This window comes from Hypanus sabinus, chromosome 2 (genome assembly GCF_030144855.1).
Source record: "Hypanus sabinus isolate sHypSab1 chromosome 2, sHypSab1.hap1, whole genome shotgun sequence".
NCBI lineage: Eukaryota > Metazoa > Chordata > Chondrichthyes > Myliobatiformes > Dasyatidae > Hypanus > Hypanus sabinus.
Window position 1 is genome coordinate 9,523,219 of NC_082707.1, and position 288,358 is coordinate 9,811,576.

The 288,358-nt window shown below is 44.5% G+C and overlaps 3 protein-coding genes and 1 long non-coding RNA gene across 4 annotated transcripts; all 4 read left to right on the forward strand.

Annotated features, from left to right (window-relative positions):
• Window positions 1-18,101: 18,101 nt before the first annotated feature.
• On the forward strand, window positions 18,102-93,748 carry LOC132402895 (uncharacterized). Its single transcript, XM_059985968.1, has 95 exons — window positions 18,102-18,206; window positions 18,335-18,933; window positions 19,288-19,849; window positions 21,003-21,202; window positions 21,312-21,692; window positions 21,806-22,092; window positions 22,498-22,778; window positions 24,252-24,389; window positions 24,467-24,723; window positions 26,024-26,108; window positions 26,311-26,379; window positions 27,384-27,628; window positions 27,718-28,001; window positions 28,147-28,424; window positions 28,553-29,151; window positions 29,506-30,067; window positions 31,219-31,418; window positions 31,528-31,908; window positions 32,022-32,308; window positions 32,714-32,994; window positions 34,468-34,605; window positions 34,683-34,939; window positions 36,253-36,337; window positions 36,540-36,608; window positions 37,622-37,866; window positions 37,956-38,239; window positions 38,385-38,662; window positions 38,791-39,389; window positions 39,744-40,305; window positions 41,459-41,658; window positions 41,768-42,148; window positions 42,262-42,548; window positions 42,954-43,234; window positions 44,708-44,845; window positions 44,923-45,179; window positions 46,493-46,577; window positions 46,780-46,848; window positions 47,862-48,106; window positions 48,196-48,479; window positions 48,625-48,902; window positions 49,031-49,629; window positions 49,984-50,545; window positions 51,699-51,898; window positions 52,008-52,388; window positions 52,502-52,788; window positions 53,194-53,474; window positions 54,948-55,085; window positions 55,163-55,419; window positions 56,733-56,817; window positions 57,020-57,088; window positions 58,102-58,346; window positions 58,436-58,719; window positions 58,865-59,142; window positions 59,271-59,869; window positions 60,224-60,785; window positions 61,939-62,138; window positions 62,248-62,628; window positions 62,742-63,028; window positions 63,434-63,714; window positions 65,188-65,325; window positions 65,403-65,659; window positions 66,973-67,057; window positions 67,260-67,328; window positions 68,342-68,586; window positions 68,676-68,959; window positions 69,105-69,382; window positions 69,511-70,109; window positions 70,464-71,025; window positions 72,177-72,376; window positions 72,486-72,866; window positions 72,980-73,266; window positions 73,672-73,952; window positions 75,426-75,563; window positions 75,641-75,897; window positions 77,211-77,295; window positions 77,498-77,566; window positions 78,580-78,824; window positions 78,914-79,197; window positions 79,343-79,620; window positions 79,749-80,347; window positions 80,702-81,263; window positions 82,417-82,616; window positions 82,726-83,106; window positions 83,220-83,506; window positions 83,912-84,192; window positions 85,881-86,137; window positions 87,451-87,535; window positions 88,820-89,064; window positions 89,154-89,437; window positions 89,583-89,860; window positions 89,989-90,587; window positions 90,942-91,503; window positions 92,655-92,854; window positions 92,964-93,344; window positions 93,458-93,748. The coding sequence occupies exons 1-95, from the start codon at window positions 18,107-18,109 to the stop codon at window positions 93,746-93,748; spliced, it is 27,588 nt and encodes a 9,195-aa protein (XP_059841951.1). The 5' UTR covers window positions 18,102-18,106.
• Window positions 93,749-94,345: 597 nt separating this feature from the next.
• LOC132402900 (zonadhesin-like) lies at window positions 94,346-164,310 on the forward strand. The gene is made up of 26 exons (XM_059985981.1): window positions 94,346-94,430; window positions 96,055-96,192; window positions 96,270-96,526; window positions 97,836-97,920; window positions 98,123-98,191; window positions 101,472-101,719; window positions 103,469-103,646; window positions 107,771-107,879; window positions 108,958-109,052; window positions 110,770-110,946; window positions 112,072-112,271; window positions 113,756-113,900; window positions 117,849-118,090; window positions 120,484-120,648; window positions 123,746-123,873; window positions 125,881-126,149; window positions 128,280-128,488; window positions 131,809-131,953; window positions 132,784-133,031; window positions 136,296-136,425; window positions 140,367-140,556; window positions 142,145-142,303; window positions 144,337-144,467; window positions 150,727-150,926; window positions 153,919-154,088; window positions 164,119-164,310. The coding sequence occupies exons 1-25, from the start codon at window positions 94,346-94,348 to the stop codon at window positions 154,054-154,056; spliced, it is 4,140 nt and encodes a 1,379-aa protein (XP_059841964.1). The 3' UTR covers window positions 154,057-154,088; window positions 164,119-164,310.
• Window positions 164,311-183,342: 19,032 nt separating this feature from the next.
• LOC132404183 (uncharacterized) lies at window positions 183,343-210,425 on the forward strand. The gene is made up of 3 exons (XR_009515443.1): window positions 183,343-183,453; window positions 196,759-196,813; window positions 209,965-210,425. It is a non-coding gene; the product is annotated as an uncharacterized LOC132404183 (long non-coding RNA).
• Window positions 210,426-218,104: 7,679 nt separating this feature from the next.
• LOC132404190 (nucleotidyltransferase MB21D2-like) lies at window positions 218,105-269,989 on the forward strand. Its single transcript, XM_059988271.1, has 2 exons — window positions 218,105-218,331; window positions 267,763-269,989. The coding sequence occupies exons 1-2, from the start codon at window positions 218,130-218,132 to the stop codon at window positions 269,037-269,039; spliced, it is 1,479 nt and encodes a 492-aa protein (XP_059844254.1). The 5' UTR covers window positions 218,105-218,129; the 3' UTR covers window positions 269,040-269,989.
• The last annotated feature ends 18,369 nt before the right edge of the window (window positions 269,990-288,358 follow it).

Sequence of the window (288,358 nt, forward strand, 5' to 3'; positions counted from 1 at the left end):
CCCATTTCCCCAATCCCCCACACCCCTCCTTCCCCTTTCCCCAATCCCCCTACTGTCCCAACTTCATGTTTCCCCAATCCCCCTACTCCCCAACTACCCATGTCCCCAATCCCCCTACACCCCAACTTCCCATTTCCCCAATCCCCCTACACCCCACCTACCCATTTCCCCAATCCCCCACACCCCATCTTCCCATTTCCCCAATCCCCCTACACCCCAACTTCACGTTTCCCCAATCCCCCTACTCCCCAACTACCCATGTCCCCAATCCCCCTACACCCCAACTTCCCATTTCCCCAATCCCCCTACACCCCACCTACCCATTTCCCCAATCCCCCACACCCCATCTTCCCATTTCCCCAATCCCCCTACACCCCAACTTCCCTTTTCCCCAATCCCCCTACTCCAACTACCCACATCCCCAATCCCCCTACTCCCCAACTACCCATTTCCCCAATCCCCTACATCCCCATCTACCCATTTCCTCAAACCCCCTACACCCCAACTACCCATGTCCCCAATCCCCCTACACCCCCAACTTCCCTTTTCCCCAATCCCCCTACTCCAACTACCCACTTCCCCAATCCCCCTACTGTCCCAACTTCCTGTTTCCCCAATCCCCCTACTCCCCAACTACCCATGTCCCCAATCCCCCTGCACCCCAACTACCCATTTCCCCAATCCCCCTACACCCCAACTACCATTTCTCCAATCCCCCACACTCCACCCCATTTCCCCAATCCCCCTACACCACCAACTTCCCTTTTCCCCAATCCCCCTACTCCCCAACTACCCATTTCCCCAATCCCCTACATCCCCCACCTACCCATTTCCTAAATCCCCCTACACCCACACCCATCCACTACCCCAATCCCCCTACACCCGATCAACCCACATCCTGAATCTCCCTACACCTTCGCTCATATGTTACCCCAATCTCCCTACACCCCCAAAGGCCCACATCCCCAAACCTCCTACACCCCCACCTTCTTACTCCCCCCTACACCCCACCCAATCCCTTACAACTCCACCTACCCACTTCGCCACAGCCCCACCTACCCAATCCCCTGAACTCCAACCTATTCCTTTCCCCAATCAGCAATACTCCTACACTCACACCTACCACTTCCCGTATCCAAGACATGTACCCCCTTCCTCAATCCCCCACATCCCCACCTACCCACTTTCCCAATCTCTGTACACTCCACATACCAACTTCCCCATATTTCCTCCTATCACTCCCATACCCTTACCCCTCCTATATTCCCTACTCCCGCATCCCACCTTCCCCCTCCTCACCCTCCCTCCCTCTACTCCCATATCCCAAACACCCACTCCTTCCTCCCACATCACCTCCCCATCCCCCTCCCTTATTCATCCATCCCATCTTACATACACTCCTTCCTTTCCCATATCCTATCCCCTCCCTCCTTTTCATAGGCCCCTTACCACATCCCCACCTCCCCCTCCCACGCCCCCTCCTCTCCCCACAACCCATCCCACGTCTCATCCTTGCCTTGCACATTGCCTTGCTTCCAAATCTGTCATCCCCTCCTCCCTCTCCCATAACCCATCCCCTTTCTAAATCCCCTCATCCTCCCACATCCCCTCCCCACCCTCCCTCCCACTCCCACAACCCAAACACCCCCAATCCCCTTGTCCCTCCCACTTCTCCTGTTACCCCTCTGACATCCCTTCCTTCACCTCCCCATCTCCTCCTCCTTCCACCCCCTCCTTCATTACCCCCTCCCCTCCCACATCTCATCCACCCTTCACATATTGCCTTGCCTTCCAAGTCCCAATCCTCTTCTCTCCCTCCTCTACAACCCAACCCAACCCCTCTGGCTCCCACATCCCCTCTTCCCACAGCTCCACCCCTCACACACCCACCCTTCCCCCTCCAACATCTCCTCCCCCTCCCACTTTCACATCCCAAAATCCCATTCCGACATCCCCTCCTTCCTCTCACATCACCTCCTCATACTTCTCCCTCCTACATTCACCCTATCCCATGTCCCTTTCTCCCCACCTCTTCCCACATCCACTCCTCCTCTCTCCCTCCCACAGAAGACCAGGCATAGGAGCAGAATTCAGCCATTTGGCTTATGGAGTCTAATTCTTTCTCCACTCCCTGGCTTTCTCCCCATAACCTTAATGTTGTGACTAATTAAGAATCTATTAAACTCTGCCGCAAATATAACCAATGACCTGGCTTCCACAGCCACCTGTGGTATCTTTGATTCCCGGTTCACTGGTGGGAAGCCAGTCTTACACGCAGGTCTTAGACGACGGCAAGCGGGAGAGTCTGGAGCAGCCACTGACCCTGGACGAGCTGACCAGCTCCATCCCTTCCTTTGTCCGGTAATACTCCCGGAATTGACGGCTTACCGGTAGACTTGTATTCGGCTCTGTGGAACCGGATGGGCCCCGACCTGCTGGAAGTGTACAACGCTATGCTCCTGGCGGGCAGCATATCCAAATCCATGCTTAAGGGCATCATCACCCTCATCTACAAGCAGAAGGGGGAGAGGGAGGACATTAGAAATTGGAGGCCCCTCTCACTCCTGAATGTGGACTACAAGATCCTGTCCAAGGCTATCGCCAACAGGGTCAAGTCTGCACTGGAGCTGGTGATCCACCCGGACCAAACCTGTGCTGTACCGGGCAGGAAGATCTCAGACAGCCTCGCGCTGCTGAGGGACACCATCGCCTACATGCAGGACAGGGGGGTGGACACCTGCCTGGTCAGCTTGAACCAGGAGAAAACCTTCGACAGGATATCGCACACGTACATGGTGGATGTACTCTCCAAAATGGGATTTGGGGAGGGAATCTGGAATTGGATCGAACTGCTCTACACAGACATCTGTAGTGCAGTCCAGGTCAACGGGTGGGAAACAGACAGCTTCCCCATCAGGTCTGGAGTCAGGCAGGGCTGCCCTCTCTCCCCTGTCTTGTTCATGTGCTGCACAGAACCCCTTGCTGAAGCCATCAGGAGGGATGAGGGCATAAGAGGGGTGACGCTGCCAGGCAGTGGAGGGACCCAAGTCAAAACCTCCCTATACATGGACAACATCACCGTCTTCTGCTCTGATCCAAGGTCAGTTTGCAGGCTGATCAGCATCTGCGAACAGTTCGAGCAGGCGTCAGGGGCCAGGGTCAACTGCACGAAGGGTGAAGCCTTGCTCTTCGTCAACTGGCCCGACCGATCCAGCGTCCCCTTCACCATCGGGTCTGATCACCTGAAGGTGTTGGGGATCTGGTTCGGAAGAGCCAAGGTGTGCAACAAGAACTGGCAGGAGCAGGCTGCCAAGGTCAAACAGAAACTGGGACTGTGGGGAGGGCGCTCCCTATCGATAGCGGCAAGAACTTGGTCATCAGGTGTGAGGTGCTCTCAGGGCTGCTGTACTTGGCGCAGGTGTGGCCAGTCCCCTGCTCCTTCAGCTCGGAAATCACCCAAGCCGTCTTCAGATTTGTCTGGGGATCCAAGATGGAGCCGGTCAGACGGACCACCATGCACAGGTCCCTGGACAACAGAGGCAAAAACGTCCCTAATGTCGCCCTCACCCTGATGGCCAGCTTCATGTGTGGCTGCATCAGGTTGTGTGTGGATCCCAGGTACATGGGCACCAAGTACCACTACGTGCCCAGGTTCTACCTGTCATCCTGGCTATGAAGGATGGGTCTGGACCCTTCCCCGTGCAACACCCCTGTCAGCTGGTCATTGCCACCATACCTGTCCTTCGTAGAGAAGTTCTTTCAGGTCAATGCCTTTGACCACAGGGCCATCAGGCAGTGGTCAGCACATAAGGTCCTGCAGGCACTGCAGGAGAAGGATGTGATGGACACAGTGGGCTGGTTCCCTGAGCAGACCGTCCAATTCATCTGACAAAATGCCTCATCGCCAGACCTCACCAACAGGCACCAAGACCTCGCCTGGCTGGTGGTGAGAGGGGACCTCCCAGTCCGATCCCTCCTGTACACCCAGAACGTCGTCTCCACACCCCTCTGCCCACGGGAGGACTGCAGTGAGGAGGAGTTGGTAAACCTCCTCTTTGCACACTGTGGGTTCGCAGAGAAGGTGTGGAGGAGGATGGAAGGGACTGTGTCGAGGTTCATTCCCAGCAGCTGCGTAACAGAGGACTCTCTGATCTACGGGCTGTTCCCGGGGATGCACACCGAGACCAACATCCGATGCTGCTGGCAGATCATCAACTTGGTGAAAGACGCTCTTTGGTCAGTCCGAAACTTGATGGTCTACCAGCACATGGAGATGTCCTTGTGGGAATGCTGCCGACTGGCATATTCTCGGCTGCAGGAGTACATGCTGAGGGACGCACTCAAACTTGGTGCAGCCACTGCAAGGGACCGGTGGGGAAGGACTACAGTCTCGGGTTCTTCTCCTGTGGGAGTTGAGGGGTAGTGGGGTGGGGTGTATACCCCTCAACAAGGGAATGTAAATGTGGAATAATAGAGTGCCAGGTGGGTGGCGAGAAGTGTGAAAATGTAAAGACCGTAATGGAAACAAGTAAAGGATTGAGAGTCATTGAATGGTTTATTGTATATAATTTTATTTTTGAATAAAGTATATTTTGTTTTAAAAAAAGTTCCACAAATTCACCACCCTCTTGCTAAAGAAATTTCTCCACTTCTCTGTTTTAAATGGATGCCCCTCTATCCTAAGTCTGTGCCCTCTTGTCCTCGGCTCAACCATGGGAAACATACTTTCCACATCTACTCTGTCTAGACCTTTCAACATTCATAAAGTTTCAATAAGATCCCCCCCATCCTTCTAAATTCCAGCAAGTACAGACCCAAAGCCATCAAATGTTCCTCATATGGCAACCCTTTCAATCCCAGAATCATCCTTGTGAACTTCCGCTGAATGATCTCCAATGCCAGCGCATCTTTTCTTAAATGAGGAGCCCAAAACTTCAAAGTGAAGCTTCATCAGTGCTCAACAAAGCCTCGGCATCACATCCCTGCTCTTATATTCTAGACCTCTTGAAATGAACGCTAACATTGCATTTGGCTTCCTCACCATCGACTCTACCTGCAAGTTAACCTTCAGGGTGTTCTGCAGGGACTCCCATCCCACTGCAGCTGAGATTTCTGGATTTTTTTCCCCGTTAAGAAAATTTACTTCTAATACCAAAGTGCATGCCTATGAATTTTCAACATTGCATTTAATTTGCCATGCTCTTGCTCTCTTCTGCAGTCCACCTATTTCTTCAACACTAATTTTCGTATCGTCGGCAAACTTGACAACAAAGGCAAGTTAATTGATACACAGCATAAAGAGAGGCAGTCCCAACACTGACCCCTGCAGAACACAGCTGGTCACTGGCAGCCAGCTAAAAAAAAGGATCCTTTTATTCCACTCACAGCCTCCTACCAATCAGCCAATGCTTTAACCATCCCAGTAATTTTCCTGTAATACCATGGGCTGTAAACTTGGTAACCAGCCTCATGTGTGGCACCTTGTCAAAGGCCTTCTGAAAGCCCAAATATACATCATCCACTGCATCTCTTTTATCTATCCTATTCATAATCTCCTCAAAGAATTCCAACAGGTTCATCAGGCAAGATTTTCCCTTGCTGACTTTTCCCTATCTTGTCCTCTGTCACTAAGCACTCCTTAACCTCATCCTGAGCATCTTCCCAACCACTGAGGTCAGCCTAACTTGTGTATTGTTTCCTTTCTGCTGCCTTCCTCCTTTCTTAAAGAGTGGAGTGACATTTTCAATGTTCCAGTCTTCTGACATTATGCCAGACACCAATGATTGTTGAAAGATCATTACTAATGTCTCCACAATTTCTACCACCTCTTTCAGAACCCTAGGGTGATGGTCATCTGGTCCGGTGACTTAATGCACCTTTGTCTTTCAGCTTTTTGAGCACCTTCTTCCTTGTAAGCGTAACTGGACTCACTTCTCTTTCCTCACACCCTTCAACATCTGGCACACTGCACATTTCTTCCACAGTGAAGACTGATGCAAAATACTCATTCAGTTCACCTTGGCACCCATTATTATTTCTCTGGCCTAATTTTCTAGTGGTCCTTTATCAACACTCATTTCTCTTTTATTTTTCTTACGTAGTTGAATATGTTTTTACTATCCATTTTGATATTATTTGCTAGCTTGTTTTCATATTTCATCTTTTCCCTCCTCATGATTCTTTTAGCTGTTCTCTAAATCTTAAAAAGCTTCCCAAACCTCTACATTCCCGCTAATTTTTGCTTTGTTATATGCCCTCTCCTTTGCTTTTACATTGGCTTTGACCCCCTTGTCAGCCACAATTGTACTATTTTGCCATTTCAGTATTTCTTCATTCTTGGAATACATCTATCCTGCACCCGTATTTTTCCCAGAAATTTACACCATTGCTGCTCTGCTGACATCCCTGCCAGCAGCTCCTTCCAATTTACTTTGATCAACTCCTTTCTCATACCACTACAATTTCCTTTATTCCACTGAAATACTGCTACATCAGACTTTACTTTCTCCTTATCAAATTTCAAGTTGAACACAATCATATTGTGATCACTGGCTCCTCAGGGTTCTTTTACTTTAAGGTCCTTAATCACCCCTGGTTCATGGAGAAGGAAGTTGGAGGATTAGAACGGGACAGCAGCGGGAGCCATTTTGATTTTTTCTTCTCCTCATTGGAGTTAAGAGAGGCGGGACTGCACAGGCGTGTGATGTTGGGCAGTGAAGTGGGAAAGATTTCAAAAGGACACAGCCTTATATAGCGGGCAGCGAAGTGAGCCGGGAACAATGACGGCTTAAGGGCTTGGGGTCAATGGGCTTAGGCGGAAACAGGTAGGTTTAGGTTTCAGTTTTTCCTGTTATTTGAGGAAAATGGGAAGTATGAGTGTGTGGGCAGCTTGTTGTTCTCAGTGTCGGATGTGGGAGGTCCTGGAGTCTCCTAGCCTCCCAGATGTCCACATCTGCACCAGGTGCACTGAGCTGCAACTCCTAAGGGACTGTGTTAGGGAACTGGAGCTACAGTTCGATGACCTTCGTCTGGTCAGGGAGAGTGAGGAGTAGATAGAGAGGAGTTACAGGCTGGTGGTCACACCGGGGCCATGGGAGACAGACAGGTGGCACACTTAGGAGGGGGAAGGGTAAGAGTCAGGTACTAGAGGGTACCCCAGTGGCTGTACCCCTTGACAATAAGTACTCCTGTTTGAGTACTGTTGGGGAAACAGCCTACCTGGGGGAAGAAACAGTGGCCGTGCCTCCGGCACAGAGTCCGGCCCTGTGGCTCAGAAGGGTAGGAAAAGGAAGAGGAAGGCAGTAGTAATAGGGGACTCGATAGTTAGGGGGTCAGATAGGCGATTCTGTGGACGCAATCAGGAGACCCAGATGGTAGTTTGCCTCCCTGGTGCCAGGGTCCAGGATGTTTCTGATCGCATCCAACATATCCTGAAGTGGGAGGGTGAGGAGCCAGAGGTCGTGGTACATATAGGTACCAATGACATACATAGGAAAAGGGAAGAGGTCCTGAAAGGAGAATATAGGGAGTTAGGAAGGCAGTTGAGAAGATGGACCGCAAAGGTAGTAATCTCGGGTTACTGCCTGGGCCACGCGACAATGAGAGTAGGAATGGAATAAGGTGGAGGATAAATGCATGGCTGAAGGATTGGAGCAGGGGACAGGGATTCGAGTTTCTGGATCTTTGGGGCCTCTTTTGGGGCAGGTGTGACCTGTACACAAAGGACGGGTTACACTTGAATCCTATGATGTTGTAGCTATTAGTGAAACATGGTTGTAGGAGGGGTGTGATTGGCAACTTAATATTCCTGAACTTCGTTGCTTCAGGTGTGATAGAATCAGAGGGGCAAGAGAGGGAGGTGTTGCATTGCTTGTCCGAGAAAATATAGCAGTGCTTTGGCAGGATAGATTGGAGGGCTTGTCAAGGGAGACTATTTGGGTGGAATTGAGGAATGAGAAAGGTGTAGTAACACTTCTCGGGGTGTATTATAGACCACCTAATGGGGAGTGAGAATTGGAGGAGCCAATTTATAAGGAGATAGCGGATATTTGTAGTAAGCACAAGGTTGTGATTGTGGGAGATTTTAATTTTCCACACATAGACTGGGAAGCCCATTCTGTAAAAGGACTGGATGGTTTGGAGTTTGTAAAATGTGTGCAGGATAGTTTTTTGCAGCAATACATAGAGGTACCAACTGGAGAAGGGGCAGTGTTGGATCTCCTGTTGGGGAATGAGATAGGTCAGGTGATGGAGGGATGTGTTGGGGAGCACTTTGGGTCCAGTGATCACAATACCATTAGTTTCAATATAATTATGGAGAAGGATAGGACTGGACCCAGGGTTGAGATTTTTTGATTGGAGAAGGGCTAACTTTGAGGAGATGTGAAAGGATTTAGAAGAAGTGGATTGTGACAATTTGTTTTATGGGAAGGATGTAATAGAGAAATGAAGGTCATTTAAAGGTGAAATTTTGAGGGTACAGAATCTTTATGTTCCTGTTAGGTTGAAAGGAAAGGATAAAAGGTTGAGAGAGCCATGGTTTTCAAGGGATATGGAAACTTGGTTTGGAAAAAGAGAGAGCTCTACAATAAATATAGGCAGCATGGAGTAAATGAGGTGCTCGAGGAATATAAAGAATGTAAAAATAATCTTAGGAAAGAAATTAGAAAAGCTAATAGAAGATATGAGGTTGCTTTGGCAAGTAAGGTGAAAATAAATTCAAAGGGTTTCTACAGTTATATTAATAGCAAAAGGATAGTGAGGGATAAAATTGGTCCCTTAGAGAATCAGAGTGGACAGCTATGTGTGGAGCCAAAATTGATGGGGGAGATTTTGAACAATTTCTTTTCATCAGTATTCACTAAGGAGAAGGATATTGAATTGTGTAAGGTAAGGGAAACAAGTAGGGTAGTTATGAAAACTATGATGATGAAAGAAGAGGAAGTACTAGAGCTTTTAAAGAATATAAAACTGGATAAATCTCCAGGTCCTGACAGGATATTCCCTAGGACCTTGAGGGAAGTTGGTGTAGAAATAGTAGGGGCTCTGACAGAAATATTTCAACGTTCCAACGTGCCGGAGGATTGGCGTATTGCTCATATGGTTCCATTGATCTAAGAGTAAACCTAGCAATTATTGGCCTGTAAGTTTGACGTCAGTGGTGGTTAAATTAATGGAAAGTATTCTTAGAAATGGTATATATAATTATCTGGATAGACAGGGTCTGATTAGGAGCAGTCAACGTGGATTTGTGATTGGAATGTCATGTTTGACAAATCTTATTGAATTTTTTGAAGAGGTTACTAGGAAAGTTGACGAGGGTAAAGCAGTGGATATTGCCTATATGGACTTCAGTAAGACCTTTGACAAGGTTCCACATGGAAGGTTAGTTAGGAAGGTTCAATCGTTAGGTATTAATATTGAAATAGTAAAATAGATTCAACAGTGGCTGGATGGGAGATGCCAGAGAGTAGTGGTGGATAACTGTTTGTCAGGTTGGAGGTCAGTGACTAGTGGTCTGCCTCAGGGATCTATACTGGGTCCAATGTTGTTTGTCATATACATTAATGATCTGGATGATGGGGATTAGTGAATTGGATTAGTAAGTATGCAGGTGATACTAAGATAGGTGGCGTTATGGATAATGAAGTAGGTTTTCAAAGCTTGCAGAGAGATTAAGGCCAGTTAGAAGAGTGGGCTGAACGATGGCAGATGGAGTTTAATGCTGATAAGTGTGAGGTGCTACGTTTTGGTAGGAATCCAAATAAGACTTACATGGTAAATGGTAGGGCATTGAAGAATGCAGTAGAACAGAGTGATCTAGGAATAATGGTGCATAGTTCCCTGAAGGTGGAATCTCATGTGGATAGGGTGGTAAAGAAAGCTTTTGGTATACTGGCCTTTATAAATCAGGGCATTGAGTATAGAAAACTCAAAGTACACTGCAGATGCTGTGGTCAAATCGAGACGTACAAAAAAGCTGGATGAACTCAGCAGGTCGGGCAGCATCTGTTAAAAGGAGCAGTCAACGTTTCGGGTCGAGACCTTTAACTGAGTTCATTGAGTATAGGAGTTAGGATGTAATGTTAAAATTGTACAAGGCATTGGTGAGGCCAAATTTGAAGTATTGTGTACAGTACTGGTCACCGAATTATAGGAAAGATGTCAACAAATTAGAGAGTACAGAGGAGATTTACTAGAATGTTACCTGGGTTTCAGCACCTAAGTTACAGAGAAAGGTTGAACAAGTTAGGTCTTTATTCTTTGAGGGGGAATTTGACAGAGGTATTTAAAATTATGAGGGGGATAGATAGAGCTGACATGGATAGGCTTTTTCCATTGAGAGTAGCGGTGGTTCAAAGATGAGGGCATGAGTTGAGAGTTAAGGGCCAAAAGTTTAGGGGTAACACGAGGGGGAACTTCTTTACTCAGAGAGTGGTAGCTGTGTGGAATGAGCTTCCAGTAGAAGTGGTAGACGCAGGTTCGATTTTGTCATTAAAAAAAAATTATAGGTATATGGACAGGAAAGGAATGGAGGGTTATGGGCAAGAGTAAGCGTTTGGCACGGACAAGAAGGGCCGAGATGGCCTGTCTCCATGCTGTAATTGTTATATGGTTATATTACATAACACCCAAACCAGTATAGCTGATCCCCTAGTAGGCTCATTGACAAACTGCTCTAAAAAGCCATCTCGTAGACATTCAACAAACTCACTCTCTTGAGATCCATTACCAACCTGATTTTCCCCAATCTATCTGCATGTTAAAATCTCCCATGGCTATCATAACATTGCCCTTTGGACACGCCTTTTCTATTTCGTATTGTAGTCTGTGGTTCACGTCCCAGCTACTATTAAGAGGCCTGTATATAACTGCCATCAGGGCCCTTTTACCTTTGCAGTTTTTTAACATCATACATCACAAGAGTGCTGTATTTGCTACCCTTTCTGATTTTGCACCTCTAATACTAACCGCAATTTTGTCCCATCATCTGCCTGCCATTCCTGACAGCATGCTATCTTTGCTTTTTTTACCATCCCTTTTTTTTTAACCTATCTTGAGCTCCTTCACTCCAGTTTCCACCCCCCTGACTAATTAGATTAAACCCTCTAACAAATCTGCCTGCATGAATATTGATTCTTCTCCACTCCATCCCCCTTCCCTTCCCATTCCAACCCCCCTCCCTTCCCTCTCTCCATCCCTCAAACCCTCTCTCCCCTTCCCCGTCATTCCCCCATCTCGTTCACTCTCCCCCTCCCCTTTCTTCGCTCTCCTTCTCCCTTTCCACCCCACATTCCATCTCTCCCCCAATTCCCTCTCCCCGCTATCACCAACCTCCCTCCCTTTCACCTTCCTCCTCACTCCCCTCCCCCTCTCAACCCTCCTTCCCTCTCAGCCCCTCCCCGTCTCAACCCTTTCCTTCTCCCCCCTCTCGACCATCCTTCCTCCTCCCCTCTTACTCCATCCCCTTCCCACACCATTCCCCTTATTCCCTCCCTCCCTCCTCTCCCCTTCCCTCGCTCCCTTCCTTCCCCACTCTCACCCCTCCTCAATCTGTCACCCCCTTCCTTCCCTCCTCTCACCCTTCCTCCTCCATCTCACCCCCTCTCTCCCACTCTCACCCCTTCCTTCTCCCCCCTTCCCTAACCAAACCTCCATCCCTCTCAATCCCATTCCCTCACCCTTCTTTCCCTCCTTCCCCCCTCCCCAATCACGTGCCTCTCGGCCCCGCCCCCTCACGGATCATCGGCTCGCGGACCCCTCACTTATTGCTCCCGCCAATGCATTGGTTTCGCCCAATCACAAACAAGAGGAAATCTGTTGACGCTGGAAGTCCAAGCAACACACAATTGGCCCTTCCCTGTCGACCTGCCCTTCCCTCCTATTGGTTCCCGCACACCCACGGACTTGTCCAATCGCACTCCGCGCCGGTGCGCTGCCCGACGCACACGCGGCGCTGCCGCTTTTTCTCAGGGGCGGGTTCGGTTCCTCTCAGACCAGATCCTTCTTCTTCCAGCAAGCACTCCCTTTGCTGCTGCCTCCCAGGACACGTTCCACTCATCCCAACTCTCTCGCCTCACTGAAGAAGTTTAAATTTAAGCGACGAGAGTTTATTGAGATCGTCTTTCACTGTTCCTTGTATGTGATCCTTGCTGTTCTTGGACGATGTGCTCAACCAGTCTCGCTACCACAGCCATATCTTTTTTTTTGCTGAGTTCTTCCAGCACTTTTTGTATGTTGATGACCCAGCATCTGCAGAATCTCTTGTGTCCTTGAACCCTTTAATGATCTTTCTTAATGTGCTTTGCCTCCTTTTGTATCTAGAAGTTTCTCCATAGGCCACCTCACCCTCGCACCCTATTTGTTCTCATGTGACTTCTTCCTTACTGTTACCCCATCCCATTGGCCTTTCCTCCAAAACATGGGGTTTCAACATCTTTACATGGTGGCTTCTTCCCTGTACAGTCCAACTTCTTATCTGCCCTTCCTGTGACCCCACTGCCTTTCCTCCAGAGCATGGCACTCAACATATTCCCCAGGTGACTTCAACCCTGGTCAGTGCCCCTTCTCATTCTTGCCTGACCAACTGCCTTTCCTCCAATGCTGGAGGAACTCAGAAAAATGAGATGCAGTGCAGAACAGGCCCTTCAAGCCACACTGCCCAGCAACTTACCTGTTTAACCCTAGCCTAATCAAAGGACAATTTATTATGACCAAATAACCTACTAATGTCTTTGGATTCTGGGGAGAAAATGGAGCACATGGGGAAAATCCTATGTATTCAGATGACATCGGAACTGAATTCCAAGCTCAACGAGCTGTAATAGTGTCCAACTACCCTCTATGCTACCATGACACTCAAAATATTCCTGGGGTGACTTCTGCCCAGGTCCAGTGCCCCTTCCCATCCCTTGCCTGATCTGCCTCTTGTGTGGCCCACAGTTTGTATGCCAGAGCTTTTCTGCATCTGGCTGCAGCATGTGTGCTCCTCCTTTCCCTGCCATCTGCATGTTGCCAGTCTGTTTTAGACCCACTCTCCCACCAGTGACCTATCTCAGATGTCCTGAAGAGATAAGTTTGCAGAGATCAACTCAGAGCCCATGGACCATTTCCACTTCAATCCCCCAATAAACCTGAGAAGACATTTAAATGATGTGTTCCTCAACAAGCTTTGGAAAATTAGCTTCTGACTTCCCTCTGTCATTGCGTCTCCCAGCTGGCAGGTTGCCACCCAAGTGTTAGGGTCAGGGACATCTTCGATTGGATCCACAGCATTCTTAAGGGGGAGAGTGAGCTGCCAGAAGTCGTACATGTTCGTACCAATGACGAGGTCCTAAAGAGAGAATGTTGGGATTGAGGAAAACTGAAAAACAGGAATGGAAGGGTTGTAATCTCTGGATTGTTGCCTGTGCCATGCACCACTGAGGGTAAGAATAAAATGGCTTGTCAGATGACAGGAATTAGTGTCGTGGGCAGGGTTTCTGATTTGTGGATCATTGGGATCTCCTCAGGGAAGGTCTGACCTGTACTAGAAGGGTGGGTTACACCTCAACTTGAAGGTAGGCAGATTTACTGGATCTGATGAGGAAGGTTTAAACTTTCCCGGGGGCTGGGAACCAGAGTGATAGGGCAGAGAATGGAGCCGTTGCTATACAGGTAGATGCAGTGTGTAGAGAGACTGTGAGGAAGAGTAGACAGATGATTGGGCAAAATTGCAGTCAGTGGGATGAATTGAAATGTGTCTATTTTAATGCAGAAAGTATCAGGAACAAGAGTGATAAACTTAGAGCACATGTCAGTATATGGAACTATGATGTTGTGGCCATTACAGATACTTGGTTATCACTAGGTCCAGAATGGCTGTTGGATATTCTCGGGGTTAGATGTTTCAAAAGGGACAGAGAGGGATTAAAAAGAGATGGGGGTTTTGCATTGCTAATCAAGGTTAGATTAAACTGCAGAAATGGAGCACTTCATGGAGGAGGTAGGTTTGAGATATTGTAAGCAGTCGCTTGTTTGGAGCTGAGTGAGCATTAGATTTGAAATGCGATCAGGGTGATTTGGAACTTTTTAATGGGCTGGAGGTATCACAGTTAATTAGGCACTTAGCAAAGGCGTATAAAAAGAAGTGAGGTTTAGGTGGCCAGCCCTTGTTGGTGTAGAGCAGAGCTACTGGAGACCCTGAGGCTTTAGTGAGAAGAGGTGAAGGTTCAGGTAAGCTCCTGGTATGTTTCTTTGTCAGGCTGAGCTAGAGAATGGATTTAAGGTCAGTGGTATGGTTCTTCATGTTAGATGTTGTAGTTCTGAGAGACCTCAAGTCTCCCTGATTACTACATCTGCACAAAATGCATTGAGCTATAGCTCCTCACAGATTGTGCTTAGTGAAATGTAGCTGCACCTTGACAACCTTTGACTCATACAGGAAAATGAAGAGGTGATAGATGAAAGAAACAGGGAGGCAGTCACCCCTAAGTTGCAAGAGGCAGGTAGCTGGTTGACTGTCAGGAGAGGGAAAGGAGATAGGCAGACAATGTTGCTTACCGCTATCCTATCCCCTCAAAAACAGTTATGCGATCTAGAGGACAGTTTGGAAGGTGTGGGGAGTGTTGGGGAAATGACCTACCCAGAAAAAGCTGCTGTGATCAAGTGAATGGCACTGAGTCAGAAGGGAAGGGGAGAAGAGGAGTATACTGGTGACAGTGGATTCTTTAGTTAGGGGAGTAGATAGGAGATTCTGTGGATGTGAAAGAGACTCTTGGATGGTATATTACCCCCCAGGTACCAGACTCAGCAACAGCTCAGATCGGGGCCACAGCATACGAAAGGGCAGGCTGAGCAGCCAGAAATCTGATACATATTGGTAATGACAAAATAGGTAGGAAAAGGGATGTGGTTCTGAGGAGAGGACATAGAGAGCAAGGTAGGACATTGAAAAGTAGGACTTCAAGGGTGAGAATCTCTGGATTGCTGCCTGTGCCATGTACCTGTGAGGGTAGGACTAGCATGATTTGGCAGATGAATGTGTGGCTGAAGAATTGATGCAGGGGACAGGGTTTCAGATTTGAGGATCATTAGGATCTCTTCTGAAGAAGGTATGACTTGTGCAAAAAGGACATGTTACACCTGAATTCAATGGAAACCAATATCCTTGCAGATAGCTTTGGGGAGGCTTTAAACTAGTTTGGCAGAGGGATGGGGCAGTTCATTCGTCTATTAGACATAGGAGCAGAAATAGACCATTTGGCACAGTGAGGCTGCTCCTCCATTCAATCAAGGCTGATCCTGTTTTTCTCCTCCTCAACCCAATTTTCTGGACTTATCCACGTAATCTTTGATGCCATGTCCAATCAAGAACCTATTAATCTCTGCCTTAAATACTTACAATGACCTGGCCTCCACAGCTGCAAGAGGCAACAAATTCCACAAATTCATCACCCACTGGCTAAAGAAATTTCTCTGTTTTGAATGGACACCTCTCTATCCTGAGGCTGTGCCCTCTTGTCCTAGACTCTCCCACCATGGGAAACATCCTTTCCACATCTACTCTGTCTAGTCCTTTCAACATTCAAAGGGTTTCAATAAGATCCCCCTCTCATCCTAAATTTCAGTGAGTACAGACCCAGAGCCATCAAACATTCCTCATACGATGACCCTTTCATTCCTGGAATCATTCTTGTGAATCTCATCAGACCCTCTTCAATGCCAGCACATCTTTTCTAAGATGAGGAGCCCAAAACTGTTCACAATACAAGGTAAGGCCTCACCAGTGCCTTATAAAGCCTCAGCATCACAACACTGCTCTTGTATTCTAGACATCTTGAATGCTAATATTGCATTTGCCTTCCTCACTACCAACTCAATCTGCAAGTTAACCTTCAGGGTGTTCTGCACAAGGACTCCCAAGTCCCTTTGCATCTCCAATTCCTGGATTTCCTCCCTGTTTAGAAAACAGTCTGCACATTTACTTCTACTACCAAAGTGCATGACCATGCATTTTCCCACAGTAAATTTCATTTGCCACTTTCTTGCCTATTCTCCCATCTTAGGTCCTTCTGCATCCCACCTGCTTCGTCAAAACTACCTGCCCCTCCACCAATCTTCGTATCATCTGCAAACTTGGCAACATCTATTTCATCATGTAATTCATTTATGTAAAGCATAAAAAGAACTGGTCCCAACACAGACCCCTGTAGAACATCACGAGTCACTAGCAACCAACCAGACAAGGATCCTTTTATTCCCACTCACTGCCTCTTTCCAATCAGACAATGCTCTAATCATCTGAGTAACTTTCCTGTAATAGCAAGGGCTCTTAACTTGGTAAGCAGCCTCATGTGTGGCACCTTCTCAAAATCCTTCTGAGAGTCCAAATATATAACATCCATTACATCCTCTTTATCGATCCTATTTGTAGTCTCCTCAAGGTATTCCAATAGGTTTGTCAGGCAGGATTTTCCCTGAAGGAAACAATTCTGACTTAATCCTGTATAGGTAAATGCAGCATGTAGAGAATGATAGGCAGTTGCTAGGGCAAAATTGTAGTCAGTGGGATGGGCTGATATATGTCTACTTTAATGAAAGGAGTATCAGGAACAAGGGTGATGAACTGAGAATATGGGTCAGTATGTAAAACCACGATGAAGATTGGTGGAGGGGAAGGTAATGTTGAGAAACAGGTAGGCTACAAAAAACTAAAATTAGAGAATGGGCAAGAAAGTGGCAACTGAAATACAATGTTCAAAATGCTTTCTCATGCACTTTACTAGTAGAAATAAATGAGTGGACTATTTTGTTAAAGAGGAGAAAATTCAGAAATTTCAGCTTCAAAGGGAAAGAGTCCTTGTGCCAATCACACTAAATGTAAACTTGCAGGTTGAAGTGATGGTGTGGAAGGCACATACAAGGTTAACAAGAGTTCCAGAATATGAGACCAGGGATTTGATGCTGAAGTTTTATTCAGCACTGGTGAGACGTCATTACAAGTTTTAGTCCTCTACCGAAAAGATTTGGAATATTGTCAATTGACTACCATAAAGTGCAGTACCGACCAACGCCATTCAGTGCCTTAATTCAACAGTATGGTATTAAAGACACAGAAAAAACATATATCTCTTGAATTATGTCAGTAATAACAAGAGTAATTCTGATTGTTTTGCTGTTTTCAGAGTCTTCCTGCATAGTACAAGGAGATCCTCACTATATGACCTTTGATGACCAAGCTCACGACTTTATGGGAACGTGCACGTACACCTTATCAAAACTGTGCAGTACCAACAGCAGTCTGCCCTATTTCAAAGTTGAAGCTGCAAATGAGCACAGAGGCGGAAACCCGTACGTGTCTTACGTGAGACAAGTCAACGTTGAGGTTTCCAATCACAGAATCACGCTCGGGAAGGGGCGTGTGGTAAAGGTAAGGGCTGGATGTGCTAAGTGTCTTTTGTCAGGTGCATTGCAAGGTCTGCAGAAGAATCAATTGATGAATGATTTGGATGCTTGCAGGTTGATGGGGAGGAGGCAGTGCTACCTGTTGCAGTCAGCCTGGGTGTTGTTGTCACTCTGTCTGGGCAGTACGTCGTCATTGCCACTAGTTTTGGATTGCGAGTGAAGTTTAATGGCAGGCATCGAGCTGAGGTGACTCTCCCGAGTCTCTTCAAAGGCAAGGTGTGTGGAATGTGTGGGAACTATAATGAAGACAGAAGGGATGATTTTCTGAATCCAGATGGAATAATGGAACCTGATTCAGTCAGCTTGGGCAACAGCTGGCAGTCTGGAAATGACACAAGGTACAGTGTGACTGGCAGCAAGCTGCTGGCAACTTTTCCATTCGGTTGGAAACTAACTGTCCAGTTTCCAATCTCCATCTTTATGCTCTTTGAGTTTTGATTCAGCTGGAAGTAATTGTGATTTGGGATGCTGCTGTTTCCCCAGGTGTACTCCTGATGTTGGCATCAGACCAAATTGCAGTAAGGATGAAAAGCGTATCATCGAAAGTGAATATTACTGTGGGATAATCAAGGATGCAGACGGTCCTTTCAAAGGGTGCCATTCGAGAGTCGACCCAGAAGCTTATTTTGCTGACTGTGTGTACGACCTTTGTGCGTTAGGCATGGAGCAGGAGGCTCTGTGCAGCAGTTTGGAGTCGTACGGAGATGCATGCCAGTCAGAGGGAGCGAGTGTGGATCCCTGGAGGAATGAGAGCTTCTGCCGTAAGTGCTTGAGAGTATAGTGCCAGACCTTTCAGTGAGACTCAGTGGAGATAGAGAGCAGTGAGAAGTGTTTGATGGAAGGAATGTCAGATGAAAGTAACGTGTAACCTTATGGATTCCGTTCACAGCTGTAAAGTGTGGAGCGAATAGCCATTATGAGCAGTGCGGCTCAGCTTGCCCAGCCACCTGTGTGAGTCCGAGTGCTCCATCGCGCTGCTTGCAACCTTGCGTGGAAGGCTGTGTGTGTGACAGTGGTTACCTTCTCTACAATGACCGATGTGTGCCAGAGGATAAGTGTGGTTGCTGGTATGAAGGAAAGCACTACCCAGTGGGCTCTGAACTCTGGACAGATGATACCTGCTCAAGAAAATGTAGATGTCCTTCTGCAGGCAGTAATATGGTGTGCAGGGATTCAACGTGTTCTACAGGTTCATACTGTGGAGTTGTAAACGGCGTCCCCGGTTGCTACCCATACACGTACGGTATCTGCAGAGTGCATAATGATCCGCATTACAACACCTTTGACAAAGCCACCCTCCACTTTATGGGCAGCTGTACGTACACAATCGCCAAGTCGTGTGGAAATTCCTCCTCCCTTCCGTACTTCAACATTGAAACAAAGAATGAAAATCGTGGCAACGCAAGAGTATCTTACGTTCAGAAAGTTCATGTAACTGTTCACGGCCACAGTGTTTGGATTGTGAAGCGGGAACGTCGGCGGGTGTTGGTAAGTCTCTTACTGTAAGTCTAAATCTGCTAAAGTACAGCTCTCTCCACGAAAAATCATTTGACATGGAAACACTTGATCGGTAAAGCACTTTGCTTGTAACTGGAGATGCGAGTAAGTGAGAAGGGATGCGCAGTGCGACGGAAATGAGTCTAATTAAAGCGGCATTGAGAGCTTTTTATCCTCAGCTGAAGTGGGGCTCTGAACGCAGGTGAGTGTGTACGGATGTGATGGCTAAGATCATTAGACATGCCTGAAGGGCTTGAGAGGAGTACGGTGCAAATGGTTGTTTTGTTTCTCCAGGGCTGCGGCCCCATACAGTCTGTATGATGCAGTATTTCGTCTTGTGCACAGGTTGATGACGTGTGGGAGACCTTACCTGTTGGGCGTGGCGAAGGTGGCCTGAGTGTGAGAAGGAGCGGAAGATACGTGGTGCTGACAACTGATTTCGGCCTGTACGTTTCTTACGACACTGATCATTCCGTGGAAGTGAAGGTGCCCAGTACGTACTTTAATCGGGTTTGTGGTATGTGCGGTAACTACAATGGAATACGGCAGGATGACTACATGAAAGCTGATGGAACGCAAGCTAAGGATGACAACGAACTGGGAAATAGCTGGAAGGTGCCACCTGACGAGCCAGGTTGCGACCCCGTCGAGCCAGAAGAGTGTAAGCCCGCAGATGAGGAGCGCTATCGAGGTGATGATTTCTGTGGTCTGATCACCAGTCAACAGGGGCCATTTGTAAACTGCCACTCTGTGATCAACACCAATGGTTTCTTTGAAAGTTGTGTTGTTGAACTGTGCTTGACCGGAGGAGACGAAGGAGCTCTGTGTAATGCCCTGCAGATCTACTCAGATGCCTGCCAGAGAGCAGGAGTGACCATTGTGCCATGGAGGAACTCGACTTTCTGTGGTACGTATGAGTTGTCTCCTGCAAATGCTGTTGGAGTAATACACTGGATTCCGCTTCATTGAGACACCCGGGACCAGTGCATTTTGGCTTAATTAAGTGAATGCCCCCAATCAGCCAAAGGGTCATGGAAATAATTAAAAGTTATTAAAAAAAAAAGACAAACTGCTGTTTAACCGATCAACAAATTATCTACATCCATGATGAAGATGGCAGAATTTGTCATCAAATCACCATCAGTTAAAATCGATACTTGTTACCGGATGGAAGTCCGAGAAGAGTTTATTCAGCAAATTATGTATTTAAAAGAAATACAGAGCAAATTGGAAACCATCCAGTACTACTACAGTACACTAAATCAATGTATTAGTTCCCAATAGTTATCGATAGAGGAATCACTCAGTAGACGCTGCCATTTAATGAAGGAGATCAGTGCAGACACCGGTTGTTGATTGTACTGCCTTCATACAGTGCTTTAGCCAATTGCATGCCTCAAAACTTCACTTTTATTGTAACGTTTAAGGCGTTTGCTGAGACACTCAAGTTGTTTGTAGTTCTTAATTTGTTGAAGTAGTGAGATCATTTCCTTTTCAATCCCAGCCTTTTCTGGCATCTCCAAGCCTGACTGCCTGAAACCGCAGTGAGCAAGAGAGTTCTGAATTGTCTTGCTGCTTATTTCTCACCAATTATCAGTGACAAAGATCAGAAGCACATTCAACTGACACTATTTGAAAACTCTTCGCTGTAAGCACAGTGTAGTGTCCAACGGCCACACGTGTCCACCCGGCTGACACAAGTTCATGGGTTCCCAACCTTCTTTATGTCGTGGTCCCTTACCATTTTCCAAGCAGACCGCGTACCACAGGTTGTGACCCCCCGCGCAAGTTATACATTATTTGTCAGAAGTCTACTGGCCCGACGAGGCGATACGGTGTCCCAAACAAACGAAAGGAATGAGGGCTATTTTCTGGATTAGATTTTGTTGCTTAAGAGTTGTTCCAAATAAGCAGCTGCCCTGATTAACTGATGGTCCAATTAACCGGAATCCGATGTACTTAGCAGTGTTCGGAGCTGTATGACATCGTGTCAGAGAATTGCCATTTGTGAAGCTTGAGTTGAAGTGTAAACAGTTTTGTTGCTTCTCTGCTGCTTTCAGGTATGGTGTGTGAAGCCAACAGCCATTATAACGCATGCGCTAGCGCTTGTCCAGCCACTTGCACTGACCGCTTTGCTTCGGGGAACTGCAGTGAGCCTTGTGTGGAGGACTGTGAGTGTAACCATGGCTTTGTCCTGAGTGGAAGCTCGTGCGTGTCTGTGGAGAACTGTGGTTGCACGCACAAGAACAAATACTACGAGGTAAGTTGGAAGTGTTTGTGGTACACTTTGGTTTCTATGGAAAGAAGGTTCTGTTTCCCATCAGAGCACATAGCACTTTTGGAAATAAACCTTGCCGTTTGTGTGCCAGAAAGGTGCAATGTTCTGGGAAGACGGATGTCGAGAAAGGTGCCGCTGCACTGGCAATGACCGAATCGTGTGCGAGCCAGCAACTTGTGGACCGGGAGAAATCTGCAAAGTGCAGGGTGGCAATTTGGGATGTTACGGCGCTGACACTGCCATTTGCCACATCTATGGCGACCCGCACTACACAACATTTGATGGGAAGCTGTACCATTTCCAGGGTGCCTGCAATTACACGGTGACTGAGACTTGTGGAAATACATCTGTCCAATTTTCTGTGACGAGTAGGAATGAGCACCGAGGTAGTCCGAGCTGGACTGCCATTAACTCGGTGAGCGTGCGCCTGCACAACCTCCACATTGCATTGCGGAAAAATAGGGACGTTTATGTGAGTATTATATACTGGAAAGAGTATAATTTTCAGCATTGACATGACGTTGTCAAGCAACAGTTGGGTTGTTTGTGATTTTCTGGAAGCTAACTCTGTAATGCTTTGTTTAGGTGGATGGAGTGAGGGTGTATCTCCCTGTGACACCCATTGCTTCGGTAAGACTGTCGCTGCTAGGGTCATATGTTGTGCTCCAGACCGACTTTGGTCTTCAGGTGAAGTTTGACGGAGATCATCAACTGGTGGTAGTTGTGGACGAGAGATACAAAGGACAGCTGTGTGGCTTGTGTGGAACCTACACCAATGACCAACTGGATGACTTCCTGAAACCTGATGGAATACTAGCCTTGGATTCAAACCAATTTGGGAACAGTTGGACAGTTACTGACGATGACTGGCCGTGAGTATTGCTGTGTGTGATTTACGTGAAGAAAAACTAGCAAAATGTCTCCTCAAGTCCTGAAAATTGTTGCAGCAAGTGGCAATGTTGCTTGAATCTAAACAATGTTGGGGCAAGGAAGCGATATCAAGGAGATAATTCGAATCAGCACGAGTGTATTGTTCTTTTGAATGACAAGGGCACACAGGGGAGAAATGTAAAGATATTTCCAGTGTTGATTTCAGGATGTCTTTCAGTCTTTTCAGTTGTGTAACGGAGTCATGTTGTTCCTTGTATATTCTGATGGCATGGTGTATTTTTCTCTCAAGCCCTGCCTGTAGCCTTCCAAGCTTCTTTCTGTTTTGGAGAGGACTGAATGGGATAAATTAAATTTGAGAAGAGTGAGAGGTTGTTTCTGTTGCACAGGTGTAACCAAACAGCTCCACTTCCACCTCCATGCGAGCCAGCAGCAAGCGAAGAGGCAGTGAGATACTGTAAAATAGTCTTGGCTAACCCTGGTCCATTTGAAGAGTGCCACTGGCATATCCCACCTCAACTCTACTTTGAGAGCTGCGTCTACGATCATTGTGTGACTGGCGGAGACTCTGTTCAGATGTGCAACATGCTGGAGTCTTATGCTTCAGCTTGTGAAGCAGCTGGTGTTGCGCTGGGAGACTGGAGGCAGCAGAGTGGCTGTCCTGAGAAATGTAAGTCCAAACTCTGAATCTATTCCTCTGTTTTACTTCTGCATGTGGTGAATGGAGAAACCCAGTTAAGAGACAAAAGTCATTTTCCATCGGAAACCCAAGCTTTTTGCTGCCCAATCAGCTCCATGCAAGTTGCTTTGCAGAGAGTTGGGCAAAGGGATTCTAGTAGTTTACATGTTGTCCCCCACTGATGAATGAAGGATTGTTTTTGAGAAAGGTATTCAAGAGTTAATACTCTTAATGTTTGAAGTTCCTGATGCAAGCTGAGGCTTTTGCCATCAGTGACGTTTCTGGGACTGCATCATGCCACGATGTAATAGACCGGTAAAAGTTGCGCAATATCTCCTGAAGGAGCCTTCCGGCTCAGTGTACAGAAACCCGAGTACTTTGCAGCAAGTAGCAAGTCCTTCAAGCTGACAATGGCATCTGAATAAACATCTCTGCTGACTGGCACTGAAGTCTGATTAACAGGGAACGTAATTTGTTCTTCCTTTCCCTCTAGATTTTGAGTGATAGCCTGTCCTCATTAATTGTCTTTTCTTTTTGAATCTTTTTATTATTGTTATATTATTCAAAAATAACACAAATACATCAAAGTAACAATACTTACAATGCCTGAAAGAAAAAAAAAGAAATTATCTTAAAGATCGAAAATTTTGTGAATATAAAATAGCTCTACTAAGAGAAAAGTGTGGGGAAAACCATTAGGAGTGCAACCCCGGAGCCATGCGTCATGCAAAAAGCTTCTAAAAATAAACATCAAACCGCCAGCAAGAAAGAAAAATATATCAAAAAAACTTACAATTAGATGATGGAGAAGATCTATCAATGAGCTCAAATGATACTAGCGAGCAAATGAGACCCATCATTTCTCAAAATCAAATAAAGTTTCAAAGGTTCCACTTCTAATTTTCTCCAAACTAAGACATAGCATCACTTGAGAAGCAGCATTGTGACAAAGTAGGAGCTGATATATCCTTCCACTTCAACAAAATGGCCCTCCTTGCTATCAATGTAACAAATGCAATAACATGTTGGTTAGACACAGAAATACCATGGATATTTTGAGGAATTATTCCAAAAAGCACAGTCAAGTTATTAGGTTGCAGGTTAACTCCGAGTGTTTTAGAAATTGTCGAGAAGATGACTTCCAGAACTGTTCCAGTATAGACCATGACCAGAACACATGTGTCAATGTAGCTATCTCAGTTTTACATCAATAACTATCAACATTGGGAAATATTTCAGAGAGTCTCTCCTTGGTCAAATGGTAATGATGTTCAATCTTAAATAAAGGACTCTTATCCCATTGTAATAATAAATGATAAATTAAAAGTCTTAATCCTCTGGTGCCTCCCGTAAAGTACGGTACTGAGCGACTGTACAGTGTCTTGATTCAATAGTAAGGTGTTGAATATTTTCAACAGTTGTTGAGAGTATTCCGATGAATGTCTGTCTTTCTGAACTCGGCAGGTTGTCCACTGGATTGTAACTTTGACAAAGACCTGTGCCATTGGGCCCAATCCAAGAGCGATACGTTGGACTGGACACGCAACAGAGGGCCGACACCATCATATAACACAGGACCAAGTTTTGACCACACCACAGCAGGTAGGTGATGTGAGATTGCTGCTCAGCCACTGTGCACCTGATTTCTATTGGAAGAATAAACCTTCTTGTGTTTGCAGGTGGTTACTACATCTACATTGAAGGCAACGATGGCCAACCAGGAGACCGAGCCCATCTGGTCAGTGTTCCATGTGCGGAGAGAGGAGCTCACTGCATGCGATTCTGGTACCACATGTATGGAGTAGGTCAGCGCATGGCTTTGAATGTTTACCAGATTGAAAGCGGAACAGCAGTGCTGAAGTGGTCTGATTCAGGAAATAAGGGAAACCGATGGATTGAAGGACAGGTTGACCTTGACCTGTCTGGAGGTTCTCAGGTAGGCTGCGTGGATAATATTCAAGAAGTCACTGAAATGATTTTTTAATTCATACAAGTCCAGGTAAATAAACCATAATGGAGACACCATGTACCCAATGGTGTTTGCATTGGGTGAAAATGATTGCAAAATTTTAGTGCATTTCCCACACTGTCCAAAGTTGATGAGTTTGCAGATATTCTTAATGCTGCACGCCACTGTTCTCTTTCCTCTCCCCTTGCAATCAACGAGTTTTAGTCCATCAAAATTTGTAGACCTATCAACCAGTGATCCACTTTAGGGAATTCCCGACACAGCTCTTAATTAATTGAAACCTTGCACTTTATTGTCTATACACAAATATGAATGCATCTTTTTACCCAACCCAAAGATTTCTGCAGAAACACAGAAAACCTACAGCACAATACAACCCCTCGACCCACAATGCTGTGCCGAACATGTACTTATTTTCGAAATTACCTCCGGTGACCTATCTATTTCTCAACTCCATTTACGTATCAGGAGTCTCTAAAAGACCCTATTGTATCCAGCTCCACCACCATTGCCGGCTGCCCATTCCACGCACACACCACTCTATATGTTAAAAACTTACCCCTAACGTCTCCTCTGTACCCACTTCCAGGCACCTAAAAACTGTGCCTTATCGTGTTAGCCATTTCAGTCCTGGGAAAAATCCTCTGCCTATCTACATGATCAATACTTCTCATCGTCTTATACACCTCTATCAGGTCACCTCTCGTCCACCGTCGCTCCAAGGAGAAAAGGCCCTGTTCACTCAACTTGTTCTTATAATGCGTGCTCCCCAATCCAGGCAACATCCTTGTAAATCTCCTCTGCACCCTTTCTATAGTTTCCACAAGTTAAATCCTAAATTTTATTGTTCTCTCTGTAACAGTACTCATTCAGAACACTTACTCAAATTTTAACACTGAAATTGGGATCTCCTGTTGTCCAAATGATTGATCTTTCTTCTCCCAGCCCCTGGCATTTCAGTCTTGCGATAGACTGAAATGTCAATGGAATTATTTTGGACGTATAGAAGTGCTGTTGGTGAAATTGAATTTCCTGTCCTTTGCCTGATATGACCCGCTTATTGCACTCTTTCTGTGCTTTACAATTTTGAAGAGCCGGCAGTTATTTTTCAAATAATTTTTGGATATATTCTCTCTTGAATGATTTCATCACAGTCTCAGAACTGTTGTGCACCCATGATTTACTGAAGTGAAATGCAAGTTTGGGGCTTCCGTCGTGCTGCTTGACTGGCTGTTTCCTGCTGAAGTTCTGCTGCTTTCTCTGACAGATCCTCCTGGAGGCGGTCCGTGGCCAAGACTACCGGAGCGATGTTGCTGTGGATGACATTTCCTTTCACGTAGGATGCTGTGGAGGTGGGTCTGTTGTACTCGGCGCTTGCTTTCACTGTAACAATACTAATAGCGGCACTTATTTAATTCAACAAAATTGCATTGCTCCTGTCATGCTGTGGTTGTCTTTTGGTTTTCCATGCTTTAGTCAACTAGAAATGTGAGATGATGTGATTCTGTTATAAAGGTTAATCTGTTCTGCGTCTGTACTATTTTATTCCTGCAGAGGGTTGTGGAACGACAACAACTACGAGCACCTCAACTACAGCCAGTACCACAACGCCCGCCCTTACAGGTATGGGAATGCAATGTGTATGTGATGTGGAATCTTTGTGGTGCGGTTTATATTGGAGGTTTCCAGAATGGTAGAAATTCCTGGGAGAGAAGGAGGCCTCTCAGCCCATCGCAGGCATGCCATGCTAAAGTAGTACCTTGTAGTCTTTTGCTTCTTGTAGTTTTCCATCTTAATAATTCTGGTTAAACAAGTTCATCTGCATACTTGGTGAGTTGTCAACATTTGGAGGGAATTGTGACTGCATGGACCGCTGTTCTGAGGTCTTCATTTTCTGAGCACTAATGTTCACGTTTTGGGTGAAAAGAAAATTCCTTGTCTCCTCTCACTCTACCCTCAATTTCCTCAACTCTCCCTCTCCAGAGATGACTATGCCATCTGTTAATTGAGTTGTAAATCTAAACATTATCATCTGCATTGAGTTATCAGTCCCATGAATCTCTTTGGTAAAGAATGCAAATGGTCATAGTCTGATCCCGAGAAGATCCATGCAAATCGCCAGTACATTCAGAAACATAGAAACATAGAAAATAGGTGCAGGAGTAGGCTGTTCAGCCCTTCGAGCCTGCACCGCCATTCAGTATGATCATGGCTGATCATCCAACTCAGAACCCTGTACCTGCTTTCTCTCCATACCCCCTGATCCCTTTAGCCACAAGGGCTGACTAACCCTCCACATCATCAAGGATACCTTCAAAAGTCTGTACCTGAAAGAGTTGGCATCTATTGATAAGCCATCAGGGCATGCCTCCCCATTACTGCCATTGGGAAAGAGATGGAAGATCCACACTCGGATTTGAGGAACAGCTTCTATCGTTCTGCCGTAATATTTCCGAACAGTCCGTGTATGCTACCTCACATTTCCCCTTCTGTTTATTTATTTATTTTCTGCTTCTAACTTGCAGTAATTTGGAATGTGTTGTGCTGTATTCCTTACAGTAAACAACAAACTTCACGAAGTATGTCAGTAATAACAAGAGTAATTCTGACTGTTTTGCTGTTTTCAGAGTCTTCCTGCATAGTACAAGGAGATCCTCACTATATGACCTTTGATGGCCAAGCTCACGACTTTATGGGAACGTGCACGTACACCTTATCAAAACTGTGCAGTACCAACAGCAGTCTGCCCTATTTCAAAGTTGAAGCTGCAAATGAGCACAGAGGCGGAAACCCGTACGTGTCTTACGTGAGACAAGTCAACGTTGAGGTTTCCAATCACAGAATCACGCTCGGGAAGGGGCGTGTGGTAAAGGTAAGGGCTGGATGTGCTAAGTGTCTTTTGTCAGGTGCATTGCAAGGTCTGCAGAAGAATCAATTGATGAATGATTTGGATGCTTGCAGGTTGATGGGGAGGAGGCAGTGCTACCTGTTGCAGTCAGCCCGGGTGTTGTTGTCACTCTGTCTGGGCAGTACGTCGTCATTGCCACTAGTTTTGGATTGCGAGTGAAGTTTAATGGCAGGCATCGAGCTGAGGTGACTCTCCCGAGTCTCTTCAAAGGCAAGGTGTGTGGAATGTGTGGGAACTATAATGAAGACAGAAGGGATGATTTTCTGAATCCAGATGGAATAATGGAACCTGATTCAGTCAGCTTGGGCAACAGCTGGCAGTCTGGAAATGACACAAGGTACAGTGTGACTGGCAGCAAGCTGCTGGCAACTTTTCCATTCGGTTGGAAACTAACTGTCCAGTTTCCAATCGCCATCGTTATGCTCTTTGAGTTTTGATTTAGCTGGAAGTAATTGTGATTTGGGATGCTGCTGTTTCCCCAGGTGTACTCCTGATGTTGGCATCAGACCAAATTGCAGTAAGGATGAAAAGCGTATCATCGAAAGTGCATATTACTGTGGGATAATCAAGGATGCAGACGGTCCTTTCAAAGGGTGCCATTCGAGAGTCGACCCGGAAGCTTATTTTGCTGACTGTGTGTACGACCTTTGTGCGTTAGGCATGGAGCAGGAGGCTCTGTGCAGCAGTTTGGAGTCGTACGGAGATGCATGCCAGTCAGAGGGAGCGAGTGTGGATCCCTGGAGGAATGAGAGCTTCTGCCGTAAGTGCTTGAGAGTATAGTGCCAGACCTTTCAGTGAGACTCAGTGGAGATAGAGAGCAGTGAGAAGTGTTTGATGGAAGGAATGTCAGATGAAAGTAACGTGTAACCTTATGGATTCCGTTCACAGCTGTAAAGTGTGGAGCGAATAGCCATTATGAGCAGTGCGGCTCAGCTTGCCCAGCCACCTGTGTGAGTCCGAGTGCTCCATCGCGCTGCTTGCAACCTTGCGTGGAAGGCTGTGTGTGTGACAGTGGTTACCTTCTCTACAATGACCGATGTGTGCCAGAGGATAAGTGTGGTTGCTGGTATGAAGGAAAGCACTACCCAGTGGGCTCTGAACTCTGGACAGATGATACCTGCTCAAGAAAATGTAGATGTCCTTCTGCAGGCAGTAATATGGTGTGCAGGGATTCAACGTGTTCTACAGGTTCATACTGTGGAGTTGTAAACGGCGTCCCCGGTTGCTACCCATACACGTACGGTATCTGCAGAGTGCATAATGATCCGCATTACAACACCTTTGACAAAGCCACCCTCCACTTTATGGGCAGCTGTACGTACACAATCGCCAAGTCGTGTGGAAATTCCTCCTCCCTTCCGTACTTCAACATTGAAACAAAGAATGAAAATCGTGGCAACGCAAGAGTATCTTACGTTCAGAAAGTTCATGTAACTGTTCACGGCCACAGTGTTTGGATTGTGAAGCGGGAACGTCGGCGGGTGTTGGTAAGTCTCTTACTGTAAGTCTAAATCTGCTAAAGTACAGCTCTCTCCACGAAAAATCATTTGACATGGAAACACTTGATCGGTAAAGCACTTTGCTTGTAACTGGAGATGCGAGTAAGTGAGAAGGGATGCGCAGTGCGACGGAAATGAGTCTAATTAAAGCGGCATTGAGAGCTTTTTATCCTCAGCTGAAGTGGGGCTCTGAACGCAGGTGAGTGTGTACGGATGTGATGGCTAAGATCATTAGACATGCCTGAAGGGCTTGAGAGGAGTACGGTGCAAATGGTTGTTTTGTTTCTCCAGGGCTGCGGCCCCATACAGTCTGTATGATGCAGTATTTCGTCTTGTGCACAGGTTGATGACGTGTGGGAGACCTTACCTGTTGGGCGTGGCGAAGGTGGCCTGAGTGTGAGAAGGAGCGGAAGATACGTGGTGCTGACAACTGATTTCGGCCTGTACGTTTCTTACGACACTGATCATTCCGTGGAAGTGAAGGTGCCCAGTACGTACTTTAATCGGGTTTGTGGTATGTGCGGTAACTACAATGGAATACGGCAGGATGACTACATGAAAGCTGATGGAACGCAAGCTAAGGATGACAACGAACTGGGAAATAGCTGGAAGGTGCCACCTGACGAGCCAGGTTGCGACCCCGTCGAGCCAGAAGAGTGTAAGCCCGCAGATGAGGAGCGCTATCGAGGTGATGATTTCTGTGGTCTGATCACCAGTCAACAGGGGCCATTTGTAAACTGCCACTCTGTGATCAACACCAATGGTTTCTTTGAAAGTTGTGTTGTTGAACTGTGCTTGACCGGAGGAGACGAAGGAGCTCTGTGTAATGCCCTGCAGATCTACTCAGATGCCTGCCAGAGAGCAGGAGTGACCATTGTGCCATGGAGGAACTCGACTTTCTGTGGTACGTATGAGTTGTCTCCTGCAAATGCTGTTGGAGTAATACACTGGATTCCGGTTCATTGAGACACCCGGGACCAGTGCATTGTGGCTTAATTAAGTGAATGCCCCCAATCAGCCAAAGGGTCATGGAAATAATTAAAAGTTATTAAAAAAAAGACAAACTGCTGTTTAACCGATCAACAAATTATCTACATCCATGATGAAGATGGCAGAATTTGTCATCAAATCACCATCAGTTAAAATCGATACTTGTTACCGGATGGAAGTCCGAGAAGAGTTTATTCAGCAAATTATGTATTTAAAAGAAATACAGAGCAAATTGGAAACCATCCAGTACTACTACAGTAGACTAAATCAATGTATTAGTTCCCAATAGTTATCGATAGAGTAATCACTCAGTAGACGCTGCCATTTAATGAAGGAGATCAGTGCAGACACCGGTTGTTGATTGTACTGCCTTCATACAGTGCTTTAGCCAATTGCATGCCTCAAAACTTCACTTTTATTGTAACGTTTAAGGCGTTTGCTGAGACACTCAAGTTGTTTGTAGTTCTTAATTTGTTGAAGTACTGAGATCATTTCCTTTTCAATCCCAGCCTTTTCTGGCATCTCCAAGCCTGACTGCCTGAAACCGCCGTGAGCAAGAGAGTTCTGAATTGTCTTGCTGCTTATTTCTCAGAATTTATCAGTGACAAAGATCAGAAGCACATTCAACTGACACTATTTGAAAACTCTTCGCTGTAAGCACAGTGTAGTGTCCAACGGCCACACGTGTCCACGCGGCTGACACAAGTTCATGGGCTCCCAACCTTCTTTATGTCGTGGTCCCTTACCATTTTCCAAGCAGACCGCGTACCACAGGTTGTGACCCCCCGCGCAAGTTATACATTATTTGTCAGAAGTCTACTGGCCCGACGAGGCGATACGGTGTCCCAAACAAACGAAAGGAATGAGGGCTATTTTCTGGATTAGATTTTGTTGCTTAAGAGTTGTTCCAAATAAGCAGCTGCCCTGATTAACTGATGGTCCAATTAACCGGAATCCGATGTACTTAGCAGTGTTCGGAGCTGTATGACATCGTGTCAGAGAATTGCCATTTGTGAAGCTTGAGTTGAAGTGTAAATAGTTTTGTTGCTTCTCTGCTGCTTTCAGGTATGGTGTGTGAAGCCAACAGCCATTATAACGCATGCGCTAGCGCTTGTCCAGCCACTTGCACTGACCGCTTTGCTTCGGGGAACTGCAGTGAGCCTTGTGTGGAGGACTGTGAGTGTAACCATGGCTTTGTCCTGAGTGGAAGCTCGTGCGTGTCTGTGGAGAACTGTGGTTGCACGCACAAGAACAAATACTACGAGGTAAGTTGGAAGTGTTTGTGGTACACTTTGGTTTCTATGGAAAGAAGGTTCTGTTTCCCATCAGAGCACATAGCACTTTTGGAAATAAACCTTGCCGTTTGTGTGCCAGAAAGGTGCAATGTTCTGGGAAGACGGATGTCGAGAAAGGTGCCGCTGCACTGGCAATGACCGAATCGTGTGCGAGCCAGCAACTTGTGGACCGGGAGAAATCTGCAAAGTGCAGGGTGGCAATTTGGGATGTTACGGCGCTGACACTGCCATTTGCCACATCTATGGCGACCCGCACTACACAACATTTGATGGGAAGCTGTACCATTTCCAGGGTGCCTGCAATTACACGGTGACCGAGACTTGTGGAAATACATCTGTCCAATTTTCTGTGACGAGTAGGAATGAGCACCGAGGTAGTCCGAGCTGGACTGCCATTAACTCGGTGAGCGTGCGCCTGCACAACCTCCACATTGCATTGCGGAAAAATAGGGACGTTTATGTGAGTATTATATACTGGAAAGAGTATAATTTTCAGCATTGACATGACGTTGTCAAGCAACAGTTGGGTTGTTTGTGATTTTCTGGAAGCTAACTCTGTAATGCTTTGTTTAGGTGGATGGAGTGAGGGTGTATCTCCCTGTGACACCCATTGCTTCGGTAAGACTGTCGCTGCTAGGGTCATATGTTGTGCTCCAGACCGACTTTGGTCTTCAGGTGAAGTTTGACGGAGATCATCAACTGGTGGTAGTTGTGGACGAGAGATACAAAGGACAGCTGTGTGGCTTGTGTGGAACCTACACCAATGACCAACTGGATGACTTCCTGAAACCTGATGGAATACTAGCCTTGGATTCAAACCAATTTGGGAACAGTTGGACAGTTACTGACGATGACTGGCCGTGAGTATTGCTGTGTGTGATTTACGTGAAGAAAAACTAGCAAAATGTCTCCACAAGTCCTGAAAAGTGTTGCAGCAAGTGGCAATGTTGCGTGAATCTAAGCAATGTTGGGGCAAGGAAGCAATATCAGGGAGATAATTCGAATCAGCACGAGTGTATTATTCTTTTGAACGACAAGGGCACACAGGGGAGAAATGTAAAGATATTTCCAGTGTTGATTTCAGGATGTCTTTCAGTCTTTTCAGTTGTGTAACGGAGTCATGTTGTTTCTTGTGTATTCTGATGGCATGGTGTATTTTTCTCTCAAGCCCTGCCCGTAGCCTTCCAAGCTTCTTTCTGTTTTGGAGAGGACTGAATGGGATAAATTAAATTTGAGAAGAGTGAGAGGTTGTTTCTGTTGCACAGGTGTAACCAAACAGCTCCACTTCCACCTCCATGCGAGCCAGCAGCAAGCGAAGAGGCAGAGAGATACTGTAAAATAGTCTTGGCTAACCCTGGTCCATTTGAAGAGTGCCACTGGCATATCCCACCTCAACTCTACTTTGAGAGCTGCGTCTACGATCATTGTGTGACTGGCGGAGACTCTGTTCAGATGTGCAACATGCTGGAGTCTTATGCTTCAGCTTGTGAAGCAGCTGGTGTTGCGCTGGGAGACTGGAGGCAGCAGAGTGGCTGTCCTCAGAAAAGTAAGTCCAAACTCTGAATCTATTCCTCTGTTATACTTCTGCATGTGGTGAATGGAGAAACCCAGTTAAGAGACAAAAGTCATTTTCCATCGGAAACCCAAGCTTTTTGCTGCCCAATCAGCTCCATGCAAGTTGCTTTGCAGAGAGTTGGGCAAAGGGATTCTAGTAGTTTACATGTTGTCCCCCACTGATGAATGAAGGATTGTTTTTGAGAAAGGTATTCAAGAGTTAATACTCTTAATGTTTGAAGTTCCTGATGCAAGCTGAGGCTTTTGCCATCAGTGACGTTTCTGGGACTGCATCATGCCACGATGTAATAGACCGGTAAAAGTTGCGCAATATCTCCTGAAGGAGCCTTCCGGCTCAGTGTACAGAAACCCGAGTACTTTGCAGCAAGTAGCAAGTCCTTCAAGCTGACAATGGCATCTGAATAAACATCTCTGCTGACTGGCACTGAAGTCTGATTAACAGGGAACGTAATTTGTTCTTCCTTTCCCTCTAGATTTTGAGTGATAGCCTGTCCTCATTAATTGTCTTTTCTTTTTGAATCTTTTTATTATTGTTATATTATTCAAAAATAACACAAATACATCAAAGTAACAATACTTACAATGCCTGAAAGAAAAAAAAAGAAATTATCTTAAAGATCGAAAATTTTGTGAATATAAAATAGCTCTACTAAGAGAAAAGTGTGGGGAAAACCATTAGGAGTGCAACCCCGGAGCCATGCGTCATGCAAAAAGCTTCTAAAAATAAACATCAAACCGCCAGCAAGAAAGAAAAATATATCAAAAAAACTTACAATTAGATGATGGAGAAGATCTATCAATGAGCTCAAATGATACTAGCGAGCAAATGAGACCCATCATTTCTCAAAATCAAATAAAGTTTCAAAGGTTCCACTTCTAATTTTCTCCAAACTAAGACATAGCATCACTTGAGAAGCAGCATTGTGACAAAGTAGGAGCTGATATATCCTTCCACTTCAACAAAATGGCCCTCCTTGCTATCAATGTAACAAATGCAATAACATGTTGGTTAGACACAGAAATACCATGGATATTTTGAGGAATTATTCCAAAAAGCACAGTCAAGTTATTAGGTTGCAGGTTAACTCCGAGTGTTTTAGAAATTGTCGAGAAGATGACTTCCAGAACTGTTCCAGTATAGACCATGACCAGAACACATGTGTCAATGTAGCTATCTCAGTTTTACATCAATAACTATCAACATTGGGAAATATTTCAGAGAGTCTCTCCTTGGTCAAATGGTAATGATGTTCAATCTTAAATAAAGGACTCTTATCCCATTGTAATAATAAATGATAAATTAAAAGTCTTAATCCTCTGGTGCCTCCCGTAAAGTACGGTACTGAGCGACTGTACAGTGTCTTGATTCAATAGTAAGGTGTTGAATATTTTCAATAGTTGTTGAGAGTATTCCGATGAATGTCTGTCTTTCTGAACTCGGCAGGTTGTCCACTGGATTGTAACTTTGACAAAGACCTGTGCCATTGGGCCCAATCCAAGAGCGATACGTTGGACTGGACACGCAACAGAGGGCCGACACCATCATATAACACAGGACCAAGTTTTGACCACACCACAGCAGGTAGGTGATGTGAGATTGCTGCTCAGCCACTGTGCACCTGATTTCTATTGGAAGAATAAACCTTCTTGTGTTTGCAGGTGGTTACTACATCTACATTGAAGGCAACGATGGCCAACCAGGAGACCGAGCCCATCTGGTCAGTGTTCCATGTGCGGAGAGAGGAGCTCACTGCATGCGATTCTGGTACCACATGTATGGAGTAGGTCAGCGCATGGCTTTGAATGTTTACCAGATTGAAAGCGGAACAGCAGTGCTGAAGTGGTCTGATTCAGGAAATAAGGGAAACCGATGGATTGAAGGACAGGTTGACCTTGACCTGTCTGGAGGTTCTCAGGTAGGCTGCGTGGATAATATTCAAGAAGTCACTGAAATGATTTTTTAATTCATACAAGTCCAGGTAAATAAACCATAATGGAGACACCATGTACCCAATGGTGTTTGCATTGGGTGAAAATGATTGCAAAATTTTAGTGCATTTCCCACACTGTCCAAAGTTGATGAGTTTGCAGATATTCTTAATGCTGCACGCCACTGTTCTCTTTCCTCTCCCCTTGCAATCAACGAGTTTTAGTCCATCAAAATTTGTAGACCTATCAACCAGTGATCCACTTTAGGGAATTCCCGACACAGCTCTTAATTAATTGAAACCTTGCACTTTATTGTCTATACGCAAATATGAATGCATCTTTTTACTGCAGAAACACAGAAAACCTACAGATTTCTGCAGAAACACAGAAAACCTACAGCACAATACAGCCCCTCGACCCACAATGCTGTGCCGAACATGTACTTATTTTCGAAATTACCTCCGGTGACCTATCTATTTCTCAACTCCATTTACGTATCAGGAGTCTCTAAAAGACCCTATTGTATCCAGCTCCACCACCATCGCCGGCTGCCCATTCCACGCACACACCACTCTATATGTTAAAAGCTTACCCCTAACGTCTCCTCTGTACCCACTTCCAGGCACCTAAAAACTGTGCCTTATCGTGTTAGCCATTTCAGTCCTGGGAAAAATCCTCTGCCTATCTACATGATCAATACTTCTCATCGTCTTATACACCTCTATCAGGTCACCTCTCGTCCACCGTCGCTCCAAGGAGAAAAGGCCCAGTTCACTCAACTTCTTCTTATAATGCGTGCTCCCCAATCCAGGCAACATCCTTGTAAATCTCCTCTGCACCCTTTCTATAGTTTCCACAAGTTAAATCCTAAATTTTATTGTTCTCTCTGTAACAGTACTCATTCAGAACACTTACTCAAATTTTAACACTGAAATTGGGATCTCCTGTTGTCCAAATGATTGATCTTTCTTCTCCCAGCCCCTGGCATTTCAGTCTTGCGATAGACTGAAATGTCAATGGAATTATTTTGGACGTATAGAAGTGCTGTTGGTGAAATTGAATTTCCTGTCCTTTGCCTGATATGACCCGCTTATTGCACTTTTTCTGTGCTTTACAATTTTGAAGAGCCGGCAGTTATTTTTCAAATAATTTTTGGATATATTCTCTCTTGAATGATTTCATCACAGTCTCAGAACTGTTGTGCACCCATGATTTACTGAAGTGAAATGCAAGTTTGGGGCTTCCGTCGTGCTGCTTGACTGGCTGTTTCCTGCTGAAGTTTTGCTGCTTTCTCTGACAGATCCTCCTGGAGGCGGTCCGTGGCCAAGACTACCGGAGCGATGTTGCTGTGGATGACATTTCCTTTCACGTAGGATGCTGTGGAGGTGGGTCTGTTGTACTCGGCGCTTGCTTTCACTGTAACAATACTAATAGCGGCACTTATTTAATTCAACAAAATTGCATTGCTCCTGTCATGCTGTGGTTGTCTTTTGGTTTTCCATGCTTTAGTCAACTAGAAATGTGAGATGATGTGATTCTGTTATAAAGGTTAATCTGTTCTGCGTCTGTACTATTTTATTCCTGCAGAGGGTTGTGGAACGACAACAACTACGAGCACCTCAACTACAGCCAGTACCACAACGCCCGCCCTTACAGGTATGGGAATGCAATGTGTATGTGATGTGGAATCTTTGTGGTGCGGTTTATATTGGAGGTTTCCAGAATGGTAGAAATTCCTGGGAGAGAAGGAGGCCTCTCAGCCCATCGCAGGCATGCCATGCTAAAGTAGTACCTTGTAGTCTTTTGCTTCTTGTAGTTTTCCATCTTAATAATTCTGCTTAAACAAGTTCATCTGCATACTTGGTGAGTTGTCAACATTTGGAGGGAATTGTGTCTGCATGGACCGCTGTTCTGAGGTCTTCATTTTCTGAGCACTAATGTTCACGTTTTGGGTGAAAAGAAAATTCCTTGTCTCCTCTCACTCTACCCTCAATTTCCTCAACTCTCCCTCTCCAGAGATGATTATGCCATCTGTTAATTGAGTTGTTAATCTAAACATTATCATCTGCATTGAGTTATCAGTCCCATGAATCTCTTTGGTAAAGAATGCAAATGGTCATAGTCTGATCCTGAGAAGATCCATGCAAATCGCCAGTACATTCAGAAACATAGAAACATAGAAAATAGGTGCAGGAGTAGGCTGTTCAGCCCTTCGAGCCTGCACCGCCATTCAGTATGATCATGGCTGATCATCCAACTCAGAACCCTGTACCTGCTTTCTCTCCATACCCCCTGATCCCTTTAGCCACAAGGGCTGACTAACCCTCCACATCGTCAAGGATACCTTCAAAAGTCTGTACCTGAAAGAGTTGGCATCTATTGATAAGCCATCAGGGCATGCCTCCCCATTACTGCCATTGGGAAAGAGATAGAAGAGATGGAAGATCCACACTCGGATTTGAGGAACAGCTTCTATCGTTCTGCCGTAATATTTCCGAACAGTCCGTGTATGCTACCTCACATTTCCCCTTCTGTTTATTTATTTATTTTCTGCTTCTAACTTGCAGTAATTTGGAATGTGTTGTGCTCTATTCCTTACAGTAAACAACAAACTTCACGAAGTATGTCAGTAATAACAAGAGTAATTCTGACTATTTTGATGTTTTCAGAGTCTTCCTGCATAGTACAAGGAGATCCTCACTATATGACCTTTGATGGCCAAGCTCACGACTTTATGGGAACGTGCACGTACACCTTATCAAAACTGTGCAGTACCAACAGCAGTCTGCCCTATTTCAAAGTTGAAGCTGCAAATGAGCACAGAGGCGGTAACCCGTACGTGTCTTACGTGAGACAAGTCAACGTTGAGGTTTCCAATCACAGAATCACGCTCGGGAAGGGGCGTGTGGTAAAGGTAAGGGCTGGATGTGCTAAGTGTCTTTTGTCAGGTGCATTGCAAGGTCTGCAGAAGAATCAATTGATGAATGATTTGGATGCTTGCAGGTTGATGGGGAAGAGGCAGTGCTACCTGTTGCAGTCAGCCCGGGTGTTGTTGTCACTCTGTCTGGGCAGTACGTCGTCATTGCCACTAGTTTTGGATTGCGAGTGAAGTTTAATGGCAGGCATCGAGCTGAGGTGACTCTCCCGAGTCTCTTCAAAGGCAAGGTGTGTGGAATGTGTGGAAACTATAATGAAGACAGAAGGGATGATTTTCTGAATCCAGATGGAATAATGGAACCTGATTCAGTCAGCTTGGGCAACAGCTGGCAGTCTGGAAATGACACAAGGTACAGTGTGACTGGCAGCAAGCTGCTGGCAACTTTTCCATTCGGTTGGAAACTAACTGTCCAGTTTCCAATCTCCATCGTTATGCTCTTTGAGTTTTGATTTAGCTGGAAGTAATTGTGATTTGGGATGCTGCTGTTTCCCCAGGTGTACTCCTGATGTTGGCATCAGACCAAATTGCAGTAAGGATGAAAAGCGTATCATCGAAAGTGAATATTACTGTGGGATAATCAAGGATGCAGACGGTCCTTTCAAAGGGTGCCATTCGAGAGTCGACCCGGAAGCTTATTTTGCTGACTGTGTGTACGACCTTTGTGCGTTAGGCATGGAGCAGGAGGCTCTGTGCAGCAGTTTGGAGTCGTACGGAGATGCATGCCAGTCAGAGGGAGCGAGTGTGGATCCCTGGAGGAATGAGAGCTTCTGCCGTAAGTGCTTGAGAGTATAGTGCCAGACCTTTCAGTGAGACTCAGTGGAGATAGAGAGCAGTGAGAAGTGTTTGATGGAAGGAATGTCAGATGAAAGTAACGTGTAACCGTATGGATTCCGTTCACAGCTGTAAAGTGTGGAGCGAATAGCCATCATGAGCAGTGCGGCTCAGCTTGCCCAGCCACCTGTGTGAGTCCGAGTGCTCCATCGCGCTGCTTGCAACCTTGCGTGGAAGGCTGTGTGTGTGACAGTGGTTACCTTCTCTACAATGACCGATGTGTGCCAGAGGATAAGTGTGGTTGCTGGTATGAAGGAAAGCACTACCCAGTGGGCTCTGAACTCTGGACAGATGATACCTGCTCAAGAAAATGTAGATGTCCTTCTGCAGGCAGTAATATGGTGTGCAGGGATTCAACGTGTTCTACAGGTTCATACTGTGGAGTTGTAAACGGCGTCCCCGGTTGCTACCCATACACGTACGGTATCTGCAGAGTGCATAATGATCCGCATTACAACACCTTTGACAAAGCCACCCTCCACTTTATGGGCAGCTGTACGTACACAATCGCCAAGTCGTGTGGAAATTCCTCCTCCCTTCCGTACTTCAACATTGAAACAAAGAATGAAAATCGTGGCAACGCAAGAGTATCTTACGTTCAGAAAGTTCATGTAACTGTTCACGGCCACAGTGTTTGGATTGTGAAGCGGGAACGTCGGCGGGTGTTGGTAAGTCTCTTACTGTAAGTCTAAATCTGCTAAAGTACAGCTCTCTCCACGAAAAATCATTTGACATGGAAACACTTGATCGGTAAAGCACTTTGCTTGTAACTGGAGATGCGAGTAAGTGAGAAGGGATGCGCAGTGCGACGGAAATGAGTCTAATTAAAGCGGCTTTGAGAGCTTTTTATCCTCAGCTGAAGTGGGGCTCTGAACGCAGGTGAGTGTGTACGGATGTGATGGCTAAGATCATTAGACATGCCTGAAGGGCTTGAGAGGAGTACGGTGCAAATGGTTGTTTTGTTTCTCCAGGGCTGCGGCCCCATACAGTCTGTATGATGCAGTATTTCGTCTTGTGCACAGGTTGATGACGTGTGGGAGACCTTACCTGTTGGGCGTGGCGAAGGTGGCCTGAGTGTGAGAAGGAGCGGAAGATACGTGGTGCTGACAACTGATTTCGGCCTGTACGTTTCTTACGACACTGATCATTCCGTGGAAGTGAAGGTGCCCAGTACGTACTTTAATCGGGTTTGTGGTATGTGCGGTAACTACAATGGAATACGGCAGGATGACTACATGAAAGCTGATGGAACGCAAGCTAAGGATGACAACGAACTGGGAAATAGCTGGAAGGTGCCACCTGACGAGCCAGGTTGCGACCCCGTCGAGCCAGAAGAGTGTAAGCCCGCAGATGAGGAGCGCTATCGAGGTGATGATTTCTGTGGTCTGATCACCAGTCAACAGGGGCCATTTGTAAACTGCCACTCTGTGATCAACACCAATGGTTTCTTTGAAAGTTGTGTTGTTGAACTGTGCTTGACCGGAGGAGACGAAGGAGCTCTGTGTAATGCCCTGCAGATCTACTCAGATGCCTGCCAGAGAGCAGGAGTGACCATTGTGCCATGGAGGAACTCGACTTTCTGTGGTACGTATGAGTTGTCTCCTGCAAATGCTGTTGGAGTAATACACTGGATTCCGGTTCATTGAGACACCCGGGACCAGTGCATTTTGGCTTAATTAAGTGAATGCCCCCAATCAGCCAAAGGGTCATGGAAATAATTAAAAGTTATTAAAAAAAAAAGACAAACTGCTGTTTAACCGATCAACAAATTATCTACATCCATGATGAAGATGGCAGAATTTGTCATCAAATCACCATCAGTTAAAATCGATACTTGTTACCGGATGGAAGTCCGAGAAGAGTTTATTCAGCAAATTATGTATTTAAAAGAAATACAGAGCAAATTGGAAACCATCCAGTACTACTACAGTACACTAAATCAATGTATTAGTTCCCAATAGTTATCGATAGAGGAATCACTCAGTAGACGCTGCCATTTAATGAAGGAGATCAGTGCAGACACCGGTTGTTGATTGTACTGCCTTCATACAGTGCTTTAGCCAATTGCATGCCTCAAAACTCCACTTTTATTGTAACGTTTAAGGCGTTTGCTGAGACACTCAAGTTGTTTGTAGTTCTTAATTTGTTGAAGTAGTGAGATCATTTCCTTTTCAATCCCAGCCTTTTCTGGCATCTCCAAGCCTGACTGCCTGAAACCGCAGTGAGCAAGAGAGTTCTGAGTTGTCTTGCTGCTTATTTCTCACCAATTATCAGTGACAAAGATCAGAAGCACATTCAACTGACACTATTTGAAAACTCTTCGCTGTAAGCACAGTGTAGTGTCCAACGGCCACACGTGTCCACCCGGCTGACACAAGTTCATGGGTTCCCAACATTCTTTATGTCGTGGTCCCTTACCATTTTCCAAGCAGACCGCGTACCACAGGTTGTGACCCCCCGCGCAAGTTATACATTATTTGTCAGAAGTCTACTGGCCCGACGAGGCGATACGGTGTCCCAAACAAACGAAAGGAATGAGGGCTATTTTATGGATTAGATTTTGTTGCTTAAGAGTTGTTCCAAATAAGCAGCTGCCCTGATTAACTGATGGTCCAATTAACCGGAATCCGATGTACTTAGCAGTGTTCGGAGCTGTACGACATCGTGTCAGAGAATTGCCATTTGTGAAGCTTGAGTTGAAGTGTAAACAGTTTTGTTGCTTCTCTGCTGCTTTCAGGTATGGTGTGTGAAGCCAACAGCCATTATAACGCATGCGCTAGCGCTTGTCCAGCCACTTGCACTGACCGCTTTGCTTCGGGGAACTGCAGTGAGCCTTGTGTGGAGGACTGTGAGTGTAACCATGGCTTTGTCCTGAGTGGAAGCTCGTGCGTGTCTGTGGAGAACTGTGGTTGCACGCACAAGAACAAATACTACGAGGTAAGTTGGAAGTGTTTGTGGTACACTTTGGTTTCTATGGAAAGAAGGTTCTGTTTCCCATCAGAGCACATAGCACTTTTGGAAATAAACCTTGCCGTTTGTGTGCCAGAAAGGTGCAATGTTCTGGGAAGACGGATGTCGAGAAAGGTGCCGCTGCACTGGCAATGACCGAATCGTGTGCGAGCCAGCAACTTGTGGACCGGGAGAAATCTGCAAAGTGCAGGGTGGCAATTTGGGATGTTACGGCGCTGACACTGCCATTTGCCACATCTATGGCGACCCGCACTACACAACATTTGATGGGAAGCTGTACCATTTCCAGGGTGCCTGCAATTACACGGTGACCGAGACTTGTGGAAATACATCTGTCCAATTTTCTGTGACGAGTAGGAATGAGCACCGAGGTAGTCCGAGCTGGACTGCCATTAACTCGGTGAGCGTGCGCCTGCACAACCTCCACATTGCATTGCGGAAAAATAGGGACGTTTATGTGAGTATTATATACTGGAAAGAGTATAATTTTCAGCATTGACATGACGTTGTCAAGCAACAGTTGGGTTGTTTGTGATTTTCTGGAAGCTAACTCTGTAATGCTTTGTTTAGGTGGATGGAGTGAGGGTGTATCTCCCTGTGACACCCATTGCTTCGGTAAGACTGTCGCTGGTAGGGTCATATGTTGTGCTCCAGACCGACTTTGGTCTTCAGGTGAAGTTTGACGGAGATCATCAACTGGTGGTAGTTGTGGACGAGAGATACAAAGGACAGCTGTGTGGCTTGTGTGGAACCTACACCAATGACCAACTGGATGACTTCCTGAAACCTGATGGAATACTAGCCTTGGATTCAAACCAATTTGGGAACAGTTGGACAGTTACTGACGATGACTGGCCGTGAGTATTGCTGTGTGTGATTTACGTGAAGAAAAACTAGCAAAATGTCTCCACAAGTCCTGAAAAGTGTTGCAGCAAGTGGCAATGTTGCGTGAATCTAAGCAATGTTGGGGCAAGGAAGCAATATCAAGGAGATAATTCGAATCAGCACGAGTGTATTATTCTTTTGAACGACAAGGGCACACAGGGGAGAAATGTAAAGATATTTCCAGTGTTGATTTCAGGATGTCTTTCAGTCTTTTCAGTTGTGTAACGGAGTCATGTTGTTTCTTGTGTATTCTGATGGCATGGTGTATTTTTCTCTCAAGCCCTGCCCGTAGCCTTCCAAGCTTCTTTCTGTTTTGGAGAGGACTGAATGGGATAAATTAAATTTGAGAAGAGTGAGAGGTTGTTTCTGTTGCACAGGTGTAACCAAACAGCTCCACTTCCACCTCCATGCGAGCCAGCAGCAAGCGAAGAGGCAGAGAGATACTGTAAAATAGTCTTGGCTAACCCTGGTCCATTTGAAGAGTGCCACTGGCATATCCCACCTCAACTCTACTTTGAGAGCTGCGTCTACGATCATTGTGTGACTGGCGGAGACTCTGTTCAGATGTGCAACATGCTGGAGTCTTATGCTTCAGCTTGTGAAGCAGCTGGTGTTGCGCTGGGAGACTGGAGGCAGCAGAGTGGCTGTCCTCAGAAAAGTAAGTCCAAACTCTGAATCTATTCCTCTGTTTTACTTCTGCATGTGGTGAATGGAGAAACCCAGTTAAGAGACAAAAGTCATTTTCCATCGGAAACCCAAGCTTTTTGCTGCCCAATCAGCTCCATGCAAGTTGCTTTGCAGAGAGTTGGGCAAAGGGATTCTAGTAGTTTACATGTTGTCCCCCACTGATGAATGAAGGATTGTTTTTGAGAAAGGTATTCAAGAGTTAATACTCTTAATGTTTGAAGTTCCTGATGCAAGCTGAGGCTTTTGCCATCAGTGACGTTTCTGGGACTGCATCATGCCACGATGTAATAGACCGGTAAAAGTTGCGCAATATCTCCTGAAGGAGCCTTCCGGCTCAGTGTACAGAAACCCGAGTACTTTGCAGCAAGTAGCAAGTCCTTCAAGCTGACAATGGCATCTGAATAAACATCTCTGCTGACTGGCACTGAAGTCTGATTAACAGGGAACGTAATTTGTTCTTCCTTTCCCTCTAGATTTTGAGTGATAGCCTGTCCTCATTAATTGTCTTTTCTTTTTGAATCTTTTTATTATTGTTATATTATTCAAAAATAACACAAATACATCAAAGTAACAATACTTACAATGCCTGAAAGAAAAAAAAAGAAATTATCTTAAAGATCGAAAATTTTGTGAATATAAAATAGCTCTACTAAGAGAAAAGTGTGGGGAAAACCATTAGGAGTGCAACCCCGGAGCCATGCGTCATGCAAAAAGCTTCTAAAAATAAACATCAAACCGCCAGCAAGAAAGAAAAATATATCAAAAAAACTTACAATTAGATGATGGAGAAGATCTATCAATGAGCTCAAATGATACTAGCGAGCAAATGAGACCCATCATTTCTCAAAATCAAATAAAGTTTCAAAGGTTCCACTTCTAATTTTCTCCAAACTAAGACATAGCATCACTTGAGAAGCAGCATTGTGACAAAGTAGGAGCTGATATATCCTTCCACTTCAACAAAATGGCCCTCCTTGCTATCAATGTAACAAATGCAATAACATGTTGGTTAGACACAGAAATACCATGGATATTTTGAGGAATTATTCCAAAAAGCACAGTCAAGTTATTAGGTTGCAGGTTAACTCCGAGTGTTTTAGAAATTGTCGAGAAGATGACTTCCAGAACTGTTCCAGTATAGACCATGACCAGAACACATGTGTCAATGTAGCTATCTCAGTTTTACATCAATAACTATCAACATTGGGAAATATTTCAGAGAGTCTCTCCTTGGTCAAATGGTAATGATGTTCAATCTTAAATAAAGGACTCTTATCCCATTGTAATAATAAATGATAAATTAAAAGTCTTAATCCTCTGGTGCCTCCCGTAAAGTACGGTACTGAGCGACTGTACAGTGTCTTGATTCAATAGTAAGGTGTTGAATATTTTCAATAGTTGTTGAGAGTATTCCGATGAATGTCTGTCTTTCTGAACTCAGCAGGTTGTCCACTGGATTGTAACTTTGACAAAGACCTGTGCCATTGGGCCCAATCCAAGAGCGATACGTTGGACTGGACACGCAACAGAGGGCCGACACCATCATATAACACAGGACCAAGTTTTGACCACACCACAGCAGGTAGGTGATGTGAGATTGCTGCTCAGCCACTGTGCACCTGATTTCTATTGGAAGAATAAACCTTCTTGTGTTTGCAGGTGGTTACTACATCTACATTGAAGGCAACGATGGCCAACCAGGAGACCGAGCCCATCTGGTCAGTGTTCCATGTGCGGAGAGAGGAGCTCACTGCATGCGATTCTGGTACCACATGTATGGAGTAGGTCAGCGCATGGCTTTGAATGTTTACCAGATTGAAAGCGGAACAGCAGTGCTGAAGTGGTCTGATTCAGGAAATAAGGGAAACCGATGGATTGAAGGACAGGTTGACCTTGACCTGTCTGGAGGTTCTCAGGTAGGCTGCGTGGATAATATTCAAGAAGTCACTGAAATGATTTTTTAATTCATACAAGTCCAGGTAAATAAACCATAATGGAGACACCATGTACCCAATGGTGTTTGCATTGGGTGAAAATGATTGCAAAATTTTAGTGCATTTCCCACACTGTCCAAAGTTGATGAGTTTGCAGATATTCTTAATGCTGCACGCCACTGTTCTCTTTCCTCTCCCCTTGCAATCAACGAGTTTTAGTCCATCAAAATTTGTAGACCTATCAACCAGTGATCCACTTTAGGGAATTCCCGACACAGCTCTTAATTAATTGAAACCTTGCACTTTATTGTCTATACGCAAATATGAATGCATCTTTTTACTGCAGAAACACAGAAAACCTACAGATTTCTGCAGAAACACAGAAAACCTACAGCACAATACAGCCCCTCGACCCACAATGCTGTGCCGAACATGTACTTATTTTCGAAATTACCTCCGGTGACCTATCTATTTCTCAACTCCATTTACGTATCAGGAGTCTCTAAAAGACCCTATTGTATCCAGCTCCACCACCATCGCCGGCTGCCCATTCCACGCACACACCACTCTATATGTTAAAAGCTTACCCCTAACGTCTCCTCTGTACCCACTTCCAGGCACCTAAAAACTGTGCCTTATCGTGTTAGCCATTTCAGTCCTGGGAAAAATCCTCTGCCTATCTACATGATCAATACTTCTCATCGTCTTATACACCTCTATCAGGTCACCTCTCGTCCACCGTCGCTCCAAGGAGAAAAGGCCCAGTTCACTCAACTTCTTCTTATAATGCGTGCTCCCCAATCCAGGCAACATCCTTGTAAATCTCCTCTGCACCCTTTCTATAGTTTCCACAAGTTAAATCCTAAATTTTATTGTTCTCTCTGTAACAGTACTCATTCAGAACACTTACTCAAATTTTAACACTGAAATTGGGATCTCCTGTTGTCCAAATGATTGATCTTTCTTCTCCCAGCCCCTGGCATTTCAGTCTTGCGATAGACTGAAATGTCAATGGAATTATTTTGGACGTATAGAAGTGCTGTTGGTGAAATTGAATTTCCTGTCCTTTGCCTGATATGACCCGCTTATTGCACTTTTTCTGTGCTTTACAATTTTGAAGAGCCGGCAGTTATTTTTCAAATAATTTTTGGATATATTCTCTCTTGAATGATTTCATCACAGTCTCAGAACTGTTGTGCACCCATGATTTACTGAAGTGAAATGCAAGTTTGGGGCTTCCGTCGTGCTGCTTGACTGGCTGTTTCCTGCTGAAGTTTTGCTGCTTTCTCTGACAGATCCTCCTGGAGGCGGTCCGTGGCCAAGACTACCGGAGCGATGTTGCTGTGGATGACATTTCCTTTCACGTAGGATGCTGTGGAGGTGGGTCTGTTGTACTCGGCGCTTGCTTTCACTGTAACAATACTAATAGCGGCACTTATTTAATTCAACAAAATTGCATTGCTCCTGTCATGCTGTGGTTGTCTTTTGGTTTTCCATGCTTTAGTCAACTAGAAATGTGAGATGATGTGATTCTGTTATGAAGGTTAATCTGTTCTGCGTCTGTACTATTTTATTCCTGCAGAGGGTTGTGGAACGACAACAACTACGAGCACCTCAACTACAGCCAGTACCACAACGCCCGCCCTTACAGGTATGGGAATGCAATGTGTATGTGATGTGGAATCTTTGTGGTGCGGTTTATATTGGAGGTTTCCAGAATGGTAGAAATTCCTGGGAGAGAAGGAGGCCTCTCAGCCCATCGCAGGCATGCCATGCTAAAGTAGTACCTTGTAGTCTTTTGCTTCTTGTAGTTTTCCATCTTAATAATTCTGGTTAAACAAGTTCATCTGCATACTTGGTGAGTTGTCAACATTTGGAGGGAATTGTGTCTGCATGGACCGCTGTTCTGAGGTCTTCATTTTCTGAGCACTAATGTTCACGTTTTGGGTGAAAAGAAAATTCCTTGTCTCCTCTCACTCTACCCTCAATTTCCTCAACTCTCCCTCTCCAGAGATGATTATGCCATCTGTTAATTGAGTTGTTAATCTAAACATTATCATCTACATTGAGTTATCAGTCCCATGAATCTCTTTGGTAAAGAATGCAAATGGTCATAGTCTGATCCTGAGAAGATCCATGCAAATCGCCAGTACATTCAGAAACATAGAAACATAGAAAATAGGTGCAGGAGTAGGCTGTTCAGCCCTTCGAGCCTGCACCGCCATTCAGTATGATCATGGCTGATCATCCAACTCAGAACCCTGTACCTGCTTTCTCTCCATACCCCCTGATCCCTTTAGCCACAAGGGCTGACTAACCCTCCACATCGTCAAGGATACCTTCAAAAGTCTGTACCTGAAAGAGTTGGCATCTATTGATAAGCCATCAGGGCATGCCTCCCCATTACTGCCATTGGGAAAGAGATAGAAGAGATGGAAGATCCACACTCGGATTTGAGGAACAGCTTCTATCGTTCTGCCGTAATATTTCCGAACAGTCCGTGTATGCTACCTCACATTTCCCCTTCTGTTTATTTATTTATTTTCTGCTTCTAACTTGCAGTAATTTGGAATGTGTTGTGCTCTATTCCTTACAGTAAACAACAAACTTCACGAAGTATGTCAGTAATAACAAGAGTAATTCTGACTATTTTGATGTTTTCAGAGTCTTCCTGCATAGTACAAGGAGATCCTCACTATATGACCTTTGATGGCCAAGCTCACGACTTTATGGGAACGTGCACGTACACCTTATCAAAACTGTGCAGTACCAACAGCAGTCTGCCCTATTTCAAAGTTGAAGCTGCAAATGAGCACAGAGGCGGTAACCCGTACGTGTCTTACGTGAGACAAGTCAACGTTGAGGTTTCCAATCACAGAATCACGCTCGGGAAGGGGCGTGTGGTAAAGGTAAGGGCTGGATGTGCTAAGTGTCTTTTGTCAGGTGCATTGCAAGGTCTGCAGAAGAATCAATTGATGAATGATTTGGATGCTTGCAGGTTGATGGGGAAGAGGCAGTGCTACCTGTTGCAGTCAGCCCGGGTGTTGTTGTCACTCTGTCTGGGCAGTACGTCGTCATTGCCACTAGTTTTGGATTGCGAGTGAAGTTTAATGGCAGGCATCGAGCTGAGGTGACTCTCCCGAGTCTCTTCAAAGGCAAGGTGTGTGGAATGTGTGGAAACTATAATGAAGACAGAAGGGATGATTTTCTGAATCCAGATGGAATAATGGAACCTGATTCAGTCAGCTTGGGCAACAGCTGGCAGTCTGGAAATGACACAAGGTACAGTGTGACTGGCAGCAAGCTGCTGGCAACTTTTCCATTCGGTTGGAAACTAACTGTCCAGTTTCCAATCCCCATCGTTATGCTCTTTGAGTTTTGATTTAGCTGGAAGTAATTGTGATTTGGGATGCTGCTGTTTCCCCAGGTGTACTCCTGATGTTGGCATCAGACCAAATTGCAGTAAGGATGAAAAGCGTATCATCGAAAGTGAATATTACTGTGGGATAATCAAGGATGCAGACGGTCCTTTCAAAGGGTGCCATTCGAGAGTCGACCCGGAAGCTTATTTTGCTGACTGTGTGTACGACCTTTGTGCGTTAGGCATGGAGCAGGAGGCTCTGTGCAGCAGTTTGGAGTCGTACGGAGATGCATGCCAGTCAGAGGGAGCGAGTGTGGATCCCTGGAGGAATGAGAGCTTCTGCCGTAAGTGCTTGAGAGTATAGTGCCAGACCTTTCAGTGAGACTCAGTGGAGATAGAGAGCAGTGAGAAGTGTTTGATGGAAGGAATGTCAGATGAAAGTAACGTGTAACCGTATGGATTCCGTTCACAGCTGTAAAGTGTGGAGCGAATAGCCATCATGAGCAGTGCGGCTCAGCTTGCCCAGCCACCTGTGTGAGTCCGAGTGCTCCATCGCGCTGCTTGCAACCTTGCGTGGAAGGCTGTGTGTGTGACAGTGGTTACCTTCTCTACAATGACCGATGTGTGCCAGAGGATAAGTGTGGTTGCTGGTATGAAGGAAAGCACTACCCAGTGGGCTCTGAACTCTGGACAGATGATACCTGCTCAAGAAAATGTAGATGTCCTTCTGCAGGCAGTAATATGGTGTGCAGGGATTCAACGTGTTCTACAGGTTCATACTGTGGAGTTGTAAACGGCGTCCCCGGTTGCTACCCATACACGTACGGTATCTGCAGAGTGCATAATGATCCGCATTACAACACCTTTGACAAAGCCACCCTCCACTTTATGGGCAGCTGTACGTACACAATCGCCAAGTCGTGTGGAAATTCCTCCTCCCTTCCGTACTTCAACATTGAAACAAAGAATGAAAATCGTGGCAACGCAAGAGTATCTTACGTTCAGAAAGTTCATGTAACTGTTCACGGCCACAGTGTTTGGATTGTGAAGCGGGAACGTCGGCGGGTGTTGGTAAGTCTCTTACTGTAAGTCTAAATCTGCTAAAGTACAGCTCTCTCCACGAAAAATCATTTGACATGGAAACACTTGATCGGTAAAGCACTTTGCTTGTAACTGGAGATGCGAGTAAGTGAGAAGGGATGCGCAGTGCGACGGAAATGAGTCTAATTAAAGCGGCATTGAGAGCTTTTTATCCTCAGCTGAAGTGGGGCTCTGAACGCAGGTGAGTGTGTACGGATGTGATGGCTAAGATCATTAGACATGCCTGAAGGGCTTGAGAGGAGTACGGTGCAAATGGTTGTTTTGTTTCTCCAGGGCTGCGGCCCCATACAGTCTGTATGATGCAGTATTTCGTCTTGTGCACAGGTTGATGACGTGTGGGAGACCTTACCTGTTGGGCGTGGCGAAGGTGGCCTGAGTGTGAGAAGGAGCGGAAGATACGTGGTGCTGACAACTGATTTCGGCCTGTACGTTTCTTACGACACTGATCATTCCGTGGAAGTGAAGGTGCCCAGTACGTACTTTAATCGGGTTTGTGGTATGTGCGGTAACTACAATGGAATACGGCAGGATGACTACATGAAAGCTGATGGAACGCAAGCTAAGGATGACAACGAACTGGGAAATAGCTGGAAGGTGCCACCTGACGAGCCAGGTTGCGACCCCGTCGAGCCAGAAGAGTGTAAGCCCGCAGATGAGGAGCGCTATCGAGGTGATGATTTCTGTGGTCTGATCACCAGTCAACAGGGGCCATTTGTAAACTGCCACTCTGTGATCAACACCAATGGTTTCTTTGAAAGTTGTGTTGTTGAACTGTGCTTGACCGGAGGAGACGAAGGAGCTCTGTGTAATGCCCTGCAGATCTACTCAGATGCCTGCCAGAGAGCAGGAGTGACCATTGTGCCATGGAGGAACTCGACTTTCTGTGGTACGTATGAGTTGTCTCCTGCAAATGCTGTTGGAGTAATACACTGGATTCCGGTTCATTGAGACACCCGGGACCAGTGCATTTTGGCTTAATTAAGTGAATGCCCCCAATCAGCCAAAGGGTCATGGAAATAATTAAAAGTTATTAAAAAAAAAAGACAAACTGCTGTTTAACCGATCAACAAATTATCTACATCCATGATGAAGATGGCAGAATTTGTCATCAAATCACCATCAGTTAAAATCGATACTTGTTACCGGATGGAAGTCCGAGAAGAGTTTATTCAGCAAATTATGTATTTAAAAGAAATACAGAGCAAATTGGAAACCATCCAGTACTACTACAGTACACTAAATCAATGTATTAGTTCCCAATAGTTATCGATAGAGGAATCACTCAGTAGACGCTGCCATTTAATGAAGGAGATCAGTGCAGACACCGGTTGTTGATTGTACTGCCTTCATACAGTGCTTTAGCCAATTGCATGCCTCAAAACTCCACTTTTATTGTAACGTTTAAGGCGTTTGCTGAGACACTCAAGTTGTTTGTAGTTCTTAATTTGTTGAAGTAGTGAGATCATTTCCTTTTCAATCCCAGCCTTTTCTGGCATCTCCAAGCCTGACTGCCTGAAACCGCAGTGAGCAAGAGAGTTCTGAGTTGTCTTGCTGCTTATTTCTCACCAATTATCAGTGACAAAGATCAGAAGCACATTCAACTGACACTATTTGAAAACTCTTCGCTGTAAGCACAGTGTAGTGTCCAACGGCCACACGTGTCCACCCGGCTGACACAAGTTCATGGGTTCCCAACATTCTTTATGTCGTGGTCCCTTACCATTTTCCAAGCAGACCGCGTACCACAGGTTGTGACCCCCCGCGCAAGTTATACATTATTTGTCAGAAGTCTACTGGCCCGACGAGGCGATACGGTGTCCCAAACAAACGAAAGGAATGAGGGCTATTTTATGGATTAGATTTTGTTGCTTAAGAGTTGTTCCAAATAAGCAGCTGCCCTGATTAACTGATGGTCCAATTAACCGGAATCCGATGTACTTAGCAGTGTTCGGAGCTGTACGACATCGTGTCAGAGAATTGCCATTTGTGAAGCTTGAGTTGAAGTGTAAACAGTTTTGTTGCTTCTCTGCTGCTTTCAGGTATGGTGTGTGAAGCCAACAGCCATTATAACGCATGCGCTAGCGCTTGTCCAGCCACTTGCACTGACCGCTTTGCTTCGGGGAACTGCAGTGAGCCTTGTGTGGAGGACTGTGAGTGTAACCATGGCTTTGTCCTGAGTGGAAGCTCGTGCGTGTCTGTGGAGAACTGTGGTTGCACGCACAAGAACAAATACTACGAGGTAAGTTGGAAGTGTTTGTGGTACACTTTGGTTTCTATGGAAAGAAGGTTCTGTTTCCCATCAGAGCACATAGCACTTTTGGAAATAAACCTTGCCGTTTGTGTGCCAGAAAGGTGCAATGTTCTGGGAAGACGGATGTCGAGAAAGGTGCCGCTGCACTGGCAATGACCGAATCGTGTGCGAGCCAGCAACTTGTGGACCGGGAGAAATCTGCAAAGTGCAGGGTGGCAATTTGGGATGTTACGGCGCTGACACTGCCATTTGCCACATCTATGGCGACCCGCACTACACAACATTTGATGGGAAGCTGTACCATTTCCAGGGTGCCTGCAATTACACGGTGACCGAGACTTGTGGAAATACATCTGTCCAATTTTCTGTGACGAGTAGGAATGAGCACCGAGGTAGTCCGAGCTGGACTGCCATTAACTCGGTGAGCGTGCGCCTGCACAACCTCCACATTGCATTGCGGAAAAATAGGGACGTTTATGTGAGTATTATATACTGGAAAGAGTATAATTTTCAGCATTGACATGACGTTGTCAAGCAACAGTTGGGTTGTTTGTGATTTTCTGGAAGCTAACTCTGTAATGCTTTGTTTAGGTGGATGGAGTGAGGGTGTATCTCCCTGTGACACCCATTGCTTCGGTAAGACTGTCGCTGCTAGGGTCATATGTTGTGCTCCAGACCGACTTTGGTCTTCAGGTGAAGTTTGACGGAGATCATCAACTGGTGGTAGTTGTGGACGAGAGATACAAAGGACAGCTGTGTGGCTTGTGTGGAACCTACACCAATGACCAACTGGATGACTTCCTGAAACCTGATGGAATACTAGCCTTGGATTCAAACCAATTTGGGAACAGTTGGACAGTTACTGACGATGACTGGCCGTGAGTATTGCTGTGTGTGATTTACGTGAAGAAAAACTAGCAAAATGTCTCCACAAGTCCTGAAAAGTGTTGCAGCAAGTGGCAATGTTGCGTGAATCTAAGCAATGTTGGGGCAAGGAAGCAATATCAAGGAGATAATTCGAATCAGCACGAGTGTATTATTCTTTTGAACGACAAGGGCACACAGGGGAGAAATGTAAAGATATTTCCAGTGTTGATTTCAGGATGTCTTTCAGTCTTTTCAGTTGTGTAACGGAGTCATGTTGTTTCTTGTGTATTCTGATGGCATGGTGTATTTTTCTCTCAAGCCCTGCCCGTAGCCTTCCAAGCTTCTTTCTGTTTTGGAGAGGACTGAATGGGATAAATTAAATTTGAGAAGAGTGAGAGGTTGTTTCTGTTGCACAGGTGTAACCAAACAGCTCCACTTCCACCTCCATGCGAGCCAGCAGCAAGCGAAGAGGCAGAGAGATACTGTAAAATAGTCTTGGCTAACCCTGGTCCATTTGAAGAGTGCCACTGGCATATCCCACCTCAACTCTACTTTGAGAGCTGCGTCTACGATCATTGTGTGACTGGCGGAGACTCTGTTCAGATGTGCAACATGCTGGAGTCTTATGCTTCAGCTTGTGAAGCAGCTGGTGTTGCGCTGGGAGACTGGAGGCAGCAGAGTGGCTGTCCTCAGAAAAGTAAGTCCAAACTCTGAATCTATTCCTCTGTTTTACTTCTGCATGTGGTGAATGGAGAAACCCAGTTAAGAGACAAAAGTCATTTTCCATCGGAAACCCAAGCTTTTTGCTGCCCAATCAGCTCCATGCAAGTTGCTTTGCAGAGAGTTGGGCAAAGGGATTCTAGTAGTTTACATGTTGTCCCCCACTGATGAATGAAGGATTGTTTTTGAGAAAGGTATTCAAGAGTTAATACTCTTAATGTTTGAAGTTCCTGATGCAAGCTGAGGCTTTTGCCATCAGTGACGTTTCTGGGACTGCATCATGCCACGATGTAATAGACCGGTAAAAGTTGCGCAATATCTCCTGAAGGAGCCTTCCGGCTCAGTGTACAGAAACCCGAGTACTTTGCAGCAAGTAGCAAGTCCTTCAAGCTGACAATGGCATCTGAATAAACATCTCTGCTGACTGGCACTGAAGTCTGATTAACAGGGAACGTAATTTGTTCTTCCTTTCCCTCTAGATTTTGAGTGATAGCCTGTCCTCATTAATTGTCTTTTCTTTTTGAATCTTTTTATTATTGTTATATTATTCAAAAATAACACAAATACATCAAAGTAACAATACTTACAATGCCTGAAAGAAAAAAAAAGAAATTATCTTAAAGATCGAAAATTTTGTGAATATAAAATAGCTCTACTAAGAGAAAAGTGTGGGGAAAACCATTAGGAGTGCAACCCCGGAGCCATGCGTCATGCAAAAAGCTTCTAAAAATAAACATCAAACCGCCAGCAAGAAAGAAAAATATATCAAAAAAACTTACAATTAGATGATGGAGAAGATCTATCAATGAGCTCAAATGATACTAGCGAGCAAATGAGACCCATCATTTCTCAAAATCAAATAAAGTTTCAAAGGTTCCACTTCTAATTTTCTCCAAACTAAGACATAGCATCACTTGAGAAGCAGCATTGTGACAAAGTAGGAGCTGATATATCCTTCCACTTCAACAAAATGGCCCTCCTTGCTATCAATGTAACAAATGCAATAACATGTTGGTTAGACACAGAAATACCATGGATATTTTGAGGAATTATTCCAAAAAGCACAGTCAAGTTATTAGGTTGCAGGTTAACTCCGAGTGTTTTAGAAATTGTCGAGAAGATGACTTCCAGAACTGTTCCAGTATAGACCATGACCAGAACACATGTGTCAATGTAGCTATCTCAGTTTTACATCAATAACTATCAACATTGGGAAATATTTCAGAGAGTCTCTCCTTGGTCAAATGGTAATGATGTTCAATCTTAAATAAAGGACTCTTATCCCATTGTAATAATAAATGATAAATTAAAAGTCTTAATCCTCTGGTGCCTCCCGTAAAGTACGGTACTGAGCGACTGTACAGTGTCTTGATTCAATAGTAAGGTGTTGAATATTTTCAATAGTTGTTGAGAGTATTCCGATGAATGTCTGTCTTTCTGAACTCGGCAGGTTGTCCACTGGATTGTAACTTTGACAAAGACCTGTGCCATTGGGCCCAATCCAAGAGCGATACGTTGGACTGGACACGCAACAGAGGGCCGACACCATCATATAACACAGGACCAAGTTTTGACCACACCACAGCAGGTAGGTGATGTGAGATTGCTGCTCAGCCACTGTGCACCTGATTTCTATTGGAAGAATAAACCTTCTTGTGTTTGCAGGTGGTTACTACATCTACATTGAAGGCAACGATGGCCAACCAGGAGACCGAGCCCATCTGGTCAGTGTTCCATGTGCGGAGAGAGGAGCTCACTGCATGCGATTCTGGTACCACATGTATGGAGTAGGTCAGCGCATGGCTTTGAATGTTTACCAGATTGAAAGCGGAACAGCAGTGCTGAAGTGGTCTGATTCAGGAAATAAGGGAAACCGATGGATTGAAGGACAGGTTGACCTTGACCTGTCTGGAGGTTCTCAGGTAGGCTGCGTGGATAATATTCAAGAAGTCACTGAAATGATTTTTTAATTCATACAAGTCCAGGTAAATAAACCATAATGGAGACACCATGTACCCAATGGTGTTTGCATTGGGTGAAAATGATTGCAAAATTTTAGTGCATTTCCCACACTGTCCAAAGTTGATGAGTTTGCAGATATTCTTAATGCTGCACGCCACTGTTCTCTTTCCTCTCCCCTTGCAATCAACGAGTTTTAGTCCATCAAAATTTGTAGACCTATCAACCAGTGATCCACTTTAGGGAATTCCCGACACAGCTCTTAATTAATTGAAACCTTGCACTTTATTGTCTATACGCAAATATGAATGCATCTTTTTACTGCAGAAACACAGAAAACCTACAGATTTCTGCAGAAACACAGAAAACCTACAGCACAATACAGCCCCTCGACCCACAATGCTGTGCCGAACATGTACTTATTTTCGAAATTACCTCCGGTGACCTATCTATTTCTCAACTCCATTTACGTATCAGGAGTCTCTAAAAGACCCTATTGTATCCAGCTCCACCACCATCGCCGGCTGCCCATCCCACGCACACACCACTCTATATGTTAAAAGCTTACCCCTAACGTCTCCTCTGTACCCACTTCCAGGCACCTAAAAACTGTGCCTTATCGTGTTAACCATTTCAGTCCTGGGAAAAATCCTCTGCCTATCTACATGATCAATACTTCTCATCGTCTTATACACCTCTATCAGGTCACCTCTCGTCCACCGTCGCTCCAAGGAGAAAAGGCCCAGTTCACTCAACTTCTTCTTATAATGCGTGCTCCCCAATCCAGGCAACATCCTTGTAAATCTCCTCTGCACCCTTTCTATAGTTTCCACAAGTTAAATCCTAAATTTTATTGTTCTCTCTGTAACAGTACTCATTCAGAACACTTACTCAAATTTTAACACTGAAATTGGGATCTCCTGTTGTCCAAATGATTGATCTTTCTTCTCCCAGCCCCTGGCATTTCAGTCTTGCGATAGACTGAAATGTCAATGGAATTATTTTGGACGTATAGAAGTGCTGTTGGTGAAATTGAATTTCCTGTCCTTTGCCTGATATGACCCGCTTATTGCACTTTTTCTGTGCTTTACAATTTTGAAGAGCCGGCAGTTATTTTTCAAATAATTTTTGGATATATTCTCTCTTGAATGATTTCATCACAGTCTCAGAACTGTTGTGCACCCATGATTTACTGAAGTGAAATGCAAGTTTGGGGCTTCCGTCGTGCTGCTTGACTGGCTGTTTCCTGCTGAAGTTTTGCTGCTTTCTCTGACAGATCCTCCTGGAGGCGGTCCGTGGCCAAGACTACCGGAGCGATGTTGCTGTGGATGACATTTCCTTTCACGTAGGATGCTGTGGAGGTGGGTCTGTTGTACTCGGCGCTTGCTTTCACTGTAACAATACTAATAGCGGCACTTATTTAATTCAACAAAATTGCATTGCTCCTGTCATGCTGTGGTTGTCTTTTGGTTTTCCATGCTTTAGTCAACTAGAAATGTGAGATGATGTGATTCTGTTATAAAGGTTAATCTGTTCTGCGTCTGTACTATTTTATTCCTGCAGAGGGTTGTGGAACGACAACAACTACGAGCACCTCAACTACAGCCAGTACCACAACGCCCGCCCTTACAGGTATGGGAATGCAATGTGTATGTGATGTGGAATCTTTGTGGTGCGGTTTATATTGGAGGTTTCCAGAATGGTAGAAATTCCTGGGAGAGAAGGAGGCCTCTCAGCCCATCGCAGGCATGCCATGCTAAAGTAGTACCTTGTAGTCTTTTGCTTCTTGTAGTTTTCCATCTTAATAATTCTGCTTAAACAAGTTCATCTGCATACTTGGTGAGTTGTCAACATTTGGAGGGAATTGTGTCTGCATGGACCGCTGTTCTGAGGTCTTCATTTTCTGAGCACTAATGTTCACGTTTTGGGTGAAAAGAAAATTCCTTGTCTCCTCTCACTCTACCCTCAATTTCCTCAACTCTCCCTCTCCAGAGATGATTATGCCATCTGTTAATTGAGTTGTTAATCTAAACATTATCATCTGCATTGAGTTATCAGTCCCATGAATCTCTTTGGTAAAGAATGCAAATGGTCATAGTCTGATCCTGAGAAGATCCATGCAAATCGCCAGTACATTCAGAAACATAGAAACATAGAAAATAGGTGCAGGAGTAGGCTGTTCAGCCCTTCGAGCCTGCACCGCCATTCAGTATGATCATGGCTGATCATCCAACTCAGAACCCTGTACCTGCTTTCTCTCCATACCCCCTGATCCCTTTAGCCACAAGGGCTGACTAACCCTCCACATCGTCAAGGATACCTTCAAAAGTCTGTACCTGAAAGAGTTGGCATCTATTGATAAGCCATCAGGGCATGCCTCCCCATTACTGCCATTGGGAAAGAGATAGAAGAGATGGAAGATCCACACTCGGATTTGAGGAACAGCTTCTATCGTTCTGCCGTAATATTTCCGAACAGTCCGTGTATGCTACCTCACATTTCCCCTTCTGTTTATTTATTTATTTTCTGCTTCTAACTTGCAGTAATTTGGAATGTGTTGTGCTCTATTCCTTACAGTAAACAACAAACTTCACGAAGTATGTCAGTAATAACAAGAGTAATTCTGACTATTTTGATGTTTTCAGAGTCTTCCTGCATAGTACAAGGAGATCCTCACTATATGACCTTTGATGGCCAAGCTCACGACTTTATGGGAACGTGCACGTACACCTTATCAAAACTGTGCAGTACCAACAGCAGTCTGCCCTATTTCAAAGTTGAAGCTGCAAATGAGCACAGAGGCGGTAACCCGTACGTGTCTTACGTGAGACAAGTCAACGTTGAGGTTTCCAATCACAGAATCACGCTCGGGAAGGGGCGTGTGGTAAAGGTAAGGGCTGGATGTGCTAAGTGTCTTTTGTCAGGTGCATTGCAAGGTCTGCAGAAGAATCAATTGATGAATGATTTGGATGCTTGCAGGTTGATGGGGAGGAGGCAGTGCTACCTGTTGCAGTCAGCCCGGGTGTTGTTGTCACTCTGTCTGGGCAGTACGTCGTCATTGCCACTAGTTTTGGATTGCGAGTGAAGTTTAATGGCAGGCATCGAGCTGAGGTGACTCTCCCGAGTCTCTTCAAAGGCAAGGTGTGTGGAATGTGTGGAAACTATAATGAAGACAGAAGGGATGATTTTCTGAATCCAGATGGAATAATGGAACCTGATTCAGTCAGCTTGGGCAACAGCTGGCAGTCTGGAAATGACACAAGGTACAGTGTGACTGGCAGCAAGCTGCTGGCAACTTTTCCATTCGGTTGGAAACTAACTGTCCAGTTTCCAATCTCCATCGTTATGCTCTTTGAGTTTTGATTTAGCTGGAAGTAATTGTGATTTGGGATGCTGCTGTTTCCCCAGGTGTACTCCTGATGTTGGCATCAGACCAAATTGCAGTAAGGATGAAAAGCGTATCATCGAAAGTGAATATTACTGTGGGATAATCAAGGATGCAGACGGTCCTTTCAAAGGGTGCCATTCGAGAGTCGACCCGGAAGCTTATTTTGCTGACTGTGTGTACGACCTTTGTGCGTTAGGCATGGAGCAGGAGGCTCTGTGCAGCAGTTTGGAGTCGTACGGAGATGCATGCCAGTCAGAGGGAGCGAGTGTGGATCCCTGGAGGAATGAGAGCTTCTGCCGTAAGTGCTTGAGAGTATAGTGCCAGACCTTTCAGTGAGACTCAGTGGAGATAGAGAGCAGTGAGAAGTGTTTGATGGAAGGAATGTCAGATGAAAGTAACGTGTAACCTTATGGATTCCGTTCACAGCTGTAAAGTGTGGAGCGAATAGCCATTATGAGCAGTGCGGCTCAGCTTGCCCAGCCACCTGTGTGAGTCCGAGTGCTCCATCGCGCTGCTTGCAACCTTGCGTGGAAGGCTGTGTGTGTGACAGTGGTTACCTTCTCTACAATGACCGATGTGTGCCAGAGGATAAGTGTGGTTGCTGGTATGAAGGAAAGCACTACCCAGTGGGCTCTGAACTCTGGACAGATGATACCTGCTCAAGAAAATGTAGATGTCCTTCTGCAGGCAGTAATATGGTGTGCAGGGATTCAACGTGTTCTACAGGTTCATACTGTGGAGTTGTAAACGGCGTCCCCGGTTGCTACCCATACACGTACGGTATCTGCAGAGTGCATAATGATCCGCATTACAACACCTTTGACAAAGCCACCCTCCACTTTATGGGCAGCTGTACGTACACAATCGCCAAGTCGTGTGGAAATTCCTCCTCCCTTCCGTACTTCAACATTGAAACAAAGAATGAAAATCGTGGCAACGCAAGAGTATCTTACGTTCAGAAAGTTCATGTAACTGTTCACGGCCACAGTGTTTGGATTGTGAAGCGGGAACGTCGGCGGGTGTTGGTAAGTCTCTTACTGTAAGTCTAAATCTGCTAAAGTACAGCTCTCTCCACGAAAAATCATTTGACATGGAAACACTTGATCGGTAAAGCACTTTGCTTGTAACTGGAGATGCGAGTAAGTGAGAAGGGATGCGCAGTGCGACGGAAATGAGTCTAATTAAAGCGGCATTGAGAGCTTTTTATCCTCAGCTGAAGTGGGGCTCTGAACGCAGGTGAGTGTGTACGGATGTGATGGCTAAGATCATTAGACATGCCTGAAGGGCTTGAGAGGAGTACGGTGCAAATGGTTGTTTTGTTTCTCCAGGGCTGCGGCCCCATACAGTCTGTATGATGCAGTATTTCGTCTTGTGCACAGGTTGATGACGTGTGGGAGACCTTACCTGTTGGGCGTGGCGAAGGTGGCCTGAGTGTGAGAAGGAGCGGAAGATACGTGGTGCTGACAACTGATTTCGGCCTGTACGTTTCTTACGACACTGATCATTCCGTGGAAGTGAAGGTGCCCAGTACGTACTTTAATCGGGTTTGTGGTATGTGCGGTAACTACAATGGAATACGGCAGGATGACTACATGAAAGCTGATGGAACGCAAGCTAAGGATGACAACGAACTGGGAAATAGCTGGAAGGTGCCACCTGACGAGCCAGGTTGCGACCCCGTCGAGCCAGAAGAGTGTAAGCCCGCAGATGAGGAGCGCTATCGAGGTGATGATTTCTGTGGTCTGATCACCAGTCAACAGGGGCCATTTGTAAACTGCCACTCTGTGATCAACACCAATGGTTTCTTTGAAAGTTGTGTTGTTGAACTGTGCTTGACCGGAGGAGACGAAGGAGCTCTGTGTAATGCCCTGCAGATCTACTCAGATGCCTGCCAGAGAGCAGGAGTGACCATTGTGCCATGGAGGAACTCGACTTTCTGTGGTACGTATGAGTTGTCTCCTGCAAATGCTGTTGGAGTAATACACTGGATTCCGGTTCATTGAGACACCCGGGACCAGTGCATTTTGGCTTAATTAAGTGAATGCCCCCAATCAGCCAAAGGGTCATGGAAATAATTAAAAGTTATTAAAAAAAAAAGACAAACTGCTGTTTAACCGATCAACAAATTATCTACATCCATGATGAAGATGGCAGAATTTGTCATCAAATCACCATCAGTTAAAATCGATACTTGTTACCGGATGGAAGTCCGAGAAGAGTTTATTCAGCAAATTATGTATTTAAAAGAAATACAGAGCAAATTGGAAACCATCCAGTACTACTACAGTACACTAAATCAATGTATTAGTTCCCAATAGTTATCGATAGAGGAATCACTCAGTAGACGCTGCCATTTAATGAAGGAGATCAGTGCAGACACCGGTTGTTGATTGTACTGCCTTCATACAGTGCTTTAGCCAATTGCATGCCTCAAAACTCCACTTTTATTGTAACGTTTAAGGCGTTTGCTGAGACACTCAAGTTGTTTGTAGTTCTTAATTTGTTGAAGTAGTGAGATCATTTCCTTTTCAATCCCAGCCTTTTCTGGCATCTCCAAGCCTGACTGCCTGAAACCGCAGTGAGCAAGAGAGTTCTGAGTTGTCTTGCTGCTTATTTCTCACCAATTATCAGTGACAAAGATCAGAAGCACATTCAACTGACACTATTTGAAAACTCTTCGCTGTAAGCACAGTGTAGTGTCCAACGGCCACACGTGTCCACCCGGCTGACACAAGTTCATGGGTTCCCAACATTCTTTATGTCGTGGTCCCTTACCATTTTCCAAGCAGACCGCGTACCACAGGTTGTGACCCCCCGCGCAAGTTATACATTATTTGTCAGAAGTCTACTGGCCCGACGAGGCGATACGGTGTCCCAAACAAACGAAAGGAATGAGGGCTATTTTATGGATTAGATTTTGTTGCTTAAGAGTTGTTCCAAATAAGCAGCTGCCCTGATTAACTGATGGTCCAATTAACCGGAATCCGATGTACTTAGCAGTGTTCGGAGCTGTACGACATCGTGTCAGAGAATTGCCATTTGTGAAGCTTGAGTTGAAGTGTAAACAGTTTTGTTGCTTCTCTGCTGCTTTCAGGTATGGTGTGTGAAGCCAACAGCCATTATAACGCATGCGCTAGCGCTTGTCCAGCCACTTGCACTGACCGCTTTGCTTCGGGGAACTGCAGTGAGCCTTGTGTGGAGGACTGTGAGTGTAACCATGGCTTTGTCCTGAGTGGAAGCTCGTGCGTGTCTGTGGAGAACTGTGGTTGCACGCACAAGAACAAATACTACGAGGTAAGTTGGAAGTGTTTGTGGTACACTTTGGTTTCTATGGAAAGAAGGTTCTGTTTCCCATCAGAGCACATAGCACTTTTGGAAATAAACCTTGCCGTTTGTGTGCCAGAAAGGTGCAATGTTCTGGGAAGACGGATGTCGAGAAAGGTGCCGCTGCACTGGCAATGACCGAATCGTGTGCGAGCCAGCAACTTGTGGACCGGGAGAAATCTGCAAAGTGCAGGGTGGCAATTTGGGATGTTACGGCGCTGACACTGCCATTTGCCACATCTATGGCGACCCGCACTACACAACATTTGATGGGAAGCTGTACCATTTCCAGGGTGCCTGCAATTACACGGTGACCGAGACTTGTGGAAATACATCTGTCCAATTTTCTGTGACGAGTAGGAATGAGCACCGAGGTAGTCCGAGCTGGACTGCCATTAACTCGGTGAGCGTGCGCCTGCACAACCTCCACATTGCATTGCGGAAAAATAGGGACGTTTATGTGAGTATTATATACTGGAAAGAGTATAATTTTCAGCATTGACATGACGTTGTCAAGCAACAGTTGGGTTGTTTGTGATTTTCTGGAAGCTAACTCTGTAATGCTTTGTTTAGGTGGATGGAGTGAGGGTGTATCTCCCTGTGACACCCATTGCTTCGGTAAGACTGTCGCTGGTAGGGTCATATGTTGTGCTCCAGACCGACTTTGGTCTTCAGGTGAAGTTTGACGGAGATCATCAACTGGTGGTAGTTGTGGACGAGAGATACAAAGGACAGCTGTGTGGCTTGTGTGGAACCTACACCAATGACCAACTGGATGACTTCCTGAAACCTGATGGAATACTAGCCTTGGATTCAAACCAATTTGGGAACAGTTGGACAGTTACTGACGATGACTGGCCGTGAGTATTGCTGTGTGTGATTTACGTGAAGAAAAACTAGCAAAATGTCTCCACAAGTCCTGAAAAGTGTTGCAGCAAGTGGCAATGTTGCGTGAATCTAAGCAATGTTGGGGCAAGGAAGCAATATCAAGGAGATAATTCGAATCAGCACGAGTGTATTATTCTTTTGAACGACAAGGGCACACAGGGGAGAAATGTAAAGATATTTCCAGTGTTGATTTCAGGATGTCTTTCAGTCTTTTCAGTTGTGTAACGGAGTCATGTTGTTTCTTGTGTATTCTGATGGCATGGTGTATTTTTCTCTCAAGCCCTGCCCGTAGCCTTCCAAGCTTCTTTCTGTTTTGGAGAGGACTGAATGGGATAAATTAAATTTGAGAAGAGTGAGAGGTTGTTTCTGTTGCACAGGTGTAACCAAACAGCTCCACTTCCACCTCCATGCGAGCCAGCAGCAAGCGAAGAGGCAGAGAGATACTGTAAAATAGTCTTGGCTAACCCTGGTCCATTTGAAGAGTGCCACTGGCATATCCCACCTCAACTCTACTTTGAGAGCTGCGTCTACGATCATTGTGTGACTGGCGGAGACTCTGTTCAGATGTGCAACATGCTGGAGTCTTATGCTTCAGCTTGTGAAGCAGCTGGTGTTGCGCTGGGAGACTGGAGGCAGCAGAGTGGCTGTCCTCAGAAAAGTAAGTCCAAACTCTGAATCTATTCCTCTGTTTTACTTCTGCATGTGGTGAATGGAGAAACCCAGTTAAGAGACAAAAGTCATTTTCCATCGGAAACCCAAGCTTTTTGCTGCCCAATCAGCTCCATGCAAGTTGCTTTGCAGCGAGTTGGGCAAAGGGATTCTAGTAGTTTACATGTTGTCCCCCACTGATGAATGAAGGATTGTTTTTGAGAAAGGTATTCAAGAGTTAATACTCTTAATGTTTGAAGTTCCTGATGCAAGCTGAGGCTTTTGCCATCAGTGACGTTTCTGGGACTGCATCATGCCACGATGTAATAGACCGGTAAAAGTTGCGCAATATCTCCTGAAGGAGCCTTCCGGCTCAGTGTACAGAAACCCGAGTACTTTGCAGCAAGTAGCAAGTCCTTCAAGCTGACAATGGCATCTGAATAAACATCTCTGCTGACTGGCACTGAAGTCTGATTAACAGGGAACGTAATTTGTTCTTCCTTTCCCTCTAGATTTTGAGTGATAGCCTGTCCTCATTAATTGTCTTTTCTTTTTGAATCTTTTTATTATTGTTATATTATTCAAAAATAACACAAATACATCAAAGTAACAATACTTACAATGCCTGAAAGAAAAAAAAAGAAATTATCTTAAAGATCGAAAATTTTGTGAATATAAAATAGCTCTACTTATTTGGAAATGACCTCCAGTCCAGCAGATTACCTGAAGAGTCTTTGTGCCTTCTTTAAAACACTAATCAAGTCCAGCATGTCAAGCTCACAAAATGGAGAATTGAGTATCTTCACAAAATGGCAGCCTCCGTCCCCCAAGTACATGGCAAGAACAAAGACTGCTTCCACTGTCCTTGATTCATTTGAATTCACTGATTTGAAGATTGTCATTAAGGTTCCACTTCTAATTTTCTCCAAACTAAGACATAGCATCACTTGAGAAGCAGCATTGTGACAAAGTAGGAGCTGATATATCCTTCCACTTCAACAAAATGGCCCTCCTTGCTATCAATGTAACAAATGCAATAACATGTTGGTTAGACACAGAAATACCATGGATATTTTGAGGAATTATTCCAAAAAGCACAGTCAAGTTATTAGGTTGCAGGTTAACTCCGAGTGTTTTAGAAATTGTCGAGAAGATGACTTCCAGAACTGTTCCAGTATAGACCATGACCAGAACACATGTGTCAATGTAGCTATCTCAGTTTTACATCAATAACTATCAACATTGGGAAATATTTCAGAGAGTCTCTCCTTGGTCAAATGGTAATGATGTTCAATCTTAAATAAAGGACTCTTATCCCATTGTAATAATAAATGATAAATTAAAAGTCTTAATCCTCTGGTGCCTCCCGTAAAGTACGGTACTGAGCGACTGTACAGTGTCTTGATTCAATAGTAAGGTGTTGAATATTTTCAATAGTTGTTGAGAGTATTCCGATGAATGTCTGTCTTTCTGAACTCGGCAGGTTGTCCACTGGATTGTAACTTTGACAAAGACCTGTGCCATTGGGCCCAATCCAAGAGCGATACGTTGGACTGGACACGCAACAGAGGGCCGACACCATCATATAACACAGGACCAAGTTTTGACCACACCACAGCAGGTAGGTGATGTGAGATTGCTGCTCAGCCACTGTGCACCTGATTTCTATTGGAAGAATAAACCTTCTTGTGTTTGCAGGTGGTTACTACATCTACATTGAAGGCAACGATGGCCAACCAGGAGACCGAGCCCATCTGGTCAGTGTTCCATGTGCGGAGAGAGGAGCTCACTGCATGCGATTCTGGTACCACATGTATGGAGTAGGTCAGCGCATGGCTTTGAATGTTTACCAGATTGAAAGCGGAACAGCAGTGCTGAAGTGGTCTGATTCAGGAAATAAGGGAAACCGATGGATTGAAGGACAGGTTGACCTTGACCTGTCTGGAGGTTCTCAGGTAGGCTGCGTGGATAATATTCAAGAAGTCACTGAAATGATTTTTTAATTCATACAAGTCCAGGTAAATAAACCATAATGGAGACACCATGTACCCAATGGTGTTTGCATTGGGTGAAAATGATTGCAAAATTTTAGTGCATTTCCCACACTGTCCAAAGTTGATGAGTTTGCAGATATTCTTAATGCTGCACGCCACTGTTCTCTTTCCTCTCCCCTTGCAATCAACGAGTTTTAGTCCATCAAAATTTGTAGACCTATCAACCAGTGATCCACTTTAGGGAATTCCCGACACAGCTCTTAATTAATTGAAACCTTGCACTTTATTGTCTATACGCAAATATGAATGCATCTTTTTACTGCAGAAACACAGAAAACCTACAGATTTCTGCAGAAACACAGAAAACCTACAGCACAATACAGCCCCTCGACCCACAATGCTGTGCCGAACATGTACTTATTTTCGAAATTACCTCCGGTGACCTATCTATTTCTCAACTCCATTTACGTATCAGGAGTCTCTAAAAGACCCTATTGTATCCAGCTCCACCACCATCGCCGGCTGCCCATTCCACGCACACACCACTCTATATGTTAAAAGCTTACCCCTAACGTCTCCTCTGTACCCACTTCCAGGCACCTAAAAACTGTGCCTTATCGTGTTAGCCATTTCAGTCCTGGGAAAAATCCTCTGCCTATCTACATGATCAATACTTCTCATCGTCTTATACACCTCTATCAGGTCACCTCTCGTCCACCGTCGCTCCAAGGAGAAAAGGCCCAGTTCACTCAACTTCTTCTTATAATGCGTGCTCCCCAATCCAGGCAACATCCTTGTAAATCTCCTCTGCACCCTTTCTATAGTTTCCACAAGTTAAATCCTAAATTTTATTGTTCTCTCTGTAACAGTACTCATTCAGAACACTTACTCAAATTTTAACACTGAAATTGGGATCTCCTGTTGTCCAAATGATTGATCTTTCTTCTCCCAGCCCCTGGCATTTCAGTCTTGCGATAGACTGAAATGTCAATGGAATTATTTTGGACGTATAGAAGTGCTGTTGGTGAAATTGAATTTCCTGTCCTTTGCCTGATATGACCCGCTTATTGCACTTTTTCTGTGCTTTACAATTTTGAAGAGCCGGCAGTTATTTTTCAAATAATTTTTGGATATATTCTCTCTTGAATGATTTCATCACAGTCTCAGAACTGTTGTGCACCCATGATTTACTGAAGTGAAATGCAAGTTTGGGGCTTCCGTCGTGCTGCTTGACTGGCTGTTTCCTGCTGAAGTTTTGCTGCTTTCTCTGACAGATCCTCCTGGAGGCGGTCCGTGGCCAAGACTACCGGAGCGATGTTGCTGTGGATGACATTTCCTTTCACGTAGGATGCTGTGGAGGTGGGTCTGTTGTACTCGGCGCTTGCTTTCACTGTAACAATACTAATAGCGGCACTTATTTAATTCAACAAAATTGCATTGCTCCTGTCATGCTGTGGTTGTCTTTTGGTTTTCCATGCTTTAGTCAACTAGAAATGTGAGATGATGTGATTCTGTTATAAAGGTTAATCTGTTCTGCGTCTGTACTATTTTATTCCTGCAGAGGGTTGTGGAACGACAACAACTACGAGCACCTCAACTACAGCCAGTACCACAACGCCCGCCCTTACAGGTATGGGAATGCAATGTGTATGTGATGTGGAATCTTTGTGGTGCGGTTTATATTGGAGGTTTCCAGAATGGTAGAAATTCCTGGGAGAGAAGGAGGCCTCTCAGCCCATCGCAGGCATGCCATGCTAAAGTAGTACCTTGTAGTCTTTTGCTTCTTGTAGTTTTCCATCTTAATAATTCTGCTTAAACAAGTTCATCTGCATACTTGGTGAGTTGTCAACATTTGGAGGGAATTGTGTCTGCATGGACCGCTGTTCTGAGGTCTTCATTTTCTGAGCACTAATGTTCACGTTTTGGGTGAAAAGAAAATTCCTTGTCTCCTCTCACTCTACCCTCAATTTCCTCAACTCTCCCTCTCCAGAGATGATTATGCCATCTGTTAATTGAGTTGTTAATCTAAACATTATCATCTGCATTGAGTTATCAGTCCCATGAATCTCTTTGGTAAAGAATGCAAATGGTCATAGTCTGATCCTGAGAAGATCCATGCAAATCGCCAGTACATTCAGAAACATAGAAACATAGAAAATAGGTGCAGGAGTAGGCTGTTCAGCCCTTCGAGCCTGCACCGCCATTCAGTATGATCATGGCTGATCATCCAACTCAGAACCCTGTACCTGCTTTCTCTCCATACCCCCTGATCCCTTTAGCCACAAGGGCTGACTAACCCTCCACATCGTCAAGGATACCTTCAAAAGTCTGTACCTGAAAGAGTTGGCATCTATTGATAAGCCATCAGGGCATGCCTCCCCATTACTGCCATTGGGAAAGAGATAGAAGAGATGGAAGATCCACACTCGGATTTGAGGAACAGCTTCTATCGTTCTGCCGTAATATTTCCGAACAGTCCGTGTATGCTACCTCACATTTCCCCTTCTGTTTATTTATTTATTTTCTGCTTCTAACTTGCAGTAATTTGGAATGTGTTGTGCTCTATTCCTTACAGTAAACAACAAACTTCACGAAGTATGTCAGTAATAACAAGAGTAATTCTGACTATTTTGATGTTTTCAGAGTCTTCCTGCATAGTACAAGGAGATCCTCACTATATGACCTTTGATGGCCAAGCTCACGACTTTATGGGAACGTGCACGTACACCTTATCAAAACTGTGCAGTACCAACAGCAGTCTGCCCTATTTCAAAGTTGAAGCTGCAAATGAGCACAGAGGCGGTAACCCGTACGTGTCTTACGTGAGACAAGTCAACGTTGAGGTTTCCAATCACAGAATCACGCTCGGGAAGGGGCGTGTGGTAAAGGTAAGGGCTGGATGTGCTAAGTGTCTTTTGTCAGGTGCATTGCAAGGTCTGCAGAAGAATCAATTGATGAATGATTTGGATGCTTGCAGGTTGATGGGGAAGAGGCAGTGCTACCTGTTGCAGTCAGCCCGGGTGTTGTTGTCACTCTGTCTGGGCAGTACGTCGTCATTGCCACTAGTTTTGGATTGCGAGTGAAGTTTAATGGCAGGCATCGAGCTGAGGTGACTCTCCCGAGTCTCTTCAAAGGCAAGGTGTGTGGAATGTGTGGAAACTATAATGAAGACAGAAGGGATGATTTTCTGAATCCAGATGGAATAATGGAACCTGATTCAGTCAGCTTGGGCAACAGCTGGCAGTCTGGAAATGACACAAGGTACAGTGTGACTGGCAGCAAGCTGCTGGCAACTTTTCCATTCGGTTGGAAACTAACTGTCCAGTTTCCAATCCCCATCGTTATGCTCTTTGAGTTTTGATTTAGCTGGAAGTAATTGTGATTTGGGATGCTGCTGTTTCCCCAGGTGTACTCCTGATGTTGGCATCAGACCAAATTGCAGTAAGGATGAAAAGCGTATCATCGAAAGTGAATATTACTGTGGGATAATCAAGGATGCAGACGGTCCTTTCAAAGGGTGCCATTCGAGAGTCGACCCGGAAGCTTATTTTGCTGACTGTGTGTACGACCTTTGTGCGTTAGGCATGGAGCAGGAGGCTCTGTGCAGCAGTTTGGAGTCGTACGGAGATGCATGCCAGTCAGAGGGAGCGAGTGTGGATCCCTGGAGGAATGAGAGCTTCTGCCGTAAGTGCTTGAGAGTATAGTGCCAGACCTTTCAGTGAGACTCAGTGGAGATAGAGAGCAGTGAGAAGTGTTTGATGGAAGGAATGTCAGATGAAAGTAACGTGTAACCTTATGGATTCCGTTCACAGCTGTAAAGTGTGGAGCGAATAGCCATTATGAGCAGTGCGGCTCAGCTTGCCCAGCCACCTGTGTGAGTCCGAGTGCTCCATCGCGCTGCTTGCAACCTTGCGTGGAAGGCTGTGTGTGTGACAGTGGTTACCTTCTCTACAATGACCGATGTGTGCCAGAGGATAAGTGTGGTTGCTGGTATGAAGGAAAGCACTACCCAGTGGGCTCTGAACTCTGGACAGATGATACCTGCTCAAGAAAATGTAGATGTCCTTCTGCAGGCAGTAATATGGTGTGCAGGGATTCAACGTGTTCTACAGGTTCATACTGTGGAGTTGTAAACGGCGTCCCCGGTTGCTACCCATACACGTACGGTATCTGCAGAGTGCATAATGATCCGCATTACAACACCTTTGACAAAGCCACCCTCCACTTTATGGGCAGCTGTACGTACACAATCGCCAAGTCGTGTGGAAATTCCTCCTCCCTTCCGTACTTCAACATTGAAACAAAGAATGAAAATCGTGGCAACGCAAGAGTATCTTACGTTCAGAAAGTTCATGTAACTGTTCACGGCCACAGTGTTTGGATTGTGAAGCGGGAACGTCGGCGGGTGTTGGTAAGTCTCTTACTGTAAGTCTAAATCTGCTAAAGTACAGCTCTCTCCACGAAAAATCATTTGACATGGAAACACTTGATCGGTAAAGCACTTTGCTTGTAACTGGAGATGCGAGTAAGTGAGAAGGGATGCGCAGTGCGACGGAAATGAGTCTAATTAAAGCGGCATTGAGAGCTTTTTATCCTCAGCTGAAGTGGGGCTCTGAACGCAGGTGAGTGTGTACGGATGTGATGGCTAAGATCATTAGACATGCCTGAAGGGCTTGAGAGGAGTACGGTGCAAATGGTTGTTTTGTTTCTCCAGGGCTGCGGCCCCATACAGTCTGTATGATGCAGTATTTCGTCTTGTGCACAGGTTGATGACGTGTGGGAGACCTTACCTGTTGGGCGTGGCGAAGGTGGCCTGAGTGTGAGAAGGAGCGGAAGATACGTGGTGCTGACAACTGATTTCGGCCTGTACGTTTCTTACGACACTGATCATTCCGTGGAAGTGAAGGTGCCCAGTACGTACTTTAATCGGGTTTGTGGTATGTGCGGTAACTACAATGGAATACGGCAGGATGACTACATGAAAGCTGATGGAACGCAAGCTAAGGATGACAACGAACTGGGAAATAGCTGGAAGGTGCCACCTGACGAGCCAGGTTGCGACCCCGTCGAGCCAGAAGAGTGTAAGCCCGCAGATGAGGAGCGCTATCGAGGTGATGATTTCTGTGGTCTGATCACCAGTCAACAGGGGCCATTTGTAAACTGCCACTCTGTGATCAACACCAATGGTTTCTTTGAAAGTTGTGTTGTTGAACTGTGCTTGACCGGAGGAGACGAAGGAGCACTGTGTAATGCCCTGCAGATCTACTCAGATGCCTGCCAGAGAGCAGGAGTGACCATTGTGCCATGGAGGAACTCGACTTTCTGTGGTACGTATGAGTTGTCTCCTGCAAATGCTGTTGGAGTAATACACTGGATTCCGGTTCATTGAGACACCCGGGACCAGTGCATTGTGGCTTAATTAAGTGAATGCCCCCAATCAGCCAAAGGGTCATGGAAATAATTAAAAGTTATTAAAAAAAAGACAAACTGCTGTTTAACCGATCAACAAATTATCTACATCCATGATGAAGATGGCAGAATTTGTCATCAAATCACCATCAGTTAAAATCGATACTTGTTACCGGATGGAAGTCCGAGAAGAGTTTATTCAGCAAATTATGTATTTAAAAGAAATACAGAGCAAATTGGAAACCATCCAGTACTACTACAGTAGACTAAATCAATGTATTAGTTCCCAATAGTTATCGATAGAGTAATCACTCAGTAGACGCTGCCATTTAATGAAGGAGATCAGTGCAGACACCGGTTGTTGATTGTACTGCCTTCATACAGTGCTTTAGCCAATTGCATGCCTCAAAACTTCACTTTTATTGTAACGTTTAAGGCGTTTGCTGAGACACTCAAGTTGTTTGTAGTTCTTAATTTGTTGAAGTACTGAGATCATTTCCTTTTCAATCCCAGCCTTTTCTGGCATCTCCAAGCCTGACTGCCTGAAACCGCCGTGAGCAAGAGAGTTCTGAATTGTCTTGCTGCTTATTTCTCAGAATTTATCAGTGACAAAGATCAGAAGCACATTCAACTGACACTATTTGAAAACTCTTCGCTGTAAGCACAGTGTAGTGTCCAACGGCCACACGTGTCCACGCGGCTGACACAAGTTCATGGGCTCCCAACCTTCTTTATGTCGTGGTCCCTTACCATTTTCCAAGCAGACCGCGTACCACAGGTTGTGACCCCCCGCGCAAGTTATACATTATTTGTCAGAAGTCTACTGGCCCGACGAGGCGATACGGTGTCCCAAACAAACGAAAGGAATGAGGGCTATTTTCTGGATTAGATTTTGTTGCTTAAGAGTTGTTCCAAATAAGCAGCTGCCCTGATTAACTGATGGTCCAATTAACCGGAATCCGATGTACTTAGCAGTGTTCGGAGCTGTATGACATCGTGTCAGAGAATTGCCATTTGTGAAGCTTGAGTTGAAGTGTAAACAGTTTTGTTGCTTCTCTGCTGCTTTCAGGTATGGTGTGTGAAGCCAACAGCCATTATAACGCATGCGCTAGCGCTTGTCCAGCCACTTGCACTGACCGCTTTGCTTCGGGGAACTGCAGTGAGCCTTGTGTGGAGGACTGTGAGTGTAACCATGGCTTTGTCCTGAGTGGAAGCTCGTGCGTGTCTGTGGAGAACTGTGGTTGCACGCACAAGAACAAATACTACGAGGTAAGTTGGAAGTGTTTGTGGTACACTTTGGTTTCTATGGAAAGAAGGTTCTGTTTCCCATCAGAGCACATAGCACTTTTGGAAATAAACCTTGCCGTTTGTGTGCCAGAAAGGTGCAATGTTCTGGGAAGACGGATGTCGAGAAAGGTGCCGCTGCACTGGCAATGACCGAATCGTGTGCGAGCCAGCAACTTGTGGACCGGGAGAAATCTGCAAAGTGCAGGGTGGCAATTTGGGATGTTACGGCGCTGACACTGCCATTTGCCACATCTATGGCGACCCGCACTACACAACATTTGATGGGAAGCTGTACCATTTCCAGGGTGCCTGCAATTACACGGTGACCGAGACTTGTGGAAATACATCTGTCCAATTTTCTGTGACGAGTAGGAATGAGCACCGAGGTAGTCCGAGCTGGACTGCCATTAACTCGGTGAGCGTGCGCCTGCACAACCTCCACATTGCATTGCGGAAAAATAGGGACGTTTATGTGAGTATTATATACTGGAAAGAGTATAATTTTCAGCATTGACATGACGTTGTCAAGCAACAGTTGGGTTGTTTGTGATTTTCTGGAAGCTAACTCTGTAATGCTTTGTTTAGGTGGATGGAGTGAGGGTGTATCTCCCTGTGACACCCATTGCTTCGGTAAGACTGTCGCTGCTAGGGTCATATGTTGTGCTCCAGACCGACTTTGGTCTTCAGGTGAAGTTTGACGGAGATCATCAACTGGTGGTAGTTGTGGACGAGAGATACAAAGGACAGCTGTGTGGCTTGTGTGGAACCTACACCAATGACCAACTGGATGACTTCCTGAAACCTGATGGAATACTAGCCTTGGATTCAAACCAATTTGGGAACAGTTGGACAGTTACTGACGATGACTGGCCGTGAGTATTGCTGTGTGTGATTTACGTGAAGAAAAACTAGCAAAATGTCTCCACAAGTCCTGAAAAGTGTTGCAGCAAGTGGCAATGTTGCGTGAATCTAAGCAATGTTGGGGCAAGGAAGCAATATCAAGGAGATAATTCGAATCAGCACGAGTGTATTATTCTTTTGAACGACAAGGGCACACAGGGGAGAAATGTAAAGATATTTCCAGTGTTGATTTCAGGATGTCTTTCAGTCTTTTCAGTTGTGTAACGGAGTCATGTTGTTTCTTGTGTATTCTGATGGCATGGTGTATTTTTCTCTCAAGCCCTGCCCGTAGCCTTCCAAGCTTCTTTCTGTTTTGGAGAGGACTGAATGGGATAAATTAAATTTGAGAAGAGTGAGAGGTTGTTTCTGTTGCACAGGTGTAACCAAACAGCTCCACTTCCACCTCCATGCGAGCCAGCAGCAAGCGAAGAGGCAGAGAGATACTGTAAAATAGTCTTGGCTAACCCTGGTCCATTTGAAGAGTGCCACTGGCATATCCCACCTCAACTCTACTTTGAGAGCTGCGTCTACGATCATTGTGTGACTGGCGGAGACTCTGTTCAGATGTGCAACATGCTGGAGTCTTATGCTTCAGCTTGTGAAGCAGCTGGTGTTGCGCTGGGAGACTGGAGGCAGCAGAGTGGCTGTCCTCAGAAAAGTAAGTCCAAACTCTGAATCTATTCCTCTGTTATACTTCTGCATGTGGTGAATGGAGAAACCCAGTTAAGAGACAAAAGTCATTTTCCATCGGAAACCCAAGCTTTTTGCTGCCCAATCAGCTCCATGCAAGTTGCTTTGCAGAGAGTTGGGCAAAGGGATTCTAGTAGTTTACATGTTGTCCCCCACTGATGAATGAAGGATTGTTTTTGAGAAAGGTATTCAAGAGTTAATACTCTTAATGTTTGAAGTTCCTGATGCAAGCTGAGGCTTTTGCCATCAGTGACGTTTCTGGGACTGCATCATGCCACGATGTAATAGACCGGTAAAAGTTGCGCAATATCTCCTGAAGGAGCCTTCCGGCTCAGTGTACAGAAACCCGAGTACTTTGCAGCAAGTAGCAAGTCCTTCAAGCTGACAATGGCATCTGAATAAACATCTCTGCTGACTGGCACTGAAGTCTGATTAACAGGGAACGTAATTTGTTCTTCCTTTCCCTCTAGATTTTGAGTGATAGCCTGTCCTCATTAATTGTCTTTTCTTTTTGAATCTTTTTATTATTGTTATATTATTCAAAAATAACACAAATACATCAAAGTAACAATACTTACAATGCCTGAAAGAAAAAAAAAGAAATTATCTTAAAGATCGAAAATTTTGTGAATATAAAATAGCTCTACTAAGAGAAAAGTGTGGGGAAAACCATTAGGAGTGCAACCCCGGAGCCATGCGTCATGCAAAAAGCTTCTAAAAATAAACATCAAACCGCCAGCAAGAAAGAAAAATATATCAAAAAAACTTACAATTAGATGATGGAGAAGATCTATCAATGAGCTCAAATGATACTAGCGAGCAAATGAGACCCATCATTTCTCAAAATCAAATAAAGTTTCAAAGGTTCCACTTCTAATTTTCTCCAAACTAAGACATAGCATCACTTGAGAAGCAGCATTGTGACAAAGTAGGAGCTGATATATCCTTCCACTTCAACAAAATGGCCCTCCTTGCTATCAATGTAACAAATGCAATAACATGTTGGTTAGACACAGAAATACCATGGATATTTTGAGGAATTATTCCAAAAAGCACAGTCAAGTTATTAGGTTGCAGGTTAACTCCGAGTGTTTTAGAAATTGTCGAGAAGATGACTTCCAGAACTGTTCCAGTATAGACCATGACCAGAACACATGTGTCAATGTAGCTATCTCAGTTTTACATCAATAACTATCAACATTGGGAAATATTTCAGAGAGTCTCTCCTTGGTCAAATGGTAATGATGTTCAATCTTAAATAAAGGACTCTTATCCCATTGTAATAATAAATGATAAATTAAAAGTCTTAATCCTCTGGTGCCTCCCGTAAAGTACGGTACTGAGCGACTGTACAGTGTCTTGATTCAATAGTAAGGTGTTGAATATTTTCAATAGTTGTTGAGAGTATTCCGATGAATGTCTGTCTTTCTGAACTCGGCAGGTTGTCCACTGGATTGTAACTTTGACAAAGACCTGTGCCATTGGGCCCAATCCAAGAGCGATACGTTGGACTGGACACGCAACAGAGGGCCGACACCATCATATAACACAGGACCAAGTTTTGACCACACCACAGCAGGTAGGTGATGTGAGATTGCTGCTCAGCCACTGTGCACCTGATTTCTATTGGAAGAATAAACCTTCTTGTGTTTGCAGGTGGTTACTACATCTACATTGAAGGCAACGATGGCCAACCAGGAGACCGAGCCCATCTGGTCAGTGTTCCATGTGCGGAGAGAGGAGCTCACTGCATGCGATTCTGGTACCACATGTATGGAGTAGGTCAGCGCATGGCTTTGAATGTTTACCAGATTGAAAGCGGAACAGCAGTGCTGAAGTGGTCTGATTCAGGAAATAAGGGAAACCGATGGATTGAAGGACAGGTTGACCTTGACCTGTCTGGAGGTTCTCAGGTAGGCTGCGTGGATAATATTCAAGAAGTCACTGAAATGATTTTTTAATTCATACAAGTCCAGGTAAATAAACCATAATGGAGACACCATGTACCCAATGGTGTTTGCATTGGGTGAAAATGATTGCAAAATTTTAGTGCATTTCCCACACTGTCCAAAGTTGATGAGTTTGCAGATATTCTTAATGCTGCACGCCACTGTTCTCTTTCCTCTCCCCTTGCAATCAACGAGTTTTAGTCCATCAAAATTTGTAGACCTATCAACCAGTGATCCACTTTAGGGAATTCCCGACACAGCTCTTAATTAATTGAAACCTTGCACTTTATTGTCTATACGCAAATATGAATGCATCTTTTTACTGCAGAAACACAGAAAACCTACAGATTTCTGCAGAAACACAGAAAACCTACAGCACAATACAGCCCCTCGACCCACAATGCTGTGCCGAACATGTACTTATTTTCGAAATTACCTCCGGTGACCTATCTATTTCTCAACTCCATTTACGTATCAGGAGTCTCTAAAAGACCCTATTGTATCCAGCTCCACCACCATCGCCGGCTGCCCATTCCACGCACACACCACTCTATATGTTAAAAGCTTACCCCTAACGTCTCCTCTGTACCCACTTCCAGGCACCTAAAAACTGTGCCTTATCGTGTTAGCCATTTCAGTCCTGGGAAAAATCCTCTGCCTATCTACATGATCAATACTTCTCATCGTCTTATACACCTCTATCAGGTCACCTCTCGTCCACCGTCGCTCCAAGGAGAAAAGGCCCAGTTCACTCAACTTCTTCTTATAATGCGTGCTCCCCAATCCAGGCAACATCCTTGTAAATCTCCTCTGCACCCTTTCTATAGTTTCCACAAGTTAAATCCTAAATTTTATTGTTCTCTCTGTAACAGTACTCATTCAGAACACTTACTCAAATTTTAACACTGAAATTGGGATCTCCTGTTGTCCAAATGATTGATCTTTCTTCTCCCAGCCCCTGGCATTTCAGTCTTGCGATAGACTGAAATGTCAATGGAATTATTTTGGACGTATAGAAGTGCTGTTGGTGAAATTGAATTTCCTGTCCTTTGCCTGATATGACCCGCTTATTGCACTTTTTCTGTGCTTTACAATTTTGAAGAGCCGGCAGTTATTTTTCAAATAATTTTTGGATATATTCTCTCTTGAATGATTTCATCACAGTCTCAGAACTGTTGTGCACCCATGATTTACTGAAGTGAAATGCAAGTTTGGGGCTTCTGTCGTGCTGCTTGACTGGCTGTTTCCTGCTGAAGTTTTGCTGCTTTCTCTGACAGATCCTCCTGGAGGCGGTCCGTGGCCAAGACTACCGGAGCGATGTTGCTGTGGATGACATTTCCTTTCACGTAGGATGCTGTGGAGGTGGGTCTGTTGTACTCGGCGCTTGCTTTCACTGTAACAATACTAATAGCGGCACTTATTTAATTCAACAAAATTGCATTGCTCCTGTCATGCTGTGGTTGTCTTTTGGTTTTCCATGCTTTAGTCAACTAGAAATGTGAGATGATGTGATTCTGTTATAAAGGTTAATCTGTTCTGCGTCTGTACTATTTTATTCCTGCAGAGGGTTGTGGAACGACAACAACTACGAGCACCTCAACTACAGCCAGTACCACAACGCCCGCCCTTACAGGTATGGGAATGCAATGTGTATGTGATGTGGAATCTTTGTGGTGCGGTTTATATTGGAGGTTTCCAGAATGGTAGAAATTCCTGGGAGAGAAGGAGGCCTCTCAGCCCATCGCAGGCATGCCATGCTAAAGTAGTACCTTGTAGTCTTTTGCTTCTTGTAGTTTTCCATCTTAATAATTCTGCTTAAACAAGTTCATCTGCATACTTGGTGAGTTGTCAACATTTGGAGGGAATTGTGTCTGCATGGACCGCTGTTCTGAGGTCTTCATTTTCTGAGCACTAATGTTCACGTTTTGGGTGAAAAGAAAATTCCTTGTCTCCTCTCACTCTACCCTCAATTTCCTCAACTCTCCCTCTCCAGAGATGATTATGCCATCTGTTAATTGAGTTGTTAATCTAAACATTATCATCTGCATTGAGTTATCAGTCCCATGAATCTCTTTGGTAAAGAATGCAAATGGTCATAGTCTGATCCTGAGAAGATCCATACAAATCGCCAGTACATTCAGAAACATAGAAACATAGAAAATAGGTGCAGGAGTAGGCTGTTCAGTCCTTCGAGCCTGCACCGCCATTCAGTATGATCATGGCTGATCATCCAACTCAGAACCCTGTACCTGCTTTCTCTCCATACCCCCTGATCCCTTTAGCCACAAGGGCTGACTAACCCTCCACATCGTCAAGGATACCTTCAAAAGTCTGTACCTGAAAGAGTTGGCATCTATTGATAAGCCATCAGGGCATGCCTCCCCATTACTGCCATTGGGAAAGAGATAGAAGAGATGGAAGATCCACACTCGGATTTGAGGAACAGCTTCTATCGTTCTGCCGTAATATTTCCGAACAGTCCGTGTATGCTACCTCACATTTCCCCTTCTGTTTATTTATTTATTTTCTGCTTCTAACTTGCAGTAATTTGGAATGTGTTGTGCTCTATTCCTTACAGTAAACAACAAACTTCACGAAGTATGTCAGTAATAACAAGAGTAATTCTGACTATTTTGATGTTTTCAGAGTCTTCCTGCATAGTACAAGGAGATCCTCACTATATGACCTTTGATGGCCAAGCTCACGACTTTATGGGAACGTGCACGTACACCTTATCAAAACTGTGCAGTACCAACAGCAGTCTGCCCTATTTCAAAGTTGAAGCTGCAAATGAGCACAGAGGCGGTAACCCGTACGTGTCTTACGTGAGACAAGTCAACGTTGAGGTTTCCAATCACAGAATCACGCTCGGGAAGGGGCGTGTGGTAAAGGTAAGGGCTGGATGTGCTAAGTGTCTTTTGTCAGGTGCATTGCAAGGTCTGCAGAAGAATCAATTGATGAATGATTTGGATGCTTGCAGGTTGATGGGGAAGAGGCAGTGCTACCTGTTGCAGTCAGCCCGGGTGTTGTTGTCACTCTGTCTGGGCAGTACGTCGTCATTGCCACTAGTTTTGGATTGCGAGTGAAGTTTAATGGCAGGCATCGAGCTGAGGTGACTCTCCCGAGTCTCTTCAAAGGCAAGGTGTGTGGAATGTGTGGAAACTATAATGAAGACAGAAGGGATGATTTTCTGAATCCAGATGGAATAATGGAACCTGATTCAGTCAGCTTGGGCAACAGCTGGCAGTCTGGAAATGACACAAGGTACAGTGTGACTGGCAGCAAGCTGCTGGCAACTTTTCCATTCGGTTGGAAACTAACTGTCCAGTTTCCAATCTCCATCGTTATGCTCTTTGAGTTTTGATTTAGCTGGAAGTAATTGTGATTTGGGATGCTGCTGTTTCCCCAGGTGTACTCCTGATGTTGGCATCAGACCAAATTGCAGTAAGGATGAAAAGCGTATCATCGAAAGTGAATATTACTGTGGGATAATCAAGGATGCAGACGGTCCTTTCAAAGGGTGCCATTCGAGAGTCGACCCGGAAGCTTATTTTGCTGACTGTGTGTACGACCTTTGTGCGTTAGGCATGGAGCAGGAGGCTCTGTGCAGCAGTTTGGAGTCGTACGGAGATGCATGCCAGTCAGAGGGAGCGAGTGTGGATCCCTGGAGGAATGAGAGCTTCTGCCGTAAGTGCTTGAGAGTATAGTGCCAGACCTTTCAGTGAGACTCAGTGGAGATAGAGAGCAGTGAGAAGTGTTTGATGGAAGGAATGTCAGATGAAAGTAACGTGTAACCGTATGGATTCCGTTCACAGCTGTAAAGTGTGGAGCGAATAGCCATCATGAGCAGTGCGGCTCAGCTTGCCCAGCCACCTGTGTGAGTCCGAGTGCTCCATCGCGCTGCTTGCAACCTTGCGTGGAAGGCTGTGTGTGTGACAGTGGTTACCTTCTCTACAATGACCGATGTGTGCCAGAGGATAAGTGTGGTTGCTGGTATGAAGGAAAGCACTACCCAGTGGGCTCTGAACTCTGGACAGATGATACCTGCTCAAGAAAATGTAGATGTCCTTCTGCAGGCAGTAATATGGTGTGCAGGGATTCAACGTGTTCTACAGGTTCATACTGTGGAGTTGTAAACGGCGTCCCCGGTTGCTACCCATACACGTACGGTATCTGCAGAGTGCATAATGATCCGCATTACAACACCTTTGACAAAGCCACCCTCCACTTTATGGGCAGCTGTACGTACACAATCGCCAAGTCGTGTGGAAATTCCTCCTCCCTTCCGTACTTCAACATTGAAACAAAGAATGAAAATCGTGGCAACGCAAGAGTATCTTACGTTCAGAAAGTTCATGTAACTGTTCACGGCCACAGTGTTTGGATTGTGAAGCGGGAACGTCGGCGGGTGTTGGTAAGTCTCTTACTGTAAGTCTAAATCTGCTAAAGTACAGCTCTCTCCACGAAAAATCATTTGACATGGAAACACTTGATCGGTAAAGCACTTTGCTTGTAACTGGAGATGCGAGTAAGTGAGAAGGGATGCGCAGTGCGACGGAAATGAGTCTAATTAAAGCGGCTTTGAGAGCTTTTTATCCTCAGCTGAAGTGGGGCTCTGAACGCAGGTGAGTGTGTACGGATGTGATGGCTAAGATCATTAGACATGCCTGAAGGGCTTGAGAGGAGTACGGTGCAAATGGTTGTTTTGTTTCTCCAGGGCTGCGGCCCCATACAGTCTGTATGATGCAGTATTTCGTCTTGTGCACAGGTTGATGACGTGTGGGAGACCTTACCTGTTGGGCGTGGCGAAGGTGGCCTGAGTGTGAGAAGGAGCGGAAGATACGTGGTGCTGACAACTGATTTCGGCCTGTACGTTTCTTACGACACTGATCATTCCGTGGAAGTGAAGGTGCCCAGTACGTACTTTAATCGGGTTTGTGGTATGTGCGGTAACTACAATGGAATACGGCAGGATGACTACATGAAAGCTGATGGAACGCAAGCTAAGGATGACAACGAACTGGGAAATAGCTGGAAGGTGCCACCTGACGAGCCAGGTTGCGACCCCGTCGAGCCAGAAGAGTGTAAGCCCGCAGATGAGGAGCGCTATCGACGTGATGATTTCTGTGGTCTGATCACCAGTCAACAGGGGCCATTTGTAAACTGCCACTCTGTGATCAACACCAATGGTTTCTTTGAAAGTTGTGTTGTTGAACTGTGCTTGACCGGAGGAGACGAAGGAGCTCTGTGTAATGCCCTGCAGATCTACTCAGATGCCTGCCAGAGAGCAGGAGTGACCATTGTGCCATGGAGGAACTCGACTTTCTGTGGTAGGTATGAGTTGTCTCCTGCAAATGCTGTTGGAGTAATACACTGGATTCCGGTTCATTGAGACACCCGGGACCAGTGCATTTTGGCTTAATTAAGTGAATGCCCCCAATCAGCCAAAGGGTCATGGAAATAATTAAAAGTTATTAAAAAAAAAAGACAAACTGCTGTTTAACCGATCAACAAATTATCTACATCCATGATGAAGATGGCAGAATTTGTCATCAAATCACCATCAGTTAAAATCGATACTTGTTACCGGATGGAAGTCCGAGAAGAGTTTATTCAGCAAATTATGTATTTAAAAGAAATACAGAGCAAATAGGAAACCATCCAGTACTACTACAGTAGACTAAATCAATGTATTAGCTCCCAATAGTTATCGATAGAGTAATCACTCAGTAGACGCTGCCATTTAATGAAGAAGATCAGTGCAGACACCGGTTGTTGATTGTACTGCCTTCATACAGTGCTTTAGCCAATTGCATGCCTCAAAACTTCACTTTTATTGTAACGTTTAAGGCGTTTGCTGAGACACTCAAGTTGTTTGTAGTTCTTAATTTGTTGAAGTACTGAGATCATTTCCTTTTCAATCCCAGCCTTTTCTGGCACCTCCAAGCCTGACTGCCTGAAACCGCCGTGAGCAAGAGAGTTCTGAATTGTCTTGCTGCTTATTTCTCACAATTTATCAGTGACAAAGATCAGAAGCACATTCAACTGACACTATTTGAAAACTCTTCGCTGTAAGCACAGTGTAGTGTCCAACGGCCACACGTGTCCACGCGGCTGACACAAGTTCATGGGTTCCCAACATTCTTTATGTCGTGGTCCCTTACCATTTTCCAAGAAGACCGCGTACCACAGGTTTGGACCCCCTGCGCAAGTTATACATTATTTGTCAGAAGTCTCCTGGCCCGACGAGGCGATACGGTGTCCAAAACAAACGAAAGGAATGAGGGCTATTTTCTGGATTAGATTTTGTTGCTTAAGAGTTGTTCCAAATAAGCAGCTGCCCTGATTAACTGATGGTCCAATTAACCGGAATCCGATGTACTTAGCAGTGTTCGGAGCTGTATGACATCGTGTCAGAGAATTGCCATTTGTGAAGCTTGAGTTGAAGTGTAAACAGTTTTGTTGCTTCTCTGCTGCTTTCAGGTATGGTGTGTGAAGCCAACAGCCATTATAACGCATGCGCTAGCGCTTGTCCAGCCACTTGCACTGACCGCTTTGCTTCGGGGAACTGCAGTGAGCCTTGTGTGGAGGACTGTGAGTGTAACCATGGCTTTGTCCTGAGTGGAAGCTCGTGCGTGTCTGTGGAGAACTGTGGTTGCACGCACAAGAACAAATACTACGAGGTAAGTTGGAAGTGTTTGTGGTACACTTTGGTTTCTATGGAAAGAAGGTTCTGTTTCCCATCAGAGCACATAGCACTTTTGGAAATAAACCTTGTCGTTTGTGTGCCAGAAAGGTGCAATGTTCTGGGAAGACGGATGTCGAGAAAGGTGCCGCTGCACTGGCAATGACCGAATCGTGTGCGAGCCAGCAACTTGTGGACCGGGAGAAATCTGCAAAGTGCAGGGTGGCAATTTGGGATGTTACGGCGCTGACACTGCCATTTGCCACATCTATGGCGACCCGCACTACACAACATTTGATGGGAAGCTGTACCATTTCCAGGGTGCCTGCAATTACACGGTGACCGAGACTTGTGGAAATACATCTGTCCAATTTTCTGTGACGAGTAGGAATGAGCACCGAGGTAGTCCGAGCTGGACTGCCATTAACTCGGTGAGCGTGCGCCTGCACAACCTCCACATTGCATTGCGGAAAAATAGGGACGTTTATGTGAGTATTATATACTGGAAAGAGTATAATTTTCAGCATTGACATGACGTTGTCAAGCAACAGTTGGGTTGTTTGTGATTTTCTGGAAGCTAACTCTGTAATGCTTTGTTTAGGTGGATGGAGTGAGGGTGTATCTCCCTGTGACACCCATTGCTTCGGTAAGACTGTCGCTGGTAGGGTCATATGTTGTGCTCCAGACCGACTTTGGTCTTCAGGTGAAGTTTGACGGAGATCATCAACTGGTGGTAGTTGTGGACGAGAGATACAAAGGACAGCTGTGTGGCTTGTGTGGAACCTACACCAATGACCAACTGGATGACTTCCTGAAACCTGATGGAATACTAGCCTTGGATTCAAACCAATTTGGGAACAGTTGGACAGTTACTGACGATGACTGGCCGTGAGTATTGCTGTGTGTGATTTACGTGAAGAAAAACTAGCAAAATGTCTCCACAAGTCCTGAAAAGTGTTGCAGCAAGTGGCAATGTTGCGTGAATCTAAGCAATGTTGGGGCAAGGAAGCAATATCAAGGAGATAATTCGAATCAGCACGAGTGTATTATTCTTTTGAACGACAAGGGCACACAGGGGAGAAATGTAAAGATATTTCCAGTGTTGATTTCAGGATGTCTTTCAGTCTTTTCAGTTGTGTAACGGAGTCATGTTGTTTCTTGTGTATTCTGATGGCATGGTGTATTTTTCTCTCAAGCCCTGCCCGTAGCCTTCCAAGCTTCTTTCTGTTTTGGAGAGGACTGAATGGGATAAATTAAATTTGAGAAGAGTGAGAGGTTGTTTCTGTTGCACAGGTGTAACCAAACAGCTCCACTTCCACCTCCATGCGAGCCAGCAGCAAGCGAAGAGGCAGAGAGATACTGTAAAATAGTCTTGGCTAACCCTGGTCCATTTGAAGAGTGCCACTGGCATATCCCACCTCAACTCTACTTTGAGAGCTGCGTCTACGATCATTGTGTGACTGGCGGAGACTCTGTTCAGATGTGCAACATGCTGGAGTCTTATGCTTCAGCTTGTGAAGCAGCTGGTGTTGCGCTGGGAGACTGGAGGCAGCAGAGTGGCTGTCCTCAGAAAAGTAAGTCCAAACTCTGAATCTATTCCTCTGTTTTACTTCTGCATGTGGTGAATGGAGAAACCCAGTTAAGAGACAAAAGTCATTTTCCATCGGAAACCCAAGCTTTTTGCTGCCCAATCAGCTCCATGCAAGTTGCTTTGCAGAGAGTTGGGCAAAGGGATTCTAGTAGTTTACATGTTGTCCCCCACTGATGAATGAAGGATTGTTTTTGAGAAAGGTATTCAAGAGTTAATACTCTTAATGTTTGAAGTTCCTGATGCAAGCTGAGGCTTTTGCCATCAGTGACGTTTCTGGGACTGCATCATGCCACGATGTAATAGACCGGTAAAAGTTGCGCAATATCTCCTGAAGGAGCCTTCCGGCTCAGTGTACAGAAACCCGAGTACTTTGCAGCAAGTAGCAAGTCCTTCAAGCTGACAATGGCATCTGAATAAACATCTCTGCTGACTGGCACTGAAGTCTGATTAACAGGGAACGTAATTTGTTCTTCCTTTCCCTCTAGATTTTGAGTGATAGCCTGTCCTCATTAATTGTCTTTTCTTTTTGAATCTTTTTATTATTGTTATATTATTCAAAAATAACACAAATACATCAAAGTAACAATACTTACAATGCCTGAAAGAAAAAAAAAGAAATTATCTTAAAGATCGAAAATTTTGTGAATATAAAATAGCTCTACTAAGAGAAAAGTGTGGGGAAAACCATTAGGAGTGCAACCCCGGAGCCATGCGTCATGCAAAAAGCTTCTAAAAATAAACATCAAACCGCCAGCAAGAAAGAAAAATATATCAAAAAAACTTACAATTAGATGATGGAGAAGATCTATCAATGAGCTCAAATGATACTAGCGAGCAAATGAGACCCATCATTTCTCAAAATCAAATAAAGTTTCAAAGGTTCCACTTCTAATTTTCTCCAAACTAAGACATAGCATCACTTGAGAAGCAGCATTGTGACAAAGTAGGAGCTGATATATCCTTCCACTTCAACAAAATGGCCCTCCTTGCTATCAATGTAACAAATGCAATAACATGTTGGTTAGACACAGAAATACCATGGATATTTTGAGGAATTATTCCAAAAAGCACAGTCAAGTTATTAGGTTGCAGGTTAACTCCGAGTGTTTTAGAAATTGTCGAGAAGATGACTTCCAGAACTGTTCCAGTATAGACCATGACCAGAACACATGTGTCAATGTAGCTATCTCAGTTTTACATCAATAACTATCAACATTGGGAAATATTTCAGAGAGTCTCTCCTTGATCAAATGGTAATGATGTTCAATCTTAAATAAAGGACTCTTATCCCATTGTAATAATAAATGATAAATTAAAAGTCTTAATCCTCTGGTGCCTCCCGTAAAGTACGGTACTGAGCGACTGTACAGTGTCTTGATTCAATAGTAAGGTGTTGAATATTTTCAACAGTTGTTGAGAGTATTCCGATGAATGTCTGTCTTTCTGAACTCGGCAGGTTGTCCACTGGATTGTAACTTTGACAAAGACCTGTGCCATTGGGCCCAATCCAAGAGCGATACGTTGGACTGGACACGCAACAGAGGGCCGACACCATCATATAACACAGGACCAAGCTTTGATCACACCACAGCAGGTAGGTGATGTGAGATTGCTGCTCAGCCACTGTGCACCTGATTTCTATTGGAAGAATAAACCTTCTTGTGTTTGCAGGTGGTTACTACATCTACATTGAAGGCAATGATGGCCAACCAGGAGACCGAGCCCATCTGGTCAGTGTTCCATGTGCGGAGAGAGGAGCTCAATGCATGCGATTCTGGTACCACATGTATGGAGTAGGTCAGCGCATGGCTTTGAATGTTTACCAGATTGAAAGCGGAACAGCAGTGCTGAAGTGGTCTGATTCAGGAAATAAGGGAAACCGATGGATTGAAGGACAGGTTGACCTTGACCTGTCTGGAGGTTCTCAGGTAGGCTGCGTGGATAATATTCAAGAAGTCACTGATATGATTTTTTAATTCATACAAGTCCAGGTAAATAAACCATAATGGAGACACCATGTACCCAATGGTGTTTGCATTGGGTGAAAATGATTGCAAAATTTTAGTGCATTTCCCACACTGTCCAAAGTTGATGAGTTTGCAGATATTCTTAATGCTGCACGCCACTGTTCTCTTTCCTCTCCCCTTGCAATCAACGAGTTTTAGTCCATCAAAATTTGTAGACCTATCAACCAGTGATCCACTTTAGGGAATTCCCGACACAGCTCTTAATTAATTGAAACCTTGCACTTTATTGTCTATACGCAAATATGAATGCATCTTTTTACTGCAGAAACACAGAAAACCTACAGATTTCTGCAGAAACACAGAAAACCTACAGCACAATACAGCCCCTCGACCCACAATGCTGTGCCGAACATGTACTTATTTTCGAAATTACCTCCGGTGACCTATCTATTTCTCAACTCCATTTACGTATCAGGAGTCTCTAAAAGACCCTATTGTATCCAGCTCCACCACCATCGCCGGCTGCCCATTCCACGCACACACCACTCTATATGTTAAAAGCTTACCCCTAACGTCTCCTCTGTACCCACTTCCAGGCACCTAAAAACTGTGCCTTATCGTGTTAGCCATTTCAGTCCTGGGAAAAATCCTCTGCCTATCTACATGATCAATACTTCTCATCGTCTTATACACCTCTATCAGGTCACCTCTCGTCCACCGTCGCTCCAAGGAGAAAAGGCCCAGTTCACTCAACTTCTTCTTATAATGCGTGCTCCCCAATCCAGGCAACATCCTTGTAAATCTCCTCTGCACCCTTTCTATAGTTTCCACAAGTTAAATCCTAAATTTTATTGTTCTCTCTGTAACAGTACTCATTCAGAACACTTACTCAAATTTTAACACTGAAATTGGGATCTCCTGTTGTCCAAATGATTGATCTTTCTTCTCCCAGCCCCTGGCATTTCAGTCTTGCGATAGACTGAAATGTCAATGGAATTATTTTGGACGTATAGAAGTGCTGTTGGTGAAATTGAATTTCCTGTCCTTTGCCTGATATGACCCGCTTATTGCACTTTTTCTGTGCTTTACAATTTTGAAGAGCCGGCAGTTATTTTTCAAATAATTTTTGGATATATTCTCTCTTGAATGATTTCATCACAGTCTCAGAACTGTTGTGCACCCATGATTTACTGAAGTGAAATGCAAGTTTGGGGCTTCTGTCGTGCTGCTTGACTGGCTGTTTCCTGCTGAAGTTTTGCTGCTTTCTCTGACAGATCCTCCTGGAGGCGGTCCGTGGCCAAGACTACCGGAGCGATGTTGCTGTGGATGACATTTCCTTTCACGTAGGATGCTGTGGAGGTGGGTCTGTTGTACTCGGCGCTTGCTTTCACTGTAACAATACTAATAGCGGCACTTATTTAATTCAACAAAATTGCATTGCTCCTGTCATGCTGTGGTTGTCTTTTGGTTTTCCATGCTTTAGTCAACTAGAAATGTGAGATGATGTGATTCTGTTATAAAGGTTAATCTGTTCTGCGTCTGTACTATTTTATTCCTGCAGAGGGTTGTGGAACGACAACAACTACGAGCACCTCAACTACAGCCAGTACCACAACGCCCGCCCTTACAGGTATGGGAATGCAATGTGTATGTGATGTGGAATCTTTGTGGTGCGGTTTATATTGGAGGTTTCCAGAATGGTAGAAATTCCTGGGAGAGAAGGAGGCCTCTCAGCCCATCGCAGGCATGCCATGCTAAAGTAGTACCTTGTAGTCTTTTGCTTCTTGTAGTTTTCCATCTTAATAATTCTGCTTAAACAAGTTCATCTGCATACTTGGTGAGTTGTCAACATTTGGAGGGAATTGTGTCTGCATGGACCGCTGTTCTGAGGTCTTCATTTTCTGAGCACTAATGTTCACGTTTTGGGTGAAAAGAAAATTCCTTGTCTCCTCTCACTCTACCCTCAATTTCCTCAACTCTCCCTCTCCAGAGATGATTATGCCATCTGTTAATTGAGTTGTTAATCTAAACATTATCATCTGCATTGAGTTATCAGTCCCATGAATCTCTTTGGTAAAGAATGCAAATGGTCATAGTCTGATCCTGAGAAGATCCATACAAATCGCCAGTACATTCAGAAACATAGAAACATAGAAAATAGGTGCAGGAGTAGGCTGTTCAGTCCTTCGAGCCTGCACCGCCATTCAGTATGATCATGGCTGATCATCCAACTCAGAACCCTGTACCTGCTTTCTCTCCATACCCCCTGATCCCTTTAGCCACAAGGGCTGACTAACCCTCCACATCGTCAAGGATACCTTCAAAAGTCTGTACCTGAAAGAGTTGGCATCTATTGATAAGCCATCAGGGCATGCCTCCCCATTACTGCCATTGGGAAAGAGATAGAAGAGATGGAAGATCCACACTCGGATTTGAGGAACAGCTTCTATCGTTCTGCCGTAATATTTCCGAACAGTCCGTGTATGCTACCTCACATTTCCCCTTCTGTTTATTTATTTATTTTCTGCTTCTAACTTGCAGTAATTTGGAATGTGTTGTGCTCTATTCCTTACAGTAAACAACAAACTTCACGAAGTATGTCAGTAATAACAAGAGTAATTCTGACTATTTTGATGTTTTCAGAGTCTTCCTGCATAGTACAAGGAGATCCTCACTATATGACCTTTGATGGCCAAGCTCACGACTTTATGGGAACGTGCACGTACACCTTATCAAAACTGTGCAGTACCAACAGCAGTCTGCCCTATTTCAAAGTTGAAGCTGCAAATGAGCACAGAGGCGGTAACCCGTACGTGTCTTACGTGAGACAAGTCAACGTTGAGGTTTCCAATCACAGAATCACGCTCGGGAAGGGGCGTGTGGTAAAGGTAAGGGCTGGATGTGCTAAGTGTCTTTTGTCAGGTGCATTGCAAGGTCTGCAGAAGAATCAATTGATGAATGATTTGGATGCTTGCAGGTTGATGGGGAAGAGGCAGTGCTACCTGTTGCAGTCAGCCCGGGTGTTGTTGTCACTCTGTCTGGGCAGTACGTCGTCATTGCCACTAGTTTTGGATTGCGAGTGAAGTTTAATGGCAGGCATCGAGCTGAGGTGACTCTCCCGAGTCTCTTCAAAGGCAAGGTGTGTGGAATGTGTGGAAACTATAATGAAGACAGAAGGGATGATTTTCTGAATCCAGATGGAATAATGGAACCTGATTCAGTCAGCTTGGGCAACAGCTGGCAGTCTGGAAATGACACAAGGTACAGTGTGACTGGCAGCAAGCTGCTGGCAACTTTTCCATTCGGTTGGAAACTAACTGTCCAGTTTCCAATCTCCATCTTTATGCTCTTTGAGTTTTGATTTAGCTGGAAGTAATTGTGATTTGGGATGCTGCTGTTTCCCCAGGTGTACTCCTGATGTTGGCATCAGACCAAATTGCAGTAAGGATGAAAAGCGTATCATCGAAAGTGAATATTACTGTGGGATAATCAAGGATGCAGACGGTCCTTTCAAAGGGTGCCATTCGAGAGTCGACCCGGAAGCTTATTTTGCTGACTGTGTGTACGACCTTTGTGCGTTAGGCATGGAGCAGGAGGCTCTGTGCAGCAGTTTGGAGTCGTACGGAGATGCATGCCAGTCAGAGGGAGCGAGTGTGGATCCCTGGAGGAATGAGAGCTTCTGCCGTAAGTGCTTGAGAGTATAGTGCCAGACCTTTCAGTGAGACTCAGTGGAGATAGAGAGCAGTGAGAAGTGTTTGATGGAAGGAATGTCAGATGAAAGTAACGTGTAACCGTATGGATTCCGTTCACAGCTGTAAAGTGTGGAGCGAATAGCCATTATGAGCAGTGCGGCTCAGCTTGCCCAGCCACCTGTGTGAGTCCGAGTGCTCCATCGCGCTGCTTGCAACCTTGCGTGGAAGGCTGTGTGTGTGACAGTGGTTACCTTCTCTACAATGACCGATGTGTGCCAGAGGATAAGTGTGGTTGCTGGTATGAAGGAAAGCACTACCCAGTGGGCTCTGAACTCTGGACAGATGATACCTGCTCAAGAAAATGTAGATGTCCTTCTGCAGGCAGTAATATGGTGTGCAGGGATTCAACGTGTTCTACAGGTTCATACTGTGGAGTTGTAAACGGCGTCCCCGGTTGCTACCCATACACGTACGGTATCTGCAGAGTGCATAATGATCCGCATTACAACACCTTTGACAAAGCCACCCTCCACTTTATGGGCAGCTGTACGTACACAATCGCCAAGTCGTGTGGAAATTCCTCCTCCCTTCCGTACTTCAACATTGAAACAAAGAATGAAAATCGTGGCAACGCAAGAGTATCTTACGTTCAGAAAGTTCATGTAACTGTTCACGGCCACAGTGTTTGGATTGTGAAGCGGGAACGTCGGCGGGTGTTGGTAAGTCTCTTACTGTAAGTCTAAATCTGCTAAAGTACAGCTCTCTCCACGAAAAATCATTTGACATGGAAACACTTGATCGGTAAAGCACTTTGCTTGTAACTGGAGATGCGAGTAAGTGAGAAGGGATGCGCAGTGCGACGGAAATGAGTCTAATTAAAGCGGCATTGAGATCTTTTTATCCTCAGCTGAAGTGGGGCTCTGAACGCAGGTGAGTGTGTACGGATGTGATGGCTAAGATCATTAGACATGCCTGAAGGGCTTGAGAGGAGTACGGTGCAAATGGTTGTTTTGTTTCTCCAGGGCTGCGGCCCCATACAGTCTGTATGATGCAGTATTTCGTCTTGTGCACAGGTTGATGACGTGTGGGAGACCTTACCTGTTGGGCGTGGCGAAGGTGGCCTGAGTGTGAGAAGGAGCGGAAGATACGTGGTGCTGACAACTGATTTCGGCCTGTACGTTTCTTACGACACTGATCATTCCGTGGAAGTGAAGGTGCCCAGTACGTACTTTAATCGGGTTTGTGGTATGTGCGGTAACTACAATGGAATACGGCAGGATGACTACATGAAAGCTGATGGAACGCAAGCTAAGGATGACAACGAACTGGGAAATAGCTGGAAGGTGCCACCTGACGAGCCAGGTTGCGACCCCGTCGAGCCAGAAGAGTGTAAGCCCGCAGATGAGGAGCGCTATCGAGGTGATGATTTCTGTGGTCTGATCACCAGTCAACAGGGGCCATTTGTAAACTGCCACTCTGTGATCAACACCAATGGTTTCTTTGAAAGTTGTGTTGTTGAACTGTGCTTGACCGGAGGAGACGAAGGAGCTCTGTGTAATGCCCTGCAGATCTACTCAGATGCCTGCCAGAGAGCAGGAGTGACCATTGTGCCATGGAGGAACTCGACTTTCTGTGGTACGTATGAGTTGTCTCCTGCAAATGCTGTTGGAGTAATACACTGGATTCCGGTTCATTGAGACACCCGGGACCAGTGCATTGTGGCTTAATTAAGTGAATGCCCCCAATCAGCCAAAGGGTCATGGAAATAATTAAAAGTTATTAAAAAAAAGACAAACTGCTGTTTAACCGATCAACAAATTATCTACATCCATGATGAAGATGGCAGAATTTGTCATCAAATCACCATCAGTTAAAATCGATACTTGTTACCGGATGGAAGTCCGAGAAGAGTTTATTCAGCAAATTATGTATTTAAAAGAAATACAGAGCAAATTGGAAACCATCCAGTACTACTACAGTAGACTAAATCAATGTATTAGTTCCCAATAGTTATCGATAGAGGAATCACTCAGTAGACGCTGCCATTTAATGAAGGAGATCAGTGCAGACACCGGTTGTTGATTGTACTGCCTTCATACAGTGCTTTAGCCAATTGCATGCCTCAAAAGTTCACTTTTATTGTAACGTTTAAGGCGTTTGCTGAGACACTCAAGTTGTTTGTAGTTCTTAATTTGTTGAAGTACTGAGATCATTTCCTTTTCAATCCCAGCCTTTTCTGGCATCTCCAAGCCTGACTGCCTGGAACCGCAGTGAGCAAGAGAGTTCTGAATTGTCTTGCTGCTTATTTCTCACCAATTATCAGTGACAAAGATCAGAAGCACATTCAACTGACACTATTTGAAAACTCTTCGCTGTAAGCACAGTGTAGTGTCCAACGGCCACACGTGTCCACGCGGCTGACACAAGTTCATGGGCTCCCAACCTTCTTTATGTCGTGGTCCCTTACCATTTTCCAAGCAGACCGCGTACCACAGGTTGGGACCCCCTGCGCAAGTTATACATTATTTGTCAGAAGTCTACTGGCCCGACGAGGCGACACGGTGTCCCAAACAAACGAAAGGAATGAGGGCTATTTTCTGGATTAGATTTTGTTGCTTAAGAGTTGTTCCAAATAAGCAGCTGCCCTGATTAACTGATGGTCCAATTAACCGGAATCCGATGTACTTAGCAGTGTTCGGAGCTGTACGACATCGTGTCAGAGAATTGCCATTTGTGAAGCTTGAGTTGAAGTGTAAACAGTTTTGTTGCTTCTCTGCTGCTTTCAGGTATGGTGTGTGAAGCCAACAGCCATTATAACGCATGCGCTAGCGCTTGTCCAGCCACTTGCACTGACCGCTTTGCTTCGGGGAACTGCAGTGAGCCTTGTGTGGAGGACTGTGAGTGTAACCATGGCTTTGTCCTGAGTGGAAGCTCGTGCGTGTCTGTGGAGAACTGTGGTTGCACGCACAAGAACAAATACTACGAGGTAAGTTGGAAGTGTTTGTGGTACACTTTGGTTTCTATGGAAAGAAGGTTCTGTTTCCCATCAGAGCACATAGCACTTTTGGAAATAAACCTTGCCGTTTGTGTGCCAGAAAGGTGCAATGTTCTGGGAAGACGGATGTCAAGAAAGGTGCCGCTGCACTGGCAATGACCGAATCGTGTGCGAGCCAGCAACTTGTGGACCGGGAGAAATCTGCAAAGTGCAGGGTGGCAATTTGGGATGTTACGGCGCTGACACTGCCATTTGCCACATCTATGGCGACCCGCACTACACAACATTTGATGGGAAGCTGTACCATTTCCAGGGTGCCTGCAATTACACGGTGACCGAGACTTGTGGAAATACATCTGTCCAATTTTCTGTGACGAGTAGGAATGAGCACCGAGGTAGTCCGAGCTGGACTGCCATTAACTCGGTGAGCGTGCGCCTGCACAACCTCCACATTGCATTGCGGAAAAATAGGGACGTTTATGTGAGTATTATATACTGGAAAGAGTATAATTTTCAGCATTGACATGACGTTGTCAAGCATCAGTTGGGTTGTTTGTGATTTTCTGGAAGCTAACTCTGTAATGCTTTGTTTAGGTGGATGGAGTGAGGGTGTATCTCCCTGTGACACCCATTGCTTCGGTAAGACTGTCGCTGCTAGGGTCATATGTTGTGCTCCAGACCGACTTTGGTCTTCAGGTGAAGTTTGACGGAGATCATCAACTGGTGGTAGTTGTGGACGAGAGATACAAAGGACAGCTGTGTGGCTTATGTGGAACCTACACCAATGACCAACTGGATGACTTCCTGAAACCTGATGGAATACTAGCCTTGGATTCAAACCAATTTGGGAACAGTTGGACAGTTACTGACGATGACTGGCCGTGAGTATTGCTGTGTGTGATTTACGTGAAGAAAAACTAGCAAAATGTCTCCACAAGTCCTGAAAAGTGTTGCAGCAAGTGGCAATGTTGCTTGAATCTAAGCAATGTTGGGGCAAGGAAGCGATATCAAGGAGATAATTCGAATCAGCACGAGTGTATTGTTCTTTTGAATGACAAGGGCACACAGGGGAGAAATGTAAAGATATTTCCAGTGTTGATTTCAGGATGTCTTTCAGTCTTTTCAGTTGTGTAACGGAGTCATGTTGTTCCTTGTATATTCTGATGGCATGGTGTATTTTTCTCTCAAGCCCTGCCTGTAGCCTTCCAAGCTTCTTTCTGTTTTGGAGAGGACTAAATGGGATAAATTAAATTTGAGAAGAGTGAGAGGTTGTTTCTGTTGCACAGGTGTAACCAAACAGCTCCACTTCCACCTCCATGCGAGCCAGCAGCAAGCGAAGAGGCAGAGAGATACTGTAAAATAGTCTTGGCTAACCCTGGTCCATTTGAAGAGTGCCACTGGCATATCCCACCTCAACTCTACTTTGAGAGCTGCGTCTACGATCATTGTGTGACTGGCGGAGACTCTGTTCAGATGTGCAACATGCTGGAGTCTTATGCTTCAGCTTGTGAAGCAGCTGGTGTTGCGCTGGGAGACTGGAGGCAGCAGAGTGGCTGTCCTGAGAACTGTAAGTCCAAACTCTGAATCTATTCCTCTGTTTTACTTCTGCATGTGGTGAATGGAGAAACCCAGTTAAGAGACAAAAGTCATTTTCCATCGGAAACCCAAGCTTTTTGCTGTCCAATCAGCTCCATGCAAGTTGCTTTGCAGAGAGTTGGGCAAAGGGATTCTAGTAGTTTACATGTTGTCCCCCACTGATGAATGAAGGATTGTTTTTGAGAAAGGTATTCAAGAGTTAATACTCTTAATGTTTGAAGTTCCTGATGCAAGCTGAGGCTTTTGCCATCAGTGACGTTTCTGGGACTGCATCATGCCACGATGTAATAGACCGGTAAAAGGTGCACAATATCTCCTGAAGGAGCCTTCCGGCTCAGTGTACAGAATCCCGAGTACTTTGCAGCAAGTAGCAAGTCCTTCAAGCTGACAATGGAATCTGAATAAACATCTCTGCTGACTGGCACTGAAGTCTGATTAACAGGGAACGTAATTTATTCTTCCTTTCCCTGTAGATTTTGAGTGATATCCTGTCCTCATTAATTGTCTTTTCTTTTTGAATCTTTTTATTATTGTTATATTATTCAAAAATAACACAAATACATCAAAGTAACAACACTTACAATGCCTGAAAGAAAAAAAAAGAAATTATCTTAAAGATCGAAAATTTTGTGAATATAAAATAGCCCTACTAAGAGAAAAGTGGGGGGAAAACCATTAGGAGTGCAACCCCGGAGCCATGCGTCATGCAAAAAGCTTCTAAAAATAAACATCAAACCGCCAGCAAGAAAGAAAAATATATCAAAAATCTTACAATTAGATGATGGAGAAGATCTATCAATGAGCTCAAATGATACTAGCGAGCAAATGAGACCCATCATTTCTCAAAATCAAATAAAGTTTCAAAGGTTCGACTTCTAATTTTCTCCAAACTAAGACATAGCATCACTTGAGAAGAAGCATTGTGACAAAGTAGGAGCTGATATATCCTTCCACTTCAACAAAATGGCCCTCCTTGCTATCAATGTAACAAATGCAATAACATGTTGGTTAGACACAGAAATACCATGGATATTTTGAGGAATTATTCCAAAAAGCACAGTCAAGTTATTAGGTTGCAGGTTAACTCTGAGTGTTTTAGAAATTGTCGAGAAGATGACTTCCAGAACTGTTCCAGTATAGATCATGACCAGTACACGTGTCAATGTAGCTATCTCAGTTTTACATCTATCACAATACAATAACTATCAACATTGGGAAATATTTCAGAGAGTCTCTCCTTGGTCACATGGTAATGATGTACAATTTTAAATTGAATCAGTGAATGACTAGCACAGATCGAAGAAGAGTTAACCAGCTTCAGAATCTGAGTCCAATCCTCCCATATAAAAGTCAAATTGAGTTCCTTTTCCCAATCCTGTTTAATCTTAAATAAAGGACGCTTATCCCATTGTAATAATCAATTATAAATTAAAAGTCTTAATCCTCTGATGGGTAGGTGTGGAAAATTTAGGTGCCTCCCGTAAAGTACGGTACCGAGCGACTGTACAGTGTCTTGATTCAATAGTATGGTGTTGAATATTTTCAACAGTTGTTGAGAGTATTCCGATGAATGTCTGTCTTTCTGAACTCGGCAGGTTGTCCACTGGATTGTAACTTTGACAAAGACCTGTGCCATTGGGCCCAATCCAAGAGCGATACGTTGGACTGGACACGCAACAGAGGGCCGACACCATCATATAACACAGGACCGAGCTTTGACCACACCACAGCAGGTAGGTGATGTGAGATTGCTGCTCAGCCACTGTGCACCTGATTTCTATTGGAAGAATAAACCTTCTTGTGTTTGCAGGTGGTTACTACATCTACATTGAAGGCAACGATGGCCAACCAGGAGACCGAGCCCATCTGGTCAGCGGTCCATGTGCAGAGAGAGGAGCTCACTGCATGCGATTCTGGTACCACATGTATGGAGTAGGTCAGCGCATGGCTTTGAATGTTTACCAGGTTGAAAGTGGAACAGCAGTGCTGAAGTGGTCTGATTCAGGAAATAAGGGAAACCGATGGATTGAAGGACAGGTTGACCTTGACCTGTCTGGAGGTTCTCAGGTAGGCTGCATGGATAATATTCAAGAAGTCACTGAAATGATTTTTTAATTCATACAAGTCCAGGTAAATAAACAATAATGGAGTCACCATGTACCCAATGGTGTTTGCATTGGGTGAAAATGATTGCAAAATTTTAGTGCATTTCCCACACTGTCCAAAGTTGATGAGTTTGCAGATATTCTTAATGCTGCACGCCACTGTTCTCTTTCCTCTCCCCTTGCAATCAACGAGTTTTAGTCCATCAAAATTTGTAGACTTATCAACCAGTGATCCACTTTAGGGAATTCCCGACACAGCTCTTAATTAATTGAAACCTTGCATTTTATTGTCTATACACGCATATCAATGCATCTTTTTACCCAACCCAAAGATTTCTGCAGAAACACAGAAAACCTACAGCACAATACAGCCCCTCGACCCACAATGCTGTGCCGAACATGTACTTATTTTTGAAATTACCTCCAGTGACCTATCGCCCTCTATATTTCTCAACTCCATTTACGTATCAGTTGTCTCTAAAAGACCCTATTGTATCCAGCTCCACCAGCATCGCCGGCTGCCCATTCCACGCACTCGCCACTCTATATGTGAAAAACTTACCCCTAACCTCTCCTCTGTACCTGCTTCCAAGCACCTAAAAACTGTGCCTTATCATGTTAGCCATTTCAGCCCTGGGAAAAATCCTCTGCCTATCCACATGTTCAATACTTCTCATCATCTTATACACCTCTATCAGGTCACCTCTCATCCACCGTTGCTCCAAGGAGAAAAGGCCCTGTTCACTCAACTTGTTCTTATAATGCGTGCTCCCCAATCCAGGCAACATCCTTGTAAATCTCCTCTGCACCCTTTCTATAGTTTCCACAAGTTAAATCCTGAATGTTATTGTTCTCTCTGTAACAGTACTCATTCAGAACACTTGCTCAATTTTTAACACTGAAATTGGGGATCTCCTGTTGTCCAAATGATTGATCTTTCTTCTCCCAGCCCCTGGCATTTCAGTCTTGCGATAGACTGAAATGTCAATGGAATTATTTTGAACGTATGGAAGTGCTGTTGATGAAATTGAATTTCCTGTTCTTTGCCTGATATAACCCGCTTAATGCACTCTTTCTGTGCTTTACAATTTTGAAGAGCCGGCAGTTATTTTTCAAATAATTTTTGGATTTATTCTCTCTTGAATGATTTCATCACAGTCTCAGAACTGTTGTGCACCCATGATTTACTGAAGTGAAATGCAAGTTTGGGGCTTCCGTCGTGCTGCTTGACTGGCTGTTTCCTGCTGAAGTTTTGCTGCTTTCTCTGACAGATCCTCCTGGAGGCGGTCCGTGGCCAAGACTACCGGAGCGATGTTGCTGTGGATGACATTTCCTTTCACTTAGGATGCTGTGGAGGTGGGTCTGTTGTACTCAGCGCTTGCTTTCACTGTAGCGCTACTAATAGCGGCATTTATTTAATTCAACAAAATTGCAGTGCTCCTGTCGTGCTGTGGTTGTCTTTTGGTTTTCCATGCTTTAGTCAACTAGAAATGTGAGATGATGTGATTATGATATAAAGGTTAATCTGTTCTGCGTCTGTACTATTTTATTCCTGCAGAGGGTTGTGGAACGACAACAACTACGAGCATCTCAACTACAGCCAGTACCACAACGCCCGCCCTTACAGGTATGTGAGTTTGAATTTTTGTGTTTCTGTTTGAGGTTGGGGACTTCAGAATGGCAGGAATTCCTGGGATGGAATGAGGCCTCTCTTCCCTTTGTGGACTTCAGAAGGAAGGACTATTCTTTGTTCCAGTTTTCTGTCTGAATCCTTCTGGTTAAGCCAGTTCACTTACTTTTATGTTCTGTTTACAAGGAATTTTTTTTTCTGCACAAACCACACTTTGAAACTCAGTATCTCAAAAACTACTTTCGTCGTACCATGGAGGGCATTCTAACAGACTACATCACTATCTGATATGGGGATGGGAGCGTGGCTACTGCATCGGACCAAAAGAAGCTGCAGTGGGTCGTAAATTTAGTCAGCTCTGTTCTTGGGTACTAGCCTACAAAGTGCTCATTGTATCTTCAAGGAGCAGTGTCTCAGAAAGGCAGCGTCCATTATTAAGGACCTCCAGAACCCAGGGCATGCCCTTTTCTCATTGTTGTCATCAGGTTGGCGATACAGAAGCCTGAAGGCACACACTCAGTGATTCAGCAACAGCTTCTTCCCCTCTGCCTGCCGATTCCTGAATGGACATATAACCCATGAACACCACCTCACTTTTTATAATGTATATATTTTTTCTGTTTTTGCATGAGTTTTAATCCATTTGATATATGAATATCGTAATGGATTTATTTATTTATTTATTTTTGCTTTGTTATCTTCTATTTTATGTATTGCAATGAACTGCTGCTGCTCAGATAACAAATTTCACAACATGCCATGATAATAAACCTGATTCTCATTCTGATTTTTGAGGTTCTTGATTTCACAGCACCAACATCTGGCTTCTGGCTATGTTTGTTCTGTTTGTCAATCTGGATGTGTAACTGCATTGTGCTGCTTTAGACACATTCTTACAGTATTGTATAAATTCATGGCTTTGAAAGAAGCGATTCAGCCCAATGTATTCATATCATGCAATGGAGAGTTTTGTTGTCCTCTCTCTTGTTCCCATTTTATTCAAAGAACATCTTGTTTGCTGAGGTCTTTTTGCTGCAACCTTAACTTCCTACACTCACATTCTTCCAGAAACAATCTGAGTGTACCACCTGAACAAACATCAGATTAGTGGAAAGAGACTCCTCTAAAATGTTTTAATACTTATCATTTAATTTTTATGCTATTAACTTGTAAAAGCAGTGAAAGGCTTGGATTTTGTCTAATGCCATTTAATCAATTTGTTTATCTATCTTTACTTTTTCACACTACACTGCAGTCCCCATGACTTCAAAATCTTTTTCAGAAAGGTTCTCAGCTCTACCATCTTGATGTGTTGCTCTCCCAGGTGCAGCTATTGCATGTTTTTTTGTGTTCTCCTTGCTTAATTTTAAATAAATAATTTTAACTGTTATTTTTCATGACACAATTTAGGTAATATGGGCATTCCCTATTCATTCTTAGATTCTGTTTCCTATGAGGATCAGGTCTGTTTTCCAATGGGAAGAATAGATGTAATTTATTTCTTATACTAAAGACCTCTGCTATTTTGGTGTCAATCGTGCCTAAATATTGAACAGGAGCAACAATCTTAGCAATTATGAATATCACTTTAGGAAGCAGTTGGAGTCATACAGTCATAAATTGCTACAGCACAGAAATAAGCTCATAGGCTCATCAAGTCTGTGCTGAACTATTATTCTGCCTAGTTCCATTGACCTACTTCCGAACCATAGCCCTCCATATCCCTCCCTTCCACGGACCTATGCAAATTTCTTATAAATGTTGCAATCAAACCTATATCCACCACTTCCGCTGACATCTTGTCCCACATTCGCACCATCCTCCGTGTGAAAAAGTTCTCCACAGGATGGCCATGAACATTTCACCTTTCACCCTTACCCCATGACATCTAGTTCTAGTCTCACACAACCTCAGTGGAAAAAGCCTGCTTGCATTTACCTCATATATATCCATCATAGGTTCAATATTTGGTTATGGATATGATATACACATATCAGAACTAAAAAAGTCTAATTTCATAAACAGTAATAGGGAAAAAACCATCCTGGACTGGCACTCCTGATCAGCTATGGCAAACAAGCTCAGATGTAGGCATGGCTAAATAAACTATTGTCATTCACCATTATGCAAAACAAAACAGGAAAATACCATTAAACACACCTGAAACATTATGCATCAAGGAATCAACATGTTCAGGAAAGAAAGAAGGCAGAATATTGTCAGAAAGAAAGTGAATATTTCAATGGACTACTTTGAAAAGAAGAATTTCCATTTTCATTTGCATTTATCTTTTGGTAGATAACATTGATTTCAAATAGAAGGAAGTAGTTGATTAAAGTAAACAAAAACAGGTTCTGGAAATCCAAAAAAAAGGAAATGCTGGAAGGCCATAGCAGGCCAGGCAGCATCTGTGGAAAGGGAATCAGATACAGGACCCTTCATCAGAATCGTTCAGATGAAGAGTGCCAGCCCTGAAATGATTACTGTTTCTCTCTTTCACGTAAGCTCCCTGACATGCTGAACTTATCCATCCTTACTATTATTGGTTAATGTCAGTTCCAGTACACAAGTGTAGAGGAGACAAAGTAATTGTTACTCCATATCCAGTGCAGCCTAGAAAAACACCGAGTTAAATAAAAAAGACCACAGTGAATATTAATACACAAGCTAGCTTATTTACATAGATTGATTGTGTGTCCATAAAGTGACACAAGGTACAAGAATGTCTGTACATAAAGTGACTGACAGGAAATGATAAAGTAGTGGTGGTTGGGTGTGGAGGGGTGGGTTAGTGGGTGGAGGTGATGATCAGCCTTACTGCTTGGGGAAATTAACTGTTTCTATGTCTTGTGGTCCTGGCATGGATGCTATATAGACCCTTCCCTGGTGGGAGTGGGACAGTCTATGAGCTGGGTGGGTGTTGTTATTGGGATTTTTCCAGCACCTTTCTGTATATATGTCCTTGATGGCAGGTTGGCTGGTGCTGGTGATGCATTGGGCAGTTTTGAATACCCATTGTAGAGTCTTCCTGTCTGCTGATGCTGACTGCAGATCTGGGAATCTAGAGCAACAAGCAAAACGCTGGAGAAGTTCAGTGGGTCAGACAGCATCTGTACAGGTGAATGGTCTAGGCCCAAAATGTCAACTGCCCATTTCCCTACACAGGTGTTGCCTGACTTGCTTACTTCCTCTGGCACCTTCTTTGTTTTTAAAATTTGGTAATAACTGTAATAGTTTTCTAGATATGTTGCTTCATCCATGAATTTTTTTTGTACAGGTCATGCCACATGCAGCACTTCAGGAGATCCACACTATAATACCTTTGACATGCATGTTCATCACTTCATGGGAACTTGCACATATGTGCTCTCCAAGCGATGCAGTGAAGTTTCAGATCTCCCTTTTTTTAGTGTGTCAGCAACAAATGAGCAGAGAGGTGCCAATACCAAAGTGTCCTGGGTGAATTCTGTGCATGTGTTAGTATATAACAGCACAATTTCCATCATGAAAGATCGTAAAGTCCTGGTAGGTATTTTTATTCAGATTTTTGTTTGTTCAAAGCTAGTAAAGGACTTGTCTCAGCTCACTGCTTTTCCACTGATAAGGCAAGTTCAGGCTAGAGATGTGATTGGGGACACTGTTGTAAAACATAGATAGATGGTAACTGAAACTAAAAAAACTGTACTGAAAATGCTCAAAACCTGAAATTAAAACACAAATTGAGGTTGGTCAGCTTCTGTAGAGAATATACCAGAGCATGCGTCACTTTACATCAGAACATGTTACTCTTTCTTCATCTACTGTCTTTTCTACTGGGTATTTCCAGTATTTTTATTCTGGTCACTTAGTAGTTGTATTGTTTGAGAATATGTACTCTGCTGTTCCTTTTCTTGCTGGAAAACAGAATAATATTCTTCTAAGAAGTTTTTGGTGATGCTTTGTGTTGAGTGAAAATTTATGATATGATTTTGTATATACAAACAATTTAAGGAACAGCACATTCTGCTTGTCTTATTATTTCATATAAACTATAGTTTCCGTAGCAGATCTGATTAAATAAAAAGATATAAATGTAGCACGTAAAGTCCGCTAAGTTTGCTCTTAGACTGGATACCATTGCTCATTCACATATTTCAAACTGCTTGTTTTATTATACATTAAAGTGCCAATAACATTATACTGTCTTACATAAGCATGCACATCACACTTCATGTCAACCTGTCAATCTTCAGACCATGCCATTCAGGGGCTTACTCTGTGACTATGTACTGATCATAACTGTATGTACTATGCATGACTGTCCTGTGTATACACCTTGGGCCCAGAGCAGTGATGTTTTGTTTAGTCGTATGGTTGAATTACAATAATCTTGAAATTAGAGTGACCTGATATGTTTTTTGGGAAGAAATACATTATTTTAAACAGAACACTTCCAGTATTTGTAGAATCAGTATTTAGTTCCTTAAATATGAGATAATGAGTACATGATATTTAACTGAAATATTGACAACATTTTCTCAAAACTGTTATCTGTTATGGTATCCTGGTCTGAATTTGTATCGTTTGAAAGCTCAGTCACAGGGAGAAGGCTTAGCTGAATCAGCCTAATTTCAGTAATGCCTGCATTCCCAATTGAAATCAGTTCAGAGTCTATCAACATTCTTCTGGTTTGGAGTCATATATAGGCCACAGCAGCAGATTTTGGGTGTCATGGTAGTGTATTGGTTAGTTTGACACTATTACAACTCGGACATCATAGTTCAGAGTTCAAACCTGGCATCCTGTGTAAGGATTTGTATGTCCTCCCCATGGAATGTGTGCAGCATTCTCTGGGTGCTCTAGTTTTATCCCACGGTCCAAGGTGTACTGTTTAGTAGGTTAATTGGTCAATGTAAATTATCCATGTTTAGTCTAGGATTAAATCAGGGATTGCTGGGCAGCATAGCTGGAAGGGCATATTCTGTGCTGTATTTCTAAATAAATAAAAACATAAAATTTAATTTCTTAAAAGCCATTATTAAGACAGGTGAATTCTTATTACAACTTGGAAGTTAAAAATTAAATTGTTGTTTAATTCACAAAAGCTGAATTCCTCAGTTGCCTTAGCAGGATTTGAATTTGGATCTCTAAATAATCAGTCAAGGCCTTTGAAAGTCCAAGAACATGGTGTGGCTGTATCTTCTGTTAGTTCAGATCAGACAATTTAGGATGTGATTAAATTATGGTGACTCCTTGCTCTCAGATAAATAGTAGCATTTTTGTTTCTTTCTGTAGCTGAATGGAGAACGAGTAAACCTGCCTGTGTTTTTCATGGACCTTCTAGTGATACAGATGAGTGGCACCTATGTTCTACTGGAGACTGACTTTGGTTTGTTGGTGAGGTTTGATGGTATCCACCATGTTGATGTGTCAGTGCCATCTACATATTCTGGACTACTTTGCGGCATGTGTGGTAGGTCCACGCTTAAAGTGACTTACTGGCCAATATAAGCACTTCTATCTTTAAATGTCAAAGTGGTATTAATTTTAACAGCTTAATGACTATTTGTGATGTGGCTTGATCAAAGGCACATTTATTATTTTAATGTATGATAGTGTATTATGAATGGTAATGCCAGTAATTGAGTATGTTAGCTCACCAGGCCTCTACTTCATGAGGAGGCCAAAGAAATTAGATGTGCCTTCTTTGATTCTCACTATTTTTTATTGCTGTATCATAGAAACCATAATTGCTCTGTATGGCAACTGCTCTGCCCATGACCACAAGAAATTGCAGGGAGTGGTAGACACAGCTCAGTATGTCATGGAAATCAGCCTCCCCTCCTCTGAATCTTCTTGCTGCATTGGTAAAGCAGAACATAATCAAATGTCCCAGCTATCCCGGACAGTCTGTCTTCTTCCCTGACCCCTCCCATTAGACTGAAGATACGTAAAGTCAGAAAACATGATCTTGCTCCTTATTGTCTACCTGCACTGCGCTTTCTCTTAGTTGTGGCACTCTATAATGCATTCTGTTATTGCCTTCCCTTGTTATGCCAATGCACTGTATAATAAATTGATCTGTATAGATGATACGCAAGACAAGTTTTGCACTGTACCTCGGTCCACATGACAATAATAAACCAATTTCCCACCTCATCAGCATCAAACACACTTTAGGCTGGGTAAAAAAGAAAGTAAATATCCGTTTCAATAGTAAATGGCCATGTTCCAATCTGTCCATCAGCATGGCATTCTGAGAAAGATTGTCCAACTGGGTACAATATTTTAGCTGTACTTTCATCACCTATGACTTCCTCACTCTTGCTTTCTGTTAATTGGTAAAACACAAGATCTCTTATGCATTTGTAACCATTTTTTCAACCTGTTGTGCCATTTTCAGCAAATTATGCAGAGATACTCCCAGATCTATCTGCCCTGAATTTTACCCTCTGTATTGTATTACCTCTTTTTTTCTCTGACCAAGATGCAACCCTTCATATTTCTCAGCATTAAATGTCATCTTCTTCAAATGCATTTCTACTTGCCTACACTTTCATATAATCTACATATTTGGAAATTTTACCACATTCACTCATCCAGATTAATATATATGAAAAAGTTCACAGTTCAAATTCTGACTTGTAGGTGTCTCCACTGCACATTGCCCTTCAATCCATGAAGCACTCTAATGTTCTTTCATTACTACTCTGTTTCATATTATTAAGCCAATTTTTTATTCATGTTGATACATCCATTTTATTCCATTGTCCTCATGTCAAACCAATTAGGTGGCATTTTATCAAATGCCTTTTGGAAGTCTCTAAATACTGCATCAGTGCACTTTCCTCATTGACTTGGTTATTTTTCAGAAAAATTCACTTGCGTTATTTTGACATGATATACCTTTAACAAATCATCCTTCATTTTTATAATCAATCAAAACCGTCCCACTGATAGTATTTCTGTCTTTGATTATCATCTTTAGAACTTTCCTACCGAGGTTAAACAAGTTCAAATTTTATTTTTTTAATGCTGACATTCCTCCATTTTTTGTGTGTTGCTCTGGATTACTATCATCTGCAGAATCTTTTGTGTTTCAATTATAAATTTCTTTTGCTTTTGTATGCTGTGACATTTTAATTGAATGATGAAGATTCTTACTAACATTTTTGCAAATAGATTCAAGAAATCTTGTAGTTTATGATCAAGTGATCAGCTCAACACAAATTGACCATCTCACTGTGTCAAACTCTTAGTCATTGACATGAGCAATACCACCATTATTTCATTATTCCAGTACCATAAATTATCCACATAATAGTATAATTCAATATTCTTCTTCTTAAGCCAAACACTCCTACTCAAGCATGGGCTGCCAACAGCAGCTGGCCAGTCCTCTATCCTGTGGCAGTCTTTCAAGTTGTCCCTAGGTGTAATCCATCCTTGAAGATTCTTCCTCTCCCAGGGATAATATCTTTGTAGCTTCTGTTGGTGTTTCTTTAGCTCTGGGATGGGATGAGGTTACCAGCCTCATTCCCAACCCTCCTCCTTTCACAGCCAGACTTCGGACAGTCATGACAGAGTTGGTATTATCTAGTACATTTTATAATACCACCAGTAACATAATTCCAAACAAATTAATCTCCAAACTCTGACCAAGAACTCAGTACCTCCCTCTGCAGCTGGATCCTTGACTTCTACCAACAGACAGGAATAAGTAAGGATAGGTAGCAATATGTCTTCACATGTCTGTGGCATAAGCCCCTTACTGCCCTTCTGTCACACTCACAATCGTGTGATCAGAATAATCTCTAACTCCATCTATAAGTCTGTAATCATTGAGGTAGCTGGTATCTCAAACAGCAACTTGATGGATTACAGGAAGGTGATCAAGAGCGTTATAGCATGGTGTCAAGACAATGCCTTTGCCTCAATGTCATCCAATTAAAAGAGCTAGCCATTGACTTCATGAAGTGCGGTGGAGTATCCATCCACCTGTATCAATGGTGCTGAGGTGGAGATGGTTGAGAGCTTAAATATTTAGGTGTAAATAACTTGACCTAGGCCAGCTACATAGATGGACATGAAACTCACCAGCATCTTTTCTCCCTCAAAAGGCGAAGGAAATTCAGCACGTCTTTGTTGATCTTCACATAGTAAGTTCTTGATCAGAGTTTGGAGATGAGTTTGTTTGAAATTATGTTACTGGTGACATTATAAAATGGTATTAGATAATGCCAACTCTGTCATGGATGGTTTGAAGCTTGGCTGAAAAAGCTGAGCATTGGGCTAGCAACCCTATCCGGTAAAAGCCTAGAGTTACAGAAGCACCAGCAGAAGCTCCGAAGACATCATGCCTGAGAGAGCCAGGATGCATCACTGTTTGGTGTGGCAATTTCTCTGTGCATGACCTCAAGTAATTGTAGAAAGTTATGGACACAGCTCAGTTGGTCACAAAAACCAATCTCTGCCTACACTTCCCATTGCCATCAGAAAACAGGCCAACATAATAAAAGAACCTCTCCCAGCCCCATCATTGTCTCTTCTCCTGGCCCCCATTGGTTAGCAGATACAACAGTTTGAGAACACGTAACACCTGGTTCAAGGGTAGCCTCTATCCCATTGTTAAAAGACTATTGAATGGACCTCTTGTTCTATATACATGAACTCTTAATATCTCAATGAACCACATCATGGCTCTTATGCCTTAACTGTCTTCCTGCATTGCATCTTCTCTTCAGACGTAAGACTAAATTCTGTATTCTAGTACTGTTTTTCTTCATATTTTCCATCCTAGTGGACTTGCATTTGAAACGATCTGTTTGATTGGCACACAAAGCTTTTCATTATATCTAGGTAGGTTTGACAATAGTAAACCAATTATCAATTACATGATGGATTGTAGGGTCTGCTTTTGTGCTGTGTTGTTCCATGTCTCAGAGGTTTTTTAAAGTCTTATTTTCCATCAGTGGTTGTCACATTTCAGCAACTGCAAAGGAAAGTATTTTGAGTTAATCTGTTCATGATATTTTCGCTTTTAGATTGAGGTGGTTTTTACAGACAGGAGAAAGAGGAAAGGAGGATTATTGGTGCGACTTAAAACCAGTCGCTTCGGGCAGATGAGGCTCATCAACAGAGCTTGGCAGCTCATCTGAGAGAAGGAAAACTCTGATCTCAAACCTCCGCTGCCTTGTAACTATACCTACTCATGGGGAAGGGTCCAGGAGTAAACCCTGAGGAAAACATCCAGAGCTAAAATCCCTAAGGCAGTCCTATGTTGAGTTCAATGCTGACTGACAACTCCTGTGAAGTTGCTGGTGCCAAACTGTATCGGTCTCTGCTGTTCCTTTGGAGAGGGGATGCCTGCTGCATGAGCAATAGCTTACTCTCCATATCATACTGTGCTGGTTTACATAACATTTAGACAGCTAGGACACAACATCTATGGTTAATCCTGACCAGTGGAGGACCTCACGTTGAAGTGGTTGCAGCAACATTAGAAGCATTAGAAATGGAAAAGATGTTGCCACAGAGTACTTTTATCAGAGAATGAGTCAATGGCAGAGAATGACATTATTCATTTGTATGATTTAGGTAACTACAATGGTGACCAGAATGATGACATAATTATGCCCAATGGTAGCTTTGCTGCAGATTCAAATATGCTTGGAGAGAGTTGGCAAGTACATGATGGGGAGACTGAGTAAGTATATACAAATTAATTATCACAGCAGATATTCTTGGAATGTAGGTATCATGGTTAAACTAACATTCATATATTCCCAGCTACCCTAAGAAAGGTGAGCCATTTTCAACCATTGTATTTCACAAAGACCTCGATTTGCTAGACCGCTTGGCAAGAAATAGCACCTTTGCTTCATCCGGAAGCAGGATATCCTGATAGCCAACTATTTTAATTCAAATCCCCATTCCCATTCCAAAATGTCAGTCCATGGCCTCATCTACTGCTACAATGAGGCCACTTTCAGGTTGGAGGGTCACCATGTCATATTCTGCCTGGATCAACACAGCCTGAGCGGCACCATGTTTTGGCATACTCACAACTTACTAACCTGAGCATCTTTGAGATGTGGAAGGAAACCAGAACACCCAGAGAAAACCCACATGTTCACAAGGAGAACGTACAGTACACACTCCTTTCAAACAGTAGCGGGAATTTCACCCAGATCACTGATGCCACTACACTACCGACAATATAGAGACTTTTGAAGAAAACTGATGACATTGTCCAGGTAGAAGGTTATAGTAGGTGCAAAAGTTCAAAAGAACGATTTTAAAGAGGACTTTAAAGATGGGGAAAAAGGAAGAAATTTCAGAATGAAATTTGATGACAGATGAACTGGGGTAAGTCAGGGAATAGCACTGAAGAACAAATTACCCCAGTTCAGTAAATCAGACTGGGGCTGAGGAGATTATAGTGCTGGATCTAGAAAGGGCTGTGGGGTAATTTAATGCCAAAAATATTTTTAAATTCATTGTAAACTTTTTCGTCTGAAGATAAATAGTATTAAGAATGTGACATACATTTTGGGAATTGAAGGTAATGGAACATACTATGTACGTTTGTTTTCAGAAGAGAATTTAGATCTGACAAAGAGTTTCAAGAATATTCCAACAGAGGATGTGGTAAAATAAAATCTGAGCCAGGTAAAATTACAGAGGTGAAGGGAGAGGTCGATCACAGAGGAAGAGAAACCAGGCTCAGATCATGTCTCATTCATATTTCTCATTCCAGTTATTTCATATGTTTGTAAATGCAGGTGCAATCATGGTGGAAATGAGTTTAAATGTGACCCAGAAGTAATGGAAAATGCAGAAAAAAGTACTGCTTGTGGAATGATTACTGATCCAACAGGTACTCATCTGCTGCCTAATTAAGAATGAAATAATTAGTTAAAAAATAATGTAATTAAGAGCAACAGATGGGAAATTCCTTTTATGGTTTCAAACTGAATATAATAGAATGTGTTTTACTCGAAGAAATGTCATTTCACAACTGCTTACTGCATTTTGGTACATATTTCAACCATGTCACGCATTCTGAGTTTGGCAAGACATACTGCTTATTACTAGGGACTAGAGATTTCATAGGAAAATGGAATCTGACCTCCAGACTGTGGAATTCCATTGAGAGATGCAGAATAATGAATGTACCTACAGTAAGTGTGTTGTAGGTGGAATCTACCTGAGGAGTTAGGATAATTACATTTGCAAAGTTGTAGATGTTTGAGCACAAATTACTGGTTAAAATTTTAAAAATAGGTTTACTTTAAAAAGTAGAAAAAATGTCTCCAAGATGATGGAAAGCTGTAAACTAATTTCAGTGCTGAAGAGTCTTGTTTGTACACTCAGTGGCCACTTTATTAGGTATAGGAGGTAGCTAATAAAGTGGCCCCTCAGTATATCTACGTGGTCTTCTGCTGCTGTAGCCCATCACTTCAAGCTTTGACATGTATTATGTTCAGAGATGCTCTCCTGCACACTACTAGTATAACATGTGGTTATTTGAGTTACTGTTGCCTTCCTGGTAGCTTGAACCAGTCTGGTCATTCACCTCTGACCTCACTCATTATAAAGGCATTTTCACCCACAGAACTGGCACTCATTGGATGCTTTTTTTTTGTTTTTCATTGTATTCTCTGTAAACTCTAGAACTATTGTGCATAAAAATGCCAGGAGATCAGCAGTTTCTGAGATATTCAAACCACCCCATCTGGGGTGTAGGTATCACTGGCAGGCACTACACTAAAGAAGTTTAAATCTTCTCTTCGACGGGAGTTCAGTGAAACCCTCTCTTGCTGCTCCCCATCTATAATTCCTTCGGCCCTTCAACTTTTCTTCGCCTATCAGTTCACATTTCCCCCTCCCCCACTACTTTCAAATCTCTTAGTATCTCTCCCTTCAGTTAGTCCTGATGAAGGGTCTCGGCCCGAAAAGTTGACAGTGCTTCTCCTTATAGATGCTGCCTGGCCTGCTGTGTTCCACCAGCATTTTGTGTGCGTTATAAGATTTGCTATCTGCTTTTAATGCAGGGGTTCCCACCCTGGTGTCCACAGACTCCTTACATAATGGAATTAGTCCATGGCATAAAAAATGGTTGGGAACCCTTGTTTTAATGACTTGAGGCAATGATATAAAATGTAAGGGTGAAGATGTGGAAGAGAATAACTTAGAAATAATTTGAAGAATGAGATCAAATTGACCTCATTCAAAGCCACAAATGGCTGTGGAGGCCAAGTAGAGGTCGATGGGTTCTTGATCATTAAGGGTGTCAAAGGTTACGGTGCAAAGGAAGGAGAATGGGATAAGGAGACATAATAAATCCGCCATGATCAAATGCCAGAGCAGACTACGTAGTCTTATTCTGCTCTTAGGTTTTATGGTCATGAGGTCTTAATTCTTTGTTTAAAATTTAAATAAGGCACAGGATCATTGTGCAACATATTTCCAATGCACCTTGCTGGCTTTGCATATTGAACTTCAAATGTAACTTGTATGGAATAATTTTCTAAATCATACTATTTGAAACATTTTTGTTTCAGAGTATAATTATCTTTCCCGTGTCTTTTTAGGATTGTTTAAAGAATGCCATGCTAAAGTTCTTCCCAAGAATTACTTCGATAACTGTGTTTATGATATGTGCATGGATGATGGGCAGTCCAGAACACTTTGCTTTGCCCTACAGACTTATGCTGACTTATGTACTCAAGCAGGAGTTTGTGTAGAATGGAGAAACAATACACTATGCTGTAAGTTCTACTTTGCAGTTCTTTGCTCAAGTTTAATCTGTCCCAAAAACAGAAAGAAAGTCCATTCATGTTTTCTCATCCTATTCTAGAACATAAGGAAAATAATGGGACCAGACTGTGCTGTCACGTGACATATTCAACCAACAACTGCTGACCAATACTTAGTTTGTGTTTTGCCACAAAGTTTCTAGCAAATTTCTACTGATGTACCAGGGAGAGCACCTTAACTGGTTTCATTGCCATCTGATATAGAGGGGCCATTGTACAGGATCAGAAAAAGCTAAGATAGTTGATCATTCAACCAACTCCATCATGTGCACCAGCCTTCCCAGCTTCCAGGACATCTTTAAAAGTGATATTTCAAAAAAGCTGCAACTGTCATTAAGGACTCCTCCATCTAGGACTTTCCCTGTTTTCATTGCTACCATTAGGGAGGAGGTACAGGAGCCTGAAGACACACACTCAATATTTTACTCACAGCTTCTTCCCCTCCGCCATCACATTTCTCAATGGAAAATTAAACCATGAACACTATCTCTGTCTTTTTTTTTGCTCTCTTTTTGCACTATCTATTATCTCATATATATATATTTTAACTGTAATTTGTAGTTTTTTATTATTATGTATTGCAACATACTGCTGCTGTAAAACAACAAATCTCATGACATATGCCAGTGATATTAAACAAGATTCTGATTCACAGTTCAAAACCTTGATCCAAATATAATATAAGGAATTAAGTGGACTTGAGAATGATTACCCTTGGTATCTAATGTAGACCATTATTAAATATGAGTTTTAGAAAATCTGGAAATCTGGGGTAATGTCCCTTTACTGAATATAATCGTGCCTCAAAAGAAGAAAGCTGTTGGACATTCCTAATTAGTTGAGGAAGTGTTCTGGGTTAAACTAACTTTTGTTGTTGTATCAGAATTGCATAATGTTCAATTCGACTCATTCCTCAAAAAATTGACCAGAAAGTGACCTGACAAGAAAGGCAAAATGGCATAAACCACACAAGAGAGATGTCAAAGCACTACATAAAACATCAGATGGCCACAGAACTAATTTGAATATGCTGCACGAAGTGAAGCGGGAGTGATTACTATTTACCTTTTTTTTTAGCGTTGACCTGTCCCAGTGGAAGTCATTATGAGACATGTGGGACAGGATGTCCTGCTACTTGTATGAACCCATCTGTACCCAATAGCTGTCTTGTATCAACTGTTGAAGGATGCTTCTGTGACCCTGGATACATTCTGAGTGTGGACAAATGTATTCCAAGCAGCCAGTGTGGCTGTGTATATAACAACAAATATTATCAGGTAAATGCATTTCTCTAGTATCATCTAGTATCTCTAGTGTATGTTCCTTGAATGTAAACAAGTTTTAAAAAAGGTTATTCTGTCATTGCCAATAGTAAAATAAATTAACTGCACCCAGACCACATGCACTTTTATGAGTCAACCACACTTTGTTTTACTTGTGCACAATGAGAACAGCATGGCCTCTGTCACCCACATGGTTCTAAAGACTGAACAGAAAAATAATATTTGTAGACAGAATTGGCTTATCAATTACGGATATTGACCATTTAGTAAATTGTGTATGTTTGAATTCCTTACTTGCAAGAACAATCAATATTCACAATACAGGTGTTAAAAAGTCCATAGAAACTACAAGCTGTCAACTGATGATACTCTGAAGTTAGTAAAGCAATTATCCCATAGTAGGTGTATCTGGCTTGGGCCGCTTATCTCGTCTCCAGACCCTTGGTGTGCAAAGGAAAAGCATGCTCTTTGAATACCTTTGTTGCCTGGGCTGCCTGGAGTCTAACCTTGCCTGGATATTATGCTAACCCGTGCATTACCACAACCTCCTCAATTCTAGGAATCTACTTGTTTTACATGATATATTTTTTTAAATTCCAGAAGTTGTTTAGGGGTCGACATGTGGAGGGAGGGTAGAGGGCATGGTTGGAGTGAAGGCATGGGAAAATCATCTGCCCCTATCTCCCACCTCAAGCCACATAATGAATTAAGGGTAAACTTTTCAGGATAAGGCAGCTGATTGCATTTAATTTCAGGCATATTCTGTCCATATGCACCTCCTGAGTCTTGCAAATATCTTTCCCTAAGGTTTAGAGTGGGTTCCCCAGTTTAAGTTTAGAGTTAGGGTTAGGGTCCATAATTTTCAGTCAACAGTATGTAGTGTGGCTAAGAGTGTTGTGCAGAACATCCTAGTAAAGAATGCAGTTTGTCTACTGTGATTACATTTTAAGTAGCACTATTTCAGAAGAAAATGCTTCAGAAAAATATAGTTGTTCTGTAAGTAAACAATTGCTATTGTATTCCAAGCCAATGAAAGTGAGAAACACACTGAGATCCCAGACCATTGTTATTAATGTGTTGGGGTGAATTTCACACTGAAAACACATTACCAGCACTGACAAATGCCACAATGGGACTTACACTGAGCTTAGAAATCATTGCAATTTTATTCTGATCAGGTTCAACAAACTTTTGACTGCCCTGTACTGTGTTTTGAGAAATGGTTTCTGTTTGGATTTCGCTTATATATGTAGAGATAGAGAAAACAGAAATTTAAAAAAACACCTCCTGCCTGATCGAGTGAACTGAACTGTGAATAGATCATACAATTGCCAGGCTGATTACCTTTCTAATTCACAGTGCCGAGCTAGAAGATGTGCTATAATAGGCCAGAATTTCATTGTAACAACTTAGTTATTTCTGAAATTGAACTACTGTACTTCCTTTAACAATGTCACCTCTTGTCATTTTTCTTTTAGAAGTATGAAAGCTGGTTCACAAATGCAAATTGCACTGAGCGCTGTACATGTTTGGGCAAAAATATTACTGTCTGTAAAGCCTGGAAGTGTGGAGTGCATGAGAAATGTGAAAGACAGAATGGAGAACTAGGCTGTCAGATGGCAGGTTAGTAATTTTATGAAAGATCTGCAGTTGGGTAAGTGATATCATTAGTAGGATCCTCTGCATCATTTCTCTTGTGAAAAGTTAAGATGTAACAGTGATTGAGACCAAAGACCTGCTTTGAGTTTAGTTTTCGATATTTCTGCCAGAAAGGTGCTGGATAAAGGCCAGTAACATCATGAAGGATCCCACCACCCTGCTCAAGAACTGTTTGTCCCACTCCCATCAGGGATAAGGCTACATAGTAGCCAACCCAGGATATCCAGATTCAAAAACACTTACTTCCCCCAAGCATTAATGCTGATCAACAATTCCACCCACTAACCTGTCCCTCCATGAATTTGAGCTCCGACCAATCTGGACATCAGAAGTTTGCAAGGAGGGGGAGTTCGCTCAGGTGCATCAACCGAGTAGAAAAAGGCAGCAGCAGATTGTGGCAGCTTGTTTTAGCTCTGACCAGTGGCCACTCAGCATTTGGGATTCACTAACAGGAACAAATTAAAGGAAGGCAGGGGCAAGTGCAGTGGCCATTGTTACAGTGGTCATAGTTGGAGTGGACAGAGTCAGGATGGTGAGTTTGAGGCTTCAGCGAAGAGAGACTCTAAATATAGAGCAGGGAATTATGGGCCGGTGAGTATGACATCAATTGTGAGAAAGTTATTGGAAGGTATTCTAAGGGTCTGGATACATAAGTATTTGGATGGACATGAACTGATTAAGGATAGTCGGCATGGTTTTGTGCATGGTAGGTCATGTCTAGCTAATCTTATGGAGATTTTCAAGTAAATTACCAGGAAAGTGGATGATCCCAAGTGAATGTTGTCTACATGGACTTTAGTAAGGCACTTGGCAAGGGTCTACATGGAAGGCTAGTCAAGAGGTGCAATATCTCAGCACTCAGAATGAGGTAGTAAATTAGATTATACATTGATTTTGCAGGAGAAGCCAGAGAGTGGTAACCAGGATAGGTCTTACACAGTGAATGGTAGGGCACTGAAGAGTGTGGTAGGACAAAGAGATCTGGGAATACTGGTACATAATTTGTTTAAAGTGGCCTCACAGGTAGATAGAGTTGTAAGGAAAGCTTTTGGCAGATTGGCTTTCAGAAATTAATGTATTGAGTACAAAAGAAGGAATGTTATGCTGAAGTTGTATAAGATGTTGGTGAGACCTAATTTGGAGTATCGTGTGTGGTTTTGGTCACCTACCTACAGGAAAGATGTAAACAACATTGAAAGAATGGAGAGAAAAGTTACAAAGATGTTGCTGGGCGGGTGTGGAGGACCTGAGTTTTAAGGAAATATTGAATAAGTTAGGACTGTATTCTTTAGAATGTAGAAGATTGAGAGGAGATTTACTTGAGGTATACAAAAATATGAGGGTTAGAGATAGGGTAAATGCAAGCAGGCTTTTTCCACTTGTTGGGTGGGGCTACAGAGGTCATGGATTAAAGGTGAAAGATGAAAAGTTTAAGGGAAACATAATGGGAAACTCCTTCATTCAGAGAGCTGTGAGAATGTGGAATGAGCTGCCACCACAAGTGGTGCATGGGAGTTTGATTTCAACATTTAAGAGAAGTTTGGATAGGTACATGGATAGTTAGAGGTATAGAGAGCTATAGTTTTAGTGCAGGTCAATGGGAATAGGCAGTTTAAATGGTTTTGGCATGGACTAGATTGGCCAAAGGGCCTGTTTCTGTGCTGTACTTTCTATGACTGACACCACACACACAACCGACATTACTTTATAATTTCCTGTCAATCACCTATGTACAGACACTCCTGTGCCTGGTGTCACATAATGTACATACAATCAATATATGTATTTATATTTATTGTTTTTTATATTATTATTGTGTTCTTTATCTTATTGTGTTTGTTGGTGCTGCATCAGATTCAAAGTAACAATTATTTCATTCTCCTTTACACTTCTGTACTGGAAAAGACATTAAATAATTGCAAATCTCTTGAAAAATGTACTACCTGGAGTGTTCCTAATTCCATTTTCCATGTTTGGAATTTGTAGTTAGATGATCAGTTAAGAAGGTAGCCTTGGAATATTACAATTTCCTTCAGCACCCGGCCCCCTCGGGAAAAGCATATGTGAGCAATGGCTATCCAGTGTGATTCCTGTTACAAAATGCATATTAAATTGAAAGGAACCAGCTATATCATGTTCTCAGCTTTATTCTTCACTTTCTCATATCATTACTATGGCTCTGCTTCAATAGTGTTGACCCCTAAGCCCTTAGGGGAGTTTAGTGGATGGTATAGCAGTACAGCTAGTAGAGCCACCCTGATTCAATCCTGACCTCTAAATCTGAGGTTGTGAAATTTTACATTCCCTCTGTGACTGTATGGGTGTCTTCCTGTTGCTTTGGTTTCCTCCCACAGTACTAATAATAATAATGACTTATTTATAGAGCACTTTTCACACAGATGATGCGATTTTTAATAGGATTGAGGGTAAACATGAAAATAATGTTTAAAATAAAGAAAATAAAAGTAAACATGAAAGTAAAGACAAAAAAGATGCTAGTTAAAAGCAAGGTTAAATAAATGGGTTTTGAGCTGGTGTTTAATGGTGTCAACTGAGTCTGTATCCCTTACAGTTTTAGGTATTAAATTGCACAGTTTTGGAGCATAGTTCGAAAAACCTGACCTGCCAATTATCTTCAGAGGGAGATTGTTTGAATTTAAGATATTGATAATTAGATTGTCAGAGTAAGAGACAGCTTGGCTGTGATGACCAGAATGGTTCAATCTCCTTTCAGCTTACACTGTCAACAATCATGTTTGGAAGTATTGATACACAGGGATACTCATTCCAGCTCTGAGAATATGAGATTTTTAATAACAGGATCTGCACTCTGTGGCCATTTTATTTGCTACCTCCTGTACCTAATAAAATGGCCACTGAGTGTATGCTTGTGATCTTCAGCTGCTCTAGCCCATCCACTTCAAGGTTCAACATGTGCATTCAGAGGTGCTCTTCTGCACACTACTGTAAAGTGTGGATATTCGAATTACTATTGCCTTCCTGTCAGCTTAAACCAGTCTGGCCCTTCTCCTCTAACCTCTCATATTAAAAATGCATTTTTACTCACAGAGCTGCTGCTCACTGGATGTATTTTTGTTTTTCACACCTTTCTCTGTAAATTCTAGAGACTGTTGTGCATAAAAATCCCAGGAGATCAGCTTCTGAGGTACTCTATCCACCCAACAATCATTTCATGATCAAAGTCCATAGTTCATATTTCATCCCCATTCTGATGTTTGGTCTGAACAACTGAATCTCTTGACCATGTCTGCATGCTTTCATGCATTGAGTTGTTGCCATATGAGATTAGATATTTCAAGATTCAAGATTCAAAAACTTTATTGTCATTCTAACTGTACATCAGCACCGTTTCCCAGGAGCAGTGCAATCATAACATAACAAACGCAAACACTAAGTAATAAACATAACAATAAATAGTAAAACACAACAGCCACATGTCAGTTAAAAACAAGTTATAAGTGTCCACTGCAAGTTAAAAGTGTCCAAAGCAGAGTCAAGTAGAGCAGCTATTTAGCAGTCTGACTGCCTGTGGGAGGAAGCTGTTTAGTAGCCTTGTGGTTTTAGTTTTGATGCTATTGTAACGTTTACTTGATGGCAGAAGAACAAACAGTTCATGGAGAGGGTGTGAGGGGTCTTTAATGATGTACCATGACTTCTGGAGGCATCGACTTTGAAAGAGGTCTTAGACAGAAGGTAGGGAGACCCCAATAACCTTCTCTGCTCCCCTAACCACCCTCTGCAAGGCTTTTTTGTTGGCAGCACTGCAGCTGGAGTACCAGGTTGTATTGACAAGCAGGTGTATATGTGTACTGAGTGTATGTACTATGTACTGAGCAGTAAAAACTTATTTCAACTTGTTCAAAATGCCTTTATTTTATTATTGTGGTCTAGGAAGTGCATCCTGCCATGTTGCTGGCGGTACTCACTACTATACCTTCGATAAAATCATGTACTCATTCTCGGGCACTTGTGCGTACACCCTGCTGAAAATGTGTGACAACAGCAGTGTGATCCCTATCAGCATCAGCATATTAAATACAGGACAAGGACAACTTCCTTCATCTTATTTGAGGGAGATCTACATAGATGTCTATGGTGTTCGCCTTACACTACAGAGAAACAGGAGGATTTTGGTAAGGGGAAAATATGCTATAAAATACACCCTTCAAAAGTTTTTTTTCCTTTAGTTTTGCTTAAGTTTAATGTGCATTAAATGAAAATTCTTTGGTAGTGGATGAAACCTTTTCTATATTGGGTAACTGATTTTGGTATTGTTATTCAAAGAAGACAATAAGACAAAGATGTAAAGCTCAGGTAAATACCATATAAAGATCATTCTCAATCAAAGTTCAAAGTAAATTTATTATCTAAGTACGTACATGTATGGCACCATATACTACCCTGAGATTCACTTTCTTGTGGGCATTCAAAGAAACACAATAGAATCAATAAAAGATACATCAACCAGACAAACAACCAAAGTTAAAAAAGAAGACAAACTGCAATTACTAAAATAATAATAAATAATATCAAGAACACGAATTGTAGAGTCCTTGCAAGTAAATCCATGGGTTGTGCTGTCAGTTCAGTATTGAGCTGAGTGAAGTTATTCATGCTGATTCAGAAACCTGGTGATCAAAGTGTTGAAGGAAATATTCTTCCCAGCTTTGGAAGAATATTCTCACAGAAATGAGAATAGATATTTGTATTGACAAGCATGTGTATATGTGTACTGTGTACTGAGCAGTAAAAACTTACTTCAACTTGTTCAAAATGCCTTTATTTTATTATTGTGGTCTAGGAAGTGCATCTTGCCATGTTGCTGGTGGTACTCACTACTGTACCTTCGATAACATCATGTCTAGCAGGAAAGGGTACATTGGAAAGGATACAGAGGAGATTTACCAGGATGCTGCCTTGTTTAGAGAGTATGGATTATGATCAGAGATTAAGGGAGCTAGGGCTTTACTCTTTGGAGAGAAGGAGGATGAGAGGAGACATGCTAGAGGTGTACGAGATATTAAGAGGAATAGACAGAGTAGATAGCCAGCGCCTCTTCCCCCAGGGCACCACTGCTCAATACAAGAGGACATAGCTTTAAGGTAAGGGGAAGGAAGTTCAAGGGGGATATTAGAGGAAGATTTTTCACTCAGAGAGTGGTTGGTGCGTGGAATGCACTGTCTGAGTCAGTGGTGGAGGCAGACACACTAGTGAAGTTTAAGAGACTACTAGACAGGTATATGGAGGAATTTAAGGTGGGGGGGTTATATGTGAGGCAGGGTTTGAGGGTCAGCACAACATTGTGGGCTGAAGGGCCTGTAATGTGCTGTACTATTCTATGTTCTATGTTTTAAATCATTGCTTAGTTACTCAATGAGACTGATAATTTGGTGTTAATTAATTAATCAAAACGTACCTGTTTAGTCCATCACGATTCAGCCTGCGTACATGCCATCAGCCAAAAACACAAATCTATATCTCTGTCGCTGGATTGTGCTGACCTATGCTAAGTTTGTCAAACATTGACTAGAAACTAAGAAATCACAGACATCTGTTTTCTACCATTCTAGCACAAAGTGCAGGCACTGAAGGAGATATTTGCCTCTTTTCAATATAAGTAACATAATAGTAAGTTATCTGAAGTTTGATTTCAAATTATAATTGCAAAATAGCTTTGTAGGTCAGCAGGACATTAAAGGAAATTCCATTCTGTTCCATTGAATGGAAATTTTCGTTTCCATTAAAGACAGACAATGTGAAAATCAAGTGGTTTCTTTAAAGTGATAGCAAATGCAAATACTAGCTTTACTCTACAGACTATTTTAAAATCCATTGTTTTTACAAACTAATGTAGAACACAGAACAGTACAGCACTGGAACAGGCTCTTCTGCCCACAATTAATTAGCAATGAAATAGACAATAAAACTAATCACTTTTACATTCACATGCTTATATCTTTCCATTTTCTAAACGTTCATAAGCCTGTCTAAACACCTCTTAAAAGTTCCCCATGTATCTGGCTCTACCACCATTCCAGGCACCCAGCACTCTCTGTGTAAAGAACTTGCACCACAGATTTCATTTGAAATTATGCTCTCTCACTTTAAATCAATGCCTTTTTGAGTTAGACATTTCAACCCTGGGAAAAAGATATTGTCTGTCTACTTGTATCGATGCCTCTCGTAATCTTATAAATGTCTATCAGATCTCTCCTCATCCTCCGGCACTCCAGAGAGAACAACACAAGTTTGTCCAGCCACGTTATAGCACATGCTCTCTAATCCATGTAGCATCCTGTTAAACTTCTTCTGCACTCTCTACAAAGGCTTGTCATCCTTTCTACAAAGGAGTGACCAGAACTGTATGCAATACTCCACATGCGGCCTTTTTCTGTAGAATTGCAGTAGGAAGATAAATGATCTTGGCTGTCATTAAAGATTAATTTTTAGTATGGTGTGTTGTAAAATGGTTCTGTTTCTTCATAGTTGGTGATGTCTATATCATTTAAAGAATTTTGTTTTCTAGCTGAATGGAGTAAGGACCCGTACACCAATCCCAGGTTACATGAAAGGTATAAAGGTTATAACAAATGGTATCTACACAATAGTTGAGACAGATTTTGGCATGGCAGTGAAATATGACGGCACTCACAATCTTGAGATTAGTTTGCCCAACTCATACTATTCAAAGGTAAGCAAAGAATCTGTTATGTAAGATATTTTATAGAGTGTTGTGTTTTATAAGACCAAATAAGAGTAGGGCATATACAATAAATGGAAAGATCCAAGGCAAAATTAATGAATAGAGGACCTGACATAGATAAGTAAAATAGTCGGCATGGATGTAATGCGCCAAAGAGCCTCATTCTATGGTTGAAATGTTTCCCAAGTACTGTACAAAGGAAATTTCACCCAAAGGTAAAGAGAATATAAATAATATTAATGTATATTATATTGGCTCTAAGAAACTTAAAATCAAAATATACTTTTTTATTTGGTCAATGTATGGTTATTTTAAGGAAGCTATTGATTTTTGTAGTGAACAAAATAAATCCTAATGCATTAGGCATACTTTAAAATAATAGAAATAAGTATTGATCAATATTTTCCTTATCTGTTACCAAAGTGAAATAATATGTGTAAAGCAGTAAATATGTATGATTTTTCCTTGTGAGTAATTAAATTTGTCACGTGATTTCGTTCTCTTACGGTGCTGACATTAAACTAAGAAAGTGGGCATAAAAAATCACTTAAGAATTTCTTGCACCATTTAGTTAAGATATACAGCAGGTATAGGTCAACCTTGAAGAAATTTCTTAATTATCTCAGGCACCAAAGCAGATAAATTACATGTTCTATTTCTAGTACTTTTGATAGTTGTATCAATATTTAATACGGAGCATTCAAGTGGGGGCAGGCAAAGGAGGTTCTTCAGGTTAATTCCTGGATGAGGGGGTTGTTCAATCAAGGCAAACGGTACCATTTGTGCATGTCCTCTGGCATTTATTAGAATGAGGGCGAACCTCAAAGTTTATCATCAAAATACATATACATACCTGAGATTCATTTTCTGTGGGCATACACAATAAGTCCTTCAACTTGGGACTGCACCAACTTGGGTGTTCAACCAGTGTACAAAGGACTAAAAACCTGTGCAAATACAATATGAAAAAAAATTAGCAGTAAATATCAAGATCATGAGATGATGAATGTTGAAAATGAGCACATATGTTATGGGATGTTATGTTCAGAGATGGGATGAATGAAGTTGAGTGAAGTTATCCCCTCTGGTTTAGGAGCCCCTTGGTTGAGGTGTAATAACTGTTCCTGAACCTGGTTGATCAGACTTGTTCAAACATGTAAGATCCTAAGGTGGTGACAGGGTAAATATTGAGAATGCTTTCATTGGTTTGAGAATCAAAAGCAAAAGGGCATAATGACAAAATTAATGGACTAATGTTTTAAAACTGAGCTGTATAGAAATGTTTTCTCTCAGAGCGTAGGGAATTCTCTGCCCCTGAAGTGGTCCAGACCAGATCATCATATATCATATGTCGGTGTCACTGTAGCGTAGTAGTTAGCATGATGCTAATATATCTCAGGGTGTTCCAGAGTTCTGAATGGTTAGGCTACAGCAGCAGAAGACCACGAACATACATGCAGTAGCCAATTTATTAGGTACAAAAGGCACCCAATAAAGTGGCAGCTGAGTGTATATCCTGAAGCACCTGCTCTGTGTTGCAGCAAGGTTCAATTTGACCTTAACAGCCATGAGATAGGAAGGGGAAAGCAGCAAGTACAGCACTCTTGCTCTCCTAAACAATATCCATGCTAGAAAATAGGATAAAGGAACAACTTAAGCTGGTAAAAATGGCCTGTAAAGTTGAAAGATCCATTGACTCCATGATATTACAATTAGGTCATTAACCAGGGCAAAGACATTTCTGTGTGTCAGCACCTAAAATAGCGAAAGCCAATAGGCAGGCAAATGGGAAAAATCTATCTTGAGATATGTTAAGTAAAAGATATTTGCAGACCTCAGTTCATTGTGAAAATAATGTTTGTGAAATTAAACAAACTTTGGTTGAGTTTTAATATTTTATTTTGTACATGCATCTGTAAAGACAACCCACCTTAGCGGTAAGCACAATGCTATTACAGCTCTGGGCGTTCCAGAGTTCAAAGTTCAGTTCCGGTGCTGTTCTATAAGGAGTCTCTGCATGGAACGTATGGGTTTTCCCCAGGTGCTTTGGTTTCTTCCTGCAGTCCAGAGGTGTACCAAATAGGTTAATAAATTATTGTAAATTGTCCTGTGATTAGGTAAGGTTAGCTAGGTTAGTCGAGAGGTGCTGGGTTAGTGTGATTCAAAGGGCTGGAAAGGCCTCTGAGCTGTATTGCTATCTAAATAAAGGAAGGAGCACATCTCTTTTGTAAGGTACACGCACCCGCTATACTCCGATGTACACCTTGGGATTTAGACATGATGGTTGTCTTAACGGGATCCTGTTTACTTTGCCTGGTCATTTTGATTCGGTTAAAGACGTTGTTGGGTTAATTTTCCTGTCCTCTGTGGTTCAAGTCCTTTACTGGCATTGCTAAGTTCAAGAAAGCACAGTGTAGTTTTAGCCAGAGTCTGGAACACTGCAGATGTTCAGGTTTACAAAGATTCAAAGTCAAGTTCAACTGCCATATACTTCTACGCCATTGACACAACAAGATAACAATCAGGTGGAAGGGATCTTCCTTATCTTTCCCCATCTCAGAACCAGACCTGTGACTATGACAATGTCATTGATTTCAAGGATGCATTTATTTATTTACTGATACAGCGCGGAGTTGGCTCTTACAGCCCTTCGAGCCACTCCACCCCAGCAAACCTGGACAAACCTGATTAACCCTAATGTAATCACAGGACAATTTACCTACCTGGTATGTCTTTGGACTGTAGGGAGAAACTGGAGCACTCAGGGAAAAGCCATAGGGAGGGCATGCAGGGACTCCTTATAGAACAGTGCCAGAATTGAACGCCAAACTCCAGCATGGCCCGAGCTGTAATATCATCATGCTAACCACTATGCTAACGTGATGCCCATGAGGCAATCTCACCAGTTCTCTTACTCGCATCAGGATGTTGTCTTATCCTCAGCACATTGAATTAGAAAAGGCAACATAGCATTTCTAAAAGCAGTGTGTATCTGTTCCTTTAGATTTTATACTGTGCAGTATACCTTGATCTTAAGTCATCCTTGCATTATGATTTTTGGGACTTCATTCCACTGTTAATTTAGGTGTGTGGTCTATGTGGTGATTACAATGGTCAGCAAGTTGATGAGTTTCGAATGCCGAATGGTCAAATTGCATCCAGCGCCAGTCACTTTGGAAACAGTTGGCAATCAAAGGAATTTGGCAGTCAAGGGTAAGCTTTAATTGTTTATGTATTACAGAAGTATTCTGAAGTGTATGTTCTTGTGAATTAAGAGCAGGAAATCGAACAAATCATAAGACAATGGAGCAGAATTAAGCCATTCAGCCCATCAAATCTGCTCTGTCATTCCATGATGACTGATTTATTATCTCTCTCAACTCTATTCTCCTGTCTTCTTTCTGTAATCTTTGATGCCCTGATCAATCAAGAACCTATCAACCTCTGGTTTAAATATATCCATTGACTTGATCTCCACAGCCATCTGTGGCAATGAATTTCTCAGATTCAGAACCCTTTGGCTAAAGAACTTCCTCCTTATCTCTGTTCTAAATGGGCATCCCGCTATTCGGAATCTGTGCCCTCTGATCCTGGACTCCCCCACTAGAGGAAACATCTTCTCCACGTCCACTCTATTTTGGACTTTCAATACCTGAAAGGTTTCAATGAGATCACCCCCTCATGCTTCTAAGCTCCAGCGAGTACAGACCTAGAGCCATCGAACACTCCTTATATGTTAACTCTTTCATTCCTGGGATTATCCTCTTGACCTTCATCTGGCCCCTTTCCAATGGCAACACATCTTTTCTTAGATAAGGGTCCCAAAACTGCTCACAATATGCTTTTAAGTGCTAAACTTTCATGTGCTATAGTATCAAAGTGGGAACAACAGGAACCCAGTTGGACCTCAAGCCTTCCCTCGAACAAATAATGCCTATATTTTAACCCCTGCAAGGCCTTAGGTAGTAAGCACCTACATAATAAGAACAGAAACCTCTCCCACCATCTGTTGCTGTTGGTACAGCCCAAAACTCGGAAACCTAACAATGGATCTTTCTTTTAATCTTCACATGTACTGCCTTAATCTTCATATCTAATACTAGCTGAGGTTAAGTTGAAAGCATTCTGAAAATCGTATCATTCTAATGGCATCACAGTAGCATAGCAGTTATCGCAACACTATTACAGCTTGGGGTGTTGGAGTTCAATTCCGATGTCAGTTTTTCCCTTCCTCTCCATGAATGTGTGGGTTTTCTCTGGGTGCTCCTGTTTCCTCCCACATTCTAAATACATACCAGTTAGTAATTTAATTGGTCATTGTACATTGTCAATGATTAGGCTGGAGTTAAATTGGTGGGTTACTGGATGATGCAGCTCGTTGGGTGGAAGGGGCACGTTTCACGCTGTATCTTTTTAAATAAATAAAATATTCTATGATATGGTTGTAAAGTTTCTGAAGCCAATATGGTTTATTATTGGTTATCATGATGGACACAAAAGCAATTAAAAATAGTTTTATAGGTTAAGCGAACAGAAAATGTTTCCAGTTTTGATGGACAGAACTACAAACTGGTTTCTAATGCAGCTTGTAAGGAGCTCAGAAGATAGTTGGTAATCTGAACAATGTTGAGCATAATAGGTGCATACTTATGAACGTTTATTTGAACTGTGAATATACTTTGCCTCAACCTTTATACAAGGGAGAATTACAGAGACAAAATATGAACCAGTTTGTTCCTGAGTACAAGATTTAACATTTTAAATATTTCAAACATGCATCTAATGCTAATATGTAACATTGACATAATTGTCATTACAAATTCTTGACATGAAAAATAAATTGGCATGAATATTTAAATCATTTTTGAAAACATCATTATCATAATTTTTAAAAGGTTCAAAGTAAATTTATTACCGAAGTACATTTATGTCACCATATACATCTGTAGGATCTAGTTCTTTGCAGGCATACTCAATAAATCCATAATAGAATAACGACCATAATAGAATCAATGAAGGACCATTCCAACCTGGATGTTCAACCAGTGTGCAGAAGACAATAAACTGTGCAAATACAAAAAGAAAGAAATAATAATAATTATAAAAGGAATAAATATCGAGAAATAAGATGATGAGACCTTGGAAGTGTGTCAATAGGTTGTGGCCTCATAGTAAAGGATTAAAAGGCACTAATACACTAATGCTGAATCTTTTCTCTAGCTGTGTGTCAAGAAGCCAACAACAGATGGACTATCTTTGCACTCCAAAAGAGAATCTGATAATTGAGTCCAAGTGCAAGGAGCTGCTGTCCAATAAGTACCAATCCTGCCACCCACTTGTTAACCCAGATCTCTTCATCAAGAATTGTGTGCAAGATATGTGCAAACACAATGGTCTGCTCTCAGCACTCTGTGATAACATCCAACATTATGCTGATGTCTGTAAGAAACTGGGAACAGAACTTAAATGGAGAAACAGTACTTTCTGCCGTAAGTAATTATTGCTAATAGCTGTTGCTTGTAGAAGGAACATGAAAGTTCAATAAATGGAAATGTATGTATTCTGTTAAAAATATAGTACAGTACACCATGATACATGAGTACAGTAAGCTAGTGCTGACTGCTACCAGATTAGAAAAATAAAGGACTCAATATTACACAGTTCTTTTCACATAGCCCTGCATTGTAACTTTGGGGAGGGACATCAGAATGGCCAAATACATCCTCCCTCTTGCTGAAGACGTGGCCTCCAACTTCTCCAAGTATGTGGTGTTGGATTAGAATGTTTAATTCATATTTTCCTTGCAGCTTAACAATTAGTTATCTGCTCATATTTTAGAAACTACTAACACACATGTATCTGTTTAGTATGTTTTCTAGTGGCCATAGTATGTATATGCAGTTGTTCAGTGTGTCCTCTAGTTCTTTGAATCATACTGGAAAGCTCATAATTTGAAAGGGCCTGTCTGATTGGTTGACTCTTACCTATGAACTTGAATGGAATGTTTCTTATTTATGGTATAAAAAGGGCTGACCATGTGGCTTCATAATCTTTACTTCTGCTCTCCCTTCTGTTCCTAACCACTGGTCCTGTTACTGTCCATTTCCAAGTTTTTTTGCTCTTTAGGAACTTAATAAAATGTTAGTGAAGTAACGAGTTTTGTGCCCATTTCCTGACTTATGAAAGAACCTTAGATTAAAAATTTCAGAAACCGACAGCAGCCATTGATGTCATAGAATAAAGAAATCCATTTCAACTGGATGTTCCATGATTTTGGTTCTCTAAAGCAATCAGTACTAGTTTGGCATATGTCAGCCATACCTGAGGGAATTCCCCTAACAGATAACAAGATTTGCCACTGCATCTGATACACCAGCACAGCCTTTGCCTGCCTAAAGGAACAAGTGCTTGTATATCAGAACTTCAAACCCATCAATAAATTAATAGTCTACTCAAGAACAATGAGTTCTGGCCTCCTGTATTAATTTGTAACATAGCCAACTTACTGTAGACACTTTAAGGCACTGGAAAATCACTGCCATAGCAATCTCTGCGAAATCCCCTAAATGCACAGGCAGGATATCAAATCAATGTCTGAATCCGGACCTAGGCCAGCATACCCAGCATGGAGGTGTTTATCACACTCAGCTAGCTCTGATTCTCGGGCCACTCCCCCTATATGGCTGACACAAGATTCCTGACATAAGCACTCAACTACACACTCCAATGTAGCCTGTGATCTTCATGGGGCTGCAGAAAATTCTTTAAAGGTGTTTTTCAAAGCATCCTTGCAAAATGTAGCATCCTCACAAACTGTCATAGAAGCACTTGGAAGATGTAAAATTCTTAACACCTTCCTGATTTGAGCACTTGGGTCAAACACAAACAGTGAAAGGTACGTAGAGTAAGTCAAGCAACTTATCTACTTGCCTCTTCAAACTTTAACTGCCTATTTAATTCTAGTTTTGTCTATCATAACAATAGTCTAGAATTATCTGAAATTAGTCTGATTCTCTTCCTGTTGTTAATTCAATAGTTATAATAATTATGACCTACCTGCCACCAAAGGTGTGTGTATGTATATATATATATATATATATATATATATATATATGTGCTAGAAAAGGGCCAGTAACATCATGAAGGATCTGACCCACCCTGCTCATGGACTGTTTGTCCCACTCCTTTCAGAGAGGAGGCTCGTAACTTCCATGCCAGGACCACCTGACTAAAAAACTGTTACTCTCCCCAAGCAGTAAGGCTGATCAACACGTCCACCCACTAACCCACACCTCCACACTCCCAACCATCACAACTTTATCATTTCCTGTCAGAGTCACCATATGTATAGACACTGTGTGCCTAATGCCACTTTATGGACTTACAATAATCTATACTTACAAGGTATATTATGTATTTATATTTATTGTGTTTTTTTGTATGTCATCAGATCTGGAGTAACAATTATTTTATTCTTTACACTTAAGTACTGGAAATTATATTAAACAATCTAGAAATCAATCTTAAATAATCATAAATTATTTGCACCTTTATCCTTTCAGCCACTCAGGGAAAGCTCATTACAATGTGATGGTCATGTTTAATATTTCTCTCTGCAGCTCTTTTTTGTCCAGTGAACAGCTCCTATGTGACTTGTGCTCCAGCCTGTCCTGCAACATGCAACAATATAAATGCAGGATCCAGCTGTGCCAAGGCTTCCATGTGCGTGGAAGGATGTGTGTGTGATGTTGGCTTTGTCCAGAGTGATGACAGATGTGTTTCAGTCAGTGAGTGTGGCTGCAGAGACACCAATGATAATTACCATCCTGTAAGTACATCTAAAAGAAGGTCATTGAAGATTACAAATATGTGAACTTTGTCATTAAGTGTTTTAGACTTATAATGGTAACAAAGGTCATGAATAATATTAATTTATATTGGAAGGGCAAAGAGGGGCTCAGCATATTTCTTCTGCTGAGCATTGTGGGCATGCTATGTTGGCATTGGAATGTGTGGCAACACTTGTGGCTGCTCTCAGGACACCTATTGGTTGTTATCACAAACAATACATTTCACTGTATGTTTTGATGTACACATGATAAATAAACTTAAATTTTGAATCTTGAAATTGCCAGCAACCCTTAATAAAGAGGTACAATGGGATTCTGAACATATACTGTTTTTGTTATGTTTGGTAACTCTAAAACATAAAACTAATCAAAAGAAAAGCATGGGAGCCCAAGGGAACGTGCACGCTTTGTTCTTACTTTAGTTAGGGGCGCACCTAAGCTGTGGCGGTGTAATGACATATGCCATTCACAAACTTTTACATATAACCCATAATGAATTATGTTAATACCAAAGAATGCTTAATCAAACAATATATTTATTTTGTAAGTATATTGTATATTTACAATATTACCGTAATATTAAATATACAACTCTCCTGTCTGCTTAGCTATAAAATTCAACTCAATATAGAATGCATCTCAACTCAAATGTATAATACGTTGCTCCCTAGTGCATATACACACACACACACACACACACACACACACACACACACACACACACACACACACACACACACACACACACATACACACACACACACATACACACACACCCACACACACACACACATTATGCTATATAGTACAACTACAATACTGACATCCACAGCGTAGTAACTTTTAAATTGTCCCAATCAGGCCTGAAGATTTAATCACTGCAGAGAATTTTTTATTCTTCTGGGATAATCTTTTTTAACAAAGGGGAGTTGGGGGCTCACACTGTTTGGAAGGTGAGATTAGTGGCTGTGAAACATTCTCAGGTTCTGGGGCTTCCTCCATGGTGGTTTTAGGAGTTGACTCTGGGACTGCAGGAAGTGGTTCTAACCGCTCTTGACACCTTTCTTCTGAATGTGTTGGCGTCCTGAACAGTGCATGGCAAGCTACTCAATTTAATTTATCCCAGGCCACCAGACAGTGCTTTGAACCATTTCTTTCATTTTGACCACTCCTAGATGACCGACATGTATCCCCTCCAGTACTTAGCTCTCAGCTTGGATGCGTCAACAACTGTCAATCCCCACATAAGGTGAACCCCATGAAGGACAGGACAAAAGGAGGTGCATTGTCAAGGGTGCAGTGCATCAGAGGTTAAACCACAACACTATATATTATCTCAGGGTGCAAAGCTCCTAAAAGCAGAGGTGTTTTTCACAGTACAATGACCATTATTTCACTTTCAACAATATCTGAAAATAGAGTCTAGTCATTGACACATTACTAATCAGTTAGAAAACATTTTGAGACCATCTGGGGTTTGGAAAGTGTTGTAAAAATGCAGATACTGTATGTCTTCCTTTCAGTTGCTTTTTAGTTGCTTTTGAGACCAGGTGCTGTGTCTCACAGTGGCCGACGTGAGAAGAACCCTGTGCAGGGTCAACCCACAGAAGGCTGCTGGACCAGACAACATCCCTGGTAGAGTGCTCAGAGGATGTGCAGACCAGCTAGCAGATGTTCTCACTGACATCTTCAACATCTCCCTGAGCAGCGCCACCATTTCAACGTGCTTCAAGGCCGCCACCATTGTCCCCATACCGAGGAAGTCTTCAATGTCCTGCCTAAATGACTACCGTCCCGTTGCACTTACATCCATCATCATGAAGTGTTTTGAGAGGCTCGTCATGAGGCATATCAAGACCCTGCTGCCCCCCTCACTGGACCCCCTGCAGTTTGTGTACCATCCCAACTGCTCAACAGACGACGCCATTGCCATCACCCTCCACCTGGCCCTAACCCACCTGGACAAAAAAGACACATACGTTCGGATGCTGTTCATAGACTTCAGTTCAGCATTCAACACAATCATCCCTCAGAAACTGACTGTAAAGCTGAGCCAACTGGGCCTGAACACCTCCCTCTGCAACTGGATCCTAGACTTCCTGACTGGGAGACCTCAGTCAGTCCGGAACAGGAGCAGCATCTCCAACACCGTCACACTGAGCACAGGGGCTCCCCAGGGCTGTGTGCTTAGTCCACTGCTGTTCACTCTGCTGACCCACGACTGTGCTGCAACACACAGCTCGAACCATATCATCAAGTTTGCCGATGACATGACCATGGTGGGTCTCATCAGCAAGAACGATGAGTCAGCTTACGGAGAGGAGGTGCAGAGCCAACAACCTGTCTCTTAATGTGAACAAAACAAAAGAGATGGTTGTTGACTTCAGGAGGGCACAGAGCGACCACTCCCCACTGAACATCGACGGCTCCTTGATAGAGATCATAAAGAGCACCAAATTTCTTGGTGTTCACCTGACGGAGAATCTCACCTGGTCCCTCAACACCAGCTCCATAGCAAAGAAAGCCCAGCAGCACCTCTACTTTCTGTGAAGGCTGAGGAAAGTCCATCTCCCACCCCCCATCCTCATCACATTCTACAGGGGTTGTATTGAGAGCATCCTGCGCAGCTGCATCACAGCCTGGTTCGGAAATTGCACCACCTCAGATCACAAGACCCTGCAGCAGATAGTGAGGTCAGCTGAGAAGATCATCGGGTTCTCTCTTCCTGCCATCACAGACATTTACACTACACGCTGCATCCGCAAAGGAAACAGCATTATGAAGGACCCCATGCACCCCTCATACAAACTCTTCTCCCTCCTGCTGTCTGGGAAAAGGCTCTGAAGCATTCGGGCTCTCTCGACCAGACTATGTAACAGTTTCTTCCCCCAAGCTATCAGACTCCTCAATACCCGAAGCCTGGACTGACACCTTGCCCTGTTGTCCTGTTTATTATTTATTGTAATGCCTGCACTGTTTTGTGCACTTTATGCCGTCCTTTGTAGGTCTGTAGTCTAGTGTAGCTTTCTCTGTGTTGTTTTTTTTTTTACGTAGTTCAGTCTAGTTTTTGTACTGTGTCATGTAACACTGTGGTCCTGAAAAAGTCTCATTTTTACTATGTACTGTACCAGCAGTTATGGTCAAAATGAAATAAAAGTGACTTGACTTGACTTGAAAGGTATTGCAACAATCTGTTGAACTGTCTCTCAGTCCTTGCTACAGATTAAACCTATTTAACTCTCTAACTGTGCATACTGTATCTGTATACCTTCATAACACCTGTATACATCTGTTGCAGGTTGGAGAGGTGTGGCTGACACAACACTGTATCCAAATGTGTACCTGTAAGAAAGGTGGTGAAATAAACTGCACAAGCTATGGCTGTGGATCCAACGAGCATTGCAGCCTGAAAGCAAATGGGCAATATACCTGCAGACCCACTGGTAGGCAACTGATTAATTAGCTTATCTGCTGTGTTCTTCTGTCAGAGTTAACAGTTGATTGATTGCTTAGAATAAATCTGGACTGCAAAATCTTTGAACTATTGCATTCAAGAGGCAGAAATGTTTGTGAGTAAATCCTGTGATGTATTTCTACACTGTGCTTTTCTGTCACTCGGTTTCACCAGTTATAAGAGGTACGCTTTGTTCCACACTAATCTTTCTGCTATAGTGCCTTTTTCTTACTTCCTTTGTAAAAGGACTAACACTTCTTTTCATACAAACTAATGAACACCTCATTATTCCTTTTCTTTTGCACGAGTAATTATGTAATTTGTAATTTTCTGTTGTTGCACTCTACTGTTGCTGCAAATCAACAAATGTCATGTCATAAAAGGCTGATAAATTTGATTGTGCACAGTCTCTAGTACCTTGCTCAAAGAACCTTTTCTTCATGTGACAATAATTAAGCCATATACTATCCACAAATTATGTTTCTTTGGATTATAAGACACTGGGCTGTTTTCACATCAATATCTGTTGTCTCAATATTTATCTCTCAGTGCAATGATAACTTTTCACTTATGATACCTGTACAAGCCATCATTATAATTTGGACAAAGTAGCTCTCATTAGGGACTCTTTTATTGCCCCACATTTACAGGGCTATACAGATTGCATAACTAATGCATTGAAAATTAAGATAATGATTGCATTTTTGAAGCTTGATGCTGTAGTCTTGCCACATCCTTCATTGGAAGTATAAATACTTATATAGCTCAAAGTACAAACATTGTTCACTCTGCGATTTTACTTATGCTTGTTTATATTAGGGTTCAGCAAATGCACTGCTGGGGGAAACCCATATTATTTGGGTTTTGATGGTTTGGTCCATCACTTCACGGCTGTGAATCGATACACATTGGCAGAAACAATCGGCATTCCGAATAGACTGCAGGAGTTCAGAATTTTTGGCAAAAATGCACCTCTAAAGGAAAAGAAGGCAACTGCTCACCTGCAAGAGATCACTGTTGAAGTCTACGGCCACACTATTTGTTTTGAGGAAAAGCAAAAACTTGTGGTAAGTTCTAAAGGCCCAAAGTCAGTAGAAATTTTAGGTCTCAATGAATCCCCTTTTTCTTTTGGTTTTAGAGAGTGTTATGGTGCATACATGCAACACACACACAAAATGCTGGAGGAACTCAGCAGGCCAGGCCGAATCTATGGAAAAGAGTAAGGTCGAAGTTTCAGGCTGAGACCCTTCAGTAGGACTGGAGGGATTTCTCTAGTCTTGCTAAAGGCTTTCACTAGACACTAGAATATACTACAGCACAGTACAGGCCTTTCGGCCCTCAATGTTGTGCCGACCCATATATTCCTAAAAAAAAGTACTAAAACCCGCACTGCCCTGTAACCCACTATTTTCCTTTCATCCATGTGCCTGTCCAAGAGGCTCTTAAATACCCCTAATGTTTTAGCCTCCACCACCATCCCTGGCAAGTCATTCCAGGCACCCACAACCCTTTGTGTAAAAAACTTACCCCGATGTCTCTCCTAAACTTCCCTCCCTTAACTTTGTACATATGCCCTCTGGTGTTTACTATTCATGCCCTGGGAAACAGGTACTGGCTATCCACCCTATCTATGCCTCTCACAATCTTGTAGACCTCTATCAAGTCCCCTCTCATCCTTCTATGCTCCAAAGAGAAAAGTCCCAGCTCTGCTAAACTTGCCTCATAAGACTTGTTTTCCAATCCAGGCAACATCCTGGTGAAATCTCCTCTGCACCCTCTCCATAGCTTCCACATCCTTCCTATAATGAGGTGACCTAAGTGTGATCTCACCAGAGATTTGTAGAGTTGCAACATGACCTCTCTACTCTTTAACTCAGTCTCCCTAATAATGAAGCCTAGCATTCCATAGGCTTTCTTAACTATCCAACAACCTGTGCAGAGACCTTGAGGGATGTGTGGATTTGAACCCCAAGGTCCCTCTGTTCATCCACACTCTTAAGTAATTGACCATTAACCCTGTACTCAGCCTTCTGGTTTGTCCTTCCAAAAAGCATCACCTCATACTTATCCGGACTGAACTCTGCAGCCTGTCTCTCCTCTTGTCACCTTCAACAACCTACAGCTTCATCCACAACTCCTCCAATCTTCGTGTCATCCACAAACTTACTCACCCATCCTTCCGCCTCTTCGTCCAGGTCATTTATAACGTCAACTGTACTCTTTCAATAGATGCTGTCTGGCCTGCTGAGTTCTTCCAGCATTGTATGTGTGTTGTTGAATTAACAGCATCTGCAGATTTTCACTTGATCATGTTACATAAGCGACTGGTTTTAAAATTTATTTTCAAATTAACATCAGACACTTGGGAGTTAAATTTACATCCTACCCTGTTTTGTAATTTTTACAGATTAAAAAATACTGAACTAATTCATTATTTATTGTCTATTTACTTGTTATTTATAATATTTTTTCTCAGCTCAAACTGGTAGAACCTCAGCTACGGGCATAGCCAAACACACTCATTTCTCCATTGCTTGGAACTTTAAGACTATTCCAGTGGTGTTTAGTATTGTAGTTTTCTGGAGATTTGTGTAAATATTTCTGTGTAGGCCCTAACTGTTTAATGCTATTGTGCAGTGACTTTGGGATTATACCAGTTGTAGATATTACTATTGGGACAATGTATACCCTGCTCATGTCCCATCATCTTTCAATTTCCTCTTTTAATTCAGCATATTTGATTTCTGGTGTATTCATTTACTGATTTCTGTAAGTTGTGTGTGCTTGGAATAGTTATGTCTACTAAGTAACAAACATGAGAAAATCTACAGATGCTGGAAATCTATAGAAAAGAGTAAACAGTCTACGTTTCGGGCCTAGACTGGAAAGGAAGGGGGATGAAGTCAGAATAAGAAGGTGGGAGGAGGGAAGGAAGAAGTACAAGGTAACAGGTGAAACGTGAAACGGGGAGAGGCGGGGTGTGTGAAGTAAAGAGCCGAGAAGTTGATTGGTGAAAGAGATAAAGGGCTGGAGAAGGGGGAATCTGATGGGAGAAGACCATGGAAGAAAGGAAAGGAGGAGAAGCACCTGAGGGAGGTCATTGGCAGGAAAGAAGCGGTGTGAGCGGGAAAGAAGAATGTTCAATGGTGAAGGGGGGTTGGGGGTGGAGCAATTACCAGAAGTTTGAGAAATCAGGTTCAAGCCATCAGGCTGAAAGCTACCCAGACGGAATATAAGGTGTTGCTTCTCGAACCTGAGTGTGGCTCATTGTAGCAGTGGAGGAGGCCATGGACTGACATATCAGAATGGGAATAGGAAGTAGAATTGAAATGGGTGGTCAGCAGGACATTCCACTTTTTGTGGTGGATGGAGCAAAGCTGCTCTATTAAATCTGTACTGTTCTTACGGATTGTCTTAACTGTAATAATAGATAGGTCATAATATAATTTGTGGCATTCTGACTCTAAGTCTGGATCAGGCTTGTATTTATAGCAAGGTATAGGTATAGTGTCTTTTATGAGCTTCTAGTTCAAAGCAAGGTTTTGGTGAATGATCTTTGCCACTTGGTTGTGCCTGTGTAAGTAATCAGATTGAGTTAAACTTCTGCAGGATCCTGTAATGTGCTGGATTGCTTCTGGTTTCTCCTGGCATTTTCTGCATTTTGTTGTCTTAAATTTGTTGGACTTTTATTATGTATTTTTGATTATTATTTGTGTTAACCATCTGGTCTTGTATTGCAACAAGGAACTCCTCTGTTTCTGGGAAGAGGTCTTCAACTTTGAGCCAGGCATTCAACACTTCCTTGTCGACATCTAATCTGCTCAGATCGTAGGGATGTTTTTCATAGAGGGTCATGCTCTTCCATTGATAACTTTTTCTTCAATAATGATGAATTCTTCATCTTTCTGGGTTGTGTTTCATTTAAGTTTAGTGGTGTGTATTTATCAAAATTGCATATACTCAGATGGAGTGCTGAATCCTATTTTTGTTGAAAATATATCCTAATAATAATAATAATAATAATAATAATAATAATAATAATAATAATAATTTGTGCAGTTTGTCTTCATTTGCACATCAGTTGTTTGTCCATCCGCAGTTTTTCAGTGTTCTATTGTATTTCTTTGTTCTACTATGAATGCCAGCAAGAAAATGAATCTCAATGTCGAATATGGTTACATATATGTACTTTGATAATAAATATACTTCAAGATTTGAAATAGAAAGGCTTCATGGATGAAACCTCTAGGCTGGCTGCATTCGGTTGTAATAAAAATTACGAAGTGAAAGTCAGTAATCTCCTCAACTAAGGAACAAATGATTTCTTACAGGTGGATGGTGAACTGATAAAGCCTCCGATTCAGCCTCATGATGGTCTGTGGATATACCAAAGATCCAATATGCTCCATCTGGAAACGGACTTTGGCCTAGCTGTCAGCTTTCATGAGAGAGCTAACTCAGGTACAATGTTAATTGCAGATGGGTGTGTGAGAGTAAATTCAACACAATATAAGTTCATACAGTAGGTGCAATTTAGGGCTTACAGTATTAAAAAATAAGTAAACAAGTCGTCATATACTCATCGTACCCCTTTTACTATAATCCCACAGATTCATTACAGCGAGTCTAAATAATCAATGGGTTCAAACCCTATTTGCATTTAAAAAAAAGCACTGTCCTTCACTCAGTATCTCATGGTTCAGTGCAGCTGCCTGTGAAGACTGGTATTGTGAGAGTGCCAGAGTCAACTGAGCCCCCAGTGTTAAATTGTAAGACTCTGAGTCGTACCCTGGCTGGCATGATGAGCACATTGCTGTTGCTCCATGTGTCAACAAACCACGATAAGATAGAGAGAGTCCATGATGAGTGAGCCCTCCATGAGAATAGCCATGGTTGAAATGTCTAATACCAGAGGGCATGCATTTAAAGTGACAGGCGGTAATTTCAAAAGAAATGTGAGGGGCAAGTTTTTTTTACACAGAGAGTGATGGGTGCCTGGAATATGCTGCTTGGGGTGTAGTAGAGACAGATACATTAGGGACTTTCAGGATAGGCACATGAATGTGAGGAAAATGGAGGGATATAGACATTGTGCAGGCAGAAGAGATCAGTTTAGTTAACTATTTGACTACTAATTTATTTGGCTTGGGACAACATTGTTGGCCAAAGAGCCTGTTCCTGTGTGGTACTGTTCTAAGTTCTACGCTCTATCTCCTTCTTTTGATTGGGTTGCAAATAACCTATTTCATTTTCTTACCATACTATTTCCAGGATGGGTAGATCTTTTAAAGCAACACAAAATAACTGGCACCAGAGTGAGCATAACTGGCTTACTGGCACTGAGCATAGGTCCGTCATTCAGAAGGGAAAGAGGGAGAAGAGGGGAGCGGTAGAGATATGGGGCTCAATAGTGTGGTGAACAGACAGGAGATTGTGTGGATGTGAACAGGACAACCGAATGGTATGTTGCCTCTCAGGTGCCAGGGTTACGAATATCTCGGACTGTGTCCAACACATTTTGGAGCAGGAGGGAGAGCAGCCAGATTTCTTGGTACATTTTGTTACCAATGACATAGGGAGGAAAAGCAAAGAAGTCCTGAAAAGAGAATTTAGAGAGCTAGGTAGAAAGCTGAGAAGGCCTTCCGAAAGTCCAAATATACAACATCTACTGCATTCCTCAGGAACATATATCATCCAGGCTAGATGAATTGCACCCTAGGATCTGAAAGAGGTAACGGTAGAAATTGTGGAGGCATTAATAATGACCTTTCAAAATTATTGGACTCTGGCATGATAGCAGAGGACTGGAAAATTACAAATGTCACTTTAAGAAATGTCTCTTTAAGAAAGGAGAAGATTATAGACCAGTTAGCCTGACCTCCATGGTTGGGAACGTGTTGGAGTCAATTGTTAAGGGTGAGGTTAAGGAGTATTTGGAGACCCGGGACAGGAAAGGACAAAGACAGCATGGTTTCCTTCAGGGAAGATCTTGCCTGACAAACTTGTTGGAATTATTTGAGAAAATTACAAGCAGGATAGATAAAAGGGATGTAGTGGATGTTGTATCCACTGGATACAACATCCACCCTTCGTCAGGTCTCGGCCTGAAACATTGACTGTTCACTTCCACGGATGCTGCCCAACCTGCTGAGTTCCTCCAGCTTGTTTGTACATGTTGATTTGACCACAGCATCTGCAGTGTACTTTGTGGATGTTGTATATTTGGACTTTCAGAAGGCCTTTGACAAGGTGCCACACATGAGGTGGCTTACCAAGTTAAGAGCCCATGGAAAGTTATCAACATGGTCAGAGCATTGGCTGATTGGCAGGTGGAAACAATTGGGAATAAAAGGATCCTTTTCTGGTTGGCTGCCAATGACAAGTGGTATTCTGCAGGGGTCGGTGTTGGGACGGCTTCTTTTTATGCTGTATATCAATGATTTTGATGATGGAACAGATGGCTTTGTTGCCAAGTTTGCAAATGATATGAAGATTGGAGGAGGGGCAAGTAGTGTTGAGGAAGCAGGTAGGCTGCAGAAGGACTTAGACAGATTAGGAGAATGGGCAAGTGAGTGGCAAATGAAATACAATGTTGTAAATGCATGGTCATGCATTTTGATAGTAGAGATAAATGTGTAGACTATTTTCTAAATCAAAAAAATCTGAGATGCAAAGCGACTTGGGAGTCCTTGTGCAGAACAACCTAAAGATTAACTTACAGGTAGAGTTGGTGGTGAAGCAGGCAAATGTAATGATAGCATTCATTTCAAGAGGTCTAGAATACAAAAGCATGGATGTGATGCTGTGGTTTTATAAGGCACTGGTGAGACCTCACCTTGAGTATTGTGAACAGTTATGGGCTCCTCATCTCAGAAAAGATGTGCTGTCATTAGAGAGAGTTTAGAGGAGATTCACACGGATGATTCCAGGAATTAAAGGATTATCATATGAGGAAGGTTTGATAGTTCTGGGTCTGTACTTGCTGGAATTTAGAAGGATAGGTGGTGGGTAATCTCATTGAAACCCTTTTGAATGTTGAAAGGCCTGGACAGAGTAGATGTGGAAAGGATATTTCCCATGGTGGGGGAGTCTAGGACAAGAGGGCACTGCCTCAGGATAGAGCACGGTCCATTTAAAACAGAGATGTGGAGAAATATCTTTAGCCAGAGGGTGGTGAATTTGTGGAATTTATTCCCTCAAGCAGCTGTGGAGGCCACATCATTTGGTGCACTTAAGCAGAGCTTTATAGATTCTTGATTGACACAGCATCAAAGATTACAGAGAGAAGGCTCAGGAGTGGGGCTGAGGAGAGGTAAAAAGGATCAGCCATGATTGAATGGCAGAGCAGACTTGATGACGAAATGGCCTAATTCTGCTTCTATATCTTATGGTCTTATGGTCTAGTAAGGAGAGAGAACTGCAACTGTTAAATCCAACAAGGGTTGATGAAAAAGACTGTGGGATCTGGACAGTTTATCAATACATTCATTCTCTAGAATAGCCTGCTTTCATTGTTCTTATCTGGCTATAGTCCTGAGCCCCACAGCTTAGAATTATTTTTTATGGTTTTCTGCTTTAGCTTTAAGCTGTGTATATATCTAAACTGTTTGGTTTTATTATCCTTAATACTGTTTGGTTCCAAATAGCATGAACACAATATTTTCAAACACTCCTCCACTGCCCTTTGAGGAAGAGATCTCAAAAGCTTTACAATTCTAGAAAGGCGAAAGAAGGCCTCTTCTTTGTCTTAAGTGAGCAAAGGCATTATTTTATAGTGGTAACCACTCCTCCACTCCCCACCTTCTCCAATACAGGATTCTAGGACAAAGTGAACCATCTTCTCTAAACCCACCCAATGGAATCTTCTCTTGCTCTTGTAAGCTCTAACAAATTCAAGTTTATTGTCCCCAACCTTCTCTGAGAAGGCAGTCTTCCCATTCCAAGTCTTAATCTATTAAGCCTTCTCTGGGCTTCTAAAGCATTAATGTCCTTCCTTACATATGATGACTAACTCTGTGCGCTGTACTCCAAATGTGGTTTTGTCAAGCTTAATCTCTCCACACAATAATTCCCCTCACAATAACATTCTAAAACCTATAAAGTTCCATGCATACCTCAACCACTGAAAATAAATTCCATCTACATAGTGCTGCCATTTCATTATCGTATTTAAGAGGTAGCAATCAATATTGGGGTTGCATTGATTTTATCAAATCTGCAGTTCAGGAGCAGACTGTTCAGCTCAACTCATCTATCCTCAGTTTTACACTCTACACTTATTTACTGTGCCCCTCCTCAATTAAATCTTATCACCATATCTCCTACTTTCTCCTTTTTGTGTTTCTCCTTTAGCAGTTACTATTACAAAGTATTTTTAAATGTTCATTTTTTTTCTTCATCAGATATCACTCTGCCGATTAACTACAAGAAGTGGGTTCGAGGACTATGTAATAACTTCACAGGAAAAGGCAAAAATGATCTCATGCAATCAGATGGAATAAGAAATATGGAAATGAATGTTTTTGGTAAAAGTTCAGGGGTTGACAAAAATAATCCTATACCTGGAGGACCAGAAGCTGCAGAGAGGCAGTGGTATGTGTGTATAAATTCTCTTATTGTGCATGGTATCATATAGCACACAATAAATTGTTAACTGTAATTCAAACTAGTTAATAGTGAGTCCCACAGTCAGTCTTGCAAGGCCGTTGCAGGTGAAGTTGGTTTTAACATGTCTATTAAAATCAGTCCTTTCTGGACAGTAACCTTCCATTCTCTTCAAGTTCACTATAAAATATTTGAATTATATTTCATTGGGGCTGCTGAGTTTCACTATGAAATGAAGATGTGATTTGCATCTCGCATAAGAGAATTAAACAGTCCCCTCATCTTGTAGGGATATAAAACTGTAAACTGAAAACAGGCCCAAAGAGATTATCAGAATTAGGCTCATTATCAATGACATATGTTGTGAAATTTGTTGATTTGCAGCAACAGTACAGTACAATATATAAAAATAATTGCTGTATGCTACAATAAGAAATATGAAAAATATAACACAAATAGAGTGCAAAATAGTGAGGTGGTGTTCATGGACCATTCAGAAATCTACTGAGAAGGGAAGAAGCTGTTCCTAAAACATTGAGTGTGTGCATCTTCAGATGCTCATAACAAGAAGAGGGCATGTCCTGGAAGGTGAGGGTCCTTAATGATGGATGCCGCATTCTTGAGGCACCACCTCTTGAGGATGTCCTCCATGGTGGGAAGGGTTGTGCCCATGATACAGCTGGCTCAGTCCACAACTCTGTGCATCTTTTTTCTGATCCTGTGTATTGGTATCTTCATACCAGACAATGATGCAACCAGTAAGAATGCTTTCCACCGTCCATCTGTAGAAGTTTGCTTGATTGGTGACGTACCAAATTTCCTCCAAGTGAAGTATAGCTGCTGATGTGCCTTCATCGTAGTTGCATCAATATTTTGGACTAGGAGTAGATCCTCTGAGATGTTTATGGAGAGTTTCACAGAAGAAAACTATTAAACAGTGACAGCTCAACTCCTACAGTTTAAGCGAATTGCAGAGAAAACTATGTACATACTGTTCGTTGAAATTCAATGTTACTTATTAATGAAGAGTGTGATAAAATGGAATTGGTTGGAAGTGCACAGAAATTCCATCAGCTTTTGAAACTATAGAAGGCTGGTTAAAGATAAGGATCCTTGAAGTAGAAGAGCAGTACTGAGTCATTTCTGACTGCACAATTTTGCAGAACATGTTTCAAAATTGCAGACAATGTGCCACATAGATTGCAGCAATGTTCCTTTCTGTTAGTATATGTGGTGATAATTATTCTCTTTATCCGTTGTAATATCAAATTAAAGGAATGATGATCTGGCCATATAGTAAAGCTATTCTTGCTTAAGATGTAATATTGGTTTGAGAGAGTTTATTTTAAAGAAATGGGAATGGATTTAAATCACTTCTGATTTTTAATCGAACTTTCATTTTTCCACATAAGAATAAAGTGCTCTGCTCGATTGCAGATCAGTTCATGAATAAATGGGTAATTACTGTTAATGGTGTCAGTGATTCACATATAGTTCAGGAAGCCAGATCTGTACGCAGTCCAAAGTGATGGAGTTTTCTCGCTTGTTAACTTATATTTTTGTCATTTGAATTCAGGCAGCAACCGACTACAGATGAAAATCTGGGATTGGCCTTGCAGTGTAGCAAAACCGAACTGACTCTCATAAACAGCACCAGTTACTGTGGAATTATTTCTGATCCAGATGGACCATTCGGCAACTGCCATAGATTCATCCCCCCAGAGCAGTATCAAATGTAAGAACTTTTGTACAAAGCATGCAATCTTTGCTCGAATCTTCACTCCAAAACTCATTCACCTACCATTCTGCTCCCAGTCCCTCAATGCTTCAGGTAAAACCATCTCATGGTTATATGCCAAATTTTGCTTACCACCCCAAAAATGTGATACAACCCTCCAAGATCTCTGCAGTGCCTTTGTTCTGGTTGTTGTGAATGCCAAATTTTAATCCATTCTCCATTAGTAGCTCTGCATTAATCTCTGAAATCCCTCTCCAATCTTCTCAACCTTTTTATCTACCTTCCCTTTATCAATATTCCTCAAGCTCTGCTGTAAGATCCAAGCTTTCAGTTACCTTGTTTCCTGATTTGTTGTCTGTGGAGATTCTAGGGATCATTTACTATGTTAAATACTTTGTATTATAGATGCAAATTATAAATGCAAATTATTATGATTATATCATTTTACCAATCCAACAACCTTCCTATATTAAATGCTTCACCTGGCTATATTAATATCATTTTTACATACACCCATAACCTATCAAATTTAATTATAGTCCACGTAGTTTAAAAAATATGCCTTAACTTTATCGAGCTCCCCACTGTCTCAGGTGGCTTACAAAGTGGCTTACCAATGAAGCTTATTTGAAGGTATAAAGTAAAAATGAATATAAACAAAGGGACATAGCTACAAAATAAGGAAACAGTAACTTAAAATTGAGTTGCATAGAAATTTGTCTGAGGTAGTGAATTTCTGGAGTTCTTTGCTACGAGGGTAGTGGAGGCCAGATCATTCGATATATTTGAGGTGGAGTTTGACAAATCTTTGTAAGATGGAGGATTTAGGGGTTATAGAGAAATGCTACAGTCATGGAGTTGAAGCCAGCATAGTTCAGCCATGGTCGTATTTATTCCTGGACTTACTTTCCTTGCATTCTAAAAGTAAGCGGTCAATGCCAGTGGGAGGCAGAAAATGGCAAAACACTCCTTTCTAGTGTTAGACTCTTTCTGATAGGCAAATAAAAACAGTTTATTAAAGACAACTAGCACTTTGCAATATACACTCGGTAGCCACTACACCTGCTCATTAATGCAAATACCTAATCAGTCAATCATGTGACAGCAGCTCAATGCACAAAAACATGCAGACATGGTCAAGAGGTTCAGTTGTTGTTCAGATCAAACTGCAGAAATGGGAAAAAATATAATCAAAGCAACTTTAACTGTGGAATGATTGATACCAGACAGGGTGGTTTCAGTACAATAGTGTCTAGAGTTTACAGAGAATGGTGCAAAAGAAAACATCCAGTGAGCAGCAGTTCTGTGGGCAACAATGTCTTATTATTGAGAAAGATCAGAGGAGAATGGCCAGACTGATTCAAGCTAACAGTAAGGTGACAGAAACTCAAATAACCATGCATTACTACAGTGGTATGCTGAAGAGCATCTCTGAACACACAACACATCGAACCTTGAAGTGGATGAGCAACAGCAGCAGAAGACCACATCGGTCTGCACCTAATAAAGTGACCACTGAGTATAGATCTTTTTGTAATTAATGTTGCTTGTATGGGATGAAAGAATAAGAAACAAATGCTGTAAATCCATCCAGAACCAGTGTAAGTTCTGTTAATCCACTGCTTGGTGCCACAGTCCAACAGTCCAGATTGATGCCATTACATTCTAGCATTTATATGCCAGACCTAATATGGCAAGATGATCCAGAGAAGCCACATAAGGAGATCGTAGTAGTAAAAAACATTTAAAAATTCCTTAATATGCAGAGGAAGAGGTGGAGATGTTTAGGTGGAGAATTCCAAATGTTACATTCCAAGCAGCAAACACCTGCCGGTATTGGAGCAATTAACATGGATGCTTGAAAGGACCTTGGAAGAGGATATGGTCAAGATCAAACTTAGTAAGGCCACCGAGAAACTATAGCAGATCCCCTCTCCCACCCTTCACCCATGATCATTTCTGCTGCACCTGTGATACATAAAACGTGATGAATAATAAGAATAGTTATTTTTTTCCATTTTTAATTGCAGGAACTGCATTTTCAGTATGTGTGCCTTATTGAATAACACTGAGGTGCTGTGCCTGAGCCTGGAACAATATGCGCTACACTGTCAAGAACAAGGAGTCACTCTAGGAGAATGGAGGAGTGACACCCTCTGTGGTATGGACTTGATTACTATTTTATATGTATTTACAGCTAAGGTAGGTGATACTTCAACATTTTCCTGGGGCTTTCATGCTGCAGCTTTAATGTAATGAGGTCAGATCCACACCAGACTACTTGAATACAGAATCAGCATCAAAAAGAGTTGATGTTGCAAGAGAGGGAGTGAGAAATCCTGAAGATTGTAACCCTATCCTGTTTCATCAAGAACACAAGAGATTCTGCACATGCTAGAAATCCAGAGTAATAGAACCATAGAACCACAGAACATTACAGCGCAGAAACGGGCCTTTTGGCCCTTCATGGCTGTGCCAAACCATTTTTCTGCCTAGTCCCACTGACCTGCACCTGTGCCAAATCCCTCCAAACCCCTCTCATTCATATACTTGTCCAAGTTTTTCTTAAATGTCAAAAGTGAGCCCGTGTTCACCACTTCATCTGGCAGCTCATTCCACACTCCCACCACTCCCTGCGTGAAGAAGCCCCCCCCACCCAATGTTCCCTTTAAGCTTTCCCCCTTCACCCTTAACCCTTGACCTCTGTTTCTTTTCTCCCCTGTCCTCAGTGGAAAAAGCTTGCTTGCATTCACTCTATCTATACCCATCATAATTTTATACACCTCTATCAAATCACCCCTCATTCTTCTACGCTCCAGGGAATAAAGTCCTAATGTATTCAACCTTTCTCTGTAACTCCATTTCTCAAGTCCCAGCAACATCCTTGTAAACCTTCTCATTCAACCTTATTAATATCCTTTCTGTAATTAGCTGACCAAAACTGCACACAATACTCCAAATTCGGTCTCACCAATGTCTTATACAACCTCACCATTACATTCCAACTCTTATACTTAATACTTTGATTTATAAAGGCCAATATACCAAAAGCTCTCTTTACAACCCTATCTACTTGTGACACCACTTTTAGGGAATTATATATCTGTACTCCCAGATCCCTCTATTCTACTGCACTCCTCAGTGTCCTACCATTTACCTTGTATGTTCTACCTTGGTTTGACCTTGCAAAGTGCAATACCTCACACTTGTCCGCATTAAACTCCATCTGCCATTTTTCAGCCCATTCCTCCAAATCCCTCTGCAAGCTTTGAAAACCTTCCTCGCTGTCCACTACACCTCCAATCTTTGTATCATCAGCAAATTTGCTGATCCAATTTGCCACATTATCATCCAGATCATTGATATAGATGACAAATAGCAATGGACCCAGCACTGATCCCTGTGGCACACCACTAGTCACAGGCCTCCACTCAGAGTAGCAATCCTCCACTACCACTCTCTGGCTTCTTCCATTGAGCCAATGTCTATTCCAATTTACTACCTCTCCATCTATACCTAGCAACTGAGTCTTCCTAACTAACCTCCCATGCGGGACCTTGTCAAAGGCCTTACTGAAGTCCATGCATACAACATTCCCTTCATCCACTTTCCTGGTAACTTCCTCGAAAAACTCTAATAGATTGGTTAAACATGACCTACCATGCACAAAGCCATGCTGACTTTTTCTAATAAGTCCCTGTCTATCCAAATACTTGTAAATCCTATCTCTTAGTATTCCTTCCAATAATTTACCTGCTACCGATGTCAAACATACCGGCCTATAATTTCCCGGCTTACTTTTTGAGCCTTTTTTAAACAACGGAACTATATGAGCTATCCTCCAATCCTCCGGCACCTGACCCGCATAATGTAACAGATACAAAATACTGGAGGAATTCAGCAAGTCAGGCAGCATCTATGGAGAGGAATAAACAGTTAACATTTCAGGCTGAGACCTTTCTTCATGACTGGAAAAGATGGGGGAAGACACTAGAATAAAAACGCTTGGGCAAGGGAAAAAGTAGAAGCTCAAAGGTGATAAGTGAAACCCAGTGGGTGGGAGAGAGGGGGTGAAGTAGGAAGCTGGGAGGTGATAGGTGGAAAAGGTAGGGGACTGGGGATGAGGGAATCTGATAGGAGAGGAGAGTGGACCATGAGAGAAAGGGAAGAAGGAGGGACACCACAGGGAAGTGATAGGCAGGTGAGGAGAAGAGGTAAATTAAGAGGGATTATCATACATCCTTTCAGCTTTGCCAAAAACAGATTCACACCAACGTTAAGCTTGTAGTGTGAATTAAAACCTATGCAGTGTAGTAGGAAAGCTTTTCATTTTTTCCCATTTTAATTATAATGGAGGATAATTCCGGGTAACTGAACATAATCACAGGTTGTAACTTACTAGAATTTTTTGACTATTTCTCATAAATAAATAAAAGCTTGAATGAGCTATCAGTCTGTACACTCAGCTGTGATAAGTGATGATCTAATACTCCCAGTGCAGCATTTACCCAATGAGCTCAAAGAGAGACAGATTTGGATATGAATCTTAGAAATTCAGTAAGTCTGCTGAAATGTTTAAAGATTTAGGTAAGCTTTATTCGTCACATATACGTCAAAACTTACATTGAAATGTGTCAATTGCATCAGATCAAAGCAGTGAGGATGTGCTAGGGACAGCCCACAGTGCTGTCATGCTTCTGGCATCCACAGCTCATCAACCCTACCTTGTACATTTCTGGAATGTGGAAGGGAATTTACATTGTCTTGGAGAGAACGTACAAACTCCTTACAGCCAGCAGCAGGAACTAAACTCCAATCAGTGATTGCTGGCACTGTAAAGGCATTATGCTAATTGCTTATAGGTTTTATGCTGTACCCATAATATGATGAAACAAGCAGTTTGCACACAACATCTTGATAATAGTGACTAATTAATTCATAAATACTTGTCAAAATAAAGGGAAATAAGGCTTCTTTCCTCTTTGAAGAAAATGCTGTGTTCACCTAAGACAACAGACAGGGGTCAAGTACAATATGCCACCTGTAAGATGACACCTCAGACGATAAAGATAATTAGCTTCATGCTCAGGTTTCTAGAGTGAGATGTGAACCCTGCATCAACAAGCATTAAAACTTACTCACTTATTGGAAGAAATTTCTTTACCCAAAGAGTGGCGAATCTGTGGAATTCATTACCATGTTTGGAGTCTAGGTCACTGGGTATATTTAAGGTGGAGGTTAGTAAGGATATCAGAGGTTATGGGGAGAAGGCAGGAGAATGGGATTGAGAGGGATAATAATTTATCCATAATGAAGCAGACTCGATGGGCTGAATCTGCTCCTAGGTCTTATGGTCTTATGTTTGCAGAGACCAGATCCACTGCACAGTTTTCCATCCACGAAAATCAGTGGATTGAAAGTGGGCCACAGATCGGGGGAGTTAAAGTATTCCTAGATTGTTAAACTGCTCATCCATCAGCTGATAAAAATGACCCCAAGTTTAAAAAAAATTGCAGACACATCTGCAGCAAAAATGCAGGTATCTCCTAAACATATTTATCAAGTGTTGGAAACAATTGCAAATCATTGTCAATTGACATTATTACATTGGAAAATCAACTGCTAACATTGAAAAAAAGAGGGCAAATAAATACTTGCACGTAAATTCATTGGAACAATTTAAGCATCATACTTTGTAACTGTGAATGGCAAACAGCAAGCTATAAACTGGAAATGCTAGAAAAATATTCCACTCAAGGATAGTCTATATTCAGCAGTAAGAGCAGAAGAGGTTATCCTGATACTCTCAGAATTATATTGTCAGTGTTCTATAGGGGCAAAACTAATAACACTATGTGAAGCCAGGAGAGGGATCAGTCCTCATCTTCTCTCCCAATTCAATTATGTTTTTTTAGTATGTTGCTCTGTGGGGGTAGCTCCAGGTCAAATACAATCCAATTTTAATTCCATAATAACATTATTCTGTGCTTGAGCTTTGCTTATCAAATATGTCATTATTAAAGGGATTAGCCTGTTCTTAGTCCCTTCTTCCCCGAGACCATTCATATTCAGAGCCAACCCCCTTCTTCAGAATCAGAATCAGGTTTACTGTCACTGGCATTTGTCATGAAATTTGTTGCAGCAGCAGTACATGTATTACTTAATAATAAAAAAACTATAAACTACAAGAAGAAATATATTATATTAAATAGGTACTGCAAAAAGAAAGCAAAAAAACAAGAAAATATTGAGTTAGTATACATGTTTCATTGTCCATTTGGATATCTAGTGGATGAGGAGAAGAAGCTGTTCCGGAAACATTGAGTGTCTGTCTTCAGGCTCTTGTGCTACCTCTTTGATGGTAGCAATGAGAAGAGGGCCTGTCCCGGGTGATGCAGTTTCATAAGGATGGATGCTACCTTTTTGAAGCATCATCTTGTGAAGATGTCCTTGATGGTGGGGAAACTCGTGCCCATGATGGAACTAGTTGTTTGCAACCCTCTGCAGTTTTTTCCAATGCTGTGCAGTGGTCTGTCCATACCAGATGGTGGTGCAGTTAGAATACACTCCATGGTTCACACTGAGGACAATCCTGCAGCAATACAAACATGCCAAATGGGATAGATAGTACTGAAAGTGTTGTGGACAAGATCAAGCAAACAGGATTAGGAATATGTTACTAGATCCCTCAAGCTTACTCCGCCTTTCATTATGATCATGACTACTCTTAAGCTGGTCTCAACTTTTCCCCAGAAACCTCAGTTCTTGATCATTCAAATATTTATCTATCCCCAGCTTAAATATATCCTCCACCCTCAGGTGCAGAAATTTCTACAGATTCTTTTCCCCTCCCAAATAAGAAATTTCTACACGCCTCAATTTTAAATGACCAACCTATTATTTCGTAAATACAGTATGTGTCCTTGTTTGTGATCCTTCAACTTGTGAAACCATGTCCTGTCAAACCCCTCTTGTTTTAAAATCTAATACACTTGAATAAGGTCACTCCTCATGGTTCAGAAGTTCAACGAATACAGATCCAACCTGTCTAGCCGGTCTTGTATACACATCCTGTGTGTAATCTGTTACCCCAAATCCCTCCCGTATTGTTCAATCTACTGTTACTGTAAAGGCAAGCAAAGGTTCAACCCTGGTTCAGTGAGGTGGGTGCAGAAAGCCATGTCAGGAGCAGCATTGGGCACACTTAAATAGGTCTTTGCTTTCTCACCTTCACAGTATGTCTGAGTGCTTTGTTCCTCCAGCATTTTGTATATGTGTTGCTTTAATAGTTGTTAGTTTACACTAGTTTATGTTCCTGAGAAGCTTGCAATTGTTATTCTTCTGATATACTATGTGTGTAAAGGTAACCTATGTTATTATACCCAATTCAATTTCTCCAGACAACTTCCAGAAATCAGTTCTTGAGCCTGTTTTAAAAATGTAAGATTCATAAAGGTATATTTTGTTCCTGTGGCCAAGACAGTATGATTTTATCCTCAAAAGTTAAATTACAACACATTTCACTGCCTACGTAAGTTGTCCAGGCAGTTATATGTGCCAGCCAAACAAAGCTGCCATACAGGACTACAGTACCTGCTGTAGTCCTGTATTGAGCAAAATCAGCATGTAATACACAGAGCTTAGCAAACATAGAACCAACAGATCTGATTGAGGTTCTGCAGTCCAACATCTAGTCATGAATGGTGGTGGACAATTAAGCAGCTAATGGAAGGAGCAGAATGCAAGGACATCGCCATCCATAACAAATGTGAGTGCCTTAGAAAAGGTTGAAGCACTTGCAACCATTTTTCAGACAGAAGGGCTGACTAGATTGTCCGTTTTTGCTTTCTCACCTTCACAGAAGTTGGAAATAAAAACAGAAATTAAAAACTGGAGGACACTTTACAGTATTTGTGGGAAAAGTGTTATCATCTTCATTTAGGGGGCTATAGTATCATAGCAGTTAGCACAACACTACTACAGCTTGGGCCCTTTTTATTTTTTCCTTTTCTTTTTCCTACTAACTGTTCTATAAAGCTGAAATTTGTAAATATACTTTCTTAATAATTGTATGCAGTGTACATTCAGTTATTTCTTGCTGATGGGTGACTGCACGGGGGCAGTAATTACCTAGTATTCGCACAGATCAGGGTTCAGGTGGGTGAGACACCCCAACCTCCCGGGTTTGGTGGAACCCAAGTCATATTGACCATAATGTACGGGGTCTGAGAAAGGTGGTTTTCTCACTGTTGAGTTCAGTGGCTAACAAGCCACATCTCTAGAGACGCCTGCTTAAAAGGGGTATCATGTAAATAAATAAATAAATAAATAAATGCCATTTGCTTATCTATTTTACCAATGACATAAATGTATTTATTTAACTTACATGCAATGATCTTTTGCTTCATTACAATCCACAGAGATGGTATGTCCAGAAAACAGCCAATACAATATGCAGATGTCAGCCTGCCCTGCTTCATGTGGTGACTTCAATTCCCCCTCAGAATGTGAAGCAGCCAACATGGAGGGTTGTGAATGCTTACCAGGCTTCATACTCAGTGATTTCCAATGCGTCCCCTACAATAAATGTGGATGCATGTATCGAAACAAGTATTATGAGGTAAATCAGCATTCACTGCTTGTTAGACACATGAGATTCTGCAGATGCTGGAAATCCAGAGCCACACTCGCAAAATACTGAAGGAACTCAGCAAGACAGGCAGCATCTACCAACTGCCTGACCTGCTGAGTTTATCCAACATATTGCGTACGTTGCTCTAATATTTGTTAGTGTACACTGGAAGATCCACTTACTGCAATAATTTCTGGGATGCTTGCAATTGTTACTTTTCTGACAGAAAGGTGTCAGATAAAGGCCGATCATGAAAGGTCCCACTTACCCTACTCTTGGACTGTCTATCATCAAGGAGGAGGCTACACAGCATTGACATACAATCAATCTATGTATTTAGATTTCATGTGGTTTTATTATTATTATTGTAGTCTTTATCTTATTGAATTTTTTAGACTGCGTCGGATCCAGATTAATAATTACTTGGTTCTCCTTTACACCTGTGTACTGGAAATGACTTTAAACAATGAAACAATCTTAAACAATTATAAATTATTTGTACCTTTTTTCTTTCAGCGACTCAAGAAAAGCCCATTACAATGTGATGGTCATGTTTAATATTTCTCTCGACAGTTCTTATATTCAGAAAGGTGCCAGAAATGGGCCAGTAATATCATGAAGGATCCCACCCACTCTCATTAAGGAGGAGGCTACACAGCATCCACATCAGGGCCACCAGACTCCAAAACAGTTCCTTTCCCCAAGCAGTGAGGCTGATCAACACCCCCACCGACTAACCCACCCCGCCACACCCCCAGCCACCACTACTTCATCATTTCCTGTCAGTCACCTCATGTACAGACACTCCTGTGCCTAGAGTCACTTTATGGACATATAATCAATCTGTGTATATAAGCAATCTTATTTATTTATATTTATTGTATTTTTATGATTGTTCTTTATCTTATTGTGCTTTATTGGAATTGTATCGGAGCCAGGTTAACAATTATTTCATTCTCCTTTACACTTATGTGTGTGTAACATATTCTTATATCCCATTCAATTCCTCAAAAAACAATTTCCAGTAAGCAGTAAGATCTATACAACATATAGGAAGGCGGGTATATTTTGTAACTTTGGCCAGAACAGTATGATTTTATCAGTAAAAGTTAAATTATAGCACATTTCTCTTTCATATACAGCGTATGGTTATCCTGACAGTTCAATAAATTGGAAACAGATACTGACCAAAACAAGGGCATAGTATTTGTCTCATTTCTCAGAATATCTGCAGTTTGTGCATTTTTCTTTCACAAGCAGTGACTTTGCTGTTTGCACTGGATCAATCTGAATGTTTTATTGATCCAAAGCTCTTAGGCTCCTGAATCTCCAAAACAGGCGGGGGAGATTGTTTTTTTCACTTTCAAACACAACACTGAATGTTGTATTCATGGAAGCTTTTAAGAAGATGGTCTGTTAATTGAATTTGGATTCAATTAGTCTTTCTTATCAGATGCGAACTTTTGCTTCTGCACTTCTCGGGTAGAAGTATCAGACAAGAGCTGGTAAGTAGTGCAGTATATGGTGTGGCTCATTATCTGCAGAATTCAAGATTGTTTAATGTAATTTCAAGTACACAAGTGTAAAGGAGAACAAAATAATTGTTACTCCAGATCCAATACAATAATAATTTAATAATGCAATAAGTACAAAATACATAAGTTAGCTTGATACATAGATTGATTAAATGTCTGTAAAGTGATACTAGACACAGGAGTGTCTGTACATAAGGTGACTGACAGGAAATGATAAAGTAGTGGTGATTGGGGGTGTGGAGGGGTGGGTTAGTGGTGGAGGTGTTGATTAGCCTCACTGCTTGGGGAAAGTAACTGTTTTTGAGTCTGGTGGTCCTGACGTAAATGCTGTATAGCCTCCTTGTTGTTCAGAGTGGGACATGCAGTCCATGAGCAGGCTAGGTGGGATCCTTCATGAGGATTTTGACCCTTTTCCGGCACCTTTCTGTATATATGTCCTTAATGGTGGGTAGGCTAGTGCCAGGGATCATTTAAGTGGTCTTCATGTCTACCTCAGTGCAGTTTCCATACTATGCAGTGAAGCAGCTTGGTAGGATGCTTTCAACTGGGCATTTGTAGAATGACGTAAATATTGATGTGAATAAAGACATGAAATATCATTGGGAAAGTACATGAATGTTCTGATTCCTATGGCCATCACCACACCTTCTAACTGAAGACAAAAGACTCTGCCTGAGATACTACATTTTTCAGGGTTGAGAAAAGCCTTGAATTATATTAAAGATTTTGGAATAGAACTAGTTCTCTTGCATCCTATGGTAACTGCTGCACTGAGGGGGTCAATTACATTAAAACAAAGGCTAAGTTCTCAACAGGAACAGTAGAGTAAAATGTTCTCTTTTCATTGTTTCTTTCCCATGTTTGCTTCCCACCCATGCAACTATGGATGATACTGCTGTGCCATAATAGACTAGGCTGCCTACACTGCCTGTGCAAGTGATACCAACCCCACAGTTTCAAGTCCAAATTTGATTGTTGTTCAACCATACGCATGCATACAGCTAAATGAAATGTCATTCCTCCAAGGCCAAGGTGCAAAACACAATATATATAATCTCACACAACACATATATTTACGATCCAGCACAAACAGTCACCAAAATAATAGTAGCACTAGTCCCTGAGTTGCATGACCTGAAGATTTGGGGCACCCACTGTAATCCTGCTCATTCTGATACCACTGCCAGCTAAGCTGGCTGTTCAGAATCCCTGCCCACTGGGTCGAATTGTGCTTAGCTAATTCAAGTGGGATCTACCTAAAAATGCTGAAAAGCAATTGGAGACAAAACAAGAATAAATACAGGAGTCAAAATGAACTGGACAAGTTTCTGTCAGCAAATTGAATTCTGCATTAGCAAATTTAAAAATGATTCAAAAAGATCTTGGAATGATAATCATTTTAATAATTGAAGAAAATGTAAATTCTCTTTGTCTTTTGTGAATAGGTTGGGGAAAAATTTATCACAGAAGATTGCTCTGAAGCGTGTGAATGCATTGGTACTGCCACAGTTAACTGCACAAGAATGCTGTGTACTCCCACAACTACCTGTACCACCGCTAATCGCATCAGAGGATGCTACTGATGAAAGAACATGTTGTGTACATTTAAATCAAGGTAATTTGATGCTCAATGGTAGCTTTTAGTGGACTGTAAAGAGAAAATAATGGATGGGTGATCCATTACCACAGATTACTAGACAGAAGCTAAAGTGCATGTCTCCCCTTTTCTTTTTTTTGCTTTCTACCAACAGCATAATGATGATTCTGCAATCAGGCGTTCTGTGTTTGAAATGATACACAACAGGAAATTAACAGTTACTTTTCCATCCAGTTAAAGATTGAAAAATCAGACAATAGTTTGCATTTTTAATGTTCCAAGGTGCCATATATTTTCTCAGCAATCTTTTTCACATACCAGAAGCACTTGACAGTGCCCTTTTTTATTCACTCAACCACAAAGACCACCAGGGTTCTTTGTGTCCATCTGCTGCTATACTTTCAACTATGTACTTGCCAGCTGATTAATGCTCATGCTGCCACTCTTTCCCAGATCAAGCTCTGCTATCCAGTGGCAGTTCATTATCACACATTTCCAGTTATTTGATCATTCAATCATCAACCAATAATGAAGCCAAAGAAAATCCGGCTCCCACAACACACCAATCTGTTGCGACACTGACATTCAATCCACCCGTCTCCGGACCCCCAAGATCCTAGGCCTCCAAAGGCGAGCCAAACTCTTAGGCCGTGCGCTTGGCATGTCAGATAATGGGCAGTCATGAAGTCCCGAGAGTGGGTCCCATTACCACAAGGAACCAAAGTCAGCGTGTAACTCCAGGTCAGGGTCTTCAAAAGAACCCTGAAAGGGAAAAGTAGAGATATTAAAGATGGAAATAGAGCTGTTTCTCAAGGTGCAAGCAAAGGAGTCACCGTATAGTACCATCTTGACTAAGCTCCGCACTCAGAAGCTGCCAGTGGAAGTGGTGAATGCAGGGTTAATTTCAACGTTTAAAGGAAATTTGGATAGGTACATGATAGGTACTGAAGAAAGACTACAGGGAGTTAGGAAGGAAGTTGAGAAGCAGGACTGCAAAGGTAGTAATTTTGGGATTACTGCCTGTGCCACGTGACAGTGAGAATAGGAATAGGATGAGGTGGAGGATAAATGCGTGCCTGAGGGATTGGAGCAGGGGGTAGGGATTCAGATTTCTGGATCATTGGGACCTGCTTTGGGGCAGGTATGACCTGTACAAAAAGGACAGGTTGCATTTCAATCCCAGGGGGACCAATAAACTGGCAGGTAGGTTTACTAAGGCTACTGGGGAGAGTTTAAACTAGAATTGTTGGGGAGTGGGAACCAAACTGAAGAGACTGGGGAAGAGGAGATTAGCTCACAAATAGAGAAAGCTTGTAGACAGTGCGAGAGGGAGAATAGGCAGGTGATAAAGAAGCTCAGACTGAAGGTTTGAGATGTGTCTATTTTAATGCAAGGAGTGTTGTGAACAAAGCAGATGAGCTTAGAGCGTGGATCAGTACTTGGAGATGATGTGGTGGGTATTACAGAGACTTGGATGGCTCAGGGACAGGATTGGTTACTTAAAGTGCCGGGTTTTAGATGTTTCAGAAAGGACAGGGAGGGAGGCAAAAGAGGTGGGGGCATGGCACTGTTAGTCAGAGATAGTGTCACAGCTGCAGAAAAGGTGGATGCCATGGAGGGATTGTCTACAGAGTCTCTGTGGCTGGAGGTTAGGAACAGGAAGGGGTCAACAATTTTACTGGGTGTTTTTTATAGGCCACTTAATAATAACAGGGATATCGAGGAGCAGATAAGGAAACAGATCCTGGAAAGGTGTAACAATAACAGAGTTGTCATGATGGGAGATTGTAATTTCCCAAATATCGATTGGCATCGCCCTAGAGCGAGGGATTTAGATGGGGTGGAGTTTGTTAGGTGTGTTCAGGAAGGTTTCTTGACACAGTATGTAGATAAGCCTACAAGAGGAGAGACTGTACTTGATCTGTTATTGGGAAATGAACCTGGTCAGGTGTCATATCTCTCAGTGGGAGAGCATTTTGGAGATAGTGACTATAATTCGATCTCCTTTACCATAGCATTGGAGAGAGTGAGGAACAGACAAGTTAGAAAAGTGTTTAATTGGAATAAGGGGAATTATGAGGCTATTAGGCAGGAAATTGGAGGCTTAAGTTGGAAACAGATGTTCTCAGGGAAAAGTACGGAAGAAATGTGACAAATATTCAGGGGATATTTGAGTAGAGTTCTGTATAGGTACTTTCCAATGAGACAGGGAAGTTATGGTAGGGTACAGGAACCATGGTGTACAAAGGCTGTAATAAATCTAGTCAAGAAGAAAAGAAAAACTTACAAAAAGGTTCAGAGAGTTAGGTCATGTTCGAGATCTAGAAGATTATAAGGCTAATAGGAAGAGCTTAAGAAGGAAATTAGGAGAGCCAGAAGGGGCCTTGAGAAGGCCTTGGGGGCAGAGTTAAGGAAAGCCCCAAAGCATTCTACAAGTATGAGAAGAGCAAGAGGATAAGACATGAAAGAATAGGACCTATCAAGTGTGACAGTGGGAAAGTATGGAAACGGAGGAAATAGCAGAGATACTTAATGAATACTTTACTTCAGTATTCACTATGGAAAAGAATCTTAGTGATTGTAGAGATGACTTACAGCAGACTGATAGGCTTGAGATTGTAGATATTAAGAAAGAGGATGTGCTGGAGCTATTGAAAAGCAACAAGTTGGATAAGTCGCTGGAACCAGACGAAATGTACCCCAGGCTACTGTGGAAGGCAAGGGAGGAGATTGGTGAGCCTCTGGCAATGATCTTTGCATCATCAATAGGGATGGGAGAGGTTCCGAAGGATTGGACAGTTGCGGATGTTGTTCCTTTATTCAAAAAAGGGAGTAGAGGTAGCCCAGGAAATTATAGACTAGTGAGTCTTACCTCAGTGGTTGGTAAGTTGATGGAGAAGATCCTGAGAAGCAGGAGTTATGAACATTCGGAGAGGTATAATATGATTAGGAGTAGTCAGCATGGCTTTGTAAAGGACAGGTCATGCCTTACTAGCCTGATTGAATTTTTTGAGGATGTGACTAAACACATTGATGAAGAAAGAGCAGTAGATGTAGTGTATATGGATTTCAGCAAGGTATTTGATAAGGTACCCCATGCAAAGCTTACTGAGAAAGTAAAGAGGCATGGGATCCAAGGGGACATTGCTTTGTGGATCCAGAACTGGCTTGCCCACAGAAGGCAAAGAATGGTTGTAGACAGGTCATATTCTGCATGGAGGTCGGTCACCAGTCGTGTGCCTCAGGGATCTGTTCTGCGACCCTTACTCTTCGTGATTTTTATAAATGACCTGGATGAGGAAGTGGAGGGATGGGTTAGTAAGTTTGCTGATGACACAAAGATTGAAGGTGTTGTGGATAGAGTGGAGGGCTGTCAGAGGTTACAGCAGGACATTGATAGGATGCAAAACTGGGCTGAGAAGTGGCAGATGTAGTTCAACCCAGATAAGTGTGAGGTGTTTCATTTTGGTAGGTCAAGTATGATGGCAGAATATAGTATTAATGGTAAGACTCTTGGCAGTGTGAAGGATCAGAGGGATCTGGTGGTCTGAGTCCATAGGATAACCAAAACAGCTGCACAGGTTAACTCAGTAGGTAAGAAGGCGTGCGGTGTATTGGCCTTCATCAATAGTGGAATTGAATTGAGGAGCCGAAAGGTAATGTTGCAGCTATATAGGACCCTGGTCAGACCCCACTTGGAGTCCTGTGCTCAGTTTGGCTGCCTCACTACAGGAAGGATGTGGAAGCCATAGAAAGGGTGCAGAGGAGATTTACAAGGATATTGCCTGGATTGGGGAGCATGCCTTAGGAGAACAGCTTGAGTGAACTCGGCCTTTTCTCCTTGGAGTAAAGAAGGATGAGAGGTGACCTGATAGAGGTGTACAAGATAATGAGAGGTATTGATCGTGTGGATAGTCAGAGGCTTTTTCCCAGGGCTGAAATGGTTGCCAGAAGAGGACACAGGTTTAAGGTGCTGGGGAGTAGTTACAGAGGAGATGTCAGGGGTAAGTTTTTCACTCAGGGACTGGTGAGTGCATGTAATGGGTTGCCGGCAACAGTGGTGGAGGCAGATACGATAGGGTCTTTTAAAAGGCTTTTAGATAAGTACATGGAGCATTGTAAAATAGAGGATTATAGGTAAGCCTAGTAATTTCTAAGTAAGGGACATGTTTGGTACAACTTTGTGGGCTGAAGGGCCTGTATTGTGCTGTAGGTTTTCTATGTTTCTATGTATGAGATGGGTATGAAGGGCTATGGTCTGGGTGCAGATCGATGGGACTAGACAGATTAGTTGTTCAGCACAGACTGGATGTGGAAAAGGGTTTGTTTCTGTAGTGTATTGTTCTATGAGTATGATTCTAAGGTATCTGATGAAATTAATGGTTATTGGGCTCATGTTGTGGGAGGTGATGTACTGGAATGGATAGAAGATTGGCAAGCTAACAGTAAACAGAAAGTAAACATAAATGGGTAATCTTCCGGTTGGCAAGATGTATGGTATGTTGCAGAGATTTACACATGTTGGGACCTCAACAGGTTGCATTTTGTATAAATTACTTGAATGAAAGCTCCAAATGTTTGGTCGCTGAATTTGCTAATAACAGAAAAAAATGCATAAAGGAAGCAAGAAGGCTTTAAAGGAGTACTGATAGGTTAAATGACAGAGCAAACTTTTGGCAAATGGAATTTAATTTGTGAAACTGTGAAATTACTCATTATAGCAGGAAAAGCTAAAATGAAACATTTTAGCTCTGCAGAAGGATCTTAGTATCCTAGACACACACATACAAAGTACTGGAGAAACTCAGCAGGCCAGGCAGCATCTAAGAAAAAGAGTACGTATTCCCAAAACATCGACGTATTCTTTTCCATAGGTGCTGCCTGACCTACTGAGTTCCTCCAGCATCTAGTGAGTGTGTCAATTGGATTTCTAACATCTGAAGATTTTCTCTTGTTTGTGATTGGTATAGGTACAGGATTGGCAAATGACTAGTGCAACTACTTAGGAAAGCTTAGAAAATTTTAGATCCAGAACTATGCAAGAAGTCCAGATACAACCGACAGAAGGCTATATTAACAGTGCGAAAATAATTCAGATTGAGGTTAGAGACAGAATCAAATGAACATCAGTTCTGACAAGGTTTGCAGACATTACTTCCTACAAGGCAATACCTTCCATCATGAATAGCTGTGCTGCTTCCCTCTCAAATGAACTCAACACCCTTTGTGCATCCTTTGAAGGGGAGAATAAACCAACACCTGTGAAAATCCCTGCTCTATCTGGTGACTCTCTGATCTCTGTCTTGGAAACTGACTTCAGAATATCCTTCAAGTGGGTAAACCACAAAGCAACAGGCTCTGATGGTGTACTTGGTAGTGCTCTGAAAACCTCTGCCAACCAAATGGCATGAGCGTTCAAGGACATACTCAATCTCTCATTGCGGTAGTCAAAGGTTCCCACCTGCTCCAAGAGGGTGACAATCATACCAGTGCCCAAGAAGAACAGGGTGAGCTGCCTCAATGACTATGGCCTTGTGGCAATCACATCCACTATGACGAAGTGCTTTGAGAGGTTGGTCATGGCCAGAATTAACTCCTGTCTGAGCAAGGACCTAGATCCACTGCAGTTTCCCTATCGCCACAATAGTTATAGTGGATGCTATCTCACTGGCTCTACACTTACACTCAGCCATGGATTACTTGGACAATGGCAGTATCTACGTCAGGCTGCTGTTTTTTGATCACAGTTCAGAATTCAACACAAACATATGCTCAACTCCAATTAACAAACTAACAAACTCTGAAACCTGGGTCTCTGTACCTCCCTCTGCAACTGGACACCTGACTTCCTCAGTGGGAGACCATAGTCAGTGCAGATTGGAAGTAACATCTCCTCCTCACTGACAACACTGGTGCAATTCAAGAACATGTGCTTAGCCCACTGGTCTTCCCTCTCTACACCCACAACTGTGTGGCTAGGCACAGCTCAAACGCTATCTATAAACTTGCGGATAACAGCACAATTGTCAGCAGAATTTCAGATGGTGATGAGGAGGCGTACAGAAGTGAGATAGATCAGCTGGTTGAGTGGTGTTGCAACGGTAACCTTGCACTCAACATCAGTAAGAATAGATTTTGATTTCAGGAAGTGGACATCTAGAGAACACACACCTCATTGAGGGTACAACAGTGGAAAGGATGAGCAGTTCCAAGCTCCTGGGTGTCAACATTTCTGAACATCTATCCCTGGGTTCAACATATTGATGAAATTACAAAAAACCTTGACAATGGCTATATTTCATTTGGAGTTTGAGGAGACTCGGTGTGTCACCAAAGACTCGCAAATTTCTACAGACGTAGCATGGAGAGCGTTCTAACTGGTGTGGAGGAACCACTGCATAGGATCAGAAAAAGCTTCAGGAAGTTGTAAACTCAGCCAGCTCCATCATGTGCACTGGCCTGTCCAGTTTCCTGGACACAGGCATTTCGTATTAAGGACCCCATCACCCGGGACATGCCCTATTCTTATTGCTACCACCAAGGAAGTATAAGAGGCTGAAGACATACACTCAACATTTTAGGAACAGCTTCTTCCCCTCTACCATCAGATTTCTGAATGCGCGATGAACCCATGATCACTGCCTCACTATTTTTAAATCTCTTTTTGTACTACTTACTTAATGTAATTTTATATATACATCTGTTTGTCATTTGCAGCTTTATATTATTATGTATTGCAATGTACTGTTGCTGCAAAACAACACGTTTCATGACATATGTCAGTGACATTAACCCTGATTTTGATTTTTGATTGATTTATTTTAGAATTGAATACAAAAGTAGTGAAGTTATGTTTCAGTAATAATGGGCATTTGTGAGACCACATTTACAGTACATACTGGGAACACTATTTGTGTCTTCCTTGTGACTGTAAACAGATTGGCAAAGAATAAAATCTGTATTTGTTTCCGATAATATCATACATCTCTAATCTCTAACATTGTGGCACCTTTAAAGGTTTATGTCATTAATTACTTCTCAATAAAATTTCCATTTAGGAATAGACTATCATCACAGGAACAAAAGTTAATTTTTTAGATGTGCTAATTAACAAAGTATCCTATTTTTTCATTGCTGCAGTTTATAATTTGTGCTTAAATGATTACAATTGTTTTAATTATTTAATATTTAAAGATTTTGTTCCCTAGGCATGGAGTCTCACTATATTAAGAACACAAAACCAGAAACACGATTCAAGTACTCTTCCCTCCATTATACTTTTCTAATTCTATTCTCCTCTCCTTCTTAGCTCTGAGAGGTGGGGTGTACATTACTTCAAAAGTTAAACCTCCCATTCTAATATTAGTATTAAAAAGCTGCTTGAAATTACAGGTAACCTCCTGAGTTCAGCTGGAATAGTTTGGGGACAATGGGCCAATTTGCCTCCATGTGCCATAAGTTTTTATATTTCTGTATCAACTATGGATTTGGTACTGAATCGTCCAAATTAAAACGACCCATTGTTTAAACCAGTTGACCCATTAGAGTAGTCCTTAACTTCTACATATAAAATGACTGAATAGCAGAAGGATATCATGCACATAGCAGCAATTTACATTCTATTTCATCTGGTCGTATCTGCAAACATTTGTAATACATTTATGACATTTATCAATTGTTCTTGAAAAAAGATGGGTGGCAGAGAGATCAACAGTCAGCTCAATTTTACCCATGAAAACATCAAACAGTGTAACAGCTCAACTTAAAGCAGACTTCAACATCACTACAAAACAGCAAGATGCCTGTAATTTGTGTCAAAGCTCTGACAGCTAATTTATCCCATGATCACAGACACAATTTTATATTTCTCTTCATTAAGTGATGTGAATACAGGGATTGTCTACACATTACAAGCTGGTTCTGAAGAAGGGTCTCGGCCTAAAACTTCGACTGTTGACTCTTTTCCATGCTGCTTGACCTGCTAGGTTCCTCCAGAGTTCTGTGTATTGCTTCCAATCTGGTAAACCCATTTAGAAAGGATGAATCTATGATTTCATTAACCACACTGTGTTAATTCTTCCCACTTCCTGATGACTACAGACTAAAGAAAACATATCTGCTCCCTGTAGTGGAGAACTACATTCATTATTCAATTAAACTGCGGGTGGCATCCAGATAGAATCAGCCCAAGATGGGTGTACATCTCAACGTTCCTGATTTAAATGATGTCTTTGGATTTTTAGTGCTAGAATTCAGTGGGCTTTTCTGTCTAAATGCAACAGCGGTGACATTTCTTGGCTGGTCATGTTGTGCCACCAAAGCTACAGGCCTGCTTCAGAAACTGAGCATCTGCTTTACACATTGTATTCCATAAATCAAGTCACCTGTGAAACATTATTAGATTGATGCTGCCCTTTTAATATAAGAAAGAACACAGTTCTTTTCCAAAAACAGTCAGAATTCCAGGACATTAAAAATCTATCCATGGATAAATAATTTAATATCCCTCTTTGTTATCCTTGAAACTCAAAAATAGTGAGACAGTGTTAATGGATTGTTCATTGTCTATTCAGAACTCCAATAGTGGAGGGGAAGAAGCTGTTCCTAAGACATTCCTGTAACAAGTGATGGTTGCCAAGCTGGGTCTGAACTGGGTTTATTAAGGTGGAGTTCTGCATCTAACAAGTGAACTACCAGGAGAGGCTTAGACCAAGTGGACCCAACTGTAGAGGAAAACAAAAAATGAGAATGGGAGTTGAACAAAGAATCTTTACTTATGGATTGATTAGAAGAGAGAGGCTTGGACCCGAGAATCAATACATGCAGGGTTGGTAAACTCTAGATTGGACAAAGACAAACAAAGCAGGCAGGATTTAAATAGATGAACACAACAAGGCAGAGGAAAGCTGTTAATTAAAAATAGATAAAGAGGAAAATAATCAACAACTAATCAGTGGAAGAAGACTCCAGCTCCTCCAAGTGGTCAGGCTGAAGCATAACGGGTCTAAGGTCTGAGCTCTATTATAAGTCTAACACATCAGCTTGATCTGCTTCGTACTGCTGATTCCCTTACTGGAAAGAGATTAATGAACTCGACAATTTAGTGATTTCATTGAAGACACTACTAAGCTTATGTTTGTAATTTCAATTTTATATCATTACTTCAATTTAAATTCAGTAGCTGCTGTTGTGGGATCCTAATTCCTAGCTGTCGATGTAATTTGCAAGCCAGGGCAGTACAATATGGAGAGCAAGCTATTGCCCATGCAGCAGGCTCCCCCCTCTGCTCAGCTGATGACCCAAAGGAACAGCAACGACCAATACAGTTCGACAGCGGCGGTGTCACAGGAGTTGCCACTCAGCATTGAACTCAAAATAGGACTGCCTTAGGAACTCCTACTCTGGATTTTTCCTCAGAGTTTCCTCACAAAGACTTCCCCATGAGCGGGTCCAGCTGCAAGGCAGTAGAGGTTTGAGATCACACTTCTCCTTCTCCTAAAGAGCTGCCAACCATGGCTGACGATCTGCCCGAAGCGACTGGTCTTAATGTGCCAGTAACCTGCCTTTGCTCCTTCTCCTGTCAGTAGAAACAGTTCTGCTGGGTTTAGTAGCAAAGCCATGTGTGAAGTCCAGAAGCTGGACTAAGTTGTCAGAGGTTATTTGAGGTGAGCTCCTTTGGGAGCATTTAATGGGTAGTGGGAGCTATGACAACCTTAAGGAACTAAGCTTTTGAAAACTCACCCAGAATCGTCATCACTGGGCTAGTCTCAGATTATACACACTCTTAAAAAATTCAATCAATGCTTTTAGTAAATGATAATCTGATCTTTCAGTCTTACTTAAATAATAAAATTTGTGTTAATACCGGAAATAATTCCCCTGTTGTTGTTTACAATATTTCATGCCCTATTTTCACTCCACCTCTGAGAGCAGCCAGGGCTGGATAACCTGCAACAGTACAGAACTAGTCTAACAACCTTGTTCACTTTACTCAGTTTCCATTGCTAATCTGATACTGAAGTCATTTACGATTTCTTTCCTTTCTCAGGAAATACAGCTCAAGGACCTATTGGAAGAGAGGACTCACAAGAACATGTTCAACAAGTCATGTTATATCTGATGAGAGGCGATGATGGTCAACTAAAAATCAGAAACTAATAGTAAACTGTTGTTGTCTGTCTGTTTGATTATTAATTTACACATCAATTATAAACTTTGCCAAGTAGGCCAAGTTTACTTAGAATCCAAAAACATTGTTCACCTGTACTTAAAAATATAATTTCCACACAAATGAAAAAATAAATAAAATATGGAAATACTTCAACCTGTTTCTTTAGCATTCATTCACTGATTGAGATTTATAAGATGATGAGGGGCATTGATCATGTGGATAGCCAAAGGCTTTTTCCCGGGGCTGAAATGGCTAACACGAGGGGGCACAGTTTTAAGGTGCTTGGAAATAGGAACATGGGGGATGTCAGAGGTTAAGTTTTTCACACAGAGAGTGGTGGGTGTGTGGAATGCACTGCTGGCAATGGTGCTAGAGGTGGATGCAACAGGGTCTTTTAAAAGAAGAGGGAGAGCAAGCCAGTTTAAAAAGGTAAGGACAAGTGTGGGGCAAAAACTGACAAGTGATTATTGCGGGGGGGGGGGAGGTCTTATTGGCAGGTGGACTTGGGGGGGGGGATTGACCCATTGAGTTCCCCCAGAAGTTTATCTTTTGTTCCCAGCTGCAGTTTTTTTAAAATTTGAATTAGTTTAACCATCCACTTCATCCCCAACACAGACTCTGCCATCTGGACAATGCAGACCAGGACTGTTAATATTGCCCTGGTGTCGCAGTGAAACATTTTTCCAACTGTATGATGTCACAATCACCTGGGTTTTAGGTGTAACAATGATCTCGGGTACAGATGTCACAATCACAAGCTGTGAACATCACAATCCTTCTGTCAACTGGGGAGTACTTTCTCTGTGTCACACCTATTCCAGTTCCTCGTCAGGTACATCTCCTCCTGCCCGAAAGACGGATTTGATTAAGAGGGTTAAGAGGTACTGGGACCCACCTCCCCCACCAACAATTCACCATGGATTCTGCCACAAAATGTGCATCTTCCTGCTTGGCTATTTGGGGTGTGTTTTGCTGGCTGTGTTGACCTTCTATGTCTTTCCCAAGGTACAGAGCAATTCAGTACTGTAATATTACTGGGGCACTCCAAGCTTAAGAGAAGAGGAATTTCTATGGGATGTCTGAAAAGAGCAAAATAAAAGCTTAGATATCAGATTGTTAAAAACTATATGTTTCTAAGTGATTCACCATGAGGTTATATTGACCAGAAGTGGCTGCGAATTCCTTCCTTTGATCTCAGGGAATGATGGATACATGAACTAGTTAACCATAAGACTGTAAGAGATGGATTAGGCCATTCGGCCTACTGTGTTTGCTTCACTATTCCATTGTGGCTGACATTTTCCCTCTCAATCCCTTTCTCTTGCCTTCTCCCCATAAACTTTGATGCCCTGACTAATCAAGAACCTATTAATCTTTTATTTAAATATACCCAGTGACGGCAACCACAACAATGAATTTCACAGATTCACCACCTTCTGACTGAAATTTATTTAAATCCCACAACGTGAGGGAGTAAAAATCTTTGCGTTATGACTCTGTGGCAATGTATAGACATCTGAGTTTATACGGCTACTGGCTTGTAGGGAGAAGCTGTCCCGTAGCCTGTAGGTCCTAGTTTTAATGCTGCAGTACCGTTTGCCAGACAGAAACAGCTGGAACAGTTTATGGTTGGGGTGACTGATGTCCCCAATCATCTTCCAGGCCTTTGTTCTGCACCTGCTGCTATTAATGCCCTCAGTGGAGGGAGGTTCACACCCACAGATGCGCTGGGCTGTCGATACCACTCCCTGCAGTGCCCAGCAATCAAGGTTGGTACAGTTCCTGTACCAGGCGGTGATACAGCCAGTCAGGATGCTCCCTGTCGAAGGTCTTGCCGATTTGAGAGCCCATGCCAAACTTCTTCAATCACCTGAGGTGGAAGAGACGCTGTTGTGTTTTTTTGCCACAAAGCCGGTGTGTACAGTCCAGGTGAGATCATCGGAGATGTGAATACCGAGAAACTACCCACCGTCTCAACTGCAGACCCATTGATGTTGATCGGGACGAGCCTGACTCCGTTCCTGCTGCAATCCACAACCAGCTCTCTTTTTTTTTGGACATTGAAGGAGAGGTTAATATCCTGGCACCATTGTGTCAGGGTGTCAACCTCTCCTCTGTAGCCTGTCTCATCACCGCTAGAGATAAGGCCAATCAAAATCATGTCATCTGCGAATTTGATCAGCAGATTGGAGCTGTGTGTGGCAGCACAGTCATGGGTGGAAAGGGACATCTTCAATCACTGAATATTGTGGGCATGCTTTGTTGGTGCCAGAATGTGTGGAGACACTTGTGGGTGAGAGCCTGAGAGAGAGCCAATTAGTTTGAGATGATCTTCGAGGGGAGTTCAAAAACGTGATGGTTGTTTTCACGTAGACCAGTGTGTGAGACAGAGGTACACCCCGGCTACTCCAGTTTCAGCTACAACGTCATGTGCACGTTGGACAGATTTAACTGTAATGAGACCTCCTATTTTCTATTTTTTCCCTACTAACCGCTTGACAAAGCTGAAATTGGTAAATATTTTTTCTTTATAATTTTATGCAGTGTATGATTTATTTATTGATGACTGACAATATTGTACAGTTAGTATTTACCCAGCATTCACTCAGATTGAGGTTCCTTTAATCAGAACATCATGACATTCCTGTGTGGCTGAACCCCAAATCATACTGACCATTGATGTATATTGTTATAAATGTGGCCTCCTCACCGCTGAGACAAATGGTTGTTATCTGAGTGAGCTATCAGCCAAGTTTGCATATGAGCCAGTGGGAGGGTTACACCACATATAATTGTAATTTGTATATAGTACTGTGCAAAACTCTTAGGAATATATATATAGAGCTAGGGTGGCTAAGACTTTTGCAGAGTCCTGTAGTAATTTTATGTATTACACTGTACTGCTGCCACAAAAAAAAACTAATTTCATAAGATATGTGAGTGATGATAAACCTGATTTTGATATAGGTCTGTTGTCTTGTCTGAGTGTGGGAAGGGGACAGGGAGAGGGGAATCATGGTTGGGAAAAGGAGAAGGTAAAGGAGAGGAAGCGGGAAGTACCGGAGAAGCATTCTGCAATGATCAATAAACCGGTTGTTTGGAACCAAGTGACCTTGCCTGACCTGGTGTCTCAGGGCTGGGTGTGTCTGCACCCGCACCACACCTTCCCCCCCCCCCGCCCCCCGCCGCTCCTGGTAGTTCCCTCTGCCACCTGTCCCACACCCCTCCCACGGCGCTCCGGCCTCACCATTCCCAACATCCTTTGCTCCCACAACATTTACAAACTTGTTGTCTGCTCCATGTTGACGAATACAGTATTGTGTAAAGCTCTTAGGCACCCTAGGTATGCCTCTGTGCCTAGGTGAGAGAGCTGTGTTGACTTGGTCATAGCAAGGACTAGGCCTCAAGCTGCAGTGACACCTATTTGCAGTGCTCTACGAAAGAGGCATCTGCGTCTGTGCTGGAGGAGCCATGGCGTGACATCAGTGCTGCCATCTAGTGTTCACTCGACAGAAGGCAAGCTGCATGTGTTTGACTGCAGCCTGCTGTGACATTCATGGACTCAGGGACTTGGACTATATACAGTCTATTTATTGTGAGACTGTATGTTTCCTGCTAACTTGTACGTGCTTTGTGCTGTGTGTGACTGTCGGTACCATGTTTTGCACCTTAGCCCCAAGGAACGCTGTTTTATTTGATTGTATCCATGGGTATTCATGTATGGTTGAATGACAATTAAACTTGAATTTCAAGGTGTTCAGTGAATTTTCCAGTAATTACAGTACAGATGCCTCTATTTCTCTCGAAACTTTGTAGTTTCATTAGCAGGTAGCACATTACTGGGATCTGTCTGAGTCATTAGTTATCTGTAATCAGTGGTTATATCTAGTCTGGTATGAGCATGACTAATTTTCACTCCGCGCTCTCCTTTGTTTCTCTCAATGCTTTTCCTGCTTCTTCTGTGCTTTGATTTTCTCCGGATGCTCCCGTTTCCTTCCACAGTCCAAAGACATTGTAAGTTGTCCTGTGATTAGGCTGAGGTTAATTGGGTTTGTCGGGGCTTGCTGGGAGGTCATAAGGACACTTGCAAATTTCTACAGATGTAGCGTGGAGAGCATTCTAACTGGCTGCATCACCGTCTGGCATTTCACAGGTTCAAAATAAGCTGCAGAAAGTTGAAAACTCTGCCAGCATTCAGGACACCTTCAAAAGGCAATGCCTGAAAAAAGTGGCATCCATCTTTAACGAGTGCCGTCACTTTGGACCTGCTCTCTTCTCATTGCTGCCAGCAGGGACGAGGCATAGGAGCACACTCTCAACAATTCAGGGACAGATGCTTTCCCTCTGACATCCAATTTCTGAATGGACGTTGAACCCATGAACACCACCTCACCGCCTTTTTTCTTGTTTTTTGCACTGTTTATTTAATTAAACTTTTATAAATATACATATATGTATACTGTAATTTGCAGTTTTTATTATGTATTGCACTGTACTGCTGAAGAAAACAATAAATTTCACGACATATGCCAGTGATAGTATACCTGATTCTGATTCTGATGCTGGGGTATCACTAAATTTTTGACTTCCAAAGATCAGGGTCCAACTACAGTCAACATAGAGTCATACAGAAACAGGCCCTTTAGCCCATCTCATCCATGCCGACCAAACTATCTACCTGAGCTGGTCCCATTTGCCTGCATTTGGCCCACATCCCTCTAAACCTTTTCTACCCATGTGCAGAAGAGAATCTCTGGATACACAATACGTCAAACTTCGCTCTCCCTCCAGCCACTCATCCTTGCAAATGGAACAAGTGCTACACCTGCCCCTACACCTCCTCCCTCACTACCATTCAGGGCCCCAAACAGTCCTTCCCCCTGAGGCGACACTTCACCTGTGAGTCTGTTGGGGTCATATACTGTGTCCGGTGCTCCCAGTGTGGCCTCCTGTATATCAGTGAGACCCGATATAGATTGGGAGACCACTGAGCACCCCCTTTCATCATTCCCCATCCCCTTTTCCCTCTCTCACCTTATCTCCTTGCCCACCTGTCACCTCCTTCTGGTGCTCTTCCCCCTTTTCTTCTTCCACGGCCTTCTGTCCCCTCCTATCAGATTGCCCCTTCTCCGATCTTGTATCTCTTTCAACAATCAACTTCCCAGCTCTTTACATCACCTCTCCCCTCCTGGTTTCACCTATCACTTTGTGTTTCTCCATCCCCGTTCCACCACCTTTTAAATCTACTCCTCATCTGTTGACTGTGTTTTTCTCCAAAGATGCTGCCTGGCCTGCTGAGTTCCTCCAGCTTTTGTGTTGAACTTTGAAGCTGGTGGGCTACAGCAGCAGAGACCATCAGCATACATTCAGTGACGACTTCATTAGACACAGGAGGTACACTGAGTGTATGTCGGGTGGGAAAATGGTGGTGTACATAATACTGTCATAGCAATATTGTCTTGTCTGCAGAATTACTCACAATTACAATGACTTAAATCTTATTTTGCTGTTTAAAACTGACCCAGATCTGCTCCTGTTTGCATAGATATTCAAGAGATTGCTGAATTTTGCTTACTACTGGCACAGAAGGTATTTAAGATGTAAGTACCTAAGCACAGTAACATAGCAACTAAGTTAACGCTTTACAGTCCAAGCAACCCGGGTTAAATTCTTCCACTGTCTTTAAAGTTTATACATTCCAACATGGGTTTCCTCCGGGTGCCCTGGTTTCCTGTCACATTCCAAAGAATAATAGTAAATAGTAGTAATAGGGTTAACAGTAGTAATAGAGTTAACAGTAGTAATAGAGTAAATAGTAGTAATAGGGTTAACAGTAGTAATAGAGTTAACAGTAGTAATAGAGTTAATAGTAGTAATAGGGTTAACAGTAGTAATAGAGTTAACAGTAGTAATAGGGTTAATAGTAGTAATAGATTTAATAGTAGTAATAGAGTTAACAGTAGTAATAGGGTTAATAGTAGTAATAGAGTTAACAGTAGTAATAGGGTTAACAGTAGTAATAGAGTTAACAGTAGTAATAGAGTTAATAGTAGTAATAGGGTTAACAGTAGTAATAGAGTTAACAGTAGTAATAGAGTTAATAGTAGTAATAGGGTTAACAGTAGTAATAGAGTTAACAGTAGTAATAGGGTTAATAGTAGTAATAGATTTAATCGTAGTAATAGAGTTAACAGTAGTAATAGGGTTAATAGTAGTAATAGAGTTAACAGTAGTAATAGGGTTAACAGTAGTAATAGGGTTAATGGTAGTAATAGAGTTAATAGTAGTAATAGGGTTAACAGTAGTAATAGTAGTGCAAACACTCCAATTGAGTATGATGTTCTTCTAAAGGTTTATGGATCACTCGAGTTGATTATGGTGCTCTTTCAAAAGTTTATCGATCACTCGAATCATGATGTTCCTCCAAGGGTTTATCGTGGGGAGGCTGATGCACGGGCACCTCCACGTGTTCCTTGACAGATTGGTAAGAGTCCAGAGGCATGAAATGCAAGACAACTGAGGTCACTTCACAGCAGCAACCTTCCTCTGCCCTCAATGCCATTGTGATGTGTCACCATCTTCTGCCAGCTCCACCACTGAGGTCTTGGTTGGATCGCTCTTTGTCCGGAACCTTCTCCTTGGTTGCCCCCTTATAGGAAGGATGTCGAGGCTTTGGAAAGGGAGCAGAAGAGGTTTACTCGAATGTTGCCTGTACGAGAGGGCATGTACTATAGACCTGTTAGCCTGACATCAGTGGTTGGGATGTTGCCTGTACGAGAGGGCATGTACTATAGACCTGTTAGCCTGACATCAGTGGTTGGGAAGCTGTTAGAATTGATTGTTAGGGATGAAATGATGGAATACCTGGAGGCACATGACAAGATGGGCCAAAGCCAGCATGGTTTTCTGAAAGGAAAATCCTGCCTGACAAACCAACTGCAATTTTTTGAGGAAATTACAAGCAGGGTAGACAAAGGAGGCGTGCTGTACTTGGATTTTCAGAAGGCCTTTGACAAGGTGACAGACATGAGGCTGCTTAGCGAGATAAGAGCCCATGGAATTACAGGGGAGTTAGTTACTTGCATGGGTGGAGCATTGGCTGGTCGGCAAAAAACAGAGTGGGAATAAAGGGATCCTATTCTGGCTGGCTGCGGATACCAGTGGAGTTCCACAGGGGTCAGTGTTGTGACCGCTGCTTTTTACGATGTATGTCAATGATTTGGACTATGGGATTAATGGATTTGTGGCTAAATTTGCCAATGATACCAAGATAGGTGGAGGAGCGGGTAGTGTTGAGGAAACAGAGAGCCTGCAGAGAGACTTGGATAGTTTAGGGGAATGGGCAAAGAAGTGACAAATGAAAGGCAATGTTGGAAAGTGTGCGGTCATGCACTTTGGTGGAAGAAATAAATGGGCAGACTGTTCTTCAAAACGCAGAGAAGCAAAGGGTCTTGAGAGTCCTTGTGCAGGATACCCTAAAGGTTAACCTCCAGGTTGAGTCGGTGGTGAAGAAGATGAATGCAATGTTGGTATTCAATTCTAGAGGTATAGAATATAAGAGCAGGGATGTGACGTTGAGGCTCTATAAGACACTCGTGAGACCACCCTTGGAGTATTGTGTGGAGTTTTGGGCTCCTTATTTTAGATAAGGATATGGATATAGTGACATTGGAGAGGGTTCAAAGAAGATTCACAAAAATGATTCCAGGAATGAGAGGGTTACTGTATGAGGAACGTCTGGCAGCTCTTGGGCTGTATTCCCTGGAGTTCAGGAGAATGAGGAGGGAACTCATAGAAACATTCCGAACGTTAAAAGGCCTGAGCAGATTAGATAAGGCAGTCACTTCCCATGGTAGAGAAGTCTAGGACAAGAGGGTATGACTTCAGGATTGAAGGACGTCCATTTAGAACTGAGATGCAGAGAAATTACTTTAGTCAGAGGATGGTAAATCTGTGGAATTTGTTGCCACGAGCGGCTGTGGAGGCGAAGTCATTGGGTGTATTTAAGGCAGAGATTGTTAGGTTCTTGATTAGCCAGGGTATCAAAGGGAATGGGGATGACTGGAAGAATTGGATCAGCCTATGACTGAATGGTGGAGCAGACTCGATGGGCTGAATGGCCTACTTCTGCTCCTATACTTTATGGTCTTGTGGCCTGTGTTATAACAAGAAATTAGACATATTTGGGTTGCTTTTTCTGGTGCAGCAGAGGCAGATGGGAGCTCTGATAAAGGTTTGTAACATTGGGAGAGAGGTAGAGAGACAGACGATATCTTTCTCCCAGAGTTGAAATGTCTAATGTCAGAGAGCGTGCATTTAAGGTGAGTGGGGGCAATTTCAACAGGAGATGCGAAGGGCAGGTTTTTTACACAGAGAGTGGCTGGTGCCTGGAACACGCTGCCAGGGTTGTGGCAGAGGCAGATATATTTAAGGGACATTTTCATCGGCACACGATTGTGAGGAAAATGGAAGAATATGGACATTGAGGTCCTGGTTGGATGGTAGAGATTACGGTTGGTAAGGTTTGGGAATGTATGTTGTCACCAGGAGCACGGTCATGGCGATGGACGCAAGCAGCCCCAGCACATCCTCCGACCGTGTTGGTCTTTGACACAAAGCGACGCATTCTGCAGTGTTATCAAGGTTTCAATGTACCGTATATATGGCAAATAAACCTAATGCTTATCTTTCCAATGGGAGAGGATATTTCCTCTAAGTCTCGGTCTAGGGAACACACTTTGGGATATGCAGGACAGTGATGATGAGGAATTTCAGGCAGAAAGAGGTGAACCTTTGGAATTCTTTACCTAGAAAGAACATTAGACCATCAGACCATAAGAACTAAGATCCGAATTAGGTCATCGAGTTGGCTCCAGCTTTCCATCGTGGCTGATATACTTTTCGTCTCATGTGCCTTCTCTCGGTAATCTCTGACATCCTTACTAATCAAGAACCTGCCAACCTCCACTTTCAATATACCCTATGTCTTGGCCTCTACAGCCATCTGTGGTAATGACTTCCACAGATATACCACCCCGTTACCTTGTTTATTAATTATTAATTAATTAATTAATTAATTATTGTACTGCCCCGCACTGTTTTGTGCATTTTATGTAGTCCTGAGTAGGTCTGTAGTCAGTGTAGTTTTGTGTTGTTTCATCTAGCACCAGGGTCCTGGAGGAACGTTGTTTCGTTTTTACTGTGTACTGTACCAGCAGTTTATGGTCGAAATGACAATAAAAAGTGACTTGACTTGACTCTCGCAAAAGAACTTCCTCTTCATCTCTGTTCTAAATGGACTACTCCTCTATTCTGAGGCTGTGCCCTCTGGTCCTCATCTCTGTTCTAGATGGACTACTCCTCTATTCTGAGGCTGTGCCCTCTGGTCCTCATCTCTGTTCTACGTGGACTACTCCTCTATTCTGAGGCTGTGCCCTCTGGTCCTCATCTCTGTTCTAAATGGACTACTCCTCTATTCTGAGGCTGTGCCCTCTGGTCCTCATCTCTGTTCTAAATGGACTACTCCTCTATTCTGAAGCTGTGCCCTCTGGTCCTCATCTCTGTTCTAGATGGACTACTCCTCTATTCTGAGGCTGTGCCCCGTGGTCCAAGACTCTCCCAAGCCACTCTTTCCACATCGACTCTGACTAGGGCTTTCAATATTCGACAAGTTGCAATGAAAATTCCTCCTCCCATTCTTCTAAATTCAATCAAATAAGACCCAGAGCCTTTCGTTGAGGAGATTACAAGCAGGATAGATAAAGGGGGTGTAGTGGATGTTGTATATTTGGACTTTCAGAAGGCCTTTGACAAGATGTCAAAGGCTGCCTACCAAGTTAAGAACCGATGATATTACAGGAAAGTTACTAGCATGGTTAGAACATTGGCTGATTGGCAGGTGAAAGCAAGTGGGAATTAAAGGATCCTAGTCTGGTTGGCTGCCAGTGACTAGTGGTGTTCCACAGGGGTCGGTGTTGGGACCACTTCTTTTTACTCTGTATATCAATGATTTTGATGATGGAATAGATGGCTTTGTTGTCAAGTTTGCAGATGATATGAAGATTGGTGGAAGGCAAGTAGTGTTGAGGAAACAGGTAGGATGCAGAAGGACTTAGACAGATTAGGAGAATGGGCAAGCGAGTGGCTAATGAAATACAATGTTGGAGAATGCATGATTATACACTTTGGCAGCAGAAACAAAAGTGCAACTATTTTCTAAACAGGGAGAAATTCCAAAAACCTGAGATACAAAGGGGCTTTGGAGTCCTTGTGCAGAACACCCTGAATGTTAACTTGAGGTAGTCAGTGGTGAGGAAGGCAAATGCAACGTTTGCATTCATTTCAAGAGGTCTAGAATACAAGAGCAGGCATGTGATGCTGAGGCTTTATAAGGCACTGGTGAGGCCTCACCTTGAGTATTGTGAACAGTTTTGGGCTCCTCATCTAAGATGTTTTGGCATTGGAGAGGGTTCAGAGGAAAATCACAAGAATGATTTTGGGAATGAAAGGGTTATATAAGGAACGTTTGATGGCTCTGGGTCCGTACTTGCTGGAATTTAGGAGGATGAGGAAGGGGGATCTCATTGAAACCTTTCTAACGTTGAAAGGCCTAGACAGAGTAGATGTGGATAGGATGAGGGAGTCTAGGACAAGAGGACACAGCCTCAGGACATAGGGGCACCCATTTAAATGGAGATGTGAAGATATTTCTTTAGCCAGAGGGTGGTGAATTTGTGGAATTTGTTACTACAGGCAGCTGTGGAGGCCAGGTCATTGGGTGTATTTAAGGCAGAGCTTGATAGGTTTTGATTGGACACAGCACCAAAAGTTACAGGCAGAAGGCCGGGGAGTGGGGCTGAGGAGGGGGAGAAAGGATCAGCCATGATGAAATAGTGGAGCAGACTCAATGGGCCAAATGTCCTAACTCTGCTTGTATGCCTGATGGTCTTTCATTCTCACGATCATTCTCTTGGATCTTCTCTGGTCCGTCTCCAATGCCAGCAGCGGGGGAGTCTAGAACTGGATGGCACTGGCTTAGAATAGAGTAACGTCCATTTAGACCAGAGATGAGAAGAGTATGATAAATCTGTGGAATTCATTGCCACAGACAGCTAAGGAGGCCTAATCTTTGAGTATATGAAACCCCTTTTTACTGAGCATCTTAGGAACTGCGGCTCATTAGCCCCTTGTTAACAGCTCACGGGACACTACATTGAGGAAACCACCTTTCGCAGGCTCCATATGTTGAAGGTGCATACGACTTAAACCCGTGAGATTAAGATATCTCGCCCACCCCAACCCTGGTTTGTGTGAATGCTGTGAGATTTACTGTCTCCCCAATCTCTGCAATCACCTGTTGGCAAAAAGATAACAGATCGTGCATTGCATATAATTATAAAGAAGGTATACTTAAGAACGATAACCTAATCAAATAGTTATTAAAGGAAAGAACAGAAAAAACAGAAAGGGCACATTGTAATTAAACAGTCACATATGCACTGTGGAGCTCAAATCTTCAGAAGCTGTTGTTTTCCACGTACACACCGCATCAGCTCCTATTCCCTAGTAAAAGCACCCTCTTGGGCTCCATTGGATCCCACGTTCCTGCTGGATCGAATCCTATAGCCAGCTCTCTTGATTTCCTTCTCTCTCCATCTCCTGCTGGAAAAAGACCTCGGCTCACACCAGTATCAGTCACAAAAGTGGCTCCCCCAGCCTTCTCTAGAACCTTCTCCCAGTTCTAACCACCCCCCCCCCCCCGGATTGGACGACACACACATTCCTAAGCATCCCTTGTCTTTAAGGGTAACCCAAACACTGCCAGCAGAACACACTGCTTCTACAGAAAAACCATTACATGAAATACCCTGAAATATTAGCAATAAAACCTTTACCAGGGCTTTACATGTATTTAAAGTGGAGGTTGATAAGTTCTTGGTTATTAAGGGTGTCAAAGGTTATGGGGAGAAGGCAGGAGAATGGGGTTGAGAGGGATAATAAATCAGCCATGATGAAATGGCAGAGCAGACTGGATGGGTCGAATGAGCTAATTCTGCTCCTGTGTCTTCTGGTTTATGGTTTTAAGGAGAGGCTGGTTTCTGTGATGTCCAGAGCTGTATCCACAACTCTCTAGCAACACACACAAAATGCTGGTGGAGCACAGCAGGTCAGGCAGCATCTATAGGGAGAAGCACTGTCGACGTTTCGGGCCGAGACCCTTCGCCCTTGAGTCCTGACGAAGGGTCTCGGCCCAAAACGTCGACAGTGCTTCTCCTATAGATGCTGCCTGTCCTGCTGTGTTCCACCAACGTTTTGTGTGTGGTGCTTGAATTTCCAGCATCTGCAGATTTCCTCGTGTTTGCTTCACAACTCTCTGCAGTTTCTTGCAGTCACGGGCAATGTGAACATAGACCATTACAGAACAAGCCCATCGGCACGATGTATCTATGCCAACCAAAATGCTCACCTTAGCTAGTCCCATTTAATAGCATTAGTATCAATATTGGAGTTGGCTTATCATTGTCACCTGCACCCGAGATACAGTGAGAAGCTTGTCTAGAATACTGTTCCTACAGATCAGATCATTACACAGTTCACTGAGCTAGAACAAGGTGAAACAACGATGCAGAATGAAGTGTCACAGTTACAAAGAGAGTGCAGTGCAGGCAGACAATAAGGTTCAAGATCCTAATGTGGTAGATTGTGACATCAGGAGTCAATTTAATTGTACTGGGGAACCATTCAATGGCCTTACAACAGTGAGGTAGAAAATCATCAGCACATGAGACTCTGCAGTTTTATTTAAATTTATTAATTTATGGGATGTGGGAGTCACCAGCTAAGCCAGCAGTTATTGCCCATCCCTAATTGCCCTTGAGAAGGTGGTGATGAGCTGTCTTCTTGAAGCACTGCAGTCCCTGAGGTGTTGGTACACCCACAGTGCTGTTAGGGAGGCAATTCCATGATTTTGACCCAATGACATTGATGGAACGGTGATACGTTTCCGAGTCAGGACTGTGACTGACTTGGATGGGATTTCCAAGTGGTGGTGTTCCCAGGTGTCTGCTGTTCTCGTCCTTCTAGGTAGTAGTGGTCCTAGGTCTGGAAGGTGCTGTAAATCCAAAGCAACGCACACAAAATGCTGGAGGGATTCAGCAGGTCAGGCAGTCTCTATGAAAATGATTAAACAGTTGTGTTTCTGGACAAGTTCTTGAGCCTGGTGGGACATGCTTTCAGTGTTTTGTATCTTCTGCCCAATGGGAGAGGGAAGAAGAGAGAATGTTTGGGGTAGGTGGGGTCTTTGATTCTGCTGGCTGCTTTACTGAGGCAGTGAGAAGTGTAAACAGAGTCCAAGGAGGGAAGGCTGTTTTCCATGATGTGCTGAGCTGCGTCCACACCTCAAATCAAATCAACAGACACAGCTGAACGAGAGTATGTTCCTATGGGGCCGAAGTGCAAAAACATACACGCACATTCGAAATAACGAGAGAGAGAGAGAGAGAGAGAGAGAGAAAAAGAATATAGTCACGCAAAAAAACACATTTTTAGCCCAAGACCTTGAGTGACATCGTCCCAGCAGTCCAGCCTGTAATTCCACCAATCCAGCACTGGAGGGCAGCACCAACTGAGAACAAACACCGTGCTACAATGCCACTGGTGTCTTCTCCTCACCTGGGCTGCAGCAACAGGAAAGCCCATGGCTTGAGGCCTAGTCTTGCTACAACAGAAGTGGCACTTCTGCCTCGCTTCCTGTTTTCCATCAAACAAGGAAAACAGCCATGATCAATCAACAATTAGCAGAACGGCCTCATGCTCAAACATCAATAATCAAACTGAAATAAATGTGAACTTATGAACAGACTGAATAATTATCACAGAACAAGGAGAGCAGGAAAGGCCTTTTAAGGAATGTTGTGCAGGGACAGTCAGGGTATCACACCTGAGTGAGTTTTGTAAAGACGCTGGAGAGCTACAGGAATGAAGTTTAGGAGATGACATTCAGTCCTGGTGGTGATAAACCTGTTGCATCTCCCTGATGGCAATTTGGTCTTCCATAGTAGGGGAATTAAAGGCTATGGGGAAAAGGCAGGTTGGTGGAGGTGAGTTCATGGCCAGATCAGCCATGATCCTATTGAATGGCGGAACAGGCTCGATGGGCCGGATGGCCTCCTCCTGCTCCTACTTCTTATGTGCTTCTGTAGCTAGGCTTTTTAGACAGAGTGATGGGTTCCTGGAATGCCCTGCTGGGGGAGGTGGTAGCGGGTGATACAATAGGAACACTAAAGAGACCTGCATGGGTTAGGTTGATTGTAGAAGAGATCAGTACTGCTGGGGAGCCACTCCTCAGGACGCACAATAGCGCAGTGGCCAGCAGCGCCAGTGACCCGGGTTTAACTCCTCTGCAAGGTGTTTGTACCTTGTCCCCATGACTATGTGGATTTCCTCCCAGTGCTCTGATTTCCTCCCACATTCTGAAGGCGTATGGGTGAGTAGGTTAATCAGTCACATACGTGTAACTGGGTGACGTGGTCTGGCTATGCCAGAAGAGCTTGTTACTGTGCTGAATCTCTAAATGAACTATAGGTCGGCACAATGTTGTGCATCAAAGGGCCGGTACTGCCCTACACGGCTGTACAGAGTATTCTATGTTCAGAGTGGGCTGCCCACGTCAGGTACAGTTGTACACAGAAACCAATCCTTCAGTGTCAATGCGTTGGGCTGCAGATACGTTCCTGAGTTTAGATCCATCTGCCCACAAATGGACCATATCTTTCCTTAAAAATGACAACACAGGGTGGTGAAGAAAGTTTCTGTCACATTGGTCTTTGTATCGAGTACAGGAGTCAGGATGTTATGTTGAAGTTGTTGAGGCTGAATGTGGAGCATTGTGTGCAGTTTTGGTCACCAACATACAGGAAAATTATCGGGAAGTTTGAAAGTGTGCAGAGAGAATTTACAAGGATATTGCTGGAACTTGAGGACCTGCATTATTAGGAAAGGTTTAATAGGTTAGGACTTAAGAACATAGAACAATACAGCACATTACAGGCCCTTCAGCCCACAATGCTGTGCCGACCCTCAAACCCTGCCTCCCATATAACCCACCACCTTAAATTCCTCCATATACCTGTCTAGTAGTCTCTTAAATTTCACTAGTGTGTCTGCCTCCACCACTGACTCAGGCAGTGCATTCCACGCACCAACCATTCTCTGAGTGAAAAACCTTCCTCTAATATCCCCCTTGAACTTCCCTCCCCTTACCTTAAAGCCATGTCCTCTTGTACTGAGCAGTGGTGCCCTGGGGAAGAGGCGCTGGCTGTCCACTCTGTCCATTCCTCTTAATATCTTGAGATATTATGATATCCTTCATGATAGAGGTATACAAAATGATGAGGGGTATCGATAGGGTAAATGCAAGCAGGCTTTTTCCACTGAGGTTCGGTGAAACTAGAACTAGAGGTCATAGGTTTAGGGTGAAAGATGAAGAATTTAGGAGGAACCTGAGAGCAAACTTCATTTGGAGGGTGGTGACAGTGCAACGAGCTGCCAGTTGAAGTGGTGGATGTGGGTTCAATTGCACCATTTAAGAGGAGTTTGGATAGGTACATAGATGGAAGGGGTAGCGAGGGCTCTGGTCCAGGTGCAGGTCGTTGGGACTAGGCAGAATAATAGTTTGGCGCAGACTAGATGGGCCAAAGGGTCATTTTCTGTGCTGTAGTGTTCTATGACTCTATATCCTCGATACCTTCCCATTCATGGTACAGTACCTATCTAAGTGTTTCTTCAGATGTGTTGTTCCAGCTGCCTCAGCACCGCCTCTCTTTCTAATGTCACACAGCATCGAGGAACTGCATCTTGATGACTTTGTGCAAATTCTAGGAATCAGAATCTGGTTTATTATCCCTGATTTAGATGACATGTTTTGTGGCAGCAGGACAGTGCAAAGACATAAAGACATTATTATAAATTACAAATATAAATCTTGCAAAAAAAGAATATTGAGGTAGTGTTCATGGGTTCAATGTCCATTCAGAACTCTGATGGCGGAGGGGAAGAAGCTGCCCTGGTGTGTGTCTTCAGGCTCCTGTACCTCCTCCCTGAGGGTAACAATGAGAGGAGGGCACGTGCTGGATGGTGAGGGTCCTCAATGATGACTGCCGTCTTTCTGCGGCACCGCCTTCTGAAGATGTCCTCGATGCTGGGCAGAGTTGTGGCTGTGATGCAGCTGGCTGAGTTCAGAAGCAAAGACTTGGTATGGGAAATGTTAGAGGCAGATTTATCGAGAGGCTCTGAGCCGTGTTGGAGATGGTTTGGGGCGCCATGGTAGTGTAGTGGCTGGTGCGATGATATTACAGCTAGGCGCATCCGAGTCCAGAGTTCAAGTCCGGCACTTCCAGGGTTAAATCAGGGTGGGTCGCTGGGCGGTCTGGCTCAGGTGGGTCGAAGGACCTGTTCCATGCTGTATCTCTAAATAAGGAAAGAAAGAAAGGAAGGAAGAAATAGATAAATAAATAAGTAGGTAGGTAAATACTGATGTTTCTCTCCGTTTTCTTCCTCAAGACTACCACTGCAACAACATCTCCGAGCCGTTCTTCAATGGGATCAAGCTTTGGGGGCAATATCTCAATGACTTCATGGCACTCGAGAGACAGACCTCCAGTTGTGGGGAGCCACAGCCTTCCTGCTCACATGAGCCCCTGGCCTGCCACGCGGTGCCCCACAGGAGGCACAAGAGGTCCTACGCCCACTGCAAGAGGAAGCGTGCGCACTACCTGGAGCCTGACGAGCAGGAGATCCTGAGCCGGCTCTGTTGCAACTATGACCCACACAAGTTCACCAGGGCAGAGTGGACCATCAACCTGCAGGGATACGCGCCCAGGGAGAGGAAACCTGGGAGGTGCACTACCTCCTGCAGACACACGCACACGGACGTCGACATGTAGGGGAGAGGCTTGTGCACTGCCTCTCTCTGACCCCTGCATCTACTCAATCCAGCACCCCACCACCCACCACCGTCTCTCTTCCTCTCTTTTAATAAAATCAGATGACTTTGCCATAGACCCTGCACAACCTTCTTCTTGTATGCCTCTACTCAAATGTTATATATTCATCGCATTCTGCCATTAATAAAACAAAAGTCTTGAAAGTTGGAATGGCTATTTGCAATTTTTCTTCAGCCTGCCGACTATTTCAATCTTTTGGTTCTTATTTTGGCATCGTCGGGGTGTTTCAGCTCCGTGGTTGGGATCAGCTGTGGACGTTGTGTCCCAGCTATCTACGTGACGTACAGGCTGGAGCATACGATATGAAGAGCCCGTGCAGCGGACTGACTCCCCCTCTCCACACAGCTGATGAATCCAAAGGAACAGGAGAGACCGATGCGGTTCGGCACCAGCGGCATCAAAGAAGTTACCAGTCAGTGTTGAACTCACCGTAGACCTGCCCTATGGGCTCCAGCTCCAGACTTTTCCTCAGGGCTTAGTTCCCCATGTCCATGTATGGGTATAGCAGCAAGACAGCAGAGTCTGAGATAAGACCAAATGACCATAAGCCATTGGAACAGAATTAGGCCATTCAGCCCATCGAATCTCTCTGTTATTCCATTATGGCTAGTTCCAGATCCCGTTCGACCCCATACACATGCTCTCTTGCCATTTCCTTTGATGTCCTGGCTGACCAGGAAACAACTAACTTCCACCTTAAATATACCCATGGACTTGGCCTCCACCGCAGTCTGTGGCAGAGCATTCCACAGATTTACTACTCTCTGGCTAAAAAAATTCCTCCTTACCTCTGTTCCAAAGGGTCACCCCTCAGTTCTGAGGCTGTGCCCTCTAGTTCTGGATACCCCCACCATAGGAAACATCCTCTCCACATCCACCCTATCTAGTCCTTTCAACCTTCGGTAGTTTTCAGTGAGATTCCCCGGCATTCTTCTAAATTCCCGTGAGTCCAGCCCCAAAGATGCCAAACTCTCCTTATATGTTAACCCCTTCATTCCTGGAATCATCCTTGTGAACCTCCTTTGGACTCTGTCCAATGACAACACATCCTTTCTGAGATATGGGGCCCAAAACTGTTGACAATACTCCAAGTGTGGCCCAACTAGTGTCTTATAAACCTTCGTCCAATCCCTATACACCTCCATCCCCCACCAGGAAGGCCTCAAAACTCTCCGTTTCTTTCTGGGCACCAGACTCAACCAGTTCCCTCCACAACCACTCTCCTCCACCTAAATAACTTGTAAATAATATCTCCTTTGGCTGCTCCCACTTCCGTTAAACAAAAGGTGTAGCCATGGGCACTCGCACGGGTCCCAGCTATGCCTGTCTGTTGGCTATATGGAGCAGTCTATGTTCCAAGCCTACAATAATGACCATCCAGCACTTTTCCTACGCTACATCGATGACTGCATTGGTGCTGCTTCCTGCACCCATGCTGAACTCATCAACTTCGTCCACTTGGCCTCCAACTTCAACCCTGCCCTCAAATTTACTTGGTCCGTTTCCAACACCTCGCTCCCCTTTCTCTATCTCATCTTCTCTGTCTCCAGAGACAGCTTGTCTACCAATGTCTATTCGAAACCCACGGACTTTCTCAAATACCTGGACTACACCTCGTCCCACTCTGCTACTTGTAAAAACCCCACCCCCTTCTCTCAATCCCTCCATCTTTGCTGCATCTGCTCTCAGTTGAGGCTTTTCATTCTAGAATGAAGGAGACGTTTTCAAAGAAAGGGGCTTCCTTTCCTCCACCATCAACACTGCCCTCAACCGCATCTCATCCATTTCATGCACGTCTGCTCTCACCCCATCCTCCTGTCACCCCACTAGGGATAGGGTTCCTCTTGTCCTTGCCTATCGCCCCACCAGCCCCCACATCCAGCAGTGTCGGTGCGGGCAGCGGAGCGGGAGCAAGGAGTGCTCGAGGTTGACTGAAGATCGGAGGATCAGCCGTTGTAGGTAGGCCGAGACCGTCGGACCTACCTGGAGAGTACCTGAGGAGGAAGGTAAAACTGCGCAGGCGCGGGTGATGTCAGCGGCGAGCGCGGGGTTTAAAAAGAGGCCCACTTTTAGGAGCGGGCAGTGTCAGTGCGGGCAGCAGAGTGCGCGGGAGCAGAGTGCTGGGCTTTGGCTCAGCGGGCTTCAGCGCAAGGGGCCTTCGGTGAGAGGAAATCAGTGAGCCTGAGTACGTGCTTGCTGAGGTAAAAAGGTAAGGTCAGTAGGTTCTTTTTTCATTTATTCTGACTAATCTGGGATCAGGTAATGGGGGAGACAGTTAGAGCAGTGGTGTGCTCCGTATGCAGTATGTGGGAGGTCAGGGTCAACACAGTTGTCCCTGATGACCACACCTGCAATCGGTGCATCCAGCTGCAGCTCCTATCAGACCGAGTTAGGGAATTGGAGCAGGAGCTGGATGAGCTACGGATCATTCGGGAGGTGGAGGCAGAGATAGATAGGAGTTATCAGGAGGCAGTCACACCGAAAAGACAGGAGGTCGGCAAATGGGTGACAGTCAAGAGAGGCAGGGGGAGCAGGCAGAGAGAGCAGAGCACCCCTGCGGCCATTCCCATTAACAATAAGTATATTGTTTTGGATACTGTTGGTGGGGATGACCTACCAGGAACAAGTTGCACTAGTCCTGTCTCTGGCACTGAGGTTGGACCCTCGACTAGGAAGGGGAGGAGGGAAGAGAAGAGAGCGGTAGTGATAGGGAATTCTATAGTCAGGGGGGCAGATAGGAGATTTTGTGGGGAAGATCGCGAGTCTCGGATGGTATGTTGCCTTCCTGGTGCCGGGGCCAGAGACATCTCAGATCGGGTGCAGGTTATTCTCGAGAGGGAGGGCAAGAACCCAGATGTTGTGGGCCATGTAGGGACCAACGACGTGGATAGGATGAGTGAGGGGGTCCTGCATAGGGAGTTCAGGGAGTTAGGTGCGAGGCTGAAGATCAGGACCTCCAGGGTAACAATCTCAGGATTGCTACCTGTGCCACGTGCGAGTGAGACAAGGAACAGAAGGATTATACAGATTAATACGTGGCTGAGAGGGTGGTGCAGGAGGGAGGGCTTCAGGTTTGTAGATAATTGGGTTTTGTTCCAGGGAAGGTGGGATCTGTTCCAACGGGACGGTTTACACCTGAACTGGAGCGGTACTAACATTCTTGCAGGGAAGTTTGCTAGTGCTTCTTGGTGGGGGGGGGGGAAGTTTAAACTAAATTTGCAGGGGGCAGGAATGCGAGAGAGGATAGCGAGATGAAGAATAAAGGACAGGTGGGGACTACACGGTTCTGGAATATTACGTGTGTAGTAGAGAAAGGTGAGGCGGAACAAGTGATAAGGAGGACACATGTACAGAATGATGGTCTGACGGAACATGGAGTTAAATGTGCAGAAAGAATAAGTAAATTTAGGAAGGACAACAAAATTCAAGGGGCGTATAGCCCAATGGGAGTTCGGGGAGCTGGTTTAAGCACAATAGGCAGCGATTTAAACAGAGAGAGGAGAAATGGGCTAAAAATTCTATATCTGAATGCACGAAGTGTCAGAAATAAGGCGGATGAGCTTGAAGCTCAGGTGCGAATGGGTAACTATGATGTTGTTGGGATAACGGAGACATGGCTGCTGGGAGATCAGACCTGGGAAATGAATGTACAAGGGTATACGTGCTATCGTAGAGACAGAAATGTGGGCAGTGGGGGTGAGGTGGCCCTGTTGGTGAGGAATGAGATTCAGTCCTTTGCAAGGGGGGGACATAGGATCAGGAGAAGTGGAGTCTGTGTGGATAGAACTGAGGGACAGTAAGGGTAAAAAGACAATAATGGGTGTTGTCTACAGGCCACCAAACAGTAGCATGGATATTGGGTGCAAGTTGAACAGGGAGTTAACATTGGCATGTGGCAAAGGTAATGTCGCAGTAGTTATGGGGGATTTCAACATGCAGGTGAACTGGGAGAATCAGGTTGGTGCTGAACCCCAGGATAGGGAGTTTGTAGAGTGCCTACGGGATACAGTCTTGGATCAGCTTGTACGAGAGCCGACCAGGGACAAGGCTATTCTGGATTTAGTCTTGTGTAATGAACAGGATTTGACAAGCGATCTTGAAGTAAAGGAGCCATTAGGAGGTAGTGACCATAATATGATAAGTTTTTATCTACAATTTGAGAAGGATAAGGGCAGATCGGAGGTGTCAGTGTTGAAGTTGAACGGGGGAAACTATGGAGCCATGAGGGAGGAGCTGGCCAAAGTTGACTGGATGGATATCCTAGCAGAAAAGACAGTGGAACAGCAATGGCAGGCATTCTTGGGAATAATGCACAAGGTGCAAAATCAGTTCATCCCCTGGAGAAGGAAGGATTCAAAGGGGGGAAAGGGGCCACAGTGGTTGACAAAGGAAGTTAGAGATTGCATAGCATTAAAAAAAAGGAAATATGACAGAGCTAAGGTGAGTGGGAGGACAGATGATTGGGAAATTTTTAAGGAACAACAGAACTTAACTAAAAGGGCAATACGGGGAGAAAAAATGAGGTACGAATGCAAGCTAGCCAGGAATATAAAGGAGGATAGCAAAAGCTTTTTTTAGGTATGTGAAAAGAAAGAAGATAGTTAAGAACAATGTTGGGCCCTTGAAGAATGAATTGGGTGTAATTGTTATGGGAAACAGAGAAATGGCAGAAGAATTTAATAAGTACTTTAGATCTGTCTTCACTAGGGAAGACACAAGCAATCTCCCAGATGTATGGATGGGCCAAGGACATAGGGTAACAGAGGAAATGAAACAGATTGACATTAGGAAGGAAACAGTGATGAGTAGACTGATGGGACTGAAGGCTGACAAATCCCCAGGTCCAGATGGTCTGCATCCTAGGGTACTAAAGGAGGTGGCCCTTGAAATTGCGGATGCATTGGTAATCATTTTCCAATGTTCCTTAGATTCAGGATCAGTTCCTGAGGACTGGAGAATGGCTAATGTTATCCCACTTTTTAAGAAAGGAGGGAGGGAGAAAACAGAGAACTATCAACCTGTCAGCCTAACATCAGTAGTGTGGAAGATGCTAGAGTACATTATTAAAGATGAAATAGTGGCATATCTAGATAGCAGTGATAGGATTGGGCCGAGCCAGCATAGATTTACCAAGGGCAAATCATACTTGACTAATCTATTGGAGTTTTTCGAGGATGTAACCAGAAAGTTAGACAAGGGAGATCCAGTGGATGTAGTGTACCTCAATTTTCAGAAGGCATTTGATAAGGTCCCACATAGGAGATTGGTGGGTAAAATCAGAGCTCATGGCATTGGGGGGAAGATATTGACATAGATAGAAAACTGGTTGGCAGATAGAAAGCAAAGGGTAACGGTGAATGGGTGTTTCTCGGAATGGCGGGTGGTGACTAGTGGGGTGCCACAGGGCTCGGTAGTGCGGTATTGGGACCACAGCTGTTTACGATTTACATCAACAATTTAGATGAAGGCATTGAAAATAACATCAGCAAGTTTGCTGATGATACTAAGCTGGGTGGCAGGGTGATGTGATGAGGATATTAGGAGAATTCAGGGTGACTTGGATAGGCTGAGTGAGTGGGCAGATACTTGGCAGATGACGTTTAATGTGAATAAGTATGAGGTTATCCACTTTGGGAGTAAGAACAGGAAGGCAGATTATTATTTGAACGGTGTAGAGTTAGGTAAGGGAGAAATACAAAGAGATCTAGGAGTCCTTGTTCATCAGTCACTGAAGGTGAATGAGCAAGTGCAGCAGGCAGTGAAGAAGGCTAATGGAATGTTGGCCTTTATTACAAAGGGAATTGAGTACAAGAGCAAGGAAATCCTTTTGCATTTGTACAGGGCCCTGGTGAGACCACACCTGGAGTATTGTGTACAGTTTTGGTCTCCAGGGTTAAGGAAGGACATCCTGGCTTTAGAGGAAGTGCAGTGTAGATTCATGAGGTTAATTCCTGGGATGTCGGGACTGTCTTACGCAGAGACGTTAGAGAGACTGGGCTTGTACACGCTGGAATTAAGGAGATTGAGAGGGGATCTGATTGCAACATATAAGATTATTAAGGGATTGGACAAGATAGAGGCAGGAAATATGTTCCAGATGCTGGGAGAGTCCAGTACCAGAGTGCATGGTTTGAGAATAAGGGGTAGGTCATTTAGGACAGAGTTAAGGAAAAACTTCTTCTCCTAGAGAGTTGTGGGGGTCTGGAATGCACTGCCTCAGAAGGTAGTGGAGGCCAATTCTCTGGATGCTTTCAAGAAGGAGCTAGATAGGTATCTTATGGATAGGGGAATCAAGGGATATGGGGACAAGGCAGGAACCAGGTATTGATAGTAGATAATCAGCCATGATCTCAGAATGGCGGTGCAGGCTCGAAGGGCCGAATGGTCTACTTCTGCACCTATTGTCTATTGTCTATAATTCTCCAAAATTTCCGCCACTTCCAACAGGACCCCACCACTAAGCACACCTTCCCCCACATCCGCACTTTCAGCTTTCCACAGGGATTGCTCCCTACATGACTCCCTTGTCCATTCGTCCCTCCTCACTGATCTCCCTCCTGGCACTCATCCCTGCCAGCTACACCTACCCCTACACCTCCTCCCTCACCAACATCCAGGGCCCTAAACAGTCCTACCGGGTGAGGCGACACTTCACCTGAGAGTCTGTTGGGATCGTATACTGTGTCCGGTGCTCCCGGTGTGGCCTTTTGTAAATCGTTCGGACCCGAAGTAGATTGACAGACCACTCGCCGAACATCTACGCCCCATCCGCCAGAACAAACAGGACGCCCCAGTGGCCACCCATTTTAATTCCAGCTCCCATTTCACTCTGATACGTCCATTCATGGCCTCCTCCACTGTCATAACGAGGCCACACTAGACTGGAGGAACAACACCTTGTATTCTGTTTGGGTAGTCTCCAACCTGATGGCATGAACATCGATTTCTCAACCTTCTGGTAATGCCCACCCTTCACCATTTCCCATCCCCTTTTCCCTCTCTCACCTTATCTCCTTGCCCACCCATCGACTCCCTCTGGTGTTACTTCCCCCTTTTCTTTCTTCCATAGCCTTCTGTCTCTCTCACTTCTGAGCTCTTTACTTCACCCCACCCCCTTTCACCCATCACCTGGTGTTTCTCTCTCCCCTCCCCCACCTTTTAAATCTACTCCTCAGCAATTTTTCTCCAGTTCTGCCGAAGGGTTTCATCCTGAAACATTGCCTGTACTATTTTCCGTAGATGCTGCCTGGCCTGCTGAGTTCCTCCAGTATTTTGTGTGTGTGGTCTTATAAAGACCCAGCATCATCTCCTTGCTTTTATATTCTATTTTCCTTGAAACTATCTGGGAGTCTTGCACAAGAATTCCAAAGTCCCTTTGCAACTCAGATGTTTGAATTTTCTCCCCATTTAGATAATAGTCCGCACTATTGTTCCTTTTACCAAAATGCATTATCATACATTTCCCAACACCGTATTCCATCTGCCACTTTTTTGCCCGTTCTTCCAATTTGTCTAAGTCCTGCTGTAATTGCATTGCTTCCTCAGCACTACCTACCCCTCCACCTACCTTCGTACCATCCACAAATTTTGCCTCAAAGCCATCAATTCCATGATCTATATCACTAACAAACATTGTAAAAAGAAGCGGTCCTAATACTGGCCCCTGAGGAACACCATTAGTCACCGGCAGCCAACCAGAACAGACCTCTTTTATTCACAATCACTGCCTCCTGCCTGTCAGCCATTCCACTATCCATGCCAGTATCTTTCTCATAATGCCATAGGATTTTATCTTGTTAAGGAACCTCATATCTGGCACATTATCAAGTGTCTTTAGAAAATCCAAGTAAATGACATCAGTCCTGATGAACGGTCTCGGCCCGAAACGTTGACTGCCCGTTTCCATGGATGCTGCCCGGCCTGCTGAGTTCCTCCAGCGTGTTTGTACGTGTTGATTTAACCATAGCATCTGCAGTGCACTTTGTGTAAATGACATCCACAGCCTCTGCTTTGTCCACCCTGCTTGTTACTTCCTTGAAGAACTGCAACAGATTTGTCAGGCAGAATTTCCATTTACAGAAATCATGCTGACTTTGACTTAGTCTCCAAGTACTGTGAAACCTCATCCTTAATAATCGACAAGCACTTTCCTAGTCACTGAGGTGAGGCCTGTAATTTCCTTGCTTTGCCTTCCTCCCTTCTTAAAGTGACATTTGCAATCTTCCAGTCCTCCAGGACAATTGCCAGAATCAAGTCCCTGGTTAGTGATTTTTGAAAGATCGTGACCAATAAATACCTTGCACCTTGTGAACTATTCCTAGAAACTTCAGCCACTTCTGCTGCCAGTATCCTCCCCCAGTCCACCTGGGCAAGCTCCTCTCCCATGCCTCTGTAATCCCCTTTATTCCACTGCGATACTGATACATCTGACTTGTGCTTCTCCCTCTCAAGTTGCAGAATGAATTCAATCATATCATGATCACTGCTTCCTAAGGGTTCTTCTATGTTAAACTCCCTAATCAGATCTGGGTTATTACAAAACACCCAATCTAAAGATAAACTTTCCCTGAGTAGGCTCGAGCACAAGCTGCTCTAAAAAGCCATCGTGTAGGCATTCAACAAATTCTCTCTTTTGTGATCCAACACCAACCTAATTTTCCCCATCCCCCTGCATATTGAAGTCCCCAATTACAATTGTGTCATTACCCTTTATTACATGCCTTTTCCAGCTCCCTTTGCAATCTCAACCCCACATCTCGGCTACTATTTGGAGGTCTATATATGATTCCCATAATGGATTTTTAACCCTTGCAGTTTCTTAACTCCACCCACAAAGATTCAACATTCTCTGAACCTATGTCACCTCTTTCTAAAGATGTAATTCCATCTCTCACCACAGAGGCACACCACCGCCTATGCCTACCTGCCTGTCCTTTCGATACAAAGTATATTCTTTGATGTTAAGCTCCCAACTTTTCAGCCACAACTCAGAGATGCCCACAACGTTATACTGACCAATCTGTAATTGCACCACGAGTTCATCCAGCTTATTCCGAATGCTACGCATATTTAAATACAGCACTGCATTCTACACTCTTTTGAATTTTGCCTCTGTGATACCACTTAACTCTTTGCTCTGTCTGCAGTTGTACCCACTCATTGGCTTGTCCTTCCTTATGTTCATGTTATAACCATCATCTTCTTGTAAACCTGTTGGCTCGACCACAGCTCGGTCATGCTGATTCCAAACCCCCTGCCACATTAGTTTAAACCATTCCCAAAAACTCTAGTGAACTTGCCCACAAGAATATTGTGTCCCATAGAACCATAGAACATTACAGCACAGAAACAGGCCTTTTGGCCCTTCTTGGCTGTGCCGAACCATTTTTCTGCCTAGTCCCAATGACCTGCACCTGGGCCACATCCCTCCATACCCCTTTCATCCATGTACCTGTCCAAGTTTTTCTTAAATATCAAAAGTGAGCCCGCATTCACCACTTCATCTGGCAGCTCATTCCACTCTCTGCGTGAAGAAGCACCACCCCATGTTCCCTTTAAACTTTTCCCCCTTCACCCTTAACCCATGACCTCTGGTTTTTTTCTCCCCTAGCCTCAGTGGAAAAAGCCTGCTTGCATTCACTCTATCTATACCCATCATAATTTTATACACCTCTATCAAATCACCCCTCATTCTCCGACACTCCAGGGAATAAAGTCCTAACCTATTCAACCTTTCTCTGTAACTCAGTTTCTCAAGTCCCAGCAATATCCTTGTAAACCTTCTCTGCACTCTTTCAACCTTATTAATATCCTTCCTGTAATTCGGTGACCAAAACTGCACACAATTCAAGTGCAACCCGTCAAGGTCCCACCTGTTCCAGAAGAGGTCCCAATTATCCAGATATCTGAATCCCTGCCCCCTGCTCCAATTTTTCAGCCAGGCATTTATCTGCCACCTCATTCTGTTCTTATCCTCGCTGTCGCGTGACACAGGCAGTAATCCCGAGATCACTACCCTTGAGGTCCTGCTTCTCAGCTTCCTTCCTAACTTTCTGCATTCTTTTTGCAGGACCTCCTCCCTTTTTTTTTCCTATTTCATTGGTACCAGCTTATGGCTGCCCACCCTCCCTTTTCAGGATATCGTGGACGTGTTCAGAAACATCGCAGACCCTGGCACCTGGGAGGCAAACTACCATCCGCGTTTTGTTTTGCATCCACAGAACCTGCCCTGTGACTATAGCGTCCCCTATAACTACTGTCATCCTTTTCTGTTCCCCACACTTCTGAGCCACAGGGCCAGACTCAGTGCCAATAGAATGGCCGCTGTTGCTTCCCTCAGGTAGGTCCCCCCGCCAACATACTCAAAATGGAGTACTTATTGTCAGAGTCAGCCACAGGGGTGCTCTCCACTATCTGACGTTCCCCCTTCCCTCTCCTGACAGTCACCCATTTATCTGCCTCCTGTAGCCTTGGGGTGACTACCTCCCTGTAGCTCCTGTCTATCACTGCCTCACTTTTCCTAACAAGCTGAAGGTCATCAAGCTGCAGCTCCAGTTCCCACACACGGTCTCTAAGGAGCTGCAGCTTGGTGCACCTGGGGCAGATGTGGCCATCAAGGAGGCTGGGAGTCTCTTTGAAATCCCACATCTGACACCCAGAACAGAACACTGGCTCTGTGGACATACCCCCTATTCTCTCAAGACTTAACTTACCTACTTACCTTGCCTTCAGCTGTTCTTGCTGAGGACCTGTTGAGCCAAGGCCTTACTACTCTGCCTCAGATTACTCAGACGACAACCACTCCCACGATAACTGCTCCACTAGGAGGTACCTCATTGTTATAGAGCCATCAAAAACCTTTGTTGGACCAGCTGTGTCTGGGTAGTACTCCACTCAACAACTCCCGTCTACCTGATGTCAGCAGCGAGAAGAGGCACAGCCTGGGCGGCGAAGATCTTTGATGACGGATGCTGCTTCTCTACCGCAATGTTTCATGTAGATGTGCTCAGTGGTTGGGAGGGTTTTACCCCTTGATGTACTAGACCAAATCAGCTAACTTTGCAGGATTTTCTGCTCAAGGGCATTGGTGTTCCCGTACCAGACCATAATGCAGCCAGTCAGCACTCTCCCCGTCACACACCTATAGAAATTTGACAAGGTTTTTGAGGACTCCTCAGGAAGCAGAGGCGCTGTCGTGTTTCTTTGCAAGTACATTTATATGATGTGCCAAGGACACATCCTCTGAAATAGTGACACCCAGGAATTTAAAGTTACTGACCCTCCCCACCCCTGATCCTCCAATGACTAATGGCCCATGGACCTCTGGTTTCCCACTCCTGAAATCTACAATCAGTTCCTTGGTCTTGCTGACATTGAGTGAGAGGTTGTTGTTATTACACCACTCAGCCAAGTTTTCCATCTCCTTCCTGTATGTTGATTCATCACCCCCTTTGGTACAGCCCACAGCACTGGTGTCATCAGCAAACTTGCATCTGGTTTTGGAGCTGTTCTTAGCCACACAGTCATCCTTCGGTAATTTCTACCCCTTTCCCCCTTCTCCCTTTTCTCCATCCTGCACTCTGGTTATCTTCTGACTCCTTCAGCTCTCCTCACCTGCCTATCACCTCCCCAGGTACCCATCTTCCTCCTCTTTCTCCCATGGTCCACTCTCCTATCAGATTCCTTCATCTTCAGCCCTTTACTTTCTCTACCTATCTCCTCCCATCTTCTCACTTCATTCCCTCGCCCATCCACCTACCCCCTCACCTGTCAGCTGCCACTCCTTCCCCTCCCTGACCTTGTTATTCTGGCTTCAGTCTTTGGGTGGTTGATGGTTGAGTTGAGTTGCTCTTTGATCTTGGCAATTTACTTGCAAATGTTTCGTACCGTACAAGGAGACACGGTCATTGTGTTGTTGGTCCTCTGAATGCTTGGCCTTTATATACTTATCAACCAGCTGATTCAACGACATTTCAAAAACTCAGTTGTGAAGTGGGGAGGAAATCTTGCTGCTGATTGGTTGCGTGGTGAACTTTGTGCATTGTGGCCTGGAATTTTGCACACATCAGCTCATAAATAGTATTGTCTACGTATTTGTTTACAGAATTGGTCACAGAAAGACACATTTCTAGGAATTCCCTTGAGTGTTTGCTTGAAGATTGAGAGGGACACAACTTTGACTGGCTATTTGGAGGACACAATTCCATCAACAGTGCACTGATAATGTCTCCTTGAATGGCAACAAAACGCTTGCAAGTAAATTGCCAAGATCAGAGAGCAACTCAACCCAAGCAGGTCCCTTGTGCTTATGATTTGTATTCCGTTCATACAGATCAGACCCTTACATGGTACATTGAGGTAGAACAATGCAGAATAAAGTGTTACAGTTACAGAAAAAGTGCAGTGCAAGCAGACAATAAGATGCAAGAATATAATGAGGTAGATTGTGAGGTCAGGAATCCATCTTATTGTATTAAGGAACGATTCTGGATACTTGCTTTTGTATCGTCTGCCTGATGGGAGAGGGGAGAAGATAGAATGTCTGGGGTGGGAAGGGGTATGCTGGCTGCTTTACTGAGGGTGAGAGAGCCCAAGGAGGGGCAGCTGGTTTCCATGCTGGGCTGAGCTGTGTCCACAACTCTCTGGTAGAGCAGATAGCCTGCAAAACCACGATACATCCAGATGTAATATTTATTGAAGAGTATTTCTTGACCAATTGCAGGTACATGAATTAGAAACATAGAAAACCTACAGCACGATACTGGCCCGTCAGCCCACAAAGTTGTGCCAAACACGTCTCTACCTTAGAAATTACTAGGCTTACCTACAGCCCTCTATTTTACTAAGCTCCATGTACCTATCCAGAAGTCTCTTAAAAGACCCTATTGTATCCACCTCCACCACCATTGCCAGCAGCCCATTCCATGCACTCACTACTCTCTGAGTAAAAAACTTACCCCTGACATCTCCTCTGTACCTACTCCCCAGCACCTTAAGCCTGTGGCAACCATTTCAGCCCTGGGAAAAAGCCTCTGACTGTCCACACGATCAATGCCCCTCATCAGGTTTTCCCAGAGGCTCAACCAGCAAGTAGGAAAGGAAATAGAAAATAACTTTCCTTGCAAATGGTTGCAATGCCAAAGTGGAGCTTTATCTTATTTAGCGATACAACAGCGTGTCAGTCCGTCCAGCCCAACAATCCCATCTGACCAAATTGATCTACTGACCTGCAAGTCTTCAAAGGACTAGAATATAAAAGCGAGGATGTACTGCTGAGGCTTTTTAAGGCATCGGTCAGACCGCACTCATTCTGAGCACATTTGGGTCCCTCATCTGAGAAAGGTGGTTCTGACATTGGAAAGGGTCCAGAGGAAATTCACCAGAATGAACCCAGGTGGTTGATTGCTCTGGGCCCCTACTCTGTGGAGCTTAGAATGAAGGGGACTCTCATTGAAACCTATTAAATATGGAATGGATATGGAGAGGATTTTTTTTAATAGTGGGTAGTCTAGGAACAAAGAGCACATCCCTTTAGAATAGGGCGACAGTAACTCAAACCACCGCGGGTTACAACAGAGGAGCATCTCTGAAAGCACGACACGAGCACCCTTGAAGCGGATGGGCTACAATAGCAGAGGCCACTCATTGGCGGCTTTGTTAAATAAATGGCCACGTTTTGGTACATTTGCAGTCGCCTCTGCCTCCCCCCACGTCACAATTTCCCAGCCAGATGTTGCTCCGCTGGTCAGCCGGAGGCCGCCGTGTCATCAGCCGGGGGTCTGTGAAGTAACGGAGGCCGTCACCGTGGGGGGAGCAGCCCGGGGTGCCGCTCAAAGCCGGGGAGACCGAGTGAGCGGCAGCCCGTTCAAAGGGACGTCCCGGTCGTTTGCAGACGGATCGTGCTCGAGTGAATGCGCTTCTTCAGGTGGGGGGCCCCGGAGGAGCCGGACCCTCCGACCGACTGGGAGGCCGGTTACTTCTGCCCGCAGATCGCACTCTTCGTGGTCATTTACTTCAGCTGCGTGTTAGCGTTCTTGGCTTCTTACAAATCCTTCCTGCAGGTGAGGATCCCACCCCGATCAACAGGCTTTGCTGAGAGGGCGAAGGCGGGGTCGCTGGCCTTCGAGAAATCAGAGGGGTTTAGAGAATGGGAGGGGCGTCTCAGCGGGATGGGGAGAACTTCACTCACCCCATCACTGAACTGTTCCCACTCTCAAGGATTCCTCGTCTCGATATTTATTATTATTATTATTATTATTATTATTATTATTATTATTATTATTATTATTATTATTATTATTATTATTATTATTATTATTATTATTATTTCTCCGCTCAATCTGATAAAACCTGAGTTGCGGGCATAGCCAACCACGCTCATTTCTCAATTGCTAGGAACTTTCAGACTATTCAAGTGCTGTTTAGTATTGTAGCTTTCCAGAGATTTACACAGGTAATTCCTGATTTAGTATTATTGTGTAGTGACTTTGGGATGATACCAGATGTAGATATCACTATTGGGACAATGAACATGTTCCAAAGTCTTTCAATTTCCTCTTTTAATTCAACATATTTCTGGTGTTTTTCCCTTACTGATTTCTGTGTGGTATGTGTTTGGAATGGCTGTATCTGTTAGGTTGTTTCGTGTTATATCTGGACGGTCATTACGGATTGTTCTGTCCAACAGCGACTCTCTGAAACTGGATCAAGCTTGTATGGTTTCTTTCATGAATTAGTATCTTAAAGTAAGATGTTGGATTGTTTCTGGTTTCTCTTGCCATTTTCTGCATTTATCCTCTTGAATTTCTTGGTCTTTCATTATGTATTTGTGATCATTTTTGTGATAACTGCCTGGTCCTGTATAGCCACAAGGAACTTTTCTGTTTTGGGAAAGAGGTCTTCAACTGTGAGCCAGGCGTTCGACGCTTCCTTGTCGACATCTAGTCTGCTCAGGTAGCGGGATGTCTTCCATGGAGGGTTAAGCTCTTGCATTGGTTATATTTTTCTCCAGTTTCTTTATTTACCTGGGCTGTGGTTGTTGTTGTTGTTGTTGTTATTATCATTATTATTATTATTATGTATTTAGTTTTGTATGTACAGTTTGTTGTCTTTGCCCATTGTCTGTTTCTGTCCTGTTGGGTGAGGTCTCTCATTGATTCTATTGTGTTCCTTGTATATACTGTGAATGCCCACAAGAAAGTGAACCTCGGGATTGTTAATGGCCGAATGGCTGACTTCTGCTCCTTTGTCTTATGGTCTCTGGTCTTATGGACATATACAGTATGTACTTTGATAATACATTTACTTTGAACTTTGAATAATGGATCTTGGAGCAATGGATGCAGACAAATCCAAAAGCGATGGTTCCCATAGAAATTGGGCACTGGATCGCATAGCAATGACACCCTAACCCCCGACGTGCTCGGGGGGGGGGGGGATGAGCTGGCAATGGCCTGGTGGAATGACTCTGCCTGTGGCATTACGTGTGACTCTGCTTCTTTCTCTCTTTGTGTAGATTTGCAATATTGTCTATGCAGTGAGGAAGAGCGGCAGAAAATCCCAGTCACCGGGTGAGTGTTCCCTGCTGCACTGGGGAACAGGACCACGGCAAATCCTGCACCCCTACCAGTCAAACATGCACATGTCATCACCTGTCCACTCACACACATCTGTGAGCAGTTTCAAACTCCTGGGAGTGCACATCTCACGCAATCCCTCGTGGTCCCAGAACACATCGTACACCATCAGGAAAGCTCAGCAACGCCTGAAGAGAGCTGGACTCTGCGCATCTATACTCGCGTCCTTCTACAGATGCCCAGCAGAGAATCCTAACAAGCTGCATCACTGTGGGGTTGGGAAACTGCCCTGCGGCAGGCAGAACCATTCTACACGGATAGTCAAAACTCCCAAGAAGTCACTGGCACCAGCTTACCCGCCATTACAGATACAAAGTGTATGCAGAAAGGCGCCAGAAACATAACAAAGCATCTCGCCCACCCTGCGCATGGACTGTTTGTCCCACTTTGGTCGGGGAGGGGGCTATGTAGCATCCACCCCAGGACCTAAAACTGTTCCTTTCCCCAAGCAGTAAGGCTGATCAACGCCTCCACCCACTAACCCACCCCTCCTCTGCCCCCTCAACACGACTTTCTCATTGTCTGTCAGTCACCTTGCGTACAGGTACCCCTGTACCCAGCATCACTTTATGGACACACAATCAATCTATGTCGAAAGCTATCTTAAGTATTTATATTTATTATATTTTTAATTATTGCAATCTTTATCTTGCCGTGTTTTTGTGCTGTATCGGACCCGGAGTAACAATTACTCCATTCTCCTTTACACTTGTGTACTGAAAATGACATTAAACAATCCCGAATCACGATTAAGGTGTGCGCGTTGACCAACTGCTGTCAAGTTGATGGCCCTGAGTGATTTCCTGCGGGAGGAATGCGGTTGGTATCAGCTGGTCTGATACACTTGGTGTTATGCCTGCCGGAAGATTAACCAACTCTCGGCGTGGAACTCCGTGCAGCACTTTGCAAGGGAGGAGACCAGCACGCAATCACACCTAATATACCCGAAAATCGAACGACTACGCTCCAGGGAAAACTATCCAAGTTTGGCCAACCTCTCCTTAGAGCTAATACACTCACTCCAATCCTACAACATCCTGGTGAACCCTCTGCCCCTGTCCAAGGCTGCCGCGTCCCGGCACAATGCGTCCTCACCAGTCTGGCACGTGTAACACCTGAAGCGCCCAGCAGGCGGCGCGGACACCCCCAAGAGCCGCGGTGCCTCCTGTCGGGGTGGGATCTTCACCCCCAATCGCCGGGAGGGTTCTCAACGTGATTCCAGACGCACACCTGACACTGACTGAGGTGGCTAGGGCTCAGACTTGTTTCTCGCTGTGCTTGTTAGAAGTGAGTCATTTTCTGCGGAATGACCTGGGTCGGTACTGTTGGTTTTGGGGACTGACTGCCCGATTTTCTGCTGAAGCCTTGGATCTTGTGAGGCAGCGTATCTGAAGCCCTTTTGTAATATTCTCTGTGAATTAAGTTGCTCAGTGTATTGTAGTTGGAATCTGAACTGGTTAATGTAGCCAGGCAGTTGTACTGAGCTTCTGACTGTTCAAGTTTGAAGTCACTTGACCAGCCCTGTCGCCGTCTCTGCCCGCGGTTGTGCTCAGACCCACCTGCAGCGTGACGGCGCAGCTAAGATTAACGATTCGCTTTATCTGTCACGCGTACATCAAACCATGGAGGGAAGGGCAACATTCGCGCGAACGACCGACACAATCCAAGGATGTGCTGGGCTGGGGGCAGCACCGACATAACCCAAACCCTTGCTGCTGTGCAAAGTGGGACGAAGCCGGACACCCAGGAGAAACCCATGTGGTCCCGGGAAGAACCGACAAGCTCCGTACTGACAGCAGCAGGAACTGATCCAGGTTACACTACAAACGTGACATCCTGACTTTCACACTCAGTTCCCTGTCTGATGAAGGTATGCCTTTTTACCCCCTATCCAGCCCTGTTGACACCCTGGGGGGGCTATGGACTAGGACTCCAAGAGCCTTCCATACCCTAGGGGACCTGCCATTTACTACAGAATATACCCTTGCGTTTGACCTCTGAAAATACATCACCCCACACTTGTCCTGATCAAACTCTATCCAGCGTTTCTCCGCCCGAACTTTCGGACGGTCTGTATCGTGCTCGAGATAGTTTAATGTCATCTCCTTTATACGTGTACTGGAAAACAAAATAATTGCTATTCCAGATCCAATGCAGCACAAAAGAAATCACAATAAGATAAAGAACACAATAATTTAAAACACAATAAATATAAATAAAAGATACCTGTATAGAGTGATCTATGTCGGTAAAGTGGCGCTAAACACAGGAGTGTTTGCAGATAAGGTGACAGACGAAGGTTGGGGGTGTGGAGGGGTGGGGTAGTGGAGGGCTGGGGGTGTGGAGGGGTGGGGTAGTGGGGGGGTTGGGGGTGTGGAGGGGTGGGGTAGTGGGGGGCTGGGGGTGTGGAGGGGTGGGGTAGTGGGGGGCTGGGGGTGTGGAGGGGTGGGGTAGTGGGGGGCTGGGGGTGTGGAGGGGTGGGGTAGTGGGGGGTTGGGGGTGTGGAGGGGTGGGGTAGTGGGGGGCTGGGGGTGTGGAAGGGTGGGGTAGTGGGGGGTTGGGAGTGTGGAGGGGTGGGGTAGTGGGGGGCTGGGGGTGTGGAAGGGTGGGGTAGTGGGGGGTTGGGAGTGTGGAGGGGTGGGTAGTGGGAGGCTGGGGGTGTGGAGGGGTGGGGTAGTGGGGGCTGGGGGTGTGGAGGGGTGGGGTAGTGGGGGGCTGGGGGTGTGGAGGGGTGGGGTAGTGGGGGCTGGGGGTGTGGAGGGGTGGGGTAGTGGGGTGCTGGGGGTGTGGAGGGGTGGGGTAGTGGGGGGCTGGGGGTGTGGAGGGGTGGGGTAGTGGGGGGCTGGGGGTGTGGAGGGGTGGGGTAGTGGGGGGCTGGGGGTGTGGAGGGGTGGGGTAGTGGGGGCTGGGGGTGTGGAGGGGTGGGGTAGTGGGGTGCTGGGGGTGTGGAGGGGTGGGGTAGTGGGGGGCTGGGGGTGTGGAGGGGTGGGGTAGTGGGGGGCTGGGGGTGTGGAGGGGTGGGGTAGTGGGGGGCTGGGGGTGTGGAGGGGTGGGGTAGTGGGGGGCTGGGGGTGTGGAGGGGTGGGGTAGTGGGGGCTGGGGGTGTGGAGGGGTGGGGTAGTGGGGTGCTGGGGGTGTGGAGGGGTGGGGTAGTGGGGGGCTGGGGGTGTGGAGGGGTGGGGTAGTGGGGGGCTGGGGGTGTGGAGGGGTGGGGTAGTGGGGGGTTGGGAGTGTGGAGGGGTGGGTAGTGGGAGGCTGGGGGTGTGGAGGGGTGGGGTAGTGGGGGCTGGGGGTGTGGAGGGGTGGGGTAGTGGGGGGCTGGGGGTGTGGAGGGGTGGGGTAGTGGGGGGTTGGGGGTGTGGAGGGGTGGGGTAGTGGGGGGCTGGGGGTGTGGAAGGGTGGGGTAGTGGGGGGTTGGGAGTGTGGAGGGGTGGGTAGTGGGAGGCTGGGGGTGTGGAGGGGTGGGGTAGTGGGGGCTGGGGGTGTGGAGGGGTGGGGTAGTGGGGTGCTGGGGATGTGGAGGGGTGGGGTAGTGGGGGGCAGGGGGTGTGGAGGGGTGGGTAGTGGGAGGCTGGGGGTGTGGAGGGGTGGGGTAGTGGGGTGCTGGGGGTGTGGAAGGGTGGGGTAGTGGGGTGCTGGGGGTGTGGAAGGGTGGGGTAGTGGGGGGCTGGGGGTGTGGAAGGGTGGGGTAGTGGGGTGCTGGGGGTGTGGAGGGGTGGGGTAGTGGGTGGAGGTGTTGAGCATCTTCACTGCTTGGGGAAAGGAACTGGATGGATGCTCCATTGCCTCCTCCCTGATGGGATTGGGACAAACCGTTCATGAGCAGGGTGGGTGGGATCCTTCATGATGTTTCCAGCACTTTCTGTCTTATATGCCTTTGATGGTAGAGAGGGTAGTGCCAGAGATGCTTTGAGCAGTTTTGACTACCTGTTGTATTTTCTGAACCATGCATTATGCAGCATGTTAGGATGCTGTCTGCTGTGAGTAAAGAAGTGCGCGGCCCGTCAGTACGCACATACCGTAGATGAGCTTTCCTGATCATCTACTCCATCAATGATCAATTAAATCACCTACATCTCCAACCACGTGATTACTACTGCAAACAACAGGGATTACCACTGACCCCACACCTCCAGTCATTCACCACAACCCTTTGTGTCCAATCACCAACTGAACTTTGAATCCACTTCACCAGTTTACCATTGATCCCTTAATATTCTGATGGTCAAACAGGTCAGCATGGTGCTGAGGCATCTTCCTCCTCCTTCCATTACATTTGGACCCCCCAACCCTGGGGAAAAGATTATCATCATCAAACTTAACTATTCCTCTCAGATTTTATGAATCACCACCAAATGTCCCCTCTGCCTCCTTCACTCTGGGGAAAGCAGTCCCCATTTATCCAGTCTCACCTCATTAGACCTTAAGACATAGGAGCAGAATTAGGTCATTTGCTCATTGAGTCTGGTCTGCCAATTAATCTTGGCTGATTTATTATCCCACTCAACCCCATTTTCCTGCCTTCTCCCTGTAACCTTTGACACTCAGAACCTATCAACCTCTGCTTGAAATACATCTAACGACTTGGCCTCCACAACTGTCTGTGGTAATGAATTCCACAGATCCACCATCCTCTGGCTACAGAAATTTCTGCTCATCTCTGTTCTAAAGGGACGTCCTTCTATTCTGACTCTGTACCCTCTGGTCCTAGACTCCCCCACTATAGGAAACATCCTTTCCACATCCACTCTCTCTGTGTCCTCTGGTCCTAGAATCTTCCACTATAGGAAACATCCTCTCCACATCCACTCTATCTGTGTCCTCTGGTCCTAGACTCCCCCACTATAGGAAACATCCTCTCCACGTCCACTCTATCTGTGTCCTCTGGTCCCAGACTCCCCCACTATAGGAAACATCCTCTCTATATCCACTCTATCTGTGTCCTCTGGTCCCAGACTCCCCCACTATAGGAAACATTCTCTCCACATCCACTCTATCTGTGTCCTCTGGTCCTAGACTCCCCCACTATAGGAAACATCCTCTCCACATCCACTCTATCTGTGTCCTCTGGTCCTAGACTCCCCCACTATAGGAAACATCCTCTCCCCATCCACTCTATCTGTGTCCTCTGGTCCTAGACTCCCCCACTATAGGAAACATCCTCTCCCCATCCACTCTATCTGTGTCCTCTGGTCCTAGACTCCCCCACTATAGGAAACATCCTCTCCCCATCCACTCTATCTGTGTCCTCTGTTCCTAGACTCCCCCACTATAGGAAACATCCTCTCCCCATCCACTCTATCTGTGTCCTCTGGTCCTAGACACCCCCCACTATAGGAAACATCCTCTCCACATCCACTCTATCTGTGTCCTCTGGTCCTAGACACCCCCCACTATAGGAAACATCCTCTCCCCATCCACTCTATCTGTGTCCTCTGGTCCCAGACTCCTCCCACTATAGGAAACATCCTCTCCACATCCACACTATCTGTGTCCTCCGGTCCTAGACTCCCCCACTACAGGAAACATCCTCTCCTCATCCACTCTATCTGTGTCCTCTGGTCCCAGACTCCTCCCACTATAGGAAACATCCTCTCCACATCCACACTATCTGTGTCCTCCGGTCCTAGACTCCCCCACTATAGGAAACATCCTCTCCACATCCACTCTATCTGTGTCCTCTGGTCCCAGACTCCCCCACTATAGGAAACATCCTCTCCACATCCACTCTATCTGTGTCCTCTGGTCCTAGACTCCCCCACTATAGGAAACATCCTCTCCATGCCCACTCTATCTGTGTCCTCTGGTCCTAGACTCCCCCACTATAGGAAACATCCTCTCCACACCCACTCTATCTGTGTCCTCTGGTCCTAGACTCCCCCACTATAGGAAACATCCTTTCCACATCCACTCTATCTGTGTCCTCTGGTCCCAGACTCCTCCCACTATAGGAAACATCCTCTCCACATCCACTCTATCTGTGTCCTCTGGTCCTAGACTCCCCCACTATAGGAAACATCCTCTCCACATCCACTCTATCTGTGTCCTCTGGTCCTAGACTCCCCCACTATAGGAAACATCCTCTCCACATCCACTCTATCTGTGTCCTCTGGTCCCAGACTCCCCACTATAGGAAACATCCTTTCCACATCCACTCTCTCTGTGTCCTCTGGTCCCAGACTCCTCCCACTATAGGAAACATCCTCTCCACATCCACTCTATCTGTGTCCTCTGGTCCTAGACTCCCCCACTATAGGAAACATCCTCTCCACATCCACTCTATCTGTGTCCTCTGGTCCTAGACTCCCCCACTATAGGAAACATCCTCTCCACATCCACTCTATCTGTGTCCTCTGGTCCTAGACTCCCCCACTATAGGAAACATCCTCTCCACATCCACTCTATCTGTGTCCTCTGGTCCTAGACTCCCCCACTATAGGAAACATCCTCTCCACATCCACTCTATCTGTGTCCTGTGGTCCCAGACTCCCCACTATAGGAAACATCCTCTCCACATCACTCTATCTGTGTCGTCTGGTCCTAGACTCCCCCACTATAGGAAACATCCTCTCCACGTCCACTCTATCTGTGTCCTCTGGTCCTAGACTCCCCCACTATAGGAAACATCCTCTCCACATCCACTCTATCTGTGTCCTCTGGTCCCAGACTCCCCACTATAGGAAACATCCTCTCCACATCACTCTATCTGTGTCCTCTGGTCCTAGACTCCCCCACTATAGGAAACATCCTCTCCACGTCCACTCTAACTGTGTCCTCTGGTCCTAGACTCCCCCACTATAGGAAACATCCTCTCCACATCCACTCTATCTGTGTCCTCTGGTCCCAGACACCCCACTATAGGAAACATCCTCTCCACATCACTCTATCTGTGTCCTCTGGTCCTAGACTCCCCCACTATAGGAAACATCCTCTCCACGTCCACTCTATCTGTGTCCTCTGGTCCTAGACTCCCCCACTATAGGAAACATCCTCTCCACATCACTCTATCTGTGTCCTCTGGTCCCAGACTCCCCACTATAGGAAACATCCTCTCCACATCCACACTATCTGTGTCCTCTGGTCCCAGACTCCCCCACTACAGGAAACATCCTCTCCGCATCCACTTTATCTGTGTCCTCTGGTCCCAGACTCCCCCACTATAGGAAACATCCTCTCCACATCCACTCTATCTGTGGTCCCAGACTCCCCCACTATAGGAAACATCCTCTCCACATCCACTCTATCTGTGTCCTCTGGTCCCAGACTCCCCCACTACAGGAAACATCCTCTCCACATCCACTCTATCTGTGTCCTCTGGTCCCAGACTCCCCCATTATAGGAAACATCCTCTCCACGTCCACTCTATCTGTGTCCTCTGGTCCCAGACTCCCCAACTATAGGAAACATCCTCTCCACATCCACTCTATCTGTGTCCTCTGGTCCTAGACTCCCCCACTATAGGAAACATCCTCTCCACATCCACTCTATCTGTGTCCTCTGGTCCCAGACTCCCCCACTACAGGAAACATCCTCTCCACATCCACTCTATCTGTGTCCTCTGGTCCTAGACTCCCCCACTATAGGAAACATCCTCTCCACATCCACTCTATCTGTGTCCTCTGGTCCTAGACTCCCCCACTATAGGAAACATCCTCTCCCCATCCACTCTATCTGTGTCCTCTGTTCCTAGACTCCCCCACTATAGGAAACATCCTCTCCCCATCCACTCTATCTGTGTCCTCTGGTCCTAGACTCCCCCACTATAGGAAACATCCTCTCCCCATCCACTCTATCTGTGTCCTCTGTTCCTAGACTCCCCCACTATAGGAAACATCCTCTCCCCATCCACTCTATCTGTGTCCTCTGGTCCTAGACACCCCCCACTATAGGAAACATCCTCTCCACATCCACTCTATCTGTGTCCTCTGGTCCTAGACACCCCCCACTATAGGAAACATCCTCTCCCCATCCACTCTATCTGTGTCCTCTGGTCCCAGACTCCTCCCACTATAGGAAACATCCTCTCCACATCCACACTATCTGTGTCCTCCGGTCCTAGACTCCCCCACTACAGGAAACATCCTCTCCTCATCCACTCTATCTGTGTCCTCTGGTCCCAGACTCCTCCCACTATAGGAAACATCCTCTCCACATCCACACTATCTGTGTCCTCCGGTCCTAGACTCCCCCACTATAGGAAACATCCTCTCCACATCCACTCTATCTGTGTCCTCTGGTCCCAGACTCCCCCACTATAGGAAACATCCTCTCCACATCCACTCTATCTGTGTCCTCTGGTCCTAGACTCCCCCACTATAGGAAACATCCTCTCCATGCCCACTCTATCTGTGTCCTCTGGTCCTAGACTCCCCCACTATAGGAAACATCCTCTCCACACCCACTCTATCTGTGTCCTCTGGTCCTAGACTCCCCCACTATAGGAAACATCCTTTCCACATCCACTCTATCTGTGTCCTCTGGTCCCAGACTCCTCCCACTATAGGAAACATCCTCTCCACATCCACTCTATCTGTGTCCTCTGGTCCTAGACTCCCCCACTATAGGAAACATCCTCTCCACATCCACTCTATCTGTGTCCTCTGGTCCTAGACTCCCCCACTATAGGAAACATCCTCTCCACATCCACTCTATCTGTGTCCTCTGGTCCCAGACTCCCCACTATAGGAAACATCCTTTCCACATCCACTCTCTCTGTGTCCTCTGGTCCCAGACTCCTCCCACTATAGGAAACATCCTCTCCACATACACTCTATCTGTGTCCTCTGGTCCTAGACTCCCCCACTATAGGAAACATCCTCTCCACATCCACTCTATCTGTGTCCTCTGGTCCTAGACTCCCCCACTATAGGAAACATCCTCTCCACATCCACTCTATCTGTGTCCTCTGGTCCTAGACTCCCCCACTATAGGAAACATCCTCTCCACATCCACTCTATCTGTGTCCTCTGGTCCTAGACTCCCCCACTATAGGAAACATCCTCTCCACATCCACTCTATCTGTGTCCTGTGGTCCCAGACTCCCCACTATAGGAAACATCCTCTCCACATCACTCTATCTGTGTCCTCTGGTCCTAGACTCCCCCACTATAGGAAACATCCTCTCCACGTCCACTCTATCTGTGTCCTCTGGTCCTAGACTCCCCCACTATAGGAAACATCCTCTCCACATCCACTCTATCTGTGTCCTCTGGTCCCAGACTCCCCACTATAGGAAACATCCTCTCCACATCACTCTATCTGTGTCCTCTGGTCCTAGACTCCCCCACTATAGGAAACATCCTCTCCACGTCCACTCTAACTGTGTCCTCTGGTCCTAGACTCCCCCACTATAGGAAACATCCTCTCCACATCCACTCTATCTGTGTCCTCTGGTCCCAGACTCCCCACTATAGGAAACATCCTCTCCACATCACTCTATCTGTGTCCTCTGGTCCTAGACTCCCCCACTATAGGAAACATCCTCTCCACGTCCACTCTATCTGTGTCCTCTGGTCCTAGACTCCCCCACTATAGGAAACATCCTCTCCACATCACTCTATCTGTGTCCTCTGGTCCCAGACTCCCCACTATAGGAAACATCCTCTCCACATCCACACTATCTGTGTCCTCTGGTCCCAGACTCCCCCACTACAGGAAACATCCTCTCCGCATCCACTTTATCTGTGTCCTCTGGTCCCAGACTCCCCCACTATAGGAAACATCCTCTCCACATCCACTCTATCTGTGGTCCCAGACTCCCCCACTATAGGAAACATCCTCTCCACATCCACTCTATCTGTGTCCTCTGGTCCCAGACTCCCCCACTACAGGAAACATCCTCTCCACATCCACTCTATCTGTGTCCTCTGGTCCCAGACTCCCCCACTATAGGAAACATCCTCTCCACGTCCACTCTATCTGTGTCCTCTGGTCCCAGACTCCCCAACTATAGGAAACATCCTCTCCACATCCACTCTATCTGTGTCCTCTGGTCCTAGACTCCCCCACTATAGGAAACATCCTCTCCACATCCACTCTATCTGTGTCCTCTGGTCCCAGACTCCCCCACTACAGGAAACATCCTCTCCACATCCACTCTATCTGTGTCCTCTGGTCCTAGACTCCCCCACTATAGGAAACATCCTCTCCACATCCACTCTATCTGTGTCCTGTGGTCCCAGACTCCCCACTATAGGAAACATCCTCTCCACATCACTCTATCTGTGTCCTCTGGTCCTAGACTCCCCCACTATAGGAAACATCCTCTCCACGTCCACTCTATCTGTGTCCTCTGGTCCTAGACTCCCCCACTATAGGAAACATCCTCTCCACATCCACTCTATCTGTGTCCTCTGGTCCCAGACTCCTCCCACTATAGGAAACATCCTCTCCACATCCACTCTATCTGTGTCCTCTGGTCCTAGACTCCCCCACTATAGGAAACATCCTCTCCACATCCACTCTATCTGTGTCCTCTGGTCCTAGACTCCCCCACTATAGGAAACATCCTCTCCACATCCACTCTATCTGTGTCCTCTGGTCCTAGACTCCCCCACTATAGGAAACATCCTCTCCACATCCACTCTATCTGTGTCCTCTGGTCCTAGACTCCCCCACTATAGGAAACATCCTCTCCACATCCACTCTATCTGTGTCCTGTGGTCCCAGACTCCCCACTATAGGAAACATCCTCTCCACATCACTCTATCTGTGTCCTCTGGTCCTAGACTCCCCCACTATAGGAAACATCCTCTCCACGTCCACTCTATCTGTGTCCTCTGGTCCTAGACTCCCCCACTATAGGAAACATCCTCTCCACATCCACTCTATCTGTGTCCTCTGGTCCCAGACTCCCCACTATAGGAAACATCCTCTCCACATCACTCTATCTGTGTCCTCTGGTCCTAGACTCCCTCACTATAGGAAACATCCTCTCCACGTCCACTCTAACTGTGTCCTCTGGTCCTAGACTCCCCCACTATAGGAAACATCCTCTCCACATCCACTCTATCTGTGTCCTCTGGTCCCAGACTCCCCACTATAGGAAACATCCTCTCCACATCACTCTATCTGTGTCCTCTGGTCCTAGACTCCCCCACTATAGGAAACATCCTCTCCACGTCCACTCTATCTGTGTCCTCTGGTCCTAGACTCCCCCACTATAGGAAACATCCTCTCCACATCACTCTATCTGTGTCCTCTGGTCCCAGACTCCCCACTATAGGAAACATCCTCTCCACATCCACACTATCTGTGTCCTCTGGTCCCAGACTCCCCCACTACAGGAAACATCCTCTCCGCATCCACTTTATCTGTGTCCTCTGGTCCCAGACTCCCCCACTATAGGAAACATCCTCTCCACATCCACTCTATCTGTGGTCCCAGACTCCCCCACTATAGGAAACATCCTCTCCACATCCACTCTATCTGTGTCCTCTGGTCCCAGACTCCCCCACTACAGGAAACATCCTCTCCACATCCACTCTATCTGTGTCCTCTGGTCCCAGACTCCCCCACTATAGGAAACATCCTCTCCACGTCCACTCTATCTGTGTCCTCTGGTCCCAGACTCCCCAACTATAGGAAACATCCTCTCCACATCCACTCTATCTGTGTCCTCTGGTCCCAGACTCCCCCACTACAGGAAACATCCTCTCCACATCCACTCTATCTGTGTCCTCTGGTCCTAGACTCCCCCACCATGGGAAACATCCTCTCCACATCCACTCTATCTGTGTCCTCTGGTCCCAGACTCCCCCACCATGGGAAACATCCTCTCCACATCCACTCTGTTTCGGCCTTCCAATGTTCAGTAAGTTTCAATAAAATTTACCCCCCCCTCCATTCTTCTAAATTTCAGCAAGTATAGGTCCAAAGATGTCAAGTGGTCCTCATGGTTAACCCTTTCATTCCTGGGATCATTCTCCTGAATCTCCTTTGGACCCTCTCCAATGCCAGCACGTACTTTTTCACTTTTTCAGATATGGGGCCTAAAACTGCTCACAATACTCCAAGTCGGGTTGGACCAGTGCCTTATAAAGCCTCAGCATTACGTCCTTGTTTTCATACTCTAGTCCTGGTGAAATGAATACTAATATTGCATTTGCCTTCCTCACTACTCATTCAACCTGCAAGTTAAACTTCAGGAAGCTCTGCACGAGAATTCCCAGGTCCACTTGCTCCTCAAGTCCTCAGTACAGGCAACACCCTTGTGAATGTTTCCTGTGTGGATGGTTCTGTTTGTAAGGGTGGTGGCAGAGGCTTGTTGGGAACTGAACGGTGATGAACTGACACACAACAAGAGTGTTATAGAACGTAACAGTTGCCATCACTAACATCTCTCCCTCAGGAGCATGAGAGATGACTCAATACAGGTGTACAAGATGATAAGAGGCATAGATCGAGTAGACAGCCAGAGACTTTTCCCAGAGCAGAAATGGTTAATACAAGAGGGCATAAGTTTTTGGAGTGATTGGATAAGTGATTGGAGGAAAGTATAGGGGCATATCAGAGGTAAGGTTATTTTAAGACTTGTGGGTGTGTGGGTGATAGAGGCCCTGAGATAGGAACATGGATGGAAAGAAAATTGGCTATGTGAGAGAGAAGGTTAGATTGATCTTTGAGTAGATTTAATGGTTGACACAAGATTATATCTAAAGTTGAGGAAAGGTTGAGTGAGCGAGGGCTTTTCTCTTTAGAGGGAAGGAGAATGATGTGTGACAACAGAGGTGTATAGATAATGAGGGGCATAGATAGAGAGGGCAGACGGTATCTTTTTACCAAGGCAGAAACGACTGATACAAGAGGGCATAATTTTAAGACAATTGGAAGAAAGTATAGGGAAATGTGAAAGGTTAATTTATTTTTAATAGAATGGCAGGTTCATGGAATGTGCTGCCAGGGATAGTGGAAGAGGCAGATACATTAGGGTCACTTAAGAAACTTATAGATAGGTACAAGGACGAAAGAAAAATGGAGGGCTATGTAGAAGGAAGGGCTAGATCGATCTTGGAGTGGGTTAAACTGTCAGCATAGCATTGTGTACTGTATAGTAATGTTCCGTCTTCTGTTTATCCCCCTCCCAGAATGTGATTCAAGCCCTGCACAGAGCTTCTCCCTTCTCCGTTTCCTGGGAGTGTTGAAGAGACAGATGGGGAACCTGCTGAGAGCTGCCTGCGGCCAACCCGCCAACTCCAATCTGCGCCGGAGTTTCCGCCACCCGCTGAAGAGGGCCGTGCCCCAGAGCAAGCTGAGGCTGAAACACCTGAGGCGCAGCGGGCGTTGCTGGAAATCGCATGTCAGTAGTGAGATCCTGTGCTACCTTCCGCGCAAGTTCCTGGAGTGTCCGCACTTGTCAGAGGGCTTGCCGGACTTGGACATCTGCAAGCTACATGAGCCTCAGTTCGGGAAGAAAGCAAGCAATGGGGAAAAGGTTACCCAGTTCAAACACCTCTGAAATCAAACGATTACTCCTCACAGATCCACCATCCTCAACTTGAGAGCCAATGTCACCTGCAGTGGAACCTTCAACACGATAAAACCCATCGTCAGGAGATGATAGCATTTCTAGGAGATTGTAGAAGATAAGAAAACCTGATGTCTTTTATTTCTGTGCAATAAAACAAGGATTGAAATGCGTTTGGGAGAAAGCCTCGTTTCTCTTCCTCGTGTGTCACAGGGCCTGGTCCAGGCACATTTAAGGTCAGTTGGTGATCCTTTACAGAGTCAGAAACTTGTGCCATTTCTGCCTCATAAGGGTACTGGAGAATGTCATACCAACATGTGCGCCAAGGTAGAGTAGCGGTTAGCACAACACTATTACAGCTCAGGGCTTTCCAGAGTTTGGAGTTCAATTCTGGCACCATCTCTAAGGAGTTTGTACTTTCTCCCCATGAACCACGTTTATTTCCTCCGGGTAGTCCGGTTTAAAGGTATACTGATTAACATGTTAATTGCTCATTGTAAGTTGTGATCAGGCTAATGTTAAACAGGTGGGTGGCTGGTGGTTCTTCTCATTGGGCCAGAAGAGCCTGTTCTGTGCTGTATAAGACCATAGATATAGAGGCAGAATTAGGCCATTTGGTCAATCGAGTCTGCTCCAACATTTCATCATAGCTGATCCATTTCCCTCTCAGCACCAAACTCCTGCCTGCTCCCCATCTCCCTTCATTCCCTGACCAATCAAGAATCAACCTCTGCCTTAAACATTCATAAAGGCTTGGCCTCCACAGCTGCCTTTGGCAAAGAATTCCATAGATTCACTTGTCTCAGCTCTCTGGTCAGAGACTCTGCAATCGTAGGAAACATCCTCTCCAAAATAAGGTTCCTAAATAAAATCAATAACATACCTCCAGCCATATGAATGTAATGTTCTTCAAGTAAGACATAGAAGATCCCTTAAACCTACTTCAGAGGACACCATTCATTCTCTCCTTGTTTTTCTGGGTCCATGTCTCTGTGAAACGGGGATCGCATTGTTGTTAATGAAAACTGGACAGTTATAGAGTGAAACAGTATGGAAACAGGCTCTTTGGCCCAGCCAAAATGCTCCGTCCGGGCCAGTCCCATTTCCCAACACTCTGCCAATAACCTTTTAAACCTTTCACAGAACACAGAACACAGAACAGTACAGCACAGGAACAGATCCTTCGGCCTACAGCTAAACCAGCTAAAAAGTAAAGCAAAAACACCCGAAAACAAATCCCTCTGCCAACAATGTCCATATCCCTCCATCTTCCTCACATTCATCTGCCTATCTAAACATCTCTTAAAAGCCTTTAATGTATTTGCCTCTGCCACCATCTGAGGCAATGCACTCCAGGCATCTAGCAATCTCTGAGTATAAAAACTAACCTTTCACAACCCCTTTGAACCTACCCCCTCTGGTACGGAGATTTCAACCCTGGGGAAATGATACTTCTTGTCTACTCCCTCTATACTTCTCGTAATCTTAAAAACCTCTATCAGATCTCCCCTCAGCCTCCAACACTCCAAATAAAACATCTCAAGTTTGTCCAGCCTCTCATACCCTCTAAACCAGGCAGCCTCCTGCTAAGCCTCTTATGCATCCTCTCTAAAGCCTCACCACAAACCGGGAATTATCTTTGAAAAGTAGTTATTGTACCTGCCTTGACCACTTCTTTTGGCAGCTCACCCATTTACACACTACCCTTTGTGTTTATTTATACACACAAGGCACGGGACAGCAAGGTAGGTAGAGTTTAGTACAACACTATTACAGCTCCAGCAACCTGGGTTCAGTTCCCACTGGTGATTGTAAGGAGTTTGTATGTGATTGACAAGTTCATGGCCTAAGGTAGAAGGAGTCAATTTTAGAAAACCTAGCACATTTATTTTTCAACATAGTCCCCTCCTACGTTTACACACTTAGTCCAGCGGTCGTGGAGCATACGGATCTTGGACCTCCAGAAAGTGTCCACAGCAGATGCTATACATCTCCCGTTACATGAGTGATAATGCAGAAAGTTTGAAGTTAATAACTCATCTCCTTCTACCTTAGGCCACGAACTTATCAATCACCCCTGCTGTGGACTCTTTCTGGAGGTCCAAGATCCGTATGCTCCACGGCTGCTGGACTAAGTGTGTAAATGTAGGAGGGGACTATGTTGAAAAATAAATGTGCTCGGTTTTCTAAAATTGACTCCTTCTGCCTTAGGCCACAAACTTATCAATCACTCCTCGTATGTTCTCCCCGTGTTTCCTCTGGATTTGCTCCCTCGTTCTAAAGATATATCATCCTGTGGGTTAATTGGTCACATGGGTGCAATTGGGTGGTTGGGCCGGAAGGGCAGTATCTCTAAATTATTAAATTAGTATGCCTGTCCAGCCTATCCCTGGAAGTCAATCGCTCAAGTCTAGGTAAAATCCTTGTAAGTCTCTTCTGCACTCTTTAGTTTAGTAACAGTTTTTTGACAGTGTAGATGTTTCCATGAACCAATGCTTCTTTGGAAGTCAAGAATCAGGCATGAAGTTTATTGCTACGCATTTTTATTAAGTGTTAACACAGAGAAATAGAAGTGCTTATGAAGGGTCTCAGCCTGAAACGTCAACTGATCATTCCCCTCCATAGATACTGCCTGGCCTGCTGAGTTCCTCCAGCATCTGGAAATGTCATTCCACTCTTTAAGAAGGGAGGGAGGCAAAAAAAAAGGAAATTACAGGCCAGTTAACCTAACCTCAGTTGGGGAAGTGTTGGAGTCTATTATTAGGATGAGATTTTAAGGAACTCAGAGACTAATGATAAAGTCAAAGTCAGCATTGTTTCTGTAACAGGAGATCTTGCCTGAGAAATCTGTTAGAGTTCTTTGAGGAAGTAACAAGCAGGGTGGACAAAGGAGAGCCAGTAGATGTCATTTACTTGGATTTTCAGAAGGTATTTGAGAAGGTGCCACACATGAGGCTGGTTAACAAGATAAAGTCCTATGGTTTTATAGGAAAAATACTGGCTGACGGGCAGGAGGCAGCGTGTGGGAATAAAGGGGAACTTTTCTGATTGACTGCCAGTGACTAGTGGTGATGATAGCAGTAAACATACAGTCACACACAAGGTATATGATATAGTCCAAGTCCTTGAGTATCATGTCCTACAAACTGATAGCGCATGAGTGTTAATGACAAGAAGAAGCCTGCTATGGTCTACAAACTGGAGCATGCAATCCAGCTTGTCTTCCACCACATGAACACTAGAGGGCAGCACCAATGGGTTGGGCTGGCCACCAACCACACAGCTTCCCAGCATCCCTGGGAATAATTCCATTAACACAGCCACCTGATGGCATTTATTGATGAAATAATGTATCTAAACACTTGAATCATACTGCTGTATGGATTAGAATCAGCTGTCAGCCAAGTGCAATGGATCAATTTTCAGGAACAAATCAGATTGCACACAGATCATATCTGACTCACAAATAAAAATTGCTGCTGGACCACTTCTGGCTGGAGTCATCCTTTCATCCAATTTGTTCTGTGTCATGTGATTAGGGGGAACATGCTATCAGGAGAGGCTGGATATCCGGAGCAACAGACACAAAATGCTGGAGGAACCCAGCAGGTCAGGCACCATCTATGGACGGGAATAAATAGTAGACTTTTTGATCAAGACCCTACATCAGGACTGGAAAGGAAGGGGGAAGAAGCCAGAATAAGATGGTGGGGAGAAAGGGGAGGAAGACAAGTTGGCAGGTGAGGGGGAGGGGGATGATGTGAGAGGCTGGGAGGTGATGGGTTGAAAAGGTAAAGGGGGGAAGAAGAGGAATCTGATAGGAGAGGCCAGTGGATCATGGGAAAAAGGGAAGATGGTGAGGGACCAGAGGGAGGTGATGGGCTTGTGAGGAGATGAGAAGGAGTGAAGAGGGAGCCAAAATGGGGAATGGAAAAAAGAGAGAAGGGGGAAGGGGAGAAAGTACTGTGAATTGAAAAAAAATCAATGTTCATGTCATCAGGTTGGAGGCTAACCAGAGAGAATACGAGGTGTCGCTCCTCTGACATGAGTTTAGCCTCTTCATGGCAATAATGGAGGCCATGGACTGACATGTCAGAATAGGAGTGGGGAGCCAAATAGAAATGGGTGGCCACCAGGAAATCCTAACCTTTCCAGCAGACAGAGCAAGGGATAAACTTGGGCTGTTTTCTATGGAGCGTCAGAGGCTGCTGGAAGACCTGGCAAAAGTTTATAAAACTATGTGAGGCATTGACAGAGAATCCTTTCCCCTGGTTTGAGATGGATGCTCAAGTGCATGCATTTAAAGAGAGAGGAGGTAAGTTCAAAAGTGATGTCCTTACAGCAGACCTTATGCACCAAAGAAAATCAATTTGGAAATAGCCACAGGCCCTTAAGGCCTTCTCTTCCATGCCAACTGTGTTGCTCAGAGAAGGGGGAGGGAAGAAGTTACCATACGTTGGAGAAATCGATGTTCATGCTATCAGGTTGGAGGCTACCCAGACGGAACGTGAGATGTTGATCCTCCAACATCAGAGTGGTCTCACCTTGACAGTAGAGGAGGCCATGGACCAACATGTTGGAATGGGAACAGGGATTGGAATTGGCCGCTGGGAAACCCTAGTTGTTGCAGACAGAGTGAAGGTTCTCCAAAAAGCGGTCCTCCACCTGGGGTCCCACCGATGTAGAGGAAGCCACACTGGGGAGCACTGAATACAGTAGACAACCGCAAGAGACTGCAGGTCAAGTATTGCCTCGCCTGGAAGGACTATTTGGGATCTGGAACGGAGGTGAGCGAGGAGGTGAATGGGCAGGGGTAGCACTTGGCCACTTGCAGGGATGCGCCTGGAGAGAGATCGGTAAAGACAAGGAATCCCAGCAGAAAGAGGAGAGTAGGGGAGCAGGGAGGAGGTAAAGATGGGTTTGAAGATGAAGGCCCCCTCTCTCTTTCTGCTTCTGCTATTCCTCACTCTGCCCTCCCCCATTATTTTTTCTCTTCTCCTCACCTGCCTATCACTTCCCTCAGTGTCCCTCCTCCCTCCCTTTCTCTCATGGTCCACTCTCCTCTCCTATCAGATTCCTTCTTCTTCTTCAGCCTTTATCTTTTCTACCTATCACCTTCTAGCTTCTCACTTCACCCCTCCCCCCTCACCCGACCTCATCTATCACCTTCAAGCTTGTCCTCCTTCCCCTCCCTCCTCCTTCTTATTCTGCTGTCTTCCCCCCTCCTTCCCAGTCCTGAGGAAGGATCTTGGCCCAAAACATCAACAGTTTATTCACTTCCAGCTCCATCACAAGCACGACTCTCCCTATCCTTCAGGGTTCATGCCCCAGGAAGGAGACGTCCATCATTAAGGACTCCCTCCACCAGGGACCAAACTTCTTCTCATTGCTGCCATCAGGGAGAAGGTACGGGAGCCTGAAGACACACTCAAAGGTTCAGGAACAGCTTCTTCACCTCCATCTCTGGATTTCTGGAAGACCCAAATACCTCATTAGACAAGAGAATCTGCAGACGCTGGAAATCTGAGCAACACACACAAAGTGCTGGAGGAACTCGTCAGGTCAGGCAGTTTCTATGAAAAAGAGTACATTGACTGCAGAAGATTTTCAGGCGGAGGAGTAGATTTAGAAGGTGGTGGAGGGCAGAGAGAAGCACAGGGAGAAACCGGGAAGTGGGGAGGGGTGAAGTACAGATCTGGGAGGTTGATTAGTGAAAGAGATACTGGGCAGGATGAGGGGGAGTCTGATGGAAGAAGACAGAAGGCCAAGGGAGAAAGAGAAGGAGGAGGAGAACCCGAGGGAGGTGTTGGGTAGGTGAGGTGAAAGAGAAGGGAATGGCGAGTGGTGAATGGCAGGGTGGTGAATGAGAAGGGAATGGCGAGTGGTGAATGGCAGGGTGGTGAAAGAGCAGGGAATGGCGAGTGGTGAATGGCAGGGTGGTGAAAGAGCAGGGAATGGCGAGTGGTGAATAGCAGGGTAGTGAAAGAGCAGGGAAGGGCGAGTGGTGAATGGCGAGTGGTGAATGGCAGGGTGGTGAAAGAGAAGGGAATGGCGAGTGGTGAATGGCGAGTGGTGAATGGCAGGGTGGTGAAAGAGAAGGGAATGGCGAGTGGTGAATGGCAGGGTGGTGAATGGCAGGGTGGTGAAAGAGAAGGGAATGGCGAGTGGTGAATGGCAGGGTGGTGAAAGAGAAGGGAATGGCGAGTGGTGAATGGCAGGGTGGTGCGGGTGGTACCGGAAGTTTAAGAAATTGATGTTCATGCATCATATTGGAGGTTACCTAGACAGAATATAAGGTGTGGCTTCTCCGACCTGAGGGTGGCCTCAACACAACAGTAGTGGAGGCCATGGACTGACAGGTAGTAATAATGACTACCTCGGTATTCCTTTTATTCATATTATTTACTTCACCCGCGAGACGGGCAGCAGGGGAGCTGCATTGCCTCGGTTGTGGCGAGGCCTAGGCCACTCAGGAGATGCTGAGGCTGAGTGGGAAAGCCTCTGTGGGGTGTGCTGGTATCTGAGGAATGGCCCCTGGGGTGAAGGGAAAGGGGAGGAGGTGGATGGGCAGCGAGTAGAGGGCTAGAGGGTGGAAGGACAATGGGAGGGAAGAGGTAGGTTGTGAACGGAGGGGAGGAATGGAGAGAGGGCGGGGGAAAGGGGAGGGGTAGGGGAATGCAGAGGGTTGAGGGGGAGGGGAGGGGGAAAGGATGAAGGTGGGGGGAGGAAGGTGGAGGGGAGGAAGGGCGGGGGAGGGAGGAAGGGGAGGGGAGAGGGAAAGGATGGTGGGGGGGGGAGGAAGGTGGAGGGGAGGAAGGGCGGGGGAGGGAGGAAGGGGAGGGGAGAGGGAAAGGATGAAGGTGGGGGGAGGAAGATGGAGGGGAGGAAGGGCGGGGGAGGGAGGAAGGGGAGGGGAGAGGGAAAGGATGAAGGTGGGGGGAGGAAGATGGAGGGGAGGAAGGGCAGGGGAGGGAGGAAGGGGAGGGGAGAGGGAAAGGATGAAGGTGGGGGGGAGGAAGGAGGGGAGGAAGGGCGGGGGAAAGGGGAGGGGTAGGGGAATGCAGAGGGTTGAGGGGGAGGGGAGGGGGAAAGGATGAAGGTGGGGGGAGGAAGGTGGAGGGGAGGAAGGGCGGGGAGGGAGGAAGGGGAGGGGAGAGGGAAAGGATGAAGGTGGGGGGGAGGAAGGTGGAGGGGAGGAAGGGCGGGGGAGGGAGGAAGGGGAGGGGAGAGGGAAAGGATGAAGGTGGAGGGGAGGAAGGGCGGGGGAAAGGGGAGGGGTAGGGGAATGCAGAGGGTTGAGGGGGAGGGGAGGGGGAAAGGATGAAGGTGGGGGGAGGAAGGTGGAGGGGAGGAAGGGCGGGGGAGGGAGGAAGGGGAGGGGAGGGGGAAAGGATGAAGGTGGGGGGAGGAAGGTGGAGGGGAGGGGCGGGGAGGGAGGAAGAGGAGGAGGGATGGGGAGGAGGGATTCGGGGCGGCGGTCTCTTTAAGAGTAGCGGTGGGCGAGCACTACATTGTGGCCCGCTTGTTGATTCGACATCAGGTTGCAATTGTCAATTTCCGTGCAGATTTTATTCATTCACTGGGTTTGAAAGGACCTGTGGAAGCGGGTCTCTTTATTCGCTGGATTTAAGCGCCACCTGCAAACTGTTCAGCTGCAGTGTAATTAGAAGTGGGGGCGGTAAGGGGAGAAAGTGATAGAGGTGGGGGAAAGCCGTGTCAAGCCGGCGGATTTTTTAAAATCTTAAATTCCCAGCGCTGTTTCTCCCCCACACAATCTGGTCGAAGATGGCGGCTATGAACGGCGCAGGCAGTAAACCCAGCCCCGGTGCGCCCAAAACGCCGGCGGAGCTGGATTTTAGGTCGGGGGCTAAGATCGAGGATTTGAACAAACTGATTCAGGAATTCAGCAGACAGGACCAGCGGGAATACGATGATCACAGAGCCCTGGAGATCCACACAGCTAAGGACTTTATCTTCTCCATGCTGGGTGAGTGCGGTACCCACCGCCTGCTACTGAGAGGTCTCGGTGATACTCAAAGTCACCCTTTCGCCCTCGGGTTCCGTGGTGGGCGTGCGTGAGTGTGAACAATTCCCCTTCGCCTTCACACGCTCCGGTGGCGGGGGCTGGTATGTCGGCAACGCTGAGTTTGCAACTCTGCGCTTTTTTAAGTCTGCGAAGTTCTTAATTGTTAAGAATGTTGGAAATTTTCCAATTCGTTTTGTTTTCTCCGTCAAAGATCATATTCTGGTGTTTCCCCCGCAATGTACCTTGTTTAAAAAGCAAAGATCATTCTTTGATTCAAAATCAGTTTCACCGACGAACTCCACTACTTTTGTCTTCTGCTGTTAGTCACCTTATGTTCACACTCCTGGGCCTCGCGTCACTTTACAGACATACAATTAATCTATGTAAGCTGTCTTAGGTAATTATATTGATTATGTTCTTCATCTTACAGCGGGTTTTTTTTTTGTGCTGCATCGGATCCGGAGGAACAATTATTTCACTCTCCTGTGTGCTGGGAACGACATTAAACAATCTAGATCTTGATCGGGAGTAATCAGTTGCTTGGCCGCTGTGTATCTGCGCTAAGGTCCGGGTCTGGAGCTTAACTGCCCACTCCAGAGTGTGAGAATTGGAAATCAAGATGGTTTAATGTCATTTCCAGCACACAAGTGTAAAGGAGAACAAAATAATTGTTACTCCGGGTCCGATGCCGCACAACAACACTATAACATTTTTTTTAATAAACTAATAAATATAAATACGTTATACATTAATTGTATGTCCCCAAAGTGACATTAGGCATAGGAGTGTCTGTACATAAGGTGACTCTGACAGGAGGTGCTAAAGTAGAGGAGGGGTGGGGACATTGATCAGCCTCAGGGCTTGGGGAAAGGGACTGGCAGGGATGATTTGTAGCCTCCTCCCTGATGGGAGCGGGACAAACAGTCTCTGAGCAGGGTGTGTTGGATCCTTCATGACACTGCTGGCCTTTTTCCAGCAGGGTTGGAGGTGTTGTGGATAGTGTGGAAGGCTGTCAGAGGTTACAGCAGGACATTGATAGGATGCATAACTGGGCTGAGAAGTAGCAGATGGAGTTCAACCCAGTAAGTGTGAGGTGGTTCATTTTGGCAGGTCAAATATGATGGCAGAATATAGTATTAATGGCAAGACTCTTGGCAGTGTGAAGGATCGGGAGGATCTTGGGATCCGAGTCCATAGGATGTTCAAAGCTGCTGCACAGGTTGACTCTATCGTTAAGAAGGCATACGATGCATTGGCCTTCATCAATTGTGAAATTGAGTTTAAGAGCCAAGAAGTAATGTTACAGCTTTATAGGACCCTGGTCAGACCCCACTTGGAGTACTGTGCTCAGTTCTGGTCACCTCACTACAGGAAGGACAAGGAAACCATAGAAAGGGTGCAGAGGAGATTTACAAGGGTGTTGCCTGGATTGGGGAGCATGCCTTATGAGAATAGATTGAGCGAACTTGGCCTTTTCTCCTTGGAGCAACAGACGATGAGAGGTGACCTGATAGAGGTGTATTAGATAATGATACGCATTGATCATGTGGATAGTCAGAGGCTTTTACCCAGGGCTGAAATGGCTAGCACGAGAGAGCACAGTTTTAAGGTGCTTGGAAGTAGGTACAGAGGAGATGTCAGGGGTAAGTTTTTCATACAGAGTGCGTTGAGTGCGTGGAATGGGCTGCCAGCGATGGTGTTGGAAGTGGATACGATAGGGCCTTTTAAGAGACTCCTGGATAGGTACATGGAGCATAGAAAAATAGAGGGGTATGGGTAACCCAAGGTAATTTCTAAGGTAAGGACATGTTCGGCACAGCTTTGTGGGCCGAAGGGCCTGTACTTGCTGTAGGTTTTCTATGTTTCTATCTGTCTGGAATATGTATTTGGGGGAGGATGGGAACCGTAGAGTCAGGTTTATTCTCATTGATTAATATGATGTGAAACATGTTACTTTGTGGCAGCAGTACATTGCAAAGTCATAATTATGCAAATTGCAAAAATTGTGCAAAGAACAAAATGATTGTCCACAGACCGTTCAGAAATCTGATGGTGTTGGGAAGAAATTGTTTCTCTAGGATACTGGAGGTGACCAGAAATAAATTGCATGTATATCCATTAAATCCATCATCAAGGACTCACACCATCTTCTTTGCTGCTACCATCAGGAAGGAGATGCAGGAGCCTCTGGTCTCAGACCACCAGGTTTAGGAACAGTTGTTACCCCTCAACCATCAGGTCCCACACCACCAGGTTCAGGAACAGTTATTACCCCTCAACCATCAGGTCCCACACCACCAGGTTCAGGAACAGTTATTACCCCTCAACCATCAGGTCCCACACCACCAGGTTCAGGAACAGTTATTACCCCTCAGCCATCAGGTCCCACACCACCAGGTTCAGGAACAGTTATTACCCCTCAACCATCAGGTCCCACACCACCAGGTTCAGGAACAGTTATCACCCCTCAACCATCAGGTCCCACACCACCAGGTTCAGGAACAGTTGTTACCCCTCAACCATCAGGTCCCACACCACCAGGTTCAGGAACAGTTATTACCCCTCAATCATCAGGTCCCACACCACCAGGTTCAGGAACAGTTATTACCCCTCAATCATCAGGTCCCACACCACCAGGTTCAGGAACAGTTATTACTCCTCAGCCATCAGGTCCCACACCACCACGTTCAGGAACAGTTATTACCCCTCAACTGTCAGGTCCCACACCACCAGGGTTCAGGAACAGTTATTACCCCTCAACCATCAGGCTCCTGAACCAGTGTGAGCAACTTCACTCACTCCAGCACTGACTGTTCCCACAACCTATGGACTCACTTTCAAGGACTCTTCATCTCATCTTCTCAGTATTATCTATTTGTTATTTATTTATTATATTTTTTGTATTTGTGGAGTTTCTCTTTTACACATTGGTTGTTAGTCTTTCTGAGCAGTTTTTCATAGATTTGATTGTGTTCCTTTCTTCTACTTTGCCTGTGAGAAAATGTACGTACTTTGATAATTAATTTGCTTTGACCTCTGAAACAAGTCGAACATAGAATAGTGAGGAATCAATATCAGGTTTATTGTCAAGAAGGACCCTCGTCACCCAGATCATGCGTGGTAGGAGGTACAAAAGCCTGAAGGCACAAATTCAACGATTCAGGAACAGCTTCCCCTCTGCCATCTGATTCCTGAATGGACATTGAACCCATGAACACTGCCTCACTACTTCTTTATTTCTATTTTTGCATGACTTCATTGTACCGCAACCACATAACAAATTTCACGACATGTGTTTGTGACAGCAATACTTTGCTGGCGTAAAAATTCACTGAGTTACAATAAAAATATCAACAGGTACAGGCCTTTATTCCCCCCCCCCCCCCAGTGTTGTGCCAAGCAAAATAGAAATCAAACAGCAACTAAACTAACTTCACCTGCACGTCCAATGTCCACATTGTTCCTCTTCCCACTCCTTTATGTGCCAACATTAGCCTGAATACCTCTATTGCATCTGCCTCGACCATCAGCCCTCGCAGTGCATTCTAAACACCCAACACAGTTGCACCTCACATCTCCTTTGAACTTGCTCCCTTTCATCTTAAATACATACCCTCTGGTATTAGGAATTTCAATCCTGGGATAAAGATGCTCCGTGTCTATCTATGCCTCTCGTGAGCTTGTACATCTCTATCGGATCTCCCCTCGGCCTGCACCCCTCCAGAAAAAACGACCCAAGTTTGTCCAACCTCTAATATAGCACATGCCTTCTCATCCAGGCAACATCCTGGTGAACCTCTTCTGCACCCTCCTCAAAGCCTTCATATTCTTCCTGTAACGGGGCGACTGGAACTGTGTGCAAAACTCCTAAGAGTTTTATAAAGCTGCAACATATGCAAGTGGCCACTTTCTTCCAAGCCTGTTCCTAATGAAGTGGATGGCCACTGAGTGTGTGTTCGTGGTTTTCTGCTGCTGTAGCCCATCCACTTCAAGGTTCAATGTGTTGTCCATTCAGAGATGCTCTTCTGCACACCACTGTTGTAACGTGTGGTTATTTGAGTTACTGTCACCTTCCTGTCAGCTCGAACCAGTCTGGTTATTCTCCTCTGACCCCTCTCTCATTGAGGGGCTTCACCCTATCTATGCCCCTCAATTTTATCCACCTCTTTAAGGTGGCCCATCGTTCTCCTGCACACCGAAGAGCAAATGACCAATGAGCAGAAGTTAATGGCAGGACCTTCAGTGTTGATGTGCAGAGGGATCTTGGGGTCCAAGTCCTGGGGGAGATTAGAAGACTGTCAAAGTATAAAAGTCAGCTGCAGAAATTGACAGAGGAATATCGGCTGGTATAGCACTATTACAGCACCAGCAAGCCAGGATCAATTCCCACTACTGCCTGTAGGGAGCTTGTACGTTCTCCCCGTGACCACATGGGTTTCATCCAGGTGCTCTGGATTTCTCCCAAGTTCCAAAGATCTACGGTTATTTTAATTTACTGAGATACAGTACAGGGAAGGCCCTTTGTGCCATGTTGCCCAGTAATCCCCCAATTTAACCCTAGCCTAATCACGGGACAATTTACAATGATTAACCTATGAACGAGTACGTGGTGTGTGGGAGGACACCCACAGGGAAATGTACAAAATCCTTACAGACAGCAGTGGGGATTGAATCCGGGTCACCTGTATCTGTAAAGCGTTGTGCTAACCACTACGCTACTGTACCGTGACCAATTAACCTACTGATTTAATTTGGAAGGTTAATCGGTCATGTGGGTGTAATTTGATGGCATGGGCTTGTTGGACTGGAAGAGCCTAAATAAAATTCTGAATAAATGTTGGGGTATGGTCCATATACCCAGTCTATATACCCTTTTAGTTTGTGCTGGGTCAAAATTCCTTCAACCTCAAGGATGTTCTGTGTAGCAACTGCCTTCTCTTCACACTGGGGTCTACTTAAATGTCATTTTTTTTTTAGTTTTAGAGAGACAAGCCTGCACTGCAGAATTCCATCCATGTCACCCCATTAGTGTGTGTGTGTGTGTGTACGCCCAGAGGACACCCACGTGGTTATGGGATGAACGTGCAAACTCCTTAAAGACAGCATCGGGAACTGAACTTGTGTTATGCTAACCGCTGCATTTCTGTGCTGCCTCAGACCTTTTCTCTAACTTTACAACTGTGAAATTCCTTTATTCCCTACCCTCCACTTTTTAAAACTTCCTATTAATTAAGCACATTCTAATTTAGTTTCCAAGTCCTTTTTATTCACAGTTGAGGCAATCAGTTCACACAGTGCCAAAGTTGTAAATGACAAGATGATTTACTATCAATACAAATTGTTAAATACATTTGGATGTGGTTTGGTAATTAATTCCCTCTTCAGAGAGGCAGTTACGGATTTAATTCCTTCAGTTCAAATTTATTGCCCTCAACCATACAGATGTATACAATTAAACGAAACAATGTTCCTTGGGGACCAAGGTGCAAAACGGAGCATGCATGCTGTGCATAAAACAATGTGAACATTATAAAATTTAAAGGATAAAAGTAGTATTCTGTAGATGTGCAAGTTGATATAAAATGCATATACAAAATATAGTTAAATATACACAGTATTACTGGTACTGTCATAAGTAACGTGCACTGAGTGGTAATGTGTTCAGAAGTCTCACAGCCTGGGGAAGGAAGCTGTTATCAGATAATGGGTCCTTGGTTATACAGTACCTGCTGCCTGACGGTAGGAAGTCAGTGATGGGATGGATGGGAGGGGTTCTTGACAATACTGAGGGCTCAGTGAATGCAGCACATCTGATATGCGGGATGGGGATGATTTTCTCGGCAGTCCTCACAATCTGCTGCATGGTTCTGTGAACAGTTTCTTGAAACTCCCACAACGGGCGCTGTTGCAGCTGGCCTGGACTCTCGATGCTGCACTTTGCACGGTGGATGTCTGTACTTTGTGTCATACTGTGGTAGCGTTCAGGAAACTAAATGAGTGCAAGGTTGGAGAGCACGTCCTCTGAGGATGGGTTGAGTGAGCTGGGGTTCCTCTTCGGAGCGAAGGAGGACGAGGTGACTTGATGGAGGTGGACAAAATAAGAGGTGTAGATCGACTGGACAGACAGGCTTTTTTCCCAGGACAGAAATGGCTAATATGAAGGGGCATGATGAGTAGAGGCCTACGAAGGAGGGAAGGGTCAGATTGATCTCAGAGTAGGTTAAAAGGTTGGCACAACACAATAGGGTGAAGGACCTGTACTGTTCTAGGTAGACTGTGTGGAGACCAGGAAGGGATATGGACAGGTTCACTGAGTAGGCATGATGCAGTAAAATGTCGCCAACCCATTCAGAAGAAAGTATGAAAAGATTAGTTTTATTTCTCACACATACTTTGAAACATGCAGTGAAATGGGTCAGAAACATAGAAAACCTACAGCACAATACAGGCCCTTTGGGCCACGATGCTGTGTTGAACATCTATGTACTTTAGAAATTATCTGGGTTACCCACAGCCCTCCGTTTTTCTAAACTCCATATACCTATCCAGGATCCTATTGTATCCGCCTCCACCACAGTCCCCAGCAACCCATTTCACCACTCTGCATATTTAAAAAAAACTTACCCCTGATATCCCCTCTGTGTCTACTTCCAAACACCTTAAAACTATGCCCCCTCGTGTTGGCCACTTCAGCCCTGGGAGGAAGCCTCTGCCGATCAACACGATCATCTTGTACACCTCTATCAGGTCATTGGGGTTGGGGGCATCAACATAGTGAGCCCACTACTCACTAATCCTAACCTATGCCTTTGGAAGGTAGGAGGAAACGGGGGGAAACCCACGCGGTCGTGGGGAAAACGTACAAACTCCTTACAGACAGCAGCCGTACCTGAAGCTGGCCCTGCAGTGGTTAGCTCTAACTGCTGTGTCACCATGCCACCCCGTACCCTACCTGTGTACATTAAATCTCTTGCAGGGTAGCTGGCAACGTTGCTGATCTGGCACACTGCCTCTTTCCACCCCTGTCTGAATGGCTGGTCAGTAATTTATTGTGCATCATCTTTCTCCATGTCCTACGATGTCGAAAATGCCTTGTAGAGTGCTGATGCGATGTGGGACTGTCAGACTGGGTAAGAGCTTCCTCCCTTGGGCTGTGAGACTAATGAATATCCTGTCACCACCGAGGTCTCGTCACAGGGACAACAACAAGCTGTTTATGACATCCATTTGCAATTATATTTGATGTACTTTTTTTGTTTTGTGTGCAGTGTGCGATGTGTTCTGTGGGTGCACTGCGGTCCAGAGAAATGTTGTTTTGTTTGGTTGTACATCTATGCAGTCGGGTGACAATAAACCTGAAAGGAGTCTGATGTTATTCAGAATGGTAATACTAACGTTTCAGATGTGGTAAGCCAACCAGGGCTGGCTTTGTGAATAAAGGATTAAAGTGGAATGAGGTCACATTCCTGCCATTCACAAGGGGAATAAAGCTGGCCTTTGAGTAATACTGAGTTCATTGTCCCTGTAGGGGGAAGGGTTAAGATTATTTAATACTCTGCTCTCTGCCTCTCGTGTCCTTGTCTTGTGGATCTGCCAAACTGAAGTATGACTCTTGCCCTCTACTCCATGTTGTGGGGTGACTTTTTATTTGGGGATAATTCCCAATGAGTGGTGCTGCCCAGCAAACTGTCTGCTTACCTCTAGCCTAATCACAGGATACTTTACAATGACAAATGAGCCTACCAACCAGTACGTCTATGGACTGTGGGAGAAAACCGAAGCACCTGGAGGAAACCCACAGAGCCACGGAAGGACGTACAGATGGCACTGGAATCAGATTCTAGCTGACTTAAGAGTGACTGAGTTTTGTGTCCTAGTCTCAATACTCTTGGACACTTGACCGCATGAATCGTCCTGAACACTCCCCTTGAATGCCTGGATATTGTGACCCTTCATCTGGATACTGAACGACACAGGGCATAGAACAGTACGGCACCGGGACAAACCTGGCCCACAGAGTTGTGCCAAACCAAATATATTAGTCATCAAATGGCCTTCTGCCTACACAATGTCCATATCCCTCCATTTTCCTCACAATCATGTGCCTTTCTTAAGCCATTCCCCCCTCCTGGGGCAAAGGGCAGCAGCAGCTCGCCAAGCCCTCAGTCCTGGGGGGAAGGTAGATTGGCCTTGTGGCCTTCCAGCCGAGGTTCCTCTCTGAAGCTCCTGTTGGATTTCTGTGGCTCTGAGTTTTTACGGATGGGTTTGCTAGCCCCATGGCTGGGCTTGGGTCCATTCACGGTGGAGTTGTGTGCCTATCTTTGTCTCTTAAATATCCCCAATGTATCTGCCTCTACCACCACCCCAGACAGCACATTCCAGACACCCACCACTCCCTGTGGGGCCGGGGAACTTGACCCTCATCTCCTTTGAAACTGCCCCTTCTCACCTTAAATGCATGCCCTCTTGTATTAGATATTTCAACCCTGGCATACTCTATCTATGCTTCTCAGAATCTGATAAACTTCTGCCAGATCTCCCCCTACCCCCACCTCGCTAGAGAAGCTTCCCCGTTCCACTCTGAAGTGGCCAGTGCTGCTTGTTGCCCTGGAGTGTGAAGCGCAGTGGAAGAGGCGCAGGTCTGTCAGTGCTGAGCTGTAGTGACCACCACAATGTGCCACGTGGTATGACATAGCCGATCATGGTTTTTCCGTGATAATGATTGCTCTTGGCAAATGCTTCTACAGAAGTGGTTTGCAATTGCCTTCTGTACAGTGTCCTTACAAGATGGGTGACCCCAGCCATTATCAATACTCTTCAGAGATTGTCTGCCTGGTGTCAGTGGTCGCATAACCAGGACTTATGATACGCACCAGCTGCTCATACGACCATCCACCACCTGCTCCCATAGCTTCATGTGACCCTGATCGAGGGGGGGACTAAGCTGGTGCTACACCTTGCCCAAGGGTGACCTGCAGGCTAGCGGAGGGGAGGAGCGCCTTACACCTCCTTTGGTAGAGACGCATCTCCACCCCACCTCCCCCATGCTAGTGTTGTGGGTTGGATAAGCCGAGGTTCTGCTGGGAATCTTTGTCGAAGCCCCTGGGACAATTGTCCAGAGGTTTGATGTCTCTGCGTCAAGGTCAGGGAGTGGAAGTTACAGGCCCAATGCCTGAGTGCAGAGCGAAGGCCTGGAGGCAGCCTGTTCAGGGCTGGAGGCCTGAGCTTGAAGGGGTGGTCAGAAACGTGGCTCGCTTTGCTGATGTCTTGTCGGGTTCTGCTGAACATGGTGGGCGTGCTATGTTGGTGCCAGAATGTGTGGCGACACTTGCTGGCTGCCCTCATCAAACCCTTGGGTGTTCTGGCTGCTGGGGAAGCCTAAGGCCAGAGGGCAGAGGATGTCCCTTTTGAACAGATGAGGGATTTATCCAGCTAGAGATTCAAGACTGTTTAATTTCCTGTGCGTGGTCTTTACAGTTGTGCACTGGAAATGATATTAAACAATCTTGAATTGTTCTGTTGAATGTGGTGGGAATGCTATGTACAACAATGTGTGGTTGTGCCACCAGCCCATCCTTGTGTGTTGGTTGTTAATGCAACAACACGTTTCATCATATTTGGGTGTCCATGTGATTGATAAATCTAGTAACAAAGGTGCAGAAGTTAGTGTTTTTAACAAAAAAATGAGGAATGGACTGATTTAGTAATGTTGCTGCCTATAGACAGCTCCTATGGTTTGTGATTGCAGACTGGATCTGCAAAGTGTTAACTGTCTGATGCAAGTTTCAGCCCAAAAACTTTGACAACTCCTTCCCTCCCATGGATCCTGATGAGTTCTCCCAGCAGGTTGTTTCCTGGAAAAACACCAGTTTTCTAGCCTGTTATTGAAGCCAAACAGGACTGTGCCCATTACAAAGTAATTTCAGCAAATTAGGATCTATCATGGGTTTTTAATGGGAAGGTCAGATTTGATGAAACTTATTTGAACACTGAAGTCCGAGGGAGATGTTCGCTGACTGAAAGGAGGACTGCATTAGTGGGGAGGTAATATACCATGCCAATAGCCTTTGATCGGGACAAAGCATTATCGGCCAGTCAGTATGTGTACGGATCTATATATGGATTTTGGAAAGACAATGAATCTTAGATTGAATTTAAAATCTGTGGTACTCACCTCCACTGGTCGGAATAACTCTGCCAAGGACAGTCACAAGCCTGGCTCTGAAAGGAGGAGGGTTGGCATTCCTGTCCCTTCTTTAAAAACCCAGAGCTTCAGAAATGTCAAGGGAAGCTCTGAAAACTCCATTCCCTGGGAGAGGGAAAAGGTGGGCTACATATCCCTGGGACAACTTGAAAGACTGTCCCAGGACAAAGGATTCTGGAGAGCAGCCTATGCCCCAGTAAGGGTGATGGGCTTGGGTAAGCTAACTGGTTGGAATAAAATCTGGTGTTGTGATGGATACTCACTTTCCAGCGACCCAAAGGCTTATTGCTAATCTCAGCTTTCTACTACAGCAGTGTGACCTTTCCAAAGGGTCAGCTGTTTGAAAGAGTTAAACTTCTAACCGATATGCTTGCTCAACTTGCAAGAGCTCAAAGATCAAAGTAAATTTATTACCAAAGTACACATGCGTCACCGTGTTCAACTCTGAGATTTGCTTTCTTGTGGGCATTTGCAGTAAATACAAAGAAATACAAAAGAAATCAGTGAAAGACCACCCATGACAAAGACAGACCAATAGTCATTAGAGACTTTCAGACCATCTGTGTCAATTGCTTTGTCCGGGGAAGATATCTGGAAAACGTCACGTGCAGATAATGTCATCAAGCAGTAAAAAGGTATAAAAGATAGAAGGCATTGGAGATCCTTACAAATGACAAGGAGAATAATAGAAAGATGGGGTGACAAAACTGTAATTCATTCTTCAACTTCCAGTTCCTGCAATGGAGGACTCGTTAGCTGTCTAGGTACGCAAGCCAGGGCAGTACAACATGGAGAGCAGGCTGTTGCCTGTGTAGCAAGCTCCCCCTCTCCACACATCTGATGAACCCAAAGGAATGGCAGAGGCAATTTTGTACCAGCAGCGTCACAGGAGTTGTCAGTCACCATTGAACTCAATGTTTTGGGAACTCCAGTTCTGGAATTCTCCCTTGGAGTTCATTCCTCAAGCCTTCCCTACGAGTGGGTAGAATGCAAGGCAGCGGAGGTTTGAGATCAGAGTTTTCCCTCTACTTAGTGAGCTGCCAATCATGGCTAACAAACCCGTCTATCCGGAGCGACTGATTTAAAGGTGCCAGTAACCTCCCTTTGCTCCTTCTCCAGTCAATAGAAATGGTTCCACCAGGCTTAATAGCCCACGTGAAGGCCAGGAGCTGGACTTGGTTGTCAGGGACTATTTGAGGTGCATGCCAATGGGAGCATTTAATAGGTAGTGTGAGATTATCCTCATTACCACCCCCGGCTGCAACAACATTAAGGAAACCTATCAGATGGGGCTTAAAACCTTTTTAGTTTTGGGCTTTGTGGACGGGGATTCCAATCCCATCACGGTATAATTGAACTGGAAAGAAATGATTTCTTCACTGGGATCTTGCTGGTCAAGACAATTTTGTCTTCAGATTTTAAAATCTAGGTTAGGCAGACAAGCCGGGATTGTGAGGGGGTAAAATTGCCGGCTGGAGCTAAGTATGATGCTGTACTAGTTGAATGAGGGCCAACACTGACTCCTGCCAATGCACACTTGGCATCGACTATGAAGAAAGATCCAGCTTGCTGGATGAAGACAGATTCCCTCCCACAGCCACAGCTCTGTACAAACCCTTTGTGAATCCTGTGATGAGAAGAATTGCAAGCATTGAACATTTCAGGTTTGCAAAGCAGCGTTTGAAAAGGTTCAACTTCTAAACAACTAATTTAAAGCAAAGCGATGCCCGAACTTGCAAGCAAGTTTTACAAACCCTTGCAGCTGTTCTTCCAACAAGCAGAGAAGTTGTTTGCTTAATCTGTTCGATATTACAAAGTCCTGGCATCAATGGCTCTCGAACACTGACTACTTTGTTCTTGAACCAGCGGTCACAACCATTTGTTTATGTTTAGTTTTTTATGGTCTTATTTATCCTGTAAATGCCTGCAATGAAATAAATCTTGAGGTGGTGTAAGGTGACATACAGTCAGGGGCCACTTTATAAGGTACACCTGCTCATTAATGGAAATATCTAATCAGCCAATCATGTGGAAGCAACTCAATGTATAAAAGCATGCAGACATGGGAAAGAGGTTCAGTTGTTCAAGCCAAACATCAGAATGGGGAAGGAATGTGATCTAAGTGACTTTGACCGTGGAATGATTGTTGGTGCCAGATGGGGTGGTTTGAGTATCTCAGAAACTGCTGATCTCCTGCTATTTTCATGCACAACAGTCTCTAGAGCAGAGGTTCCTAACCTGGTTTCATGAACCCCCTCAGTTATTAAGATCTTAAGATGCAGGAACAGAACTAGGCTATTTGGCCCATTGTGTCTGCTCCACCAATTCATCATGGCTGACCCAGTTTTTCCCTCGGCCCCAATCTCCTTCCTTCTCCCCCAATCCCTTCATATCCTGACCAATCAAGAATCCATCAACCTCTGCCTTAAATATACATAAAGACTTTGTCTGCGCAGCTGACTGTGGCAACTAATTCCACAGATTCACTACCATCTGACTGAAGAAATTCCTCCTCATCTCCATTCTAAAAGGATACCCCTCTATTCTGAGGCTGTGTCCTCTGGTCTTAGACTGTCCCACCATTGGAAACATCCTCTCCACATTGACTCTGTCAAGGCCTTTCACCGTTCGATAGGTTTCAATGAGGTTTCAGTTCTTAATTCTAGTGATTACAGAATGATCTTCATATGACAAGCCATTCAATGCTGGAATCATTTTTATGAACCTCTTTTGAACCCTCTCCAGTTTCAGCACATCCTTTCAACCTGCTCACAATACTCCAATTGAGGCCTCACATGCTTTCTAAAATTTCAACATTACATCCTTTTATATTTGCGTTCTCTTGAAGCAAATGCTAACATTGCATTTGCCTTCCTCACCGCAGACTTGACCTGCAAGTTAACCTTCAGGGAATCCTGCACTAGGACACCCAAGTCCCTTTGCACTTGAGATTTGTGTCTTTCTCCATTTAGAAAATAGTCAACCCTTTCATTTCTTCTACCAATGTCCATGACCATAAACTTCCCGACACTGTATTCCATCTGCCATTTCCTTGCCCATTCTCCTAATCTGTCAAATTAGCAGTCCTTCACTAGCATCTCTACTTCCTTAAAACTACCTGCCCCTCAGACTATGTTTCTATTATCTGTAAAGTTTGCAACAAAACCATCAATTCCATCATCTAAACCATTGATATAACGTAAAAAGAATTGGTCTCAACAAAAACCCTACTAGTGGAGTCCACCACTAGTCACTGGCAGCCAGCCAGAGGGTGCTCCCTTTGTTCCCACTTTTTGCCTCCAGTCAATCAGCCGCTGCTTTAACCATGCTAGAATCTTTCCTGTAATACCATGAGTCTGTAGCTTGTTGAGCAGTCTCTTGTGGGCACCTTGTCAAAGGCCTTCTGAAATTCCATGTACACCACCTCAACCGATTCTCCTTTGTCTATCCTGCTTATTACTTCTTCAAAGTATTCCAACAGATTTGTCAGGTAAGATTTTCCCTTGAGGAAACTATACTGACTTTAGCCTATTTTATCAAGTGTCTTGATAATTATTAAGGACGAAATAGTGGCACATCTTGAGGGCAGAAATAGAATTAGGCCGAGCCAGCATGGATTTACCAAGGGCAAATCATGCTTGACTAATCTGTTGGAGTTTTTTGAGGGTGTAACAAGGATGTTAGACGAGGGTAAGCCAGTGGATGTTGTGTACCTAGATTTTCAGAATGCATTCGATAAGGTGCCACATAGGAGATTGGTGAGTAAAATCAGAGCTCATGGCATTGGGGGCAGGGTTTCAACATGGATAGAAAACTGGTTGGCAGATAAAAAGCAAAGGGTAGCAGTGAATGGGTGTTTCTCGGACTGGCTGGAGGTGACTAGTGGGGTACCACAGGGCTCTGTATTGAGACCACAGCTCTTTACGATTTATGTCAACGATTTAGATGAGGGCATTGAAAACTATATCAGCCAGTTTGCTGACGATACTAAACTGGGTGGCAGTGTGACATGCAAAGAGGACGTTAGGAGAATACAGGGAGACTTGGATAGGCTGGGTGAGTGGGCAGATACTTGGCAGATGTCATTTAATGTGAATAAATGTGAAGTTATCTACTTTGGAAGCAGGAACAAGAGGGCAGAGTATTGTCTGAACGGTGTAGAGTTAGGTAAGGGAGAAATGCAAAGAGACCTAGGAGTCCTAGTTCACCAGTCAATGAAGGTGAGTGAGCAAGTGCAACAGGCAGTGAAGAGGGCAAATGGAATGTTGGCCTTTGTTACAAGGGGAATTGAGTACAAAAGCAAGGATGTCCTTTTGCATTTGTACAGGGCCCTGGTGAGACCACACCTGGAATATTGTGTACAGTTTTGGTCTCCAGGTTTAAGGAAGGACATTCTGGCAATTGAGGAAGTGCAGCGTAGATTCACTAGGTTGATACCTGGGATGGCAGGGCTGTCTTACGCAGAGATTGGAGAGATTGGGCTTGTACACGCTGGAATTGAGGAGATTGAGAGGGGATCTGATTGAAACGTTTAAGATAATTAAAGGATTTGATAGGATTGAGGCAGGAAATATGTTCCAGATGTTGGGAGAGTCCAGTACCAGAGGGCATGGATTGAGAATAAGAGGTCAGTTATTTAAAACAGAGTTGAGGAAGAGCTTCTTCTCCCAGAGAGTTGTGGAGGTGTGGAATGCACTGCCTCGGAAGACGGTGGAGGCCAATTCTCTGGATGCTTTCAAGAAGGAGCTGGATAGATATCTGATGGATAGGGGAATCAAGGGATATGGGGACAAGGCAGGGACTGGGTATTGATAGTGAATGATCAGCCATGATCTCAGAATGGCGGTGCAGACTCGAGGGGCCGAATGGTCTACTTCTGCACCTATTGTCCATTGTCTCCTAGTACTCTGAGACTTCATCCTTCATAATCGACTCCAACATCTTCCCAACCACTGAAGTCAGACTAACTGGCCTATAGTTTCTTTTCTTTTGCTTCTCTCTCCACTTGAAGAGTGGAGTGACGTTTGAAATTTTCCAGTCTTGTGAAACTGTTCCAGAATCTGTTGATTCTTGAAGGATCATTACTAATATCTGCACAATCTCTTCAGCCACCTCTTTCAGAACTCTGGGGTGTGCACCATTTGGTCCAGGTGCCTTATCTACCTTCCCACCTTTCAGTTTCCCAAGAACCCCTCTCTAGTTATGGTAATTTCACACACTTCATGACCCCTGACCCCTGGAGCTTCCATCATACCGCCAAGTCTTCCATAATGAAGACTGGTACAAAATATTCAGTCCGTTCATCTGCTATTTTGTTGTCCCTCATTACTACCTCTCCAGCATCATTTTCCAGCAGTCTGATCTTTACTCACACCTCCCTTTTACACTTTATGTATTTGAAGAAACTTTTGGTATCCTGTAATATTATTGGCTAGCTTACTTTCATATTCCATCTTTACCTTAATTACTTTTTTTTAGTTGCCTTCTGTTGGTTTTAAAAGATTCCCAATCCTCCAACTTCCCACTAATTATCATATGCCCTCTACTTGGCTTTTATGTTGGCTTTCACTTCTCTTGTTAGCCATTGTTACGTCATCTTTCATCTAGAATACTTATTTCTCTTTGGGATGTGTATACCTTGTGCCTTCTGAATTACTTCCAGAAATCCCAGCCATTGCTACTCTGCCGTCATACCTGCCAGTGTTCTTTTCCAGTCAGTATTGGCCAACTCCTCTCTCATGCCTCTAGTTCCCTTTACTGCACTGTAATACTGATACATTTGACTTTAGCTTCTCCTTCTCAAATTTCAGGATGAATTTGATCATATTATGATCACTGACCTGTCAGGGTTCATTTACCTTAAGCTCTCTAAACAACGCTGGTTCATGGCACAAAACCCTATCCAGAATAGTGGGCTCAACCACGAGCTGCTCTAAAAAGCCATCTCATAGACACTCTAGAAACTCCCCCTCCTGTAATCCAACACCAGCCTGATTTTTTTCCCCCCAATCTACTTGTGTATTGAAGTCCCCATTGTAACATTACCCCTTTGGCATGCATTTTCTATCTTCTGCTGTAATTTGTAGGCAATGTCCTTACTGCAATTTGGGGGTCGAAATATAACTCCCATCATTGTAATGGTAGCATGGGCTTTAGCAGCAGAGGACCACAGCAGATTCCACTCTTGTGGCCAGTTTAATATGTGGACTGCTGTAGCTATTGGTGGCCACTCAGTGACACATTAAAGTAACTTCCAAATATCGGGCTAGATGATAGACTTAACTGATTACCAGCAGTCACAAAAGTTGGACATAAAGGCTGTTTATTCAGTGTACCCTTTGCTTGAATTTCACAGGTGGAAGATATGGGATTGCTTCTTACTTCATGAAGAATGGTGGTTGTAAATGACGGGGTAAATTTGAGGCTCTAATACACAGAGTTGCTTAGGTGAATAAATGTCCTGGCCTGGGTAAAATGCTTTCAGAGCTGATGAAAGCAGAGTGGAATTAGTGAAGTTTTGGCCGCATTCCCATCCTCCCTGGCTACAGACAAGTTGCCAACAAGCAGTAATGTTAATGCAGTACAACTCGTTAAAAAGAATGGCATAAATATTGAAATTACAAGAAAGTTGGTAAATTTAAGGATTTAACAGTCGACAATTTGGAAAGGAAGGGGGAGGAAGCCAGAATAAGATGGTGGGGAGAGGGCAAGTAGTAAGAGCAGGAAGGTGGGTAGGTGGGTGGGTCTTCCTTCTCAATAGTACCAAATAGTGGAGGGCATTAATGTAAGAGGGAAAGTTTGAAGCAGGATTTCTTTTGGCACTGAGTGCTATGTGCTTCAAACATACTTCCAGGGGAGGTTGTGGAAAGAGATGATAGTCACAAGAGGTTCTGAAGATGCTGGAAATCCAGAGCAACACATGGAGCAACTCGGCAGGCCAGGCAGCATCCATGGAGGGGATGCACAGTTGATGTTTCAGGCTAAGCCCCTTCATCAGGACTAGAAGCAAAGGGGAGTGGAACCAGAACAGGATGGTAGAAGGGGAAAGGCGTACAAGTGAGAGGGTGATGGGTGGGTGGTGGGTGGGGATGAAGTGAGGAGCTGAGAGGTGATGGGTAGAAAAGCTGAAGGGCTGGAGAAGGAATCTGATAGTGGAGACTCGATCATGGGAGAAAGGGAAGGTGGTGGGGCACCAGCGGGAGGTGATAGGCAGGTGAGGAGAAGAGAAGAAGGAAGTTGGAGAAATTGATATTCATACCATCAGATTGGTATCTCTTGTGTTACGATACTATTGTACCTGCCTCAACCACTTCCTCTGGCAGCTTGTTCCTTGCACTCATCTTGCCACCCGCTGTGGTAAAGGTTATTCCTCAGGTCCCTCTTAAAATCTTTTCCCTCACCCAACATCTATGCACACTAGTTTTGAACTCTCCTGCACTGGGGAAAATACTGTTAACATCTGTTTATCATCATAAATGCTTTATCCATGTCTCACAATTTTAAATATTTCTATGATGTTGTGCCTCATTCTCCTCTATTCCAATAATGGCCTAGCCTGGCCAGCCTCTCCCTATAATTTGGGCCCTAACAATGCCATAGGTTACAGGAAGAAGGCAGGAGAATGGGGTTGAGAGGAATAATAAATTGACCATGGTGAAGTGGCAGAGCAGGCTCTATAGGCCAAGAGGCCTAATTCTGTTCCTGGTCTTGTAGTTTCTAGTCCTGGCAACCTGTTTTTTTTTCTCTGTGCTCCTTACAGCTTAAATTCATCTTAAACATCTGAGTAATGGATAGCAGTTTACCAATGGGTTTTACATGGTAGAATTGGGAAAAAGACTGTCAGGATGGGAACAGCTTCTTCCCCCAGGCTGTAAGGCTACCTAATTCCCTGCCAGCACCCTGGCCTCATCACGTATGAAGCAGCAACACTAAGAAGGGAGAATCTCTGTATGCTGGAAATCCAAATACTGGATTCCCAGCGTCTGCAGAGCCCTGACGAAAAGTCTTGGCCTGAAACATTGACTATTTACTCTTTTCCATAGATGCTGCCTGACCTGCCGAGTTCCCCCAGCGTTGTGTGTGCGTGTGTTGAGTAGAGTTAGACTGTTTGCTTTTTAACTTGGATTGTAAATGCACCTCATGAGAACTGTCAATCTTCTGGAACGTTACTATTGGCAAATTTATGGTAATATTACTTTGTATTGTGTAAGTTATATGTACTGTGCTACGCACCATGGTCTGGGAGAACATTGCTTTGTATGGTGAGACACATGTACATTAGTTCAACACAGTCTTCATCTGATCCTTGTAGCGCTTCTTCGGCCCTCCAGCTGAGCGTCGACCGTGATGTAGCTGGCCGTATAACACTCTGCGGGGTAGCCGACATGGGGGCATTATATAAGGATCTATAAGGATCAGATGAAGAATGCTTTAAGGAAGTGCAAGATCAGACCAGAGGACCTGGAGGATGCTGCTGCTGACCGTGCAACAGCTGTGCAGGGACGGGGTTCATATTCTGGAGATGGAAAGTTCAACCAGAAGGCAGCAGAAGAGAGCCAGGAGAAATGCAGCCATGGTTGCCACCACTACCACATATACATGTCCCACCTGCAGTAGAACTTGTGGATCCAGGATAGGACTGGTTAGTCATCCAAGATCTCACTGTTAAAGGAGTGGACGTCGTCACCAGATTTCAATGGACGACCGAAGAAGAGTTCAATGACATCTCCTCCACAATCTCCATCAGCACAGGTGCACCATAAGCCTGTGTGCTTAGTCCCCTACTCTACGCACTTTACACTTCGGACTGCGTGGTAAACACAGCTCCAATGCCATATTTAACTTTGCTAATGACCCCACTGTCGTAGGTGGTGATGAATTAACATATCGGAGGGAGACTAAAAATCTGGCTGAGAGGTGTCAGAGTAACAACCTTTTACTCAATGTCAGTGAGAATAAGGAGCTGATTATTAACTTCAGGAGGATCCATGAGCCAGCTCTCAGTGGAGAGAGTCAGCAACTTTAAATTCCTCAGTGTTATCATTTTGGAGAACCTGTCCTGGGCCCAGCACGTAATTGCAATAATGAAGAAAGCACAGCAGTGCCCTTACTTCTGGCATGGCATCAAAAAATTGACAAGCTGCTATAGGTGTGTAGTGAAGAGTATTTTGACAGGTTGTATCATGGCCTATTATTGAAACACCAACGCCCTTGAATGGAAAATCCCACAAGAATTAATTGATAGGGTCCAGCCTGTAAAGTCCTCCCCACCATTGAGCACATTTACACAGTGTTGCCGCAGGACGTCCATCATCAGGGACCCCCACCACCCAGGTCAAGTTCTTTTCTTGCTGATGCCATCAGGAAGGTACAGAAGCCTCGGGACTCGCACAGCAGGTTCGGGAACAGTTACTCCTCAACTATCAGGTGTTTTTTTTTAACCAGTGGGGATAACTTCACTCAACTTCACTTGCTCCATCATTCTCGATATTTATTGCTTATAAATTTGAGTTATATATGTTGGCATATATGTACTTTGACAATGAACTTTATGTAATTGAATAACAATGAACTTGATCTGGAAAAGCTGCATTATAGTTTGAGAATTTACAGTTAATATATAAACACGAACATTTAAAACACATTTAGTCCCCTCTTGGCTCCATCTGACCCTTGTTCCTCACCACTCCTCGATCTGTCTATCACCTACTGGCCCCTGTTTCACCTCTGTCTCCCATTCTTCAGATATGTAACACTGACAAACGAGAGAAAATCTGCAGATGCTGGAAATCCAAGCAACACACAAAATACTGGAGGAACTCGGCAGGGCAGGCAGCATTGATGGAAAATAGTTGACATTTCAGATTGGGACTGCAGAAAAACGTTGATGCAGAGTAAGAAAGTGGGAGGAGGGGAGGAGGAACCACAAAGTGAATGGGTGAAACTGGGAGGGGAGGGGTGAAGTAAAGAGCTGGGAAGTTGATTAGTGAAAGAGATTCAGGGTTGGAGAAGGAGTCTGATGGGAGAGGACAGAAGACCATGGAAGAAAGAAAAAGGGGAGGGGCACCAGAGGGAGGTGATAAGGTAAGAGAGGGGAATATTGAAGGGGGTTCCATTACTGGAAGTTCGAGAAATCAATGTTCATGCCGTCAGCCTGGAGCTACCCAGCCAGAATATAAGGTGTTGCTCCTACAACACCTCATCACGACAGCAGAGGAGGCCATGGACTAGCGCAGGGGTCGGCAACCTTTACCACTGAAAGAGCCACTTGAACCCGTTTCCCACAGAAAAGAAAACACTGGGAGCCGCAAAACCCGTTTGACATTTAAAATGAAATAACACTGCATACAACGTTTTGTTTTGCCTTTATGCTATGTATAAACAAACTATAATGTGTTGCATTTATGAAATTGATGAACTCCTGCAGAGAAAACGAAATTACATTTCTGCATGCAACAAAAACATTTTGAACTCCGAAAAAAAGACGTTGTGTTGAAGGTTACTTTTAAGTAAAATACTCAACGTCTATTTGAGTCCTTCTTGTATTTATGAAAAACGCCAAACTTAAATTTGCCGCCAGCAGCAAACCAAAAATAACGTCAGCTAGCTATCAACCTGAAAAATGAAAGGACTATTTCACTGAACAATGAAAACATATGAATATACGTAAAATAATAGGCAATTAAAATATTTATCATACTTGTTCAGGTTGACTCACACCTGACAATGCAGTCGTATTCAGTAGGGATGGATCGATGCTTAGGGGAGTGACCGGGAAGGATAAAGTGTTTTTTTCCTCTCTGAACTCACAGAAGCGTTTCCCAAACGATGTTTGCATTGCGATGATTGCAGAACGTAAATACTCCGAATTTATCATGTCATGACCTTGTTTGAACTCTCTCAAATTGGGGAAGTGAGACAATGTGCCTTTCTGTAAATCTCTGGCAAGCAACGTCAACTTGCGCTCGAATGCCAAAATATCCTCCAACATGTGCAGGGCTGTACGTCCTTACCCCTGAAGAGCTGTGTTCAGCGTGTTCAGGTGCGCTGTCATGTCTACCATGAAGTGTAGCTTTTCCAGCCACTCTGGCTGTTCCAGCTCAGGAAAGGTGGGCCCTTTGCTGCCCAGGAAAGTTTTCACTTCTTCCAGACACGCGACAAAGCGTTTCAGCACCTCCCCTCTGGACAGCCAGCGATAAAAACACGTTGTAGCGGTGTGCTACACGCAGTCAGTAAACTGCAGTCAAAGATAGCTTTATTCGAACTAAACAGCCTTGCTTTTAAGCCTCCCTCAACCCGCCCCCCCATGGGCGCGGATGCTGCAAAAGACACGTACTCACAAACCCCCGTAGGCTATCTCCCTTAGCCTGAACGCTGGCTAATTGTGAGCCGGTTCGGATGTGTCAGGAAATGGGTCGCCACAACGTCTTATTTAGATTGTACAAGATCACCATAATCTTCAAATTTAGAATTACATTTCAAAAACTAACAAACTAACATAAAATACATTTTAATTAAATACTGACCATGTAGCGGTGTTCTACACGCAGCGCTAAAATTACGACACGGAGACGGTAACTTTATTCGAAATCTTCAGCCTCACTTTTAAGCCTCCCTCAACCTGCCCCCCGTGGCGCAGAGGCTCCAAAGCTCTGTGCTCGCAAACCCCCGTAGGCTATCTAATTGTGAGTCGGTTCGGATGTGCCAGGAAAAGGGTCGCCACAACCAATTATTTCCCAAAGCAACAGGGAGCCGCAGCACAGACGTAAAAGAGCCACATGTGGCTCCGGAGCCGCGGGTTGCCGACCCCCGGACTAGCGTATGGGAATGGGAAGTGGAATTAAAATGGGTGGCCACTGGGAGATCGCGCTTTTTCTGGCAGACGGAGCTTAGTTACTCGACAAAGTGGTGTTTCAATCTGCTTTGGGTCTCATCGATATATAGAAGGCCACACCAGACGCAGTATATGACCACAACAGACTCTCAGGTGAAGAGTCGCCTCACCCGGTAGGACTGTTTGGGAATTTGAAAGGTAGTGAGGGAGGAGGTGTAGGGACAGGTGTAGCACTTGTTCCAGTTGCAAAGATAAGTGTCAGGAGTGAGATCAGTGGGGAGGAATGAACAGAAAATTGAGTCATGTAGGGAGTGATCCCTGCGGAAAGTGGGGGTAGGGAAAGATGAACTTTGTGGTGGGATCTCGCTGGAGGTAGTAGAAGTATGGAGAATTGTGTGTTGGATGTGGAGGCTGATGGGGTGGTGGCTAAGGACATGAACCCTGTCCTTGGTGGGGTGCCAGGAGGATGGGATGAGGGTAGACGTGCACAAAATGGAAAGGATGTGTTGAGGACAGCATTGGTGGTGGAGTTACACTGATGATTCCTTTGTCTTCATATGTGTTGGGTTTGCTGGCATGTCTTGGATGAGAACTGTCTGCTTAACTAAAGCTGGAGTTTCATGGCTCTTGGGGAAGAGATTCTCCAATCATGAGAATGATCTAGGGTATTAAAGGGGTTAATGAACGAGGACATTTTGATGACTCTGGCCTGTACTCGCTGGAGTTTAGAAGAGAGAGGGTGGGGGAGAATCTCATTGAAACCTATTGAATATTGAAAGGCTTATATGGAGTGGATGTGGAGAGAATCGTTCCTATAGTAGGTGAATCCAGGACCAGAAGATACAGCCTCAGAACAAAGAGAGTAGGAATCTCTTTAGCCAGAGTGTGGAAAAACAGGAGTTCATTGCCACAGACGGCTGTGAAGGCCAAATCATTTGGTATATTTAAAGTGGAGGTTGATAGGTTCATGATTGACGAGGGTGTCAACATTTACAAGGAGAATGGGGTTGAGAGGAATTATAAGTCAGCCATGATGGGCCAAATGGCCTAATTCTGCTCCCATGTCTTGTGGTCAATGTTTCAGTTGATGAAGTGTCCCTGTGTACAATGGGGCAGCCATGTTGAGCCTTAAATGAAAGTACTTCTAAGTGTGTAAATGTTTCGGCACAGCTTCGGATATGCTGTCAGTGGGAAGGAGACAAATAAGAAATGTTTAACAAATATTTTTATTTGCCGAATGTTGGCCATTTTCAAATTAAATTAATTTGGGTTGGGCTCCGACTAAATGGTCCAGGATGGATTCTTGTTGGATTAAAGTTTCAGGTGGAAGAGCCCCACTTCTTTCTTTCTGTGCTCGGTGCATCTCCACCTGGATTACTAAACATGAGATTCTGCAGGTACTGGAAATCCAGGGCAACACACACAAAATTCTGGAGAAGCTTGACATCAATAGAAATGAATAAACAGTCAATGTGTGGGGCAGATACTTTATCCGGACTGGAAAGGAAGGGGGAAGAAACCAGTATTAGGAGGTGAGGGGAGGGGGAGGTGTACACGCTGGCAAGTGGTAGGTGAGGGGGGTGGGGGAGGAGGGGATAAAGTAAGAAGTTGGAGGTGATAGGTGGAAGAGGTAACAGGCTGAAGAAGGAAGAATCTGATAGAGGAAAATAGATCATCTAAGGAAGGGAAGGAGAACATGAGTTACCATCCCATTTTTCAAACCCTCTTTCCCCCACCCACCTTCTCCCTTGCTTACTCTGATCCCCTGCCAACTTGTACCCCTTACTCTTCTTTCCCCCCCCCCTCACCTTCTGGCTTCATTAGGCTTGGAAAGGAAGGGGGAGAAACCAGAATAAGTTGGTGGGGTTCGAGTACGAGGTGCAAGCTGACAGGTGGTAGGTGAGATCAGCGGAGGGGGAAGGAGTTGGATGGTGGCCTTGGTCTACTCAAATTTGCCTACAGGCACAACAGTTCTACAGCAGATGCCATTTCCTTAGCTCTTCACTAGACAGCAAAGAGCTCTACATCAGGATGTTCTTTGTCAGCTCAGCATTCAATATTATCATCACCTCAAAATTAATCAATAAGCTTCAAGACCATAAGACATAGGAGCAGAATTAGGCCATTCGGCCTATCGAGTCTGCTCCACCAGTCAATCATGGCTGGTCCTTTTTTCCCCTTCTCAATCCCATTCTCCAGCCTCCTTCCCGTAACTTTTGATGCCGTGTCCAATCAAGAACCGATCAATCTCTGCCTTAAATGCACCAAACAACCTGGCCTCCACAGCTACCTGTGATAACAAATTCCACAAATTCACCACCCTCTGGCTCAAGAAATTTCTCTGCGTCACGGCTTTAATGGATCCAGAGGCTGTGCCCTCTTGTCCTAGACTCACCCCACCCACCATGGGAAACTTCCTTTCTACATCTACTCTAACTATACCTTTCAACATTCGAAAGGTTTGAATGGGATCCTCCCCATCCTTCTACGGCAAGTTCAGACCCAGGGCCATCAAACATTCTGAAATAGGTGGTCACTGGTGGATGGAGCTTAGGTGCTTGGTGAAGCAGTATCTCAGTCTGCTTTGGGTCTCATTGATATACAGGAGGCTGCACTGGGTGCAGTATATGACCCTCCCCAATGCCAGAATGTCCCTTCTTAGATCAGGAGCCCAAAACTGTTCACAATATTGAGACTTTGGCCTCAGTGTCTCCTTGGGCAAATGGATCCCCGGTTTCTTCTCTTGCAGACCCCATTTGGTTGCGATTGGCAATAACGCCTCCATGATCTCCATCTGCACAGATGCACGGCAAGGCTGTGGGCATGGCGCTCCCTCCCCCCCCCCCCAATCCCTGCACACCCTACTCGCTTTACACTCATGAATGTGTGGATAGACACAGCTCCAATGCCATAATGAACTTTGCTCAAGAAACCACTGTCGAAGGCTGAATCAAAGATGGTAGCGAATCAGCGTATAGAGGGGAGATTGAAAAAATGGCTGACTGGTGCCATAGCAACAGCCTCTCACTCGATGTCAGCAAGACCAAGGAGCTGATTATTGGCTTCAGAAGGAGGTTCATGAGCCAGTCCTCACTGGAGGATCCAAGGTGGAGAGGGTCAGCACCTTTAAATTAATTGGTGCAATCATTTCAGAGAACCTGTCCTGGGCCTAGAAAATAAATGTAATTACAAACAAAGCACAGCGGTATCTCTACTGCTGAGATTCAGCATGACATCTAAAACTTTGACAAATTTCTATAGCTGTGTAGTGAAGAGTATAGTGACTGGCTGCGTCACAGCCTGGTATGGAAACACTAATGCCCTTCAAATGGAAAGTCCTACAAAAAGTAATGGATACAGCCCAGTCCATCACAGATAAAGCGCACTCCACCATTGAGCACATCTACATGAAACGCTGTCGCAGGAAAACAACGTCCATCATCAGGGACCCCAGCATCCAAGATGTGCTTTCTTCTTGCTGCTGCCATCAAGAAGGAGGTACAGAAGCCTCAGGTCCCACACCACCAGGTTCAGGAACAGTTATTACCCCTCAGCCATTAGGCTCTTGAACCAGCGTTGATAACTTCACTCATCCCATCACTCAACTGTTCGCACAACCAATAGACTCACTTCAAGGACTCTTCATCTCATGTGTAATATTTATTGCTTGTTTATCAAGTCAAGTCACTTTTATTGTCATTTCGACTGTAACTGCTGGTACAGTACATAGTAAAAATGAGACAACGTTTTTCAGGACCATGGTGTTACATGACACAGTACAAAAACTAGACTGAACTACGTTTTTAAAAAAAAAGCTACACTAGACTACAGACCTACACAGGACTGCATAAAGTGCACAAAAACAGTGCAGGCATTACAATAAATAATAAACAGGACAATAGGGCAAGGTGTCAGTCCGGGCTCTGGGCATTGAGGAGTCTGATAGCTTGGGGGAAGAAACTGTTACATAGTCTGGTCGTGAGAGCCCAAATGCTTTGGAGCCTTTTCCCAGACGGCAGGAGGGAGAAGAGGTTGTATGAGGGGTGCATGGGGTCCTTCATAATGCTGTTTCCTTTGCGGATGCAGCGTGTAGTGTATATTATTATTTTTCTTTTATATTTGTAGTTTGTTGTCTTTGCGCACCAGTTGAACGCCCTAGTTGGGTAGTCTTTCATTGATTCTTTTAGGGTTATTGTTTTACAGATTTATTGAGTACACCCACAAGAAAATGAATCTCGGTTGTATATGGTGACATGTATTTTGATGGCAAATTTTACTTTAAACATTTTAACTTTGATCTCCCATTCACACCCCCCCTTCCCCTCATCTGGACCTATAAGAAGGGAAAAGATGAATTATGAGGGCAGACTAGCCAATGATATAAAGCAAGATACCAAAAGTTTTTTCAGTTATTTAAAGAATAATAGGGAAGTGAGTTGATATTGGACACTGGAAAATGATGTTGCTGTGGTAATAATGGGGGACAAAGAAATGGCAGATGAATTTAATGGGTACTTTGCATCTGTCTTCACTGTGGAAGACACTAGCAGTTTGCCAGAGGTCTGTGAGTGTCCGGGAGCAGGAGTGAGTGCCATTGCTATTACAAAGGAAAAAGTGCTAGGCAAACTGAGAGGACTTAGGGTGGATAAGTCACCTGGGCCAGATGGACTACATTCCATTGTCCTGAGAGAGATTGCTGAAGACATAACGGATGCATTGGTCATGATCTTTCAAGAATCACTTGATTCTGGCATGGTCCCGGAGGACTGGAATATTACAAATGTCACTCCACTCTTTAAGAAGGGAGGAAGGCAAAAGAAAGGAAATTACAGGACAGTTATTTATTTCAAGGGGAATAGAATAAAAAGCAAGGAGATGATGCTGAGGCTTTATAAGACACTGGTCAGGCCGCACTTGGATTATAGTGAACAGTTTTGGGCCCCGTATCTCAGAAAGTATGTGTTGTCATTGGAGAGAGTCAGAAGCAGTTCACAAGGAAGATTCTTAGAATCGAGGGAGCATTTTGTAGCTTTGGGCCTGAACTCACTGGAATTTAGAACAATACGGGGGAATCTCATTGAAACCTATCAGATGTTGCAAGGATAGGGTGGATGTAGAAAGAATGTTTCCTACTGTAGAATTATAAGACATCGGAGCAGAATTAAGCCATTTGGCCCATCGTCTGCTCTGCCATTCAATCGTGGTTGATCCTTTTCTCTCTCCCCCCGTCCCCCCAATCAACCACATTTCCCGGCCTTCTCCTCATAACCTCTGATGCCAAAAACCTATTACCTGCCTTAAATACGCCCAATGACCTGCATGTGGCAACAAATTCCACAAATTCACCACCCTCTGGCTGAAGAAATTTCTCTGTCTCTGTTTTGAGCTCCTATCCAAGATGGCGGCGTGACACAGTGGGCAGCGGCCACTCCAGGAATGAATACCTGTTATCTGTAAGTAGGGGCCCTGCACAATCCTGATTTGATGGAGACGTACGTGTGAAGCACAGAGGAACATCTGGTGAACCTTTTGAAATGCCTGTTTCTCTGCCACTGCTACTGTGCGATCGGAAAAATCTCAGGGAGGAAGGCCCCGAATCCTCGGCTTTGCCTGTTGCTTGGCGACCGCGGCCAGGGTCGAAGCGCTAGGCAGAGATGATGCTCGGTGCTCGGTGTTGGAGGGCTGGTCGGAGGCTCGAAGTTTTCAGACGGACTCGGAGTTGGCTGTGGTCGGGACTCCCAGAGTGCTGTATCGGCAAGCTGCGGCGCTGGAGGTTCATGGCAGGAAGAGTTTCTCTTCCTTCTACCGTCTGCGTGAGATGATGGGCTGTCGGGACTTTGAGACTTTCTTTTAAACCGTGCCATGGACTGCTCTTTATCAGATTACGGTATTGCTTTGCACTGTTGAAACTATGTGTTATAATTACGTGGTCTTTGTCAGTTAGTCTTTTATCAATTATGGTATTGTCTGCACTGTTGAAACTATATGTTAACTATAACAATATGTAACTATTTGGTTTTGTGTAGGTCTTGTAGCTTTAGGTTCTTTTCTAGAACATAGAATAGTACAGCACATTACAGGCCCTTCAGCCCACAATGTTGTGCCGACCTTCAAACCCTGTCTCCCATATACCCCCCACCCCCACCTTAAATTCCTCCATATACCTGTCTAGTAGTCTCTTAAACTTCACTAGTGTATCGTCCTCCACCACTGACTCAGGCAGTGCATTCCACGCACCAACCACTCTCTGAGTGAAAAACCTTCCTCTAATATCCCCCTTGAACTTCCCTCCCCTTACCCTAAAGCCATGTCCTCTTGTACTGAGCAGTGGTGCCCTGGGGAAGAGGTGCTGGCTGTCCACTCTGTCTATTCTTCTTAATATCTTGTACACCTCTATCATGTCTCCTCTCTTCCTTCTTCTCTCCAAAGTGTAAAGCCCTAGCTCCCTTAACCTCTGATCATAATCCATACTCTCTAAACCAGGCAGCATCCTGGTAAATCTCCTCTGTACCCTTTCCAATGCTTCCACATCCTTCCTATAGTGAGGCAACCAGAACTGGACACAGTACTCCAAGTGTGGCCTAACTAGAGTTTTATAGAGCTGTATCATTACATCGCGACTCTTAAACTCTATCCCTCGACTTAAGAAAGCTTATGGGGTGTTAGCTTTCATAACTATCCTATCTACCTGTGAGGCAACTTTCAGGGATCTGTGGACATGTACCCCCCGATCCCTCTGCTCCTCCATACTACCAAGTATCCTACCATTTACTTTGTACTCTGCCTTGGAGTTTGTCCTTCCAAAGTGTACCACCTCGCACTTCTCCAGGTTAAACTCCATCTGCCACTTTTCAGCCCACTTCTGCATCCTATCAATGTCTCTCTGCAATCTTCGACAATCCTCTACACTATCTACAACACCACCAACCTTTGTGTCTGCAAACTTGCCAACCCACCCTTCTACCCCCACATCCAGGTCGTTAATAAAAATCACAAAAAGTAGAGGTCCCAGAACAGATCCTTGTGGGACACCACTAGTCACAACCCTCCAATCTGAATGTACTCCCTCCACCACAACCCTCTCCCTTCTGCAGGCAAGCCAATTCTGAATCCACCTGGCCAAACTTCCCTGGAACCCATGCTTTCTGACTTTCTGAATAAGCCTACTGTGTGAAACCTTGTCAAATGCCTTACTAAAATCCATGTAGATCACATCCACATCTATATGCCTGGTTACCTCCTCAAAGAACTCAGGCTTGTTAGACATGATCTGCCCTTCACAAAGCCATGCTGACTGTCCTTGATCAGACCATGATTCTCTATATGCCCATAGATTCTATCTCTAAGAATCTTTTCCAACAGCTTTCCCACCACAGACGTAAGGCTCACTGGTCTATAATTACCTGGACTATCCCTACTACCTTTTTTGAACAAGGGGACAACATTCACCTCCCTCCAATCATCCGGTACCATTCTCGTGGACAACGAGGACATAACGATCCTAGTCAGAGGTTCAACAATCTCTTCCCTTGCCTCGTGGAGCAGCCTGGGGAATATTCCGTCAGGCTCCGGGAACTTATCCGTCCTAATGTATTTTAACAACTCCAGCACCTCCTCTCCCTTAATATTAACATGCTCCAGAACATCAACCTCACTCATATTGTCCTCACTGTCATCAAGTTCCCTCTCATTGGTGAATACCGAAGAGAAGTATTCATTGAGGACCTCGCTCGCTTCCACAGCCTCCAGGCACATCTTCCCACTTTTATCTCTAATCAGTCCTACCTTCACTCCTGTCATCCTTTTCAGTTCTTCACATAACTGAAGAATGCCATGGGGTTTTCCTTTACCCTACTCGCCAAGGCCTTCTCATGCCCCCTTCTTGCTCTTCTCAGCCCCTTCTTAAGCTCCTTTCTTGCTACCCTATATTCCTCAATAGACCCATCTGATCCTTGCTTCCTAAACCTCATGTATGCTGCCTTCTTCCACCTTACTAGATTTTCCACCTCACTTGTCACTCATGGTTCCTTCACCCTACCATTCTTTATCTTCCTCACCGGGACAAATTTATCCCTAACATCCTACAAGAGGTCCTTAAACATCGACCACATGCCCATAGTACATTTCCCTGCAAAAACATCATCCCAATTCACACCCGCAAGTTCTAGCCTTATAGCCTCATAACTTGCCCTTCCCCAATTAAAAATTTTTCCTGTCTTGTTTGTTTGATGGGTTTGTAGTTCCTTTCCAGGGAACATGCTAAGACGGTAGCGCGATATCAATATGCAGCAGCCTCTCCGGACTCTGGACTGGGCATTACCAAACGTTATATGGTTTTTCCTGTGTGGTCTGTTTTGTGCTTTTTCGTGATATCATTCTGGAGAACGTTGTCTCATTTTTTAACTGCATTGTATTTGTGGTTTATAAATGACAATAATCTGGTTGGATACCCCTATCCTGAGGCTGTGTCCTCTTGAGATACTTACATTAATGTAGAATATTAATATTTTCAGAACTAGAGGGCGCAACTTCAAAACTGCGGGGTGACCCTTTAGAACAGAGGTAAGGAAGAATTTCTTTCCGCCAGGGTAGTACGTCTGTGGAATGCTCTGCCACAGCAACTCAATGCACAACAGCATACAGACGTGGTCAAGTTGTTGCTTCGATCAAACATCAGAATTGGGGATGATTATTGGTGCCAGAGGAGAATGGCTAGACTTGTTCAAACCGACAGGAAGGCAATAGCAACTCAAATAACAGTGGTGTGCAGGGGAGCATCTCTGGAAGTACAGCATACTGAACCTCGAAGTGGGCGGGCTACAACCATGGACATAAATTCGGTGGCCACTTTATTAGGTACAGGAAATATCTAATTAAGGTGTCTTTGAGTATGTAGACAATATTTTTGTATATACCAGCCTCTATCATTCAGCTTTTGAAGATGATGGCTTGTGTTTGCTGTGCTGGACTGTAGCTGTAATGGAAACTTGAGTTGCTTGACCCTAATTTGTTACTAAATTTAAGCACAATGGATATTCATTTGTTCACTTTTTGAGAGTTCTTCCAGTGGTTGTACTGTAGACTGGCACAATTCAAATTTTTTTTTACTTCAAATCTTTATTTTGAAAAGTTTTTAAATCTTTTGGCATGTCACCAAGGTCCCTAGCAAATTCCTGCAGCAGTACTGTGGAGAGCATTCTGGTGCGGAGGGGCCACTGCACAGAACTGAAAAAAGCCAACGCCATCAAGGGCACTTGCTCCCCAATCATGAACGTCTCTCACCATCCAGGACATGCCCTCTTCTCATTACTACCATCAGAAAGGAGATACAGGAGCCTTAAAACATGCACCTTTTTTTTAAGAACATCATCTTCCCCACTGCTATATTCTGGTAATTTTTTGCAATTTTATGTGTTTGCCCTTGAACAGAAAATATTACAAGTAGTGGATGAGGCCCAGTCCAACAGGGGTAAACCCTCCCCAGCACTGAGCACGTCTACATGGAGCGCAGTCGCAGGAAAGCAGGGTCCATCATCAGGACATGTTTTCTTCTCGCTGCTGCCATTAAGAAGGAGGTACAGGAACCTCGGGTCTCACACCACCAGGTTCAGGAACGGTTATTACCCCTCAACCATCAGGTCCCACACCACCAGGTTCAGGAACAGTTATTACCCCTCAACCATCAGGTCCCACACCACCAGGTTCAGGAACAGTTATTACCCCTCAGCCATCAGGTCCCACACCACCAGGTTCAGGAACGGTTATTACCCCTCAACCATCAGGTCCCACACCACCAGGTTCAGGAACGGTTATTACCCCTCAACCATCAGGTCCCACACCATCAGGTTCAGGAACGGTTATTACCCATCAACCATCAGGTCCCACACCACCAGGTTCAGGAACGGTTATTACCGCTCAACCACCAGGTCCCACACCACCAGGTTCAGGAACAGTTATTTCCCCTCAACCATCAGGTCCCACACCACCAGGTTCAGGAACAGTTATTACCACTCAATCATCAGGTCCCACACCACCAGGTTCAGGAACAGTTATTACCCCTCAGCCATCAGGTCCCACACCACCAGGTTCAGGAACGGTTATTACCCCTCAACCATCAGGTCCCACACCATCAGGTTCAGGAACGGTTATTACCCATCAACCATCAGGTCCCACACCACCAGGTTCAGGAACAGTTATTACCCCTCAATCATCAGGTCCCACACCACCAGGTTCAGGAACAGTTATTACCCCTCAGCCATCAGGTCCCACACCACCAGGTTCAGGAACGGTTATTACCCCTCAACCATCAGGTCCCACACCACCAGGTTCAGGAACGGTTATTACCCCTCAACCATCAGGTCCCACACCATCAGGTTCAGGAACGGTTATTACCCATCAACCATCAGGTCCCACACCACCAGGTTCAGGAACGGTTATTACCGCTCAACCACCAGGTCCCACACCACCAGGTTCAGGAACAGTTATTTCCCCTCAACCATCAGGTCCCACACCACCAGGTTCAGGAACAGTTATTACCCCTCAATCATCAGGTCCCACACCACCAGGTTCAGGAACAGTTATTACCCCTCAGCCATCAGGTCCCACACCACCAGGTTCAGGAACGGTTATTACCCCTCAACCATCAGGTCCCACACCATCAGGTTCAGGAACGGTTATTACCCATCAACCATCAGGTCCCACACCACCAGGTTCAGGAACAGTTATTACCCCTCAGCCATCAGGTCCCACACCACCAGGTTCAGGAACGGTTATTACCCCTCAACCATCAGGTCCCACACCACCAGGTTCAGGAACGGTTATTACCGCTCAACCACCAGGTTCAGGAACAGTTATTACCCCTCAACCATCAGGTCCCACACCACCAGGTTCAGGAACGGTTATTACCGCTCAACCACCAGGTTCAGGAACGGTTATTACCGCTCAACCACCAGGTTCAGGAACAGTTATTACCGCTCAACCATCAGGTCCCACACCACCAGGTTCAGGAACAGTTATTACCGCTCAACCATCAGGTCCCACACCACCAGGTTCAGGAACAGTTATTACCCCTCAATCATCAGGTCCCACACCACCAGGTTCAGGAACAGTTATTACCCCTCAGCCATCAGGCTCCTGAACCTGGCGGTTGAGGTGATAACTTCACTCACTGTGGTGAACTACATATACCTGTCTGGACACCCCCCCCCCCCCCCCACTGACTGCTCCTGTGGCTCCTCCCACAGACCCCTGTATAAAGGCGATCAAGGCCTGAGCCCGGCCTCTCAGTCTCCAGGATGTAGTATGGTGGTCACTCACTGCTTGTTCCTTCTTCCAGTCAATAAAAGCCGATATCTCGCCTTTACGTCTCAGAGTGAGTTATTGATGGTGCATCACTCACCCCGTCACTGAACTGTTGCCACAGCCTACAGGCTCACTTTCAGGGACTCTTCATCTTGTGTTCTTGATATTTATTGCTTGCTTGTTTTCTATCTTTTTGTATTTGCACAGTTTGTTGATTTTTCACACGGGTAGTATCCCCAAATGGTGCAGTCTTTTGATTCTATTTAGATTACTGGATTTAATAAGAAAGAAAATGGATCTCGGACGTATATGTACTTTGATAATGAACGAGCTTTCCGTTTTGTACTGCACTGGACTGCTGCTGCCAAACAAGTTGCAAAGCGTGCGTCTGTGATTAAACACCAGATTCAAATTCGGTCTCTGCTCTCTTTCAGTTTGGGCACCTGTTCACTGTTAGCTGCCTCGATACTCCATGAAGGTCTTCACGAGCAGAGATCAGCAGGACTTTAAACCCTCCGTCTGTCACATGGTTAATTAATGGAACAGGTTCACCAGGATTAGAGGGCATGTGCTAAAATGAGAGGTTCAATAAACTTGGGTTGTTTTCTCTGGAATGGCAGAGGCTGAGGATAAATCTGACAAAGGCTGAAAAGATTATGAGAGGCACGGAGCAGACAGATGGTATCTTTTTCCAGAGGTTAAGTTGTTTAATACCAGAGGAGAGGGGGGTAATCTGAAAGGAGAGTGAGGGGTAGGTTTTATTACACAGAGTGCTGGGTGTCTGGAATATGATGTTTGGGGGTCGTGGCAGAGGCGGATACATTTGAGACTTTTAAGAGGTGCTTAGATAGGCTCATGAACGTGAGGAAAGTGGAGAGATACGGGCATTGTGTAGGCAGAGAGATTAGTTAGTCACTTGATTAAGTGGCTTAGCACAACATTGTGGGCCAAAGGGCCTGTTTCTGTGCTGTACTGTTCTATGTTCTGTCACTCCAGTTTACAACTTTATTTGAAGGCTGGGAATTATTGGACTGTAAACAGAGCAAGTCAATAGACTCTGAAATTTCCTTATTAACTATACTTCCTTTTCACTGCTGTGTAATTCAGTATATTTAACGCTATTAAATCTGCTTCACTCTCAAAGACCACAAGATGTACGAGCAGAATTAGACCGTTCTGCTTGTCAAGTTTGCTCCACCATTCCATTATGGCCAATTTATTCTGCCTCTCAGCCGCATTCCCCTGCCTTCTCCCCATAATCTTTGACACCCTGACCGATCAAGAAACTATCCACCTCAGCTTTAAATGTACCTAATGACTTGGTCTCCATAGCCATCTGTGGCAACGAGTTCCAGAGATTCACTAATCTCTGGTTATAGAAATTCCTTCTCATATCTGTTCTAAGTGGACCGTCCCTCTATTGTGGATCGAGCTTCCAGTAGAAGTGGTGGAGGCAGGTTCGGTATTGTCATTTAAAGCAGATATATGGACAGGAAAGGAATGGAGGGTTATGGGCTGAGTGCGGGTCAGTGGGACTAGGTGAGAGTAAGTGTTTGGCACGGACTAGAAGGGTCGAGATGGGCTGTTTCCGTGTGTAATTGTTATATGGTTATTCTGAGGCTGCACTGTTTGGTCCCAGACCTCCCTTCATTCTCTAAACTCTAGCAAGTACAGGCCCAGAGCTACACTATCTAATACATTGTACTACTGTAGTTTCCAAGAAATCTTCAAGGGGTGGTGACAGACGAGAGAAGATACTCAGATGCTGGAGGATCTCAGCATCTATGGGGGAGAAAAGTACAGTTGACGGTTTGGGCTGAAGTCCTTCAGCAGGACCGCCTGGACGCTGAGTTCCTTTGGCATTTTGTTTGTGTTTCAGGGAGCGGTGCCTCAGAAAGGCGGCATCCATTGTCACCCAGGACCTGCCCTCTTCTCATTGTTACCATCAGAAAGGAGGTACAGAAGCCTCACTCTGCAATTCAAGAACAGCTTTTTCCCATCTGCCATTTGATTTCTGAAGAACACTACCTCACTTAACTATTTAATATACATATGCTTACTGTACCTCTTTTATATCATCATGTATTGCATTGTACTGCTTCCACTAAGTTAACAAATTTCATGACATTGGCCGTGATATTAAACCAGATTCTAATTCTGACATTAACCCTTTCATTCCCAGAATCGTTTTCATGAACCTTCACTGACACCCCCCCCCCACCTCCAATGCCACCACATCTTTCCTCAGATAAGCGGCCCAAAACTGCTGTCAGTAATCCAAGTGCTGTCCGACAGGTGCCTTATAAAGCCTCAGCAGCACATTCTTTCTTTTATATTCTAGCCCTCTTGAAATGAATGCTAACATTGCATTTGTCTTCCTTACCACCGACTCAACCTGCAAGTTAACCTTCAGGGCGGGGGTTCCCAACCTGTTTGATGCCATGAACCCTGCCATTACTAAGGGGTCTGTGGACCCCAGGTTGGGAACCCTGCTTCAGGGAATCTTGCATGAGGACCACCATGTTCCTTTGCACCTCTGATTTTTGAATTTTCTCCCCATTTCAAAAAAAAGTCTTAAGCGAATTCATTAAAGGCAGCAGCTTGCTTCTTCCTAAAGAGAGAGTTTGATCTTCTTTCAAATATTTCTGACAGCTTCTCCTTAGTTTCCCCAAATTGATTGTAAAACTCCTTTCCCCATTAAGATCGTACTGTAAGCCCAGTTCAGTGGTGAGACGGACAGCTTGGGAGCTGTGTGGCCTCTGTTATCGCACTGACCCGGCCATCGTGCTGCAGTGTAAATTGTTGCAGCCGTCAGGGGAGGAGGCGCCAGAGGCGGTGTAGGAGAGAACAGGCACGGCGGCCGCACTGGAATATCAGCTGGGTTGGCGGTTTGCCTGCTCCTCAGTGCTGCCCTCTGGTGTTCGCTCCATGGAAGACAAGCTGACTTTCCATCATCAGCGGCTGCACTAGCACGTGATGAGCTGCTACGTACTTTTCCTTGCAGAAACATGGCTGCAGGACAACATCCCATGCATCATCCATCTTCAGCCCACTGGTGCTAATATTATTATGTGACTGTATGTGTCGTAACCTTATGTGCTGTGTGTGACTGTAGGTGCTATGATTGGCACCGTGGACTCAGAGGAACACAGTTTCATTTAGCTGTATACATATGTAGGGTTGAATGACAATTGAATTTAACTTGAAAGTGGTGCCACAGGAAAATCCAATCCATAATTCAGGGCCTCACCATCCCGGGACATTTCTCCCACCCCCACCCACCCCCACCTTGTTGCTGCCATCAGCAAGAAGATACAGAAGCCTGAAGACCCTTACATCTCAGTGGGCATCACGGCAACATAGTGGTTAGCGTAATGCCTTACAGTGCCAGTGACCTGCATTCACTTCTGCCGCTGACTGTGAGGAATCCCACACCATTCCGTGGGTTTCCACGAAACACAGGAGTGCAGTCAGTAGGTTGTGGGCAGCCTACAATGGTGCCAGAAACATGGTGACGCTTACAGGCTGACCCCCGTGCATCTTTGACATAAACAACCCAATTCACTGTTTCCGTGTAAACGTGACCAAGCTAATGTCAATGATTCAGGAACTGCTTCTTTCCCTCCGCCAGATTTCCGAAAAGATCATGAACACTACCTCATTATTTCCTGCACTTTTTGATTTTTATGGTAATTTTGTGTTTGCAACAAACTATACTTTGTACAAGAAATGACTTTGTGAGGCATTGGTCAGACAGCACCTGGGAGCATCGTGAGCAGTTTGGGGTCCCCCATATAATAATAATAAGTACTTTATTGATCCCGTGTGGGAAATTCTTCTGTTACAGTAGATTTAAAAACACACTTTGCAGTGTGCAAACTTCACTATTAATAATAAAGTACAGAATAATATACACAATGATTTACCAATGTGTAATGTACAAAATAATAAAACAGTATATTTATAATGATGTGTGTTCTCTTGTCACACAGACATGGACTCAATATACAGTTATTTATGCATATCCTTATCTAAGGATGCATTGGCACTGGAAAGGGTCCAGTGGAGGTTAAAAAAAATGATCCTAGGAATAAAACGGTTATGATATGATATGAGGAGCATTTGATGGCTCTGGGCCTGTACTCGCTGAAGTTCAGAATAATGAGGGAATCTCAGTGAAAGCTAACGAATATTAAAAGGCCTGACGAGAGTGGATGTACGGAGGAGGTTTCTGATAGTGGGGGAGTCTAGGAGCAGAGGGTACGGCCTCCGAATAGAAGGGTGACCCTTTGGAATGGAGATGAGAAGGATTTTCTTGAGCCAGAGGTGATGAATCTGTGGAATTCGTTGCCATGGACAGCCGTGGCAGCCAAGTCATTGAGTAAATTTAAAGCGGACGTTCTTGATTCGTAATGGTGTCAAAGGTTATGGGAAGAAATGCAGGTTGTGAGGGCGAATCAAGTAGCCGTGATTTAATGGCAGAGGAGACTCGATGAGCTGAACGGCGTAATACTGCTCTTACTGTGTGTCTTACGGACTGCGAGAATAAACCTGATTCTCATTCACTCCTTGAAGGAGAGTAATTGCAGCTTCTCCACTTGCCCATTAAAATATATCGGATAATATTTTCTTTCCTATTTGGTTCTATTGGAGGGAAGAGAGCATTGATTTTTTTAGATGGACTTTTTTCTGGTTCTACCTCACACTGTAGTGAGTTTATTGTCATCTGACTGTACATATATACAGCCTCTGGACCGCAGTGCACCCACACAGTCACACAGGGCACATAAAATATTACCGTAAATAGGTTTGTAAAATATAATTTAAAAAGCATGCGGCGCACAGTAAAGAGCTCGCTGTCCCAGTGATGAGATCTCAGTGGTGACAGGGTAGTCATTAGTCTCACAACTGAGGGACGAAGTCATTACCCAGTCTGACAATCCTGGTCCTGATGCTCCTGAATCTCCTTCCTAATGGTAGTGGGTCAAAGATTGTGGGATCGGTGGTAGGGATGATGTGGGATAACATGTTTGGGAATAGAGGTAAGTGAAAGGTGTTGGACCTGCAACTCTTCAGTAGATGCTGCCTGGTGCGAGTGTTTCTATGGATGTTGTTGTCAGGCAATGTCCAGGCAAGGATTGTTACAGCTGGTGCGCAATCAAAAGAAAGCTTCTGGTACACTGACCTCCATAAATCAAAGTATTGAGTACAGGAGATGGTGTGTTATGTTGAAGTTGTTGAAAATGTTGCTGAGGCCTAATTTGGAGTATTGTGTGCAGATTTGGTCACCCACCTATAGAAAAAATGTCAATAAGGTTGAAAGAGTACGGAGAAAATCTACAAGGATGCTGCCAGGGCCTGAGTTATAAGGAAAGACTGAATAAGTTAAAACTTTATTCCCTGAAAGAGTGGTTCCCAGTCTGGGGTTTACAGACCCCTGTTTAATGGTATCAGTCCACGGCATAAAAACATTGGGAACCCCCGCCATCAAACATTGAAGCTTCAGGAGAGATTTCATAGGGGAATGCTAAATTATGAGGGGTATAGATAGGGTAAATGCAAGCAGGCTTTTTCCACTGAGGTTGGGTGGGCCTACAACTGGAGGTTGTGCGTTAAGGGTGAAAGGTGAAAAGTTTATGGGGAACATGAGGGGAAACTTTTTCATTCAGCAGGTGGTGAGAGGGTGAAATGAGCTTCCAGCACAACTGGTACATGTGAGCTTGATTTCAACATTTAATAAAGTTTGGTAGGTACATGGATGGGAGGGTTATGGGCGTTATGGTTCAGGAGAAGGTCGATGGAACAACACAGTTTAAATGTTCAGCATGGACTAGATAGGCTGAAGGGCCTTTTTCTGTGCTGTACTTTTCTATGACACTATAACCCAGGCAAGAGAAGCTTGACTACCTCTTCCCACCCTGTCCCCTTTAAAAAATTCTATTCCCTTTTCTCTGTTCCTTCACCTTTGCTTCCATCACATCTTTTCCCAGCATGCAGCTTCCCTTTGCAGGACACAGGGTTTCTCTTCCTCGACTTTTGGCGCTGCCCCCACCTGCATCTCCTCCATTTCCTGAACATCTGCACTCACCCCATCTTCCCGCCACCTTAGCAGTGATAGACTTCCTCTTGTCCTTACCTAAAACCCATGAGTCTCTACATCCAACACATCGTCTTCCACATCTTTCCCCCATCTCCAAAGGGATCCCACGAAACATGTCTTTACTTCAAACCCCCACTTTCTGCAGGGATCACTCCCTCTGTGATCCCCTTCTCCACAAACCTGCCCCCCCCACCACTAGTCTCCCTCCCAGAACTTATCCTTGCAAATGGCCTAAATGCCCATAAAGAGGGTCTCAAACAGTCTTTCCAGGTGAGGCAACATTTCACCTGCAAATCTGCTGGGGTTGGGGGATGTCTTTGTCGAGCACCTCTGCTCCACCCGCCAAAAGTGGAATTTCCCAGAGGCCAAACATTTTAATTCCCATTCTGACATGTTGTGTGAAATATTCCATCTGGTTAGCCTCCAACCTGATGGCATGAATATCGATTTCTCCTTGCAGTAAAAAAAATACCCTCCACATCGCCTCCTCTTCTACTTTCCACTTTGGACTTTCACCTCTTCTTCCCTGCCCGTTACTTCCCCTTGAGTCCCTTCCTCCATCCCTTTCTCCTATGGTCTATTCTCCCCTCTGATCAGATTACTTCTCCAGCCTTTGACCTTTCCCACCCACCTATCACCTGGCTATCCTCCTTCCCATCCCCCCACCTTTTTATTCTGGCGTCTTCTCCCGTACTTTCCAGTCCTGAAGAAAAGTCTCAGCCCAAAACTGTTTATTCATTTCCTCGATGCTGCCTGTCATGCTGAGTTCCTCCAGCATTTTGTGTGTGTGTTGCTTTAGTTCTTTGAAGAGCATAGCTTCTCTTTGCAGAGCAGGGAACTGTGGCCATTTGACATTGGGGTTACCAACCTGGGGTTAATAATCCCTTGCTTATTAGTATTGGTCCGTGGCATTAAGGAGGTTGGGAATCTCGGGATCTGACAAGGTACGGATATCTCAGAAGGATGCAAGGCACACACACAAGAACATAAAATCTAGACCATAGAACACTCCAGCACAGTGCGGGTCCTTTGACTCACAATGTTGCGCTGACCTTTCAACTTGCTCTTAGATCTATCGAATGGTGAAAGACCTTGATAGCATGGAGAGGATGTTCTTTATGGTGGGAGAGTATAAGATCAGAGTACATGGTCTCAGAATAGAGGGCTGTCCTTTTAGCACGGAGATGAGGAAGAATTTCTTTAGCTGGAGTGTGGTGAATCTGGAATTCGAGGTCACAGGCAGCTGTGGAAGCCAAGTCTTCATGTATATGTAGGGTTCTCAAATTATTAACTGTAATGTTAACTGCATATATAAAATGGCTTCTCTGTAGCCTTATAACGAAATGGCTTCTTTGTGTTAACTGATGAGGAAATGCTCTGTTTAGTTGGAATGTTTGGGTTATAATTATTGATAACGGAGGAACTAACCAATGGAAGCAATGTTGTTCTATCTGTCTGTGTGGGAACCTGGAGTGAGTGCGCGGGATTTTCGGGAGGAAAACTGAAGAGGTACTACGTGCTGGACGTGCTCTGGCCGACCACCGAGGTTGGTCTCAGGCCGCAGGTCAAGGAGGTCGGAGAAGATCGAATGGTGGACCGAAGGCTTCGATAGTTGAGCTCCAACGGTTGTGCACGAATTGATTGATTAGTTTTGGCACCTTTTTCTTTTCTTTTTATATTGTATCGCTATTAATTACCTAGTTCTAGTAAGATTTATAAAGTGTATGTAAACGTACATTGTGTGCGGTCTGATATTGTATGTGCGAGTTTGTATCAGTGGACATGACACAGCATCTACACAAACGGAAAACACGGTTTGGCGGGTGGACGGATTTTCCCTGAGACAAACACAAGCTGATCGCCCTGGGTGTCACATAGCTTTAAGGCAGAAGTTGATAGAGTCTTGATTGGTCAGGGGATGGGGGAGAAGGCAGGAGCTTGGGGCTGAGAGGAAAATTAGATCGGCCATGATGAAATGGCTGAGTAGACTCAATGGGCCAAATGGCCAATTTCTGCTCCAATATCTTATAGTCTTAGGGTCTTATCAACTTAACCCTCCATTTTTATGCCATCTATGAGCCTATGTAAGAGTTCCTCAAATGCCCCTGATATATCTGCCTGCACCAGTGACAGGGTGTTCCATACACCCACCGCTCTCTGTAGCTCTGATATCACCACCACCCCTCCCCACTAACCATTCCTCCAATCACCTTAAAATTAAGCCCTCTTGTATCAATCATTTCCACCCAGAGGAAAAATGTCTTTGGCTTTCCATTCAGCCTGGGCCTCTTAAGTTGTACACAACTTGATTACTTTCATCATCGTCACTATTATGTGCCTTGTCATATGACATGGACGATCATGATTCAAGACCATGATTGTTCTTGACAAGTTCTTCTACAGAAGTGGTTTGCCACTGCCTACTTCTGGATGGTTGGGTGACCCCTGCCATTATCAATGCCATTCAGAGATTGTCGGCCTGGTGTCGGTGGTCACTTAACCAGGATTGTGATCTGCACCAGCTGCTCATACGACCATCCACCACCTGGTCCCCAGGGCTTCACATGTCCCTGATCGGGGAGTAGCGGCTAAGCAGGTGCTACCCCTCGCCCAAGGGGACTGCAGGCTAGTGGAGGGAAGGAGTGCCTTACACCTCTTTGGCAGAGACGTATCTCTACCCTGTCACCTTACTTTACTAACTTCAAAGTATCATTGGTTTTCAGCTTGTAGTTTCTATTGAGTTTTTAACACCTATTAATTGTGAATGGTGATTGTTCTTGAAAGTAAAGATTTTGAACATGTACAGTTTACCAAATGGTCAATATCTGTAACTGCTAGTGAATTCTGTATAAACATTTATTTTTTTATTTAGTGATACAATGCGGAACAGGTTGTTCCGGCCCAGCCCATCCCACCTGTTTAACACTAGCCTTCTCACAGAACAATTTACAGTGACCCCCATTCATTTACTAACCAGTATGTCTTTGGACTGTGGGAGGAAACTGGAGCACCTATGGTGCAGCTGGAGGACGCACGGAGTTTCCTTACAGATGGCACCAGAACTAGGCCATTAGACAGAGGAGCAGAATTAGGCCATTCGGCCCATCAAGCTCTCGCCACCATTTCAACATGGCTGCCAACCCCATTTTCCTGCCTCCTCTCCGAACCTATCAGCCTCTGAGTTAAATCCACCCAGTGACGCAGCCTACTAGACATCGTGGCACTAAATTCCACAGATTTCCCTCCCTCTGGCTAAAGGAATTGAACTCTGAACCCCTGAACTGTAATAGCATCACGCTAACCTCTATATGACTGTGGAGCCCTGGGAGTTTTCCGTTCGGACTTCAGAACAATGTGGTGACAGGGGCCGGGCACACGTAACTAAAGTGTGATTGAGAAGCAAGGGCGCATGTTCAGGCTCCCATTAATCGGCAACGATACTTCCAGCAGTGGTCCAGCTTTCCGGCCGCTGTCGTTCTGCTCCTTGCTGTCAGAAGGTGACAGGTGAGTGACGTCACGGAGACGTCGGGGGTGGAGTGATGTGGATCAGTATCTCAGTGATATAACTGCTGACTTCAGGGTATTGATCCTTGCGCTAGAAGGGCAAAGTGCTGCCGTCTCTCACTGCGGGAGCTGCTTGCAGAATCTCAAGGTGAACTTGCAGTGGGAAGTTGCCAATTCAGGGGGACACAAGCTCTTTGCAATTGCGTGTGCCCTAACTGAAGTGAGCCTTGCACTGCCGTGCTCTCCTATGGGACTGGATGATGGGGACATAATCTTTGAACAGAAATAGTCCCTCCAGTCCTTCATATCTATGTGGGCCAGAATCAGCTTTATCATCACCAGCAGGCGTTGTGAAATGTGCTGCAGCAGTACAGTACAATACATAATAAAAATGATTGATTATAATAATGTATAAAAATAGTGTAAAAATAAAGAGAGCACAACAGTGAGCACAGGAGATGCTGGGAAGACAGAGTGCTGGAGGAACTCCTCAGCAGGTCCGCCTGAAACGTCAATTGTCTTTTCCCCTCCATAGATGCTGCCTGAACTCCTGAGTTCCTCTGGCACTTAGTGTTTTTTGTTGAGCAAAAGAGTGAGATAGTATTCAAGGGTAGAGGCTGTTCCTATAATGTCTACAGGTCCTGTACCACCTCCTTGGTGATAGTAACAAGAAGAGGGCATGTCCTGAATGGTGAGGGTCCTTTCTGATGGGTGCTGCCTTTTTGAGGTAATTTATTTTTGAAGATGCCCTCGATGCTGGGGAGGCTGGTGCCCTTGATGGAGCTGCCTGAGTTTACAACTTTCCGATCCTGTGCAGTGGTGCACAGTCAGAATGATCTCCGTCTGTAGGACATGGTACATCTGTAGAAATTTGCTAGCGTCTTCGGTGACATACCAAGCATCCTCAGACTTCTAATGAAATGTATCCATTGCCTTTCCCTTGTCAAAATGCTGGCCCGGCATAGATCTCCAGCGATGTTGACTGCCAGGAACCTGAAACAGCACACGCTTTGCAAACTGATCCCTCAATGTATGTCCCTCGACTTCTCCTTCCTGAAGTCCACAATCAGTTCCTTGGTCTTAGTGACGATGATTGCAATGTTATTTTTTCTTGTAACACCACTGCCCCCTGCTGTTTGACATTTCTACCCTGGGAATTAAAAAAAAATTGATTTTGACCTTAAAGGAGAGATTCTGCAGATGCTGGAAATCCAGAGTAGCACATACAAAATGCTGGAAGAACTCAGCAGGTCAGGCAACGTATAAGGAGGGAATAAGAGTCAGCATTTCAGGCCGAGACCCTTCATCAGAATTGGAAAGGAAGGGTGAAGAATACTGAATGAATGAGTCTAAGTGGTGATCGTCTGCTCTATCCAGTGATGGCAGTGAAACCTGCACAGGAGAAATCTTAAAGTGAAAAGCCGTTGGACTGCGGCAGTTCCACTCCCTCGACCTCGGAAGTCCAGGTCCAGTGGTACGAGCAAGCGTCACAACTGGGGTCTTCCTTGGTTACAGTGGATGACCATGACGTCTCCTGTGCCTCGTCATGCCCTTCGCTCTCCAAAACCACCTTCCTGGCCGTTTGATCTCCCTGTAGATCTCATCTGCCCAGTTGGTCAGAGCTGACTTCATCTGTTAGGACAGGCTATGGGGTATGTGGCCCGCTGGCTACCTTACCTGGTATACCCCACCTCTTAATGGGGTGTGGCCTCTGTCACATGCAAATAGCTACTTGGAACCACAGGGAGAGCTGAATATCTGGTTGGGTCAAAGATGAGGGAATATGACAAGCCCCTTCACCAGAGGTGCTTCCCTCCCCCTGGACATGCCATACTCAGCAACATACACCATTGATAACTATTAGAAACTAATACATAGACTTATAGTCCTGTAGTAGCATTGCTAGTGTTCTAATTTGTTTAAATACATTACATGGCAGATTGTCTTTTTTATACCTTTTTAACTATTTCCATGAATCTTCAGCTAGTTGGGCTAACTGGAATCAGTTAACTGGAATCCACTCGATATAAACTTTAAATAAGAAGTACAAGAAAAGAGATGTTCAGTGTGTGTCTTCAGGTTCCTGTACACGCTTCTTGATGGCAGTATTGAGAAGAGGGCCAGAAAGAAGAAGCCCGGCTGCTTCTATCTCAATGATCTCCCTTCAAGTCAAGTCAAGTTCAAGTCAAGTTACTTTTTATTGTCATTTTGACCATAACTGCTGGTACAGTACACAGTAAAAACGAAACAACGTTTTTCAGGACCATGGTGCTACATGAAACAATACGAAAACTACACTGAACTACATAAACCAACACAAAAACTACCCTAGACTATAGACCTACCCAGGACTGCATAAAGTACACAGAACAGTGCAGGCATTACAGACAGACAGACAGACAGACAGACAGACAGACAGACAGACAGACTTTATCGATCCCGAGGGAAACTGGGTTTCGTTACAGTTGCACCAACCAAGAATTGTGAAGAAATATAGCAAAATAAAATCAAAAAATAATTAATGATAATAAGTAAATTATGCCAAGTGGAAGTAAGTCCAGGACCAGCCTATTGGCTCAGGGTGTCTGACACTCCGAGGGAGGAGTTGTAAAGTTTGATGGCCACAGATAGGAATGACTTCCTATGACGCTCAGTGTTGCATCTCGGTGGAATGAGTCTCTGGCTGAATGTACTCCTGTGCCTAACCAGTACATTATGGAGTGGATGGGAGACATTGTCCAAGATGGCATGCAACTTGGACAGCATCCTCTTTTCAGACACCACCGTCAGAGAGTCCAGTTCCACCCCCACAACATCACTGGCCTTACGGATGAGTTTGTTGATTCTGTTGGTGTCTGCTACCCTCAGCCTGCTGCCCCAGCACACAACAGCAAACGTGATAGCACTGGCCGCCATAGACTCGTAGAACATCCTCAGCATCATCCGGCAGATGTTAAAGGACATCAGTCTCCTCAGGAAATAGAGACGGCTCTGACCCTTCTTGCAGACAGCCTCAGTGTTCTTTGTTCTGACCAGTTTATTGTCCATTCGTATCCCCAGGTATTTGTAATCCTCCACCATGTCCACACTGACCCCTTGGATGTAAACAGGGGTCACCGATGCCTTAGCCCTCCTCAGGTCCACCACCAGCTTCTTAGTCTTTTTCACATTAAGCTGCAGAAGATTCTGTTCACACCATGTGACAAAGTTTCCCACCATAGCAATAAATAATAAACAAGACAATAGGCACAGCAGAGGTCAGTAGGTTGGTAGTCCGATGGCTTGGGGACATAAGTAATCAGCTGAATGGCAGCGTCTGGGATTCCGTCCGTTTCTATACTCCCACCGATTATTTCGTTGCCACAGATGTAGTCCAATTTATTGTCCATTTGAGAGCAGAATGGACGGGAGAGCCGGCTGGCTAGGGCTTGCTTTTTTCCTGGCACAGGCTCCTGTCCGCTCGCCTTGCTTCCGCTTCCTCACACGCTGTTTACAACGTCCCCACCTCTGGCCACCGGCATCAGGCGACTCCGAGGACTGCAGGCCCGATTCCCTCAGCAAGAGCAGAATGGACGGGAGAGCCAGCCGACTAGGGCTTGATTTTTTCCTGGCACAGACTCCTGCCCGCTCGCTTCACTTCCGCTTACGACATCCCCACCTCCGGCCACCGGCATCAGGCGACTCTGAGGACTGCAGGCCCGATTCCCTCAGCAAGCCGAGGTCGAGCAATCTACCCAGCAGATTTTCATGAAGGTTTGTTTTTGGGCGATCTCTGTATTGTAGCAGTATCTGCCGATGGGAGATAGCCGCTCTGTTATCCATTGCCCTAAATTCTCTGCTTGAGAGAGAACAACCCAAGTTACATCCTCTGCTGCTCACTGTCACTGTCCGTAGTTCTTTCTGCCTACTTCACTCTTTTGCTCATTTCCAGAGGCTGGGTCCATTCCTCTAGTCCAGCGTGCTAGTGCAGCAAAGAGGCGTGACTGCACCTCTACTTTCTTAGTTTGCAAAGATTTGGCACATCATCTGAAACTTTGACAAACTGCAGGGGTGGAGAGTTTATTGACTAGGTGCATCATGGCCTTGTATGGAAACACCAGTGCACTTGAATGGAAAGGCATACCCAGAAGTAATGGATATGGTCCACTCCATCACAGGTAAATCCTCCCTATCCTCTAGCACATCTACAAGGAGGACTCGCAGGAAAGCAACATCTGTCATCAAGGACACCTCCCACCACCATCCGAACTATGCTCTCTTCTCCCTACTGCCCAGACCAACAGGTTCAGGAACAGTTATTACCCCTCAACCAGCAGGATCTTGAACTGGAAAGAACTCTTCATCTCATGTTATCGATATTTCTTCTTCTTGGGCCCTTAGCTCACAGTGGAGCATCAGCCATCGGTGACCTCCTGTCTCCATTGTCCAAAGTCGATGGTCTGGTTGGAGCTCATCAATGTTTCTGTAATCCATTGTCTCCACTGTGCAGGGGATTGGCCTACACAGCTTCATCAGAGCCCTGGTAGCCGGCCTTGCTCATTTCCACCTCTCATGGCAGGGATGTAGGGTTGGATGTCGAGAGGTGTTCTTGATATTTGTTATTTATTTATTATTATTATTTTCTTTCTTTGTTCTTCTGTTTTTGTATTTGCACGGTTTGTTGTCTTTTGCACACTGGTTGTTTGTCGTCTTTCATTGATTTTATTGTGTTTCTTTGTATTTACTGCGAATGCCTGCATTAAAATGAATCTTAAAGTGGTATATGATGACATGTATGTACTTCAATAATAAATTTACTTTGAACTAGTCCAGTTCCAAACCCTGTAGAATTTGACCACTTCAATATATAAAGGTAAGGATGCCAAGATGGTAGAGAGGGAACTATTATAATGATGGTCAATGTTCCCCTCTGGGAGTGGAGCAGCTTTTAATTAAATCAGTAATTCTATTTAGTTACTCTTGACTTTGTAACTGCAAAGTTTAATCCAATCATTGTTCATTATGTGCTGTGTCATGTGACATGGGCAATCAAGGTCTTGACCATGATTGATCTTGGCAAATCTTTTTCTGCAGTGGTTTGCCATTGCTTTCTTCTGGGCAGTGTCTTTACAAGACGGGTGACCCCAGCCATGATCAATACTCTTCAGTTTGTCTGCCTGACGTCAGTGGTTGCATCACCAATGCTTCTGTTGAGCAGCAGCTGCTCATACAACCATCTTGCTCATCTGTGCAGACACCAGGCTTCACGTGACCCTGATCTGGTTGGGGGAGGGGTGTTGGTGGGGATAATCAGGTGCGACACCTTGCCCAAGGGTAAGACACTATTTGAAAACTGTTTGCTCTAAGCACGACGTAGTGTCTAATGGCCACGCAAGTGTGCAGGACTGAAGCTCATTAGAAACTGTTCGGCATGTTACGAACCCCGTAACTGGGTCACTTACCAGCAAAGATAGAGAGGCCCGTTGAAGTCTGATGGTACTAGTTTTAAAAGTCTTTATTTATAAAGGGGCACAAAAATAAAATTAATACAGACATTCAGATAAAATATGTCGTCCATACTCAATCTAAAAACGCGGGTATAATAATAATCATCAATTAAGCAATAGCTCTATCGTTTGTCTGGAGGATATTGTATTGTCCGATGGAAAGATAAAAGTCACTGTCCTTTCAAGCTGCAGCTCTTTGGGTTTAAGAGAGACGGTTTTAAACTTGCCCGGGTCTTTTATGAGGCCAATCCGTTGAGTCGGGGGAGTTGGTTCCCCGTTGTTAGTTCCAAGTCGTTTTCCGTGGTACCAGCCCCCAGGCAAGGGAACCGAATGCACGTGGCTTCCTTCAAATGGCTTCCCGCTATTACGGGATCGCTAGCATTTCTTCTGGTGCGTCTGAAGGGGTTGTTCCCCCAGACCCTTTTTTATACTCCCTCACGGGGTCTCAGATGTCAATCAGGTTGGGATGATGCAATCTCTCTCTCAACCAGCCCACTTTGCCCGAGGGCTTGCACGTAGCATAGTCCCCAATCCACAAACGTGGTCTCCAGGAGACAATGGTCATGTCTCTCTCTCTCATTTCCTGGGTCCTCTGACACAACCCAATAATGCTCTTGTGATTCTCACAAAGGAGGGGGCTCCCCCGCACCCTTCGGCCCCTCAGAGCTGTGGTGCATTCATAACAGGCAGCAGTCCTGTGCCAATTAAACGGCACAGGAATAAACAAAGCGAATCCCAGTGTTTTTCTTGATTAGAATTTTGTTCTTTAAGAGCTGACCTAAATAAGTGGCTACCCTGATAAGTGAATGGCACTATTAACCAGAATCTGCTGTATATGGTTGGGAGGAGCCTGTTTCTCTGCTGTAGTGCTTTATGACTCTATGACTCTAACAAGTTTCCCTTATGCAGGTTTGGAGGAGGTAATTATTTACCTAAACTTGTTTTCTTATCTTGTTTGTTCTAGGTATGGTACAGAAACTGGACCAGAAGCTGCCGGTTGCGAATGAGTACCTCCTGCTGTCCGGCGGTGTGCGTGAAGGTGTGGTGGACATGGACCTGGAGGAACTGGGCCAGTACATCCGGGGCATGGACTACGACATGGACTTCACCCTGCTGGTGCCGGCCCTCAAGCTGCACGACCGCAACCAGCCGGTCACCCTCGACATGCGCCACTCTGCCCTCTGCCACTCCTGGCTCAGCCTGCGGCTCTTCGACGAGGGCACCATCAGCAAGTGGAGGGACTGCTGCGCGCCCGCGGCGGACCAGGCCGGCAGCGGCGTCAACTTCTACTTCTCGCCCACCCGCGTGGCGGACTGGTTCTTCGAGGCCATCGCCCTGGTGCTGGCCGAGGTCCTGAAGAAGCCCCAGCGGGGGACCCCCAAGGTGGAGAGGCTGGAGAAGCACCACACAGTAGTCTCGGTTGTCCTGGCCGTGGGCTCCAGCCGCATGCTCTACGACATCATCCCCGTGGTCTCCTTCAAAGGCTGGCCGGCCGTGGCCCAGAGCTGGCTAATGGAGAACCACTTCTGGGACGGCAAGATCACCGAGGAGGAGGTGATCAGCGGCTTCTACCTGGTGCCCTCAGCTTCCGTTCAGGGGCGGAAGGAGAACGAGTGGAGGCTTTCTTTTGCCCGCAGTGAGGTCCAGTTGAAGAAATGTATACCCAGCGGCCTCATGCAGGCCTACCAAGCGTGCAAGGCCGTAGTAGCGAAGCTGCTGTTTGAGCCCAAAGCCGTCAGTCCCTACCACCTGCGGAGCATGATGCTTTGGGCTTGCGACCGCCTCCCACCGTCGTTCCTGGCCAGGGAGGACGGCCCAGCCGTCTACCTACTGGGGCTCATCGATGACCTCCAGCACTGTCTGGTCAACAGGCTGTGTCCAAACTACTTCATCCCTCAGTGTAACATGTTCGAGCACCTGTCGGAGGAGTCGGCCCTCCTCCACGCCTGCCGGCTATCCTCGGTCCGCTCAGACCCCGCCGGGCATCTGCGGATGGCTGCCGAGGGTGCCAGGGAGGCCAACCGGCTGGGGCGCGAAATTGTCCCGCGGAGGGGCAGCAGCTCCGGCACCCCTTCACCGTCCTCGGACCCCGGCTCCGGCGACGGTCAGCAGCCAGATGACCGGCTGGCCAAGAAGCTGCAGCAACTGGTGACAGAGAACCCAGGCAAGTCCATCTCGGTCTTCATTAACCCCGACGACGTCACCCGGCCCCACTTCCGCATAGACGACAAGTTCTTCTGACGTGGCGTTGAGGATGGACGGAACTGAATTCGTGGCCCTCAGCACATTCCAAAACTGGAGGGGCCAATGCACAAATCTGCGTACTGATACCCCAGACAAACCAGAGTCCGAGATAGCTTGGGAAGATTTCAATGCCCTCTTTGTTTCTTTGGACTGATTCTAAGGTTGTGTCTTCAGTATTAATTCCCTGCTTATAGGCATTTGCCTCAGTGTGGCAGCCCCTGTGGCAAATGAAGGCAACTCTACTCCATCACTCCACTGACTTGGTGATTCAAAGAGACCAGAGTTGGTTTTAAAGGCTGCTACTTGGAATTCCAGAGCAGGGAGCATTAGACCCTGAATTCCTTTTGTTTGGTTGAAGGTTCTATGCCAAGAGACTCTGCAAACCCTAGGATTGTCTTCTTTTGAAGGTCATTTCCCAAACTTGTTTGGCTGTTCCATTGGGATGACCTTGAGATGTTCTCAAAGCAACAAGCTGGGAACGAGCGGGCTCTACTCAAGAATGTGATCCAGACAGCCTTCGTAGCAATGGGGCAGTAAGAGCGTGAGAAAGTAGAATAAGGTTCCCCTTTGTCCAGTCACCTCCCTCAGCGAGTGACCGGATTTGTGTGCAAGCCACCAGAGGAGGGAGGCTGGGGATGGGTTTACGTTTGAGTGTTGTTGTGTATGTGCAGAGTAAGAAAGCCAAAGGAGCAGTAGGTTTGAACATTTTTACTGAATCACACTAGCCATGGTACGTTCTGGGCAACTTAGTGTGAGTGCAACAAACTGGGCCCACCAAGACAAAAAAACGTGGACTTGAAAGCCCATGCTAAAGGATGGCCTTCTGCACGCAGTCAATTCAACAAGCAATCAATCGGCCGCATGTGCATTTGCCACTCTCTCGCATTTGATCCGATATGGCTCAGATGTGAGCGGGGTGGTGGCCCGTCCTGCAGAGGGTCTGGGTGGTGGGTGGTGGTGGGCCAGTTGCTTGTAGATCAACATTGCCGTGCTTCATCAGGTTTAGCTACCCTGCTTTGTAGTCGGTATCATTGCTGAGCTGGTGTCTGTCTAACTGATCCAGACAGCCCTTGTGGATCAGTGAGGTTTAAAAAGAGCCCATTTTTACATGTGGATGGTTTTTATGTAAATTTAGATCAAGAGAAGTTTATTCACCCAGTGTCCTGTCCTTGTTCTTATACCCTTCTTTAACATTAGTACACAAGGCATAGCATTAGCTTTTGGCCACTTAGCCCATCTTGGCTAATTTATCATCCCTCTCATCCTCATTCTCCTACCTTCTCCTGGTAACCTTTGATGCCCTGACTAATCAAAGGCCCACTTTAAATTACCCAATGACTCGACCCCCATAGCCATCTGTTCGCAGAATCACCACCCCCTAGCTCAACTAATCCCTCCTCATCTCTGTTCTGTTCTGAGGCTGTGCCCTCTGCTCCTAAACTCTTCTGCTATTGGAAACATCCTCTCCACATGCGCTCTACGCAGGCCAGGGATTTGCAACTTCTTTAATGCCATGGACAAATACCATTAAGCAAGGGTGTGGAGACCCCAGGCTGGGATCCCCTGATCTATGCCTTTCAGTATTCAATGAGATCACCCAACCCCATTCTTCTAAACTCCAAGTGATTACAGGTCCAGAGACATCAAACACTCTCTAATCCTGGCAGCATCTTGGTGAGTCACCTCTCTAAGGCTTCCACATCTTTCCTATTTTGACTTCAGTCCCCTTTGATAGTTATGGAGCACTATCATCATAGCACTTGATGACTCTATCAAGTCATCTCTCATTCTCATTTGTTCCAGAGAGAAAAACCCTAGCTTGCTCAACCATGTCATTCAAATGCTCATTCTTGCTTACAGGAAATGCTCCATTAATTTGAACAGTGAGATTGGGCAGTGTGAAATCTCCGACAGTTTAGTTCTCAGTTTAAGTGGTGCAACTATTGTCATTTCACACTTAAGGTGCTGGTAAAAATGGGGGAGCTGGTGCCCCCCAACTACCCATTCCAGCTATTTTGTGTGGCCATATACACTGGAGCAGTGTGGGGTCTCTTGTGGATTCCCTTACAATCATCTCTGCCATAACAGGGAGACTTCTAATTTGCATTAGGGAGAATACATCAGGAGGAGTGTCCTCTTTTGTAAATTTTTCAGATATTTCCTTTAACAAGGGTAAATCAGAATTTCCATAATTAATTGTCCTCTTGAATTCAATTTGTAACTGTATCCTCCAAGAAACAGAGGCCATCTCTGCATTTGTAAACCTGCTGTGAGTGGAGTACCATTCTGTGGGTTGAAAATGAACACAAGTGGTCGATGATCAGTGATGAGGGTAAACACTCCTTTACAGGTACTGGTTGAAACATTTTACACCCCAAACCAGACTCAAGGCCTCTCTGTCGATCTGTGTGTAATTTTCCTGTGCAGCGGTAAGGGAAGGTGATGCAATTGCTATGGGTCTTCACTTCCATCACTCATATTATGTGACATGTCTGCATAAGACGAGGCGCCACAGGCCAGCTTCACTGGACGATGTGGATCATTATGGGTCAGAACAGCATCTGACGTCACCAATTCCTTTGCCTTTTGGAAAACCATATCACACTGCTTTGTCCATTGCCACTTCTTTCTGATCTGTAGTAATGAGTTCAAGGAGTGGAGCATAGCAGTAAGTTTTGGTAGGAACCTGTTATAGTAATTGACAAATCCTGAAAAGAGCTGCAACTGTGAAATGTTGTTTGGCCTTGGGGCATCTACCACTGCTTAAATTTTCTCATTCACTTGTGTAATTTGTGTGTCAGTGGCATGACCACAGTAAGTGATGCTTTGATTGAAGAGTTCACACTTGTTGCATTGTGCTCTGAGCCCATAATCTTCTCATCTTTTTAACACTGTCTCGAGATTTTGGAGGTGTTCCTTGTCATCCTCACTAGCAACAAAGATGTCATCCAGGTAACACTGAGTGCCTGGGCACCTGGACATAGCTCTCTGACTGAGTGCAGCTAGAGAGGCTACTCCGAAAATAAGCCGATTATAGCGATAAAACCCTGTGTGAGTGTTTATGGTGAGAAACATTTTGGGCTCTTCTTCCATCTCCATCTGTGGGTAGGCTTCAGCTAAATCAATTTTGTTGAAGTCTTTCCCTCCAGAAAGGTTTGCAAAGGTATCCTCTATATCTGGGCAGAGGGTATTGATCTGCTAGGTTGATGTTAACTTGACAGACCCATTGTTCTGGGCTACTAGGATCACTGGCATTGCCTGTGGGCTTCTCTCAATCTTGGAAAGAATTCCTTCAGCCTCCATGCAATCTAGCTCACAGGCTACTTTATCACAGATGGTATAAGGTACCATATGACCTTCGTAAAACTTGGGTGTGGTGTTTTCACTTAGCACTATTTTGCTTTTGATATATTTGGGTTTTCCAATGCCATTCTTGAACTTGGCTGTGGCATCATCCAGTACTTTTCTTAAATCATTTTCAGTTGACTCCATTGCAGAGGACATGGCACAAAAATGCTGGATGGATCTCCAATCAAGTTGTAGTTGTTGGAGCCGATCCCAGCCCCACAATGCTGGCCTTCCTTTTTCTACCACAATATGGCTTGTTGGTCGTGCATTTCACTGTTACAAATGTCGTTCTCACAGGAGTTATCTTTTCTCCAGTATAAATTGGATATTTACTGGCTTCAGTATCTTTGAAATACCATTCAAACTCATTTTGTGTAGTAATTGGAATAACTGAGCCAGTGTTCAATTCCATTTTAATTAATTTGCCATTCACTACTGGTGTAAGCTACTTGTCTCCTGTTAGTTTTCACATTGTAAATCTCAAGGCTACCCAGTCCTGTGCCATTCTCACCATTATCAGATTTTTCTGCAGCAGTGTGCAGATTAGTTCTCTTTTTGAAACTGCAACTTGACATTGTATCCTTTTCGCTTCTCTGTGCATGCTTTTATTTTTGTCTGTCCCCTACTTTGTTGCACTTACTATACACTTTGCCTTTAAACGTGAATTGTTCTTGTGTAACACACATAAAATGGACTGATGAGGGGTCTCGGGCCAAAATGTTGACTGTACTTTTAGCCATAGATGCTGCCTGGCCTGCTGAGTTCCTCCAGCATTTTGCATGTGTTGTTTGGATTTCCAGCATCTGCAGATTCTTTCTTGTTTTTGATTGTTCTGGTGTGTGTGAGCCCTGCATTAATGATGGTGGTACAATTTGTTCAGTCAGGCAGGTTTCCATTTAGACCAGTGTATCCTGACATTTTTTAGCCCAACATCCCCCAAAGCACTTTCATACTTGCCAACGTCCCTCTTAAGCACAATATACTCTCCGGTGCCCACAAACAGAATTGGAATTCCCTTATTCTTAAGAACCACTTAACCAGCATGGCAATCTGTCACTATATGGTGCTCCATCTGTTGCAGAAGACATCATGGTCCTAATCGGAATACTTTTATCCTCAACGTACATTTCAAGCTCGTCATAAATTGATTCTCTGTTGATATTTGTTAATAAGAATCTCTTCATAAACTTGTCCAGTTTTGATAAACTGTACATTTGCCATTAGCAATGCCTCATAGCCTTGCACAGTTGTATCCCAAATTCTGTTTTTTACAGCTCTGAGCATAGTTGATACTCAATGTCTTCACTCATTTCATCAATACGACGATCTAAAGAGTTATTACTCAGAGGAATTGATTTTTAAACACTGGGATCCATTTTGAGAACAGTGGTGAGCACTTCTGAAACAGCAGGTGTTATTAATCTTTCACCAATTGTATGAGACTTCCAACACTTTGCTATCAGTTTGGAAATGTTATAGCAAGCAATGAGACCGCTATCAAGGGTATTTTTAGCTTTCTTGGCAAATGACTCGAGAGTGGAACACTTTTCAAATGCGTCTTTCATCTTCTGGAATTGAGTCATACCACAAGTAGTCTTTTCAAGGTGTCTTTCACAGAAGTGTTTCTGCAATTTTGATGGCTTTATCAGACAGTACAGTATTACAAATAAGATACATGGGGCATCACTGATCTGGCAGGAATGAAATAAAACCATACTCCAGGTATGTAACATTGTATTGACAGACTTTCTGTAGTTTCTGTTTCTTAGCAGGATTAGAATTCAAGGCTTCGCCGCCTTCAGACCCTCAGAGATCTCACTGTAGTATTTATCCATCATTAACAGAGATAAATTAAAATTAAAAATCAACACAAACGGGGAATGCCTGTCAGATGTTGACGATGGCAAGTTGACAGGGATGGAACGATGGCAGCGGTACACAAAGGAACGGAGAGGCGAAGATGAAGACAATCACAACAGTGAAAATTACATTGACAAGGATTCAGATTAGAATCGGAATGTTAATTGGTGTTCGGCAATCTACCTTTATACCATTCCAGTTAGCGTGAATGACCAATCACATGAGGTCTCATAATCCCCAAAGATGGTCCTTGACTGCACGTACGAAGCCGAGGTTGCTTTGAACACCTCAAGAGGAATCGTCAGGGTGGTGGGTTCACTGATTGACTATTTCAGTTTGGTTCCAGCCAGCGCTGTATCATTCTGTGGCCTGTTTTCCATAGATCTGTAGAGAAATTTAAGAGGGTGTACTTAACATATCAACTGTTAAATTGCACGAACTCGATCCATGCTGCAAAGAAAAGAGGAACTGTTGGGCACCCTGGTTGCTAATTTATGCCTCCCCAATGATGTCTTTGAGATTGGTCAGTTCAGCAATGAGGTCAGTGAGATTGCCGAGTTTTAGATGTGTTGTAACGCGTGCTCACCATCTACAGAGCTCAGGATCTCCCTGAGTTCCAGAGCCGCCTCCTTTTTGTTGGAAGTGCCTGCTCCACTAAAGGTCGCTCAGGTCTTGTGCCTGCTTATCGTGACCCCAAGAGTATCATATGCCCCCTGAAGACCTCTATTTCCCCTAACACCCCCTTGGGACATGTAACTCCCACCTGGGGGGGGGGTGGTTCTGCCCCCAATGGGAAACACTAATTTAGACATTGCAATTTTGTTCACGCTCACTTTCATTCCTGACTGCAGCTCAGTTTGTCTCCGGTTACTGTTTCTATTGATACAGCAATTTTAACTGCTCTTTTAAATGTGAATTCTGCTGCAGTTAGGAGCTGTATTAGAATGTTTTCTTGTAAGATTCAACAAACTAAAGGACCTCAGTGCATCATTAAGCCCATTACTGAACTAACAATGTTCAGACAATTTCTTCAAATCAGTCACGTGCTCTAAAATGGACTCCCTTCCTTTTGGTTCCACTTATGAAACCTAAAGTGTTCTGCCATCAACAATGTTTTGGTTCTAAATGTTCATGTATTACATTCACAATATCGGCAAAGCTCATTTCAAATGGTTTGGTTGGAGCAGTTAAACATCTAAGCAAATTGTATGTTTTTCCACTTACTACACACAGAAACACGGCAATCATTTCTTATTGGCTATTCCACTTGCTTCAAAATGCTGATCAATTTGTTCAGTGTACATTATCCAGTTCTCTATTATGCAAACGAATGTGTCTATCTTTCTGATATAGCCAGCCATTTCTGTTTTTTATATTTTTTATAATTGTCACCCGGTTCTGACTCTTTATGATCCTGTGGCCGTACACTTCACTTTTTAATTCCGTTCACTTTCTGCCTATTCTTAACTAACGTCTCTCTTTCCCTTCCGAAGAAAAATGTGCTGCATAGTTTTCTTACTCTAAAGTTTCTCTGTCCTTCCAAAGGTCCTACCTCTCCCAGAGATGAGGCATTTGGAGCTTCTGTTGGTGTTACTGTAGTTCTGATTTTTATAGTATGGGGGTGCTAACCCCATGGCTAACTTTACTTCTTCCACAGCCGGGCTTGGGGAACTGTCCATTGTGAGATTAGGCATGGCCAACGGAGAGGAGTTGGGAACTGACATCTCTGACTGAGACCCTTCATCAGGATCAGATCTAATCTATGTTCATTTCATTGCACTTTCTGAAAAGACGGTCGTAGCATCCTATTTGTGCTGAACTATTAATCGACAATGTCCCATTGACCTGCTCCACACTACCTAACCCTCTATACACCTACCATCCACATAGTTATCCAAACATCTCCAGGGATTGAAGTCCTAATCTATTCAGCCTGTCACTGTAACTTGAATCCTGGCAGCATCCTTATAAGATGTCTTTACAGAAGGAATTAAAATTTTCCTCTGTACTAATCATCCATAAGATAATCTAAACACATTAATCATCCAAAGAGTAGTTTGTGATTATAATTCTTGTGCCTCTCTGCCAAGAAAGTCTGTCATTTTTGAATTCTTGCTAAGCCAAGTGCCCCAAGTGCCAAATACTCCATATAACTATAAAATTTGATCTCAGCAATATTCAAATTCATTTAAGGTCAAGTCCAAGTGTCGAGATTTGTTGGACTTCTTCAATAAAAGTGGCACTGGAGGATCAAAGTTGAAGTTAAATCATCAATGAACCATAATGAATACAGCCAAACAGAACAGTGCTCCTCTGCAAAACTCAGTGCCAACAGTCACACACAGCATGAGACACATAGAGCAGATATAAGATAGCAGTAAACCTTCAGTCACACAAGAAAAATATAATATTGCCCAGGTTCCTGAGTCCATGATCATTGTAAGCAAGAGCAAGCCCTCTGCAGTCAAATACAATCCAGCTGATCTTCCACCAAGTGAACACTGGGGGGCAGCACTGATGCTAACATGGACGCTGTGCCACACTGCCTCTGGGCACTGACTCTGCTGCCTTTCTCCTGGGCACCTGTTTTCAAGTTTAAACATGGAGATGTTTGAATTTAAATGTTAAATCAATAACAACTGCCCCTGCGTCTTTGATTTAAGACAGTACCTGGAATTCACCCATGGCCATAAAACCCACCAGCACATCTCTGGAACCCAGCAATAAAATCCTGTCACGTCACGAATCTGCCACAGCTTAACTGTAAGGCACACATCGGACATGTGCCTAAGTGTTTCTCCAGCTGACACACATCTATGATAAACTCAGTGGCCACTTTGTTAGGTACACCTCACTATGCAAATATCCAAACAGTCAATCATGTGGCAGCAGCTCAATGCATAAAAGCATGCAGACATGGTCAAGAGGTTCAGTTGTTGTTCAGACCAAACATCGGAATGGGGAGGAAATCGGAGATAAGTGACTTGGACCGTGGGATATTTGTTGGTGCCAGACGGGGTGGTTGGAGTATCTCAGAAACTGCTGATCTCCTGGGACTTTCACACACAAAGTTTACAGATAATAGTACAAACAAAAACATCCAATGAGTGTTGTTCAGTGGGTGAAAACACCTTATTAATGAGGAAGACCAGAGGAGAATGATCAGACTAGTTTAAACTGACAGGAGGGAGATGGTAACTCAAATAACCACACGTTACAACAGTGGTGTACAGAGGAGTATTTCTGAATGCATAACACATCGAACCTTGGAGTGGATGGGCTTTAGCAGCAGAGGGCCACAAACACACACACACACAGGTACAGGAGGTAGCTAATGAAGTGGCCACTGAGTGTATGTCCCTATGTATGAGGTCTGGCCTGAGCTGATGTATTCCTAATGCGATTTGCAAAGCACAGTACATGCAGTCATACACAGTTATGATTGCACATACAGTCACAACATAACATTAGTACAAGTCCTTGAAGGGCACCTTTATCAAGCCTTCCTGCTTCGCTCCAAAGAGAGATGCCCTAGCTTGCTTTGAGTAGCTTCATAACCCATGCTCTCTAATCCTGGTAAATCTCTGCACTCTCTAAAGCTTCAGCATCCTTCCTGTAATGAGGAGACCGAAACAGTGCAGTCTTGCAGGGTTTCATGGAACTGCAACATTATCTTGCAGCTCTTGAACCCAACCCCCTCCCCCCCACCTGACTGACAAATGCCAACAGACCATTCACCTTCTTAGCTACCCTATCAGCTTGCACAGCAACTTTTAGAGACCTATAGATGTGGAGCTCAAGGTCCCTTAGTTCCACACTGCTAAGAATCCTGCCATTAACCCTTCAAGCTCAACCTTCCAAAGTGAATCACTTCAGGGTTCTCCGTGCTGAACTCATCCGCCACATCGCAGGCCAGCTTGTCAATGTCCCTTTGTACCTATGACCTTCTACATTAATCACTCCTCTACCAACCTGCATGTCATGTGCAGGCTTACTAACCCACCCAACAACTTCATCTGAGTTAGTTTATAAAACTTACAAGATTGGCTCTCAGAACAGATCGCTGTGGTACACCACTGGACACAGATATGCCCCTCTGCCTTCTGTGGACAGTTCTGAATCCACACAGCCAAGTGTCCCTGGATTCCACGCCTCCTGTCTTCCCGAATGTGGAACCTTCAAAGTTCAAGTTGAAAGAATATTGATTATCAAAATGTGCATACTATATGCAAACTTGAGATTCGTCTCCTTGCAGGCAGCCATGAAACAAAGAAACCTAACAGAACCCACTAAAAAACAGATAGTATAACACCCAAAGTGCAGAAAAACAAACTGTGCAAACAATAAAAGCAAGAAAATAACATGAGAACTAAAATGTGTTCACAGCCATGAAGCCATTCCAGGGCCCATTAGTTGTCAACCACAGCCTCTGTTCAACACAGAGATGAACTAACCTCATGCACCAGCAAGCTGAACATCGGCCCACCCTTCTCCTCTGGCCCCAACAACCTGACCTTTTTGGCCTATCCAAGCCTTGGGTCATTCCTCACGCTTGGACCCTGGCCCTGCCGCCTCGATACGCTCTCAGGCTCGAGACCCGCCACCACGATTCGGCCTATAGTTTAAATCAGTCAAACATCAGCTCTTGGACCTGGGCCCACCATCCCTACTCTGCCTCACCTCAGTTCTGCTCCAAGCAAAGGCCTGGGCCCCAAAGCCTCCATTCAGCCTGTACATTCCACACTGCAACCATCCTGAACCCTCTAGACTTCAGTTCACACTGCAAAAATGCCAGTTCGTTCAGGTGCTTCAAAAGCTCGATTCTGAAAGGGAAGTTACAGGCTATTGATTGCAGTCATCGTTTTTGAGAACAAGTGTGATTAATAAAGTAATGAGTAGTTTTGTTTGCTGCCAGCACCAACTTAAATCAGAAACACATTTGTCAATGTGCTTTCGCACACCCTCAGAATTCAATCAAGCTCATGAGGCATGACCTGCCCCTCACAAAACCATGCTGACACTCCCCAGAATGTGCTTCAACAAATGCTTACGAATGCTGTCAGTAAAAATCTTCAAGAATATTCCCAGCACTGACTCACTAGTCTATAATTCCCACAATTGTCCCTATGCCCTTTCTCGAACAAAAGACCAACATTTGCCACTCTCTAATCTTCTGGTACTACTCCAGTGAGGATGCAAAGATCATCGCCAAAGGCACAGCAATCTCTTCCCCTGCTTTCTGTAGTAGCCTGTGGTATACCCTGTCCGGCCCTAGGGGTTTATCCATCCTAATGTCTTGCATACATTCCAGCACACCCTCTTTCATAACAGTGTCATGTTCCAGCACATTCTCTTTTGTAACAGCATCATGTTCTAGCACATCCTATTTCATAACAGCATCATGTTCTAGCACATCCTATTTCATGACAGCATCATGTTCTAGCACATCATCTTTCATGACAGCATCATGTTCTAGCACATCATCTTTCATAACAGCATCATGTTCTAGCACATCATCTTTCATAACAGCATCATGTTCTAGCACATCCTATTTCATGACAGCATCATGTTCTAGCACATCATCTTTCATGACAGCATCATGTTCTAGCACATCATCTTTCATAACAGCATCATGTTCTAGCACATCCTATTTCATGACAGCATCATGTTCTAGCACATCCTATTTCATGACAGCATCATGTTCTAGCACATCATCTTTCATGACAGTGTCATGTTACAGCTCACCCTCTTTCGTAACGACATCATGGTCTAGCACATCCTCTTTTATAACAGTGTCATGTTCTAGCATATCATCTTTCACGATGGCGCCATGTTCTAGCGCATCCTCTTTCGTAATGGCATCATGTTCTAGCACATCCTATTTCATGACAGCATCATGTTCTAGCACATCATCTTTCATGACAGTGTCATGTTACAGCTCACCCTCTTTCGTAATGACATCATGGTCTAGCACATCCTCTTTTATAACAGTGTCATGTTCTAGCATATCATCTTTCACGATGGCGCCATGTTCTAGCACATCCTCTGTCGTAATGGCATCATGTTCTAGCACATCCTCTGTCGTAATGGCATCATGATCTAGAACATCCTCTTTCATAATGGCATCATGTTCTAGCACATCCTCTGTCGTAATGGCATCATGTTCTAGCACATCCTCTGTCGTAATGGCATCATGTTCTAGCACATCAGCCTGCTTTATGCTGACCTCACAAATGTCAGGCCCCTCTCACTGGGAAATATGAAGCAAAGTATTCATTTAGGATCTCTCCTAACTCCTCTGAATATGGGCACATGTTTCCTCTTCTGTCTCAGATCAGCTGTTGGCATATTTTTCAGACTTCAAGTTTTAACACAGCAATCTAATTACGTAATAAAACCTCTATGTCTTGTTTCTGGGATTTCATTGCAAGATGTTGACATGCACTGTGATCCTCAAACTGGAAAATGTACAAAGCAGCAAGCAGGAGGGTTAAATATTATCTTAGACATATAGAATACTACAAAACAGAAGCAGACCCTTTGGCCCATCTAGTCAGTGCTGAACTGTAATGCTGCCTTGCCCCATTGACCCACAGCTGGACCATAACCCTCCCATCTGTGCACCTATCCAAATTTCACTTGTTGAAATCAACCCCACATCAACCACTTCTGCTGGCAGCTCATTCCTCACTCAACCACCCTGAGCGAAGAAGTTTCCCTTCATGTTCCCCTTAAATATTTTATCTTTCACTCTTAACCCATGACCTAGTCTCGTGCATTTACCTATCTATGTATGCCTCTCATAATTTTGTATACCTCTATTAAATCTCCCCTCATTCTCCTACACTCCAGGGAATATAGTCCTAAGCTATTTAACCTTTCCCTATAACTCAGGTCCTCAAGTCCCAGCAACGTCCTTGTAAATTTTCTCTGCACTCCATGTTATTTACACCTTTCCTGTAGGTAAGAATATTGACCAAAACTGCACACAATACTCCAAATAAGACCTCACCAACATCTTATACAATTTCAAGGTAATATCCCAGCTGCTGTACTCAATATTTTGATTGATAAAGGCCAATGTACCAGACGCTCTCTTTATGAGCCTATCTACCCGTGATGCCACTGTCAAGGAAAGATGAATCTGTATCACAGATCCCACACTCCTCAGTGCCCTATTGCTGACCCTGTGTGAGGGAGTAATGTGTGAATACAAGGTTGGTGTACAGGTTATCACTAACATTGGGGTACAGTGCTACTGGGGTCAGGTTGGGGTCCTGCATGAAATTTTCTTTTGTTCATATACTCACTCGAGATTATTCGCACCTTTATCTCGAATAGACTAGATTACTGCAATGCACTTTTTACTGGCCTTTCAAAGCAATCTATTGACAAACTTCAACTCATTCGGAACACCGCTGCTCGATGTCTAACCAGACCAAGATGAGGGAGAACACCACTCCCATCCTACCAGCTCTGCTTTTTTTAGAGTTGATTTTAGTGATCTGGGACTGGAGTACAGCACAGAATCATTTTTAGTTTCTAATCTTGCTGGAGATCTCAGGTCTTCTCCTGCATTTTCAATGTTTCAGGATCAGCTTCTTCCCCTCTACCATCATATATCCGAATGGACAATGAACCTATTTACACTTCCTCAATACTATTCCCCTCTTTTTGCACAACTTATTTAATTTAATCCATATATATATATATATTTCTTACTTTAATTTATGGCTTTTTATTATTATGTATTGCAGTGCCTGCTGCAAAACAACAAATTTCATGACATACGCCAGTGATATTGAACCTGTTCTGATCGTTGATCTGAAATATTAAATCTGCTTCTGTCTTCACAGGACTGTCTGACTTAGAGGACTGAACACTTATAACTTTTTAGACCCACATAAATAACATGGAATCATAGAGAAATACAGCACAGAAACAGGCCCTTCGGCCCATGTAATCCATGCTGAGCCTTTTAAACTGCCTAGTCCCATTGACCTGGACTGGGACCAAAGCCCTCCTTCCCCTTACTATCTACGTACCTATCCAAACTTCTCTGACACATTGAAATTAAACTTGCATGCACCACTTGTGCTGGCAGCTCATTCCACGCTCTCACCACCCTCTGAGCGAAGAAGGTTCCCTCAAGTTTCCTTTAACCCTTAACCCATGACCTCTGGTTGTAGTCCCACCCAACTCCAGTGGAAAAATCCTGCTTGCATTTACCATCTCCATACCACTCATAACTTTGTATATCTCTATCAAATCTCCTCTCAATCCTCAACATTCTAACCTTTTCAATCTTTCCTTAGAACTCAGATCACCCAGACCCAGCAACATCCTTGTAAATTTTCTCTGTAGTCTTTCAACCTTATTTACATCTTTTCTGTAGGTAGGTGACCATAACTGCACACAATACTCCAAATTAGGCCTCAGCAACATCTTATAAAACTTCAACATAACATCCCACCTCCGGTACTCAGTACATTGATTTATGAAGGCTCTTGTGCCAAAAGCTTTCTTTACAACCTTATTTAACTGTGATATCACTTTCAACAAATTATGGATCTGTATTCCCAGATCCCTTTGTTGTACCGCACTTCTCAGTATCCTGCCGGCCATTGTGTAAGGCCTACCCTGCTTGGTCCTACCAAGGTGCAAAACGTTGCATTAGTCTGCTTTAAGTTCCATCTGCCACTTTTCAGCCCATTTTTCCCACAGCTACAGATCCATCTGCAAGCCATGATAGCCTTCCTCACTAAGCCCCCAATCTTGGTGTCATCCACATTTTGATTGGTTCTTGATTGGACATGGTATCAATGGTTATGGGGAGAAGGCCGGGAACTGGGGTTGAAGAGGAGAGAAAAAAGATCAGCCGTGATTGAATGGCGGAGCAGACTCAATGGGCCAGATGGCCTAATTCTGTTCCTATGTCTTATGGTTTTATATTTGCTAACCCAGTTAATCACATTTCCATCCAGATCATTGATATAGATGACAAACAACAGACCCAGCACTGATCCCTGTAGCACTCCACTAGTCACAGGCCTCCAGTCAGAGAGGCAATCCTCCACTACCACTCTCTGGCTTCTCCCACAAAACTACATGGATCATGTTGATTTGAAATTTAACCATTTTAATTACTCTTATGTTGGACCCTTTTGGAAAATGAACTGTCTGTGATCCATATAGCCAGGAGGGTCCCTGGTTGCCATTCCTTCTCCGGATATCTCTTTCTGTCAGATTCTCTTCTATCACCACCTTAAGGTCATTTTGGGTCTCCGATCCCAACATGTGATAAGAAGTCATTGGATATTTCTCCAGGTATGGTGAATTCCACACACTCCAATCTAGTCAGCTGTGATGGTAGCAAGTTGCTGGCCCCTTGGTAAAGGAAGTAGCCACCTGTGTATTCAAACACAATGAAAACAGATTTCCTCAGAGGTCCATAACTCTATAAGTCAACTTAAAGGTTAGCTATTTTAGCCATATGTACACAGTGAAATATATCGTTTGTGTCAATGGCCAACAGAGTCCAAGGATGTGCTGGGGGCAGCCCGCAAGTGTCAAGTCAAGTCAAGTGAAGCTTATTGTCATTTAACTATACAGACGTATGCTGTCAAACAAGACAGGGTGTAAACCCTGCACCAGGGAGTAAAGCAGAGTTGTACACATAAAACCCATCTAACACACAATAACTTGGGAAAGTGAGAAATAAATCTACAAATGAATTATGCGTGGATAAACAAAGTAAAGTGCATAAATTAAACATTGTAGAGTACAGTACAAATTATCCGGCAACACTTCGAATACGTTGCAGCGGGGAGTTCAGAAACCTGAAGTCGCCATGCTTCCAGCGCAAACATAGCATGCCCACAAATTACTAACTCCAACCAGTTCATCTTTGGACTGTGGGAGGAAATCAGAGCACCTAAAGGAAACCCACACGGTCATGGGGAGGTAATAGAGGGCACAGCCTTGGAACAGAGATGAGGAGGAATCTCTTTAGCCAGAGGGTGGTGAATCTGTGGAGGCCAAATCATTGGGTATATTTGAAGCTGAGGTGGATAGGTTCTTGATTAGGGAAGATATCAGAGGTTATGGGAAGAAGGCAGTAGAATGGAGATCAGAGGGATAATAAATCAGCCATGATGGAATGTCAGAGTTCATTCGATGGTCTGAATTGTCTAATCCTGCTCCTATATCTTATGATCTATATTTGCCGTTAGCTACTGCACACAATGAGTCAGATAGAAAAATCATTTGTGAGGCCACTTTTGGGAAATTGTGTTCCGTTTTGGTCTGCTATGCCCGGCTATAGGAAGAGTGCAGAGGAGATTCATAAGGATGTTGCCAGGACTTGATGGGCTGGGTTGTGGAGAGAGGTTGAAACGTTCATAGGAGAATGAGGGGTGACCTTATTCATTCGATATGTGGTGGGTCGTATGTCCGGTGGCAGGGTGGAGATACGTCTCTACCAAAGGAGGTAATAAGGTGCTCCTTCCCTTCACTAGTCTGCAGGTTACCCTTGGACAAGGTGTAGCACCTGCTTAGCACACGCCACCCCTCCCCCATCCCGGGTCACGTGAAGCCATGGGAGCAGCTGATGCACATCACAAGTCCTGGTTATGTGACCACTGATGCCAGACAGACAATCTCTAGGGAGTATTGATCATGGCTGGGGTCACCTGTCTTGTAAAGGCACTGCCCAGATGAAGGCAATGGCAAGCCAGTTCTGGAGAGGAATTTGCCAACCATCACTGAGATGAGACCATGATTTCCCACATCATATGACACAGCACATAATGATGATGGTGATTATGTCATCAGCTGTGGGTGATATACATCTAGTGGCCAACCTATATGAGCATGATAGGCAGTGTTCAATGTTCTGCTCTCAAGCTTTCTTAAGGCACCCTTATGTTCTGCCATCCTGTCAATGGCCTTCCAGTCTCACCAATGTCGACATTTAGGCATGGCGATGGAGGTATGGGATGCACAAGTCCCTGACACAGTTCTTCAGGTCTTCCAGGTGCCGCTTAGCTTAGCCTTTTCTAATTGCCCCCTCACATTTTTACTATTAACAGGACACCATACTTTCGGTAAATTCGTATTCACTTTTCAGTTAAGATGCCACAACTGTTCTATCTGGAGCCTGTCTTTTTTGCAGTGTGTTGCATTCCATTCCTTTCTCAACTAGGCGCTCTGATCTTCTTGCCCTCCCCTGCCTCTGCAGCTCTAGTTGTGCACAAGGTATTTGCTCTTCCTGCCTTACCTCGATCAATGCCTTGCATTGTCTTCTTTGGATGGTTTGACTGGGAATTCAGGTGCTGGTCTGTGTGAGTCTTCCTCCTGTGAACACTCAGCTCCAGCTTGTCTACCATCCTGCTGATTCCTGTTCAGGCTGGACTTGGGCTACAAGGTGATATTTTATTGTGCTGGTGAAATGAGCTCACAGCTTCACGTACAAGGATATTGCCAGGACTTGAGGACCTGAGTTATAGGGAAAGGTTAAATAGGTTAGGTCTTTATTCCCTCGAATGTAGGATAATAGGTGGAGATTTGATGGACATATCTGTAATTATCAGGGGTATAGATAAGGTAAACTCAAGCAGGCTTTTTCCACTGCAACACACACAAAATGCTGGAGGAACTCAGCAGGCCAGGCAGCACCTATAGAAATTAATAAACAGTCAACTTTTGAGGCCAAGACTCGTCTTTAGGAAGGGGGAAGACGCCAGAATAAAAAGGTAGGGGAGGGGAAGAAGGATAGCTAGAAGGTGATAGGTGAAGCCAGATGAGTGGGAAAGGTAAAGGGGTGGAGAGGAAGGAATCTGATAGGAGAGGAGAGCGGACCATGGGAGGAAGGGGAGGAGGAGGGGACACCCGGGGGAGGTGATGAGTGGGAAAGGTAAAGGAGTGGGGAGGAAGGAATATGATAGGAGAGGAGAGCGGACCATGGGAGGAAGGGGAGGAGGAGGGGACACCCGGGGGAGGTGATGAGTGGGAAAGGTAAAGGGCTGGAGAGGAAGGAATATGATAGGAGAAGAGAGCGGACCATGGGAGAAAGGGGAGGAGGAGGGGACACCCGGGGGAGGTGATGAGTGGGAAAGGTAAAGGGCTGGGGAGGAAGGAATATGATAGGAGAGGAGAGCGGACCATGGGAGAAAGGGGAGGAGGAGGGGACACCCGGGGGAGGTGATGAGTGGGAAAGGTAAAGGGCTGGAGAGGAAGGAATCTGATAGGAGAGGAGAGCGGACCATGGGAGAAAGAAAAGAAGGAAGGGACCCGGGAGAAGTAATAGGCAGGTGAAAGGAGGTAAAAGTTGGAGTGGGGAATAAGGAAGAGGGTGGGAACTTTTTTATCAGAGGAAGAAATCAATATTCATCTTACTCAGATGGAATATAAGGTGTTTCTCCTCCTCCCTCCCTCATCTTGGCACAAGAGGAAGCCATAGACTAACATGTTGGAATGGGAATGGGAATTAAAATGTTTGGCCACTGGGAAGTTCTACTTGTGGCGGATGGCGTGGAGGTGCTCAACGAACCAGACCCCAATTTACAATGGGTCTCACCACTGTAGCGGAGGCCTCACTGGGAGCACTGGACAGCAGCAGATTCACAGGTGTACTGTTGGGGGCCCTGAATAGACATGAGGGAGGAGGTGAATGGTCGGTGTAGCGCTTTGGTTGCTTGTACAAATAAGTGCCGAGAGGGAGATTAAAGGGCTGGGATGATTGGACAAGGGAATCGTGGGGGGAGTGGTCCCTGCGGAAAGTGGAGTGGGGTAGGGACGGAAAGGTATGTTTAGTTGTGGGATCCCTCTGCAGATAGGGTAAGTTGCAGGGGATGATGTGTTGGATGCGGAGACCGTTAGGGTGGTAGGTAAGAACAAGATGAACTCTATCATTGTTAAGGTGGCGGGAAGATGGGGTGAAAGTGATGTTAGGGAAGTGGAGGAGAGACTAGACTAGATGTCATAGGTTAAGGGTGAAAGGTGAAATGCTTAAGATGAACTTCTTCCATCAAAGGGTGGAACAAGCTGCCAGTGAAGGTGGTAGATGCAGGTTCAATTGCAACATTTAAGAGAAATTTAGATATGTACATGGATGGGGGTGGTATGGTCCGGGTGCATGATTAACTAAGCAAGTTAATCATTCAGCACAGTCTAGATGGGCCAAAGGGCCATTTTCTGTGTTGTAGTGTTCTGTGACTCTGAGTGGCAGATGGAGTTTAATGCTGATGAACATGAAGTAATGCATTTTGAGATGCTAATGAGACTAAGATGTACTTAATGGTAGGGACTTGGGGAATATCGAGGAACAGATGTTCCTTGGTGCAGAAGACCAAAGATCTGGAAAGGTGTTATCACAGGGAGGTAATATAGTTAAAGTGGCATATGACATAAAGGCCTTCGTTCACTGGGGTATTGTATAAAGGAGAAAGAGGGTTATGTTCCAGCTTAATAAAACATTCATCAGACCTTAGCTGGAATATTTAAGATTTATTATATTTAGAGGTACAGCACAGTAACAAGCCCTTCTGGCCTAATGAGCCCGTGACACCCAGTTACGCCCATGTGAGCAATTAACCTACTAACCCGTGCAGGGAGCAGTGGGAATTGAACTCAGATCGCAGGTGAATATGGCCAGTTTGGATCCAGACAGACAGAAGGAATGGATAAGCTTTATTTTATTTTTATTCTTATTTAGAGTTACAGCAGAGTACCATGCCCTACTGGCCTATCGAGTCTGCACTGCCCAATTACAGACCTGTCATCAATGAATTAACCTTCACCTTTCAGCAGCTTTTCCCAAACCTGTGCTCCCCCACCCCAGGCCAGACAGCGATGTCACCTGTCAGAATGCTCTCCACAGTACAGTGTAGAAATTTGCTGGAGTCTTCAGTTACACACCAAGACTCCCGAAACTCGAAATGAAATACGGTCACTGTCACGCCTTCTTTGTAATTACACCAATATGTTGGGCCCAGGATAGATCCTCAGAGATGTTGACACCCAGGAACTTGAAACTACACACCCTTTCCCCTGCCGATCCCTCGATGAGGACTGCTGTGTGTTTCCTCAACTCACTCTTCCTGAAGTCC

Excerpts from the sequence above, each read along its gene's own strand:
- LOC132402895 (XM_059985968.1), top strand. The coding sequence starts at position 18,107 with ATGGAGCAGGAGGCTCTGTGCAGCAGTTTGGAGTCGTACGGAGATGCA. Across the intron at positions 42,549-42,953 it reads GTTACTGACGATGACTGGCC|GTGTAACCAAACAGCTCCAC; the intron begins GTGAGTATTGCT and ends TCTGTTGCACAG. Across the intron at positions 83,507-83,911 it reads GTTACTGACGATGACTGGCC|GTGTAACCAAACAGCTCCAC; the intron begins GTGAGTATTGCT and ends TCTGTTGCACAG.
- LOC132402900 (XM_059985981.1), top strand. The coding sequence starts at position 94,346 with ATGCTGGAGTCTTATGCTTCAGCTTGTGAAGCAGCTGGTGTTGCGCTG. Across the intron at positions 96,193-96,269 it reads CTTTGACCACACCACAGCAG|GTGGTTACTACATCTACATT; the intron begins GTAGGTGATGTG and ends TTGTGTTTGCAG. Across the intron at positions 112,272-113,755 it reads ATAACAACAAATATTATCAG|AAGTATGAAAGCTGGTTCAC; the intron begins GTAAATGCATTT and ends TTTTTCTTTTAG.
- LOC132404190 (XM_059988271.1), top strand. The coding sequence starts at position 218,130 with ATGGCGGCTATGAACGGCGCAGGCAGTAAACCCAGCCCCGGTGCGCCC. Across the intron at positions 218,332-267,762 it reads CTTTATCTTCTCCATGCTGG|GTATGGTACAGAAACTGGAC; the intron begins GTGAGTGCGGTA and ends TGTTTGTTCTAG.